Source organism: Ammospiza nelsoni, chromosome 6 (genome assembly GCF_027579445.1).
Source record: "Ammospiza nelsoni isolate bAmmNel1 chromosome 6, bAmmNel1.pri, whole genome shotgun sequence".
NCBI lineage: Eukaryota > Metazoa > Chordata > Aves > Passeriformes > Passerellidae > Ammospiza > Ammospiza nelsoni.
The window spans coordinates 58,971,967-59,260,324 of NC_080638.1; the positions used below are offsets into that span (position 1 = coordinate 58,971,967).

The 288,358-nt window shown below is 45.0% G+C and overlaps 6 protein-coding genes and 1 long non-coding RNA gene across 10 annotated transcripts in view; 3 read left to right on the forward strand and 4 right to left on the reverse strand.

The window, feature by feature from the left end:
• Positions 1-3,272, reverse strand: part of LOC132074120 (uncharacterized) — a 4,036-nt gene extending 764 nt beyond the window's left edge. The window contains exon 1 of the long non-coding RNA XR_009418587.1: positions 3,135-3,272. This is a non-coding gene — a long non-coding RNA (uncharacterized LOC132074120). The remainder of the gene's footprint in view (positions 1-3,134) is intronic.
• Positions 3,273-31,884: 28,612 nt separating this feature from the next.
• Positions 31,885-69,764, reverse strand: SLC38A6 (solute carrier family 38 member 6). The gene is made up of 16 exons (XM_059475144.1): positions 69,594-69,764; positions 68,954-69,075; positions 68,185-68,258; positions 64,643-64,695; positions 61,758-61,797; positions 52,698-52,776; positions 47,921-48,003; positions 47,392-47,450; positions 42,658-42,723; positions 42,405-42,458; positions 40,807-40,886; positions 40,041-40,141; positions 37,949-38,073; positions 36,952-37,096; positions 36,742-36,836; positions 31,885-35,672 (listed from the first exon to the last, which is right to left on the reverse strand). The coding sequence occupies exons 1-16, from the start codon at positions 69,750-69,752 to the stop codon at positions 35,592-35,594; spliced, it is 1,416 nt and encodes a 471-aa protein (XP_059331127.1). The 5' UTR covers positions 69,753-69,764; the 3' UTR covers positions 31,885-35,591.
• Positions 69,765-69,941: 177 nt separating this feature from the next.
• TRMT5 (tRNA methyltransferase 5) lies at positions 69,942-76,325 on the forward strand. Of its 3 annotated transcripts, none has more exons than XM_059474451.1 (5): positions 69,942-69,978; positions 71,902-72,551; positions 72,829-72,953; positions 74,431-75,085; positions 76,033-76,325. In XM_059474451.1, the coding sequence occupies exons 1-5, from the start codon at positions 69,974-69,976 to the stop codon at positions 76,095-76,097; spliced, it is 1,500 nt and encodes a 499-aa protein (XP_059330434.1). In that variant the 5' UTR covers positions 69,942-69,973; the 3' UTR covers positions 76,098-76,325. The 3 variants fall into 3 exon arrangements, with proteins under 3 accessions (XP_059330434.1, XP_059330431.1, XP_059330432.1); XM_059474448.1 differs by lacking the exon at positions 69,942-69,978 and adding an exon at positions 70,073-70,263; XM_059474449.1 differs by lacking the exon at positions 69,942-69,978 and adding an exon at positions 70,202-70,501.
• Positions 76,326-78,841: 2,516 nt separating this feature from the next.
• Positions 78,842-197,938, reverse strand: MNAT1 (MNAT1 component of CDK activating kinase). Its single transcript, XM_059474096.1, has 8 exons — positions 197,822-197,938; positions 163,081-163,233; positions 161,415-161,488; positions 153,057-153,160; positions 149,005-149,145; positions 143,288-143,413; positions 114,642-114,763; positions 78,842-79,317 (listed from the first exon to the last, which is right to left on the reverse strand). The coding sequence occupies exons 1-8, from the start codon at positions 197,908-197,910 to the stop codon at positions 79,197-79,199; spliced, it is 930 nt and encodes a 309-aa protein (XP_059330079.1). The 5' UTR covers positions 197,911-197,938; the 3' UTR covers positions 78,842-79,196.
• A 1,080-nt stretch (positions 197,939-199,018) lies between these two features.
• On the forward strand, positions 199,019-210,112 carry SIX4 (SIX homeobox 4). 2 transcript variants are annotated; one of them, XM_059474092.1, is made up of 4 exons: positions 199,019-199,283; positions 199,377-199,930; positions 201,259-201,947; positions 204,375-210,112. In XM_059474092.1, the coding sequence occupies exons 1-4, from the start codon at positions 199,098-199,100 to the stop codon at positions 205,169-205,171; spliced, it is 2,226 nt and encodes a 741-aa protein (XP_059330075.1). In that variant the 5' UTR covers positions 199,019-199,097; the 3' UTR covers positions 205,172-210,112. The 2 variants fall into 2 exon arrangements, with proteins under 2 accessions (XP_059330075.1, XP_059330074.1); XM_059474091.1 differs by having other exon boundaries at positions 199,019-199,930.
• A 22,749-nt stretch (positions 210,113-232,861) lies between these two features.
• Positions 232,862-235,635, forward strand: SIX1 (SIX homeobox 1). Its single transcript, XM_059475284.1, has 2 exons — positions 232,862-233,663; positions 234,661-235,635. The coding sequence occupies exons 1-2, from the start codon at positions 233,104-233,106 to the stop codon at positions 234,947-234,949; spliced, it is 849 nt and encodes a 282-aa protein (XP_059331267.1). The 5' UTR covers positions 232,862-233,103; the 3' UTR covers positions 234,950-235,635.
• Positions 235,636-282,068: 46,433 nt separating this feature from the next.
• Positions 282,069-283,856, reverse strand: SIX6 (SIX homeobox 6). The gene is made up of 2 exons (XM_059474698.1): positions 283,285-283,856; positions 282,069-282,237 (listed from the first exon to the last, which is right to left on the reverse strand). Exons 1-2 carry the CDS (start codon positions 283,854-283,856, stop codon positions 282,069-282,071), a joined length of 741 nt encoding a protein of 246 aa, XP_059330681.1.
• Positions 283,857-288,358: the final 4,502 nt, after the last annotated feature.

The window sequence follows — 288,358 nt, forward strand, 5'->3', positions numbered from 1 at the left end:
TGACACTTTGAGAGGTGTCTCAAGACACCTTGTAATAAATGTTTTTTTCACAATGGCAATTGACTGGTAGGCTGAAAACCAACAACGTGGTTTCCCCAAATTTATGTTTAATCCTGTCACCTGCAAAGGTGTTCTGCAATATTACTGAGTCCTTATGCCTGGAAAGAGTTTGGTCCTGAGCCCTGACACACAGGTGGACTTTTGCCATCAAGCTGGGAGAAAGCTTCCCTTTCAATTCCAGATGCACAAAATTAAATCTGTGAGCTCTGGTCAGTGTTGCCATTGCTGGCTTTCACAGGGTGGTTTAAAAGGGCTTTTTCCCATTGTTTTTCCAAGGACCTGCCCAAAAATGTTTCCATCCAAACCACCATCATGCAAGACTCCAGCAGAGGCGAGGAGAACAATAGCACACAAGGTTCCAAGTTCAATAGCAATTTCAAGGATTTTGGCTGTTACAGTTAATGAGTGGCAGTTTCTCTCAGGCCTCCTTTCCTTAACCCTTGACAGCCAAGGCTTGGAAAACTGCTGGTTGAGAGGGCAAAGAGGTCAAAAGATCGATTGATTTAGCAGACATGCATTATTAAGAAAACAAAACTAAAAAATTTATAAGTATTTTGAAACAAAAATCTCAGATAAAATGAGATTTTATTTCTATTTCTACTTTAGCAAAAGTAAGGCATGAGACTGAAGGGTGAGGTTTAGAGTCTGGATTTTGGGCAGGGCTATTTTAGAAGGCTGAAGACAGTCCAACAGTTGCTCTAGGGCAAGCACTTCCCAAATTTAGGCTATTTTAAAAGGTATATGTATCCTGATCTGAAATCTGTGGCTTGGGCATGTTTCTAAACATTTCTTTTTCTTTAAAAAAAGGAAAATCACCATATGATGCAACTGCACAAAAACCCTGGAGCTACCTTAAACTACCTTGCCACACCTTCCCTTCCAAAAGGCATGGGGAGGGTTGAGAGGCACAAGACTGAAATCGAGAAAAATGGAAAAACCTGATGTTGCCCAAAAACCGTGCACAAACAGGTTATAAAGGACAGGAAAAAGCATCTCCCAATTCCTCTGTGGGGAGAGCCTGAGGAGGAAGCAGCAGCTCCTCACATTTAGCAGACGTGAATTATTAAGAAAACAAACCTTAAAAAATTATAAGTATTTTGAAACAAAAATATCAGATAGAATGAGATTTTATTTTGATTTCTACTTTTGCTAAAGTAAGGCATGAGACCGAAGGGTGAGGTTCAGAGTCTGGATTTTGGGCAGGGCTATTTTAGAAGGCTGAAGACAGTCCAACAGTTGCTCTAGGGCAAGCACTTCCCAAATTTAGGCTATTTTAAAAGGTATATGTATCCTGATCTGAAATCTGTGGCTTGGGCATGTTTCTAAACATTTCTTTTTCTTTAAAAAAAGGAAAATCACCATATGATGCAACTGCACAAAAACCCTGGAGCTACCTTAAACTACCTTGTCACACCTTCCCTTCCAAAAGGCATGGGGAGGGTTGAGAGGTACAAGACTGAAAGCCAGAAGAATGGGGAAACCTGATTGTCACAGACATCTTTTAGGAAAAATCCTTTCCTTAGGGTTTTTCCTCCTGAGAAGCTGAGAGGCCTCAGGAACAAAATGTAAACATTGATTATCTGCTGCTGTGGAATGCAACAGGTGCATCTGTGATTGGTCTCATGTTGTTGCTTCTAATTAATGGCCAGAGTGAGCTGGCTTGGACTCTCTGTCCCAGACAGAAGCTTTTGTTATCATTCCTTTCTATTCTTAGCAAGCCTTCTGATGAAACCTTTTCTTCTATTCTCTTAGTATCGTTTTAATGTAATATATATAATAAAATAATAAATCAGCCTTCTGAAACATGGAGTCGACAGTCTCGTCTCTTCCCTCATCCAAGAACCCCTGTGAACACTGTCACACCTGATGTTCCCAAAAAAAGATGCACAAACAGGTTCTAAAGGACAGAACAAAGCATCTCCCAGCTCTTCTGTGGGGAGAGCCTGAGGAGGAGGCAGCAGCTCCTGACAGGATGTGTGAGGGGACACGCCTGGGGAACAGGGAGCTCCCAGCCCACACCATGAGCATTGCTGGCCTCTGGAATTATAAGGCCTAGGACACAAAACCCTTGTCCCAGGCCACAGCAGCCCTCACAAGCAGGGGCTGTCCCTGCTGAGTGGCCTGACACAGGCTGAGCATCACCCAGGGCAGCCCAGGCCTCCTGAGAGCTCCATGTCCCCTTGGCTGGGGACACCCTGAGGTCACCTCCATCATCACACAGCGCCAGGATCAACACCTGCCCCTGGCACAGGGATGCCTTGTGGTGGCTACCTTGAACACAGGTTGGTCAAGATTAGTGTAAATAATATATTTATATTATAATATAGAGAGAATAAAGTGGGGATTTATTAAAGGCCGGCAAACAGGCACACCTTTGGCAGTGAGGCCTTCCAGAGGCCTCACCCAAGCTGGATGATGGCCACAAGTTTTTCAGACAATTATAACTTTGATTAATTCAGGGGTTAATCTTCCAATAACAGCTTCATGTAATGAAGTCATACACCCCCAGTTTGCTCCCCCCACAAATTCCCTTTTATTTACACTTTTGTGGCCTGAGGCAGTAGGGTGTCCTTGGATTTCAGGCCTAGAGGGGTTGTTTTGTCTGGCCAAAATGTGAAGACAGTTAACTAACACTTCATATGGAGTTTGGAGTAATACAGTACAGAATTTAAAAAACATAAAAGCTGAAATCCTAAGGCATCACAGCCAGGGGACAATGAGAGCCCTCCAGGCCAGAGCCTGAGAGAGGGTTCAAATGGAGGAAAATGTGCTACAGGGAAGGACACAGCATTTCAACCTCCAACATGAGAAAATCCATTATTTCATGGGAGTTTAGCACCCTGCCAGGCACTGCTGCTGCACACAACCCTCTGAGCTGTTATTCCTGCCACAATTCCCTGCAGCAGCATCTGGTGGTCTCCAGTGCCCCATCTTTGCTGACCCCAAAGTACTTTCCTCCCTCTGCCTCAATTTCCAAGTCCCATGACTGTGAATGATGGGAACAGACCAAAACTGGGGCTTTTCCTGCAGGACACAACAGAAATCAACTCAAAATATCAGCACTTTGATGTTACCTGAGATACTTCATTTGTAGTTGCTGGTGGTATTCTAAAGACTTTTGTCCATCTTGGGAACAGGGTAAATCCTCCAGTACAGCTCTGGAGAAAAGAAGAGGCCCTCCCATTCACGGTGAATGCTTGTCACAGTCCCTCTGACAGCTCAGCACTTGATATGAATGAGGGAGGAGGCTGAGAGCAAGTGGAGATCTTCAGGGTAATTACCTGGAATAATTTGCCTGCAGGTGCTGTGCAGGTGGTCTGAGCCCTGAGGCACTGACCTAGGTAGGAAAAGCCATGGGAATCCTGCATCCTGCTCCCATCTCAGCTGCAGTGCTGGGATGCTGAAAAAAACCCCCAGATTCCACATTTTAATCCACAGTTATCAGTTTAGAGTTGCTTTGAAAGAGGAGGAAAAATCTGATATCATTGTAAAGTTTACCTCTATTCATTTTAGCAGCTTGCTCCATGTCAGCTGTAAAAGAAGTGGGGAACTTCCTCACAGATGAGAAGAGCATTCATCAGCTAAACCCTGTAGGCATTTAAAAACCAAACCAAAACACACATTCCTTCCTGAGGCTGGCCAGGCAGCCACTGGGAGTCACCCCCTCCTGAGCAATGATGTTTTAAAATATTCTGGGATTTTAGTTAGCCAGTGACAAACTCCCATGAAATGTGCTTGAATTCTTCTTCTCCAGGCCACTGACTTGAAGGTTATCATGTCTGCATTAAGGTTTAAAGCTATTTAACAGCTCTTTAAGTGCAATTCTCAAGATGTATGAATCTTGTGAGTCACAGTGGCTTCTAAAGAGAAGCAGTCATTTATATCTTGGATTTTCAGTAAAATCTAATTTCTGGGAACAAATAAAAAAGACATGACACCATGCTGTGCTTTGATATTCAGGAATATGACATGAAATAAGGTCACTGGTTTATGCTACATGCTTTATTGATTTCTAAAATCAGATACAAGTCTGTGATCAATGCCTACATTTCTTAACATTGCATGTGCACTGCTTGGGGTTTATCCCAAGAAACAATTACAATCCTTCCCACACCCAGAAAACAAATTGGCTAAGACTCAATACGGGGTGATTCCAAATTTACCAAGGATCTAAAGTCTTCCTTCACATGCTCAGGGCCAAGTTTCTGGATGAGGGGTTAGAAAAATACTTTCTGGGGAATTGTCATTCAGAATGCATAAGATTCCCTTAGAGCCAGCATGGACAGAGGACATGAATTACCTCCTGTGAATTTTAGGGTAAAGAAATTCAGCATATTCCGAGACTACTTCAGAATTCACTTTTTGCACAGAAGTTGTCCACTGGTATCAAAAGCTGAAATGCAGCGAAGAGGTACAGAAAAGGCTCAAAAGAAATTACTGTTCAAAGAAGGAGAGAGTGGAAATATTGAAACCTAGGGAATTCCAGGCTGTTTGGCAAATCTGAAATTCATGTTCCTGCCTTACAACCAGGAACCTGTTGTACCATAAAAGGAACCCTTATTTTAGCACCCTTTTTGTGATGGATTTTTAAGTTCTTTGGAGAGGAGCTGAAAGCAAAGGGGTTTTGCTTTTGCTGCAGTACAGGACAATTCTGCAGCATGTGATTTTTTAATAATAAATGTTTGGAGAGCTGTAACTGCAGTGTGTGTCCATGTGGGTGTTTTGTCACCTCCCTCTGTCCGGATGGTTTGGGGTGTTTCCACCAGGAGGACACATGTGCTGAGCTGTGGTCAGATGCCACTTCAGTGCCATTCTGTTTATTTTTAGGAAATGCAAACTGATCCCCGTGTGCCAGGATGTGATGGGATCAAACAGCAGGAGGCTGCCCCCACGCTGCCCCAAACCTTTTGTTCTTTGTTCTTCTCCAGGATGTGCCTCTTGTTTGCTTTATCCCTTGCTGTTCTTGCCCACTCTTCTCTATCACACAGCATCAGCCTCTTTATCATAGGAAATAGAAATGTCCTGGGAATGTCTCCATATCCTTCTAGCCTCTCAACTCAGTTTTTAATTATTTGCCCTGTGCTCTGCTCTGTTTCTTTTTTCTTTTTGGCTGCCACTAAAGGAAGGAGCTGTTTCACTACAGAAGGAAAGGAGCAGTGAGCCAGCCCTAACCTGAGACCAAACACACCCTTGGGAGGCTGTTTTCCAGGGGAGCAGCTTCCCATTTTCTCCTGCCTCTTGCTGGGTCCACACCAAGCTGAGAAAAGGAGTTTGGGCAGGTTAGAAATGGCACAACCATAATCAGGAGCCTCTACTTGTGTCATGATTCCACAAGCTCAGTCTGAGCTCTCTCCTGCACAAACCTCCTGGGGGGATTTCAATCTTCCTGCTTGTTTTTGTTACATTTGCCTTTTGAGACAGTCCCTGAAGAATATTTATTCTTCCTTTGGAATCTGCTGTCTCTTTCATAAACTCTTTCTCACTTCTCCTATAAAAACATACCCAGAACAGAACTCCTTCCAGTTTCCAATTTAATTTTATTCTTGAGCAGTTTATTTCCATGCCGTGGCTATGCTTTAACTTGAAAAACTATTTTCCATCCCTGGTGTTCTCCCACACAGTATGTGAAAGGTAATTTTTTTTTTCAGGGTTCGTCACATTTCTTATCACAAACCACTTTTAAAAGGTTTATGACTTCCCCTTCAAAGACTTTGGATGCATCAGGATTTCAGGTAGATACAACACACTGAACAAATGACACATACCACCAGACCCTCTTTATCAATGGATGGTGCATTTTCAAGCTGAAAGTCATCTCTTTAAATAAGATTTTTCGTGCTCTAAGGGCAGGGCTTTTATCTTCCTGCCTTTTGTATCCACCACTATTTTTCCAGATCCAGTATGAAAAGCCCACTTGAATCCACATTAACATCATCTCTATACAAGCAACATCCAGCATTTAAAATGATTGAGTTTAATTTTCCAGCATTCTCTGGTGCTGTCAGCCTGTTTGATGGTGTGAATTGGGTGAAGGTCAGGGCTTGGCTGACCTTTGTCCAAGGTGTCCCTGCCCATGGCAGGGGTGTAGGAACCAGCTGACCTTTAAGGACCCTTCCAACCCAAATAATTCTGTGACTTCAGGTTTAATTATGCTCAGTTAATCCATTTTCTCAGCTGTACATAAAGCCTCCTCTTCTGTTCCTGGTCAGTGGAGTGATTGCTTAATGAGCTTATTTCTGACAGTGCCTGGATCAGTTTTACCACCTGTGCCTCTAGGAGAGCTGAAAAACAGATCCTGGTTCCTTTTCAGAAATTGTCCTACACCGCTGCTTTCCCCATTCTGAGGCACTGCACTAGTCCAAGGACAATTTTGTGAACTTCATTTGCTTTTTCCACAGCTCTTTGCCCCTCCACACTCACATCTCTGTAGCCATGTTTCACAGTCATTCCTTGTTCTGTAATATCCTGCTGTTTATCAGAAATGCTCAGTGGATGAGTGGGAATCCACACTTGCTCCACAAAAACCCAAACTCCCTGAACCTCTCAACTATGATGCACTTTTCCCCCCGATCTGACTCTTCAGCTTTGTGCCACCTACTCTATTACCTGTTGTGGGAGAAGTTTGTATTGGGAACTTCTGAAATTCTATTTCAGATTATTTTGTATGGTTAAAGGCTTTTTCTGCAGCCAGGATTAATTTTTCTTTCCTAAATTGCAAAGTGAAAGGCTGTAAGAGAACTCTTTCTCATCCTTTGCGTGCCAGTTCAGTTTTTCTTGTTTTAAGGGGTTTGAACAATGCTTAAAATAAATTTCCTCTACTTCTCTAGCCTCTCAAGTAGGGCATTTCCTTTTCCTTCACTTCAAATTTTGACTCTCCCCAGAACAGCTTAGGTTAGTGGCTGGTGCCCAGCTATTTATCAAGGACTTGTACAAACCCTAGATAGTTCAGCTTTTCTTTTTTTTTTTTCTTCTCCTCAATCTGGCAGTAAATCTTGCAGCAGCATCAAATCTGGGTTGCTCAGGTCCACACTTAGAAATCCATGTGTGTCCATCCATCCTTCCCAGTCAGCATCTTAGACTGCAATGCTGAGCTGAGCAGAAAGACCTTTGAGAAGCCTTCCCATCTCGGTGCAATTTTGCATTATTTTAGAAAAAAACAAATTATTTCCCTTATTCAAACTTCTTTGAGTTACTGATGGGTAAAAAAAGTGCTACAAATGTCTTGGTTTAGCCAAATTTTCCAGCTCCTACATTAAGAAGCTGACTTCGCTGTCCTCTGTGACCCTTCTGTCACCTTAGCCAAGCAATTTTTCAGCTCCTGAAAAGCACTCACAGAATCAGGAATTAATTTGCTGCATCATCATCATCTTCATCACCCAGCACTATGTAACTGGAGGAACATAAGACAAGACACCAGTCTCTTTTTTTAGATTATATTTTTATCCTTTTGCAGGTTACATCAATCTAATTTTAGACTAAATAACTAAATAATAACTTCACTCACCTTCTGCTGGTCAGGCCTGACAGCAGGAGGGCTGTTGGAAGAGATGGGTGGGGAAGTGAGAGCACAGGGCAGCCTCTCATCCTCCGTGTGAATTTTAGGGTAAAAAAATTCAGCATATTCCTGCTGCCTGAAATTCAGCTGCCAGAAGTCTTTGAGCCAAGGTGGAAGGCAGGGACGCCTTCCACTAGACCAGGTTTCAGAATCTCTGCTGCTCAGAGTGACTTGGAGATACATTAGAAAGTCTTTTTTCTCAGCCTGGCAGTCGAAGAAGGAGTCAGAGCTCTTCATTTCTCGGTCTCAAGGTTGTTTATTGTACCTTATCTATAAAATTCTTTCTACTGCCCTGCCAAGGTCCATCCAGCAGGACAGTTCCAGGCACTCTGCCTGCCCCAGGATTATGTTATGTCTTTATACTAAAAACTACCTGTGCAATGTTTACAATAACTTCCCAATACCTATCACCTATGTTAGACAGCGAGCTTCTACTCTAAACCAATCTAAAAGTGCCAACATCACCCAGAAGATGGAGGCCAAGAAGAAGAAGAAAGGCTGAAAACGCCCAGATCCCTCCATCTTGCCCCCTGAACCCCTATTCTAAAAACCTCAGAAAATCTATTTTTTCACCCCATGATAAATTCACTATCACTCTACTTAAACTTTTGTGGCTTGTAATCTTTCATATAAAGGTTGGCAATTGTTTTTTCCAAGGGCTAAATCAAAGGCACAGGGGTCTTGTACTCTGTGCCAAGGTCTCTGAGCCCCCCAGACAGGGGCTCGAGTCCTCCAGGGCAGCCAGAGGAATTTACTGGGCTCCCACAACCAGGTTGCTCCAAATCCCTTCCAGCCTGGCCTTGAACACTGCCAGGAAAAGGCTGAAAAGGCTCCACAGTTTCTCTGGGCAACTTTTCCCAGTGCTTGACTGCCCTCATAGTCAGGAATTTCTCCCCAGTATCCAACCCAGTCCTGCTGTCTGTCAGTTTGAGGCCATTCCCTCTTGTCCTGCCACTCCATGCCCTTGTCCCAAGCCCCTCTCCAGCTCCCCTGTAGGGCCCCTCCAGGCACTGATGCCACAATAAGGTCAAGCAGGAATTGCAAAGGTAAAGAGGCTGGACTAAGCCTCTCCTCACACAGAGTTAAGGATTTTCTCTGTTAATTTTTTTCCATGGAGCACCTTGCTCGAAAATCTTTCATGTCTTTTCCTTCTTTGAGGCACAATCCAAGCACAATCCTTGTTGACTTTGCTGCTTTCATTTTGGGAAACAATGGCCCTGTAGAAGCACTGCAGGGTGTTGGGACTTTCCCTGTACCTGCCACAGATGGCAAATCATCAAAATATATATATAAAATCAGTGCAAAATTAGAATTAAGACCCCTTAAAGAGTTTTACTGGCTCCATTTTACAAAATCTGATTTGCCCTGTCTCTGACTGGGAGGAATCAGGGTTGAAACCTGCAGAGGTGTTTTCTGTCACCCTGGGCAGGCAGGGCTGGCTGATGGGACCTGGCTGAGCCCATGAGAGCCACCAGTGTGTGAGCAATGGCTCTGCCTCCAGGTCAGCAAAATGCCTCTCACATTCCCAAAATCAGACCTGGCAGCTCCTCAAAGATGAGCAGAAGTTTGGAAATCAAAGATATTTTTCATTCCTGAGCATTTCCATCCTACTCACTGGGCGTCTTTGCATTCTGCAAGAATAAGGCAACCAGAAGTGGGGGAAAAGTGGTGGAAAAAACCCACACTCCTCAATTTGACACAATTTTTACCATTTGCTAGAGAATGGTTACAACCCCCTTAAAATATGAGTTCTCTTCATTATAGAAATACTTTTTTATTCCTTTAAAAGCCAATGGAATGTGGACAATGAACAATCTCACATTCAGAAGCCAACTTTTCATCAGGGTTTATCCTTTTGATGTGGAAACTGGCTCATTTATGCTGGAAAAATTCTGTGAAGTGTTGCAATAAAGGAGGCTCTATTTTTGCATTAGCAGAAATATGCACACACAGAAACCCAGGCAATACAAAAGACAGCAAACAAAGGAGTGCCCAGCCCGTAAGCTGCAAACTGCAAATTTCTTATTTCAAGCACAAAGGCCACATAGATCCTTGCCATCTCTAATAATAATAATGCATTCTGCCACCCAACAGCACCACATTCCCACCAGGCAGGGTATTTTTTTCCCTGCAAAACAGAGCTTGGTGGATGTGGCTTCAGCTGCCTAAATGTCATCTCAGTCTGTTGCAATCTGCTGTAAACTCTCAAGATACAAGTCATATGTCACAAACTCACAGTTTCTGGATTTGCTTTAGGACTAGAATGTTCCTGGGCAAAAACTATTCAATAAGGAAGAAATTCTGTCTTCTGGTTTTTAATGATTCCCTGAAAGTTTCTTCTCACTGAGTTTTTTTCCCTCTTTTTTTTTTTTTTTTTTGCCTACTTTTGTACATGCCATTTTATTTTATAAATCAGGTCCATCCCAGTTCCATCAATCAGACATGGGAGGATCCTTATAGAGCCATAGGATACCCTAAGCTGAAAGGGATCCACAAAGCCCAGCTCCTGAATTTTGCTTTTCTCTATTGCAGAGTAGTGCAGTAATTGTACACATTGCTTGAGGGGAGGAAAAAAGGAGAATCTGAATCCAGGATAATCTTCTGGCCAAAGCAGCTCAGATTTTCCATCTCATCTGCAGCTGAGACATGAAAAGCACAGGTTAGGACTGGGCAGCAGCCTCCAACAGTAGAAGCCCCATTTCTGGCAATATTCACCCCAAAGTTTGTGTGTGTCTCTATTTACGGGCTTTTAGACCAAATATAGTAAAACCAGGTATGAGAAGGACACATTTAGACTGAATCGAAGTTTGAGGGAAGGGCAGGGTTTTTATGTTTCACATACACTTGCTGGCAGATATTTATAGAGGATGACTCTGAACTCTGATCCACAGACAAGGAGTGGGATGAGTTACATGAATTCAATGCCACGAGCTCAACATAATTTCCTTTCAACACCATGGCCAAATTGTCTTGATTTCCACACCTGTAAAATGGGGGATAACACTTATCCCTTTTACAGGGGATGATGTTATAAACATTAGTTTAAATACTTGGAGAGGCACCGACTTCATACTGTAAAATAACTTTACCTGTACTAGCTGTGCCACACAGGAGGAGCTGAAATCAAACCCAGGAAAGTGAGGGAGGAAGGAAGCATGATTTCCTGTTGTATGATGCACTCTGACTAAGAATACAAACCCAAGGGACCTTGGGAGGAAAGGTTTTTTTGCAGCCTGCTTCTCCCCCTTTCACCATTATGCCCATGCAATGCCAAACCCATTCCTCCTTTACCCAGGGAGAACACAGCCCTTCCACCTAAAATCAATTTTCCTCAGATTCCAGAGCAGCTGTGGTGCCATGTGCCAGCCACTATTCCCCATCCCATGTGCCCATGCTGTGCCCAGTTGTCCCCTCTGGTTGCAGAATAAATCAGAGGAACCACTGTGGTACAGCTGAGAAAGCAATGGAAAATCCAGCCAGCCAGGAAGCTTTTTCTTCTTGATTTCTGTGAAGTTCTCCACACTTGGCAAGCTTTGCAAGCTCAGTAGTGGGAACTGAAAAGGAAAAACCATCATGTACCATTTTTCTGTGGCTTGCAAATGTGAAATAAATCAAGAGATAAAACATCAAGACATCTGTGATACAAGATTTGTTTTGTGAATGTTTAAAGCATTTAATCTCTGCTCTTCTGGCTCCCAGTCCTGGTTGCTGGGACATTATTGTTTTACCTATTTTCCAAGGTATAATCACTTACATCTCAAGAATTTTCTGGCTGTGTTCTGTATTCCCCTTTGCACGACTTGGATAAATCTCCATAACTTGACCCATCTGTCCTGTTTTCTGCCTTCTGGTTTATCATCTGAACATCCCCACGTGACACAGTGAAGTCCCCATTGCCAACAGCAGGGCCAGCTGTGCTGCTTCATTATTCCACCCCTTTTCTACCTCTCAGAGCTGGGCCAGGTGTCCTGAGCCACAGCCACAGCTCAGGCAGGGACAGCACGAGCTGAGCTTCCCATCACCACCAAACTGCTGTCCCTCCACCCTCTGGGCCACAGGACACCCCCTTTTCCCTCTCTTCACACAGAATGGTGACAAGGGGCATGGCTCAGGTCGGTGTGGGGGTCCTGGGGAGCCCCACAAGCCCAGGGTGAAGCTGGGACTCCCCCACCTGCCCCTGGCCCTGGTGGGGTGCACAGAGGAGCCAGCCCAGGGTGAAGGAGGGCTCAGAAAACAGCTCAGCAAGGATCTGCTGATTGATGGAAGACCTGAAAATAGACCTTGCAGCATCTCTTTCTTCTGTGCCACGTGGCCTGCTGTCTGTCTCCAAGCCCTGGTTGTCCCAGGGGTTGTGCAGGGACCTCTGCCCCAGCAGGTCTCCATTGTGCCTGTTGTTAGAGCTTGGCTACAGCTGTTTAATTCTCATTAAACAGTCGAGTTCCTTTTCATCTTCTTCCAAACAAGGAAGGATCTCAAGTCTTACAACAGCATCTCCTAGGATCTCCTTTGGGGACATATCTCTTTCTAGTGAAAGGAAAATTTCCCAATAACTTTCTTCTGCTGCCAGGCACCAAGGCAAGGCAGCATCGTGCCACTCCCTCATCATTTCCTAAGAGCCTTGCACATCACTTTATTCAGGGCTGCACCCTCTTCTTTTAGTTTGATATTCTCATTCCAGCCTGTCTGCTCAAATGCATCCAAAAGTGTAAGAAAAATCCCTTTTGGGACAGTCTGTGCCAGGCTGCACCCACGGCTGTACAACCTCGGTGGCCGCACTACTGGTTCTTATCAGCCATCACACCTTCAAGCACAGAAGGTGTGTCTAATATTAGCCAGGAAACGTCCTGGAGAAGACCTGGACTTTTTCAGCTAATCAGTATTAATAACTTCCTATGTTTGTAGACAGCCCATAGGAAATGCAGCTTGACTCATCTACTCTGTAATTAGATGAACTCCCCGAAAAAGTGCAGGTGGCTGCACCACAAAGGCACATTAGCCAAGGTGCAGAATGTGCTGCTGACCAAAGGGCAGATAACAGCAGCTACAATTTCCTCCACTGATATAATGTAAAAAAAGCAGTATTTCTGACAGTTTTGGCATATGGCTGAGGTTGGAAAGTCAAGCAGTCATTTTCTTTCTTTCTCTTATCTCACTCAGGGGAAATCTGTAATATGCACAAAGCCTTGATTTATTTTTTACACTCTGGCATATTACTGGAAAATAATTACAAAGCAAAAACTCATGGATACCAGAAGATATTCAGGCCTATTTGCTGTATAAGTTATACCTAGACTGTGATTCTTACAGAAGATATTTGTTTCCTGTGTTCTTTTCTGCTGCCAAGTTCAGCCCATATATCACTTTTATGTATCTGAAGGCCATGGTGTAATGCAATATGAAGCTATGAATGGGATAAAGTTACATATTCTCCATTGATTTTCCATTGTATCCATTATCTTTAATGTTGGAATGCAGGTTAGTGCGAGTGCCGGAAGCCTCTGCACCTCTGTGTTGGCTGCTGCCCTAGGAAAACCATCCCTGGGGGCAGAGAAAATCAGCTGCAAGCTGCAGAGAGGAGACAGGAGTTCCCCAAAGTGTCCAGCTTAATGGGGGAAGAGAGAGGGAGAAGGCAAACTCAGGGATGGGGACATGAGAAGGGCTGGGAGGAAAGGCAGGGGAATAAGAGAGAGGAAGGGAGCAGAACCTACTGCAAGGCTTTCTACCAGTGGAAAATTGCTTTTTTCATGCTTAACAAAGGAGGGAGAGAAAGAGATTTGTGGCCCCTGATGCTGCTGCAAAGCCCCATAGGCACCACCAGCATCACTGCCCAGGAGAGCAGACAACAGCAGCCACCAGTGCTCGAGTGCCATTGCTCCCCAGATCTCGTGGAGATCAAGCTGAGGGTTCAGCTGCTCATCCTGTGGGTCAGGATGGGCATGGAGAGCGTTCCCAGGCAGCCCTGGAGCTTGCCACCATGGCAGATCAAGCAGAGGCTGATGAGAGGGACAGGAGGGTGCAGCTGGATGGGGAATGGATGGCAGGATGCTCCCCAGGCTGGTCGCCCAGCTGGGCCCAATTGCACTGGGACTAGATGTTAACACTAACTCTCTAACAAGCTTCTCAAATCACATTTTTAAGGCCATGTGTTAACAGAAAACAACTGTTCAAGTTTAGCAAGTTCCAGCAGCACTTTCACCCTTGTTCTGTCTGGGCCGCAGGAGTACGGAGCGCCACCACCACTTCATTTTTCATCCCTCTCACAAAGGGGCAGAGCTGTTAGTCATGCAAGTGGCTGCCTTGGACGGTCCCACGCAAGCAATGCCAGCAGGATTCCTCCACGTGTGACTAACTGCTCCTCCTGGGAGGCAGAGATTCCCACTGGGAAGGTAAAGGACCCCCCATGCTCTGTAATCTTAACTCTGCAGTCACCACTGCTGCTGCTGTAAAGGGTTTGTAGGATGAAAATCCTTTACAGGACAGGTGACCTGCTCATCTCCATCTGGCCTTTACTGTTCTGGCTACTCCTGGTGACATCTGTGACTAATTCATGATGGATGAAACCGAGCTGTGACCAGTACAAAAAGCCTTTATTAAAACCCTGCCAGGTTAACCAGCAGGGATTCCTCAGGAGTGCTGCTCAGAAAAAGCCAATTCTGAGTGATTCCATGGGACAACATTCCTGGAAGGAACATCTCATCCAGCTTACCTTGAAGCACATCAGCCACAGACACCTTGTGCCACCTATAACCCAGGGGACAGAGCTTAGGGACCTCTGTGCAACTTTTCCTTCACTTTTTTGTCCTGGTAGAGAAAAGGCTCAAGCTGACAAGGAGCAAAACCTCCCCAGCTGGTTTAAGAAAAGTCTGGTACCTTGTTCAGTGTGTACGTGCATGTGCTGCACAGCAGGAGCCCTTTTCTCATTTAAACAGCCAATTAAAGCCTACTTTGGCACTTAGCACATGACATCAACTCGCAGTACTTAACCTGCCCAGCACAGTGTGAATTTAATATGATAAAGGGGCAACTAATAAAGATCTTGGAAGGCTGGTTAAAGTTCATTAAGCCGTTCCTTTCAAGGTATACTTCCCTCCAGTGCAAAAGCTTGCATCTACTTTTTTTTTTCCCCCTTTAAAGCTGTGTTATATCCTGCCACTAGAAAAAGGTGCCTGTGTCACATCCCGACAGGGTATATTTAAAGTCTCACTGTCAAAATCATGGCAGGCCTTGGTTCTTTGCCCAGGAATGTGCAGAAAGAAAAATAAAAGCCCTTTTCCCTGAGTGTGGGGCGAGGAGTGCAGTGTGTGCTGGTGCAGCTCCTGGGAGGGGAACGGGCTCCTGTCACACTGAGCTGCATTCACGCTCCTTCTCCTGAGCCATCCCTGGTTCCAGATGGATTTCATAAACACACGAGGAGGCTCAGCCCTGAGCTCACTGCTTTAATGCAGCCCGTATGGCTGACTCATGTAATAAGTATTTAATCATGTTGATGAAAATCGGTTTAAAAACTCCCACCACCCACAGCGCCGCTCCCCACGCAGCCGTGGGGCTGAAACAGCACAGCACAGCCGGGGCACCTCCTTCTCCTACAACCAGGGCATCTCCTCCTTCCACAGCCAGGGCATCTCCTTCTCCTTCTCCTACAACCAGGGCATCTCCTCCTTCCACAGCCAGGGCATCTCCTTCTCCTTCTCCCACAGCCTGGGCACCTCCTTCTCCTACAACCAGGGCATCTCCTCCTTCCACAGCCAGGGCAGCTCCTTCTCCTTCTCCCACAGCCCCTCCAGGTGCCTCCTTGCCTTCCACCAAGGGCTTCCCAATGTGTGCATGCATTGTGCACTTCCAGCTCTAACAAGGGACCGTTCATCTTTGAAAATCCTCCTCAAGCCACCCACTGAAGTGCCACAAAAGGAGGGTTTTAAAGTCCCACATTCCCCATGCAGTTGTTTCAGAGGTCACTCAAGGGTTAACGCTTTGGTGTTTATATCTTGTTATTAGTTTCTGTTTGCGCTCACAAATGCCCGTGCATTAAAAAATTTGCTGAGCTTAAGTGGTCTCTGTTTGTAAACAGAGAAATGCCACCAAGCCTTGCAAATGTTGAGTCATCTTGGGTGGAAATTGTTCTTCTTGTCAGCAGAAGTCATTCCTGATGCCAAGGACATGGACCTAAAGGAACACATGTAACACCATCATGTGGTAACCAGCAGTCCACACAAATTCAGTATATTTTAACCTACTCAGAAAAGTCAGGGTTCCTCCTCCTCCATTCAAGGCTGGACTTCTGTTCATGTTTGTCCTTTTACAATACTCATCAGTGTTCAGCAGCAACGTTATTCTGAGAGCTCTGAGGAAAGGAAGATGAGTTCCATGCTGTCTTGCACAGGATCCCAGCCACAGACAAAGAGAGGAACCCCTTATTTTATCACAAGAAATTTTGTGGATTGGTCCAAATTTGTTGAATTAGATTTAATTTTAAATCTAAAATTTAGATTTGGGCAAGTGTTGTGGGCAAGGCCCCGTAAGAAGCTTTGATTTGTCAGATAATATTTTCCAAACTGTAGAAATGTTGAAAGCTGAAGGTGTGCCTGCAGTGTGCTACCAGTTCCAAGTCTGCTTACATCCTGGCAGGGAAAATTATTTTCTGCCATGAGACCAGCCAAAACCTCCACTTTGCATCAAGTTAGTTTCTTTTTGTAAGCAAATTATTTTCCAAATCCCTGAATTGTAGCACAGTGTTCATGGCTTCAGAAGCTGGGTTTATTATAATTTCCCTCACTTCATTTTACAGTAACCATTTTTTTCATTTCTAAACATGCAGATATATTGAAAAATACCAGTGCAGGCTGAACAGAAAGCTTGATCCTGTCTCATCCACTTGCAAAGAGCATGCCCAGGAATTATCCCACGCTTTCTGAGATGCCCTTCATGCATAGTGGTTGCTGCTGTAGATAGTTGTGCTTCAGTGGTTGGTATTTAAACCTCCAAAACTGGGAAGTCTTTGTGATTGGAAGGTCTTAAAGACTGGGAAATCTTGTGGTTGTATTTAACTTGTATTGCTCTGGCATCAAGATTTACACAGCTCCAAGAAATGGGAGCGTTATGGTCTTTAGAGGCTTGATAACAAAATTCAGAGTTCACTTTGCACAAGCCCTTCATCCTTCCATTCACCAGGTTATGAATTTTGGTGCACCAACACTAGACACTGAAAGTGCAGGAATTCTGTATCTCCTTTAGAGCACCTAATGAAGATGTCATTGTGACCCAGAAGAGGACCTTAAATGGAAAAGCACTGGAAGAGTGGAGAAGTCTCAATTTCCTTGCTTATGACTTCAGACTGCAGAGCTAAAGGACACCAAAGAGAGAGTTTAATGCCTATAAATCTTGCAGTGTGAACTGATTCATGACTCAGACAAAGCCCAAGCCCCTCAGAGTCAGGAGAACAACCCTTTAAAATACAGTTTGCTACTATTGCTGGAAACTTTAACCCGCTGGCTTCACACTCAGGAGGTTTAAGCTGCAAATGGCAGGAGAGGATTTATGTGCTCCTCTGAACAAAATACATCAGGGTAGGAAAACTTGACCCGACAGTTTTGAGACGTGCCTGCCATAAATAACCAATTGATTGGCTGGGCTGCAGAGCCATGAGCAGGCGTGGGGAGCCTGCTGAGACTCAGACAGGGTGTAAAATGCTGGAGGTGCCAGCAAAATGGACACAGCCATCAGCTACGTGGTCACCTCCCTGCAGAACTGCTCAGGGGGGCTCAGGAAAAATGGAGCAGCTTTATCTCCCTCATTCCACGACACCCTGGAAGGGGGATCCAGTCTGTGCCTGGGATCCAAGGGGGAAGAGAGGAGAGATAAAATGACCACCTTGTGCTTGAGCAGTAAATCATCTGGAGGAGCAGAAGTATTTCAGATGGAGTTGGGGATCATGCCTTGACAGGTTGCAGAGGAGTCTTTTCTGCTGTAAATCACCACAGCTGCCAAGTGGTACTGGTAGCTCTGAGCTAGCAGGGCTTTCCACCTCCAGAAAAGTGGCAGCAGTTACAGCAGGAGGGAATCTGATGACTCAGATCACAGATTTCAGGACAGAGGGCCAGAGCTTGCTTTGCCCTCTGAGAATGGGTCATTTTTAGCTTTTCCCTCACAAAGAAGGCGTGTGATGCTCTCACCTTCACTCCCACTGCTGCAGTCATACTCTCTGGGCTTGGGTTGATCTTTTTGCACTGCCCCACCCCGATGGCAAGGGAGAAGGTGGGAGTTCCATGGGGCAATGCCTGCCAGATCTTTCAATCTGGAGAGGAGCAGGCAGTAGGAAGCAGAGCAGACATGATGCTGGTCTGCTTTAGACACTCACTCACACTTGAGACACGTGCACGATGCAAATGTTATTTGGGTGGAAATGGCTACAGAAACAGCAGGGTAATGATGAACCAGAGCCAGCTCCTCTGGGAGCTATGGCTCCAGGCATTATCCTCAAACAAAGAAAGATGGGAGCTTGTTCCTCCGTCAAACATGAGATGAGAAGTGGTGACTGGCAGGTGAAAGGCAGGAAGGAAGGATGTGGACATGTGAAATCCACACAGAGTCACCAGGTTGGAAGAGACCCTCAAGATCACCAAGTCCAATTCCATTCAGCCTGGTCCTGCTCAGAGCCCCAAGTGCTTTCCCCGCTCAGGGAGCTGAGTGGGGCAGCTCTCAAGGGCCAGATCCTGTGTAGGTATCTCCTCTGTCCTGGCACTGCCACCACCCCATTGGCAGTCCATTGGCTCTTTCAGAACCAGAGGATTCCTCTGCTATGGAGGACTCAGATTCCATGGATAGTTTTTCTTTCTTTTGGGTTGGATTCAACTGTTGGGTATAGGGAGCAGATCCCTGCAAGAGAAGAATTGTTTCCAAATAATTGTATTTACACAATGTGCAAATGTGCACTGGCCAAGTGTTGATGTGCTGTACAGGTGGCTTCCTGGTGGCTCCTAAAACACCAGAAATGGTGAAAACCAGGAGCAGATTCAGCTGCTTACAGGAATCTGGCCCATTCCTATGAACTACAAACCTGTACAAGTGTGACTGAGCCTTGAGTCTCACTGAATAAACTCAGATTTTATTTTAACACCCTGTTAACCCAGTAACTCCTCCCCCCATTTTAATGCCACAAGAGGTTATTGATCCCCATCCCTGGAAGTGCTCAAGGCCAGGCTGGACTGGGGTCTCAGCAACCTGGTCTAGTGCAAGGTGTCTTTGGATTTTGTGTCTCTAAAACACAGAGGAAAGTGCTGCCAAACACTTTGAACTTACTTTTCTTTTTTGTTGTTGCTGCTGTTGATTCTTTTTTCAACTGAAATCAGCATTAGTCGAAGGATTGGTGGCAAGAAACTGCTGAGATCTTGCTTCTGTTTTGCAGGTAGTATTCATGGACTTGTATAAATTAGGGAGATAACAATCATCATCTTTAAAAAGAGCAGGACCTCATCAGCACCTCATCTCTGACAGGAGACTGTAATAAATGCTTTGGATAAACAGGTATCAGAGAGGGAAGGGCAGTGGTCCCACCCTCCCAGCCCAGGGTAGTTCAGGGTCTTTTGAAGGCAGCTGCTCTATCCAAATGGCTCCTGCAGTGACCAGACAGAGTTTGTGCTGTTTCCATGAGCCTGTGCAATCCTTTGCTTTCCAAGCTTTATCCCCCACAACAGCACTGCTGAGGTGCTCTGCAGTGCCATGAAACCTCTTAGATAAGAAGGCAGAGGGGCAGGCACTGATATCTCCTCTCTGGTCACCAGTGGGGAGGTTTAGGTTGGATATCAGGACAAGGTTCCTCACCCAGAGGGTGTTTGGGCACTGAACAGGCTCCCCAGGGCAATGGTCACATCACCAGCCTGGCAGAGCTCAGGAAGAATTTGGACAACACTCTCAGGCACAGGGTGTTTGGGCCAGGAGTTGGACTCCATGATCCTTGTGGGCCCTTCCAACCCAGGATGACTCTGTGATATCTATCATATCATGATTCTATAACAGCTCCTTTTGCTGCCTTTAACTTTGCTGTCATGCAAGTGCTTTAGGCACCATCTAGTCCTGGCTTTAAGGGATAAAGTGGGTAACAGCTCCATATTCACTTCTTGACTACTGAGGGCTCAATCCACATTCCCTCCTTGCTCTCTCTCCAAGTGTCCTACTTTCTTTGAACTGCCCATTTTTTGGAAGCCTAACACAACATTTAGGCAAATGTTTTGCTACAGGAAAGAGAGTACTTGCTTTTGGAAGTGTCATTTTAGAGCATGCAGCACTAATGTTTATAAATACATACCTGCACACAGACAGGGCACTTGTCAAAACACATTCAAAGGATACCTAGGTTCTTTCATGTATTACATACTCAGAGTGAAAATAACCAGCTATATTTAATTCAGATCCAAGCCTAGACTAAATTATTTCAAAGGTCAATTAAAGAACAGAAAATCTCACTAGCTAAGAGATAAAAAAGCTCCCATTCATCTGCAGTTCCAAGAGCTTTCACAGAACCAAAGCACAGGATGAGAAACTGTAATTAATTACCATTTCATATAAAAATCATTGACAACTCCAAGTTCCTATACCTGCCAAGACCTGAATTCAGATGACTGCATTTGGCCTACAGCAGTTGATGGAAACTCCATCACTCACCAGGCTGATGTAGTTGTTTGGAAACCAAGGGCTCTTGGCAGGGAAAACACATTTCAGCTTCTGTTGAATGACTGCACATATGAGGAGCAGGAGATGAGACAGACCAACAGCCAGTGCTCAGATTCAGATTAGGTTTTGGCTGGGGCTTAAAGTTCAGGTCTGAGGCCAAGTGGAGGCTAGGATTTAGCCTGCAATGTAATCCTGGCATCACATGGGCTCCTCTCCTCAGGTGTTGGCCTCGGTGGCAGAGGCTGGGGGTGTTTTCTCCCTTGCCTTGGTGAGTCTGTTGGTTTGGCAGGCGCTGCTGTGCTCGCTGCATTCCTGTTCTTTGGCCCTGTGTCAGTCAGTTCTGGAAAACTCTCATTCGACCACAACTGGAAAAGAAAGAGAGAGAAAAAAAACCAAGCCAAAACCCACAGATCAAATCTGTAGGATGGGTTTGAACCACAGAGCCCAGTTTTTTACCCTGACAGGCTGCATGATCTCAGCACAGACATAACCACAAAGAGGCAAAGGAAGCACTTGGGGAGCTGAGCCCTCTCCCATCAGCCAGCCCGCGATAACAGTGCAGCCAAGAGAGCAATGAACACAGCGAGCCAAATCCCTGAGGAAACTCTGGGATTTGTTCTCTCTGGCTGATTGGAAAAGCTGTTTCCAGAACTCAAGTCAACACCTTCCTTCAACCCCAGAACACCTCCTTGGGTAAACATAACCACCTTCCAGGTTTGGGCCTTGCTCAGAACGAGATCACTCCGCACAGGAATCATATTTAGCTCAGGTCACTGTTTAAAACACCATCAGAAATATCTGCCAGGGCGGTCATGTTTCAGCTCTGCCATCAGCCCTAAGGTGAGAACACACCAGTGTGGATTTGTGATGTGCACCAGAACATTCATGCACTAATGAATGATGGCCCAGCTCCATTTCTTGTGCAGCCTGCAACTTCCCAACGTGTCTGACACTCTGGGAGCCCACGCGCAACAGCGATGGAAAACTTGGAAAGTGAATGGAAGCGAAGAAAAGCCCTTGGTGTAATTTTACAGTGTGTGAAAGAAAAAAAAAGCAAGAAACACAACCAGATGCCACAAGGAAACTACTTTCAATTAGTTCTGCTTTGTGTTATACCTACTGATGAAAAATAAAAACAAATTCATTCTGTCAACAGCTCTATCTATAGCATAATCCTTAAATGAACTCATCCGTCAAACTGGTCTCCTCTGGCAAAACAAATTACAATCCCTGTTTCTCAGCTGTGGGAATCAATCATCTGTTTCCCAAACCCATTGGTCAACATCTTAAGAACCCAATATATTTTTATTGCACTGAACAAGCAGTCACAGGGCACCAACCTCACCACACCACCTATGGACACCACCTCGTGTATTAGCAGACTCAGAAATTCCAGGGGAGCTCTTCCCCTGTCAAGGTTCCGCAGCAAACCTGCCTGACCTGGAATAAAAAGCAAACCTCAGCCTTTGGGCCCCAGCAGCATCCATGGGATGTGCTGCTGCTCACAGCTGGACGAGGCAAGAGCACCAAAGAACAAACCAGATTATTTCTGGGTGAACAGTTCAGAGTGTGATGTTTGAACCAGGAGAGGCAGAGGCAGGGATGTGCATTTTTAAGCCAAAGTCAATGGTTCCTCTGAAGTAACAGCAGAGCCACCCTACCAAAGCCCTGGCAGCATTCAGCAGCATTTGCAGTGCTCCTCAGTGGTGAATGCTCCCCATCCTCCATGCAGGAGAGCCCTGAAGAAGGGGTCTCTTCCCAACACACCCTCTTTCCAGCAAAGGGACCCTGTGAGAGGGACACCAACTCTCATTTCTGTGCTGTCCATGAGAATATGAAGGCACAGCCCTGCTCCATCCTGGAGGTACAGAGGGGCGTAGATGTGGGGGTTTCCAAGGGTCTCAGTGCCCAACCTCCCATGCCAGGCCAAAGGGCAGAACTGGCCAAGCTGAGATAATATGAGAGAGCAACTTTTTCATAGGCAGATAGTGATAGGACAAGGGGAATGGCTTTGAAACAAAGGAGGTGAGACTTTAAATAGATATTGGGAAGAAATTCTTGACTGTGAGAGTGGTGAGACACTGGCACAGGGTGCCCACAGAAGCTGTGGCTGCCCCATCCCTGGGAGTGCTCCAGGCCAGCTTGGATGGGGCCTGGAGCAGCCTGGGATAGTGGGAGGTGACCCTGCCCATGGCAGGGGGTTGGATTGAGATGAGCTTTAATGTCATTCCAACACAAACCATTCTGTGATATGAGCTGAGCTCTGCATGAGCCACATCAGGATGGAATGGTCAGAGAACAGCTTTAGTCATGATTACCAAAGACTGAAATGTGCCTCAAAGTCATTCTTGAAACCCCATTTCCCAGCAGGACTCACTGGTGCTGGGAGCAGACACTTCTGCAATTGGTGCTCTTGGCCTCACAACATTGGCTGATGGAAAAGAAATTACTAAAGGTGAAATGCAAACTGAGGTGTTTCTTGCAGAGCCATTGGCTCAGGCAGGCAAACTGCAGCAATGGTTTTACCTGAGGCAACCTTATGAGAGCTCATTATGTAGCTGCATTTTAACAAATTAAATGCCAATTTCTATGAAATTCACTGGGAATCCCTTAAAATAATTTATGACACAGACACCAGTGCAGAAAACTGCAATTTTGAGCAAAGCAGGCATATCAAGGACACCCTGGTCTTACTGTTCCAGCAGCAGTACCAGGTACTCTTGGCATTGCAGAAGCAGCAAGATCTGACTGATGCTGCACTGGTTCAAGATAAACTTCCACCATTTCCCATAGATTTCAGTCCCCTGAGATATTTGAGATATTTGATATCTGGGTTTGAAATGTTTTGATATTTCAAATCACAAGAAGCCAAACCTTTCAGAAAGGCAATTTTCTGGGTGGCATTTCCCTGAATCTTGGGGTGCAGGCAGAATGGCAGAGGACTCTCCCCACCACCAAGCAGATCTGCAGAGCTCTGGGATTGCTCAGGAAAAATGCACAGACAAATAACTCTGAAAACACCGCAGGAAGCTGACCAAGTGATGAGGGTTTAAGAAAAAAATAAAGAAAAAGTTAAAAACATTTTACCTACATTTTTAGCACTATCAGAGTTTATGAAAAGACTGGGCTACCAGCAGGTTGGAGAAAAGCAAGGTGTGTGCACAGTGTGGCAACCTGCCTTCTCCTGGCTGGAGACTGACCATGCCAAACTCAAGGGAGCTGGGTGTCCCCTCTAGCAGTGCCACACCTCCATGGCAGGGGAGCACTGACATGGCCCATTGGGGTGCACAGATGTCAACAAATTTCTCTGCAGAAAGCACAAAGGCAGCAAGACTCAGCCTGGTGTGGATTTTGTCAGCTCAGAAATATCTGCCCAGGGCTCCCAGACCCAGCCTGCCCTGGTGGGGGCCTGGCAGCCTGAGGAGGAGGAGGAAGGGAGGGAGGAATTTGAGCTGAAATCAAAGCCAGAGATCCCCAAAGAACAAAGCCAGAGGGATCTCTGGGCAGACAGGTGCCTGGCACACAGGGACAGACAGGGAATTGTGACAGCCAGACATGTCCTGTGCCCCTTCCCTTGGCAGGAAAGCAGAGCTGGCCAGAAAACAAAGACAGCAAGGCATGGATCTGTGGATAGTCAGAGAATCCCTGTGCAGCAGAGTCAAGCTTGAGGAGCAGAACCTCATGGGCAGTGCCTGCTGAGGGCTGCAGAACAGACCCTGGGGAATTCATCCAGTGTTCATCATCCCTAAACCCCAAAGCAGCCCTCCCAAACCCCCTGGCATCACCAGGGAAGCAGCCTGGGTGTGGTTCCTGTGTCAGGGGACACACACAGAGCTCCCTGCAGGCAGCAGGAGGAGAGCTCAGCTCTGCCCTGCAGTGCTCCCCTCTCTATAAGCACAAGGAGCTGCTGGAATTCCCTGCTGTGCATGGTGGGCTGAGAGCTCCTGCCTCTCATGCCCTCCCTGGCTGACCAGGCACATCTCATATGGAAAGGGAGCTGAAACACCTCACCAAATCCAAGCATCCATCCCCCTGGGCATCTCCAAGCTCTGCTCCCGAGCCAGCACTGAGCACCATGAGGTTTTTCACAACAATTTATTGAGTGCACCTTGGCTGTGCTCCTGTATGTCCCAGATCCACTCTACAACCATAAGAAGTAAAAGGATTGTTTTTGTTTTAAAAGATTAAATTCTACAATCATGAGAAGTAAAAGGATTTTTTTGTTTTAAAAGATTAAATGCTGGCTGCTGGCACAACCTTAAAGCAGACAGTGTCTATATGATGGTCAGGCATGGTTAATTCTTTTCATTCCTACTGAAGCGGTGAAAATTGGTGATGTGGAACAGTTCTCCTGCTTGCTCTGGGACTCAGGAGTCAGATTTGGGAACTGACAAGTGATCATAAAAGAACACTGATTGAAAAATAACTGTATCAGCAGACATGTGAATTCTGAAGGAGGTAATCTGTTCTATCCAAGGAAAGGTGAAAATTATTCTGAACTAACATTAAATCCAGTCACTGCTGGTCACTTCCCAAAATCTCCAGGGCAAGGGAGCAGATGCCCAGGGCAGATGAAGGCCTGGCTGCAGGGCTGGGGCTGCTCTGGCTTTTCCCATGATGGTGCTGGGGGCCAGGGCCACGTTTCCTACCCAAAACCTTTGTTTTGGTGAGTTTGTCCAGCATCACCAAACAAGCCCAGTCCAAGGGAAACCATGCAATCCTCAAGGAGAGCTTGGATAAAGAGGAGGGCAGGGTCAGTGTGTCAGAGCAGGAGCAGAGAGCTCTGTGGGTGCCTGATGAGCCAAGGGATGGCTTTGGGGTCACCCACTGCCCATTCCTGGCTATGACCTGTCCTCCCAGCCCCTGTTCTCCTGCTCTGCTTTAAAGGATGGATGGGCTGGGGGCTCTCCCCAGCAAGAAATGGCACTGCAGAGCCCTTGCCCTCACCATCAGGACATCTGTGCTCCTGATCCCTGCATCCTGCTGTCCTTGGGGAGCTGCCCTGAACACTTGTGCCCTTCACATCCCTGGGATGGTGATCACCCCAGGCCCAGCACCAGCTATAAATATTCCTCCCATCCTTCCCCCATCACTCACTCATTCCCCTGGCACCCCAGCAGTGGCCACAGGCTCTGTGGGGCAGCCCCCAGCCCCAGGCTGCCCCAGCTGCTTCCCCTCCCAGCAGGATGGGATGCTCAGAGCCCCAGGGGGGACAGGGCATCCCAAGGCTCTCCCAGAGGCACCACAGGCAGATTAGCAGCTCTATTTTTCAAGCTGATCCTCTCCCACCCCCCCTCCCTCCAACTTCATTCAACTTACAAGAATTTAAGGGAACTTGGCAGGACAGGCAGGACCTAAATATAAACCCTGGTGGCCATTTCGTCAAACAAGCCCCGATGAGCAAATGGCCTCAGTACCTGGAATGTGGGTTCATGGAAGTGCCAGCTCAGCAAAGCAGCTGCCTCCTTCCTCCCAGCACAATGGGGATAGCTGAGATGCCATCAGCACGAGTTTTTTCCTACCCTGCTGTGCACTAAAAAAATTATTCTTGGAACATTATGGAGCAGGGGAGTAAAAATAAAAATGCAGGTTCAGCATATGGCTCCCCTCAGTCCTTGTGATTGCACCTTGTTTTGCAGAGAATAGAAGGAAAAAGTTGTGCCACCCTGTTAAACCCTGCTTGCTCAGCAGCTCCTGACAATGACACTTGCTGCATTCCAGGCTCGTTTCAGAAATCCTTCCAGCAACCTGGGTGTCTCTGTGGTGTAATTAAAGCAGAAAAGATGAGTCTGTAACCAGCCCAGCCTGGGTGGGAAAGCTCAAAAACTTGCTGTAACATCCTCAGGTGAAGCTCAGTTTTGCTTGTCACTGTTGGCAGCAACAAAGAGTCACGACATGGAAAGGGAAGCTGGAATTAAGGTTTGCTACGCCCCAAGATCTCCTGTCAGAGGCCACCCCTGAGCCCCACACCCAGGCTGGGGCAGGCAGCTCCCACAGCTGCTCACTGAAGATTTTTTGGCTGAGTAAAACTCAGTAGAGACCAAGTTTTCATTATTATCAGTAGAGACCAAACCAGCTGGAGCTGCTGGGATGCATCAAAAGCCCTGTGGTGCCCTGGCCATGCACTGTGCCCATCACAGAGGGCTGTGATGGCCAGCTTTGGTCCCCAGAGAAGTGACAGCGCTGAAACAATCCCAGTGTCAGTGCTGGTGGAGTCTCTCCAGGGATGCAGCCTGGGAGGGGCCATGCTGGTGCTCACAGCATCTCCCACCCACACTGAGCCAACCTGTGGCTCTTTCAGACCCTTGGGGACAGGCAGGTGTGTTTAGGCCAGCTCAGAAGGGCTGGGTGACAGGCTGTGGCCTCAGGCCAGCTCAGAAGGGCTGGGTGACAGGCTGTGGCCTCAGGCCAGCTCAGAAGGGCTGGGTGACAGGCTGTGGCCTCAGGCTCTCCTCTGGCTTCCTTGGAGGAGGAGGATGAGGCTCCAAGATGGGTCACCACAATGGTGGGGGGTGAGGGCAAAGCAGGCAAGGATCCCAGGGAGGCACAGAGGGTGACAGAGAGAGGGGCTGTGTCCCCTCCCAGCCCACAGAGCCCCTGCACAGGTGCCACGGGCTTTTGAATGGACGCTTTGCCGCTCCACATTTTCAAGAGACAACCCAACAAATCCTTCCTCACCTTGCTCCTCCTCCCTTCCCCTCTCAGCCACCTTCCTGCAGCATTCACACTCTCTGAAAAAATCCCTTTGCCCAGGATTCTTCTCCTGGGAAAACAATTCTTCTGTCATTTGTTTCTCCTGTGTGGAATGTGTTTGGAAATTGTTACCCACAGGTGACTGTTTCAGTGGATTGTGGTGTGAGATGTTTTGACTCTTTGGCCAATCAGGGCCAATCTGTGTCAAGACTCTGGAGAGAGTCACCAGTTTTCATTATTATCTTTCTAGCATTCTGCAAGTATCCTTTCTGTACTCTTCAGTATAATATAGTATTCTTTATTTATATATAAGTAAATATAAAATTTAAAAAATAATATAGTATTAAAATAATGTAGTATTATAAAGTAATAAATTAGCCTTCTGAGAACATGGAGTCAGATGCATAATTCCTGCCTTTGTTGGGGCATTCCCTGCAAATTCAATACCTTCCTCCTTCCCTGGGGAATTCTTGGCCTTGGTGATCTTTAGCCTTGGCCTCCCTGCAGCTGCAGCAACCTCCAGCAGTTCTGTGGCTGCTCCAGAGCCAGCCCGGCTGTGTCAGAGCCCAGCCTGGCCAGAAGAAGCCCCTCTTTAGGGCCTGGATCCTGAAGGTTCCAGCAATCACTGAAAGCCCCTGGAATCTGGGCTCCTAAAGACTTTCTGAGCTCCAGGATGCCACCAGGAAAAGGGACTGACCCTCACCTGCTCATGCCCTTTATTGTCACTCTAAACCCCTGGGCTGGAACAGGACAACAAAAGAGCTTTTAAATTCACCAAATTTTCTAACAAAACCTCGTGTGTTTTTCCAGGTAACATCCACAGGACCCTGCTTTTTTCAGATTTTTCAGTCAAGCACGTTCCCTCTGCAGCATAAAAAGGACTTCAATCCTCACTCTCCCAAAAGATCATTTAACAGCAAGCTGGAGGGAGTGGAGAGATGACAAGGGATTTTAATAGAAGGCAAATTAAGCTCTTTATAAGTCACTTCCAAATCGATTTATATAGCCAAGGCTGCTCCACTGTGCTTTCACAGTGGTAAACTCCCTTAAGAAAACACCTTCAAAGGACTGATCCAACTCTCCTTGAAGCCAGGAGAAGCAAATCATGCAAGTCAAAACTGGGGCTAAAATGTGCACAAAATCCACAAAACACTCAAAATCACCATTCAAAGATTGTTCCACAGTCTCCTGAATTCCAGCTGCTGGAGCCTAATGGATAATGCTGAGCTATCAAAACATGAATGTACGCGGAGTCTCTTTATTCTCAGCATTATGACTCCATTTCTCAGCATTAACATTTATTTCAAAGCAAGGAATTTTGCTTGGCCTCCCCTGGGACCCCTAAAACCCTGGTGTTTGTATTCCACCCCTGCAGCAGGAGCACAGGGTGGCAGGGAAGTGCTAAAGCCAAATGTTTCCCCCTTTGCAGCGTGCTGGAGAATGTGCAGCGACACCTCAGCTCAAAGGGAAGGCCTTGTTTAGATAAGCCATGGCAAACACGAGGCACAGGCCCTGCAGGAACAGCCCCAGGGGCTGGGAGAAGGTGGAATATCAACTTTCAGTATTTGTGGGTGGAAAAAAAAAGATCTGTCCATGGTTTCCATGCAGTTTCAGCCTGAGGCTTTGCATCCCCCAGGGAAATGTCATTCCTTGGCTTGTGACTCACCACACTGAGCTGTCAGATTAAGGAATGGCAAGACAGACATCTTTGGCTCCCCAGGCCAAGACAATGTCTGTCCACCATCATCAGAGTAGTCTCCCCTTGGAAAAGCACCAGATGAATGTTCCCGTTGCTCAGATGATTTCAGAATGTTTGACTTGTAAACAGCAATGGAAACTGTGCCAGCAAACACCAAAAGGAAAACTGCACCATTTCAACAATTGTTGAGCTGGGCCCAGCAGTGACACTCTGAGCACCTTGTGGGATGGTGTCCCTCAAACACGGATCTCTCTCCCTCGTCCCATCTGGTGATCACTTGTGCACAAGGCCTGCTTGCCCTGGATGGTGTCACTGGCTGTGCTGAGGCTGCTCTTGCTCATCCCCCATCAGTCCTTGGGCAGAGCTGTGGTGACAGCTGGCACCCCAAAGTGCCATGGCAATGGCTCCTCCTGCCCTTAACTGCTGTCTGTGCCCCAAATCCACAGCAGCCCAACCTCATGTGACAGGGGTAATGAATAAATACTAAATCATGTAAGGAAAGAGCTCTCAGCTCTCCATTTCCATTCCACCAGTGCCTGGCAAGCTGTCTGCAAGCAGGACCTCAGTGTGCAGCACTGCTCCCCAGAAAAGCACACATCAGGAGGGGGAAAAGAACCAATACTCTGAAGATGCAGTAATTTGGGGGCATAAATTCCACATATTACTGTGACCCTGCACTCAAACATGTCAATACCCAAAGGGCAGTGAAGGCCACAGCTCCCTGCTGAAGGCACTGTGGGAGTGCTGAGTCTCAAATCCTTTCTGGTGACCTCAAAGCAAAGTCCCTCCCAGACAAATCTTCCATCTGCACCCTCACCCACGACATGGGACCTCACCACAGCTCCCTGCACCTCTGGAAGTGCTGAAGAAGCTGATCAGCACCTGCTCAGTGAGCAACAGTGGGAATTCCCCTGCACCCCTACCCAAAGCTCAGGGTGAGGAGCCTCCTATGACCACACAACAAGCAGCAACTGAAATGCACCAAGAGGAGGTGTTATCCTGGTGAACACTCCTGAAATTGAAATGCACCAAGAGGAGGTGTTATCCTGGGGAATATCCCTGAAATTGAAATGCACCAAAAGGAGGTGTTATCCTGGGGAATACTCCTGAAATTGGAATGCACCAAGAGGAGGTGTTATCCTGGGGAATATCCCTGAAATTGGAATGCACCAAGAGGAGGTGTTATCCTGGGGAATATTTCAGAAGTTTGCCCCAGTGCCATGCACACATGGGCTGGCAGGGATCCCCCTGGCACAGTTTCTGCCCAAGCTGTCTCTGCACCCATCCATGTGCAGCTAATTCTGCTCACTGCTTTGGCCCAAAGGATCAAACACTGATTGTTATATTTGAAGAAAGAGAAGTGAACTACAGAAGTGTGAGCTGAGAAGTGAATAAACCCTATGAATTCAACATGGATGGAAGTTGTTCATCAAAACCAGGAGTAAAACATCAGAAGTGAGTCCCAGTGCCAGCCCTGTAGGAAGCTGTAAAGCAGAGGCTCTTTAACCCTTTTCCTACAGGAGATTCCCAGCCAGGAGCTGCACACACCCAGAAATGCTGCACTAAACCCCACTTTCAGCCCAAAGAACACCCCAAAGCCAAGTGTGACAGAAGGTGAGAATAAGGCTTGAGATTTTCAAGGCCCTCAACTCCAGCCCAACAGGTTCTGTGCTGTCATAACCACATCCCAAATATTTTCTCCATCCCTGTGCAAATCCCAGAATCAAGTGGAGCTACCTGGGAGGGCAGAGAGAAGGGGCTGCCAGGAACCCAGTCTCACATCAGTCCATGGAGCAGCAAGATGGGCTCCTGAAAGGCACAGCCTGGAACATCAGCCCGAAGCCTCCAGGGCTCATTAACTCTCCTTAGCCACATCAGTGATTTGCTCCATGATGTTTGGAGCAGGAATTTCCAGCCTGTCTCCAGGAAAGCCATCCTGCACCCTGGGCTGCCCAGCCACCACACCAACCTCCCCTGGTGTTCATCACCTGGTGACTCCAATTAAACCATGCCTGAAATCTGGAATGGGAATCAGCTGGGGAAGGCATTCATGGCAGCCATGTAAAGGCTCAGTGCAAACCTTCCCAAGATGAACCGTCCTGCCCTTGGCTGGGCTGACAATAAAAGTGTGACCTCGTGTGCAAACGAGCTCAGAATTCAAACCAGGTGCTGGGGCAGGGGCAAGGCTGAGCACAGCCAGGACACAGCACCAAAAGAGCCAGTGCAGCACAGGGCTCCATCCTGCACTGAGGGAAAATGCTGGGCTTTGTGCTCCTTGGTGCCAGCTCCACTTGGGGCAAACACCATCAAGTGAACAGAGTTGCTGGTACTCATTTCCACATGTGTGAACTTTCCTGCAGCTCTGGAATCAAGGCAGCAGCACAATGATGAGGAGGTTTCCATGTTTGCTTATAGCCAGGACTCCCCTGGACCTTGCAAAGTGCTGGGAGCTGCACTCACAGCACACAGCTGCTGGAGAGCACTGAGACCTACAGCCAGGATGGACATCCATGCTGCAGTAAGGAAATGGCCAGCTCCCCATCACTGCCCCTCACCTTGCTCAGCAAGAGGGTTCCTCCCAAAGTGTCTCCACGAGCAGTTTTTCACCCCAGGCCAACTGCTCATCCTTTCCCCACATCCCAGAGGCAGTGCTGGCACAGAGCTCTGAAATACATTAGGAAAAATACTGAATTCACCCTTCTAAGAGAAAGCATTTTGATAGACCTACAACCTTCCATTCTGTGGTTTTTTTAAACTTCCTGAGTACAACTGACATTTTCAAAAGCTCTAAACATCATGCACACATGTGGGTCAGTTCTGTTTGTGGTAAGCTCCTACCTGGCAAGTGGTTGTAGCTAAACCACCAGTAAGTTTGGGTTAGATGCATTCACTTCCAGCTGAGACACTGAGATTAATTACATTTGTTAACTTCCAACCTCCTGATTCTTGAAGAACACCAGCCTCTGAACTAAATTCTGCTGGCTCCTGTTCACAGCACAGAAGAGGCAGGTTTGCTGTCCATGAACCAATACCTGGGAGGACAATAACTGCATTGCTCATTGTTGCATCCTGGTGTTCTGGAGAGCACAGTCCAAAGAGTAAAATCCATCCCTGGGAGCAGACTGGCCTGGGAGGGGCAGTTGGGAACATTTCAGGATGTGCTGCAGAACATCAGCTGCACAACAGAGTGGGGATCACACACACAGCTGTGTGGAGTGTAAACTGTTCTTTATTTTTTGCATTTTTTGCAGCACTGGCTGTTCCACAGTGACTCTGAGGCAAGAACTCAGAACAGAAAATCTGTTGTACAACACACAGGTTTGACATGAGCTGGGCAATTTTTACATCCACATCATTATTAATTTCTTTTGGGAATTCCATTTCCACATGAAGCATGCCTGGATGAACACCACTGAAGCACACAAATACCAAGACCACCACCACAAACTGCAGTTTATAATACTGAAAATTCTCTCCCACTGGCAGCAAGAGTAAACATGTGCAAAGGTTTCTTTGTATGGAGAGCAGCTGCACTGAATGGTTTCAACACCAAAATCAACTGGAAAACAACAATTTCAGGTGCAGTGTTAAATGAAATCTAACTAAGAAAGGAGTTCCACAATAATCCTAGTTTTGAGCTCTGTTGTTTAGCAGCCTCCTTCCTGCCATGCTGGTTACAAAAACCATTCTTCACACCCAGCTCACCACAGTCCAGCTGAAACTTGAGTAGCCTCCAAATGGACAAGGAATGGAAATAGGAGAAGAAGAGAAAATAAATCAAAGGCAACCAATTAATTTTCATCTCTCACACTGTTCTTCCTGCTCAACTAGGGAAAAGGAACCTTTCCAAGTGAGTTCAGAAATGCTGTGGGTCCCTTCATTCATCCCTGTCAAGTCTTCAGTGAAGAAGGTTGGAAAATGCTGATGACAGGCAATAAAGCAGAATCACTGAAATTCATAAATCTGGAAATTTGGAAGAAAAAATATCTGTATGCAAGAATAATGAAGAAAATATTTGTCAGCATTTAAATGAATTGAGAGTTCCACACTGGAGGCCTCTTCTGCTCAAAACCTTCATGGAAGTGCACAATTGTAGAAAAACCCTTGAGAAACAAAATGCACAGCACAGCTGTGGGAGGTGAGAAGGATAAATTACTCTGGTTTTTCATTGTGCACAACACTCATATCTTCTAAATTTGGGAACAGAAATTATTTTTCTGCTCCTCCATATTTTAAGTTATGAACTACAGAAACTCAGAAGTAGCAGCATTTCTAGGGTTTTTCTCAGTGAAAGGTAACAGGCATTCTGTAAACCCCTGTGCTCTCCTTTCTGCAGCCAAAATGTAATAACAGAGCTCAGCAGAGCTGTGAATTGCTTCCATTCATCCTCATCAACTTCACACACTGGAATTCATCATTCCAAAGTTACCTTTCAGGACAGTCAGTCAGCAGCCAGGCTGGTTGGGATAATACCCAAGGATTAAAAACAATACTGTAGTGATTTCTGCAGCACTAAGGAATCCCCTGTAAAATTAACACTGTATTTCAGGTATTTTCTCAGTCATATTTTCAGGATGATGCACACAAACCAAACTGCCCCAGGGCAACGGAGCAGTACAGTGCATGGTGAGATTCAGCTTTTTCAGGGCGAGGAGGGAAGAGCAAAAGCTCAGCAAAGCTTTGCCAACTTTGTCCCCTCACAGATAATCTAAGTATTCAGACTTCAGCATTACTGGTTGGAGTTTTTAAAATAAAAGTGACTGCAGTAATGACCTACCAGTACTACTCAACAGTATGCTACAAGAGCAGATAATAAATGAGAAACAATTTCCATAAAATTTCTAATAAATACACTCCCTAAATTCTAGTGTCTGACAAAAATCCCTGAGTTCATTCTCACCAATGTAAGGTCTCCTGTTTTCCAAAGAAGTTCTGGTTCAGTCAGACAGAAAATCACTTCCTGATGCACAGCTGTCAGTGCTGACTCAAGGTACACTTTTACAAGGTATATATTTAGTTTTCTACAGCAGGGCCAGAGATTCCATGAGCATCTGAATCCCTGCAGTGTAACAAAGCCCGTGAGAGTCAGCCATCAAAGGGCAGCCACAGGCAGGAAGGCAGCTGCACCTGGTTAGCAGCAGTTTGAATTGGGAAAAATAAAGGCAAGTTCACTTTTCAGGCAGATAATGTCACATCTCGTGGTCACCTCGGTTTTCCGCTGGGTAAACATGTGACAGGAGCCACTGCCAGTGCCACAGGAGGAGCTGGGAACTCCTGGCCAAGTGTGGATCTGCTGTTTCTGGTACTGCCAAACTATTACAGGGCTCACCTGGACTCAAGAAACCTCTGCTAGAAACTTTGATAGAAAAAGAACTGCAGTCCTTTCCAGGGATCTTTTTCTTTGGGATCCTACCAAAATTTCTGAGTTAGCTCCCTGGCCTCACCACAGAGTCTGTTTCTAAATTAAACTCCCAGGGAGAAGGACACTTCCAAGCCAAAAGGATTTCTGAAGCAGCACTAACCTGCACCACCTGGGTGCCTTCAGGCCATCCATCAAAAATGAAAAGTAACTCCTGGACCCTGAGAGAGCCCAGTGATCTGTTGTGATCTGCTGGCAGGAGAAATCAGGAATGGAGAAGGTGATTCCAACTCTGCTATTTGCTGCTCCTCCCCTTTAGACAGGACAGGATCAATCAGCCTTTGCTTCCTTAGGGCATGAAATCTCTGAGGAGATAAGGCCACTTTAGTGCCATCAGATCCCACCTGAGAGAAGCAAATGCTAAAAACCTTCCATGGTCTCAGCCACCGCTTTCAATCTACAAAAATGAGGAACTTTTCTTGTGGGTACCCAAGAAAACTTTTCTTGTGGGTACATCATTTTCAAAGCCCAGCTGGTGTTGAAAACTGCATTCACATTCAGGGGCCTAAAAAATAAGGAATTATAAAAGACTACATGGAAGTTCAAAGATATCTGAGGTAAAATTAGGGTTCCATAAAAGTAAAATTTCCCTTTGTTTTCAACAGAGGCAGATTTTCATCTTTTAAGCCCAATCTTCTCTGAAACACAAAAGAACATAAAATTTAGAAACACTTTAGTTCAAACCTGAAAGATTTGTAAAAATGGGAATAAGAGAGAAAAAGAGAAGAGTTTTTTACTTGGAGGAATACTGAGGTACTTTGAGTACTACTCAAAAGTAGATATTAATTGAAAAATGTCTATTATTAACTGCAAAATGAAAACACCAAAATGAAATGCTACTAAAAGCTATTGTGCTTGATGGGCAAAATTAATTTAAAAATTAATCAGGATGATTCAAGTGTGCTGACACAGAAAAAATGTATTTTAAAAAACAATTAACAAATATCATGACATGCCCATTAAACTGAGCTAAGGCAATTGGTCTCTGGATCCACCTTAGGATAAATTAGGGTAAACACTTGGAGTCAACAAGTTCTTAATGTGAACTGGCTGAAATTTTGGAAATTAGTCAAGCAACAGGAATCTTTCAAGGATTAGGACAATGTGCACTATCCTGTGTACACAAATCAAATTATGCACAAAAAGATGATGTAATGTCTGCTCACCTTGTTTTGAAAGGACAAGTAATTTCAAGTTTCTGGTTTTTTTCACCATGTGCCCTAAACCATTTTTGCATTGCAGAAATTCTCAAGACCTTTTTACCTGTCCTTATTACATCACCAAAACCTCCTATTTTAGAATGGCAAAGGTGAATTGTAACTGAAGATGACTGAAGATTAAAGAAGGACCATCAGTAAAGGAGGTGAAAGGAGCATTGCTTCTTCCTTGGCAGCTTTGGTCAGTGCTCCTTTGGGATGTGCAGCACTCACTGCAGCAGTGCTGGCACCTCTCTGCTCCCTGCTGTCCCCCTGGAGCTCAGTTCACAGTGTCAATAGCTCTTATTGATCAACCCAATTGTAAATTATCAGAACCAAACTGAGAAGGCCAACACAAATGCCAAAAATAACCAAGGCACATGCCTGTGAAGAAAGAAAAGCAAAAATTAATGTTATGAAAGTCCATAAGAACAGGTACAAAGAGTGTCTTTTAAAATAATCTGTAATGTTTCAAACTATTCAGTCTTCAAACACAAAGAATCTGCTTAGTGGGAAACTAAACCAAGCCTGGCATAGTTCCCTGGGAACTCCAGGAGCAGTCACACTATCCAGCTGCACAAAAAATAACCTTTAGAACTCTAAAGAAATGGAGAAACTGATTCATATTTTACTCAAAATACAATTAAAATTACAATGGATTTTTAACATTTTTGACTAGCCAGATGATGATAAAACCACAGTTCAAGAGACTGCAGCTTGCTGATTTATAACAGGTTTCAAATCTGCTGGAACTAGCCATGACTTTAAGATGGTCAGAGGGCATTATTATTATATTTTCTTTCAGATTCCCTGTTTTGTCAATACAAGGGCAGCTCCATGAATCATAAGAATGGCAGAAAAACTATGTATAAACATTTTGTCAGCATTTTGGCCACTCTGCTGAGCAGTGGTTACACGAAGACAGACAGTTACAGTGCAAAAAGCAGGCTCCTGCACAAATTCCAGCCCAGAACTTAACCTACTACAACAAAAGAGAAACCACAAAGAGGAGGAAAAAAACTGAACAAAAAGGAAGAGAACAAAAAAAAAGAGAGATGTTTTTGCAAAGTCTTTTATAGAAAACAAGCACAAAAACTGTCCCACTTAAATGCAGTTTAGATTTGTCCCAACTGCTCAGACAAAAGAGCAACAGGTAAAAACTGAGCAGAAGCTGGATTAAAAGTCAACATCTGAAAACTATAGGGAAAAGCACATATCAGAGCAATTGCCCAGTACATGGACACACTGCTTGCCAAAAAACTCTGCTGAAGAAGGAGTTTCAGACAGACCAGATCTACCAGGAGGGATGAAAGAAAATGCTCAGAGATTTTGTGAGCTGCAATGAAAACAAGAGCTTTGCCCCTCAGATTGTGTGCTCCACTGTGTATTAAAATGCATTTAAAATGAGCCTGTTTAAATGTTATTAGTGCAGATAAGAAAACAGAAAACATACCCCAAGTTTTTGTGGTGATATAAAGTCCTCTCTGTTAAGTTTAAGATAAAATAGTCCAGGATATACAAAAAGCAAACATGTTGATGTGGTTGAACCTTTAATAAACAGAAAGATTTTGTTTAGAGAAGACTGAAGCACATTGCAGAATCATATACTGAATTTCTTGAATTAAAATAAAACCCAAAAAAACCAACCACCACAAGCACTTACCAACTACTCCAAATACATTTTTGATGTCTGGCACATACATTGCAAACAGAACAACAACTACATTCAGTGTTAAGGTGACAAGGATATGGCAAATCCATGACCCAGGAAGATGAGAGAAAAATACCATCAGCACAGCTTTCCTTGCCTGCACAGTAAAAGACAAACATTGTGTGGGTAAATACATACATACACACACATATTTTTTGATCTTACCTCAATTTCAGAACTTTAAGAATGACATCATTCCAGATGTAAAAGAACATTTTAAAAATCAAAATGCCAGAAGATCAGTAATAGTTTAATGCTTTGTCTCTCTGTAGTGTAGATTTATTACAGTATTAAAGCAAGATTTATCACATGGTCATTAGTCTGAAGGAATGACTGGTCCCTCCCTTTTTTGGAGGGACAAAAGAAGGCCTGGGGGACAGTCTTTGTCTCTGAAAATGCCTGGTAGCAAATGTCAGCATGTTGTCAACTGATACATAATCTATACAGTGCTTCCATACACAGAGTTTTGCCAGTTCCTAAAAGAATGGATTTTCAATTCTACTACAGTATTGATAAGCTAAACTAGGGTTTATTTTTGTGAAATAGGTCTAGATGTGTTTTTAATTTACAGTCAAATTGAGTTTCAAGTACAAGTGTGTTTGTGTGTGGGTGCGTGCATGTAGAAAGGAAAAACCAAGTCAGCAAAACTCAATTTAAGAGGGGAAAAAAAAATCAAACTAAATAAACTTTAGAAGTTCTGAATTCTCTAAATTAGAAACAATGCTGTGGGCTAGTTTTAATCTGAAATCTGTCTCGAGAGCACAAATTAGCTTAGTGGTTAGTTGTTATTTTGGAGCTTTCATGGAACATATGCAAATATGTGGTCTTTGATCAATCACTTGACAAGTGAATAAGATACACAAGACTAGATGTGACTCAAGAATTGCAGTCTGCAAAACATTAGTGCCCAGTGCTCAGTGCCAGCTGCAGAGCTCCCAGGAATACTCACTGGGAAATGGATCAGAGGCACTGTCAGGAGCACAGCAAACAGAATGGCTGCTCTCACTGTCATGATGATGGTATCATGGGGCAGGTACCTGGAGTAACCCTGCAGCAGCTCAGTGTCCACTTTGTCTGAAAACAAAACAAATTAATTGCTTTGTTAATCAATGGGGAGCTAATTAATTAAGGTGACATTCCAATGGATCCATCTGCTTGAGGGATGCAGATACATTCTGGCATTACTGATACACTAGGTGGCAAAATCTTCAGGGAAATTAAAAATTTCAGGAGGCAATGCCAGGCAGAGTCTCTGCTGAAGCCAAAGATGCCTAAAGAAAAGACACAAATGTAAAGGACACAGCTTCAAAAAAAGGAGGAAATTTAAACAGCAAAAGTCAGAGCACTGAGAGTGGTCTGCTACCCCTGATTTTTTTCTTTTTTAATCTTAACTCTGCTTTTTTGGACTTCAGAATAAACTGAAATTTTCAAAGTCTGGTCACCCTGTGAAGTTTCAAATTCACAGAAAACAGAAGAAACCATCTGAACCACAGAGAGATGAAACATGCTTCATTTCAAAGAGGGAACTGTTCTTTTGTTTCCAATTTAATAGAAAATGTTTTACATTTTCTCAGACTGGTGTTTTAGGAACAGGGAACAGACTTTCTCTGTTTAAAGAAGTGAGTTAATTAAACAAGACAACCAAAAAGTGAAAAGAAGAAGCTTGCAAGGGGAAAAATCCAAACAAACAACAAAAGTCTCTTACAGACATCCACTCTTGATTCCAGCATTTCAGGCTCCTGAGTCTTAGAGTTCCTAAAGGAAATCAAGCCTGCAGAAAACCCAAACCATTCCTAGTGAAACAGACTGAGTGAAGGCAGGATCTGATCCCAAAGAAATCATGGCAGAAAAGGTAACAGGAACTGGGATGGCTTCCAGGACTATTTTTTTCCTCTTTTATTTTTTCCCTTTCTTATTAAGATTTCATCTGGACAGATGATTACCCTGCACTGCCTACTGAACCTCTCTGAGTTGCACTTAAATTTATATTTATTTATATTCTCCAGCAAACCTCATGCAGACAGCCAGCAAACAGCAACAGTGGCCAATAGGCCATCAGGGCCTTCAAAAATCCCCATATAATTTTTCTAAGGTTTCTGGGTATCTAGGGAATATTTTCAGACATGCTTATACTTGGGGGTAAAAGGTACAAAAGTCCCTAAAAATCTGGAATTATTAGATACTGACAGCCAATATTCCTGGTGCTTTATCAGACACCCTCTCATCCCCCACCCATCATAATCAAGAATTATGAAACACTTGAAAGGAGAGGAAATCCTCACCAGAACTTTCATTTACTGCCTTACAGTCTCCTGTAAGAATTTTTATTCACTCCAATCAATGAAGATTAGCATGTGAACATCTCATAATAAGAGTTTTCAGAAGACATCAGAAGGATCCTCATGGATGACTGTGATGCATTTATGTGACAGCATTGGTATGAAACTACAACAGAATCAGCAAGTAGAGGAAATTCAATAAACTAATTGTGTTGCCACTGCTGTATGAAATGGACACTCACCTACTTCTGCCAGGGCTGGGATGGAACTTTAAAAAAAGGGGCCTGAAATCTTTCTGAAGTACAAGAATGCCAGACAGAAGAAGTCATCTATGTTTAAACTATACTGAAAATCTGTACCCAGAAGTATTTAGAAGTCCAAATGTAGAGTAATTAAATTGGTACTGCAGCACACTGTCACCTAAACTCCACAGCAAATGAAAATGTCTGTAGAATTTGTAGGGCCAGTGTTTGATACCCCACCCACACTTCTGATTGATAATTAAAAGGTACAGTTACTTCATCAAATATCAACAACATTTCCAGGAAATGTGCAGTTCTTGGTTCAGTTCATGTATCAAACAAACACATTTCTGGCTCAGGAACCAGAAGCAGTGCTGGAAAACCCAGCTCAAAGCCTTTCCTTTTGAATTTTTAAATTCTGAGGGTTCAAGTGTTCTAATGCCTGAAGCATTCCAGGCAGAAGACATTTATCTGTTATCATTAACTTTGGTTCCAAGGAATACCTGAAGAAATCACTTACCATAAAATGTCAGGTACCCAAAGAGAGCAGATATGAAGTAAATTAGGAAACTCAGCCCAATTCCTGTGACAGTGACATTCTGCATTCTCCTTTTGGATGGACTAAAATGGAGGAAGAAAAGGAAATCAGTGTTGTTTTATCAGTATTGGGGATGATTAAACACAGCACAATCCATACAGTACCTTGCATTTCATAAGGAAGTTTTGGTCCAATTTAAGGCCACTGAGGATTTGCTGAGGTCTGTGCTGTCACTGACATTTAGGGGGTTTAAAAGTATTTTTAATCTAGTAATTAAAAGGGCACTTTTCAAGCAGACAATTAACACTGTCCTTATCTTGTATGGAATTTAGACTTACCAGTGTCTCTTTTAAATGAAAATTGGGATTTACCACAATGACAACCTGTTCAGAGCTAGGAACAGAATCTGTGTCAAAAACCATCACTGGATCAGGTATGGCCAAATGCAGATTCAGTTACAGCCTTAAAATATGGCTATTAAAGTACCTTAGCAAATGACCCTTTTTTTTCTCCTGACTGTCCAGAGCAGGATAATATCCTGACACTGATGATGGAACCACATTTGTTACTTTTCATTCCTCTAAGAGAGAAAAAACCAGGACAGACTAAAACTGTACATTTCCCAAAACCATGAAAGCTCCTTATTCTGCAGCGAATTCTGCACTGACCTAAAAATAAAAAATACTCAGGGAAAGTATTACAAAAAGGTTATAATTCTATTTTAATATTGCATGTGTTCATACATTACCTTTGGAGCTCACAATAGATTGGCAAGACTGAGGTATGGCACAGAAAAGAGAAGGCCATAGTTGGTATTGCATAAGCACTCTGAAAGAGAAAGAAAACATCTTGTAAGTTGTTTGCTGTTACTGCTGGTTGGAAAAATATCTGTATGAACTCAGAATTCAGTTCAAGTGCTGGAAGTCAGTGGAAAAATTTCCAGATGAATGCTTTGAGATAAATCTCCACAAGACAGAAATGGTGTCTCTAATCAGTCCACAAAAATTCAACCTTTTCAAGTCATGTCAGTTCAAGTGCACATAGCTCAGTTTCATCATCAGGAGAAGTCATGCTGCCTATAAACCAAAAACTGGGAGATTTTCTTTTTTCACTATACTGAAGCCAAGTACTTATGTAGAAAGGGCAGGATGTGTCCCAGAGCCAGTGTATCACTGGTGAAATTCTCTAAGAATTTTTCCAAATTCTAATATCCATGGCTGTCAAATTACTGATTCCTTCACCCTGACCTCACTATTTTATTACTCCTTCAGAAAAATTTGGATGAAATATAAAATATAAAAGGAAATATTAACAGGAAATATAACATGCTTGGCATCTCAAGTTTTAAGACAGTTATGTAATTAAAGATGCAACCACACAATTAGTGGTGTATTATTCCAAAAATCTGTAATAAAAGAGATGAATCATCTAGTACAGCTCACTGCAATTGCCAAGTAGAATATGCTGTGCTATAACAAACACTTTTGTGCTGAAATAATCAAGCCCATGCTGGTAAAGATTTGCCACTTTCTATTGATAAAGGTAATTTTAAAAAAGAAGGAGAGATGAGTCCCAAGAGTCTTCAAAGCACTAAAGGCCAGAATCTCACATTAAATGTTTCTGGTCAAAGCACCATTTCTTCTTTGATCTACAGACAACATTTGTCTGATGTTTGCATTGCCCAATGTTTTTTTTTTCCTTTCCTTTCCTTTTTCTTGGGAAGGTAGGGTGGACTTTTGTTTTTTTCAGAGAAATGCAGCCACATCCCTCCTAGATCTCACTACAGAGCTATCCCAGATTTACCTTTTCCCTTCCTCTTCACCCCCTAGAGATCAGGGCTCTACATGACACTTTCCCTCCTGCAAGCCTTGATGGGTGGTTAAATGATTTAAATGCCATGTTAATTAACAAATAGCAGAGCTGGCACCCAATGAGATGCACAAGATTGCAGCAGGCCTGAAGAATCAGCTTCAGGTAAGGAAAAACTAAGGTTAGTTTCAGGAAAGCTGCTCAACCCTGCCAGGAACTAAGAGCACACAGCCAAGCAGCACCAACTTCCAGCTGAGGGCTTGATCTGATTGCATGATGAGGCTGACCACTGCTTCAGCTGTTATACTTTCTTCTTTGGTCATATTTCCAAAATATTTTCATAATGCTAACTTGGACAATCAGCCTTCATACAAAAAGAAGTGAGACTGGATAGCACTTGGCAGCAGGTACAGAAAATATTTCAGCAGCCCATAACGAGTTTTATACAAAGACAGTTTACCCTGGGTAAGGTTTAAACCCCAATTTTTTAAATACCACCACCCCCCTTTAAGTTTGTGTATTGTTAATAGAGATTACCTCTTTTGAAAGATGAAAGAGCTTTGCTTTACAATCCCCAGTAGAATTTGAAACCTGTAAAACATAAATGCAAAAAAAAAAAAAAAGGCATAATGAAAGAATAAGCCCAAACCACGGACATGAAACTTTTCAGATTCTGTGATGATTAATAAAAGAAGGAATTTAAACTGCAAGCCATTCTGAAAGTGTTAATGTAAAAAAAGCAATACAGTTTACTAATAAAATTAGAACTTCAAACCAGCATGCACTGTACCTGTAAAGTCTCTATGGCACTACTCAGAGGTAGAGGACAAGGAATCGACCATTTTTTAATCACAACCTGCAGAGACAGCATATTTCATGTATGAATGATATCCTAAAAATCAGTTTTCAATTTAGATACACATAGCAGAAGTATCAGCCTGCTGGAACCCCCAGCAGGGAGCTGCACCCCCAGTAAATCAGCAGCCCTGCCTGGCAGCCAGGCCACCAGGAGGAGACTGGCCAGCAAAGGCTGTCAGTGCCATTCCATGCAGCTGCTCACCCTGCACAGCTGGCAGCCTCATGGCCCAGGCTTCTGGAGGTGGGGCACTATTGTAAATCAAAGGGGAGAGAGAATGATGCATTTGACTTTACCATCAGAAGGCTGTATTACACTATACCATGTACACTGCATTTAAGCTGAATTTGCTCTGCACTTACTCTTGCTTACAACTGCTCACACTGCACTCATCTCATTCTCTCTCTGACACACACACACTCCTTGGCCCTGATAGGCCAAGGGAACAAAACATCCTCACTTTGGGTAAACAATCTCTATATTGCATTCTCTATATTACATTCACTTTGGGTAAACAATCTCTATATTTCATTCTCTATATTACATTCACTTTGGGTAAACAATCTCTATATTACATTCACTTTGGGTAAACAATCTCTATATTTCATTCACTTTGGGTAAACAATCTCTATATTACATTCTACTTTAACACAAGCACAGCAAGCAAGATAAGAATTGTGTTTTCCTTCTTCTCTGCTTGTCTCACAGCTTCTCTCTGCTCAAAAAGCATGTGAATACTCCAGGGCACTGCAGTGGGCTCTGCCATGAGCTGAAATGCAAGCAGACTCCCCTTCCAGGCAGGACTGCTGCTGTGGTAGAGCCCAGCCTGCACCCGCAGCACACAAGCCCTCAACAGAGATAGAGCAGAGCCCAGGGCTAATCTTGAAAGGCAGAAACATATGGTTTGGACTAGAAAGCAAAGGAAAAACAATAAATGCAATTATTGTCCTAGAATGTCATTGGGCCTTCAGCTACACCCTGCTGGTTTAGGGACTGCCAAGCAACAGGGCTGAAAATCAAAGGGAAATTAAAGTAAGCAATGTTACCTCCTCTTTCAGGAGCCCAGTTTAAAATGATAGTTGCATTGCTCTCCTCACCCTAATTAATTTCCTATTGTAGTTGCCTGGCTGCAGAGGTTATAATTCTTTTGAAGCCTGGAGCAAATCATTAAAAACTTAATTAAAGACTCAGATTCATGAGAAGACTAACATGCAAGGGAGCTCTTCTCCTGGCTCAGGGAACTGTGCCCTGCCTGCTGCCAAGTGCTGTTTCCCAGAGGAGTAGATGCTCCCTCTTGTCACCAATGCCAGGAGAGGCAAACAAATATCACCCCTGGCCAAAATGTGGGGAAAGAAAACTGTGGGTACACAAACTGTGGCAGGAACACTTTTTAAACTGCACAGAACAACTCAGCTGAGGTATGGAACTAGGTGGGAGCCTGCTCAACAGCAGCCTGCAAACACCAAACACTAAAGCATAATTTGGGCTGGGTTGTATTTAAAGGCACACAAAGAGGGGAAGGCTTTGCAGGCTCCAAAGTAATCAGCTTTGTAGGAACTCCCCCACTCCAGTCTAAAGCTGGAACAGGCACTGGGAAGGGGCAAGGAGCTGAAGGGCAAGGTTTGGGGAAAGGAAAATGTGCCTGGCAGTGGTGAGGGGAAGACTTCCTGCAAGCTAAAGAGCAAAAATATATATAAATATTGCAGAGGGAGGACCAGACAAGCCAAACCTAAAAGGCTGGAGAGCACTTTGCTAAAATAAATGTAATACAGATTAACAACAGACTGTGGAAATAAAAGAAGACAAAATAAAATGTACTAGGCGCATTTAAAAAAATCTCTATTTATTTTTGCCCACTTGCTTAATTATTTAAATGTATTTAGGTTTCCAATTGGAGTCCAATGAGTTTCCCCAACAGGAAAGGATTTTTAAGCTGGCAGCACAGCCCAGTTAGCTGAGCAGTCATGCAGGCACTACAACCCTCCTCCAGAACTTTAAGCCCATTTCATATAAACATTCTTTTGAGTATAAAAAATGTTTGGTTTTAAGTGAAAAAAACTTCAAAATCAAGAGAGGTTCTAGTGGAAAAAGGGTATTTTAAGCCCACACCAGACACATTGCTAAAGAATAAAGTTAGAGGCTCAAAGTGTTCTAACATCCTCAGTGATTTCTTGTACCCTGCAGAGGGAAAACAGGAATCCCTTTATTCCAGCAGCACTGACAGCACTGAGCAAAGCTGTCTGTGCATAACATCACTCATTGCATGTGGCAGGTTCCCAATGTGCAACATGCTTTGTGCTGGAACACAAACAAGAGATTCAGACAAACACCATCAGCAATCATTAACACCTTTGCTGAACAAGCTACCAATAATGCTGTCTCCACACACACAAAAAAATACAAGTGTGTCTTTATGCTTCACCAATATACACAGCAAGAGGAGAAGGAATAACAAAAATTTTAACAATCACATTTTTTTTCCCCTGAGGATTCAAGGCAGGGAGGTATTCAACAACTCAGCAACAGAAGTGTTCAGGACCTCACAGAATCTGGCTTTGAATGAATTGTTACACACACTTGTTTTTCTCCTAGATCAGCTCATCTCAGTATCTGCAATATTTTTGCAAGTAAAGCCTAGAACCAATTTTTTTGGCTTTAAAGGAAGAGACACTGAGGCACAGAGAGGACATTTGAGCCCCAGAACAAAGAAGTCTCAGCCCTTTGCTCAGTGCTCTCCCTGACCAGACTGACCAGGACGTCTCTTTTCTGCAGGCTGCAGTAAAATTGTGCCTTGCTGGCAAAAAGCTGAACAGATGGTGTGCACTTGAAAAGGCACAGAATTACTGTATATGCAAAATATAATTCTATCACTTCCATATGACTAACACAGCTCTCTTCTGGAACAAATTAAAACATATCTGCCACACAGAAATTAACAGTGTGCAAACTAAAACACCATTTCAACAGCACATATCACCCACTTCAAAGCAATTAGATATGAAAACTAAACCACATTTAATGCCTTTGACTTTCAGGGCCTGAGCAAGTCACAGGGAATATTCTGTCAAGAGTATTGGTTTTCTGGAAATATCCATAATGGCTTTAAAAATTTTGACCTCAGCTAGATTTACTGTGGCTGCTGCTTTGCCATTTAACAAGAAAGAATAAGCACACAAACTTTAACATTTCATTAAAAATCCAGCAGTCTGTACTCCTCCCTTAGCACTTTGTACCCACTTTTTTCACAGAGAATCACAAACTAAAATCTAGTTTAACTCATCCCAGCTTGGCATGGCTGCACACAATTCTTGCTTACACATTTGCTTTTTCAGGGACTGAAGTTGTTTTCAAATGCATCCACCCATTACAGCAGCTCTCCTCAGAGATCCATCCACATTCCCTTTGAAATCCAGGAGCTGAACTGGTTTTAAAACCCTTGCAACTTGCTTCAGCCAAAGGCCTGGGTCAGCATTATACTCAGTCCTTTTTCTTACCTTTTTTTTTCTTTTGAAGACAAATTTTAGGAGAGAGGTCAAAAGTTAAGGTAATTTATAAATATTACAAATGAATTTCCATTAACTCTGGAGAGGCTGTGGCTGCTTCTCAATATTCAGCTTAAGAAGAATACTTCCCAAGGTCCTACAAACACTGCAGCTCTCCAGGGATACCCTAGGGAGATGTTTTGACAGCTTTGAAGTTTGGTTTTATCACATGGTTCAGTTCCTAATGGATTGCCTTGGTCTCCTGGATGGCATGTTTGTTCAACTTGCCTTCAACTCTGTTTATCCCTTTGTAAAACAGGTATTAAATGCAAGTCAATGCAAGCCAGAGTGACAGGGCAGAGGGGGAACATTTTTGCCAGGCTCCCAAATAAAACTCAAAAAGATGAAATAGATGACAGAGTGAGAGCTGCTCAGTTGTACCACATATTACACATGTGCATTAACACAATTTTTCCCTTTAAAAAGGAAAAAAAGTGCAACTTAAAGGCACATTTTCTGTCTTAGATCTGCCTAGCAGGTCTCACTTTTGATATTTGGAAACATCTACCTCGCAGGGGCCTTGAGAGGGTGAACATCAGGGTCAAAAACCCCCATATGGCTCAGAGAAAAGAACTTTTCCTTTCAGCTGGAGAGGAGAATAAGGTCATTGACATATTAATGAATCTTGTAAACTGCCTTAATGAAGTTCTAGTTTTCTTTGCCTTTTTCTGAACTCTGTCACTCCATTATACATGTAAATTTAATTTATTTTGGAGTATATTAAATTTTCTGCTGTACTAGTTGCAGTAAGTAATAGTTAGAAGTTAAGAAAACAGAATTCCATTCCTCTGTTAGTAGGGAAACAAAAATGTATGTGCCAGCTCCCTTTGCTGCACCATCAGCAAAAAAAAAAAAAAAAAAAAAAAAATTGTTATATTTACCAGCCCAAAATATAATTATTTTAACTCTTTTCACATGCTTGGAAGTTCATACACATTTCCCAGCCTCAGCAAAACAAATGCAGTCTGTCCAAGCAAGCACATACTGAACTTGAAGAGAATTCTAAATTTCACATAAAAAATTAAGGGGGAGGGGAAGACAATTAATTTCCAAACAGGCTTATGAAAACATTCAAACAATAAGGAAAAAAAAAAAAAAGAAACTGTGCAGAGACTTTTTAACTTACCACAAGAGTAAAGTACACCGTAAAGAAAAATGATAAACTACTTGTGTAGCCAAGAAAGCCTGTAAAATAACAGTAAAAATAAAAGAGAATTTATAAGGAAAGTGATCCTAATGTACAGCTAAAGCTTTACATTTTAGGCATGTTTTCTATTACAGTGCTTGGTATCTGGGGCTTAGGACTCAGAATAACAACATTCCAAGTGCCTGTCACAGATCATTTATGTAGTTTTGTAGGGCAGAATTAGAACTGGCTTACCACTAATGGCATGCTGTAAGTAAATGCAGCTCTTTAATGTTCTGCTGTAAAGATTTTATTTTAGTATTGCAGACAAAATACTACTGCAACCCAAGTAATAGGTTAACTAGGCAGGGCTGGAAGGCAGAACACACTACAACAACTGAAGTAATCACCACCACCAGCAGCCCCCTACCAGTTTAAATAAATAAATAAGCCATTAAGGTTTTAAAGTCTTCAACTGTAATTGCTACTAAAGTAGAATAATATTCTCTTCTCTCCTTTAATTACTCACCAATTTTAGGAAGAAGGGCAAGAGGAAAAACAATGCAGACTGAAGTGAGCAGCAGCAGCAGCCTCCCATCGAGGTACCAAGACCTGGTGGAAAATTGATTTAGGTTTGATACAAAGCTCAGGAGTCCTAAAAATATATTAAACTTAGAACTGTGCTCTTGGACAAAGCAACCATTAGGACAAGAAAAATAATTTCCTGTCTCACATGCTATTTACATGGATTTGTACTCCTAGTTTACTCCTAGTTTCTACACTGATATAAAACAGAGCTCCCAGATAATCTTCATTCTGCAAGCAATGTTCCACAGGCAAGTGTCTGCATGGATCAGGGCTCTGATGTGTGACAATTCATAATTCTCATCAGCACAAAATGCAAATCCCTGCCTTGATTCACAGCAATGGTCAGAGGGAAGGGCATTTCATACTCTAGAGATTTCCAGCAGAAGTATTTACACAGCACAGTGTGTGTCTAAAACTGGGTTACAATGAGCTGCACATTTACACACCTGAAGAAACAGCAACATCAATTCCCACTCACTGCTGAGCTGCCCTTCCTTGCATACATCCATGAAAAATGTAAAGGACAGAAGGGATAAAAATTATGCTGATGAAATTTGGTAGAATGTTTATACACAAAACCACACATATTAAAAAAGCATTGTAGAGGCACATTAAGTCCTCACACATTTAAAATCTATTTAAAGCACCAAAATCCCATCTCTGAAGTGAGGAAAGCACAGATGGATAAGTTGTTAAGGAACAGAAACATTCTGAGGGTGCCTGCCCTGACTTGGCAATAACCATATCCTGTACTGATAAACATCTTGCACATCAGCCTCCAACTTTACCACCTATAAACACCTTGACTTTTGACCTTCCAGTTTATTTAGTCCAGGATATGGTTAGCACCTAATAAACAGGCAGCACCTCAAATTATCATGAGGGAAATACCATAACACCTGTGTTAAAGAAGAATTATCATACAGGTATTTTAACTACTGCTGTACATCATGGACAGCCACTTGAATCACTTATTTGGAAAGAAGATGTAATGTAAACAGAGAAATTTCAAGTTTGAGGGCATGTTCACTGTATCAAACCCAAAGCAACCATTACCTGACAATGTCTGTATTAAAAATGAGTCAAAACACAATTCTTCAAAAAGTGTATTATTAGCTCTGTCTGCTACTGCTACAGTGAAGAAACAACTTTGCCAAAATCAGCTTCTTGCTGTAGCATTTATTCTTCATTCTTATTCTTATTCTTATTCTTATTCTTATTCTTATTCTTTATCATTCATATATTTTTAAACATTTTCTTTCTTTCTTTCTTTCTTTCTTTCTTTCTTTCTTTCTTTCTTTCTTTCTTTCTTTCTTTCTTTCTTTCTTTCTTTCTTTCTTTCTTTCTTTCTTTCTTTCTTTCTTTCTTTCTTTCTTTCTTTCTTTCTTTCTTTCTTTCTTTCTTTCTTTCTTTCTTTCTTTCTTTCTTTCTTTCTTTCTTTCTTTCTTTCTTTCTTTCTTTCTTTCTTTCTTTCTCTCTTTCTCTCTTTCTTTCTTTCTTTCTTTCTTTCTTTCTTGTCTGGTGATGTTCAGATTAGGAGGAACAGCACCATGGCAGAGAACATAAGGATCATGCACTATGTGGAGATGTGGCACCTCAGTTTAAATCTCCTGAATGCAAACCCACAGCTGCCACTGAGGTTCACAAGCTCAGCAGAACAGACAGAAAATTATTTTGATTACTTTATGGTAAATGAAGAACTATTTGTTTAGGGGGGGACAGAGAGGAAAATAGCAGTGAGGAAATGAAGGAGAAAAAGCAATTTTCTATATGGCTTCATTCTGGAATACCAATTTTTATTCTTAAAAAGACATCAAAAAAGTCCATAGTGAGCTGCTTATTGGAAAATGTGTCCATTTTCTCCTCAAAGTACTGATGTCAAAATACTGTTATTTTCCAAAGGCAGAATAAATGTTTTGATAGTGCCTTTAAAATCAATTTAATCAGTAAATTTAATCCTACATGATAAAAGCATTCAAAATATGAAATACAGAATATAAATCCTTGATTGTGCTGAAAAAGGTTTGGCATGCAGATGTTTCTCCTCCCTCCCCCTTATTTTAACTAAAAGCAGACATTTATAAATCGCTTTAATTTCATTCCTGAATTCAACAGAACAAGATATTCATATGTTCTAAATTAGGATCTTACTCTCAGTTCATATCAATTATACAACACACAAGCAAGACAACTTAATTGCATCAATCACATCCTCTGACAGGGTCATTAAATGTTAACAGAGGGCTCACAAATTACAACTTTTTAACACAATCCTCATTTGAAACTATGTTCATGTCATCAAAACTATGTGGAATTCTTGTTATGCAGACAGAAACATCTCCACTCATATTAGTAAGTGCTCATACTGTATAGTTTTGTTTTTTAAAAAGACATGAGGATGTGTTAGACTGGCTCTGAGCCTTTCAAACACAGGCACACCTGCTAACCTCTACCTATAAAAATAATTTAATGCACAGACCATTCTGTAAATGGCTTTCCCAAATGCACAGCTCAGGAGGGTTTATGCATATAAAATACTTTCACAGATAGTTTAACTGACATTTCTGATACATCCCAACTCCAGTTGAGATAAATTCTGCACCAAATGAAAGCGTATCAAATGCTATAATGACTTAACAAACACAGAACAGTTGTGCAATCCCATCTGGAAACAAGTGCTCCAGGTAAAAAAGTGAATCAAACTATTCAATATTTATGCCCTCTGAATAAACAAGTTGCTTCTCAGGCTTGGTATTTGATAACCTATTTTTGTTGAACAATTTCCTACCATTTAAAAGGTCAGCTAGTAAAAATGTACACTTAACATCTGCAAAAAAAATACACAGAAACAAAAGATTATGATCTAGCATGGCCATTTATATGGCAAAAGAAATTAAATATTGATGTGGACACACATATGTGCATGTTCCTGGAATACTGCTTGAGAAATGCACTGAAACAGTTTGCTTGGACAAAGACTAGAGGAGGGAAATTGTGTTAAATAAACATTAATTGGTGCAAGAACTCCAATTTACAGAGGCAGAAACTGGATGAGACCAGGCTGCCAATCACCTAAGCATGGAGCTGTGGTTGGGATTCCTATGAACAATTTCAGCTCTTTCAGAGTGCAAAGCTGAGCTTCACTCCCATCTCCAACTGCAGCTTCAGCTAAGGAAGAATCAGGGCTGCTGGCAGAGCTGGCAGATGACTGAGGATTAAAACAGGTAATTGTAATTTGTAATGAACAGTTCAACACTGTAACCTGGGTGCTCACATCCAGGAGATCTGAGGTAGAACCTGGGAGCACTATCCCACAGGCACCTTAATGAAGTTTTCACAGTGCCTTTTTCAGACAGAACAACCCTTGGAGCAGCACAGGGTTGAACCTCCACATTTTACCTACCAGGAGTTTTCTTAAGCTGTTTCAAAATGTATCTTTGCTGGAAGAAAATTCACTTTGCAATAACAGAGCTGACACAAAATTAAAAACAGCAGTAAGAGATGTTAGATCCTAAATTTGGGGTTAGACAGATTGGAATACAGGCAGCAGATCCAGCAGCAGCTCAACACCACTGTGTATGGAGAGTGAGGTTGAAGTATGAGCTTGAAGGAGGTTACAGCACCCAAATGAAAAGCTGATAACTACCTCAGCTGGAAGAGATACATTAACAGACTAAAAATAACATATATGCAGATATAAAATGTAATATACACATATATACACATATAAAATGTAATAGTTTAGAGAACTGACAAAAAACTTTACTAAAACTGTGAGGGCCTGGGGGACAGAAAGATAGAAAGCAAGATTACAGCCACAATTAATTTTTCAAACTCATTATAAAATCCAGAAGTTGCAAGTGATAAAATAGAAAATCAACTAAAGTACCTTTTAACAAACTGATTTCCCACTTAAAATTCACCCACAACATTCAGGAATAATACAAGCATCACACAGCCTTGGGACAATTTCAGCACATTTCAATCCAGAGCAAGTTCTGAGCTCAAAACATCTGAAAATAGCAGTTTGGAAAAACAGCTGTAAGGCACTCCAAGATACACTGTAAGGAATGACAGGAGCATGGAACAACTCAAACAAGGTATTTCAGTGCTGAAGCTGCAGGGTTTGCCTTCGATTTCTTGTGACAGTTCCAATGGAAATGTGAGGGACACACTCCTTACAAACAGCTTTACAGCTCAACTGCAAAAAATAACTTCTTTACTGGGAGCCAAGTTTAGGAATTATAAACCAAGTCTGGAAATCTGGCATTTTTTCCCAAGCCAAGTCCAATTACTAGAGCGAGACAACAAAATATTTCCATGTAAATGCCTGCCATTTTTTGTACTGTGATTTTGAATTATGTGAGGTGATAACATAACAGCATGGAAATGCTGCTTCTCCTCTCCCTCCCAGCACCTTCCTGCTTCTCCTTTTACAATATTACAGGAAGGAGATTCCTGTAGATGGAGTTTTGCCACTGACTTTAAGGTCGTAGGATAGGAAATCACCATGAGGAAAGAATCACGCTCTGTGTGTGTGTGTGTACTGCAGATAACCTGCACTTGCCAAATACATTTCATATTCCAACAACTCATGTAAATGACTATTTAAATTCAAGTGTGAGAGCAGAGAAGTGTCAGCAACCATCACTTTCAGCAGTGCTGGACCCCTTTTTTCTTCAAGACAAACAGAGAATGCACAAAGCATTTTTCCTTACCCGCTCTCGGCTCCGCTCAAAAGCCCAGCAACAGCCCCAGGAAGTTCAGACTTGACAATTAACAGATAAGATGACATGGCTGCAAACAGAAGCAGGACAGATTTAGCAGAGGAACAGCAGCATCTCAGCCAGCAGGGCTGGACCAGCAGGGCTGTGCCTGGAACATCTCAGCTCCGTGTGAGACACCGCGGCACCAGAACCAGAATTTATTTTCTCATATACTTCCTTTAAAAATAGCTGCAAGTACTGCACTGATGTCAGCTAATGCCTCCAAAGAGACTCTTACAGTGTGAGTCTTGAAACAAGGAAAACATAACCTAAAGGACTAAAAGGCAAAATAATGTAATATATAGTCTTGCCTTTCTACCTGGGAATACAGACCTACAGGCTAGAGACAGACTGTAAGGCTGCAGCATCCTCCTTCCTCTTCATGAGACATTATTCATGATGAGAGTAAATAATATTTGTTTTTCTCAATACAACATAGTTCTTTTAAAGACTGAGTTTTCATAGTTGTTCAATTGCTGTTGTACTAAATAAATACAAGACAGAAATTCAAACACAAGTGTAGGACTCAAAAGGGATTTTTTATATACTGCAAGGTTTGGTCCTTAGAGCTAAGAGGATTATCAGTGACAGATCCCTGCTTCTCATGACAAATCCATCACCAACAAAATCCCAACAATAATATCAAGTGCAGAACTGTAGAGGAACTGTGAAGCAGAAGAGAAATTATTAGCTACTCTTACAGGATTATTGACTTGAAATTAAGTGTTTCTAATTCCATTCAGCAGAAAGCAATCCAAAAGCTCCTTCACAGTGCCACTTTTCTCCTTCACTAAATACTGTGATCAAAGGAATGAATGAGAGGTTTTTAAATCCCAATTTATACTAGTCTCATTCCTTCACATATTCTTCATGTTGCTCTTTTAGGTAACCAGCAGAGAACTACTCAAAAAATCAAGCTTTACAAACAGCTTCAACAAGCATCAAAGCCTAAGTGAAACTAATTTCCATCCTGCAGCAGCAAGTCATTTTAGTAATAGTAAATAGTAATTTTAGTAAATAGTATATAGTAATTTTAGTGTTACATTGAATCCCTGACAAAAACTCATCTGTTGTACTCAAATTTTACTGTTCTGTATTTAGTAACTCCTTAGAATTTTACCAAGGTGTATTTATTCATGCTTTAAAATTAAAACATTACATTTTGAAAAGGCAAACCTTCATAAGCTGATATTTGAATAAGTTTGTGTGGGATTTTTTACTTAAGGAATTTTTTTAATCTTAAAAGAAAAGATGTCAGGACTCAGATACTGCTGTATTACAGCAGTTAAATTTTGAAGAAAGGGTAAGGTGGTCCCAATGAAGAAAGAGAATTCTATTAACACAAAGTGACATCTACCTACCACAAGGTTAAATTAAAACCATTTGGTAAGTCACTAAATAATAATATTCACTTCTTCATAATTAAAAGCTCTGTTTTTTCCCAATGTTTATGTATATTTAGTGACACGTAGCTGTTGACTGTGTGTGCTGATGTATTTATCTGCTGTCCTGATTTACTCTCCTACAAAAGAGTGTATTTTCAACCAGAGAAAATTACAGCATCCAGATTTCTAATCACTAGAATCTGTAAGTAAATTAACCCAATTTTTCATGCTAAGTTGCAGGCAGCTGCATATTTTATTCTAATTTTTAAAAAAAAATTAAGTGGGGAAGGAGGGAAAGGAAAATTCCTCTAAATTGCAATTCAACCTTATTTACCCATTAGCATTCTCTCCTGTATGATACAACAGTTTATACACAAGCAAGTCAGAATTTTCATATATTTATGTCCTTCAGAAAGATTTCAAAACTAGTTCTTTTGCAGTCTCCACTGCAGAAACCTTCAAATTAATTTCCAGATCAGATTTCCTCCAATATGCAATCTGTCACTCTGCCCTTGCATTCCTATTAGCCTCTGGCTAATCACTGGATCACTTACCCTTTGTTGCTCACTCTTTGTTTTTGAGAGGACTCCTATTTCACTGAATTCCACTCCTAAGGAGGGAGCCAGTCCTGCACCAAGAAAATTGTGCAGGCTGAACGTTTGTGTGCATCTTTCTTCCTTTCTCTGGGCATATGGGAAACAATCTCACATAGTAGGATTTTTTATATTCTCTTGTTTGTACTAACTGAATATTAAAAAATATATTAAATATCTATTGAATATTAAAATATATATGAAATAATTATATTTATATCCTGATGTTGGAATCTTAGGTAAAAAAATTATTTCATTTAAATATTGGTTTTTGTTTAAACAAGACCTGAATCTTGTACATCACTCTGAGGAGGATGCCCATACTTAAAAAAGTTTAAAAAGCCAAATTCTGCTTTTAGTTCATTTGCAAACACAGTGTTAATTCTACTCAGAAGAAAAAACTCTTTATAGCTTTCCCTGGCACGAAGACACAAACCACTGTGTAACTCTGCAACACATTACAGAGTGAGCAAAGAGCATGGTTGGTTTGTTTGTTTTTTTAAAGATGAAACTAAAACAAGGAAAGCTAAAACAATGTGACAGTCTTTTTCTACTCGAGGAACTGAGAGCATAGAATGAGACAGACAAAAAGTCAGGTATCCTTTGCCCCAAATAACAATCTGAACCTCACTTCCCTGACTCGGGTTGTGTTGTACAAATGAAACCTCAGCTCCCCTTGGCAGCCTTGATGTGCCAGGGAAGGAAGAGATCACACAGCCACAGGCTGAGCTGTGACACAAGAGAACACAACAAGAAGCACAAGATCCTTGTGCTCTGATTTACCCTGAAATGCTGCCATGAGACACCCATCCAGCACTGAGGGACACAGGTTTCCTGCAGAACAAACCCTCTGCAATGGCCTGGTCTGAGGCTGCAGCAAGAGGGGGATGCCACAAGGGCTGAACCAGAACTAAGTGAGCAACCTTCACATGGTCACTTCCTAATTTTCAGGCTCTGAATTTGCATGTATTATGTTAGTTTGAGGTACTTTTCAGTATGCACCTAGAGATACTTACTGGAGAACAGTTCTGAACTCCCCAACAGGCCTTGACACACCAGAACTCAGCAGAAATCATAATTATGTTATTAGTTTATTATTCTGTACACTTACACTGTGTTGAAAGCAGTAAGAAATATTACTCTTAAAATACCTATCACTCTGCCATGATCTCAAAACTTGCTATTAGCTGACAGAAAAACAAAATGTTTATTAAAATATAAAGCAGAGTAGTTGCTTTACACTTGCATTACTGCAGCCTGCAGTGCCAGCATGAGCTGTGACTCTATAAATACACACAGCATGCACACATTATTCAGAATGTCTGTGCTGTGCTACCAATATTGCTTAACACCGACCATATGCACCCCTATCTGAAAAAATAGTTGCTGGAGAAAAGGTTGTTTTTTAAATAGTCCTCAAAATACCTCTTCTGAGGTAGCCCAAAGTTAAAATATGTGGGTGGTTGTTTGGTTAAAAGAAAAAAGTGTAACTTTTGCTGATTATCCTACCCAAAAAGAGACCAAGTGCCAAAGTCCATAGCAAGGATGTCACAGAATGTACAATAAACTTATAGGTAAACATAGAATTTATGGTGATAAATCCCTTTAAATAATTTCATTGAAGGGAGTGACTCTTCTGGTCAGCTTCTCCTCATCTGCCACTGTAGGTGATGGTATCAGAGCCCTGTAAATGTCTTGCATTTTTAAGCACTGTGCAAAGATGGAAACAAGCTCCCCTCCAAACTTCCCCCAGGAGAAAAGAGGGAGTTACTGGTTTTAATATGTCCTCTTAGTGGAAGCTTTAAAAAACAATGTCAGGATAATTTCTTTGGTTTTAAATACAGATGTAGAATGGAGTGTGTGACAGAAGATGTAATCCTTGTTCATATAGAGAAATTCCAAAAACTCAAACAAGTTGTCAATTTCTTTGCTTGTCCTTCTATTATGGAGACTCATCCTGATGAATTTCTGTTCCCCTGCTTCCTTTTCCTTCTATCTTTAGCTTTTGCCTGAATTAGTATGGAACTTATCTGTGGCAAGCTTAAAAAACAAACAAAAAATCATTTTTATTGTACATGGAACACACAGGCAGCAGATTTATTTTGGTAAAACTTCCTTAGTTATAAGTGTACATTTAGGCTAAAAGAACAGAAAAGTTTCCTACATAGCTCATCACATATTCCATTCCATTCAGCTGCAGGCTGATATTTCTGTAATTTTTTTTCTATTATTTAAAGCAATCTTAGTATTTTTCACAATATCAAACCTTCCATTCACTGCAATAGGAAAACACAGGAGCACGGGTCATCAATTGTTAAATTAGTACAGGAGCTGACAAACCTGCCCTTAATTAAGGCAGTTCTGCACTGGAAATCCTCACTTTGAATCAGTCAGGATAATTAGGCTTTCAGGTCAAAAGTAAAGCGTGCTGTGAAAACAAACATTTGAGTTTGTTTGAAAACAGAATTAGATTTCCCATACTTAAAGGAAGCTCAGTAATTTCTTAAGGTATTAAGGATGCAGGTCTCAGCATGAAAAAAAGCTGTATTTTATTTTATTTTATTTTATTCCTCCATGATTTGCACCGTTCATTCATTTTCAAAGTTTCTGGAGTATTGTTCTCACTGATTACACAAAGGTTGTTCCCATCTGCCCCCTCAGTCTGAAAAAATATTTGCTTTATTTAAATTTGAAAGAAATTTTGCAAACACGTTTAGAAGCAAACGGCAGAATGGGGGGAGAGAAAAAAAGAAAATTATTTGCAATTAAAAAATGTCCACTTAGCTTGATAAAGAGAGGGGTTTTTTAGTCTCTGCACAGCACCACTAAGCAGGCACTCACAGAAAGCATATATATATATATGTATATATATATATATGGAGGGGGTGCTAAATGAAATATTTCACTGTTTACCTCCGAAAAAGCAAGGGGAGGGGATGTGGAAGCCGGCAGGAGAAGCTGGAGGCTCCCGAGGCGCCGGGCTGCCGGAGCTCTCCCGGGAAGGCAGCCCGGGCCAGCAGAGGGTGGTGCTGCCTCTGAAATTCCTGCTTTGCACAGCGGCTGCGCCTCTCCACTGATTCCGGGAAGCTTGAAAAATACCAAGCACGCGATTGTAGATATTTATTTAGGGTGTCTTACACCCACAGCAGGGTCGCTGTGTGCTGTCTGTCACCTTGGCTGTATGAACAGGCCATAAAATCTACAGAGCAGCAACACCCATTGGAACGAATCTTGTGACTCACAGCAGCATTCAGGCAGTGCTGGGGATAAAAATCTCTCCAGGGACACAGAATTTGAGTTTTTTTCCTCATCACTGATTCTCACAAAGAAGATAAGTGCATACCTTTGAGGACACGTGGAAACAAAAAATCAAAAAGCACCGGTTATAGAAATTACATTGAATTAAACTGTATTTATGTAAGAAAACAAATAATTCTTTGTAAAAGTAACAGAGCTGTCTGGAAAGTTTAGTTCCAAAGAATGACTGCAATGGCACAAGCCAAGGCAGGTTATCTGAAGAAATTTTAAAAAATACATATTGCAAAAATCCTCATAGAGACCACCTAAGCTACATGGTGGTACTGCAGGTTGTACTGCAGCACTTCATCTCACTGTTAATAAATTTGAAATTATTAAACTCCCATTCTCAGCAGTCTGGAGTGATGTCTGTGTGATCACAGCCACCAGCCATATCTCAGCAGCAGTGACCTTCAGCTGATGGCAGCCCCAGCCTGGGAAGCACGCTGCAAAACTCCACATGCTTCCTGCTAAGCTCAGAGCTGGCATTTGTTAGTGCTGGCAATGGGCTGAGAGCTGCTCTTGTGCAATACTTTATTGTGTTTGTCTCCATTTTTCCACCAGCCTTGCTAAAATCAGCCCTTCTCTAACTTTATTACACATGCTTTAGGAGGCCTAAAGATTTCTCTTGGGTACACGGCTGTGGACTGTCCTCCTTTTCAGCCCCATCCATAGAAAGGACAATTCTAGAAGGAGAAATTGTTGTTCTCCTTCCTCCCCTGCACCTGGCAATCTCCCAAACTTCCTTGGTGGGGAGAGGGAAGGGCTGTGTCATTGCCAGCCACAGCCCTGGCCCACTGTGCCTCATCCATTACTTCCTAGAAGCACAACCCCACTGAACAATAGCAGGGAATGCATCCAGCTCCAGCTGCTCCTGCAGCAGCAGAGCCATGGAACTCAGCATTTCCAGCAGCCTCCCTCTTCCCTGTGTGCCTGCAATTCCTCAAGGGCTCTGTCCCTTCTCTGAGGGCACCTGACACCATCTGGGAGCCTTCAAGATCCTCCTCAGAGCAGGTGAGGAATGGCCACGGGGAAGATCACTGCAGAGGAGATGTGTGTGATAGGAAAGGGTTGGGAGGAGTGGATGAACAAACCTGAGCAGCCTGGGAAGTGCAGTTTGACATTTCCCTTTTCCATGTGCTCTTTGCACCCCACACCAAGCAGCCCTGTCAGGAACAAGGCAGTTCATGGGATTGATTACATTAAAGGATCATCTCTCAAAAAACTGAGAAATGGAATGTAAAAATCAGTAGCACTGTCCATCCCATTCAACCTTTTGTTTTCCCTCATTAACAAATACCTATTTACAAGAACATACTCATTATAAGGAAAGCAAGGCAAATGTTCTCCAGGTTTAGTCACTCTAAGCTCATATTTTATACTCTTTTGAGTTAGGGTATTAAAATTATTCTAATTTACATTTGGATATTGAACAGTCAACTCAGTATCCTGGTGCATCCTTAGTTAATCTTGGTACTTTCATAGATTTGATTTGTGTTACATGGATTCATTAAATGCCTTCCAAGGGACAATTAAAAATCTGCAGGAAAAGTTGCATGTTAGAGATGCATGTTAAAATTCCAAACAAAAAAATGTACTTGAAAATCTGAACCTTAATTTGACCAATCATGCTTTCCTGCAGCTGTACAAAAATGGGGTTTTTTTCCCTTGGGTATCCTGGTAATAGAAAAAATCAATTCCCCTATCGACACAACTCCCTGAGTGTGTGCAATTAGAATGTCAAATTCAAATTTGCACATTAAGCTTTCTTTTAAAAACACACAAAGATGACAAACTGGAAAGCATAACTATTAAAATTATTACTAAAGTGCTTTCTCCACCACAAATTAATATAAATCACTTCTGCACTCCGGCTATTTTTAGAAGGGATCAGAGCAAACTTTAAAAAAAAGCCCAGACAAGATGCAGATAGTGACAATAACCCTGGTGTTGTTGCTTAATCACAAGCCATCTTTCATTATCTCATGCTCTCTAATCACTTCTGAAATGAGATACCGTGTGATGCAATGCACCCAGGGCTGATGGTGGCAGAGGTAACACAAAACAATTTTATTTTTAGCCTTCCTCTGAAATGAAAGATGTTGACAGAGTCTGGATGTCTGCCCAACAGGGCTCCTGGTTCCTTCAGCCAGACAGACAAACAGCAAGAGGGGAGCACAGCAAACAAGCAGGACAGGCAGAGCCCAGGTTTTACATTTAATGCCAGCATGGATCCCAGTCAGGACAAACTACACTCCACAGTTCTGCCCTGTAAAATCTGCAGAAGGACCAGAAAGATAACAAAAATTGTTTTCTTTCCATGCAGTTCTTTAGGAGTCAAAGCTGTGTGAGAAGTGAACTGTTCATATCTGATTTTTTTAGCAGCCTGTCAGCCTGCAGCACAGTCACCTTCATGGGGGACTGGGACTGCAGCATCCAGCATGCACTGGTTTGGGGCTCCAGAGTTACTGAGCTGAATTTTATTAAAATGGCACAGAGGAAGTTATGTAGTGATCAGGAAGAAATGAGAGTTGTATTTCCTTTGACAACAGTCTTGTTCATGATGCCACAATCTCCAGGACCTGCTCTGTGTATCCCTCCTTCTCTTGTACTGTTTATTCAGAGGTGCCCTCAAACAGGAAAGGAAATGAAAAGATTTGTTCATTGCTACAGAACATCCTCTAAAAGCTGTATGAATAAATAGTCCTTAATCTTGGAATTGCTATGGTCACTCCTGCCTAAAATTAATGCTTGGAGTTTTATAGCCATTTCATTATACTGGAACTTTAGGTATAAGAAAATATTCCAAGTTTATAATGAAAACACAGTTACCTTCTCTAGTTCTAGGTGCTTATACAGTGACAAAAACCAGCAATCATTGAATTATCTGGACTTGACAGTAATCAAAAAGGAAAGAAGAGCACTGGAATGCTGTTTCCTTCTGTTGATGTATGTGAACATGGGTATGCCATGGTTCATGGTAGGGAACAGAGGAGGGAGCTTTCAGATAATTCCCTCATTTAAAAGAAAGCATCCAAAACATTTACAACAAAAGAAAAAATAAAACTGTTCTATTAGACTTCAAACTGTTCTACTTTCAGAGAAATAATTTCTAAATATTTAGTGACTGTCAAGTATGTGAGCATACCTGAGGAAGAGTCCAAGTACAAAACCAGGGAGTGTTTGTTTTACTATGCCATGTACCAAGAAAGACAAAATAACCAACAGTGGAAGGGGACAGCCCACATGAGTTAGGAAGATAAACTCCCCCAAAAAAACAAGTTATTGAGCTAAAAAAAGAAAGCTGCCATTAATACAAAACATATGAAACATCATAGCTAAGTAAACATTCACTTGCTGCACAAATCACTGAAATGCACAAGCAGGTTCCAACAGCAAAACCCAAACCACATGATGTGACAAAATGCAGCTCCAGATCCAAATGTGCAGAAGGGCAGAGAGGAGATGCTGCTGCCTGAGCTCCTCTCAAGGAGCAGTGCAGCTCTCAGGGATGTGCTCCACACCCTGGGGTGCAGCAACAGGCAGAGAATCCAAACCCCAAAATTCCCCATCTATCCCACAACTACAGCCCTTCTCAGCACCATCACAAAAGCCTTTCCCTTAATTTTCTGTCCTTTTAATCAGTTTCTTAAAAACACTTTTAATTATTGCCTTTGGTGCTGGTGGAGCTTTGAAGCCTGTCACAGATTTAATACTGAGCATATGAAGTCTCTTACCTCCAATATTCTGGATAATTATTGTAGTTGCAACAAGGACCTATAAAAAAAATGATTTCTTTAGAAAGGGTAAGAAGGATAACTAAAATCATATGTCTAGAGCAGGCATAAACCACATGTGCATTATCTTAAACACACCAGATGTAGCAGTGATAACAAGTCCTGAAAGGAAGGGAATCTTCTCCTTAGTGAGGAGTTTAACACATGGAAACCAGCACAAACCAAAATGAACATGGGAACAAAAATCCTTCCTGAAAACATCACATTTTTATTCTGAGACAAAGCTAGAGTAGTTACACAGTGAAGCCTGTTGTGCACAAGAGAGGGTTTTTAAATCAATGAAAACATAAATGCATTCTAACTGATATCAGGTGATTACAAATGAAAATTATCATTTATCTCTGACAAGACAGACAGCAGAGATTTGTACAGTACTTCCTTATTCCTGAATATTTTGGACTGTCAGGAATGTCATTGTTTTTTAAACTTGTAAAACAGATACTCTTTTCCTTAGCACTTGTGGTTATTCATACTGGACTGATATGGAAGCAAAAATGATCACAGGCTATTAATAAACTTCTCTGAATAAAAAAGAAATAATTTCCATCTGAGAAAAAAAACCCTCAAAGTGGCTATAAAGTTTTTCTATTGTTTTCTTTTGAGTTTAGCTGCAAAATACCAGGATCATGAGCTTGAGTTTTCTTTCTGCCCACTGCTCTTCTTGATATAGGACATTTCCTAAATAAGCACTGCCATGAAGTCAGCTTGGAAAAAAAAATTAAGCTACAGTAATGAGAAGAAATACAAATTTGGCTTTTTGAAAAAAATAATTTCAGATTTTAAATTAATTCAAAGGCAGTTCAAAACTCACCAAGGAAAGGAAGAAAAAAAAATGATATCTTGGAATTTGTCATAGATGGAAACAAATAGTTCACACCTTTGGAAAGGGAGAATCAGCAATCTTCCAACAGCAGAATATTTCCATTCTCACAAATCTCAGGAAAATACATTTGAAAGGAAATCACCAGGTTGAGTAACTGCTCTAGTTCAAGAGTAGTTAACCAGTAGTTTACTCAAACCAAGCTGCCAATTAAAGCAACGTTCTGCACTGGCCTGGCAGTACCATCCCCTGTGTGTGAGGGAGAACTCAGTACTGCTGCAGAGAAAAACAAACAAAACAAAAAAGTCATCTGTGCCTGACTGAAGTGAGAACTATTCAGGGACAGATGAGAATTCAGAATGGTGGTAGTGAAGTAGAAAAGCCCAAAAATCAACAAGATCAGTTAAAAGCAAGGCATTCAGGAAGCAGATCTCAAATACAGGACTTAAGAGCTACTGGATTGCAAAGAGAAAACAGTCTGAGATAACACACTCAGAAGCAGCAAAGCAGGCAAGTTTTAACAAAAGTGTATAAATATCAAAGATGTTTCACAACTGTTCCAGAAAACATCAGTTCACCAGGAAAGCTTGGTGAATTTTCATTATTTTATCAAAAGAACAGCTTCCTAACACAGAAATATTCCAGTGCTCTCCATGCACACTGAAAATAAAAGGCCAGATAATTTTCAGCATGGATTACTTAAACTGCAAATAATGAAACAGTGTATTAAGAAGAATTAAAAAAAAAATACACACATTGAGTATGATGTGAAGCTGTGAAATCTCCTTCACTTCAGCTTTTAAATAACAGATTAGACAAGCATCTGCCAAGAATGGTTTATGTGTGTTCAGAGCAAAGGCAAAGTCACATTTTAGTTTCTTCTTAAACTCTACATTTCTATGACTTTTTCAAGTAATGGCTCATGGGTACTGTGTACAGAACAGCTCCTGTAAAAAATAACTGTCTTATTCCTTGCTATTATCAAGGTTTATTATCTCTGGAGGTTGATCACTTGTTAATTTGGTCAATAAATATTGATCCTCAGGCTACACTCATCTGCTTATTAATGCTAATGGAAGCCTTACAAACACCTGATAGCTCAGGCTTAATCCTCACTGATATTTGGATAAAAGAAAGCAGTCTCTAGCCTATTAAGGCAAACTAATTTTAAAAAGTTTGCATTGTTTCAGAAAAACATTAAAATCACACTCATGTGGGGTAAAAAAATCTGTTTTCAGTAAGGTATAAGTGGAACACAGAGCACAGAATTCACAAATTAACAAACTCATATTAAATGTGCTGTACTCACAGCCAGTAACATCATTACTGGGAAAGAGAGATTCAGAACACACTACTAAAAAATAATAGTTAATGTTTAAAATAATTAGTTAAAATAATAGTTAACATTTTGATTAATCTTGTATCAGAAATGGTTATGTTTGATGGTGGTTTTGTTTGGTTGCTTTGGTTTTTTGGGGGTTTTGTTGGTTTTTATAATTATGAGATAAAACAAGAAAGAAACATTCATGTGAAGAGGTTATGAAACAAAAGGAAACAAGTCTCATGCATCCTGTGTACTGTTAGCTGCTCCTGTAGTGGGAATGACATGGAAAGCCATCCCTTATCTCAGATAACCAACAGCAAATCCACCACTCCCCTGTCTCTGAACACTTTCACAGCAGAGGCAGGACTGTATCACACCTGAACCCTGAGCAGCAATGCCAGTGGGCAATTTTTACAGACAACTAAAAGTGAACACTCTGACAGGAAAGCAGCACAAAATCTTGCATTTCAGGAGTGTAAATTTAACTCAAGTTTGGCTTCCACATAGCAGACACACAAAATGAAACCAAATTAAAAGCTTCAGGCTGTCGTGGATTTTTCAGCATACTATGGTGTTAGTAATGTACTGTTAATTTTATTTATATTTATTTATTATGCAAAGAATATTTGCATATCAGAAGCATGAGACCAAGAAGAAAAACAGGTAAAAATGAATACTCACCCTTCCAGTTGATCCAAATGCAAAAAGGCCAAGGTCTTCATAAGAAGTGACAGCTGTTGGTAAGGGAAAAAAAGAAAAGAGCTAAAATTTCTCTAACTTGAAAGGATTGAAAGCTCTATTTTTGGCCCTTTTAAAATTAATAAAATTCAGGATTCAAAGAATATTTCATAGCATTTTCTACTTACAAAATAGCTTTTATATTCACCTGTACTCCTGCTACAAAATACAGCTTGATTTTCAAACATTCAGAGACTCTTCAGAAACTCAATTTAGTACTTGCAGTTTCAGTATTTAAAATATAATACTAGTACATTAATGGCAAATTGCCTTCTCCCAAAGATTTTCTTTGTGAGTGAAGGATTCTGAAATTAGCATTAGCAATTAGATATAAGATATTTCTGTATTTTATTTCTTAAAAGAGCAGGTTTTTTAAATTAGGATGACAACAGAAGATAAATTTTCATCATTCTACAAATATAAACATTACCATCTTTCCAGCTTTTAAGAACTAGGCCCTATGTATTTTCAAGAGAGCAGAAAGTAAACACCTTCTTTAGCTGAAACCTATTATTAAAAAAACCCAAAAGAAAACCCAAAGCAAAACAAAAATCCTGCCCTTACCTGCACCCCACTTACATAATTACATGAAAACAGCCTGTGGTTTCCTGTGTAATTTTGCTGGGTTTGAGCTGAAGCTCACTTCTATTATAACTCAGAACAATCCCTTCTCAGAGAGAAGGAACTCAGATTAAAGCCTCTCATTGTTACTCTGTCAGTGAGCCAGTGTTCAGCATAAACCTGGAACAGTCTCTAACAAATACAATTCAACAAAAAATATGTCTTACTAGATTTTACCCTGTGTTTTTCCTGATTTCCATTTATAAAGTAGCTACTCACTACTAAACTACTTAAAAAAAAAGCATTTTAGGTAGCCATCTTCATTGCCAATAAAAAAAAATCAGAAAAATAGTAAACATATTTAAGAGCAAGTTGTTTTTACCACATGGCAATAAATATAAATAAATAAATATAAATATACATGGTAAATAAATACACATGTATGAGGAGTTATGAGCAAAGAGAACAAAATTTTCCACACAATTCCAAAAGAGCAATATGAAACCTTGGAGTATTTTCTGTAATCAGTTTGGTCCTGTAAACACTGGGAAGCCCTATTACTTGATCACATTCCTTCTGTAATTTCAATAATATAGGGAACAAAATATTTAGTGCAATTTATATAAAGATAAGTAAGTTCTCCCTGATTAGCTTATTTTTTATCATTCATTAACACTCCATGGAAATTATCCCTTTAAATGTGAATGGGCCAGTGCAGTACCAGCAATATTTGTGACTGACTCCTAAAATGAAAAGAATAAAACAGCCACAAAACTTCAAAGTGCATCCCACTTAAATTCCCAATTCCTCTGCTTTACAGAGTAATCTCAGCCCTTATCAGCCCAGAACAACACAGGTCATACTGAACTAACACAGGACAAACACTGCCTAAACTAATCTCAACTCAACACTTGACAATATTTTTTTTGCTAAGCCTTTTGGTCTACACAAATCACTTGATTTTGTCAAAGTCCAGACCAATATAAATGAGTAACTGAAGACACTTCTTTATTTTTGAGCTGTAACTAAAATGCCTGTGCTTAATAAATCCTGGCCTCTGTTTGAAATGGAATTAGTATTAGTGCTTTCTTTTCAGAAGGTGTTTTATAGGTCATCTCTTTCCTAAATAATAGTTTACAAATACTTTCAACTGTTTCTCTTCACCACCTTTTAATTTTTTCTAGCTTGTTTTTATATAAAAATAGTAAGATTTCCTTCCAATTTTTCCAATGGATTAAGTTTAATAATCTGTTTACAAATTAATAGGGATTTTTTAAAGAAAAAGTTTAATTAAGTACTTTGGAATCAAACACGTACAGAGATTTTACTTTGTCAAGGTACAAAGGTTGAATTTCCCACTTTTTAAAGACAGTGTTCCAAGGAAAAGCTTGGAATGCTAGCTAACATTTAATTACTTCAATAGCTGACAGGAATGATAGAAAATATGATCTCAAATCTTATTTTTAAAAAATTAAAACACAAAAGGTGACAAATCCAGCAAAGTTATCCAGACATAGTTCTGGTGCAAGTCCTACCAGCCAGCATTAGGTGATAATTAATTATTAGTTTCAGATTAGAGGAATTCTTCATTCTGACACTTCAGCTGCATGCATTTCAGAAATGCTTTCCTGAGGTGAACTGCTGCCTTTGGACAAGAACCGAGGAGTTAAACCCTTCATTCATATCAGGCCTCTGAGTTCAGAACATCCAAATTCTTCTTACTTAAATCATTAGTTCTCCCCCTCATCATAATTCTTTTGAAGGAATCTCTTTATTTTTTATTAGACAACAGCTTAATGCCACTTAATGCCCAGAAAATACAGAACTTTTCAGCCTGAAGGAAGAGGTTTAAAAGGCCATTAAAATTACCTGAATCTCCCCTTTTTTTTTGCTTCTCATGTACCTCTCTGGCTTCATTTTTCAGGCTCTGACTCCTTTCTAATAAGCAGCACTCCAAAAGGAGAAAAAAAATTACCAAACCCTTAATCCCAAATCATCAAGCAGCCAACAATACCAAGCATAAAAGCAGCCCTACCTCTGAGGGGTGATTTTTTAAGAATGGATGGAGAAGATCCCTCAACAGGTGGGGACAGGAGCAGCAGATCTGAGAAGAATCAGGAAGCAATCATCTGAGAGACCAAAGGCAGCTAAAGAAAACAAAGCCAAGGAGGAAAGAGGCAGCAGCTTTCTCCCACCACCTTTGAAAAGAGAGGAAAACAGATGAGAGGGGAACAATAAGCAGGGAGACTTCCTGCTGTAACATGATCTGTGTGTAGCACAAGTCAAGGAAAGACTCAGTTGTTCCAGCAGCAATTAAAAGAAGCAGGAATTGAAACAGGAGCAGATCTGACTGCAGGGTTTAGAATGGATTGATTGAGCTGTCTCAAAGCAGTGCAGTTCCCAAGGGCTGCACCATGACTTCCCATTCAGCATCAAAAATGCTCCACAAGCTGCATCTATAAAGCACCACAAGAACAATGATAATCCAATATGACTGAAAAACCTGAAAGGTATCAATTTCAAGCCATGGACAAAAACATATGCACTACTCCAAGGAGAATGAAAGGCTGCTGTTTTGTTGCTCTTAGGCATTCACTGAAAGCAAAAGCACACACTGAAGTAGTGAGTTTCAGCCAGCACCAAAATAATTTTGCTGCAGAAATACAGGATCCCTCAGGAAAGATAAGAGAGGCATTTGGAAAAAAAATTTAAATCAGAAACCAGTCAGTTTGGCATTGGCTTTGCATAAAAAGACTCAAAATCCTGGTTTTAAATGGCAGATATTAATTGTTAAAAATTAATTATTTCAAGGTCAGTCAATCAGACACCACTGTTAACTGCAATCTTTATAGTGGGTCATGTCTCTGTGATAAAACTGAGGAAATATTTCAGAGCTCACTGTCAGATAAATCCTTTGCACTTACCAGTCTGAGTGCACATACTGAGCAGGAGAAACACAGAGTAAGAAGCAAGGCTGGCAACAATCAGCAGCAAGATACTAAAAACCACAAAACATTCACAATTAAGCACTTTTAGAGTACAATGCACTTTCCAGCTTTAAGAATGCTACTCTTGCAAGAACTAAGCTACAGGATTTCCTCATTTTATGGCTTTTATCTGCTGACTGTGGTTGACATGCTTTCTGATTTTCCCAATACTTGCCCTGATGTGTGGATTACAGAATGGCCATAACCATGGGAGTTTGTGTGTGCACACAAACACAAACACATCCCCCAGTGAAGAGAAATCAATGCTCAGGAAATGGACAAAGTGACAATTCCAGTGACTTTGGCCCCATTACCCACAGGTCAGCATTTGCAACAAGCAAAAGTGCAAACAAAAGCACGAGTTCATTCAGAGTTTTCAGCCATATCCATCCTATTCCACAAGGCCCATTCCTGGAGCTAAAGGAAACCAGATTTTTGAAAGGAAAATATCAATCTATCAGAAGTAATGGCCAAGAAATTGCCACCCTGTGGCAATTTAATGTAACATCTGAGTAGGACTTTTATTAGGTCAGATCTGAACGACTAAATCAAAAAGGGGACGATCTTAATCAACAATTCTGAAAGGCACAAGCTATTTATTTCTTCCTGAGATTTGCACAGGAGTCTCAGTATTTTATTTTTTTTCTTTAATTCAAACCTACAATGGGAGCTTAGAAGTGAGTATATGTAAAAACTGAAAACTTACCTAAACCCCATGATCCCTGTGTTGGCCATGGCATAGGATAAGCCAAGTATCCCACTGCCCATGATTGCATTCATTAAGTTAAACACTGAGAAAGCAAAGGAAGAACCATGACTTGAAGAACTCTGTGAAAAAGACAGAAAAAAAAAAAGCACAATTAGTGAAAGAAATCTTTTGATCTTTCCTAAAATGAAATTCAAGGGAGAAGGAGGCAACAGTCAACTTCTCCTTCCCCAATCTAAAATCTCACTTCTCATTCTGACACGACGCAGATCCTTGTGCACACACGATGCTGCCCCGGGAGCATCCCAAGACGCCCACAAGGCTGGAGCACGGCGGGGGCAGAGCGCAGAACGAGCAGGGCAGCGTTCAGGGCTGGGATCCGGCTGTCCCTGCGTGCCCCAGCAGGGCCCAGGCAGCGCTCCCAGCGCTCAGCAGGCAGGGAAGCGAAGGGATCAGGAGCAGCCATGGGAGCAGAGGCTGATCCCCCCCTCCCCATCCAGGTGATTCTCCCGTCCCCGGTGCTGTCACCGCCGTCACAGCCCCGTCCCGCCGCCCTTTGAACCCGCGCTGCCCGAGCCTCCCCTGGGCGCCCAGCGCAGCCCCCTCAGGGCGCTCCCTCCCCGCCGCCCCTCACACGCACGCTGCCCGGCGGCGGCGGCAGCAGCGGGGCGGTCTCCCGCTGCTCCTCCTCCTCCTCCTCCTCGCCGTCCTCCTCCCGCCGCTCGCGGGCGGACAGGTACCAGCCGCGGGCGGGCAGGGGCCGGACCCGCCCGGACCCCCAGGGTGGCGCCGCCGCCATCGCCCCCCGCGCCCGCCGAGCGCCTCTGAGGGGAGCGTCGGGGGCGGGGCCAACCGCGGGCGTGGCCGTGAGATGGGCGTGGCCACATGCGAGGGGCGGGGCCGTGCCCGCCCCGCTGAGGGAACATAGAGGGGCGTGGCGTTGTGGGCGTGGTCACCGCCCGGTCCCGCCCATCCCGGCGCAGCGGCGATGACGCGCGCGCGCGGCGCGCGGGGCCCGGCATGAGGTGAGGGCGGGGGCGGCGGGGGGAGAGAATTCCCTGAGGGGAGAGCGGGATAATCGGGGAGAACGGGATTGTCGCGGATCGTGTGCTGAGGGAAGGGATGGTGTCTCTCCATGGGTGCCTTGGGAAGGTGGCGGCAGTGGCCTCCAGCCAGATTCAGTGTTGTGGGCGGCTCTGTCTTGTGGGTTTCATGCAGAACCGAGAAGCGACAGGATGAGAGGACATGGCCTCGGGTTGCGCCAGGGAAGGCTTGGTTTGGACATTAGAAAGAATTTGGCCACAGAAAAGGTGATCAGACATGGGAATATGTCCGGCAAAGTGGGGAGTCACTGTCCTGGAGGTGTTTAAGGAAAGATGGGGCGTGGCACCCCGTACCATGGTGATGCTCGGTCACAGTTCGAATCGATGATCCCAGAGATCTTTTCCAGCTTATTCGATTCTCTGAGACCCACACCACCCATTTCCACCCCAGGAGAAGCAGGGGGATGCTGAGGCCTGTGGATGAGGGATTTCTCCTGTGCACAGGGTGAGCAATGCCGTGTGCCTTTCGCAATGAGGTGTGCTCTGCCAAAAGCCTGGCTCAGGGAAAGGGGCGGCCTGGGGGATGCACGGAGCGGAGCTGGGATTGGGGCAGGCCAGGATGGGAGCAGGAGCAGCCCGGGCACGGTTTGGCACGGCAAAGTGAAGGACAGAGCACACAGCCTGGTGTTACCCTGGAGAGAGGCAGGGCTGAGGGAGGCACTCAGGAGAACCAATTTCCTGGCAGAGCCTCTCTCTCAAAACAAGCTTAGAAAAACGTCAGGAGGAACGCCAGCCTCCAGCACTACCTAAACCATTGGCTCCTGCCCTGGAGCAGCCAGTGCCAAGGCAGAGAATTTGGCCCTTTTGATCTGTCTCTAGTGGAGGAAACCATTTAGAGAAGTGTGATGCCACTTTTCCAGTTTCCATACCATGGATGAACTGGGGCTCAGTGGCAGGAGCAGACATTCAGGATGCTCCTCTGGACCTTATGGTGGCCATTGCATTTAATGAATAACCTTTCTGGCATGCACCTTGTGACCCTGTTCACAGGGGTCTGAGGATGAGGGAAGAGACAAGGATCTGACTCCCATGTTTCAGAAGGCTTGATTTATTATTTTATAATATATATTACATTAAAACTATACTAAAAGAATAGAAGAAAGGATTTCATCAGAAGGCTAGCTAAGAATAGAAAAAGAAAGAATGAATAACAAAGGCTTGGGTCTCAGACAGAGTCTGAGCCCCCTGACTGTGATTGGCCATTAATTAGAAACAACCACATGAGACCAATCACAGATGCACCTGTTGCATTCCACAGCAGCAGATAACCATTGTTTACATTTTGTTCCTGAGGCCTCTCAGCTTCTCAGGAGGAAAAATCCCAAGGAAAGGATTTTACATAAAAGATGTCTGTGACACCCCTCATGGAGCAAAGCTCTTACAGAGCATGGAACCTCTTACACTGGGGCATGGGAGGCAGAAATCACCCAAGAGTGACCATGACCACTGTTGCTAATATCTGTTTTCTAGCAACCACTGCTTGGTAATGGATTTTACCAGACACAGGAGGGATCCAACAGGAGTAGGATCAAGACAGTAGAAATATTTCCATTTGGTTTACTGAGATTAATATCACATTTATTAGAACAAAGAGAGGTCATTGTGTTTTGGCAGGAGGGGATTATCTCACTGCTTGAAGTCAGTTAACATTTGAGTCTGAAAGTACATTTGCAAAATAACAAATTTGCAGCGTATATTTCATAATAAAGAGCTTTACTAAACTATTGTGGATTGTTTGGTACAGATGGAAATTCTGGTTTAAGAGAACAGCAAATCCATGTGATTTGCAGCCTTTTAAATGGAATGATTACATAATGTCTATAAAATGAATAATTTCTCTTCTAGGACTTTGTGGAGATTGGGATACTGTGCCAGACTACTGAAAACTAATCATTTTAGAACAGCTGCATCAAATCCATCATTTCCAGCAGTTTGGATGCTATTGGCACAACATTCTGGCACAATACCTGGGCTCTTTGTGGTAGTTCAAAAAAACACTTTGTTCACAATGCCCGAAACCGTGGAGGATAAAACTGATCCAGAACTGTATCTGCCACATCCTGGAGTGCGTGGGATGACGCTGCTCAACAGAGAGGCTTTCAAAAGGACTCTGGTTGTTCCAGCTCTTAAAGTCAGGAAAGAAATTGTGCACAGAGTGCTGAAATCCCTGAAACAATCAGTGCTGCAGCGCCCCGGCCTCAAGCGCGTGGTGGAGGACCCAGAGGATGAGGACAGCAGATTTGTTATCCTGGATTCTCATAAAGTGCCAGATTTCTCATTAGGGGAGTCAGAGCAGCAGGTCCTGAAGGAGCTCAGCGTCCCTGCTGAGGTGTGCAGGTACCAGCTGGAGCTGAGCTATGAGAATTTCAAGTCGGAGGAGATCCTGAGGGCCGTCCTTCCCCAGGGCCAGGAGGTCACCTCTGGCTTCAGCCGTGTGGGCCACATTGCTCACTTGAACCTCAGGGATCACCAGCTGCCCTACAGACACCTCATTGGTAGGTGCAACAGCTCCTCCCAGGAAGGTGTTTGTGCCATTTGTGTATTGCTAAAAAGTTGCTGTGCTGAGGGGCCCAGCTCTCACAGTGTGGTGCTCTCACTGCCCTGAGCTGAAGTGTGTGCCCTGCACAGGGCACAGCTGCGGCCTGAGTCATTGTTCCAGCACACACCTACTTTTGTTAATTCACCTGTAAACAGCAGCTTTGTTGTGGCTGTTGTAGAACATTGAAATGTCCTGGTCCCTTAACCATAATTATCTCCCACCCTCTCTTTCAGGCCAGGTGATAATGGACAAGAATCCAGGAGTCACCTGTGTAGTGAATAAAACCAACATTATCGACAGCACATACAGGAATTTTGAAATGGAAGTGCTTGCTGGAGAGAGCAACCTGGTGACCAAGGTACAGGCCCTTTTCCCCTGGTGTTTTCAATTTAATGTGCTAAAACCCAAAGGAATCTTCTGGAGAGATGTGATGCAGGGATGCTGCTGGGACCATTCCTGTGCACAGTGCCCTTCCTGACACCTGCCTGAGCCTGAGGCTTGGCTGTTTCTGCTGCATGCCTTTGTCCTGCTCTGCCCAGGGCAAACTCAGCCACAGGGATCAGGAAGGCATGTGTTCTCAAGTTCACAGCCTAGATTTAGTGATGTGGATTTGAGCTAAGAAAATGAAGTTTCCTAATTTCAACAAGCCTTGTACAGTGGCTGGTACAGAAATTTCTATCTCACCAACTTTGCAGCTTAGGCAACATTTTGCCTTTGCCTTTGTTGCCTTTGCCTTTTTCCTCTCCTGTCAGCAGCAAGACAAACCTCCTGTCTCCTCTGCTCTGACAGCTATCAGGTGCAATCACTGTGTGACTGCCAAGTGTTCTTCACATAGGGCTTCTTCTCTGTACATGGAAACTTGGCCACTGCTTCCACAAAAATATTTTATCTGTTAGCAGCTTTATGCTTTCAAAGGAGAAAAAATGAGATTACCAAATAAAGGTTGAACAGCTTGGAGGAACATCCTGTTCTTGCAGAGAGAAGGCCACTGGATTGTCAAGGAGCAGTGACAATGGAATGTTGTGCAGGTGGTGTCACCACACACCTGGCACAGCATGGAGCTGCATCCAGGAGTGCAGAGGCACTTCAGACACTTCACTTTGTTTCTTGCTGGCAAAGCAAACAGTGTGGAGATCTGGATCCCAAGTTACCTTAGGAATCAGACAATTCCACATGCTGGTGCAAAGAGAGTATTATCTTGCATCCCACTCTCATCTGAATAAATACTGTTCCTTTTGAGGCCTGTTCTTGAGCTAGTGGTCATCCCAGAGCTTGGGTTTGGATCAGCCTCCAGACTCTGTCACCTTGGGAGATGAAATGCAGCATTTTTCAAGCTGCAGAACTGGCTCCCAGTGGCTTTGAATTTGGCTGACGGTTCCTGTTCTTGGGCCTATCATTCTCAGACACTTATTTACTGTGTGCACTTCACAAAGGAGGGCTTGAGGCTTCTTTCCAAGCTCTGCTTTCAATAAAGGAGCTGTCAGCCAGCCACAAAGCTCTTGAAAACCCTCAGATTTTTGTAGGGTCATTTGAAGTTGCTGCTTTATTTCCACCTGGTGATTGAGACCTGCACAATGCCAGCTATCAGGATTGACACTGGGGACATGGCTGTGTCTGATGAGTTGATCTGTTAGAGATTTAAGATCTGTTTATTTGATTCCTTAGCTGATCTGTTTGTTTAAGATTCACATATGCCACAGTGGGACAATGCTGCTGTACACGTTACCTTTTGATAACTGCACCTTGGTTTTTAATTTTCTTAATTAGTGATGATAATGCTTAAATCTGCCTGGCATTTGAACGCAGAGGCTTAAGCAAACGTTTTGGACTTGCAGGTCAAAGAAAATAACATTTCCTACGAGCTGGATTTCTCCAAGGTGTACTGGAACCCGCGGCTGTCCACGGAGCACGGCCGCATAGTGGCGCTGCTCAGGGCCGGGGACGTTCTGTTCGATGTCTTTGCCGGCGTCGGCCCTTTCGCCATCCCGGCGGCCAAGAGGAGGTGCCGAGTGTTTGCCAACGACCTCAACCCCGACTCCTACTCCTGGCTGCTGCACAACTGCCGGCTCAACAAAGTGCACAGCCAGGTGAAGGCGTTCAACATGGACGGCAGGGCCTTCCTGCGGGGGCCTGTGAGGGAGGAGCTCAGCAAGGAGCTCCCGCTGCTGGGGGAGGAGCACCAAACTGCGTTCCACATCGTGATGAATCTGCCAGCGCTGGCTGTGGAGTTCCTGGATGTCTTCAGGCATCTCTTGGTGGGGGAGCCCTGCAGCCCTGCTGGCCTCCCCACTGTGCACTGCTACGGCTTCTCCAAGCACAGGGACCCAGCCAGGGACATTCAGGAGAGGGCAGAGGCCGTGCTGGGAACCTCCTTGGCCGGGCGCTGCTCCACTTTCCTGGTCAGGAACGTGGCACCCAACAAGGAGATGCTGTGCCTCAGCTTCCAGGTCCCAGCAGACGTGCTCTACAAGAGGCCCTGCCCTGAGGAAGGTAAGGAGCAAACCTCCCACGTGGCATTGGGATTTCAGGCTGCTCCTTGTGCTGCTCCCACCTGCTCAGCCCCGTGGCTGTGGCACTGAGCACGGAGCTGGCCAGCAGCACTGGGGGCCTGCACGTGTGCAGCAGCTGCAGGGCTTTCCTTGCTGTGCTCACAGCAGCCTGCTCCTCTGATCCCAGCATGAGCCCCCCAGAAAAATGGACTGGACAGGATCACCCCACAGGCCATAAAGCAGACCTGTCTGCCTCAGTGATCCTTGTGGGCCCTTCCAGTGCAGGATATCCAGTGGCTCTGTGATCTAATGCCAAGCACACGGCCCTGATAGCTCAGGCCTTCCAACGGGAGCTGTGTTTTTGCCCAGATCAGTGCACTCCAAGGGACTGCTCCCAGCTCTGACCTCCTCCTTATGCTCACAGACTCAGTGAGCTCTGGAGTCACCACAGCAGCACAATCAGGTTCTGTACCTGACTGAGTTTAACTGAGACATAGATACCCTTGGAGATCTTCAGTGCTGAACTTGGTTGTTTTGTGGTTTTCTTTTTTGTTTATAATTGTTTATTTAAGAAACTGGTTTGTTTCAATGATCTTGGGCTTTGCAATCCATGACAAAGGGAGCAGAGGGAGGCTCCCATCTGCAGGTACACAAACTGGAGGTTTTTATAAAGTTTAAGTTCCATTACACTTATTTTTATGCTGTTGTCAGGTTGCACTGAAATGTAGGTCAAAATGTAGCTCCATACAGGTTTTTGGAAAGTCTTTTTTGGCTTTCAGTAAAGACTCCCCATTATTGCTCTAAGAGTTTTCATTTGTGACTGTTAATCCTGATTTTAACTCTCATCTCTTCCTGTTAAATCCCTTACCAGAGCTCCCTTTTCCAGAGCTTGTGGTAGGTCATTCTTTACTGTACATTAAATAACTTGCTTTTTCTAACCTTTTCCAGCAAAACCAGCCTCAAAACGTCTCTGTACCAGCCCAGATTGTTCAGAAGAGAAGGCACTGAGTTGAAGACTATGGTGACTGCCTTAGTTTGTGTAAAGGATATTTGGGGTGTCTCTGGTTTACCCCTTGAGTTACAAGGAGCAGAGCTGTGTTCCCGTTGAGTTACAGCTTTTTTTTGGGAGCCTTGCTTCCTGCAGTCACCTTTTCTTCTCATTGTGGGATTGACTGAAATTGCTACTACAAAAAATTAAAACTTTATTCTCTTATAATAAATGTGTTTTGGTACTTCCCTGATCTCTGTTGTTTCACACCCTGTGCTAACTCAGTGGCAGGGCCTGGGGTGGTTTTCTGCTGTGGCATTTTGATGATGTGCAAGTTGTGGGGAGAACAGACTTTTGTGTCCTGTCAGGTCTGGGAAGGTGAGTGATACAACTGCTGCCCTGGATTCTCCCTGACAGATGTGTTCTGCTTTCAGAATTTGGGTTATGCTTAGCAGATGCACAAACAGCTCTTGTGTAAGCAAGGTAACCTTTCAAAAGCTTAACCTGAGATACCAAAAGGGCCTGAGAGCCCAACATCCTGAGGTTTTGAGTAAAAAATTCATTTTAACACCAAGATTTAGTTAGGGATTAGTTGACTCCTGACTCTGTGTTTGCCCATGGTTAGAGCCAGAAAGACTGTAATGTCTTTTGCATGTTTGCAGATGAAGTTCATGCTGTCATTGCAGTTCTATTGAAACCAGCACCTGAAAAACAGTTCTGTCCTCCTGACACCGTGTCCTCCTGTGGCTTCTGTGCCTCTGCCCTCTCCAGCTCTCCCCACCTCTGCCTGCTCCCCTCCCTGGATGATCTTTCTGCCTGGCTGCTTGTATTCTGCAGGGATTTGAAAAGCCTCTGCCTTTGATTTCCTTTTTGTACCCATCCAAACTATTGTTGGGCAATGTCAACCACAAACAGTTTATTTGGCCGGAGCGCTCGGCTCGCCCTCTCCGTTTCAGAGATTTTCCCTCAGCCCGCGCTCTGAGCTCACACCCAGCCACCAGATGTGTGTCACCCTCGTGGCCCTGCTGCTGTGGCCCAGCCCTGAGCCTGCAGCCTGCTGCATTTTCGGTTCTCACCCAAACACCACCAAGGGCCACGGATTTGTTTTGCCGGTGGCTCCGTGTGCCGGCCTTTCCTTCCCTTGGCTGCACAGCTGTGTTGGGAGCGAGCCCTCGAGCCGGGTTCCTGCAGGATCTCATTTATCCATCCCCAGGGAGGCTGTCCTGCCTCACCCAGGTGTCCTGATCCCCCCCTGGCCTGCACTGAGCCCCAGACTCCTGCTCAGCCCTGCAGCTCCAGCCCCTGCAGCTCCAGCCCCTGCTCTCCTCCCAGGCACGGCTGTGCTGGGATTCTGTCCCTGCTCTGCTGCTCTCCAGCTGCTGCCTCCTCCTTCCCACAAACATCTGAAGGCAGCTCCTGTTCTCCAGGGCCCCCACAAGCACTGCTGGAGTGATAAGGCACTCAGTGAACCACTCTGAGATGGTGCAGCCACCCTGGGATCCCTGTGACTTCACAGCCCCAATTCAGGGCTTAGCACCACTGCACCAACCCAAACCATTTCTGAGCCAAAATATGTAACTCTGACTTTCACTAAAGTGTCAGGGCAGGGAAGGATTTAAAGTGGTAAATATTTTTTCCCTGAAGAACCAAATGCCAGTGTTATTCCAGCAGCATAACTTCAGATACCAGTCTAGCAGATACATCACTGTGCTCATAACCAGGGGTTTTCCAGCTTTCTGTGCAGCTGCCAGTTCTGTGTACAAGAAATAACACAATAAATAACAGCCAGGCTACACACAAGTTAATGAGTGTATTGAAATTATAAATATTAATATGCATATGCAGTTCTGCATTCATTAGGGCATGACCTGGGGCTTTACAGAGTGAATATGAAGAGATCATTGGTGATCTTTGCCAGCCTGGGTGAGCCTGGGAGATGAGAGAAAGGAGAATAGAGGAGGGAAAGATCTGATCTTACCTCTGCCTTCTGGAACATTCCTTGTCAGCAGCTCTTCTGGGCACAACCAAGGGGATTTCAAAGGGCAATGGAAATTCTGCCATCTCCCCCCATTTTCTTTAACAAGAAAACACCAAGTCTGGAATAGATCTCATTCATCTCTTTATTACAGCATAGAAAAAATACATCCATCTAGTGCACTCCTCAGAGCAGGATTCAGCAGCTATAAAACATGGCCCAAGGTGGCTGTGCTGAGCAGCCTCCCACCTCCTGCCCTTGGTCACGGCTCCTTCACAGGGAGCAGGCCAGGAATACAAAAAGGATCACATCAGGTGCAGGGACCATCCCCAAAGCCAGAGGGATGTTCCCACCTAAAGAAACTCCTGAGTTTATGACAGAAAAGTTGCAAATGGAGATAAACAGGAAAAAGCAAACATTCAAAAGAAAACAAACCCCAAAAGGGAACCCCACAATTCTGACTGCTTCAGTGACTTTGCCTTGTATTGACATTTCTTACATGGCTTCTAGAGCACCTCAGCTGAAAGACCTTGAGCTAAAGCTTTGTTTTCCAAGCAAAGGTAAGAACCAGTGACACAGGGAGGAAGGATCCCACACGAGAGCTGTGTCAGCATATTTCCAGAGTTTCTTGTCTCATCTAGCTGGCAGGAGGAAAAACCCACTTGTCTAAACTGGGAAAACTAGTTTTATGGGAAGAAAATGCAGGCTTGAATATTGACACTAAATGTTATAATCAAAATGGCATTTAAATACTTGTGCAAATAAAACCCTGCAATAAGAGTAAAACCACAAACTTTATTAAAGTCTGGCTTTATTTAAAAAAAATTTACAAGTGTATTTCTTTAAGCCTCAAACACACACAGCTGAGTTATTCACATCTTCCATTAGATGTGGCTTATTGCTTCAGCCTCCCTCAGCAAAGTGCCACATGAGTAACGAGTTTCCCCCTCCACAAGAATGTTTCTGCCATTTTACACAGCTCTGGTGCGAAGGGGTTTGGTTTTTCCCTTGAACACTGGAGCGCAGCCGGTTTCGCACCAGAGGGGGGCACAGGGCAGCGAGCTCAGCACCGATCCCGCCCCGCCTCGGCTGCCCCGGGTCGCTGCCGGCCCCGCTGGGTGTCCCTCGGTCACACGCGGTGTGCCCTGGCTAGCTGGGGTGCCAGAAGAGCCCGCTGAACGCGTCCTGCAGGGCCCGGTGACAGGCCAGCGAGGACGTGTAGCCCCCGGCCAGGTCCTGCGGGGAGGCGGCCCGGACGTGGGTGAGGTACCTGCGGTAAAGAGCAGCGTCAGTGTCAGTTCAGAGCACAGAAACGCAGCAAACACCCCGAGTTCACAGCACAGCGGGGCTGAGAGAACCCTTCAGGAGAAAGCAAGGAGATGCAGCTGCCCACTGCCCACAGCAGGATAAAAGTTCTGTGAGTTACAGCGATGACACAACTCCAGCCAGGCTGCCCCAACCAGCGCCCTGGTGGCACAGGGTTAAGGGCACCCAGCGTTTGTGTTCTCTGTGCCCGCTCTGGGGTGGCTCATGCCCCCACTCCACAGGCCCTGCCAAGACAAGGACACCACCAGAGGCTTTCCTGCCCTCCCACAGGAACAGGAGGATTTCAGCTCTGCCACTTAGTAACAGACACTCCCCCAGGCTGACTGTGCCGGTTACTCTGATGACCACAGGGCTGCGCTTCCTTTGCTTCCTACCTGTGCCTGGAGCCCTCTGACTCTGGCAATCAGATCTGCGGGAGGCCACCATCACTTTGGCTAAAGAAGGCTCTAAACTTCCCTATTAATTAATCATCATCACCCAATTGCAGAGCCATCTAATTCTACCCCAAACCTTCCAGAGCATTGACATGGAAGCAGGAGTTGACATGGAAGCACAAAGTGACATGGAAGCAGGAGCTGACATGGAAGCAGGAGTTGATTTGGAAGCAGAAGCTGACATGGAAGCACAAACTGACATGGAAGCAGGAGCTGACATGGAAGCAGGAGCTGATATAGAAGCAGGAGTTGATTTGGAAGCACAAACTGACATGGAGGCAGGAGCTGACATGGAAACAGGAGTTGATTTGGAAGCACAAACTGACATGGAAACACAGGCTGACATGGAAGCACAATCACGCTGCCTGTGCTGGCACTGCCACTCTTGGCTCCCCTGGGCTCCTTCCAAGGGCTCCGCCCCAGCCACACACAGAGCTCCTGCTAAAGGATGGCTTCATAACCCCACAGCTCCTGCACCCCACGAGACAAGTTCAAGACAGATTCTCCACCAGTTCTGCACCAAACCCCATCAAACAGACAGCTCAGAGCCCAGCAGGAGCAGCACAAGGAGCATCTCCCACCCTGACCATCAGACACAGCCCCATAAACACCGAGTGCTCTCCACAGGGGCGCTCCAGGCGCTGTTTGGATTCCTCACTTGGTACATGTTGCTCCTGGGAAGGTTGAGTCATTCCAACTCTGGCTTGGCAATCCAAGCATAAACTTGCAAAACGCACACAGCCTTTTATAATGTTATCCCAAGAAACCTAAAACAGCTGCACTTTTGGCAGGAAAATACAGGACCACCAGTAAAATATCCAAAACAGTTGCATCTTTTAATTTATGACTGTACACTGTTTCCATAAAGAGTATATAAAACAGGTCAGATTTTATAGGTAAGACATAATAAACAGTCATACCCATTGATGCCATAAAAGCATAGAAAAAGAGATTACTGAGAAATGATTATTTAGTTTTAAAAACTGTATTTCTTGCACCTAATAACCACAATGCACAGACATGAGCAATGTTTCTGAGGGATTCTTGGTGAGATGCTGAAGCCGAGACTGAATTTACCTCCTGTGACTGAGCTGAGGTGTTTTGTACCAAGCTGTGACAGAATCTGGCCCTCACTGCCAGACATTGGTTCCCATCAGCACAGACACAGGCAGGAGAGCACAAAGTAATAATAAAAGAAACCCTTTTAATAGTGCTCAGTCCAAAAGAATTTACAAACACAAACAAAGCAACAAAGCTGGTCCCATCTCTTAATTTGCAAGGGGAGGTGGTCTGCAGAGAGCTCCTGGTTTGTGGCAGAACACATTTTATGGGTTTTCATTTTTTTCTTAAGATTCTTGTTACTTGTCCTTTAATATTTTAAGAGGAAGATCTCATCCTTCCCAAAGGACTTTTAAAACTGCTGTGGGAAACAGGAGCTTCTTTCCCCAGCCAGGAATGATGGGCACTGACAACAACAAAAAATTTCCTTCAAAATGCTGGTGTGAAACTACCTCTACCCTCCAAAACAGACAGTCTTACAAAAATCAGTTCCCATCTTGAATTTCACTTCTATCATATTCATTTCATTGCACAACTTCATTTTCCCCTCAGTCCAGTGAAAATGGGAGTATTTTACTTTTCAATATTAACAAAGGTTGGTTGTGTCTTTCTCATTACTTTTCTTATCTTCCCTTACTTATATATCACTGAAAGGAGAAAAACAGAGTCTATTGTTTCCCTTTTTCTAGGACATCTGAAATTGGAGCATTAGTTTCATAAGACAAGCTGACTTCAGCCACTGCAGCACTTACAGTTAATTGGGAGGTGATCTCTGCAGCAATACAAACTCATTGCCAAAAAGGCTCCCATCGACTTTTACAGCACAACCTGCCCTAATTCTCCTTACTCCTGTGAAACAAGCACAGCCTGCTGCTGGCTGTCAAGTGAGGTCTTTATTTCCTTGTTAAGTATCTGAACTTACTGCTCTTGACCCATTTAATTACTGTGGTACACCAGGCAATTGCAAAGAATCTGCCACGCCGAAGCCACACAATGAGCAGCGATTGCTTTTTGCTGCCTTTTCCCCATCTGTGCTGCCTGATCCCAGCCATCCCCTCCACAGGAGAATCTCTCTGAACTGGATTCCTGGGGTTTCTGGCAGAGGTCAGCACATCTTTTCATGTACACCTTTACAACAGCAGCAGGAAGAAGGGCTTGCCAAGTTTTATTTCCAAAAAGCCGAGCTCCCTTAGGTCCTGGGACCTGGAGGTAATTGCTCTCACTAGTTAGCAAATTCCAGCACACTGGGTCTGTTTTTCATAGGTTTATTTTAAGTACCTGTAAATCTTATAAGCAGAGACCAGGAAAAAGAGGTTTGCTTTTTCTGGTGCGCAGTTTTTTAATGTAACTTGTTTTTTCTGAGGGCAGACTAAACTCTGAAGTTAAAAAAAGCCTGCACTATTATTTTTGAGCAGGGCTGAAGGGCTGTGTGTTCCCTGCCCCAGCATTTCACACTTCCCATTCCCAGCAATGCCTGTGCCCAAACAAGCCCCCTTGCCTTGGCTGCAGCCTTTGCATGTTGATCTTCCCCATGAAGCTTTCACATCAGTCCAAACACATCATATTTTGTTCTTCATGAGCCTTGGGGGGCTCATTCCTGACCTTCACTTTCTCATCACCATGACAGGGGTGGGAGGAAAAAAAAAAAAACACCAAAAACCCCCCCCCCAAAAAACGCATCTTGTTTTCAAGGAAAGAGGTGTAATTCACACTCATTCTGGAGGCTCGGAATCAAGCTGGTTGTTCCTGGGAGGGGTTTTCTTCATGTTCTCCCTTCTCCCAAGGCTGTGTCACAACCGCTTCACCAGGACAGGGCTGTGAGAGCTCCCTGGGCTCAGTGTGGCAGGGGATGTGACCCCTGTGCCTCCAAGGAGCCCCAGAGCCCCTGCACTGCTGTTCCTGAGAGCCAGAGCACCCAAGAGCAGCTCAGCAGCACCAGGGCCACTGGCAAACATCCCCTCACTGCTCAGCAGGCTGGGCTTGCTCCAGAGAAACTCAGGAAAAACGTCAGGAACAATCAGAGAGAGTGGAGAAACAGCACAATCAAACCTGGCTAAAGTAAACACCAACCAAAAACCAAACAAAGCTAAAAACCCTCACCTAAACAAAGGAAAAGAACCAAACACAAACCAACAACCCCAAACCACCCCATGGTATGTCCCTTCACCCACCCAACTGAAAATACCAGTGCTAGGGGTTATTTCACACAATCTTTCCTGCTGCCTGAGATAAATGCACTCCCAGGGGTGTTTCTGCAGATGCATCACTTGGAGATACAGATGGAATAACTCTAAATTTGGCACACAGATTTTTATTTTTTTTACCTATTAGGTATTTAATGGGAGTGAAGAAAACAAAAATCATTCACAAGTTGTTTGACAGGAAAAAAAAAGAAATAATTTAATTCTACTCCACAGAGTAGATTTACTGCTCATCTGATTATCTGCAGCATCCAAGACATAAAGTAATGGGGCAGACATTAGATCTGGGAAATTTTCCAGATTCATCATTTAAATAATAAATAGTGACTGCATAAAGCAAGCAAAATACTCCAGTCTGGAAAACTGTGAAGCATTAGGAAGGCAGTAGCATGGGCTGCTGCATTCCTGAGCCTTTCTGGAGACATTTTCACTGGATTCACCAATCCCTGGGATGAGCTATTGCTGAGTTGCTCAGGAGCTGCAGGGACTGGCTCCCATCAGAGGACAGAGCACAGAAGGAGCTGGACAGTGTCTGGCCTGGAATGCTGAGCAATGTGTGCCCTGGGTGCTCTCCATCCCTGAGCAGGTACAAACTGAGCTCCCCTGCTCAGCTCTGCTTTCCTTTCAGCCAGTCAGCTCTACCACAGTCAGTCTGTGCAGCCAACAGGATTTGTTTATAAAATGAGCCCAGCTCATTGCTGTTCTCCACTAAATAGCCCCAGGAAATGCACTGCTGATATTCAAATATGGTGTGGTTCTCCCTCTCTCAGATTAATATGAGTAAGGCAGGGCAAAAACACAAGGCACAAAGCTGGTACTCAAACCCAGAATAGCAATTCACCCTCCCAGGAAGTAGCTACAAGCCTGATCCTCAAATTCAAAAAAACCAAACAAGCAGGTTTTCACCCATTTTAGCCGGCACTATTTGGGCAGTAAGATTGAATTTAGATGTTAAACCCACCAGCTGTGACTGGTATCAGAAGTTCCTGCTGAAGCCCAGCCTGTTGTGACACAGAATTTAAGTTTACCACAGCCATGAGCTCAGCCAGGGCTCCTCATGAGCCCAACCCAACCCCTCCCTGCCCAAGGTCGCACTGCCAGCACTGGCACTCCTCTCCTCCACCTCCAGACCCCACAGACAAAATGGGAGAAAATCCATTTAATAGGTGCAATCACTGCAGGAGTTCTCTTATTTGTTTGGGTTTTTTCCAATGCTTCTCTGTATACAATCACAGTATTAAGTGTGAATGTCAAAACATGGCTAAGCATGGTGAGACACAAATAGAGAGATAAAAAACACATTTTTACCCAGATTGTGGCACCTTATGGACTGAACACAGCCCACAGTGCAGGGGTACAAGGAAAAGTCACTCTAAATAGCACAACAGTTTTGGCTACTACAAATTCCTGCCCAAGACAAGCGATCCAGCACAGGCACTGCCCCTGCAGCCCCACCTGCAGACAGCACTGTTGAGCACACCCAGCTTAGTGAGCCAGGCTGGTTTGTTATTACCAATAACCTGTGCTGCTCTCTGAGGTGTCAGATGGATGCCAGACCCTTCTCCATGCCACAAACTTGCTCAGCCCATTTCCCTCACCCTGCCCCAGGAACCTGCTGCAGAACCATTGCTTACTCATCACAATTCTGATTTCCAGCAAGGAAATTTACTGCCTTCATCTTGCAATAAATTCTGCAAAAGCAGATGCCTTCTGTATCTAGAGGATCTCTTCTTGCTACAGTTAAGGATTAAGAAAAAAAACATAATTATGAGTTTAAGCTCCAAGAACTTTTAGGTTTTCTGAGTGAAGAACTCTGTTCTAGCAGAAATAAACTTTCCCAGTAGAAAAGACAGGAAATGTCCCAGCCCAGCAAATCAATAGAAGGAATACAGGACTCTCTAGTGCTTCTTTTTAACCTCTTCCATCTGCTTTTTCTGAACAACAATTTGTTTCAAGCACTGTCAGAGTTTTCTCAGGGCAGAACTGTGTGTAGACTGTGTGCGGTGAAACAAAGTACTTTAAAATGAAAACAAAGCAGGTCTGCCAGAGCACACCTCAGCTAAGATGGAACAGGACACAGTTCTGCTACCAGACACAGAAAGAGGCAAAAAGAGCCTCAAAATGTGATATTAGGTGTGAAACAACTGTTGCTGATAAAGCCAGTTCTGACCCCAAAGGTAGAAATTAAAGATGAGTTATTCCCCCATCCTCTTCTCCCTTATAAAGTCCTTTCTATAAAGGGCAAACCTTTTGGATCCTGGAAATCCAAAGCCACCAGTCCTGCTGCAGCAGTGACCCAGCAGCACCCAGAGCTCCTTCCCAGTTGCTGCAGTGACCAATAAAGGAATTTCTGAGGGTTTAAAGCAAAAACTACAGCACTTTAATTTCATGTTTCACATAAACCGTTTCCTCTGTTGATGGTGAAACCCATACATGATCTGTAAGATTTATTAATGACCCATCTCAGAGTTTATTACAGATTACATCTGAACTGGTGAGTGCAGTCATGAACCTTGGAGTAGAAAAACCTTTAAATGCAAAGGCCCAAAGTCACAGAAGCCCTCCTGGGTGGGGGAAGAGAACAGAATCAGATTTTCCCATACTACTTTCCCTAAAAACTTCCTCTTTTTGTGATGAAATCCAGAGCCCAGAGACCAACCATTTCCACTGCAAAGCTAATCCACTGGGGAGTGGAATTCTTTATGACAGCTACCTCAAAATACACCTTCAGTGCTCCTCATAAAAACCCAGCTCTTCTACTGGCAGAAAAAGAGTTTTAAAGGAAGAAAAGTTTTAGAGAGCACCTGGTTCTCCAGCATTTTCCCAGCACTGCAATTCTACTGCTGCCCTGGTTTTTAAATAGATGTGAGACCAGACTCAGGTACTTGCATTTATTTAACACATAAACATTTGCTTTTGGAGTAACTGAGAAGCCAGTGCTGTTGCCTTGAGGTAAGATGAAAAGCTACAGAGAAATGGAGATCAAAGGAAAAGGAGCAATGCCTTCCGCCTCCCAGAAACTGATATAATTTTAAAAGTGGATGTTTTAAAGTGTAAAGACAGGAAACTAACGATGAAAAAGGTTTTATAGAATAAAGGAAGCTTTGTACTCCTCTGCCCTGATATGCATTTTGCACATTTCCTCTGCTGCAGGCTGGATGCAGCCCTGGGCCAGGACCTGCAGGCACTGCCAGAAAAATGAGATTTGGACAATTCCAGTCCCACTGCAGGGCCCTACCCAAGAAAGCACCATCTCAATACAACTATTTCATGTAGAAAATCTATAAACTGCAAGTACAATGTACCAGACTTTGAGACTATCAACTTCAAGCACTGTAACCTGTAGAAATAAAATCAAGTTTGAAATGGGACATAAACCCCTTACATGGTGCAAGTGACCTATTTCCATATTCAAAAGGAGCTGTAAATCCCATTACACCTAGAGATGTTACAAATATTAACAAGTTAAATAAACCTCCTCTTCTCACTGAGGAGTTATCCAAGCTAGAGATTCACATTCAACCAGAATTCCCATGTGTAAATGCAGTGCATGTTTGAGAAACACATTTTGCCCCTCATATGAGCCCACAATTCACAGTGGGTGCCTGCATATTCCCTTTGATAATAATCAAATGCTGCATTTAATCAGCTTCTCTTAACATTTGATCAGGCAGCATCACTTCAGATGAGTTGTAACAGTTCCAGCCTTAGAAAATGTGAATACCAGGGCAAGAGAGCAGCCAGTGCTGTCTTTGGAGCACTCAGTGGTGCTGAGCTAATGTGGGAAATCTTGAACACAGTTTCAAAGTTAAAGTGATGACAGAGGTCATCTTGTTTTGTTGGGGATTTTTTAGTTGAAAAGAAAAACAAACAGCCCTGAAGCTGCTGAAGTACATCACAGCCCCACTAAGGAAAGAAGGCACATCCTAGCAGGTCTGAGGCAATGTGGGTTACAGGTTTCTGTGCTGCTGCAGGGTGGATTCAAGACAAGGATTATCTGAAAGTTCTCCCCATTTTAGCACTCAACTGCCTATTTTAAAATAACAACAGGAAATGGAAAGCAGAACTTGCAAATACACAAATCCTTTGCAAGCAAAGGAAAACTAAAGGCTATGCAAGTTCTTTCTGGTCACGTGATTCAGCTCTGTAAAGGATATTTTATACAAGTTCTATGCTGGCTTCTCTTTCTTTGATTATTGGGGGGCTTTCTCACATCTCATTTTCCTCACAGTGAAGTATTTAGTTGTTTGATGGCTCCACACATGTCAAAGAGCCACCACTGACTGTGCTGTGTAAACATTTCCCTTCTTGTTGCTCACCCAGGCCTCTCCACACCACACATTCCTGCCAACTCCAAAACACGCACAGCCACTACCATTGGGATTAATTCCCTTTTCCCTTTAAACTGCAAGGATTTCTGCTTCAGCTCCTCCCCAGAGAGCTGCTGCATTGCTCACCCCCGTGCACCCAGCTGTCCCAGAGGTCAGTGTTTATTTCTGGAGGCCTTGCTCACAGGAAGCCTTCCTTCAGCGCCAGCCACTTCCGTAACGCAGAGGGCCGGGATGGGCAGGGGCACCTGGTGCCCCATTTGTCACCAGCCCGGGGTCACCCGCCAGCTGTCGGTGCTCTCAACACCCTGCCCAGCACCCAGGCCTTCTCCCCACTCACACTGCCAGCCCTGCACTTCCACATCCACTAAATCAATCACCCCCACTGAAAGTGCTCCAGGGTGGCGTTCACGTGCCCTCTGAACAGAGAGGAGAATGATCAAAATAATTCTTATCTCATTTGCTGCTCCTGGTGCTTGCACATGGGGGAATGTGTTGGGAAGGTTGTTTACCTGAAAGAATTTAGAAACTGGATTCTGGTAGAGATTGTTTATGTTAATTAGCCTATCAGGTCCAAGATGTGTGGACTGTCAGTCTGGAGACAGTCATAAGTTAGTTAGTGATAGCTCTTGTTAGTGTAATATTCTGTAATACAGTATAATATAGTATAATAAAGTAATTAATTTACCTTCTAATATAATGAAGTTCTTCACATCATTCTTCCTGCCCATTGGGCATCGTAGCACTGAGACTCCAACAGCTGCAAGGGCAGCAGCTGAGCAGCCCTGAGCTGTGGTATTTGCAGGGGTCAATCTGACTCCATATTCTTAGAAGGGTAATTTATTATTCTATTCTATTCTACATTGTATTTTATTGTATATGTTATACTAAAACTATACAAAAGAATAAAGAAAGTATACAGACAGAAGGTTACCAAGAATGAGAATGAAAAACTTGTGACTGACTCCTCAGAGTTGGACACAGCTGGTGGTGATTGGTCATTAAGTAAAAACAAATCACATTAAACCAATCAGACATGCACCTGTTGGTGAGCAATCTCCAGCCCCATTCCGAAGCAGCAAAACAGGGAGAAGCAAATGAGATAATTTTGGTTTTTCTCTGAGGCTTCTCATCCTCCCAGGAGAAGAATCCTGGGGAAGGGATTTTTCAGGAATATGACAGTGGCACTGAGTGGCCCCACAGAGTACAAGGACACTGCAGTGCCCAGACTGCACACAGGGCTGCAGAGGATTCACTGTAGAGCTGCAGCACTGCAGCTGCACTTAGTCCCTGACTAAATCAGGTTCTGCTCAGCTTGCACAGCACTGCAGGACTGGCATGGATTGCACTCACAGCACTGCAGCTGCACTCAGTCCCTCACTAAATCAGGCTCTGCTCGTCCTTGACCCCAGGAAGAATGTCATTGAACACAAGGGCCTTTTCTCAGCTGTGATATTGGATATTTTTTTTTTCTTTTCAATGGGTAAAACAACCATTAAGCCACCATTTCTGTAACTGCAAAACAGCTCTCTTTTCAATGTGTTGTGGAAATGTTCTGGCATAGACTGATCTCCAAATTCTTCATCTTTCCACTCTTCCTCCCACACACTGTGTTTAGGACAAAGGGCACAAGCAGAACATGGATGTGTTTAAATATATATTATAATTCTGAGGAAGTCAACCACTGTTCTGTAATTTTCTACCTAAGTCAAGACTGTTTTCATAGGCTTATCTTTTTTTATGTAAGGACAGGGCAAGTTCAGTTTTAAAGATACCACTGTGTCTTTTCTTCCCTGGGCTGGACCTTGGGAATACAGGCAAGAAGGGAGAACACAGCTTTTATTCTAAAAGACACTTCTTTTGGACACACAAACTCTTCTTTTAGGATAAAATTCCCTCCTGTTCCTCCTGCTCTGCCTTTTTTTCCATGCTCCACACACCCCACAGAGCACCATGAATCCCCCAGCACACAGCCACAGATCCATATTGATGAACTGGGGCTCTGGGAGAGCTACATGAAAGAGATTCCTCCAGCTTCCATGTAAATTATGCATCTGTAGGCAAAGGGAGCCCTTTCTGAACAGAGCACTCAGGAACACCTACAGAAGGAGGCTGGAGATGCACAGACACTTTTTTCTCCCTCTTTTCAGCACATTTTGCTTGGTGCTCAGCTCTGAGGCAACAGAGGAGGACAGTCATGATTTTATCACAGAATGACTGGGATGGAGGAGACATTAAAGATCACCCAGTTCCAACCCCTGCCATGGACACAGGGATGCCACCCACTAGCTCAGGACACAACTGCAGAGTCCAGGCGGTTCCAAGCACACAGGAGATATTTTAGCCCCAGGAGTGTTGGTAAGGACCTGGATTTCATGCCCAAGGCTGGAAAATGAACTGACCTAATGCTTTTCAAGTTTTTCTTGCATTTAAGGCCTTGCTTTAGTCCAGCAGGGAAGAACAGAGCCCCTGGGTCAATCAGGCATGGCAAAAGGCTTTGCCCCCCAAAACACTGCTGGCAGAAAAAAAAAAATCATATGAACACAGCAAAAGTGGCTATAACCTCAGCTTTGAAATACAATTTCCTCAGGCAGAAAGTCAGTTCTGTTTTCCCTGTGACACAGCATCCTCTGTTCTGACTGAGTAGCAATGAATTCATATGGCAATTCCAAATTCCAAAATTTAATATGACTCAAAATAGCACAAGAATTTCTAGAGGCTTTTTAGCTGCTGATACTGATCAGATAAGTAAGCTGCCAAACCTAATAATTACCTCAAATGAAAAACTATGAACTCTTGGTTATTCATTTCAGCTAATAAGAACCCAAAGTTATTTTCTTCAGGCAAAATGTGGAAAGTGTAATTGTTGAAAGCAAATGTTGCAGTTTGAATGACAGTATTTAAAGAAGATGAGATGGTTCAGGTCAGAAGAAGGTGAAAACCAGCTGGATTTCCCTTGTGCTGTAATGCAGAGCCCCTGAGCCTCCTGAGGTTCTGCTGCTGGGCAGGTCAGCATTTCAGGCTGCTGCTGGGATCAGGTTTGCAGCTCTCAGCCAGGCTGGCCTTGGCTCCCCAGGAAGGACTGGCAGAGGTGGGAGGGAGCAAAGAGGGCAGGAGCTCAGGGAGAGGCTTCTCCTCAACACAGGGATGGCTGAAGAATGAGAAACATCTGCCCCAGGCAGGAGCAGCCTTTGGGCTGAGCTCTCCAACCTCCTGAAAGGAGCTGCCCCTCTCTGGCATGGGGCACTCACAGCTCCCAGGTGGGGAAGAGGGAAAAGCTACTCTGCTCTCCTGAAAATATTTTTTACAGGGGAATGGAGGGGGAAAAAACACTCCTTCAATCCTAGGCAATTTCCTTCTATCTGTCAGCATATGGTAGGAGCTGTTATTATTTGGCTTAAATATAAAGCATCATTAAGGCTATTTTTCTGTTTTAACAGCTTAACAATTCTATTGTGAAATCTGGGTGAAATTCTCTGGATTTTATTGTCCTTCTCTATTGTGCCTTGGTAGAATTTCTAGAGGGGAAAAATGCAGTGATGATAGCAGATCTTCATTTTACTCTTCTAAAAAGACAATGAGTTAAGTGTCTAAATTGAACCATTTTTATATGATTTCTGCTGAATTAATTTTAATTTTCTGTTGCTTTCAGTCTAATCCAATGTTCTGAAACAGCAGAAGCACAGACATCAAACAGGAGTGTGCTGAGTTAGGCAGGACCCCTTAGTTTCACTTAAAAAATACCAACAGAGTTGTTACACAGCAGTGACATCCACAACTGCTGAAATTCTCCATGGATTATTTGTTAACAGCTCAACTCAACTTGCAAACTGCATCCCCAAAATCTGTCTCCAAAGAAGTTGTGCCTGATTCTGAAACTGCTGCAGAAAGTGCCTTGTTAAACATTCACAGAAAGTGCCTGGAAATCAGTGGGGATTGCTACTAAAAATGACATTTAATAAACTCTCCCACTGAGCAGAGCTCCCAGTAACACTAGGTGGCAGAAGGCTCTGTCACATTGAAGACACCTGCAGACAGATGCACTCCCAGAGCTACTGGAGCTTGATTTTAGAAAAGCTAAGGGGAACACAGCTGAAAGCAAAACAGTTCTAAGATCCCCTTTTCCATCCACTCTTCCAGTGCTAATTCTGGCACTGATATCCCTAGTGCACATTATTTCACCATTTAAGCTATCCCAGAATGTGAATACACACTCTAAACCTGAACCTTTAATCACATCCTGCTCACTTCAGATGAAATTCTGTATATGATTCTATTAAGCTTTTACACAATTAAAAAGAAATTCACTGTTTAAAGAAATAAGTGGCCACTAGGACAAGTACACAATAAAAACAAACACTGTGAGTTACCTTGAAGCAAACTTAAAACCCAGTCTGCAGTGCTATACGTTTCTGCAAAGAAAAACAACAACCTACAACAAACTCATTCCAAACTGCTCAGACCCAATGTGGGAAAGATCTGATAAAAATGGCAGCTGCTCCCTCATGGAGGTGCATTTTGTAACAAAATTCAACTGCTTGTTTCTAGTTTTACATATTTAACCCTTTAAAAAACATCTATACTCCATTTTCTTTATTCTGGCCACTCTCTTCCCAACTGCTTTAAGTTTATCTCTCATCCTCTATAAATCAAATCCATCTCCTGCCCTGGTGATGTTAGGAGGAAGCTGCAAACACAGAGAGGGAAAGCAAAAGCCAAGCACTGTCTAAATGCTGGAAAACAAAAGGCAGCAGGGGGAGAATGACATTTCTGCCTCCTCAGATGTGCAAGTTTGAGCTGACAGCAAAGATTTCTCTGAGATGCCCATGGCTGCACTGCTTTTCCACTTCCAAGCAGTAAAACCCCAAACTTCAAGAACTTGAGGGGTGCTTCCCCCCCTGTGTGGTGCCAGCACAGGGCTCAGTGCATCCTGCAGGGTTATTTTGCACCTCTAGCCATGGAGGCTGTTTGAGTTTAAATATAGTATATTTTATCATTCACAGTTGTCAGCAGTGGAAATTGTCATCTAAGCAGGAAAAGATGCTGTTGAAGAAACAGGAGGGGTTGGTTAGAAAGTAAAAATCATTTTGGCTGTGACAGCTCCTCTCCCTGCCCATTCTGAGAGTAAGGGATCACGCCACCCATTGCAAGTTGCTGCCTGAGAGTCAGAAAAATCAATAGTAGGTAGGAAAGATGACTTGCCAAGGCTACAGCCACTGCCAGCAGATTATTAATGCATCTGTCTGCATTCTTTAATGTTTCCTAAGAAGCAACTATGTTAACTGAAAAGGTGTGACGTGTCACCAGCCCTTCTCTTCTCTCCTCTTCACTTTCTCTCCATATTAAAACCTGGGCTACCAAAGAAAACAATCATGTTTCACCTCATCTTTTCCCAGCTTTTCTGAAGTTCAGTTCCTGCTCTAGAGCAATATATACAGTCTAAGTACTACCCCTGACAAGCTGTTTGACAGCCCTAAGTTGCACATCTATTTTACTCCCAGAGCCTTGGAGTTGGTAGGGCTTAGATGGGAAATGGAGGCCAATTAAAATAAACACAGACAATATCAATGCATTCTTCAGAAAGGCACAAGACAAGCAAAATGAAACACTACTGCCTTTTGCCCACAGTTAGAATTCAGCCCATCTCACAGGCTGAATGCTCTGGCTGAGCTCCAGAAAGACACTTAAGCACATGTCTTATTTTAAGCATGTGAGCAGCCTCATTGATTTTTCCCTCATGCCAGGAAGAATATTCAATGTGCTTAAAGTTAAGCACATTGTTAAGTGCCTTCCTGGAGCAAGGCCAGGCTATTCAGCCCCTGCAAGAGTTAGTCTAGAGAACATTTACCATTATTTTAACTTCTCAAGACTTTCTTTGAGATAAAGTTTTATCCTGTATGAAAATATTTCATTCATACCAGCAGTGGCTGGCTCACAGCAACCTTCAGGGACCAAGTGTTCTTCCCCTTCCCACATCTTCTAAAGCAGTAACTGGAAGGATTAAAGACACATAAGCAAATATACCAATAAAGAAAATTAGTTTTGAAAGGGAAGCCAGCAGTCTTACTGATCTGAAGAGCAAAATGAGCCCTGCACTGAAAAGCTAACAGACATTAATTTTCAATGAAAACTAATAAAGTCATTTGCCAATGTCCCATTCCAATACCATGCAAGTCCTGTGCAGGAACTTTGAAAAGCTAATTGTTGACTGAAATTAATTATCACAATAAGCACACATTCAATTCCATTTTCCCTTCTCCCTTTTATATACAAAATTCAAGGAAAGGCCTGTTAGTGCTTCCTCAACATGACCTCACCACATCAGAGCACTTTAGAGATCAAAGGCTCAACAAATACTTTGCTCTTTGCTACAACAAAGTGATGCCATTTGCTGTGTTTGCTACAGACAATTGAATTTTTATCTGGTTGGCATTATGCAAGCTCAGTAGCAAACCCTGAGTGAGAGCTAGAGAAAGGTGTTTAACAGTCCAGCTAAGGAAAGCTGGGTGAGGCTCACACTCCCTCCATCCCAGCCATCCCTTTCCAGCAGCAGAAAAGGGAGTGAGTGCATGGCAGCCTGAGCATTGCAGAGGGAGCAGCAGGACACTGACAATCTGCTCCTCTTCTATGAGCACATGCACCTTTGTACTTCAGTGTTTTTTCCTGCAGAGTTTAAACTCAGTGGTGAAAGAACACAGTTGGCAGGGGGATGCAGGGACACAAAGGCAGTTTAACACCCGATCACCTCTGAAATCTCAGGGTGACACAGCTGTACCACTCATCATGTCTCACACCAATGCAGCTCCACTGATTTCATGCCACCAAGGCCACACCTGATGGCAACTCCAGCCTCAGCATCCAACACCCCACTTTAGAAACTCACGGAGCAACCCCTGAGACCTCCGGAAAAAGGAACTAAGATAACAAGGCAACCTGCAGACAAAAAGACACTTCCTAGTGAATTCTGCTGTAGAAATCATCAATTTGAAATAAATAATCTCTTTATTTTAAAGTATCATTTTACATATCTTGTTGCTGAGATTATTTGGTGAAATCTTCTCACCTTGCCAGGAATCAGGGCAGGACAGTGACATTGAGAAGGCTGAGGCTGGAAGGGACACAGGGAGCCCACCTGGTCCTCCCTGCTCAGCAGGGTCAGCTCAGCAGGGTTGCCCAGGGCAGTATCCAGTCAAGTTTTAGTATCTGCAAGGAGGAACACTCCAAAAACTACCTGGATAACCTGTCCCAGTGCTTGACCTCTCTTGCAGCAAATGTATTCCATGTCTACACATATTCCACGTATTCCAGTGGAATTCCATGTATTTCCATTTGTGTCCATGACACCTTGTCCTCTCACTGGAATCACTGAGGAGCACCTGGCGCTGTTCCCTTCACTCCCTGCCCTCCATCAGGTATTCACACACACCAACAGGGTCCTTCCAAGCCTTTTCTTCTCCAGAGTGAAGGTTCCCTCAGTTTCACCTCACACAACAGATACTGAACTGATGCCTTGTGAAGGCTGACCCAGAACAGAGGCTGGACAGAGTTAAAGAATAAAGTAGGGATTTATTAAAAGGCCTCAGGGATTTATTAAAAGGATTCAGTGGATCCACCTTGGGTAGCACAAGAGCCCAGCCAGGGCTGCACCCAAGATGAACCAAAAGGGTCACAAAATGGACAACCAGTCACAGGGTCTCTCACTTTTGTAAGTTCTGCTCCATTTGCATATTGGAGTTAATTGTCCAGTTATAGCTTTACAATACAAAGTCCCACCCTTCTTGTTTTTCTCTCTTGAGCCCATATTGTTTGTGCTCTTGGGTCTGAGATTTGGATTATTTGTGCTTGGTCCCCAGCTAGAGAAGGAATTGTTTTGTCTCCCTACTCTATGAAGAGAGTCACCACGCCCTAATATAGCTCAGAACTCCACACTAAAGCAGCACAGAATGTGAAAAATAGAAAAGCTAAAACCTGAGGCATCACCAATCCCTACTTGCTCCAGCACATCCATGTCTGGCACCAGGGATGCCAGGCCAGCACCCAGCATTCTGGATGTGTCCCTCACAGTGCTGAGCAGAGGGGAGGCATCACCCCCTCTCTGAGCTGCTGGTGTCCCTGCTGGCCCAGCCCTGGTGGCTTTTCTCTCCCCAAGGACAGGCTGCTGCCTCCTGGGCTGCTCCAGCCCCTTCTCCACAGAGCTGCTGTCCCTGCGTTTCCCTTGGATCACTGTGACACATTTCTCCAGCCTTGAGGTGCCTCTGAAGGGCAGCACAAGCACCTGGTGCAGGCTCTGGGCTGAGCATCAGCTGCAAAGCTGCTGAGGGAGCAGTCACAGCCAGCCAGGACACCACAGGGTGCTGCTCCCATTTCTGACTCCTGGGGGGAACCACTGGGTCCTGCTTGGCTTTCAAACCCACAAATTAACAGCTGTGTTAGCAGCATTACATTGTATTGCTTTAACCAGTCCCCTTTTTTAAATTTAGGCACTTGCATGAGTGCAATATTTTAATAAATGCAACAATTGAGTCTGTTTCTGAACAGTATTCAGTATCTGCTGTTCAAGTATTCAACTTGTCCTTAAAAGTGAACTTCCTTCAAGTAAACTTCAAAAATCATTTATGACCTTAGAGGGGAAGACAGATTTCTCTTTTTGAGTTGCTTTAGTATGTAACTAACCCAAATGGTGGATTTCCTTAAAAAACCCTTTCTGCAGACAAAAATGCCCCTTCACTTGAAGAATCCAGAGCAACAAGAAAGCTGTTTTCCAGAACTGGGATTACAGCCAGTTTATGATGGATAAACATTGAAAGCTTATGGCATAATTATAATGTCACAGCATTTGCTGCCAGAATTACAAAAATATTCTTAAAATTATGCCCTAAATAGAATGGTGTTTAGTTTAGCTAAACTGAAAGCACACTCCAAGAAATGTGAAAAAACAAACACCATGATTCCAAATCTCAATTATGCACACTAAGGGCTTGTTTTAATAAAAGTATATTTAGTGGCTGAATAAAGTTTCTCAAAAAATAATTTTAAAAATAATGAATTCCCCATGTCCAAAAAAGTGTCACATGCAATTTCATCAGTGACTCATGTAAACTAACCTCAAATTTAACCAAATGCAACTGTCATCAATATTGTGTCAATCTGAAAGTATCTGGGGTTTAAGGCAACAAAACCAGATGCAAGGATGAGTAAAAATTTGGAACCCACAAACAGAACGGATTTCTTGGCTACTGAAAGGTCTGGAACAGTTAAACTGACAGGGAGAAGCCAAAAGAATGAGAAGTTTTGACAGTATTGCCACATTTAGCAGGAAGAGAGTCAAGTGCAAGAGGAATAAAGGGGAGATAGTTTGCTACCATAACACGTTATTTTTTAACTTTTTCTTTCTTTTAAAGATGGCATCCTCCACTTGAGGTATGGACTGTTCCACACATCTGTGACCTGTTGTACAGTGCCTAGGGATGGACTTGCAATTATGTTCCTAGGCACTTTTGTAAGGCAAAACCCAGCAATAAACAACCAAAAAACCCAATCTCTCAAAATATAAATACTGTCAGATTTACCAATGGATTCTTGAAAAAGTTGTAACAGTTACTGAACAAGAAGGCCAGTTTATATATATTTATATGTATTTATATGTATGTATAACTATATGTATTATATTTATATATATAATTTACAGTTGATCTAATTTATATTTTTATTTTTATCTAATTAATATAATTATATATATATAGTTATACAGTTTTTATATATATATAACTATATAAATTAGATATATATACATCTTAGATTTGGGCCCCAAAAGTACATTTGAACTGATTCTACCTTCACTGTGAAACAAAACTGAAGGTTGTGCATGACCTGCCCACCAGTGCTGTGCTGTCCATCACAACCTCACAAGAAGGTGACAGAGAATTAAAAGTTGTCTACATCAATCCCTTTTATTATTTATTTTATTTACCATCTCCTGGCAGTAACACATACCACGAGTTGCAGTGGAAAAATCCATGAACTGCAAACAAAAATGGGGCTGAGAGGGGAAAAGGTGTCAGGATGGAGAAAAGGGGAGTTTTATTCCTCCAAGCAATAACCCCTACACCACGACAGCCCTGCTGGCTCCCTCTGCACTGACAGGAAATTTCTGTAAAAGAATCATGTGCTGCTGGAACACAGAACTGCAGAGGTTCATTCATGAGACAGGCTGTAGGTCTGACATGGGAGCAGCAAACAAAGTCAAAAGCCCAGTCCTCTCCTCTGCCTTCCAAATACTAAAATCTTAGAATGTGACAGAACCCTGCTGATTCTGACAGAGTTTAAATTATGCCACTATGAAGCCAAAGAAGCAGAACACCTAACACTGGCAGAAAAATAAGCAGCCAGGGACTTCCCTGCTTCACAAGTTTTTATCTTCACAAAACCAGGCAGAAAGTCCTGAGGAGCACAGAGAGGCAATGGATTTATGAGGTCTGAGAATCCTCAAACAAAGAGGTAGTTGAGCTAGTGGATTTTATTGTTTTATCCTTTAAAGCTTAAATAATAAAAAAGTTAAAAATAAAAATAAAGCAGAGCAAGCAGCTACTAGAAAAGCAGTGCCAGTATTGTCCTTTAGGCATGTTTCTCTCCACACCTCTGGGAAGTTGTCTGGCATTTGACATAATTGGGAGGAAGAATTTTCTCCCCTGGCAAAGTCAATTAACTTCACTGTATTTGAATCATCTGTCAGAGCTGAATCTGCTCCCTTCTTCAAGTCTGACACAAGCTCCTACACCTACTTGACAGATCAAACAGCTTATACAGAAATTACTGTGCTTTAAAGGGAAGGTCCATGGCTATGTCAAGTCAAAAGCTGCAAGACAAGAGGTGAGTGATTATTCTATTAGTATACACTCCCCTGGAATAATAAAATGCACCCTAACTTTGTACTGAAGTTTAACCTCTTTCATGCAATTTGCTATTTCATTATGAAACTCCTTTAGTCTTCAATCAGCAGAAACATCTGCAGAAAATTAAAGGAGGTCTTTTTCCTGCTCTGTGCTCTTGAACTGCTTAATTTCTTGTATTATTAAGATATATAAGCTCCTTGCTGTAACAAGAAATGTAAGAAACAGTGTGGGCCACTGCTTTAACACAGCCATAAACAGGTATATGCATGTTTATGCACTGAGTGCTATAACCAAGCTTTTATCTTAAAGCTACATAAAATATTAGTGCTGTGTGAAACACCATTCAATGGGATGTCACTAGATTGCATGTCATGCCACTCTTTGGCATCATAAGTCAATTGCCAGCTCTCATCACACTTTATAGGCATTATAGCTCAGGCCCAAACCCATCTCCCATTAGCTCCAATTTCATATTTGCTGTACATCAATGTATAAACCTCGTAATTAAAGGCAGCAGAGGAGAGAAGGGTAACACACACAACGTGCTTAATGCAGCTCTCCAGTTAAAACACGAACACAAAGCAGCATGGTGGGTAAAGCAGGAATGAAAACACTTCTTTACTGAAATGCCTTTCCTGTAATCAGCTCTTAAAAGCAGCCAGACCAGTAATGCAGCTCTCCCAGGTGGCAGCCAGGGACTGGGAGCACTCACTGCCTGCATAACTCAGAAACAACATCAAGGTCCATGTCAGCACCCAGGACATCCCTCTGGCTGTGCTGAGCAGCCCAGACCCTGCCAGGGGGCTCAGAGACCCTGGCACAGAGCCCAAGATGCCCCTGTGGTTTTGATTATGACCCATGGAGCAAGTTACCAACCTTAGATGAAGATCTGCAAGCCATGACAAATTAAGTAGAATGACAGTGAATTTATCACAAGGTGAAAAAGTAGATTTTGGTGGTTTTGGTATGGGGGTTCAGGGGGCAAGATGGAGGGATCTGGGCATGTCCAGCCTTTCTCCTTCTTCTTGGCCTCCATCTTCTGCTGTGATGTTGGCACTTTTGGATTGGTTTAGAGTAGAAGGTCAGTGTCTAACACAGGTGATGGGTATTGGGAAGTAATTGTAAACATTGTACATGTAGTTTTTAGACATAACACTGCCCTGGGGGCAGGCAGAGTGCCTGGACTGTCTTGCTGAGAGGACCTTGGCAGAACAGGAGAAAGAATTTTATAGATAAGGAGCAATAAAAAACCTTGAGACTGAGAACTGAAGAGCCCTGACTCCTCCTTCAAGTGCCTGGCTGGGAAAAGAGACTTTCTAACCTTTCTTGGGGTCACTGTGACCAGTGAGAGATCCTGACAGGCCTCTGTGGACCTGCACTCCACAGAGTTTATGTCCCTGAGCAGCAATGAAGAGCACATCACAGATGAAAATGTCACTTCTCTTTGGGACAGACCTGTTCTGGAGTAAAACACCCAAGGTACTCAGACACTCTGTTAGAAAGGGGCTTTGGTCCAATAAAATCCCTTTCCTACCAGAATCAAGCTGTTTGTATAGAGCTGGTGAGCAGTGCATCACTCTGACAGGCTGCTGATGTGATTGAAGGGAGGGAGCACAGGGCTGTATTGGTCTCTCAGCAGCAGGGCCAGCTCTCCACTGAGCTCACTTTGAAGCAGCCCCACACAAGCCCTGCATTATCTGCCCCGCCAGCGCCGCGCACGCTTTCAAAGGCTTCAATAATATTATGGCACATAAATCTGCTACAGGCTAACCTGATGCCCTCTGTGAGTGAGAACTGCTTGTACTACAAAGGTTCTACCAGTTGGAGCCATGGAAGAGTAAAAACCACAGGGGAAGCAGAGCTGGCTCTTCCCAGACCACCTCTGTGCTGCTGCAGCACTGCCCTAGAAGCCATCCCAACTACAGCCCCACACACAAACTTCACCATGAATTTTGTAGGATTTTCCTGTAACTCTCTATGGAGGTTAAATCTGTATCAATGCAAGCTCCTCATTTTCTATACAGAAAACATTCAATTTTTTAAGGAAAATAATCTGGTAATGTTTCCAGAGGAGTCCTGTGCTCAGCTTTCTGAGTTAGCTGTCCTCCTGCATCAGAACTATTATCCCTCAATCCCTGGAGCACAAAAGTTTCCACTGTGTGCCCTGTCCATTTAATGCACTGCCACTGAAAATATTCTACACTGACCTATGGACCGAAACAATATTGATCTCAAATTTCTTCACCCCAAAAACTAACACACCCCTCAAGGACACACCCCAATGAAAAGTGCACGCTCATTTTTAGCTTTACAATAAACAAGCAGTAATTAATTTTTAAAGTTTCATATTCTAATTAGTTTTCATAGGTGCTATGCAAAAAAAAAAAAAAACTTAAGCATGATTTACACTGATAGATCTTAAGAAGTAAATGTAAATGGGGATTCATCATCCAAAGAGTTATTTCCCTGCAGGGATCTCATTTTATCCTAGTGATTCTCAACAACTTTCATCTACCATTTGAAAGAAAATATACAAGTCCCCCATTGCAGAATGTACATCTGTCAAAAAATCTGAGGGGGCTGGGGAAATGGATAAAAGATTCACATTAATCAGTGTAGCACTTACTAAAATGGACTTTTTCCAGCTAGAGACAGCTTAACAGCAAAGGTCACACAGCCAGGAGCTAAGAACAGGTCACACAAAACAGCACCAAAAATTAATTAATACTGGAAACAACACAGATAATAGTGGCTGATTTACAAAACTTGAGCTTTGGTTTCTTCTGGAGGCAAGGAGGTGGATACAGACACAAAATAGTATTGAGTAGGGAAATTCAGAATTCACTCTGATTTTCTGCAGTGAGTTCTCTGAGTTTTACCTTCTCTTTTCTGGGGCAAAACACTGAGCTTCAGCTGTACTTGCTGAAAAAAATCACTGCACTGCAGACCTACAGAACACCTAATAATACACCAGCAATAACAGCAAGGAGTTACCACATTGTAAACGTAAAATGATCCATAACAATATCTGCATGCACAAACATATGTATTAATAAAATCATTCCAGCACAAACTGCAGCTTTCCTGGGCACACAGATCATCCCCTCAAAGCAGTAACTCCTGGCACCCTAAATCCCACCCTCTCTTTGGAAAAATTAATGGTACCACTGCAGTTCCTTCACCACTTTGTCAGAAAGAAGAGTTTTGGGGAGCTCTCATCCTCCCCTCTATCTACCCTCACCATGTGGCAGCTGTTCTTCTGGGAGCACCCAAGCCTTTTATCAGAGGAAAAGCAAAAATTTTGGCGACAGCTCATTAAAAGAGAATTCAATAAATGAATTTATGTACAGGCTGGAGAAAAGGTGAAGGGAATTCAGGAACATGCATGCTTATTTAGATGTCACTTTCAAGAAATTCTGCTAAATTTAGCGTGCTTTTTGTTTTGTTTTGTGGCTGTTGTTTTGGGGTTTTTTCACATCAGAAGTATTTTAAACCTCTCCTTTATTTGTATTTCTTGCTTTTCAAATTGTTTTTGCTTTCTCAAGGAAACTGGCAGCTGCAATGGTGTTCTAAAACAAGGCACAAGCATTTAGCAGTGTTGCCATTTCAAACACCAGGCTCAGCTGAAACTGCCCTGTGGTAAGACGATGCTGCTTCAGCTGCTGGAGCCCTCAAAGGACAAAAAAAAAAATGCTGAATAAAACCAAAATATAAGTCATGAGTCAACAAAAACTCTGGGATTCGTTGCAAATAACATCCTTCAAAGCAGCCCAAAATAGAGGATGCACTGCTCTTTGCAGACACCAGGAGCCTTAGTATCACCTCCACCCAGCCAGCCCAGCTTGTGTGGTTCTCTCTACTGGAAGTAGCAAGGACTTCCCAGAACCTAATGCTGATATTTCAAATCAGATATTTCCATTTTTCAGAAAATGAACCAAAGCACCAATAGGAGAAAGAAAATAAAAACAAAAAAACCCAAAAAGAAACAATGCACCTGTGCATGAGGAAGGCATGATATGGACCCACACATGAACACTGAAATCTCATGTATTGGCTAGCCCCATTCATAGTCTTTTTCTAAGGAGATAAAAATAGCATTAAAAGAAAATACATTGATTTTCTTTTCTTTTTCTGGTCTTCAATCACCAGGCAGACAGCCGGTAAAACCTGCTGCTGTAGTACATATGGGCAGCTGATCTGAGCACAGAGCTCCAGGCAAGTTTTCAGCATTTGTTTTGAAATACAGGAAAATCAACCAGCAGCCAACAGCACCCAGAAAAGCCAAATCTGTGTGAACTGGGGGATGAAGAGCCTGCAGCACCAGCACAAGGCTCCTCTGCCCACCCTCTGTCCTACAGGCAGCTGCATTCCTTTGCTCCCTTGCAAACATCCCTGAGCCCTGTGAGCACACACAGTCCATCCTCTGTGCTGCAAAGCAAGTGTCCATCCATCCTGACAGCCCCAGGGAGGAACTTTAAAGGCACTTCTCTAAGGTCTCATCCTGTTCCCACTGAAGCCACTACAAATTCCTCTGCCAGGGCTGGGAGCAGAACTGGACCTGTGTGGAGTTTTTATTTCATTTTAAACCCACCAGGCTCAGCACCCAAGCAAGTTCAATGGGAATTTTTCAGATTTGTGTTTTGACACCAGAGCCAAAAACAAGTCAAGGAACATGTGAACTTCCTACAGCTCTTTGGAGAAGGCAGGGAAGGAGGCTGGAGGTGTTAACTGGGAGAACTGGTAAAAATGGTGAGTTGGGAGCTGCACTGAGCTGTCCTTGCAGACACCTCCAGGATCTGACACTGACAATTGCTCAGATGTTTGTAGAACTGGGCAACACCAATTCTGTGTTTTCTTCTGCTAGTCCAAGCTTTTCCAAGGCCTGGATAAACTGAATAAATACAGCAGACCCAAAAAATCTATAGAGCACTTCTGGGTGAGCAAAACAGAGAGAGGTAATAAATGCAAAATACAAAAATAACAACTTCAGTGACTGCTCTTAGACAAAAGCCAAAAGATCAAGAAGGATCCTATGGCCCAAACTGCTCAGTCACAGCAGAGTCCTGAAAGCAAAATCCCCATTGCACTCACACCCTCACAACAATACTTGCTTCTGGGGAGAAAAGCACAGGATGCACCTACATCATGGAACAAGGGAAAAAATAAAAAGGCAAGACATGGTTTCCTTATTTCAGACTGTTTGCAGACTCTCTATCTGTGGGACTTTTCATTCCAAAATTAACTGTGTGCTGAAGAGAGTCTGGAACAGCAGAGCCTTTATGCTTCCAAGTTTTGAGATGGCCTCAGAGTGCAAAATCTCTTCTCTCTCATTTCTGGAATAGCTTTTGACAATTAGTAGAATCAATGACCACAGAGCAAGAAATCTGCCCAATCCATCAGGACCTAAATGTGAAAAGAGGGGGAAGAGAGAGAGAGAACCTTCTAATGACAGAAAGGGGAGAAGAGGTGTAGAATTTTTTTGGCTTTATTCAGGAGCATTTCCTCATGAATTCTGGAAGAGAGTCAAAAAATAAAGATAGCAGCCAGCACTCACCTCCTGCATCTTTTTAAGGGAGAACTAGACAAATGCAGCAGTAGCAAATAAAGGAAACCATAAGTAACCTTCTCTGTGCAAGGCAGACACTACCCCAGTAGAGAGAGTTGGCACAAACCCAAGGTATAGAGGCTGCTTGGTAAATTCTCAATAAATATTAAAAACACAAGTATGCTGATATCTGCATTTTTTCCAAAGTTGATGGAAAAATTAAAGCATGGGTCGATGCTCCTGAGAACAGAGGAGTCAGTAAGATTGCAGGTTTAGGGGAAAGAACAAAGGGATGGAGAAACTCTTATCTTGAATCTCAATTAACGTCGACAGATTCCGGAGATGAGAGAAAAGCGCCTGCACTGGAGCCTCAGCACCTTTTCCATCCCTCCAGAAAGGCTCACCCAGCTCTCAGAGGGGAGAGCAGCGGGGCCTGGAAGCCAGGCTAGAGGAATGATGCCACCCCTCTTTCCACAGGCTTCACCCCCTCCTCTCTCCTCATCATATATCCATTGTTCCTATCGAGCTTACGAGGACGGAGGAGAAGGAAAGAAAAAGGATGACTTTGTTTTCCACAGAAGGCAGTCCTCATACTCTGTGGTTGATATATATATATACACAATTTTTCTATGTATATATAATCTTCTGCAGAGGAAGAGTGGAGACCAAATGCACAACCATCATCAGGATGTTAAAGTCTGAAGAATTTGCTCACCTTTAGCATCATCTTAGAAAAAACACCACCAGGACAAAAGCTGACTTGATTTTTAAGCAAAAAAAGCTCTACCTGTAAAAAAATCTGAATTGATGGGTCATTAAAAGCAGTGACTAAAAGACCTGTTTTTTATTTATTAATTTTTTAAAAAATATAAATATTTAAAATACAATATAACACAACCACTTCCAGGAGGAAAGTAACCCAGCATGATGTAGCAAGCGTATTACATCAACCTCCATAATAAATCTACCCTGCTAATATTTTCAACACTGTATGTGTTCTTGCACACTTTCAAATTACTCCAACACTATTTTAAACAAATCCTTCCACTGAAGAAAATGTCAATATATCAAAACTATTTTTTAAACTAATGAGTTTCCTTTTTCACAAAGCAATTACTTTAAGTACTGAAAAGGTTTCCATGGCACCCTCCACTTTCAGCTGACAAATATCAGCAATAGCTGGATTTAAAACAAACAAACTGAAACCCCCAAATCAGCAGCGCTTGACTCAAGGAAAAACATTAAATGTTTTCAAGCAGAAGCATTGAAAAACTTATTCTTACTGAAAGAAAAAAGTATGAATGCACACCTGCTTTTCTATCAATCTAAGCAGGAAACCATTTCACTGCTGCATCATAAGTAGAAGAAAAGTGCTTATTAAAACATTAATCACAGTCCATTATATTCTGACTCCATGCCAGAAGTTCCCATTACATCACTGAAAATATCTATTAACCAAAACCTGATTCTGACAAGTTACAGAAGTGTAGTGTTTAGGATTTAGTAATGTAAAAGTCAGTTTTAGAAGAACAGTTACACAATTGATTTTGCAGTGGCAAGCAACTATAATTAATTGTTTTTGTGACATTTATTACTGCAGTGGGGTTGATTTAACTGGTGTTTCTACTGTAAAATTATAAAAAAATTATTTCAAACTTCATCTACTTTTATTAAACACATTTATTGTGAAGGTATTTAATACCTGGGCCTGGCTAAACAATTTTAAAACGTGCTGGATATACCAGTACATGTAAAACTGTATTGTCTTGTGTAAATATGGGCCTTGTTTAGAACCACGGCTCACAGGAAATTATGCCAAATGAAAACCATCTCCCCTTCTCCTCTCCCACTGAAAAGGATTTATGTTTTTACATTTAATACCAGTTAAAGAAACAAAAATATGGTGGTGTTACCTTCAAGCCTGAGCAATAGTTCAGCTGTGAAGTCCCATTATGTTCAAACCTCTGCTTTGTTATTAGAAACACAGCCTGACTCAAATGCTTCGGTTTGAAAGAGGGAGAAGTGAACAACTCAATTCTTTCTGGAAGCCTGGCACTGCATGTCTTGTTTACCTAGAACAGTTTTCAAATAACTACTAGCAAGGCTTTAAAACCAAAGCCATGAAATTGGTTCCTAAATGTGTGTACATGATCTCCAGCCAACCATTTTAATTCCTCAACCCCCTCTAAGCAGCACCACTAAGGAAAAAAAAAATCAGAAATAGCTGTAATGCATGATAGGAAATTCATATTATGTATTTTGCCCCTTTGACCCAAAATACATGAGTTTCTTACTTCAAAAGGCACGTGAGATAATAACCTTTAACCTGTCCTTGGACATCTTCCAATTTCAAAGATCCAAAGAGCTTCAGTTAAGCAAGTTTTAGGGTCTCACTTCCATATCCAATCACTCCCTTCCATGCAGCAGCTCTGGTCCCAGTTACCCCTAAAATCTCTGCTGTTCTCCAGGTGTGAGAGCCACAGGGAAAGATACACAACCTGCTGGAATGGAAGGAGCCAGAAACTCCAATTCTTATGGGTGTGGAAGACTTGGATGGCTTTGGGGTTTTTTTATTAAGGAAACTGGGAAAAATAAAGAAGAACACACCTGTGATGGGATACCATTAACTCTTAGCAAAAGTTCTCTGGCTCCACTTTTCCCTCCAGCGTGATCTGTGGGACCACAGGGTCAGTATCAAAATGAGAAAACAGAGACTGCCAGCCCAACCCTTAAAAATCTTGTCATCCATCATTATCAGGACTGAGAGCAGTTACATCCATCCAAAGGATGAAATTTATCACTGCAATTACTGACTTTGGCGACTGACCTGCTCCTCCAGGAAGAGATCCCTCACTGCTAGCACCAAGCACTGTTTGGAGAAGCTTTAAGCATTACAGACTCCTTCAGAAAGCCATCTGAAGGGGGTTAAAGAACCACAAACTACTGCTTCAAAAGCTGCAGAAAGCTTCAAGCAAGGCATCCCCCCCCAATACTTCCCTCTGCTATTTAAGGAAACTCATAACTCGCCTTTTCAGCCATTTGATACCTGAACAAAATCTTCATCAGAATGCTGTTTTACAACTGTATTTATCAGTGTCAGAGTCAAAATGGTGCATAATTCCTGGCTTTATTTTCTTTATGGGTCCTTTTTTGCTGGCTGTCTCTGGCTAAATGTTTTCATTTTACATGAAACCCCCCCCTTCTTAAAACAACAGTGTTGAAGGAAGGTTCTCTCTCCTTCCTTCCTTCCATACTTCCTTTCTGAATTTCTATTGCAATGAATTTTTACAAATGAAAATTATTACAAATGAAAATGCTTCAGAAGGCAAATTCAAATAGGATGTTCATCACTTTTCTACTTCAACTATATCAAAGACTAAATAGTTTAGGATTACTACATCCAAATAGACCCTTCAGGAGGAAATGCCAGGGTTTTCTCAGAGTGCCCCAGAGCAAGTCCTTGTTGTGCCACCTCTCCTGACAACCAAGCACAGAGCAGGAGCAATGCTCAGATGTTGATGAAGAGGAGAGCTCAGCAATGGATTTCCATGAGCTCCCACATGCTCCATCAGGCAGACTTTGCTCCCCATCACTGTGCTCCTGCCTCTGTACTCAAAAAAAGCATTTGGGGGCTCTGTCCCAGGAAGAACTACAAAAACTGGAGGACACTGAGGCCCTGCTGTTGTTAAGTGAGAGATAATCAGGACAGATCTCCTGCATGTGCAAAACATATTGTTTTTCTTGTGGCAACCACACAATTCCCAGTGCAATTATCCATCTGGCTGAGGAGCCAGAGAAAAGACTCAAAAAGGGCAACATGATGGACTGCAGGAGAAGCAGGGAAGGAAAAATGTAAAGAAAAGGAAAATGCTGAGCATAAAAACCACTGATCTCAAATTTACCACATCATTTCAGGGATGCAACAGAAGTCCTAAAACTTAACTTGTACCAAAATACAGCAGCTAAGGAGGAAAACTTGTGGATATACAGAGTCACAAGAGAACCAGACATCCACAGCCATATCAATGCAGGGGATGGAGGGAGGGATGAAAGCAAAGAAGGGCTTTCAATAACAGATAAGAACTGCCACAGACAATCAAGTCTTTTTAAGTGGCTGGTAGTAACAAGGCTTTGATTTGCTGAGACACAAAGAGCACAGAAAATAGGGCATTTGGCCCACACAATTGCTGGATGCCTCCTGACACATTATAATCCATCAGCAGACAGCTTTGCCTGACACCTTTCAGCTGCTCACTTAGCAGCACTGCCTCCAAACCTGCAGAGACAAATCAGGGTTTGCCTCCCACACACTCTCAATAATAAAGCCAATATTACCATCCTGATTTTTGGAAGTCATTTTAAATATTTACTGCTTGATCCCATAGCAGTCTGCAGACAAATCTCTATTTCATTAAGGCTCTGATTTTTTTTCTTTTTTCCCTCTTCATATTTAAGTATTTTAATGAATGTATGATTTAGTATTCAGCAAGCCCACGCTACAGAAAGACTATTCTGGAAGAAATGGTATAATTACATTTCCTACAGCGACCTTGTAATCTCACGAGTATTTATTCTAGACTAAACAGCCTCACTCAGCTGCCCTGTGTCTGATTGTCGATGAAAGAAGCTTGTTTGACAACTGCTTCGAGCAGAAACATATTTTTTCCATGATTGCATGAAAAAGTAAAAAAACATCACCAGACCGGTATTGCGAGCACAGAGACTGGTGTTAGATCGATGAGTTAATTTTGAAGGCAAAGGCCAACAAAAACAATCAGCATGGACATTCTGCTGTCAGGGCCAGCTTTTGAGGTTAATTTAGTGGTACACACACAGCTACAGCCAGCTTTACATAGAAGAAACTGAGTGGTATATGCAGGCTTCCTTCTTTGTTTCTTTATATATTTTCCATATTCTCTGCTTTTATAACCCTCCTGAGACCTTTTACAGTTACAGAACCCACACTATACCCACAGGTGGGCGGGCAGGAAGCAAAACTCTCCACTTCATAAGCAGTCCACTTTTAATATATTCAATTGCTAATGACCTTGACAGAAGAGCTCCATGCAAAACACCATATTCTATGGGGTGTCGTTTGAAATGTTCATAGACTTTTCTGCCAGAAAGCTGATTCCTTAAACAGTAAGATTTCAGACTTACTGAAGGCTGCACTCCTTGATTTCCATTCAGCTGGAAAAATTGGTGCTAATCTACCTCCCCTATATTAAATTTGCATCCTTCCAAAAATCCTAAAATGAAGGCTGTAGGATTTCTGGGGAATGCTAAAGCAATACCAGACAGTTTCTGTATCAAACCAGGTCAAGATGGTTTACAGGCAGTTCTGCTGCCTGCCCTGAAAGAGGCAGCACACTTGGCCATGTCCACGATTCCTAAAAAGGGCACCCACACAGTACTTGTTTTGCCATTCATGGGTTTTTATTCAATTATTCATGATAAAATGAACGAAAAACCAAAAGGCTGTATGGAAATGTAGCTGAGTCTTTAGAGCAATAATCACTCCTTACCTGCCAATTCTCACTCATTGGGTGCCCAAAGCCAAACCCTCTGCAGCAGACAGAAACCTCTCTGCTGAGGATCAGGCCCTGCAACAGGAGACTCTGGGAAATTCAGACCATATGCCTTGGTAGCCAAGAGCATTCCTGCAAGGAGTGCAGCCCTCTGTGAGCCCTCCAAGGCAAGACAAGCTTCCCTTGCTCTTACTCAATCTTTTGACTCTGACTACTGAGCTTATTGAGAGACTCAATTCCATTAAAAGGAGCAGAATGAATTCAGTGTTCAAAACCAATGGGCCAAAGCAGATCAAATCAGCCCTTCATTTGTGGCTTTTCTCCTTTTCCAAGATTCAAGAAATATCTGCATACCCCAGTGACAGAGCAGATGTGAAAAATCACCTGCTATGGACTTTTAAAGCCCAGTGATTTTGTCACCCATTCAAAATCAATTCTCAGTTATTTCTCTGCCTCCAACCCTACACAGACACTGACAAGGTTCTAGCAGAAGCTGATCCAGCCAAAGACCAGCTCAACTATGCTGTAAGAATAGTTTGGAGACCATCCTGACTATTGCCTCACTTAAAAAAAAAATATCACAATGACTGACAGCAAAGAAGTTACATGAGTCATTTCTAGATTAAGTGCCAGAACTCTACATGTGTTTCAAATTACACTACAACACTGTACAACAAAGAAATATGCAGAAATTTTCCACTGGAAGTGAAGGTTAAAAATTAAACACTAACAAAGCTCTAACAGATATGAAACCCAACCTCATCTTAATGCGAAATTTAAAATGCCTGAGCTGTCCTACACTAGGAAAAAGGGAATGAATCAATCCAGTTGTTCATAAGAAAAAGCATAGTGGGCTAAAACATGTTCATTGTATGGAGAGATTTTCACAGCACTCCCACTCTGCTTCAGTACTTACCCCCACAGCTATTAAAATGATGTTCTGTTTAGATTTAACTTTTAATTTATCAAAATATATTACCTATCCTCATTAGATTTGTGTTCACTATTAAACTTCTTTTTCTGCATTTTATTTAAACAAAACATTAACCAGGGTGTTCCTTACAATGGGATTATACATGAAAACAAGTTGATAGATCAAAGAGGAGTCACATTTTTCCCCCCAAAAAAGATTTTTTTATATGCACACACACATATATTCAGCTTGGATCTCTCCAAAGCTAAGTAGGCAAACACAATTTTATTTTAAGCAGACCAGGCTTGACTTGATTACAAGGTCTGCTGCAAAGAGAAATTTTTAACCTGACTTGTAAATTACCTCAATTTTATGAGAATGGTGAGGATATGACTGGCACTGTGTTGAGTATGATCCACTTTAGATTACAAGGTTTCTAAACCTTGAGTCATGAAGTTTACATATCTTTACCCAAAATGCTAATCACATAAGCAGAATTTCAATCTATAGCAAATTTTTAAGTAGTCTGTGTATGTCTCTTCACAGCTGTAAAACTTGGTGGCTGCTGTGTGGCCACTCCTGTTAGACAGACTTATAATTACTGCCAGGAATGTCTTTACATTTTTCAGGACCTCCAAAAAAACATCATTTGGATCCTCAGGGGCTTTTTTGTTTTGTTTTTCCTTTAGAATGAAAACTACACATCAAACATACATTTTTAAAGCAACACACTACTTTCCATCCCCATCCTGTGTTATTCTTTCACTACTTGGAATGTCAGTTTGTTATATTTTTCATTCCTTTTGTTTTCCAGCAAGAAAAATGCAGACCTCCAACCACACAAATTCAGCATGCTCAGCTAAAACATCAGGAAGAAAAAAATAAATAAAATGAAAAGAGACAGGACATTTTTGCCCATCTAAGAAAACCTCCAAGTAAAGCTCGTGCTCCCAAGTGTTCTGCTGCAGCCACAAACCTCTGCTCCCCAAAAGGCAACTCAACAGATTTGAACCAAAAGGTGACACTTCCCACTTCAGTCCAAACTTGGAGTCTGTGGTGACAGCAGAAGTGCCAGCAGAGCCCTGATAAGGCAGGGATCTCTCTCAGACACATCAGCAGGTTGCCCCCAGCTCCGTGCACAAAGCAACAATTTCCCAGTGCATTTCAGTAATTGAGAGCAGTGACAAAGCCACCCAGAGCCAGGGCTGTAAGTCACTGGGGAGGGACAGGCAGCTGCAGGAGCCACCCCCAGGATGGGCATGTTCCAGTGATCCAAGAGCCCATTTTCCTCCAAGGGCAGCACCACATGTTTGGGAGATGCTCTCACGCATCCTCTCCCCTTTTCCAAGTCACGTTTCCATGTGACAGCTGAGACAGGCATGAGCTGGTCCTGGAGTCTGAACAGCCAAAGTGACCTTCATGGGGGGCTGAAGGACACAAACCCCTGCACATTGCACCAATCATTCGTGTTGGGGGAAAAAATAATCCTAAATCTTTATTATTCTAAGATTTCCAACACCCTAACAAAAAAAAAAAATGCACAAGGATGTTAATGCTTTCCTGCAGTGCTTAAGAAAAAAAAAAGAAAATTTACATCCCCAGGGGAAACTGAAAACAAATTTGCAAGAACAATTTGAACATAAATTTCCGTTTTTGCAAAATATGCAAACTCCACACAGAAGAACAGTGGAAAAATGCAAAATCAAGTTTATGGTCAGCTCATTAAGTTTTTTGAAAAGCCTAATAAGCAAATAATACAAGTCATCTTAAAAAGCTTTTTTTTAAATTATAAAAGATTCCTTACAAATGTTCTACATGACCCTGTAAGTATTTACCCTTTTTCTTTCCCTTTGCTAAATCCTTCTTGCCAGCTGTGTCCTTCATTACAGCAACTCACTAAGGAAAAAAAATGCTGAAACCTAAAGCAGGTCTTGCAGAAGGTAAGATGGTAAGGAATACTCAAAAAACTCATTCTGCTGAGTGTTTTGAAGATTAAAAAATGTATCACTAAGAAAAACAAGTCAATAAATTATAAATTAGTGAATTCAAAAGTCACTAGGTTGACAATTGTCTTTGCAATAGTTCTGGCTCCAGAAACTCAGATAACAGCCTGCACATTTGAGGGAACTAACTAGCAGCAATAAATGTCAGGCTAAAAGTTATTAACAGGAAAATGAAAAGAGGGAGAAACTAATATTTAAAAAATAAATAAAACCAACTAAATACATTCAAAATCACAGAATGGTTTGGGTTGGAAGGGACCTTAAAAAAGACCATGTAGTTCCAACCCCCCAGCTATGGGTAGGGATGCCACCCACTAGGCCAGGTGGCTCAAAGCCCCACCCAGCCTGGCCTTTTATAAGTGCAAATGAACAGGAAAGTAGAAATCTTTAGCTGGAGAGGTTTACATTGTGCCCAGCTCTTCTGCCTCACCCAGGCAGCTGCACACAGCTGCCTCAAGAGCCCCAAAGCAGGGACAGAGGCACGTTAGTGCAGCATTCAGCACCAACAGGAAATGCGCACGAGTTCCTATAAACACAGAAACACAAATATATAAACCAACAGCCCTGCACGCCTTGAGGTATTTCAGACACCCCATGGAATAGGGTTAGAGCTGTGCTGGCTGGGAAGCCACAGCACTGATGTATTTGTTTTGGAATGGCAAACAGCCTCAGGACCCAGAGGAACTGTTCTGGTGGGCACCACCAACCCACCCACCCAGCCATGAGCTCCCCTTGCTGCCACAGCCACCCTGCTCCCCCTGAGCCCCTTCCCCACCTCCAGAGCCCAGCCCAACAAGCCTGGCTGCTCCTGCCCACAGGAGGAAAATGGCACTTCTCAAAGTGTCTCCAAGGACAGACTGTGGCATTGTTAGCAAACTCTACTCTGAATCCCACACAGACACAACTGCAGTGTTTAAAGGGATTTGCTCTGTAAAGTGTTGGGCTGCCCCAGACCTGGTGCCACTAAACGCAATGGACATAAAGCACAGTGTTCCTGATGGATTTGGACACCAGCATTCATGGGGCACAGGCAAAGGGAATCCTCCCTGCATCTTTTTCTTGTTTGTGATGAGGCTGAGGGGGCCTCCAAGCCCCTCTCACACTGGAGGTCCCTCACAGCTGTGCTCCATCCAAACAGGTGGTGAAGGCTGAACCAGGCTCTGCCCAAGTTTAAACTCCTAATTAATACTTTTGTCTGTGCCCCAAGAATGCTGGTGTCCAAATCCATCAGGAACAGTCATCTATGTCCATTGCATTTAGAGGCACCAGTTCTGGGGCAGCACAACACTTTACAGAGAAAATCCTTTAAACCAGAAGATAATAAAAGTTACAGGCATCAGGAGGACACAGAAACAGTAAAAATGGAGACAGCCTCACTCCCAGACAGTTTTCACTGTCACTTCTCACTTCAGTTTTCTGAAGCACCATTAGGTGGCTTATTTACCTTCCTAAGTCTATTCTACCTCTGTCATTTCCTGATGAGATACAGCTTCTCCCGTGCCAGTGAACGAGATGGGATTCCTGTTTGGATTTCAGTGGTCTCCCAAACTGCACACTCAATTGCCTCAACTTTGTTCAGTACTTTGTGGCTTCAGTTTTCCCAGATTGCACAGCCAAAGGTAAACTGTTCTTTTTTTAAACTCTTTCTTGCCTTGCCAGCCTGCACATTTGTTCTGCCCTGCAGTTTCCAGGCACTGCAAGTGCTGATGACCTTGAGGGTCAGGCCATGATGAGCTGGGTGACACTCCCCCAGCAGCTCCAATTTTCAGGTGGCATTTCAGCTACCAACACATCACTCCTGCACTTCCTAACCCAGGCACAGAAGGCTCCCAAACTCCCTTTCTCTCGAACATGGATGCACACCACGATGCTGCCAAGCTGCTGGACCAGCCCTGCATTATATTTTTTGACAAAGTTAAGCTCTGTGCTTCATTTCTCACAAACACAGTTTGACTGTAGACAGCAGCCGACAAGTAAATCTACCCTTTTCCATGGCAAACAGCCCAACTTTAATATTTTTACTGGCTTACAGCTGGGTAAATTAAGCCCTAGATTTTTATTTATTTATTTTTTAATACCGTGCAACTGAAAATGAACAGCTACTTCACTATGACTGCCAAGGACAACCTTAAAAACACTAATGCAATCCAGTCCAGCTCTCAATAGATCTATAAAGGCAAGAGGACCAAAAATTTCTGCTTATCCACCCAAACAAAATGTTGGTTGGGCAGGAAGTCTAATATTTTGTTAAGATTCCTTAAAATAAAAAAAGGAAAGGAAAAAAAGATCCCTGGCAATCTGAAGATGGTAACAATCCCAGCTACAATGCCATAATATGGGATTTAAAATGCATTTATTTACTTACCCCAGCTTTCCCAACATCTCAAGCTCTGGAACTTGTGGTCCATAGGTCTCCACTTGCAGAGGCTGATATTCATACAAAGTTTCCTCTAACTTTTGGATGGGAGCTAATGAAATATGCTGACCCTGTTGAAAAAAAAAAAAGGAAAATATTTCTACATATAATCAAGGTCAAAGTTTTGTTTTGACTTTTTTATATGCAGTATAAGAACAAGAATTACCTTGGTCCAGACAAATACCCTCCCACTAAGAACATACTGTTCACTATACCACTCACTTCTAATCTGTAGGTCCCAGTAAAAAAAAAATCTAAATCGTGAAGAAGTGATGTTTCATCAGCTATAATTGTTTGGACAAGAAGGAAGGGGGGAAGCAGCTTTATTCAGAGCAAGCTTACCATCAGAAAGTACAGCTGCTTCCACTGTCACTAGCAAAATTATTATTAGGCACTAATTTTATTTATCTGAAGTACTATCAAACAAATGTCTCTGAACAACCCTACTTGATTCTGTAATCAATGATTTCCTGAAAGCCCTAATTAGAAAGGGAAGCCACTTTCCTTTCTCTCCACAGGCTTTGTAAGCTCCCATACATAATGACTCTCAAGATAGACTTTTACAGAGCAATACAATTAATTCATTCAGCAAATTCCCATTTGTTTCATAACTAAAAATACAGAAACACACAAACATTAAGCTTTCACTCCAGATGGTACTTCTGCAAGACCTTCAGAGTGCTGAGAAACAGTGAGCCATTTGCACACCCCTCCCCTCCAAACCCCTATCACTCAGAGCTCTCACAAAACAGGAGATTGTGCCTGGGAAGGAGGGGGTCAGGAGGATATGAGATAGAGCCAAAGTTAACAGATGTTGCTGCGTGACATTCTACACTGATTTGTTGATCTTTCACACAGTTTCAATTTTCTACTGTATTCTATGGTGCTCACAAAAATTAGCAGCAGCAGCAAAAAGACAGAGCACCATGAGCTGCCCCAAACCAGCCTGGCTCTCCCTGTAGAAATTGAGTTTCCCATCTGCAGAATGCAGGAATTTAGCAAAGTAGTAGTATTGTTTTTGTAGACATTTTGTCTGAAACAGGAGATGGGAAGCTTTCCATGGTGTAATGCTGTGTATAAGCCTGGCTCCCAGTGGTGATCACTTACTGAGCTGAGCTTCCCTGGGGCCACTCCTCTGAGCATCTACTCCCTCAAGTGGAAAACACAGGCTTCCTAAAGTGGGACACTGGGTTAAAATTAACTAAAGAGGGGAATGAAAAAGTCTGTAGAAGGGGAAAGCTGTTAATTAAATTTGTGGTTGAAGACAGTGACCTTTCTGAATTTGGAGCAGAGATATTTTTGTTTAGGGAGTTGCAGAAAATAGCTAAGAAAACTGAAAACATGAGTCCTTGAGAAGTGTTATCGTGGATCTAAGCTGATCTCCACGGAAATATCAGCAGCTCAAGTTTTCCATTCAAACAGCCCCTGTGTGTGTGATGAAAACAGAGAGTTTTAGGCTTTTTCTGCACTGCCTGGGGGACTGGAGAGGCCACTGCTGACACTGGTATGGAGACAGTGTCCTGGAGATGTGATGTGAAGGAAGATTTCCAGTCAGCCATGCACCACTCCAACTCTCATGGCCAGCATGTTTATTTCTGTGCTACAAACTATTGCTGCAACATTAAAAGAAGGCTACTATACATTTTTTAAAACTAGGAAAAGAAAGGTTAAAATTTCAGCTAAACATTAAAAATTCAGCTTTAATCCCACTTCATGATATTTTAGGACATAAAAGCAAGGGTTTATAATATCCTAGAAGTTGTCTATTTACTATTTATCCAAGTTTATTAAAATATAGTACTTTGTAGCTACATTTATGTGAGCCTCTTACACCCATTGCTTAAATAAGACTCTTACATCTGAATTTTTAGCAACATCATTGTCTCTAACCAAACAAAAAATGGAAAGTCATACCAACGTTTTACATATGTACAGCCTCATCTGGTGAGTGAAGAGTCTCAGTCTTTCCAAATCCAAATTTTGTTCAGCCATAGAAAAGAAATTTTGGTTTTGGGCAAAGATCAAAACCACGGTAAATACTTTGGGAAATGACTTCTGTGCAGAAAAAGGGAGAATCTCAGATTGCAGGCACCCATCCCTTGAGGACAGCACCACAACAGCTGCTCACTGTCAGCACAGTTGCACTGGTGCCTTCCTGACACTTTGTTAATGAGAGCAACTTCTGCCAGCATTGGCCAAGAGACACAGGAAGGCTCCCAACACATGGACTGGGATCATCACTGCCTTTTTGCCCACCACCATTTATGCTGCTACAAATGTCCACCTCTGGAAGCTCCTGGGAGGACAGGATGAAAACGTTTCATTTGTTTTCCCCTCTTTGTGGGGTTCCCAATGTGCTGGGGTCACAGGGGATCAGGATGGACACTATGTCTCAGATAACTGAGCAGGAACTGCGAGGGAGCTGCCCATGAATGGTGGGAAGGCTGACTGGTCAGCACCCCAGGGCCATGGGGGGCACAGGGGGCAGGAACTGCATCACCAACTCCCTGGGGTGGCCTGGAGAACAGCACAATGTCAGAAGAGGAGCTGCATTATAGAAACTGTCCCCCCTCAAGCTGCTCTGACATCATGTCCAGCACAGGCCAGGACATTTTGTGTTCCTGTATGAAACCCAAGGACTGGCAGTTCAGCCAAAACACCTTCTTTTGAAAGGCATCCAATCTAGATTCAGACAGATTTTGGATCACACTCTGTGATCTGATGTACAGGTACATCCCCTAGGTAAGTTAACTGCAATAGTTGATTATCTTCACCATTAAACACTGGCAGCTCATTTCTGGTTCATCAGGTTGACTCTCTCCTGTGTCTTTTTCACCTCCCTCGTGGGCCAAGGTGCAAGGATTAGGAACCAGGGTGCCATTTCCATGGCAAAAGGACTGCACTGGTTTGTGTGCAGCCAGCAGATCTGCACCTCAAGGAGATTATGCAGCTGTATGAGACAGTTCATTTATTTTTGTTTCCCAAAATCATAACTTTAGCCGAAGTGCTTTGGCAATGTGGATTACATTCCACTTAGCAATGGGTAAAAAGCCCCATGATCAGCTGCCTCTCCTGCCCTTTGGTTGTCTGGCCTTCAGGCTCCTGAGCTTACAGACTTTCAATTGTTCAACCTCACAGGTTAGTGAGGTCCCAGAACTGGGTATGGCCCAGACTGGTGCAAAAGACTGGGATGCAAACCAAAACCATTGCCTTTCCTATTTCCACTGCTGTTGGGATAAGCTGACTCACAAAAAAAAAAACTTGTTGAAGTTAAAAGGCTCAATTTGACCACTATTATCTCAGTTTAGAGCCATCTGACCAGAAGCATCCCACTTTTGTCTCTCTATCCCAATGGTCCCAAACCACTTCATAACAGACTGGTAACAAAAGGGAAGCTGCTGTGTAACTTTAGAGACACCACAACAGACAATAACTGTTACTTTGGACTTACACAGCACTTTTACAGATCCAAAACCCATTTCTAACCTATGAGGTAAGACTTTTAAATTTCCTGTATTCCACCTAGACAGTCAGCCTTACCTCTTTCCAGCATTAGGAGGCATTTATCAGCATGCTGAAACCAAAATGAAAGCAGTGGGACCAAGGTCCTGCTTCTGCATTGCTTTCTCCTGACAAACCTAAAATCTGATGTGGTCATGGGTAAGTATTTCTAATTCCCCTTGGATGCTGTAATGTTTGTGTAAAAGAAGCTGACAGCGTCCAAATGAAGAGAGAAAAGGCTTCCAAGAACACAGACAACACTTTTCCCTGCCTCCTCTCCCTCCCACCCCAATCCTCACAGCATACAAGTGTTTTCCCTGGGATTATTTTAGGCACCAGAGCTGTCTATTACATACTGGAATGTATGGAACCACCAAACATGCTGCTAATTAGAAGGAAGGCATTTGCTTATCCTTAGGACTTTGTTTATATAAAAGCCTGCACAGCAATGGATTTGTGAGCAACTGACATTCTATTCATGCGCTGTATGGGTTCAGATGAGAGACATACAGGATTAAATTGGGAGTGGGGTTGAATAATGTCTTTGTATTAGAAATAAAACTGACTGGCTGAGAGACTGTTTGAGACAACTATCAACTGAAAAAGAAACAAAAGCAGTGGCCAGTTTTGGTTTCAGATTGTGATACAAGAAAAGAAAAGCCGTGGATTACATACAAAGAGCTGCCCCTGCAGTAACAAGGAGCTTACTTTAAACAAAAACAACACTCTTTCAGGAACAATTATGGCTGTTAGAACATCAAAATTATAGTGTATCACTGCACCTTTCACACAGGTTTGGGGAGGGACTCTTGGCAAATGCCAGGTACATCAGTATTTGACTGCTAGCAGATAGAGGTTATTTTAGCACAGAGTACAGAAATATCAGCCCAAGTTGCAGCGTTCACACTTCTCCCTGTCCTGCCCTCTCTCCCTGTCCGTGGCTCCAAAATGACACTGCCTTCCTCCACCTCCTTCCCTCAGCAGCAAAAAGAAACAACTGACAGCCTTCCCAGAAATCTTTCAAGAGCCAAGGAGGAGGAGAAAGGAGACTCACACCAAAAATGCACTAGTAGGGGAAAGAGGAGGAACAGCTATGCCACAAAAACATCTCCAGGCAAGAGACAGAAGGCAGAGACTGGGGTCAGTAAAACTTGTCCAGACAAGGCAAGTTTCTGCACTAACAGCAGCTGGGCTAGTTGATGGAGCCAATCTTTTTGCCTTTTAAATTTCTCTCTGCTTAGGGACTCACTGAGCTCTGCTATCAGCCCACTTCCACAGCACACGTCAGAGAACAGAAATAGCGGCGCTCGCGCTGCATCTCATCAGCCCCTCTGCAGTAATGTTATTTTTATTTAACCCTTTTCTCTGCCAGGTCACTCTCCTGAGCCTGGCCAAAGCAGGAACCAAGGGCTGTGGAATGCCAGGAAACATCCCCAGCACTGCTTCCATTGTTAACCTCTCTGTCCTGCCATGTACAAAGACCCTTTTAAACACACCATCCTCTGAGCGTGCAATTATCCAAATGCTTTCAAGTGAACATTGAAACAAAACTATAAATTCCATGAATTTTTCAGTAGAAGCAGTCTTAGGAAACTATTTTACTGTTAAGCTGGTAACAGAATTCAGCTTTTGAAAAGATTTCATGTTAACACAATTTCTTACAGATATCAATGTCAATATCTTTGGAAATGCGATGTGAGCCAGAAGTTGGGTTGTTGTGGATTTATTCTCCCCCTCCAGCTTCCACCCTCTCAATTCACTATTGGCAAATCCATGTCAGCAATGCTAAAGTGGCCTTCTGATTCTGATTAACTACTTTGACTACAGTAATACTCAGGAAAAGGAGAATGAAACTGATAGATTTGGAGGGCTCAGTTAATATTATTTTAACCTTTACCCTCTCTGTCTTCCACAGCCTTTTTAAATAAACACAAAGTATGTCAAACTAAAATGTATAATTCTATTCGTTGGCCTAAAACTCCTGTGCCAGTGAAACTTTTTCAAAGACTTAAATATCAACTGCTCTCTCTCTGCTCTTGAAAAAGCAACAATAAATCTAATTTATTTACTTGATTATGAGAAGTAAAAGATTATTAAGATATTTCAGAAGTTAAACTGAAAGAACAAATGATCTGACAGAAAGCAACAGAACCAATATTAAGATTTTCTGTTGATCTCAAAACCAAAATCTGACCACAAATGGCAAGATCAGAGACACAACATTGCTAACCCTTCTCTGTGTGGTAGATGATTTCAGACCCCTAATAACAATCTCCCTCCGTGGTAATACTTAATTTGATTTTCAAATGCCAAAACAGATTTAAAACATGTGCTTTCTTTAGGAATGACAGAAATAAGCCAAGGGATCAACAGCACTGAAGAAGCTATTAACAAAGACAGAGAGATAAATGTGATTTGTTACACAAACAGGTACCTGCAAAATTAACCACGGACTAACATGGGTTAAATCACACCATTAGTTCTATTTTCCTTTACAACTTTCTGACATAAGTAATTACCTGACCAGACTTATCTTTAAGCTCCTGCCAAAAAGCCCCATTTCTCTAATCTCCCAGGAGAAAGCCTGTGTCCCTCTAACAAGCTGAAATACAATTGTGCTGGGGCAGGGCCAGGGCAGGATTTAGTGCCTGCTCCCTTCACAGAACAGCCTGGTGCCCTTTGCTCATGGCCATGGATTGCAGCGCCTGCTGGGGACTGTCCTGCCTGCAGCCCAGGCAGGATTCAGGGGATACTCTGCATGCTTGCTGCAATAAGTCACTCTCTTGTTTTCAGCAGAGACCCCAGAGCTCTGGCAGGATCTGCCAAGCTTTCCTCAAAATCCCCACCACTGTTCAAAGGACAGCCCAGCACACAAGACAGCGTTACTCTGGGGAATGAAGAATTAAAACACAATATCATTTTCATGTCACTAATAAGCCCATGGGTCACACTCCTGGTTTTCAGCACTGGTTTCTCCACGTTACTCTCAACTCTGTCTCAGCTCCCAAGAAATTCGTTCTGTGCACATCCACATGCACAGAACCTCAACAGCTTCTGCTCCTTTTTTCTGTGCCCAGGACCTGCACTTGGTGCCTCTTTGGCCACCTTCAGCTGGACTGAAGGGCCATGCCATGGGCTGGCTGCTGGGGGGCATTTGGACACCCTGGGAATGCCAGTTGAATTTGTAAACCTCACTATCAGATCATGGTTTGTTTTCTTGGTTTCTTTTTTTTTTTTTTTTTTGTACAGTAGCTTTTACAGGACTCTGCATGACCCTTCTCAGAGTACAGTTGCAGGTTCTTCCATTTTCAGAGAAATGTTTCATTACAGGTGACTTAAAGTCCACGTTTTGGTCATTTTGTTTCACCAGTCCTGTTGGTAATACAGCACACTAAGCAGAACTAAACAAATTTGTGTTGCATCTCTACCATCAGACTTCTGGAGCCTTGGTCATTTTGGTTTGGCTATGAACAAAGCACAGTATCCACTATCAACAACAGCCAGTCTAATTACAGGATTTAAGGCTTTAATATAACATTGTTTTAAATACACACATTTAAGACCTAATTTTTCAAGGGACATGAAGTAGAAATAAATGGCAAATGGCAATTTGTGTGTCATGAACAATGAGAGAGGGACAGACACAGCAGTGGAGGTGAGAGCACAAAGCATTGCTCATCCAGCAGCAACAACTGCCTGAGCCTCTGCACAGGTGAATCTACTGGTGCTCCTACTTTGCTGAACTAGGGCTGTGTGTTACACTGATATGATCCCTCTATTATGCAAGAAAATTATCTAGGATTTCCTGGAGAACAGTGGAAACTGTAAAAACCAGCTGCTGTGCTGGAAGAACAGCAGCTCATAAAGAATCATACGTCACTGTACTGAACTGTCTGCTCTTTCCTGGGGTTCTCTAAAGCAGCTCCCCCCATCCAAGCAGCCACAGCTCCACAATTCTGTTTTTGAGGAATGCAAAGTCTGAAGGATGATTTAAAAAGAAGCACTGCTTAAAATAACAAAACCAAACAGAAATCTGACCTCAGACTGTGGAAGATGAGTAACTCTGTGTGTGTGTATGGAAGTCAGAGACATATTCCCTGTGCTACAGAGCATCCAGCCTAGACCCAGATAAATGTTGATAAAGATGAAGAACATCACATTCAGTGTGGCTTATGTCTGCCTGATAAAGGGAAGAAAAAGTGAGATTCCTTGAATAGCTAGACTTTAAGGAGGGACTGCTAAAGGTTGATGATCATCTGGCAAGAGAAAGCAAGGGAGTTTTTATAGCAACAGACACCAAAAAAAAGAATAAAATATTAAGAAGAGGACAATAAAGGCAGATGAAAAGAAAAGCATGAACAGAATAGAAAAACAGGAAGGGTAAATTATTAGAAACAGGCAAAAGGAAAAAACTGAAGTCTAAAGTTAAAAAACTAAAAGTATCAGACATTAGCAGTATGTGATGCATCTTCACAATATTTGCGGGCTGTTAGCAATATATTTAGAAATTATTACTTAGAGTAAAAGAAGTTTATTTCTAGCCTTTTTCTATTTGCATGCACGGCACACAAGTAAACATGAACCAACTATTCCAGGACAGGAGGGGACCCACTGCAAACATAACACACAACTTCATGGCATTGCTTTGAAAATGAACATTAATTCTCTCAAACTAAACAAAAAAAAACTCCCTGGGGCAGAAGAAACTGCATTTTTAATCTGCCCAAAATTTATTCTTTTGTCCTTCCAGAGAGGTTCAGTTTCTTTCCATGCAAGTTTTCATCTGTGGGAATATTTCATTTAAGTGGGTATAACAAAATGATGCTTAAATCTAAACCACAGACACATGACAGTTTTTCAAGTTATCTGTACTTACTTCCCATGGCACCTGAATTTTGCCAATCCTTTGGACAGGATTCACAGAACTTCACAGGACTAAGAATCCTGTTTGTAAGCCTTGCCTGATCCTGAGAGAGTTGAAAAAAATCCTCCCACGGATGAACTACCGTGGCCTGCACTGCCCTGGTTTCAGTGGCTACAGCTTCCTAACTCCTTGAAACACAACCAGAAATATCTAAGGCATCTTTAACACAAAGAAAAAGGAATGGTCCCTGCCATGAAAAATCTACAATCTCAGAGAAAATAGGAGCTGGCAGCAAAAATGGATAAAATCACATGGCAATTTCAGTCTCTAAAAAACCATATTTATCCATTCACAAAATAAAAAGGTGCCTCATCTGTTTTATCTTGTTCACTGGTTTCATTGTGAACCCTTTTGTTAAAACATTTGTATTCAAATTTTTAAAAAGCAAGTGTTGTCACATATTCTGAAAGAGGAGACTGCTGTGAAAGTAACTGCAGGACAAACATTGCATTTCGAGCAAGTTGGGGAGGCTGCCTGAGTTTTCCTGCTATAGGCTTACAACAGACAGTTTTGCCTTAAAAACAACCCTTCCATTGTAGAAGGGAAGATTGCTGTATGCTCTGGCACAATACTGGATGGAGCCACAGCAGCAGAGTGCCCTGACATTTAACAACATCCAGCAGGGAAAGGCATTGCTCAAAGGCTGGGTCAGGGACTGCGCTGACATCCCAGGCCACGCCATCAGCGGCTGCTTGGGAAACAATACAAACAAGCTGCAATCCCAGAGAAAAAGAAAGCCCTCAAAACAAGAATTAAGAATATTTGTTAATCAAATGCCTAATCATATAGGAAGGTCTTCATTTCTTTGAATTTCACAAATGATTTCCAATCAGTAAAATATGTACCAGGCTTCTCCACAGATGATGCAAATGCTCACCCTGGCTCAGGGCAGCTGCTGCTCTGAGAAACAAACCAACATAAGCTGATCATTTGAATCCCCTTAAAACTCTTAGTATTGGACCAAATAAAGCACAGTAGAGCTTACTACACAGTTTGACAAGCCATGCCAAACATCTTTGTGACTTAAAAACTATAATTTAATTAACTTTACCTGTAAGCTTGGGGAGGGAGAGGGTGCACGAGGGGGGAAGAAAAAAAAATAAAATACAAACTCCTTTTCTCCTAAACTCTGAAAATAGTTCAGGGTCCAAATCCCTATACAAGAAGTAATAAAAATAGTTTGGTTTCTGGTAGCAATAACAAAAATGAGGGCAAGATTAATTCTTACACTTTTATGGCAAACAATCTAAAGCAGATGTTTGAGAATAAAAGCGAGATGTCAAAGTAGTTAAAAAGCGCTTTTCAAACTCAAACACAACAAGACAACTTACAGCTTTATGTGCTTATATAAAACTCTAAATCATCTCAATCAGCTCCCACCCTTCACCCTTCTCTAGTCTATGAAGCTTCACAATTACCAAAAATGTTATATTCAAGTCCAAACCACCATAGATTGGTGTCTCCTGAACACAAGCACGTGCAAGTGAGCTTTGGTGATTAGAAATCAGCTCCTGAATCTGGAGCCTTATGAAGAGAAATAGATTTCCCTGGGTTGAATATCCAGGATCTCTGGAATAAAGTCCCTGTCTTCAAGAGACAGAACACATTTTAAAGGTATCTAAAAAAAGTTCAGTGTATTTACATTTCTGCTAGAAAACTGCAGGTTTGAGACACAGATCAAACTTCACATTCTAAGGTCAAAATCAACATAAGCATTCCTCAGAATCAGACTTCCAATGGATATTTGAAGTTATCCACACTTTCTTGTTTGTGAGTTCAAAGAACTGCTGATCATAAAGCAAATTTTAAGATATTAAATCTTTCAAGTAGAGATTTGACAAAACAACGTGTGTGTGCAGGAGAATCGAGTCCCTCCACATGTAACAGGGCAGAAGCCTGTGCACAGTAACCCTCAGCACCCCCTTTCCCAATGAAACTGCCCTTTATTATTGTGAACACTGTGTTAACTTAAAACACCGTTCACTTGGATGTGCTTTCCAAAAGGCCTCAAGCAGGATGATACTGATTTAAATAAAGAAAATTAGGCAAGTTTTTACACTCCAGCTTCCCACACAAGGAGGACTTGCCAAGCCTCTCCAGCCTGATCAGTGCTGCAATCACCCCGGTATGTAAAGAGACTGACTCAGCGCACACAAACCCTTCCAGACTCACCAGCAAGAGCTGATTTTCTGGCTGACCACAGCAAACTGCCTCCCAGTGTCCATCTACCTGGAAGCCATCCATGCAGCCACACTGGGCTACTGTGCATCTGCATGGCTGCTCCACCTCATTAGTGAAACACAAACCCGGCTCCAGCCATGGCAGTAACTGATACCGTATCGCTCCAGTCAATGGGAGCAAATCAGAAACTCTACACTACATGTGAATAATAATAGGTTTTTGTGTTTCCTTTCCCAAGTGCTGACAGTTTGGAAGGTTATTTTCCCCACCACCACCATGGCTGGACTATAACCACATTAATTTCAGCGTGCCAAGGCAAGCTGTTCAAGAAGCTTTCACGGCACATTTGGCTTAATAATCCAGGGTGGGGTTTTTGGGGGTTTGTTTTCAATTGTCCAAGATTTGACAAGGAAAAGAAAATTAAGTTTAAGATGTATAACTCTCTGGAAAATTGTATTTTCAGCAAAAGATGGCAAGCTTTAAAAAAAGTTTTAACAAACAAATTTAAATCACCCTTTAAATCACCAGCAGCCTAAATAACTTGGCCCTAGCTCTGGACATAAACTTTTATCAATGGTAGTTGACTGAGAAAGCCATGTTTTCTCCTTCAGTTTCACATTAATCTCAGGGCACAGTTAAAACATGACACTTCATCAACTTTTCTCTCCCACATCTCCTGTTCACAGTGTTGCTGTGTTGGCTGAAACATTTATTGCCAGGACAGAGCACTGACCAAGAGACCTACAAGGAACAAAAGCCTGCCAGAGCCTACAGCAGCTCACCTTACAAAATCACCTAAGCCCCAGCCCAGCTACTCCAGCAGCTGCACTGCTCTGTTCCAGGGTATTAGCACAAGTAGGGAGCTGCAGTGACTGTTTACTATCAAGTCAAAGAAATTCAGACTTTGTTTAATCTTTTCTATCTCAGATTTAGACCAATACTAGAGGCAGCCCTCAAGTGCTACACAGAGCATTCTATAATTCATACAATAGTTGAGTCACAGCAAACCAGCAGCCTGGCCAGGATAATGCTTCACTGGATGCACCTACATTTACTTCTGTAAAGGGCTACAGTTTGCTTTTAATTATTCATAATGTTCTACAATGTACTTGGATGTGTACACTGTGCATACACACAGCAGTTTGGATAAAATAAACACACCTCAGTAATTAGCTGATTGCAGTGCTCAAATAGTGCTGTTTTTAATGAGATGCTCTTTGTGTGCATGGAGGTTTCTGTTCTGTGTGTGTACACACAGATACACCCAAACACAAATAATCCAGGGCATGAGCTAAACAGTTTTAAACAAAGACTATCGCAGAATGTTTGCACAACCCTGTAATACCCCAATCATGTGCACATTTGCACATGGGAATTATTTAGAGGTATGTCAAACTAACAAATTTCTCTGCCATCAGAAAATTTTATCATCCACTTACCTGGGGCTTAGACACAGATTCAGCTTAGAGAACTACCCAGCTCCAAGCACACAAAGAGCCTCACAAAGCCAAAGGAGCAGCCACATTCCAGTTACTTTGCCTGGACTGTGGCCTGCAAGTCCAGTCCAACAAAGCCAAGCAAGCCTAAACCTGATGGGGTAAGCTGAGCCCATCCGCCGCGCTGCAATTACCTGTGGCAATAAACAGCACGCTCTAGGAAGCACAGGCTTGCACAAACAGGCCCCCAGAGGAACAACCAGCACCCTCACAGCTCCAGCCTCCACTCCCTGTCCTTGCATGGACTGTCCCAGCAGCTGGGCAGTGCAGCAGGTTGTACCCAGGTGGGTGACACCAAGGGGTGCCATTGCTGGCCCACAGACCCACCAGGAAACACAAATGGGCCCTGGGGACTGAACAGCAACGGGGACAAAGTCACAGAGCTGAGAGTGAAGCCCAGAAGAATATCTGCTTGCTTGGTTCCAAAGCACATGCTGAAGGGTTCTCTGGGTCAAAGCCAGGGTGGTCCATATCTTATGAGATCAAGCACCTCTGCCAGGTCTGTATCAAAAATTTATATGACTGTTTCAGTGATCCCATTAGCCCACAGGGGCAGACTTCAGCTCAATACTCAAGATACAGGCAGGCAGATGAATTTTACCAGGTTAATCCAAATGCCTGAGGCATTTCCAAAGCAAAAAACCTACTGGTATAGGTGTGAGTTTTCTTACCAGTTTAAATGGATGCTTGATCATCATTTTCTAAATGAAGATCAGCATCAGAAGACTAATACAATATTATTAAGTTACAATTCTTATAATCTATCTGGCTCCTAAGTAGTATCTCAAGATTAGTTATTTATTATATAAATCACCTTAAATTCATTATCTGAGCCCCAGTCCCATGGGCCAAACAAGTTGAGAAAATAGCTCCACTAGGACTGTACATAATGGGGTGCATTACTCACACCAAACAGATCAAACCTCTTTAGAAAGTTAACCTACAGAGAAAGTTTCCAAATTTCTCTAATCATGCATTTAAAACTTTAAAAGGAAGACAGTAAGGTATTATAAATCATGCACCCACATATATTTAGAAATCTGTAAAATTTTAGAAAGTGGACTAGAATTTTAAGGAACAGCTTACTGCAATAACCATTGAATTGTCCATAATCACATTGATGTCCTTTTAGAAAAATTCTTATCTTAGCATTTAACATTTGTCTTCCTAATTAAAAAAAAAAAATGTAAAATGCACTGCAGACAAACCACAATCCCTGTAAACTGATGTTCAGGGGCATCACTTTCTTCATGGGGTGCACCTCATCTTATCAAAACAACACAAAACTTGCTTTCCTTCCAAATGCACACCAGATTTCTCTAATCTGTGCATTTACCAAACTGCATAAACAGAGAACTGGTGGTTTGATGCAATCAGCACAGTGCCATTTAAAGCACAGCACATCACAGCACCCTTAAGTCTTTTTGGAAATACCTCTGCTGCTCAGCAGCACCAGCTTTCCACCAGTTGCTGCTCCACATGCTATTGCCAATCAGCTGCATTTGCTGTAGTGCATTCCAAAGTTTACTAATTAATCTCTGCACTAAACCCTACTGATGGCTGTTTGCCATTTGAAATGATCATCATCTTTTATTTAAAGACATAGCGACTGTATGGCCAAACTCAGACCTTATTTGTAAGAAAGAGGTGAGCCCAATTTCAGGTAGTTAAATCCAGAGTGGGTTTTTTGATGTTTTTTTTTTTTTTTTTAAACCTGGACAGAGGCAATTATTAATGGTTTGAGGATGTTTACATTAGACACACTCAGTCATGTCAATGTTAATTGTCAGGAAATGGGCACACTCTTGCTTTCTGAGCTCTCAGAGCCACGTTCAGCAGAGGGTAGGAGATGCAAACCACTGCAAAAGAGAGCATTCATTTCTTGCAAAACAGCCTGCCTGCTTTGAAGCTGTGTGTTTTAAGGATTCCAGCTTATTGCTCCATTTGAGATGAGGTTTTCAGCAGTGATTTCAGGCAGCCCAACCTCGCACACCATTGTTCCAGGCAGCTCCCATTCAGCAGAGCGTTCTGGCTCCCTGACCTTCACAATGACCTCTACAAAAGCAGTTGTGCATTTCACTGTGGTGTAAATCCTCACAGACAAGTCGAACCTGTTCTTTTTGGCATCCAGCCCTTCAGATGAATACTCTGCAGAGATTTATTATGAAAGGGGAATGAAGGGGCATTATTGCACAACATTCATCCCTCACATACAGCTAAGTTCCATCTCTTACAACTTCTGAAGGCTTTTAAATAAACAGATCGTTTTAATTACACAAATCTCTCTTGCTTCTCACCAGTTTTCTGCAATTAAAATTTGCTGTTATTTACAAAAAGGTAGATGTGCCCAGGAAAAAGCATGTGTGTGAAGGTGTTTTACATTATTATTAATAAGTAATATTCATACTTCCTATTACTATACACAAGGGATTAGTGTTTCCTAGCACACCATTCACTTATAACACTGAAGTATTATCCCACATTGTAGCAACACATATTGCCCTAAAAGGGTCCATTAATTATTTTTTTAATACCATGAAGTTGCTGCAGGATATTAGACTGTCTCCATAAGAAATATACTGCTATGGTAAAATGATGAATGATGAAGTTTGCAGATTTTTAATTAGATTTCAGAGCAGCAAGAACTTATAAAGTTGTTCTCCATGGCCTTAGCTTAATACTTTGTGTGACCTTATGCAAATAATTAGAAAGAGATTCAAGATTCCATTAATCAAAACATATAAAAACATGAAAGAATAGTGAAAGGGGTAGATTTTATAAACTCAGTGAGTCTGCCCAAGTGGTCAGACAGAGCAGTAACCCCAACACTCACATCATCCACATTCCTTCAGGTTTTCCAATTGATCCTTCAACAAAATATGTTCTGTTAGGGAAGGGAGAAACCATAACAAAAAACCACGCAACCTAAGTTGCGTTGATATTTCAATCCAAAAGTCATGTTCCAACTAGCTGCAGTCGCTTGGTATTAACCACAACTGAAGCATTTTGACTGAAGTTCACATTCCCTGATCCAAATCTCGGAGTTCCCCTCAAAAGCTCCCTCCCCCCACTGTCAGCTGTCACGGACAATTGACAATGCACACGCACATCCCTGCCAGTGCACAAAGACAGGGCTGCTGTGTGTGCCTCTCCCTGTCACCCACAGGCCATGACAGGTAGGGCTTCTCTCTCCCCTTCCTCAAAGAGCCAGCTGCCCATTCCTCGCCTTTCCAGCTTCCTTCTCTGCCGGCAAAACCACAGACAACAAAAGGCACAGCAGCAAAAACTTCCCTGCGCAAAAGATACAGGAAAACACAGTCTCCTCTCACCTTTCCCCGGGCCAGACTGCACTTTCACAGCTCCAGAGCTGCAGGCAAGAGTTTCTCCAAACAGAACATGCAGCTGTGGTTTTTACTTTATTATGTCTAAATTCACTTCCCCCCATAGGTGCAACTCTGCCACCTCCACCACAGCCCACTCCTTCATTTCTGAGGCTACAGGTGAGAAGGACTGAAAACAATAGAAGGTGACCCAGCATGGTCATTGAGTGCTGTCTTCACTAACATAGACAAATTATCTGCAGTTCTAAAGGAGCTTTCTTCCTACAGTAGAAATTTCACATTTTGAAAAGCTGCAGTTGCTATGTACTTTGTCTCTTCATAAATAAGCCAAATAAAAACTGAAGTGCAGCTACATTTATGATTTGGTCCTCATAACAAAATTACCCTGATCCTTCCAGTACTTTATTCAGGATTTTAAAAAAATCCAAAGATTTTTCAAGTAGATGATAGAGAGACAATGCCAAAGTTATACCTGGCACCTACAGCTCAAACTGGTTACAATTTAAAAGCAACAAGCAGCTAAATGGGTACAAGAATCTTCATGAATATTTATATTACTTTAAAGTGACACATCTGTTTAATTTTGTATTTCAAATACACTTAACTAACCAGACAAAAAACAGGTTAAAAATTAGCACAAAGCAAATGCTGCACACAACACTACCAAAGAAACTGAACTGACACAACATTATGCTTTAATATAAACTGCACTTTAAGGATTGGGATGTGGGGCTTTTACCCCATATTCCAAAAGTGCCTGATATGTGATAAATTCTTGGCCTAACCCTATCTAGGCTTCAGATTCTACCTAAACAGGAATTCAGTGTGGCATCATCCCACCAAGTGGGAGATTAAGGTGCATAAGTGAAACCAAATGGGTAAAGTCAATGAAAGGATGAAACTCCCACTGCAATCCCCTCTGTGCTCTCTTATGAGCTCTCAAACCAAGCCCTCTTCTTCTGCCCCATAACAAAAGAAAATCCTAATCATGTTTTCTTGTAAACAACCAGAAAGAGGAATGTTAGGTATGCAGGCAAGGCCAAGACAGTACCATCCCTTCAGAAAGGCAGAAAATTCTTCAAATATTTACTGATTGATCATTCCAGCTTTGCTTGTCTGAACCCAAAGGGTTTTCACAGGGAACCATTACAAACTGGGATGTATGTGATTTTTTTGCTTTATTTAGCCCAGGTGCCAAACACAGGTACCAAAGAGAGGCAGCCCCAGCCCTGGGGTGCCCAAGGATGGTGAGGATCAGGTGCCCCATGCACCCCTTTAGCTCTGTCAGCACATCCCCAGAGCCCAGCCCAGCAGCTCCTGGGTGCTGGAGCTCTGCCTCTGACTGCCTTGCAGAGGATCACATTTCTGTCATCTCTGTGCCTTGGAGAAGGCAGTGATGCTCTATTTATTTATGCCTCTCTTTCAAGAGATGAAACAGGAGAATGAGCCTCAGACCTAAATATATATATATATATATATATATGCTGCTTTCCTCCTGTGCACAGCCCTCACTTTTAACTTGTTCCTCCCTCCAAACTATTTACCTTTTCAAAGTCCTCCAATTCCACATGCACCACCTTTAAATGTAGCATCTGTGTCCTGCAGGATCTACCTCGCTCACCCAGAATAATACAAGAATCATTCTTCTTACACAAAACTACCATTTCATTTTCTACTAATCATGGCAAATGTTGCAAGTTCCACTCTCCTGGCCCCCATCCAGCTAATTTAGATAGATGGTTCCACATGTGCTCTCTGTCCTTCCATTTCCTGCCCATACCACGGCACACATTTGTCTCAGTGAGTCAAAGCAGCTTTCTCTGTAGCCACAATATTCTTTAGTACTTTATATTTTAAAAAAGAAGCCTGCATAAAACACAGCCTATTGCCATGCTATTACTGACTTTGCAAGAGGCAGAGGATTTTACTGCTTTGCCACACATTCTGCTGAACTGTAATGGGTCACAAGCTACACCTGAGCTTTGCATTTCCCCCAAATACAGAATTACCTGTGTAGCAACTGTGTTCAGGCAAAGCAAACCAATAAACTAAACTAGTCAATTCTCTACTTCAACATTATCCATGTTTTTTGCCCTTACAGTAAAAAGCTTGACAAACCCAAAATATTATGACAAATAAGGATAAGCCAGACTTTCAAAGACCAAGGCACTTCTTCATGAAGATAATTTGTTTCCTTACTAGCTAAAGCTGTTAATATTCCCTTCCAGAGACACCCTGACAATCACTCCATATACATGGGGACATGCACCTTTTGATGTCCAACACTGCCTCAAACAATATTCCTTTCTCTGACCCTCTGCACCTGAACAAACATTTTTAAGAAAAACTACTTTTGAAGTCTCCTTAGAAAACATTGTCTCTTTGATCCAAATATCTTTCTTCAAGTTCCCTTGTACAATACAGATGCACTTGGATGGTAATGATCACTATTGAAAACGAGAGCCCCCAAGAGCTCTGTTGAAGTACATCTTAATTTTTTAATGAATTTTTGATTTACAAATGTGAAAGCTCAAATTTTGACCTCTCTGAGATCCAGTAGGAAACATGCATTTATTTGCTGTCTGCACTTATGCGGGAGCTAAGGTGCAGCAAAGGTGGTACATGCACAGAATGCAGCACAGCCCCAACCAACACACTGATGATATTTTCTTTGTAAGAAATCAATATATTAGTAATTAATTTATTCAGTAAGGCTGGTGTACCTTGGACAAAACTGAAGATGCTGCAGGAAACAAGTTCTGGCCATTTATCCCTGCCTGAACCCTGGTTAGCACATGTGTGTGGGTATGGGTGTCACACTGGAAGCCACACAAGAGCACACACAGCACCCTGGCTGACCTCAGAGCAGGATTCTCACACAGGAACTGATGGTGATGGATGGGTACCACAATCCCCAGGCTCCCAAATCCTTCTGTCCCCTCTAATTCACTAATTCTTGTTCAGAAACCACTCAGCCCTTGTCTAGAAACTCCCATCCCCCTCACATCCACCTTTCTGCCAACTCTGCCCCAAATCTCCCCCCTCAGTGATGGTGACATGGCCCCCATGTTCTCCCCAGTGTGTCTCCTCTGCTGCCCTGTGCTCCCCATCCCAGCAGCCCTGATTCTGTGCTCCAGGAGGGCACCACTGCTGCTGCCAGCACTTGTTACTGATTTCCCTACCATACTCCTTCCAGCAACTACCTCCCACTATGGCCATGCCTCATCCTCCTCTTGGCTCTCCTTGTGTGACCAAGTCTGGCAAGAATTTCAGAAAAGCTGTGTTTACCCAAAATTTGTCTGAAAGTAGCCATGAGAAGAGGGAAGGAAGAAAATTCAGGCATATGGGAGATCTTTTAACTGTGCTGTGAGATCAACACACTCCACATGGACAAATGGATTCTGGTTCATGGAGAAATGCAATAACCAGGAGTGGAACCAGGCTGGGAGGTAAGGCTGCACACATGTGCTTTAATAGGTAAGTCTGTCAGAGCAGGACAAACAGACATGGCCCAGCTGAGTGCTGACTCTGAGGAACCTGCAAAGCCACCAGCCCTGCTCTCACTCCAGGGCTCTGCAAAGCCACCAGCCCTGCTCTCACTCAGGTCACTGCAAAGCCACCAGCCCTGCTCTCACTCAGGTCACTGCAAGGCCACCAGCCCTGCTCTCCACTCAGGTCACTGCAAAGCCACCAGCCCTGCTCTGCACTGCAGGGCTCTGCAAAGCCACCAGCCCTGCTCTGCACTGCAGGTCACCAGGGCTCCTCCAGGTACACAACAGAGAAGATGAAGGAATGACAGAACTGCTTTGATCAGCAGCAACAGAAGAAAGGATTAAAAGCAAACATGCGATGTTCTCACAGATGCAGACAAGTGCTAAGAAAAAAATGGATCATGGCAGGAAGGTCACACATACTTCTGTGCACATATACAAATGTACTACAGCTTCCCTAAATGGCTTCAAACACTTCAGTGATCTTACTGTAGTTCTTTAAATGTTCTTGCTGCTCTCTTTAAAAGAATTTTCCTCTTTTAAAAGTCCTCAGCTGAATGTTTTTGCACATCCAGCCTGTAAGAGTAGAGACAGTCTACCACCATCTCCAGAAGAAATCAATGATTTTATTATTAAATGACAATTAAGGTGCCTGAACTATTTTTTAAGATCTAAAGTCTAAAACATTTAGTTCTGTAAAGTCCTCTTTACATAGTCATCCTCAAGGACTTAAGAAGCTCCTACAAAGGGGTAGAGAACTTTTGCCATGTACATAGGTAGAAAATGAGCTTGTATCAGGTCAAGGACACACAGCTACTGAATTTCCCCTAAAATGCAAGGGCAGTAAGTGTTACCAGAGGCCAGGATTGCAGAGCCCCCCTCTCAGGAGGTCTCTCAGAACAGGTTGGGACAGGTCCTGCATGAAGTGCCCCTGGCCCTGCCTCATGGCAAGGGGAAGGACCCCATGACCCTCAAGACCAGCACTATGATTATACAATTTCATAAGTACCTGCTGCAATTCTGACACCACAGCTTCTCTTTTTATTATTTTTTCTTCCCTGATTTAAAATTCCACCCTCACAGAGTGGACTTTGTCCACTTCCATTTTTTATCATCTCTGTAAGACATAATGCTTATACTTGCAATTTTGGACAAGTTATCTCTTTCTGTTTCACTCCAGCACTACTTTCTCATGGGTTTACTTTTAAACAGTGCATCAAACAGCACTGTTTAACAACTTTTTGCATTAAAAGTGTGGCAGTAACCTGGCAACATCCATTCAACACAAACTCCAATATTTAATGTTTATGATGTTTGCAACTCTTGGCCAAAGTATAGCATCAAAAGAGCATGTATGCACTGAATTGTATCTTGTTAAAAAGAACAGCAGCACTGAAAAAAATTATATTGGAACAATCTATAAATGTGTTTACATTATATGAATGATTTGCTGTTCCTTCACAAGGCATGTAGGAAGTCAGCACTTCTCAAATGTGTAAAGTATTTCCATGTGCTTAAAGCACGATCTTTCCAAAACAAACAATGATTGAGAAATTTTTTATTATTCTTTATTTCCCTGCCAGCTGTTTTTTTGGACTCTCCTCTCAGCCACCTTCTTTCTTTCAGTCAGATCCCTCCTTATTGCTCACAGTAACACCTACTCAAGCAAAGGTACATTCAGAGCTGTAAGAGCCAGAAACAGGAGGATCTCAGGCTGATTTTTAAATGGCATTTTCTTTAGATTGCTCTACAACGTGTCTTTGTGCTAGCTTAGCTGGTGGCAGGTCTGGCTGCTGCTTGGGATGGAATCTGGGCATCCTACATGAGGGCCTGCAGCCCATTCCTGCTGTTCTGTCCCAGTGTCTGCTCCCACACAGGCAAGGAAGAAAATGACAACCTGGCTGAACTCCTCCAGCAGCCTCCCTTCTCCCTGTGAGCCTTTCCATGGGACCAGAACACGCTGCATGTCACAGAAATGACCTCTCAAAAAGGATGGGGAAGAGTCAGGTGCGCAAGTAAGCTCTTGGGCAACTCCAAAAATCAAACAGGACACTAAAAATCACAAACAAAACAAAATGAAAACCCAAAAAAAAAAAAACAAAAAAAAAAACAAAAAATAAAAAAACAACCCACACACAAAAAAAAAAAAAAAAGATAATTTTTAAAAACCCTAAGAACAGCTCCATTCCAAAAAGTGACAGCCAAAGCACAGATCTGCTCCACTGCTGGCCACAGACACTTTAGCTAACAAGCACATTGGTCATGCCATTCACTCCTGTTCAATTAACACTGCTGGCATTATTTCATTTACTAAATTCCAGTCATTACAGCTGTGCAAACTTATGGGTCTAATTTGTATTTATACTAATATGTGTAAATAAACATGTGCTGCTTTAGCCATGTAAAGGAGCCTTAAAGCAAATGAATATTATTTTAACAGAGCAGTATCAGAGAGCCCAACCATAAAAAAGAATCAAGTCAAGCAGTTCTGATTATGTCTGTCCACCAAACAGCTTAATTTCAACTACAGCATATTTCCTAAGGCCTTCCAAACTAAAATCCTGCAGAGAGCTATGGGGAGACACAGCACTGCATTTTCAAAAGACAGTCTCCTTTTCCTAGGCCATTGCTGTGTAAATGAAGGGAGGAGAAATAACAAATACTGTCATTTACTTCGCCTTCTTTCCTCCAGAAACATTTTCTTACCAACATAAAGAACAAAATTCATTAAGTCAACATCATGTGCTGAATGTTTATGCACTTTGATATAACAGTAATTACTTAGTAAGGCCAGAACCCAATTAATGTTTCAGACTTCAGTCCATGGGCTGGAGTGCACAGGAAGCATTCTGATGATAGATCACTTAAATAAAGTTTATTTGGCATACACTTCAAAACCAGAGTTCAGAAACTCAAAGCACAGTTCAGCATGTATGTGCTTGACTTTTAACAAAACATCTCTATTTAAACAGAGGGTTAGAGATTTAGTATGACAAATGTATTTACTACTAATAATAATTTTCCATCAAGCTACTCGGAAGTTGCAGTCATATTGTGTTTATAAACTTAGGAGATTAAGGGAGCAGTAGGTGGGTCACAGGACTGTGGATTACTTTTTAAATCCAGCATGTTAATCCTAACTTGAGTTAGAACTTCCAGCATATTTGATGTCCTTCAGTTTATATATTTGAATTTTATATCTACACATTGTGAGAAATGGTAGAGATCCAGCAACCATGATTTCTTTTTCCTCTCTTCAGAAATAGTGATATAAATATTCAGAAATCCTCCTCAGCAAATCAATGCTCATTGTTAAAAACAAGACACTGTTACTGCTGACAAAAATTCAGTGCTAAAGCAATATGCAATGATAGGAATCAGGAAATGGTGCTCAGCAGCTGCACAATCCCACCTGTCCCAGGGCTGCCTGCACCCCTGGGAGTCTCTGCTCCAGGGAAGCTGCTTGGCAGGAATGCTGCTCCCCTGTAAACCTCCATCAGAGACCTCTGGAAAGTGCTGTGACTCCCCTGACTGGGGCATTTGGAAATGGGAAAGGGATTCTGCTCCTGACACTGAGCCTAGAGTGTCTGAGCTGGGACACAGCTACAGACACAGAATGCTCAGTGCCACTGTAAATTTTACATGCACATTCTCTAAAGAAAAATACCTATTCTAAAAGGATCTATATGCCTAAACCCACTAGTTACTCTTGAAAATAAGTGCTGTAATTTTACTGTGATTCTAAACTACCAAGAGTTGCCAAGAGGGAAACATTCCACCCAGCTGTAAAAGAGAAATGTGCGTGGTATGAGCCAAAGAAAGATTAAAAACAAAATACCAATTAAACTCAAACTGGCACTCATCTCAAAGAAATCAATTCCATCTGAACAGTTCCAGTCTGAAGATACACCAGCTGAGCTAACAGTGAAGGAAGCCTTGATTGCTTTATTTTTTAACTTCAGGCAAAAACTAAAAGCACCCAAAAAACCCCACACACACTAAAACACGCTGCACCAAAACTAACAAACCAACCAAGCAAACCAGAGCAGTAAGAATTGGCAAAGCAAGGCCCCCTCAGGAGCTGCAGAACAGCTGCAGCCTAAACCACAGTGTGACCTGCACCTCACTCACCTCAGAGTACCTGGCCTATGTCTGAGCAACTTTGAAGGAGCACAATTGATTAAAAAGGGTATTTTGACAGACTTTTTTGAAGATTTTGGATAATTGCTCCACGAGCTATAAAAGAAACAGACTGAAAAACAGGAGCAGTTGTTTGCACAGGAAGCAATACTGCAGGAAAAGGCAATAATAAAGAACAGTTAATTTGACCTGAGCTGATGAGGTCAATGTTTTAAAAGAAACAGCTCCACATAACGTAAAATAAGAACATTATTTCCCTTCAGAATAATACTGCAAGTGTAAGACTGCACAAAATCTCTTCCCTAACACTTGTTATGTGCAGCTTAGTGGTAACACACATTCCTGAGGTGTCCTAGACATCCTGTGCCTGACACAAATCCACTCCTCTGAAATATTGGTGCTACAACTGCTCCCTCCTGCAACCTCTGGCTGCTCCGGGCTGCTCTCCCCAGCATCCAGCTACCAATAACCTGAAACTGCAAGAACTGGAATAAATCTGGGCAATATTCAGAGCCACAAAGTTATATTTAACACTGCTGCTGTGATTTGGACAGGGAAGCAGAAGCTGGAGCAGATATTTCACTGTTAATTCGCTGCCATTCAGGGGTGCTGTTGACAGGAGATGGAGCCCGGCTCGGCGGAAGAGCCACGGCTGAGGAATTCAGCAGGGCTGGATCCTATTCCTCCTTCCTGCACTGCTCTGCTGGCTAATCCTGGGTGAGAACATCCCCTCTGGCCATCTGCTTCCCCTCCCCTCCCTCCCTGACACATCTATTTCAACTGCAAATTCCCTGGGCTGGGGACCATCCTGGTCGTGGTAAAGCACTTTGCACTAATAGTTCTATTAATAAATATTCCCACTGCTATTAAGTAATAAAACAAAAATGATGATAAGAATTGGAAGGGCTATGATGCATTACATTAATTCTGAATTATTTGGGTATAAAATGCAAACTTTCCCAAGCAGGAGCAAACCAAGGGACACCTATGTTGTTTTCCAGCATTTTTGGGCAATCCAATTAGAGGTAATTGAGTTTTTAACTGCATGAGATTACTCCAAGAATACCAGCACTAGAGGCTAAGTGTCCTGGGAAGCTGGGGGAAGTCCAGGATAGTCCTTCCAGTTCCGTAATGTTTCTTTTCTTGAAAATGAAAAAAAAACCATTAGAGAACTGGAAGGAAAAGAAAAGGGACAGACACAGAGCCTGAAATGTGCTGGAGATGGCATCAGCTGAGCCAGTCTAAGGCACTCAGATTTTCTACAAACATAGAAACAGCTGGGCCATGGACTCAGAGGTTCTGTGCTCTCAGTTCAGCAAATTCAGGAGGACTTAAATACATCCACACTTCTATGCATTTTTAACCGCAGTGCTGAGGTAAAGCACAGACCTAGAAAAGCCTTCTACAGTAAACACTAGACATAAGAAGGAAACTAAATTCATGTAAAACAATTAATTCCTGTTGCATTTGCAAACTGCCATTTGTCTGCAATACATGAGAGCATCTCTTTTACACCTTAAAATGAGCTCCACATGAAAGCTACCTGACCACCAGAAATGGTCATTACATTCACCAAGAAACAGAATGGTTCTCTTGCCAGACCTTGTTTTGCACCTCCTGACAAGCCCTAGAAATGATGGAAACATCATTCATTTCAGACAACTGTGCTCTTTTTGACAGCTGCTTAAGTCTGAAGTATCACAATTGACAGGAAATCTCATTTTTAGCACTATTGCAGCAATTAAGATTGCTACAGCTTGTTTTGTAGCTTTACCCTAACTGGAGATGGGCTTTAATAAAATTGTTTTACAATATTCAGATGTGCTGAAAGTATATTTCTTAATATGATGAACATGAAAGGAAACAAGCCTGGCAGCACTATCTCCCCCTAATCAAAGAGGTAAATCAAACTGATTGTTTTGGAACTTAAGCTTTGTGCACAGAGGATAGAACTTACTGGAAAAGTTAAAGAGCAGACTACAGAGGAAAAGCTGCTTCCGCTTGAAAGGAGGAAAAAAAAAAAAGGAATTCCACAAAAGGAAAAGTGAAGGAGACCCTGTGCCCATGAGCTATTTGTCTCTCTCATGCTATAGGGGATGCTCTTGCTTTGCTTACAAGAGAAAGACATTCCCTCCTCCCCCTGCAAGCCAAGGAACTCCCAGCACTAAAATGACACCTTAAATGAGCCAACTTCCTTGAGCACTGCCCAGGAGACTAGAATGGACATGCTCCTACCTCAGACACCAAGAAACATGTCTGATTAGCAGTCAGGCAGAAGAACATTTCTGACCAAGGAAAAACACTCCTGTTCAAGCTGAAAAATAACCCCAGTGGATTGCCACAAGTGGCATATTTCCATAGCCTTTGTGTAAACACCAGCTCTGGATCAGCCAGCAGCTCAGCTAGCTCTATCTGGCTTCCCTTCTTTTGAAACAAAAGTAGAGGAAAACACCCATCAGAAAAGGTCATTGGCCAAACTATTAGGAAAAAATAAAAGCCTTGGGGAAGGGTTATAGTGATTCATTAAATGTGCACTGCTAAGCCTCTGACAGTGGGCACAATCCACACTTTTCACACAAATGTCCTGAATTTGCAGAACTCTTGTGCCAGAGCATTAATTAGAATTACATTTCATAAGAAATTCTCAGTGCTCCCCTCGAGCTGCCCCACCAACAGGAGTGGTGTGAACCCCATGGTTCAGAGGGGAACAAAGCCAAAGCAGCCACAAAGAGCACAAGGACAGCTCCACCCACTTCACGTGGGCACCTACGCACAAGGAGCGCACTGAGCATCTCAGGCTCTGGGGGAAACACTCAGCCTGGCAAACAAGCGTGTCCCAGGGTGGGAACTCACCTGACACTGCCACAGAACCCACCCTCGTGGATCATGTGCAGTGAGCACAACTGCTTTTCACAAAACCAACCCTGCTCTAAGGCCAGCAAACTTGCATTTGATAACTACAGCAACTCTCCAAGATGTGCCCCAATCCTAATCTGACAACATCAAGAATTTGAGATTTTGTGGCATGCCAGAGCCAATTTTAACAGTGAGGCCAATTATCAGCAGAACATTGTGTGAACTTTAGGTCTTATTCCTTCCTTCAGTTCCTATTTAGATGGCATTTGTTTAACTACATTTAATGCTGCACTGCTCAGAGCTGGCATGTTCTGTGCTAAGGAGGTACTCAGTGTGAATTGAGTCATCCCTGAACCATCTCCTCAACCAGAGGCAGAACGCAGCACACAGCAGATTTTCTACCTTTGAATGGACTTTTGTGGCTCCTCTTCATATTCTTTCTGATTTTTGCACTCAAAATGCAGCCAGCAGAACTCTGCAGTCCAACATTCTTCCCAATATTGCATTCAGGAGAAGTCCTTTCCTATTTATTGCTGGAATATTCACATACCCAAGGCCCCCCACACACTGTGGCTGAGGGTCAAACTGGTTTACTTGCTTAGCTAAACATCCAAATCCTCTTCCCAGAGCCTGACCAGCCTGGGGATTTATTTACTCTTCTATTTCTCATTTTGCATTTAGCCTTATTAAAACACATGTCATTCAAATGAGGCCAGTTTGTCAAAGCAACCCTGTAAATGCCAATTTGCACATATCCACAGAAATTCAACATCTGCTGCCAAGCACTGAGCTGCCTCCTAGCAGAACACCCAGAGAAACATTCCCAGGCTGTGGAACCAACTTCTTCAAAAATTACAAAGTTAGACACTTCATTAATTTATTGTTCAGAGTATCAATATTGTTATTATTGTGTAATAGAATTTCTATTTTTTTTTAAGTCATGTAATAAATAAATCAAGCACCTGTAAAGAAAATAAGGAGACATTTATCTTTCTAAGCAAAACCTGTAATTTTGTTGGTTTTGATGCAATCCGTTTCCCATAAATAGTAGTCACCAACTTCAAATACTTCTATCCTTAACTTGACTGTTTAAAAACATTCATAGAAATAAGTACAATTAAATTGTTCTTTTACAATTAAGGACTAAGATCAATCAAGGTGAGGAAATTTTTGTTTCCCGGGATTGAACAAATTAAGTTATTTAGCTATTCACATTCTCTGAACAGTAATGAATTAGCAATTAGTTATCTGGCATATCCCCTATTATTCCAAACATTAGGGTTTAAATGTCCTGCTGCTGGAAATCTCTTCATCCAAGTCTTTCATCATTCCTGGATGAAATTTACTTAGGGCTGCAGATCTCAAATGTCCACTACCACATACTGCATTCAATATTAATTTACCACATACTGCATTTAATATTCATTTTTAAACAAATTAGAAAATACTTCCACTGTCCTCATAGCATACATCAGCTGATCTTCCTTTGCCCACAGGAAAGACACAGCTTTAAGAAATTCTGACAATATATTTTAACAGCGAGAAGTACAGCCATGCAGACAGAGTATTTTTTAAACAGAACAAGAGGCATTTTCTGTCCACTGATTTTTCTACACAGACAGAAAATCTCTCACAAAGCATATCAATCTCCCCCAGACTGTTAGATTTTAAAAGAAATAGGAAGAATATAAATTTAAACCACAGGAAAACAAGAAAACAATCCACACAGCCTTGCAAAAACTGGCACCGCTTTTGGCAAAATAAGCTGCAAATGCTTCCGCACTGTGAACACTTGAACAGATAATGAACACAGCACAAATATTCATGGCAAAAATAAATTGATTACTGATAGGAAACTAGCTTGATGCACAGATTTTTGCTCTGCAGACTTCTTGGTTTCTTGAGGAGAGTAGAGAGTGTTGGCTATTTTCAAGACATTCAGTTCACCGTTATCTACTCTAAAACACAAAGTCTAAAAAAAGTGGATTTTAAAAAAGTATAAAAAGAGATTTAAAACAATACAAAGCAGAAAACCAGCAAGGTGCAGAAAAAAATCAGTCACTGGTGCTCCCACCCCCAGTTTTACATTTATGTACTGAGGCTGGTGTGTGCTTGTGCCATGTCATGATACAGAACAGGAATGCTGAGAGATCTTCAGCTGCCACCCTAAGGTGACTCATTTGCAAAAATATTTGTTGCTTCCCAAAGCCAAATAACAATGAAAATAGAGTCCTTAACCTTGGCATCATTTTCCAGTCTGTCAGTCTCATACTCACAGATTACTCCAGTATTCAAAATAAAATCTGAAGAAAATGCAGATGATTCTTGAACTTCAAAAATTTCAACTTCCAGAATTGGTACACAAACAAGAAAAATAATTCAAGGACACCAGAACTTCACAGGGAGAGAGGTACAATTTGTTTTTTGACAACTACACAATGAAAGTGTTCCATATATTTGTGATGACCCTGCTGGATGGGTCATCACAATATCCCAACTAACACAATGATGAAATTCTTTAATTCATTCCTAATTACTTATTTAATTGGAAGCTAACAGTATTTCATGTAACATGCAACTCAGGTTTAAGCAACCTCTGAATTTCATATGAGGAACTCCTGGATCTTCTGAAATGCATTAAAAAAACCAAACAAGCAAATCTTACCATTTTGATGCCAGTGGAAAACGTGACTGGTTTGACAGGTTTGGGTTTTTCCAGCTGCATTTCTAGCTGAGTAGATCTGTCCTTATGCTGAGCTAAGAGCAGAGAGGCAGGAAGATCAGAGCTCTCCTGTAAATACATGAGGAATAAATTTGAGTCCTAGACCAAAACAAATATTAATTAACATGCACATTCTTCCAAACTGCAAGCTGTGACTGCAAGGCCATCACTAGGAGAACAGCAGAATCCCAAGTATCCTCTTCCTCAGCAACAGTTTACAGAAAAGGATCATTTTCAGTAAAAAGAAAAAGCTGCAGCAGCCCCATAAATCAGAATAACCTGCAAACAACCATTTTTATAGAATCCACATTAAAGACAATATAACAGGCTCCTTATTCCAACTGGCCAATGCAAGAATATTTATTAAAATAAAAAAAAAATTGGAACTTAATCAGAGAAGGAATAATACTGAGCAGTCTAACTTGCATCAGATGTTTATCTAAGACACATTCTTTCTCCCAATGAACTCAGACCAGTTTGAAATTGTTTCCCATTAGATTTCACCTGAGGCCGTTTGGAAATGATCCTTGCTCTGCTCTGCACAATGGCACTATTGTGAGTGCAACCAACAGCATATTTATTTTCTCCTTCAGCAACTTATTTTTAGGGAGGCCAGCCAATTTTTAAATATATATACATATATACACATAAAAAGTAGTAAAATGAATAGTTAAGCAAATGAATTACTTAAACTGTCAGGACAAAATGATTATTAGCATACATATATGGAAGTGTATTTTTAAGAGAGTCAGGAAATTATTGGCTAAGTAATTTTCTGAGAGACTAATGTGACTATCTACATGCACACAGAAATCCTTGAGAATTCCTGGCTAGAACTGCCATGAAGCTGAGAGCAGGGAAGAAGTCCAGACAGATTCTTCCTGAACTGCTCTAGCACAGGATTTTATTCCTAAAGCTCTCACAGATCACATTTCCTTCTGTTTCAAGGAGCCAAGCAAATATTGAACTATGAACTAATTTGTTACTCACAAAACCAAGCAGATTTTATTAACAGGACTGTGATTTTTTCATTATTCAGTTGAAGGTAAGCAGTTGGATGTTTTTAATGCCACAAGATGCCTTGCTGTTTTGATGGTACCTAGAGAAACCCTCTGAAGTGACAATGAAGAACAGTCATGAGCTTTCACATCACTCTCCAGTCTTTTTCCCTCTCTATATTTTATTACACTCCCTTTGCCTTGCCACTAGAATGCAAGATAAAAGCAGAAAAATCCCACAAGACAAGATCTGCTCCAGAATCACAAATACAACATCTAAGGTACAGATTCCTACTTGCATTGCTGTGATCAGCTGGGAGGAGGGAGGGAAGATGCTAAAAACCCAAATTGTAGAGACATCTAATTTCTGTACAACTGGGAGACAAATGGACCACAAATGCAAAGTTTAGAGTCTGCTTCTTTCAAGTGTTGTACATCTCTAACCTGCATGCAGCAGCATGTGCTGTCACCAGAGGTTAAAGATGTTAAATTTTTTCAATGACCAGATTTAACACGTTGGGGGAGAAGGGAAGAGTGGAAAGCAGTCTCCTGTTCATTTTGTCATTCATATTCCTTAAACACTCACTGCATTTCTAATAAAATGATTCAAGGAAGCCAATTTTTAACCAGCTTCTCAGGAGTTCACACAATGAGCAGTAACCAGATTACACAACTGTGGGAAGGCCACAGTGTGCCAGCAAGGCACCACATCCTGATTGTTTGTCCTTCTGAATATGCCCAGAGCCCTTCTGTTAACTATTAACACACGTGGAACTTCCAACCCTGTGTTTATCCATACCAGCAATTTTCTGTATGGGAAAACAAACTGTCCACACTATGAACAAAGCTGGTTCTACACAACAATTTCTGGAAGATTTGTCTCAAAACCCTTAAGGTTCTGGTGAAAGTGTGGATTTGACCTCTTGAATGCCTTTGCCTGGCTGTAAGCTATGCCACAGTCCAGGGAAAACCTGATCCTCTCCCATTGTGCTCACGCCTGGGAATTATGGGCTGTTGGAGAGGAAAGTGCAAGTCCCATAAAACACAAGAGATCATCTTAGAATCCTCTGTATACATGTGAGAGAGTTTGTACAGCACATAAAGAAAGTGCTTTCATATTTTACTCAGCCTGGATTATCCAAGGTTAAAAAAAATCCCCAAACAAACAATCCAAAATAAAACACTCATACAGCTCTCCCAGTGATGCACAAAGTGCATTTGAGACTGCAAGAATAAGTCACAAAAGGGTCTTGTGCTTTTAAAGTGAGAGATTCTATTGTAAAAAGAGGTAACCTACAATGCAGGTCACACAGAAATTGCCTAATTAGGGAGGCAAAAAGGACCAAACTGCTTTTCCAGTGCCCTGCAGAGCCTGGGTCCCCCTGATGCCTTGCTGATCTCTCCAGCACTTCCCACTGCCCTTTCCCTCCCTGTTCCCAGCCAAGGATGGGTTGATGGAGCTTGGTCCTTTCTGCAGGAGCTCCTGCACTCCCCAGGCTGGCCACAAACCAGGGCACACTGCACAACATTTAGAATATCTAACACTTTTCTGTGCCTCTGGAGTACTTAAATGATCAGCTCTTTGAAGAGGGTACAGCATTCTCAAACGCTTCTGCACACAACTGAGATCTTTCCTCCATATGAAACCACCATAAGTAACACATCTAATGACCTGAACCACCAGATGGTGGGAGGGAAGGAGCACCTGTCCCACGAGGAAAGGGTGAGGGCTTTGGGATTGCTCAGCTTGGAAAGAGAACACTTTGGGGTGACCTCATTGTGGCTTTCCAGTTCCTGAAGGGAGCTGACAAAAGAGATGGAGAGAGACCCTTTACAACAGCCTGACAAGGGGAATGGCTCCAAACTGACAGAGGGCAGGGTTAGATTAGACACTGGAAGAAATTCTTTTTAGAGGGTGGTGAGGTCCTGCACAGGCTGCCCAGAGGAGCTGTGGATGCCCCAACACTGACAATGTTCAAGGCCAGGTTGGATGGGGCTCTGAGCTTTCCCTCCCCATGGCAGGGGTTTGGAATTGGATGATCTCCAAGGACCCTCCCAACCCAAACATCTCCATGATTCCATGAGATCTGCAGCTTTGTAAGATTTCAGCACCAAAGGCACAATTCATTTCTTGAAAAGGAAAATACCTCACATCTCTACTTGTACAACACAAAAAAATGTGTCCTTAATTTTTTCTTGTTGCCCACTGACAGAGGTAAACTTGAAAACAAAAATTACCAAGATCCAGTAGGTATAGGCTGTAGGCTACACCAAGTGATCTGTCCAAAGGAGAAGATTCAAAACCAATGTCAGATTCTCACCTTCCTCTGCTCTCACAATCCTGCAGAGCCAGTGGTGTTACCAGTGGTATCTCTGTAGCCAGAAATTAATCCTTTTTGGTTTAGCACAAAACCAGCAACCACAGACATAAGATTATTTTTTTAAGTTAATTCTTTACACTGCTGCTGCTTATGCTTGGCTTTTGCTGCATTTCTCAATTGAGTTTTATTCATTATCAGTTTCATTTTCAGATTTCGGAGACCATAGGAAATGTTTATTTCTTTAATAACCACTGGTTTTCCAGAGACTTTGTAAGTCATTACACAAACACTTCAGTGCTGGTTTTATAAACCTTAGTAATATTACAAAACAAGTTTTGGCTCAAATTTAAGTTGACACTACCCCTTCAGAAACAGAGACACAACTTGAAACTGTGCAGTTTCCTCCCTCAGCCTTTAAAAATCACCTTTATATTGTTTTTAGAATATTAGGATTTGTTTTAATAGCAATTCATATGCAATCACAGTTAAAACTACTTATTTTAGTCATGTTTTAAGGGTTATTTATAGCTATTCTTTTTGCAAGCCACCTGGTGAAGGTTTCCAGTAAAACTAAATGCTGTGTTAGAAAAAAAATTAAACAACCAACCACACATCAGTCACTGGTCTCTAGTCAGTTAGGTGTTTTAGAACAGGTTTTTAAAAAGTCAGAAACTCCAAATCCATATTCTGAGAAATTAAATTCTAATTCATAGTGGAGTTTTTATTATTTTATCCACTATTCCTAATTGTGTGGACTGTAAAAGCATTTACCTTTAAAGTGAAAATAGATTGTTGGATGTAAAGTTAAAGGCCTGACTTTTTTATTTAAAAGCTTTATGCTCACCTCTGCTTTTGCCTACAAAAGAAAAACCAGTAACAGGTTGTCAGGAATCCTGGCTTGAAGAAAGGCATCTGCCTCTTCAGGAGTCCCTGAAACTCCTAAATTTCACTTAGATCCTCTCTCCATGTGAGAGCCTTCTGCACTGGCTCAAAGAGGAACTCTGCTTTCTCAGAAAAGTAGAAAAGCATCTGTATCATGAATAAGAACTGAGACTACAAAGCAGGAATTAACCCTGTATTAGTGTGAGATGCACTGATACAAGAGAGAAAATACCATTTGGATACGCCAAGCAGCTTTAAACCACACTGACACAGCTGAACACATGTATGTATGCATACATACTTCTTTTTTCTGATTTCCCTCAAGGTTACACACAAGCTGTGTGTACACAGACTGTCCTCATGGGTATTAAACTTGTGAATGTGTGTGTGTGCATATCTGTACACACTCTTGCACTGAAAAAATTGAGATGTGAAACTTGTTTATGTAACACATTGAGTGAGTTTCTCTATGCCCACACATCATTGCATTTCAGATGCAGAATCAGTAAATTAATCAAGATTACCACAATTTCCAAAAGCAGTCTGAGTTTTCCTCTGTGTGTCTATACAAACTTCATTCACTTCAAAAGGAGCAACTTGCACAGGAGAAGTGGCAGTAAGAGAACATGACACACTCAAGGCAGAAAACTTTTCATTGTAGTAGTTTGTAGCTATGATATTTTATGAAAAATCTTTTAAGATTTTTTCTCTTGAGAAGCTGAGAAGCCTCAGGAACAAAATGTAAACAATGATTATCTGCTGCTGTGGAATGCAACAGGTGCATCTGTGATTGGTCTCATGTGGTTGTTTCTAATTAATGGCCAATCACAGTCAGCTGGCTTGGACTCTCTGTCCGAGCAACAAGCTTTTGTTATTATTCCATCCTATTCTATTCTTAGCTAGCCTTCTGATGAAATCCTTTCTTCTATTCTTTTAGTATAGCTTTACTGTAATATATGTAATAAAATAATAAATCAGCCTTCTGAAACATGAAGTCAGATCCTCATCTCTTCCCTCTTCCTCAGATCCCTGTGAACACTGTCACAGTAGTTTTTGCATAGAAAGGAACCACCAATCATTTAGATGCTCTGACTGAAAAGAGCTGAGCAATGCTTGGGTAACTCATGAGGTTCCTGTTCCCTGCTCTCCACTGCACAGGTGGCTGAGCCAAGAAGCACCTCCTGATGACCTTTTTGCTTCCACACACCTCAGCCACTCCTCAGAACTGCTTAACAAGCCAACAGAGGTAGAGCTGAGCTACAAATCCCAGCAGCAGTCTTCATCCAGCCCCTAGCTTACTAAAACCAGAGTGGTTTGCAGCACTGAAATAAACAGGTGAGAGAATGGAAACACAAAACACACAGAACAGGGAAAGGGGGCCAGATCTGTTAATCCCACACAGTGATAGAGAGGGATGTCAATGCTATTGAGCTTTCAAAACTCTGCTTTTGTTACTCACCAGATCATCCAGGAGTGCCTGTTTATTCTTCCTTTTGATCATCTGCTGGAGCTGCTCCTCCTTCTGCATGAAGAGGCGCCTCTGCTCGCTCTCCTGCCGCTCCACCTCCAGGGCCTCCTCCAGCTCCTCCTGCTCCCGCGTCTGAGGGGGAGATCAGAAATCAGCTCCAGCACCCCCACAGCCACCAGGGACCCCAGCCAGGCCAGACAAGGGGAAAGCAGCCAAATTCTACCCTTTAAAGCAGAATTTTAAGGTGATTATGGATGATTATTCTACCTCCTCACTGCCCAGTGTAAAGTTAAGATTTTTAACTCGCTGCTTGCTGGAGTCAGATCTGACTCCGTACATGTCAGGGAAGGAGTTTTCCCTCCACTTTCACTCTAAAGTGAGTCCCTCTCAGCTCCCACACATCCTATAACTCAATGATGCAAGTAGGATAAACAAAAACATAATCCCACAATACTGCTCCTGATCCCCCTCATCAGCTGCATCTTTGCAAAGCACGCTGTGCTCATCAGTGGTGTAGAAGAAAAATGAGAAATTACAAACATGTGCATATTAACAGGAAAGCCTATATCATTTTCACAGTTAATGCTTAATGTCACATTTTTAGAAAATAAGGAATTTTTCCTATAACCTGGATTGCAGACATGTGACATGAGATGAAAAGAAAGATTACTAGTACAAAAAGACAAGTTCTTGTTACAGATCTATTTCTTGGCAAGGATCTTTTTAATGTGCAAACTATTAGGTAATCTGTATTTGAAAATCACAGTGAAAATAAAAAAAACAGAAGAAAGCTTAGAGAGAGAGGAAAATAAGAGGATTAAACAATTTTATAAAGAAGGTGGATCAAAAGAATGTTGGTTTGGTTGCTAGAAGGTACAAGGAAAAACATACAGGAAACATTTTCCAAATCTTCTCCATTTAACACACTAAAGCAAAGGGAGATGCAGTAAAAATGGCAAGATAATTAAAATTTCATGAACTTAAATGGATGATTTACTGATGAAAGGAGTTTCAGCAGAACATCACGGGGAAGACACTGATCTCTTCTCTGTGGTGCTCAGCGACAAGACCTAAGGGAATGGCCTGAAGTTGTGTCAAGGGAGGTTTAGGTTGGATATCAGGAAAAGGTTCTTCACCCAGAGGGTGTTTGGGCACTGAACAGGCTCCCAGGGCAATGGTCACAGCACCAAGGCTGGCAGAGCTCAAGGAGGGTTTGGACAATGCCCTCAGCACAGGGTGGGGATGGTGCTGTGCAGGGCCAGGAGCTGGACCCAATAATGCTTGTGGGTCCCTTCCAACTCAGTTCTTCTAGGATTCTGAGATCATTATCAAGGCCAAGACAATAGTAAAGTTTGCTCTAATCATTAAGTTATATCATCAGGCACAGCTACCTAATAAAAGCCAGAATCTGCCAAAAAAAATCCCTTCACCAGACAGATTGAGCCAGGGGGTCCCAGTTACTCCTGGGAGATGTCACCACCTGCCCCCAAGCCAATAGAAACTGCTTCCATTTTGTAACTGGTGCAGTGACACTGGTAAAAAGCTGGTCACCAACCAGCAACCACCTGGGATTGGGCTCTCTTTGCATTTCATGAAAGGGAAAAAACAAACAAGAAAATCCCCAAATTTCTAACTGAGGTTATGTCTGAGAATTAAGGGATTTAGTTAGTTTGGTCAACAGGACAGAAGAGCTCATGGTGTTTGAGACATTCCAAGGCTCTTCCACATTTATCTCTAAAGACTGCCTGGAATTTGCACTGAAACAGAAGAAAACTTGTAGGGAAGTGCTGACAGACCTAGTCTGAAGAAACATCCCAGAAAAATTATGGTCTGAAATAAGTAAACTGATAAACAAACCTAAACCAGAGCAGACTACAGGAAAATGGAAGAATTATCACATGTCAGATCAAATTCTTTAAACAGTAAAAGAGAAGAGTTCAGTAGGCAGCAAGGGTTGTGTCCAGACTAAAGATAATCTAAACACAGTCCTAATATGTGAAGGGAAAGATGACAGTGAAGCCTGTTGTAAACTCAAGCCTACAAGTGAAGAAGTAAATAGAAAGTAAAATCATGTGTTGCCACATTCAGGAAAGGATAATCAGGAAAACAGGCACATTCACATCACAGAATCCAGACACAACTATTTCAAGACTGCACAAAGCAGCAAGTGAAATTAAACATCTAGTGATAAAGCAGGAAGCAAGAAGCTACCCTATGACTGGAGAAGTGCAAATATTTAAGGGAGAAACACTGGAAAAGCTGCAGTCAGGGTGAAAGGTTTTATAAATAAAAAGTGTATATAAATATCTATATATTAAAAAAAATATAACTACAAGAACACCCAGATCTTCACCCTTTTTTTTTTTCTAAACTACAAGAGAAGAACAGTCTCAGGATCAATGTATTTCCAGCAGAGATGGGAAAATAGATTTCCTTTATGAGAGGCATTAAGATCTCTGCATTCAATTCTGGCCCCTTCTGCCTGCCAAACACAAATCACACTGGAGCAGGCAAAGGGTAACAAAAACAAGAGGGACAGAAAACATCTACATCCCTCAGAAGCAACCTATTAGAGTGGACAGAAAAAATTAAGATAAGAAAGCAGGGACAATGACTGGCCATAAAAAGTTTAGGCAAGAAAGGAGGACACCTTTTACCACACATGGAGTAGAGACATTCCAAAACTTGCTAAGAGGAGTTGGAGAGGAAAAGCAACTTTTATAAGCAACCCTTCAGCTTTTAGGAGAGGGGGAAATTTATGGACAAGATCATGCAGTTTTTGTAATAACCACTGTGTAAAATCTATTATGTTTCAATTGTTGAAAAAGAAATTAGGAACAATTCAAATGTTAAAAAAGAAAAAAACCAGAAATGTTTCCAGCTCTTCAGTGAGTCTGGATTCACACAGGCCTGCCCAGCCTCCAGCAGAGCAGGACTGTGGAGCACAGCAACCAGAAGTGCTTGAGGGGGTACAGGGCATTGCAGAGGTGCCTGAGAGCACCAGCCAGCCCCTGTCCTTGCAGGGAAGGTGGGCTGAGGCAGAGCTGCTCCCACTGTGACCCCAGAGGCTGCAGCTCCACTGTAAAATAAGACACAGCCAAAGCCCTGGCAGGTCTCCTCAAGCTCTGAAGCAGAGGATATTGCACAGTGTCAGAGACAGGATAACAGATCAGAGATGGACCCCTAGGGAAATTTCCTTGCCTTTAAAAGGAAGAGGTTCAAACAAACATTTTTCAGATTCCAATCTCCTCCTGTGAAATCCTAGAGCTAAAGAAATCACCCAGAGTTTTGCCACAGACTTCAGGGGAGTGAGGATTTCACCCCTACTGATTTGAAAGCAAGTCCTTAGTGCAACTGGATTACAAACACAAACTTTTGTTATGTCACACTCTGGGCAGACATTTTCCTTCAAGAACTGATAACAATGTGTATTTTCATGCTGAAAAAATATTTAACAGATTAAACTTTTCTTACAGGAATAAATACATGCAAGTTTATTTTTAAAGAACAAAATGATATGTGAGCCATAATTTAATGAATGAATCTTCAAAGAACCCTGTGTTTTGCATACAGATTATATATACAATATCCCTGATGTTACTGTTATCAGCTCTTGAACAAAAGTTTTAATGTTTGTTTCAACATCTTTCATTTCAAATTTTGTACAAACCAGGCCTGTGTTTTGCCTCAATTTTACAACTCTCTCCTGGGAGCTTCATAATGTCTGGGTCTGGATTTCTTTTTTCCTTCAGATGAGAAAGGAACGATTGTCCTGGTGTAGGAATGAACTTCATCTCTCCTGGCCATTGTCCAACGCCACTGCCAGCACACATGCCTGCTGATGTATTACACACAGCCTCTGCTGCTGCCCCTCTCCTCCAGCCCTTCCCAAAATAAAGCACAACTACATTTCAACCTCAATATTTAAATACAAAGAACCCTGTAAGCACTTTCAGCTTTGGTTTGTTTTAAGAAAGTACTCCACAAATCCTTTAATTCTTTAACAAATGAATAAAAATTGTAGGGGAGAGAAGTTAACTAACCAGTTTTAACTTATTCTTCTGAATGACTTCTTTGTTATCCTTTTGATATAGCTCCATTTTCTTTTTGGTGTTCTCCAAGTCCACATTGTTGGTCAAGTTAAATACTGCATAAACATAAAGACAGAAAGCAAAAGTATTAGGTCAGCATGCATGACTATGACAAAGAAACACTATTCTTATGCTCTGTATCCCTTCTAGCCAAATATAAACATTGCAGTAACAGAACTTATTTAAACATGCCATATAAAGACAGAGACAATCTGCTAAGTCACTGCACTCCAACAAAAGCCAGCAGAGTTTCTGTAGGTTTCCACATCTGTAGGAGATTAAAATTTCAATCTTGCATCCCATTTTGTGACACTGTAATGATACATGAATAATCATCATACTATTCATAAAACACTGACCTTTCCAAGTAGCAGTTATAGCTAAGAACATGGTGGTTCCTATAAAATTAAATTAGATCAAACACAGCCATATGAAGACAAGGTTGGAAATTAAGTAATTTCATTTCCTAGGGAATATTTAATGCACAAGGACTACAGTGACTGAATTCTCAGGTACACAAAAAAATTTACATTGCTTGGTAACTTAAAAGGCACCAAAGTACAATTACCTTTATTATGAGGAATCTGCAGATGCTTGCAGATTAATAGGTCAGCTGACATTCTTTTGATGTCTCTCAGTGGTGACAGACTATATCTCATGTAATTATGAGCAAGCAGGGTCGGCCAGCAAGCTCCATAGTTTAGCACAACATTCCCAATTATCTACACATGGTATCGCAAGAAATTGAACAGTTTCTATAATCAACAGCTTGAAAGATGTAGATGGTTTGGATGATTTGTAATTTGATACAATGCCTGAGCCCTTCACCTCTGGGTCACTGGTTCACTTGTGGGTCAAGTGAATTCCAACTGAACCCGTTATCACTGGGAAGTCTCTTGGTGATCCCCACCCTGAGTGATGCTGGGCTCATGCCCATGGCCTCAGAGCTACCGAGCAGAGCCAGCACAGAGCACTCCAAGCCTCCAAGAGCTCTGTCACCTGCCTACAAGGGCAGCAGAGAAATTTGTGCAGTCATTGATAAATCCTCCACAAGAAACAACCACGCAGTGACCGCGCTGTGTCACACCCCGAAGGGAAGGAGGTTCTTGTGCAAACACCAGCCTGGCACTTGGGAGCTTTTGGTCCAGTTCTCTTTCCCAGGTTTTTAGGAAACCAGGGCCAAGCTAAGCCTGGCTGCACCACTGCCAAGTCATTTGTACCAGTGAGGCTGCTGGAGGCAACAGGAGGAAGCAGCATGAAGTGTGTTGTTACTCATCAGGGTAACACACGCCTCAGTTTGGAGAGCATCCTATCCCTTCTTCCATCCTCCCCACAGGTAACAATAAAGGGGAATAAAGAAACAATGAGGCTGCTAGAGGGAACAGAATGAAGTCTGCTGTTACTCATCAGGGTAACACACATCTCAGTTTGGAGAACATCATTTCCCTTCTTCCATCCTCCCCACAGGTAACACGGCAGAAAAGAGCCCTTAGGAGGGTTCTAGGCAAACCAAACCAAAGGTAGCTCAGGCTGGCAAACCAGGTGAGAGCAGTGAAGGAAACATCAAGAAATCAATGCCAGGAGCAAATGGAGATGAGAAGAAACAGGAAGGTCCTAAATGGCGGAGCTGCGGATGCAGCTCAGTGCTAAAAGCCCAGCTCTGGCTGCCAAGGGAGGCATTCCTGCTCCCCAAGCCTCACTCTTTCCCCTGCTCTGATCCCAGAATTCCCTCAGATACTCTGCAGTGTCAACAAAAACCCTTCAGTAACCTGAACTGGCTCAACACAGGGGCTGAGAGCCAGAGAGGGTACCAGGGAAGTAATAAAAGGGTACAGATGGGAAGAGGAACACTCTTATCCAGGAGTACCAAACCACCACATCATCTTACTCTTATTAACATACTCAATTCCTCAAACTGCAACAAAAAAGGGCTCAGCAAGATACAGTTAAATAACCTCTTAACCTTAAAAATAAAAAAAAAATTTATTTCTTTTCCCATTTTCTGAATAATAAGCAGCATCAAGAGGAATGACATTTCAATCCAGCCTGGCTCCTGAATCAGCTGAACTCTTCCAGCCCCACCCCAGCATCCTCAGTTCAGAGGGAAGATCTAAGATGGCTGAGTTTGTGCTTTAAAAATTTCAAAATCAACACCTGAGCTGAATTTACAAACTTTGCTACTGGGCCTCTGTACTGGAGTTCTCCCACTGGCAAGAACCAGAGGAGGAGAATAAAGGTTCCTTTCTCCCACACACCACCTGCTGTATCTCCATGCCATAGCTTCAGGCAGCACTTCTCCCTCAGGTCTTTATCTCACCCCAGCTGCGACCTCTGGGCACTGCCATAACCCAAACAAGACACTCAAAGTTCAGCTCCTTGGTTTTTTGGGAGCAAGCTACCCCTCCCAAATGTTTGGGGTTTTTTTCCTCTCCAAAATGAATAACATTTTCCAATTTCATATTGTGACAAACACACGCTTCTTGGTTGTAGCAACCTCTCCTTAGCAAAACATGATTTCAGTCTAAATCTTTAGTATTTTAATGGTGATCTGACATCCAAATTTCCAGCCTACAGTTGCCCACTGACAAGAAGTTTTAATATTTGAGTATTAGGGCAGAGAAGAAGTATCAGTGAAAATGCTGGCACACAATGAGCCCAGAGCTCTGCAGTGACAGCAGCTGATGGGAATGTCAGCACTTCCTACAACCTCACTCCACACAGCAGCTCTCTGAACTCCCCAGTCATGACATAAGAAAGAAATAGCCCATGAGCCATGCTGTGCTAGCAGGATGCCCAGATGCCACCTTCAGGTGCATGAGGAGATGCCAAATTGTCTTCAGGCTTCTGAACATCATGAATATTTCTCTAAAAATAAATCCAGCCATAAGCTGATGATCCCTGTTTTGCAGTTATTGCTGCTTGAAACCTTCAGGGTTTGTTTTTTGGCTTCTTCCTCAGTTATCTTTAATAGGTTCAGCTGATCACAATTTGGTCTATAAAACAAGAGGCTTAAGATTTAAAACTCATACTGGGGAAAAGCAGGCATGTTTTAAACACTTGCAGATGCCTACCTTTAATGAGAACTGCTTACAAAAACGGGTGCATTTTGGTACTTCACAGGAAGTAACATTTCTATCTAAAAAAAATCTATTTCTGCATCAATGTTTGGGAAATTTTCACCCCAAAAGCCCACTGCTCTGCTCATGGTGGAAGTGTTTATCCCCCCTTGTTTTCCTGCTGTTTCCCTCTCAGCAGTCAGATCTGTTCACACTGACTCTGCTCTGCCACTCAAGGATTCTGTAGGACACCAGCAATCAGAAATTCAAACTTCAGCCCCCTCAAAGGCCAGAGGAAATTTGGACCAGAGAAACCAGAGAACACTGATCTACATGAGGAACACTGTCCTGGTCCTCAGCATGTCCTCAACACTGATCTGTCCACATTTCAAGAGTGGAAACATTGAAGACATTTTGTTGTAAGAGTAGAAACAGAGTAAAAGAGTGCAAAAAAGTATTAAAAAAAATAAAACAATGAAAACTGTAACAGCACAACCTGGATTTGCCCACATCAATTTCAGCATCAACAGCTGCCCTTTAGTTCATGAAAACAGCATCTTCCCTCTACAATAAACACCTACCAGCAAAACAAGCTGCTCTTTGACACTGCATGGTTACCAGTGGCCAGCCAGCAGCCAAAACATCTTTCAACATATTTTCTAATAAATTTTTCATGAGCTTCAAACGTCTTTTCATCAATATTTATAGAATACAAATTCTTGCCATTGTATCCTCACAATACAGCTGACAAGTGTGCTTTGCAAGGGGCACTAGGGCACAAAAAATAATTAAGATATTATTTCCCTCTCTTGTCCCTTGTCCCTTCCACAAGTTACTTGGCATTTAAAGGCCAACAACTATAAAACCAAAGAACACAATTGCTATCACTCAACATACAAACTTTAACATAGCTAGGACTATGCAGCCTGCTTTGAGTTTTGCTAGAAATTTATTTTAAATGCATTTCTTAACTTTATTAAAGAAAAAAATAGAAGTAGAAAAACTAGAAAGAGTTAAAAATCCCAACTCATACGCTACACCTACCCTGAAAAAATATTGGTGTAGATCTGAATATGAGTGGCAAAGCAGATGGCTGGTTTGAAAAGGTTTCAAAGAGAAGACAGACTTATTTTTGTCCATGTTGAAATATAGCATAAGCCGATATAAGAGGCCTGAAGCCCTTCAGGGAAAAGAAACAGAAGCTGTTTTGTATGCAACAATTATTTATCTACTTATCCATCTCACATTGGTTGGTTTATAAAATGACTTGCCTTGAGACATCTGTTAAGTATAACAGGAAGACTATTGTGTTTTTTGTGAAGCATTTCATTCTATTTAGGTGAAACTCCCAAGTTCTGAAATTCAGCCTCTACAGGGACTTTCTCTGTTTTTCAAAAGAACAGCATTCATTATACTGTTCTGTAACAAATGGAAAAATATTTTCCTAGTTACAAAAAAGAAAATAAGACAAAAATTTTAATTAAATGGCACAATAATTGAATGAATGAATATCACTGCACTGCAGGACTAAGTTCCTCAAAATCTCCCTGTTTTAGACTAACTACTAGCATTCGTTCATTATAAACAATATTCCTCTCATCTACTACAAACAACTCCTAAATTATCATCTTCCTAAAACCCCAGACTGGGAATGTGGCAGAGTGCTACAGAGGGAGACACAACCTCATCCTCAGTCTGCCTAGGATGTCCCAGGCTTCTGTGGCAACTTCCTTTGGCGCTTTTGAGCCTGATCCCTGCGCTTTTAAAAGGAGCAGGAGTGCAGTGAGGGAGAGAAAAGATGGAAAAGAATTTAACATGTTCCTTCCAACCAACATTTCTGGGATTATAACAAAATAATTATCAGAAACAAAAGAAAACCCACAGTTAAGCCAGAAAAGAGTCTAGTTAGGTATCAATGATTATTTCTGTTTATCCTCAGTGGTCTTTTACTGAGTCAACACCTTTGCCAGAAGTGAATGACTGAAATCACTCAGCCCCATCACTCTAAGAAACACCATTTTGGCAGGAGCAGTGTGATGATGTGAACTCAAAGAGATCTTTGATAAAGCTGCCCAATTTCCAGTTGTGTTATTGCCCGTGTCAGGACCAGCAACACCATCCTCGAGAACACACACACAGAGGGGGAAAAACCAAACCACAAAACAATAAACAGCACAAGCCACAAGTGATCAGAGATAGCAAAACCCTTCCTATGCAAGGATCACTTGTCAGATAAGTGTTCTGAGAGCATTGCATAAAGTCCTGGAGCATCAGGGAGATACAGGAATACACAAATAAGAGCAGCCTCGGAGCTGAATGCTTTTTAAAAAGCAGCAATTACCCAGAACAATGGTGCTGCGGTAACGCCGGGGGGCCTCACTCAGGTACCAGGGAAGGTGCCAGGCACACGCTGGGAGGCGGGTCCTGCTCCAAGAGCTCTCACACAGGGCTTGGAAAAATGGCAGCGATACTCTGGGGAAGGAGAAATGCTCGGGGGAAGAAGAAAACTTTGTAGAAAGAGCAAGCGAAATTCAGATTGTGTCCACAGAGCGCAACTTGTAGCAACACTGAAAGGTTTAACCAGGTCCCTGTTACCATATGGGCACAGTCCTGACTCACTCAGATACATGTTGCCCACACCTTTCCCAAGAGCAGGTTTTAACCCTTTCACTTTATTTTTATTCCTAGTGCTAATGACAACAAACTGTGCTTACAATGCTCTCAAATTGTCCAACCGATTTTTCTTCTGGGGAGAACTTGCTTTAAAATGTGGTTTTTATTTAAAGCCTTGTTTAACACATTTTAGCCCAAAGCATTATTCAGTGGCTACACTCTAAACCACTTCAAAAACCTGGTTTTTATAATAGAAATCTTAAAAGGTGACTACCCTAATGTTTGTTTGACCTTCCCACACACACACACTGTTGCTGCACCATCCAACTCCTCTATTTCAATAGAAAAAGTCTGTAGGTATAAAACAGCTGATATGAAGGGGGAAAATGTGTTTGCAGTGAGGTCAGCAATTGCCGTGTCTCATTCCATTGCTAGTTTTGGAGCTGACCTACCTGGAATATTTGGAAAACCTATCAGAATGAGGGTCACATGAAATACACCTACACAAGATGTTTACATTTTGTCTGTGCTAAGCAACTACTTCATTAAAAACCCTCTAAAACAACTCCAGAAACAAAACCTTCCAGCAAAGAGGGAAAAAAAGATGAAGCTGCACTTTGGGGCATGGGGAGAGGGGAAACCTTCCCAAGCACCAGCAGCTACTGCAAGTCTGCTGAATGTTGGCTCCACAAGGCAAAGCTGCCCTGCACATCCTTTCTTTTCCATCCTACAGCCCAGTTTTCCACACGAGCAAGCAAGCAGAGAATTCAGAGACACACAAAATGAAATCACTCCTCTCAGCAGCAAAGTGTGAAATTATCATACAGAGACAATGAGTTTTAACACACTGTTCAGTCACACCATTCACAACATGCACTGGAAAATGTCACATCAGACAAGTGCCAGGTGGGGAATTGTGCCCAGGACCACAGCAGGGATGGGCTTGGGGACAAATGTGCAACGGGCTTTGTCACCAGGGAGAGCAAACAGGGCTTGAACTCTTGCCTCAAGTGCTGCTGTTGAACCCAACCTCTGGGGTCTGTCTGGAGTTGGGATATCATAAATGAACTCAGGGACAGTGAAAATTAAAGAGTCTTCTGACTGCACCCCTTCCTTCCTCTTATCACCCTGGCTGCCACATCAATGAACTAGGATGCAGCTGGACTTCCACTTCCTTTTAGTATTTTAGGTGTTCCTCTCAGGTAACTAACTCCAATTCCTAAAAACTCTATCAAGCTTCTTCACTATGCATTTGCAGGGCCAAAACAATTATTGGCCAAATCATTCTTTTTCATAATGTTACCAAGACCAGCCAGGTTTCTGCTGTTTCTAAAACCAAGTTCCCAGTACAAGATTTGGAACCATTTGCAATGTAACCACCTAATCCCAAGAGCTGTAAAACCTTCACATCCTGCACAAATTCATGAGGTTCACTCAATTTCAGGCAAAACTTCAACTCCCTTGTTAGAGATGTTAAAAAGTCCTGCAACAGCAGTTAAGTGGGAAATTATATTTAATGCTACATGAAAAAAAGCAGTTTTGCTTCCCATGAGCACACAGATTGTTCCAGGATCCTCTGGCCATTCTTTCTATTCATTCCCTCCTTCCCCCATACCATTCCAAAAAATATACAAACAAAGCTACACCCACATCATCTCCTCCAGATATCTGGACCATGTGAGTGTGACTGGTGTTTCCCAGTCACACCATTTGGCTTCCCAGCCTCAGCATCCTTTTGTGCCAACAAAAACATGATCCACTGCTCACAGCAGTAAGTGTTTGGATCCATTTCTACAAAACACCACAGTGCAAAAAGCAGCAAGGGCTCCTTTGAGAAAAATGAAGGAAAATTGTCATCTCCATGGTTTCCTCCAAATCACATTCACTGCCCCTCCTGCATGCTCTAAGTCACCTCTTCTTCCTCCAGGTCAAAAAAAAGAAAAGCCTCAGAAGCTCATAAAAACCAAGAACAAACCATTTAGGAGTCACTCCTTTGAACACATCCTTGTTTTTCTAAGCAAAACCCATCACTCCACCATAAATCACAAGTCACCCTAACTAAGAAGAAAATAAACTCTGTTGATAACATTGTTCCTTCCCCAAAGGGCAAAGTTCTGCTGCAGCTAATCCAAAGAGAAAGAAATCCACGTCTGTTCCTAAACCTTCTCCTTCTGCACAGCAACATAAAATGCTACCACAGTGGTATGTAAGGTCAGCAGCTTCAAAGCAGCTTCAACTACTGTACTTGCAGAAGCAAAAATGATGAAAGACACCATATGGCTTCTGTCATGGTAGATAAAGCTAATGGAGGGATATAATGAAAATTTCAATTTCTCCTCTCTTTGTTTAATCTTTGCCAGTGCAGCATGGACAGTCCCCTGCAAGCCTTTCTTTTCCAGCTTTGTTTCCTCATTGGATTGTGTTTTTTCTCTGGCAGATAAAATGTTTTACTTAACAATATCCTACAGTTCAACAAGCATGATTAAATCCAGAAAAAAGGTAATTAGATAAAAATCTGATACTGTGATAAATCATATTACAGAAACTGAACTTAGACATTCTCATAGGCAGCTGAGTCAGAAGATAAAAGCCTATGGTCTCACAAGCACAGCACATCAAAAATTCAAGCATTAAGACTTACCAATTTCTTCTATTTCTTCCAAGAAATCATTATATTCCTCTAGAGTGGGAAAGTCTTCCTCTCTTTTATTGTATCTTTAAGAGAAGATAAAAGTATTTATAAACAGAAAGATACAATTTCCATTCAACAAAGCTTTTGCAGCAAGCTGATTAAGCATTGATCTACTTTTATCTGCTGTGTGCTTTGTGACTCCCAAACTGACCAGAATCTTTACTGGGAGACACAAGAGCCTGCTCCAAAGGAAAGGAGGAGCCTGGAAGAAATCTCTGCTATCTTTGCCTATTGTTTGCCAATTCCTTTTCCAGGGTTACAGGTAAACATGAGCACAGAGGCCAAGACAGAGTAACTCCCAGCCAGCCTCTTAACAAAGGCAGAGACAACAGCAACACCCACAGAGAACAAAAATGAAAAAAGAAAAAGCTTTTCTAGAACAATCAGAAAAGGGATTTTGGCTTTGTGCCAACGACAGCATATGTCAGCAGCAAACTGAAAATTCTACAATTATCTCATTTCATATCAATAGGCCATTCCAGCACTCACATTCACCTCTTCAGAGCTGGAGAAAGTAAAAAGATGAAGGGACAACTGGCTTAGAGCATGGGCAGCTTCTGAAAGTCAAGACAGGCAGACTTTCTTCCCAAGAAAATACAAAGCTGAGATTCTGTCTGATCTGTGGAGTGTGACACCCAGGAATATAAAAATCCAAAGAATTGAGGCCATATTCCAATTTGGGGGCATTTTTTCTGCCTCCTAAAAACTAATCTGCCAAACCCCAGTGGGCCAAGAATTCTCCAACATTTTCTCTTCTAACTAAACTTTATTCCATGTTTAATTGACTTATTACAGATTGACTTCTGTTAACTTCAAGAGACTTTAAAATCCAGCATCAGAATTAATACTGCTTCCCATGCTTGGTATTCAGTGGCACAGTTTCATCAACATATGATTCATTTACTATTGTCCCAAGTTTTAGATAAAGGCTGACAAGCTTATAATTTACCTGTAAGTTCACTTCGGCACACACAGCTCTCTCTGGGTTTATTTATCAGATTTTCTTCTATTAAAACATCAACTGGCTCCCATATTTTCTTTATAAAATGCTGCTTACTGGCCACAAGGAGTGAGATGCAATCTTAGACCTCATTTATCTCAATTTCAAGAGCTTTCAAATCTGCATGACAGAATGGTAACACCAGGCTTGCAAGGGACCACTTCCACTAACAATTGCTGTGTGAAGCAAAAAACAATGTGAACTCTCTTTTGCCCATTTTGATTTTGAAGGGAACTGGCCTTCAACTCTCAGAACAGGTCCCCAGTGAACGAAACAATCAAGGTCCTGTTTCTTGCTCTGCTGCCATGTTCACCCCCTCAATATCTAATCATCTCCATTTTGGAGCCAAGTCTTTGCCAAAGAAGGCCACATAGAAACACTCAACATTTTCTAATGCTAAGCAGGAATCCCTCAAGGCTAAATTGAGATTTCAGCTTTCAATTGTTGCACAAAATCAGATTCTCTGAAATCCCTCCATGATAAATGGAGTCAACTTTTATGGTTTGCCACTTAAAAAAATAAAAATCTCCTCTGTACTACTGAAAAAGTCAAATTTTTAAAATTTGGATGCATGAAATACATCCGCTTTTTGTTATTTTAAATGGTGGCACTCACATTTTCAGCACTTTCTTCCGGATTTCCACTTCCTTGTCGACAGCAGGGTCCTCGAAGAGCTGCACCCTGAAGTTGCTCTTCCTCAGGGGGGTGTCACACTCGTGGCAGTTCCCAGCCCCTCTCACAAACAGCAGCTCCACACAGCTCTCACACCTGTGGGACAAAGGAAAGGGTGTAAAGGCACAGAGTGTTAAACAGAACTGAAACACAGGAGTGTGCCCCCTTTTTGCTGTTGGCACAGCACACCTGCCCTGGTTTCACTCCTTCTGCAGCACCCACAGGGGCAGGGGGCCAGGGCTCTCCTCCCTCCTGAGCAGAACAGGCTCAGCAGCACAAACATGGATTCTGATTCTCCCTGCCCAAACACCCCCAGCTCTTTGCTGGCACCAAGCACCAAATGATGGGGTCTGGATCAAGGGGAAGCTGTTACTGACACAGCAAACCCATTTCACGTGGACCAGACTGCAAGATCCTGATTTACTCTAAGCATGACCTCATTGCACAAAAACCCTGTTTATTTTCTGGACGCTGTAGTGCAAGGAGAACTCAATCCAAGCATGGACACAATTCTTGCCTGCAGACTTCCAAGCATCTGCCAGTCCTATCACAGAGGAACTGCTACAAACCTGAGTTAAAATCCAACCCAGCAAAGCCAAAAGAATAAAAAGCATTTCAGTCAGCTTTATGCAGCTCTCCTGTGCCTTCTGGTAATACTTTTTAAATTGCATGTAAAATAAACTTTACACAGAGGCTGCACAGAAATAAAACAAAAATACCTTTCTGGTTTTATTTCTTTTGACCTAATGAAGACTTCAGATTTTAACACGATACTTGCTGACCAGTCAGTTGGCATTTATTAAAGGAAGAACACGTAACAAGAAAGCTGATTTTAAGAAAAAAGTACTTCGGTAGTAATAATGTGCAAATTTCTAGCAGAGGACAACACCTGCTGCAGTCATTTCCTACTGCTGGGGAGGCAAAGGGGAGCCTATTTATAGCTTTGCTAGATTGAAGCCAAAACAGTTGTACATTAAGGGCTAAGCCATGTTTTACCTTCACAAACCCAGCACAAAAGCTAAACAAGTTAAGAGAAACAACACTGACATGGTTGAGAAAGATCTTAAACAAAACTTTCGTACTGCTGACCTATCCCAAACTAAACTGGTTCCAGTCCTTACAGAGGCAGAGGTGAGGAGAGCCAACCAGTTCTGCCCAGCTTCTGTTTTCAAGATTAGAAAGTGCAAAACAAACACAATTGAATCTCACAATTTAAAAAAAAAAGCAATTTTTTTGTTGTTGCTAACACAGATAACTACAGCTTCAGCCTGCATTTTGCACAGCAGCTGCAAATGTTAAAGAGCAAACCTTGAATTAAGCTGGGCATTTTCCTGCCCCAGAATTCCTTAAGTTAGAAAACAAAGTGTATTTATAAATACAAATTATCTGGGTAGGGAACAATTAAACTTCATTAGCACACTAAGCCTGAAATTTAGAAGCTGCTGGGACATGAACTCAATAAAATAATGAGAAATTAATATCATGTTAATATAATGAAAGCAATTTATGTCCCCACAACAGGAGGAGCAAGAGTAAATGCAAGAGAGCAGGCAAGGCAGGGAAAGGGATTTCTCTGGCCTCCCCCAACCTGTCTGTGCACGCAGGAGCCCCACACAAGGACAGCTTCACTGTCTCTGTTCTGGCAGCTCTGGCTGTTTGTGCCTCTCAACACAGCAGCCAAAGCACAGAAAAGTCCCTGCCTCCTTTTCCCTAAGTTATAGAACAGGGAGCCAAGAGACAGAGCTCAGCAGGTGGATCCAAGTGCAGGTGTTTGTATTGTTTTTTATCACAGTATTGAATAAGGACCAACAGAACAGGGGCTCCATGTGCAGGGTATCATTCACAGACAGCAGCACCTGAAACTGCTTCACTCCCCCCTTCCCTAAATCAAGTTTGCACAGGACTTGACTATGGAAAAAATCCCTCCTTGGAAAAGCACTTCACACAAGTGCTTCCATGCCTTCCCCAGCTGAAAGCACTGTTCCTAAGGCTGCAGAATAGCTTTCCATACATGAAAAGATGAGTCAACACCTCACTATGGGGATCCCACATCAGGTGATTGCATTCTCACTCACTCGTGCACATCCACCCTGATATTTATTTGGAGATAATTCCCTCTGAATTCAAAGGGGGCTGTATGGGACAAGTCAAGGGCAGAGCTGGACTCAGTCCATGTCCTGCCTCCTCTCCCATCTGCAGACAGATTTAATACACACAGATCCCAAGCTTCCTTCCAAACAAATCTGTCATCCTTGTTCCCACAAACAGCAGCCACTCTGCCACCAATGGCAATCTTGGGTCACACATTTCCATCTGATTCTTGAGGAATGAAAAAAAGCCATTTGCCCAACCCTGCTCCAAGGAATTCCTTCTGGTTTCACTGCAGACCACTAATGTCAGAGCATGTGTCATCACCATGGAGGCACATTGTTATAAAGGTGGATTTAATTAATTCTTTCACAGCTTCAAATAAAGATTTCAAAATGTGACTTGAGAAAAAATTATCTTGAACTGTAAAATTCAAAAATACATCTTTTTTTTCCACTTGGATTATTTAGTTAGCTAGTTATTAAAATATGTAGCAATTTCTGTGACTTCAAAGTCACAGAAACTTATTCAATAGCACAGAGGGACATACAGAGCTCCTCAAACCACATCATTTCAGGAGATTCTTCCTTTTCTTTCCAAGTCCAACTCTTCCCTCCTGGTCTTACTTTAACAACAGCTGACTGTGGAAGCAGGACACCATTCTGTACATCTTTCACTGGCCAACACACTATATGTGGCTTTCTCCAAATGAGCAAAGCATCAAAGCACTTCCTTAACTCACCTTCTAATCATGACCAAAAACAGATGGCCCTGTGGATGGCCAAATGAGCAAAGCACCAAAACACCTCCTTAACTCCCCTTCAAATCATGGCCAAAACAGAGGCCATTAGGATGGCCTCCTAATTTCTTTAATTAGGAGCCTTAAATAGGCAATTTTGTATGTGTATTATGTAGGCAGATATGCTACATATATAAACTAATGATGACAAATGTTCGTATTTTTAAAAATCACATCCATATATTTGCTCAATACTGAGTTTGTCTGAAGACAACAGCTTCACGTGAGAGCTAAACAAACGATGTGATGTTGCTGCTTCTTCTGCAATCTGTGTTCTACTTCACACACTCACCAAACCATTTCCTTTTGGATTTGAGTTTGTACCTTGAGAACATGTGATCAGGATGAAGACATGAACAGAAAATGCCCAAGGATTTACCCATGGACATACAACAGGCACAACTATCAGTAATGCCAAGCAGGAACAACGAAGTGTCCTGATCTTGGACACCAATAAACTTTAGAATGCTCATTTTCATTTCATGGACAGTGGTTTTATCTGTTGTTCTTCTCTTTACTCCCCATGAAATATTAAACAAAAGGCCCAGTCTCTGAGCAGTCTATCACACCACATTTTTGGGGGGAGCAAACAAAGCATCTACACGATTTGGCAATGCACAAACAGCACTACAGGCCCTCATGTCCAAGGACTTCAGGATCACTAAAAATGCTTTTGGTACATTGCAGAAAACAAGCAGAGGTTCCTCCCCAGAAAGCTGTTAAGATATTTATCAACTAAATTACACTGACAGGGAACCGAGTGTTTGTTTTGGACAGAGTGTCTTCAGAGGGTACAGGACTGGTGCCCAATGCTGCATTCCTGACACATGCACACACTCACTGCATGCAGGGATGATGGCAGACAAGGAATCTGGGACACTGGAGGATGGAAATGGCTCACAGCATTAGCACAGCTTGATGGTGCTGCTCACTTTTTTAGCTTGGCTGGCAAGGCAGCAAACAAAACAGATTAAAGAACAGCTATTTCCACAAGCAGGAACACAAGATATTCTCTCAAAATTTTAGATTCTGCTGAGCATTACAAAAATTTGCAGAACTTTAGATATGCAGCCATTAATCATTGCAGAGAAAAAAAAAACTTTATGGCTTTTGCTGTTGACTAGGAGTATTACAGAATGAGTTACCAGCCTTCTTTACAAAGCCTATTATTAGTATATACACTCATTAAAGAGTATCAGAATTTCTAAGCCTCTCTTTCTTCAGCTTTTATCACCAAGATGTTTCTGTAATTTCAAGTAACAAAACAACAATCCTTTCCACTATGAAAGAAATAGTTTAGATTAAAAAATAATAATGCAGTCTTCAATACATAGCCAAGACTTGAACCACAAACAACAGGAGTGGAGCGAATCAGCAAAAATGTCTTCATTTGTTCCTCAATTTCAATGTCAGACGGAAATTTACTTATAGAAGTGGAATGACTTGATTTATGGGGAGGGAATATTAAAAAACAGAAAACACACACATAAGAAAGCTTACAGGATGACATCTAGTTTTTTAAATCAAAGATGCTTCTAGAAACATTCCTGGGCTTCTTGCTTAGCCTGGATTAGACAATTTGATATTGTCAAGCAGAGATTCTTGAACTGAGACAAGAACAGCCCAATCTGGGGAGAGCAGCTGTCAAACCTGTTTATTTCACAACCCTCAGTACATTTAACAAGTCACAGTGGGTTCTGCTGAGCAGCCAAGAGCTCATCAATGACTTGCAGCTGGCCACTGCAGCTTCATTTTCTGAGCTGATGGACCCACAGACACAGGTTCTTCCTGGAGTCTGCAGCAGCCAGGACCTCTGAGATCCAAAAGAACCCAGACAAAACCATTTTTTGCTATGTTACAGGATAGGGAGCAAAAGCAGAGGAAAGAAAAGTTCAACTTCAGTGACACCAAGCACCTCTGAGAGCCTCAGAATAAAGGAGCTTAAAAGATCAGTAGGGAGTTAGGGATAAAAATCAGGCTTTTCCTTTTTACACCTCAGCTTCAGGAATCCGTAAATCCTTATTCAGGTACATGCAGTAGCTGCTGCCTGTGTTTTTTGGGCCATCTCTTCCCTGACTGCCAAATCCAAGAGGGAGTTGGGAGAAGGAAGAATCTTGTCCAGATTCTGTAAAGTTCTATCAGAGGGGATTTTGCTGTCCTTACCTTGTGAGGAGACAACTTCAGAATGATCTCAAAACCTTATTTGGCCAAAAAACCCACACAATGGGCCTTGTCTTCAACTAGTAAATAAACAGGTCTCACAGTTACCCCTGTGACATGCAGAGACTGCAGCTCATCATGGCAATAGGACACAGCTTCCAGGCAGGAACCACAACTCTATCAGATTCAGATGAGAAGTGCTCAGTTCAGATGAGAATTTTGGGTTTTAAACACTGCTGATAAGCTACCTGCAGCTCCCTTCTCTTCAGCCCAGTCACAGTGTGACACAAAATCTCAGAGATTGCTTTGCTAACATTTCATTTTTTTCAAACCAGGACTCCAGAGAGCTGATCTGAACTCCCTCCTTTAAGCAACAAAGCAAAAGGAGACTCTGGTGCTCTGCCTATATCTGTGTTATGTCAATTCTCAGCATCATCTGCCAAGCTCCTGAGAACACAATCCTCCTTCTAGACTGTTTATATCTTTTGGGAAAAGGATGCACGCACACCACTTCTGTTTCATTTTTGTTTTGTCAGACAAGTTCTGCTCCACATTGCAGAAGAGAGGAGGTTAAATGAGCCCAGACATCTCAAAAATTTAGGAGACATCCAGGCACAGTTAACCTTATTTTCCAAACTCCCATGTACATACTCTGCTATACAGACCAGCTCCTCTCAGCTGCACCAGAAATAAAGCAGACCAGGTAGTGACTGAACAACAGCCCTGACTGACTGGTATTTCTAAAGGGGAAAAAAAAGACATACTGAGTCAATTAATAATAAATATTTCCACCACCCATCGTGTTTCAACATCTCTACTACAAAACCATTTCAAGGGGCTTGGACCTGACAAGAGAATTTGCAGCAAGCTAAAACTTAAATCACTTTTATCCAGTACAGATGAGCCTTTCGTTTTTCCCTAGGGAAAAAAAAATAGAGAAGCTTTTATGTTATTAACTCTAGATAGTATAGAAAAAATATTTCTATGAGTATTTAAATAAAGTGTTTTTTCCTGACATAGTGCTGCCTAGTCAGTTAAGGACACAATCACAAGAACGTGTCCTACAGCACCATTCTGCCACTGTGTCCAAACAACAGGCCAATTCCTGACACTCCAAGAGCAGCTGTGTGGCATTGAGAAATAAGTGCTTTCACAATGACTAGGCACACCAAAACCAACCCAGAATTTACTCAGTGTACCAGAACAACTACTCCAAATCCATTATGGTCTACTGGGCAAACACATGCAGTAAAATAATAATTCAACTGCGTCAATAACCTTTGCTATTGTGCTTTATTCTCCTTCAGTAAGAACTCTGCAAGTTTTCAGAGTTCTCAGCAAACATCAAATTAAAATGTTTATCAGGATCAACAGCTGCCCACAGCACACCTGAACTTAAGTCACAATTACAAAATCTCCCAAGTCTGTCCAAATTGGCAAGACCGCACCTTTTGAGACACAATCCAGCTCCACGTCACCCATTGTCTCACAGGACAAACATATTCGTCACTAACAAGTGTGAGATCTCACACCAGAAATGTTGCCCCCTTCTCCCTCCATATCCATTTCTTACCTCATGAGAAAGTCCTGCACCATGTGGCTAAGCTGACAGATTTTACTGTACCAAATACTCTGAGCATTATCACACCAAACACCTACATGAGCCAGAAATCACATGGAAAAAACTAAAACATAGAAAATAAAAAATAAACACTTGGGGGTCCCAAAATAGTCACAACAAATCTCTTACTTGAAATCTTTTACTGAAACAAGACTTCTACCTTCTGTCCTGTATTTTCAACACATTTTAACAGTGCAACAACAGCATGTGGGAACAAGACAAGGAAATGTGGCTTTATGGTAAAAGGGGAAAAACATTAAAAGGTATTTGTGGCATGATGGGATATCCTGACCACATTACTGAGGGCTTGTCACGAGACACTCCCATATTTCATGTCTAATCTCAGAGTAGGAAGATAAAATTGATAAGACACATCTGTCAGAGAGCCAGGCATATGACCAAGGTCTTCCAAAATACAGCAGTGGTTTGGGGTCTCAATGGGAAACATGCAAGGCTTTGAAAATCTCTCAAAAATCCAAATCTTGACCTATCTTTCACAAAGGTATTGTTGATTGATCTACAAATGTTGGCTCATCTCTCCTGGGTATTGGGAGGAACCAAGCCAAATTCCTGCCAAGAGCAGAGACTTGTGTTTGACTTGAAGCATGAAAAGTACACAGTCCAGTTTCCTCAAGCTATTCAAATACAGAGACAGTGTGGGTGTATGCACACACAATTAAAAACAACTGAAAAAACAGCCTGGTGGAGCAATAACTGCATCAGCCACGTCCTGGATAGCTCTGAAACCCCTATCAGTGCTCAAAAAACAAAATGTAACAAAGTGGTGTCCTCCCTACCACTAAACTTGCTTGGTTTGAAGTGACTGAAAGAACAAGTTGCCATGACCAAGTGGGAGCTCCTACATAAATCTTGGTTTATGATACAATAAAATCAAGTGTTTCTTTTTATTTAATTACAAATGAAGGGCCAAACTCAAAGGTTAAGACATCATCTGCCATTCTGATAAGCAGCAGAAGTCCCAACAAGCCTGAGTTTATATATTCAGCTTGGGAAGAGCAGAAGTGTATCCCTGCATGTTAAATCAGCACCAACACCAGAGAAGCTGCTGTAACCTCACTGCTGTGCACTGCCCTTCCCCTGCTGTCCTCTCCCTCAGGCCAGGATAATATTTGCAGCCACACAGTTATTTTTGGGTTATTTTTCACCAGATAAACTCTCCCATTGGGTGCACCACACAGGCAGGTTATAGTTTGAACAAGATCCCTGAACTGAGATCCCAGGGATTTCCATTGGGTGGGAGGCCATAAAAAGCTGCTCTTCTCTCTATTAGAATTTCTCCTTCCCTCCTCCAAAGCTTTTGGAGCATACTCAGTGTTGTGGTTTGAGGGGAAGTGTTTATCTTGAACCAAAAGTATAAGGAGAGGGAAATAAGACCCAAAAAGTGTCCACCATTATTATTTCAGGGTACCCTACAAGTTAATCAACACCTCTGAAAAGCTGAGTCAATGAACAGTTAAAACACAAGCCATGCAATAATACATGGGGTAGCAGACAGAGGGTAAATACTATTTTTTAGACTTGCTAAAAATAAGACAGCCACAAGACCATGACAAATTATTTCAGAATACTTTACACAAAGCACACAAGGTTACTTTATAGCCAAGCCCTTCCACAACAGAAACAGAAAGCAACACAACTGAAAAAAACTGATTAATTCATGCATTTGAACCAAGTCACAGAGTCACTGGGAGCTCATCACTTAAAGAGCAGCAAGCAGAGAAAATGACAGCCCTAAACCAATTAAATAACACCTTGTGGTCCCCCTGCCATGGGGGGCAGTCAGGAACAGGCTCATGGAACCCAAGGGGGCAGCTGAAGAGCTGCTGGTGTTTCAAAGTCACCAGCAGGATGTGAGGTTTAACCTGAAGTGAGCAGTGTGGCTCTGGTCAACGACACTCAAAACAGATGAGCTCATCCTATAAATGCACAAAAAGGCAACAAGATGACGACGGGATTAGGAGGATTGGCTTTTCAGGAAAAGCAGCAGAAAAAAGCTACTCAACTATAAGTCTAACCAGAGTAAAACTTCATATTGGAAATTGTATTTCTCATCAGTCACATCAGAGGGGGTCTGAAATCAGAATCAACAGGAGTAACAAGACAAAAAATAGGTTAAAAAATTAACATTACTAGTTTTAAAAAGTTTTGTAAGTTAACAAGAGGAGGATTTGATGACCTGAGTGTCTTCAATAGGTAACCAAATCTGGTAGAGATGATGTCTCCACTCATATCTACAGTCCTGGTTATGTGCTCTAATGACTGAAACCCTGAAACAATAATAGCTTAGGAAGAAAAATAAAAAGGAGAGAGAAAAGCTAAAACTATGTGCATCTTAGAACATCTGGGCTATGCTTGCCTTCCTTTAAAATTTTTTTTCAGTATTTAATCATCTTCTCATAATACTAATCACTCTCAGCCATCAGTCTAAAGCAGCCTTCCCAAATTCAACAGAGATTAATAGTCTTCTATCTAAAAGCAAGTTATTTCTCTTATCTGGCATAACCCATAATACATGTATGTCAGAGACCCAATTCACTTCACTTGGATTCACTTGTATCAATTTTTTTACATGGTGGAAAGAGAATAAGTAAGATCACCCCATTCTGCTTGTCCTTAATAGCCAGTACAACACACAGAAGGAACTGGAGTGAAAATCCCCAGCTTGTCTTACTTCAGACAGAACATGCCATTTGTCATGGAGGTATATTCTACTAGCAAAAATCCTGAAATATTCTACTGTAAAAAATCCTTTCTGCAGCAAAAGGTGGTGGCCATGACTCAACAAATCATCCTCCCCTTCTCTCCAGTCCAACACAGGCTCAGGGAACCTGGTGCTTTCCAAGGCTGCAGCCTTTTCAGTGAGACCAAAAGCACCAGCAGCCTTTGAATGCTATAAAGACTCTGTAGTATTTTTGCTGTTGAGATCACACGGGTTTTCTGGACTAACAAAGGTAATTTTAAATTTTACATCATATCACAATTCCCTACTGAATTTCAGTTGATTAGGACATTATTTATTCCCTGCCCTAAAGCACCATTTAGAATGACTTGCTAAATCTCTGTTGGCTTTACTACTGCAATTTGAATAGCTGGACATCAGAGAAGGAAGAATGATCTCTATGAACTCCTTTAATACCTCACAGAGCAGAGCCCAAATTATTCTGAGCACTAAGATGGAGAAAAACAAAAGATGCAACCAGTAACACTTTATTGCCATCTTTCATCCAAACTCAGACTCAATCCTTCAAGAAATAAGCCTAGGCAAGTATGTTTTTAGAAGAAATATTTTGGGAAATCTATTTTCTTTTTTAACCTAAAGTTAAAGGAGGTGTAAAGAATGAGCCCAAAACCAAGTAAAGCATTTCCTGCTGGAATGGGTGTCTCATTCAGGAGTGGCTGTGCCACCTGGTGCTGAAGCTCATTTACATCCCAGCACCTCTGATCCACTGCTGATCTTCAGCATCCCAGGAACCTTCTTGGGCTCTGTGCCTGCACTCCCTGGAGCTGCACCACTGACACACACAAGTGCCCCAAATTACAGGGTCAGCTTTCATTTCTGTAGCCCAACAGATTTTTATGGCACTTCCTTTAAATGCTTCTCTCTCTCCCTAATCTTCATTTTCCCCATGGTAAGTGCAAGGACAATATTCATTAGAAAAACCCCAGAGCAGCAATTCTGTTTCCCCACCTCCCTGGTCTCATTTGGGAATCTCCCACTTCCTACCAATTTTTAAGGGTCATTCCTCACTTCATTTTCACATAATCCCCAAACAACCATTATCACATCTTTTCTCAGCATGAGATAAAATATAGACTGCGCTTCATAAACAGTGGAGACCTTAAGATTACATTCTTGGTGGGACACAGCATGATAAATATTTCAGGGATGTCTTGAAATACCCTACAATATGCAACACGTGGCCAGTGAAACAAATCTCAAAAAAACAATTATATTTTGATTTATTAGAAACAAAAAAAGAAAAAAAAGAAAAAGGAAAAACACACCAAAACCTCCTTCCCCCATCCCACCCTGGTCATTGAGCAGGTCAGGTTTCAATTTCCTTTTTAAGGGTGGCAGAAATCCTGACCTACTTAAAGCATGGTAGGGAAGGGTTTTTTTGCATTTTAAAGTTAATAATTCAAAAAAATGCTTTTTCTTCAAGCTCAAAAAGAAAAGGCAACTCCTATTCTAGCACATTAAACCACTTGGTGAATGTCACGCCAACTTTTAGAAGCTAAATTGTAAGGTCATATTCAATGCAGCTACTTTTAGGTATTAAAAATAAGGAGAACATATCAGGCCTTCATTAGCTGTGCTGGCATCTCAATTTCCTACAAATTGTGGGGAATAAAAACCCAGCCCTACACCAGTGAATTTGGAGGGAGCTTCCCAGGTTATCAAACACAAAGGACAAAGTGAGCAAACACATTACTCACCATTGCAAAGACAAAACACAAGCTGTTCTCTCAGAGTTGCAGCACATTTCAAAGAATATTATCACAATAAAAATTTGTGATGCAAATTTATTCGTTCAGGGTTTGTTAGTAGGAAAAGCCACGAGGAGAATCAGTTGCACAGAGGGAGCAGAAGCGAGACAACTCATATTAACAGAGGATCAAAAAGATGAAAGGAAAAAAGTTGTAACAAAATACATTCTGTTCTTGTTAGCATTTCTCTCAGTACCCATTCTGCCACAAACCACACAAAGCAGAACACCCCAGTGAAGTTCCTCAGCAGAGGATGCAGATGCTGGGACAGGAGGGAGGAGGACACACAGCTGCCTCCCCACACTGGTGAGATGATCATGATCAAATTGTTGTCAAATGATCTGAAGGCAGATAAATATCCACAGATCTGCTCTTCATTATGTGAAGTTCCTTCCATGTACAGTGAATTCAGAGCATAGATTGTTGGGATTTTGTGTGTGCCTTGTTTTTATGTGTGGAAATAGCCTGGAAGAGTATTTTTGAATACCTGCTTTAGCATAAACCCCACCTGGCATCCTCTGTGGGACTGGTCTAACTTACTCATTTTGCAGAGTATTTTTGTTGATTCCTATCTCTGTGTAATGTTAATGGGAGAGACAAGAGTTCTGCATTTCCATTCACTACTTCAGCTGTAAACATCACACAGATAACCAAACCCCACCATTATCCATGGCTACATCCCTGAGCTTTGTGCCACCAGAGCCCACTGCTCCCCCTGATTAACCAGAGCCACTGAAAACAAGTAAGGGAAAGGAAATCTGGCCCAAGATTCAGATGATCAGTTCCAGACAATATTTGAGCTGACCTGTTTTACCCAACCATCAGCTGAGGAGCACTCCACAATGCTGCATGTTCTCTCCTAATAAACCACACTGCTCCATAATTATACAGGAGCTGTGCACATATTCAAAAGCAGCATTTATTTAGGCTCACAACTGTATTAAATGCCATGTGTAAAGAACATTGTTTCTGGCCTGAGAAAGTGTGTATGGTATTTTCCCTATCCATATAAATCACACACAATAAATGCTTGATATTATCTAGTGCCACTAAAGCAGTTAAATTAAAACAAATCAGGGGAGAACAACCCTGAGTACACAGCTCTAGGAAGTTTGAAATACAGAATTTCATGCTTTTTATGCTCTGAATCTCAATCAAATTACAAGCTGTACACAATAATGAAAAGGATTTTTTCACAACCACACACTCAAAAAATAAAAATTAAAAATCAACACATCTATTTTACACATGATTATTTGATTCTATTGATTCTTCCAGAACACAATAGCCACTAGGAAAATCCATGATGACCAACAACTGGGAGATCCAGTGAAGACACAAAATAAAGCAAAGATGAGTTTTTCAGAAAGTAATGGCCCCTCCAACTCCTGACATTTTGGGGTGCCCATGTAACACTGCCCACCTCTAACTTTCTTGACCAAAGCAAGCTGCATGTGCAAAATATTTCATTCTCTCTACCCAAAAATGACTCTCTAAGGGGATATTACACTAAAAATCTACTCCCACCATTTTATTATGCTATTTTATATTCCTGCTATTTATAACACATTTTTGTTAATTTCTCTAAAGCTCTCAGATTCCTGTCAACTTCAGCTACTTCCTTAACTTTCAATTTTAAAGGGCAACTCATGCTGCTTCCACCCCCTAAAACCACATGCAACACTTTGGAGAGATGTGTAAGGCATTCCATCGTTTCCCAGCATTTTCTCCAAGAAACATTAGGATGCTACAGAAAAGTGATCACTTTTCCTACTCCCACAAAGCCCATGAGCCAAGTTTACTGGTAAAAATAAAACAAAAGGGATCCAAAGATAAGGAAAAGATGGATTGCTTGTAGATACTGAAGATTGCACCCTGGCTATTGCACACAACAATTAAAGCCTCAAAAGAATCCAGTTAGGGACAGGGGCTGTGGTCCATGAGTCACAGTGCCACTGTGAACTCAGGTACCTGAAAAGCAACTGCAGCTCAACAGAAAAAGCCATTTACAGCCCACCCAGGGCAGAAAACACCATAGTGGGTGTTTTCCTTGGAAAACCCTGTAAAACAAGTTCGGTGACACCCACTACAGCACAACCTGAACCCAATGCACAAAGTTAACCAGTTCAACAAAATTCCTGCGTGAAAAAAAGTGCTAAAGGTGGTCATGGAAATCAAAGATCAGGCCACATTCCCAAAATGATTGAAGCCAAGAGAGAAAGACCTGCCCTGTCTGTACAGGTGAAGCAGAACCATCCCCTGCTGCCCTGCCACCAACAGCAGCCCTCAGTTAACTGGGGCAGGGGGGTGCCAGCCCCAAAACTGAACCCACCAACACACCCCAAGGAGCCTGCAAACAAGCATTGCCCAGGTCACCATAAATAAATAAATGTGTAAATTAATTCAGTGATCCTGGGGCTATAATATTTTTCTCCTCCTTTCAGGAGGCATTTCAATGGCTCTTTATGCTTAGTGTCATATCTCAACCACTACAACATGCTGAGCCTTCAGAACCATTTTGTATTAAAAAATAGAATGCATGACTCGGATGGTTTTGAGACATAGATGCTTACTCAAAAAAAATACACCACCCCAAAATATCCCCTTAACAGCAATATATATTACAGCTTCCAGGACTGACAAGTACTCATCTGCAAAACTTCCAAGTGACAGAACTGAGATATGTGGGAAATATTGGGGTTTTGGCAGAAATCAGTATTATTAAACACTGCAAGGAAACTCCCTTGACCAGTCCTTGAGTAATTTTAAAGCAAGGGAATGCCAAGATGATCAATTTTCACCTTTTATCTGAAAGTGTTCTCATGGAACAAAGACTCTCCCCCACCAAGGAGTATTTCCTGCTGGTCACTCCCTCTTATCTGGTTGCTGAAGACCTTGGCAATACTGACTGGAGCACTCTCACTGCTCAGGGCAGCTGCACTTAAACCACACAGACACAATCACACCCCACTGCTAGCCAGGCTGTGCAGGTGGAATTGAATCTCACTCAAATTCTCATAGGCTTTAAATGATAAGCTGTTAAAACTGTGGGAACATGCACAGAGGAGGCAGCTTAAACATAACACAGTTTAATTGCACAAAGATGTGGATGCACTAATAGGATAATGTATGTTTAGGTTCTGCTAGTGAGGCAGCAATTGTCACTCTGAGCACCAAGTCTGACAGCTCAGACTGTCACCAGCACCTGCCTCACAGAGTGAACAGTGAACGACAAACCCATGTGATTTCTGCTCAGCAGCTTTTATCAAAACCAGATTCAAGTGAGGCTAAATGGTCTATTAAATGGCCAGGCCAAAAGAGGTTCTTTGGTTTTGTGAATATACAATTAAGCCACTTTCCACATGCCCAAAATATCCATTTAACAGGCATGTTAACACTCAAGACTTCATCATTGATAAGCTAAAAATGTGTGGCTGAACAACAGCTCACAGCTTGTACATTCTCAGACATAACATGTCAAAATGTGAATATGTTCAGGTCTATTTTACTATAAAAAAAATGGCCTAATCCTTCAGTCAGTGACTACTGGGAGAGGTGACATGGCTTCAAGGCACTCTGGAATTGAGGTCTCAAGGAAGAAGGGGAAAGAAACCCTCAGTATTTGATGGGCTTCAAGGATGCCCTGGACTCAGCTCCACAAACTTATTTGAACAGTCTCACAGGTATCACCAGTAAACAAAAAGCCTGTTCATTACTGTTTGCAGGACCAGGCCCCTCAAGACAATGGTCTACTGAAAGCAAACAAAAAACCTACTACACAGAGAGGAGAAAAGGAAAAAACCAGAGTACAGACACTTGAGAAAACACTTATTACATGTACTGGATAAATCCCATCTAACTGGAGTTTTTGCTTTCCCTGGCAACACTGTGTGGGTCCAGGACAGCCAGATATTCACCTCCACAAGCAGCCCCAGCACTGAGGCCATCCTTATGCCACATATTGTAAAAAAGTCACCAGGAACTACTTTCCACTTGTTCTTTACTACAGACAAATACTTTTCAGTCTTTGTTCAAAAACAAATGCTATAAAAACTAATTATTAGGTTTTAGACTAATATTAGACTACTTAGACCTAGATTACTAAAAGGAAACCTGAACTCTCATCCAGAAAAGTGAGAGCCTAAACATGACCTAGAACTCAGCACAACAGACCACAACCTGCTCTGTTCCACTCCAATAGAAGCAATCATCTTTCCACTGCTAAAACCATAAGATTTCTCTTCCTGCTCTGCAGGAATGACTTGTGAACCATCAAATTCACATACAGCAGAAAAGTGAAGACAAGAACTGCGTTGCCCAAGGGCTGGTCCAAGACATGGAGTCTTTCACTCCCTGTTCTGGAGTCAAAAGTGCACATATTTGGGCACAGCACCAGAAGTGCAGACATGCAGACACTCACTCCTGCTTGTCCTCCCTAAGGATGACTTTGCTGCAAAGGTCACAGAGCAGAAACGCTTCCTCTGTGTTTCACAGGCTGCCGATGCCACGTGGGGAAAATGCGTCAAGGCAGTCCCTCCCAGAGCATTAAGGAAAACCGGTTACAGACAATGGCCTTCCTCAGCTCTGAGTGTTTACAAATGTGACCAATGCCAGTGTGTCCCAGCATGCCAGCTTGAAAATAAGTCGAGCACCTGGCCCGTAGCACAAAAGGCTGACTCACCTGCACAGCATCTATTCTGCTTTGAAAAGACCCCAAGTTTAAGGCTCCTGGGGACACACAGTACTCACATGACGCTGATGGGAGTGAGACTTTTCCTGCCCTTCTCTCCCTCTGCACACATCAGCACAGACAGAAGTTGTGGGATGGCTTCCCAAGCCAGGGGACAAGGAAGATGGGGACAAAGATGACTTGCATACATGTGATCTCTGTGATAATGCACAAACAGCCCCTGACACCAGCTGCCCCTCTGTTCCGGTGGGAGAGGTGTGAAAAAAAAATAACACAGATAAGGAGACACAAATATTGAAATTTATGCTCTATGAAGTTCTAATTCCAGGGCTGTTTCCCATCCCATCCTGGAGCTCCACTGAAAACTCATGCATGAAACTGGGCCAGTCCCATAGCAGGAGACACTGCATCAACTAAATCAGGAGAAAACTGGTTCTTGTTCCTATGTATCTTCACCTTCCAAATCTGTTTACTTTTTACACTACAGCTCATCCAAGCATTTTTCCTTTCCTTGCAGAGAACTGTGAGTTGGGACTCATGAAAGGTCTTCTGGTTACTATCACTGTAAACAACATTCAAAAGAAAAAGAGAGAGAGAGAAGAGAAAAAGCAGCTTGGTGACAACAGCCAGGACACATCAAATATCAAACTTGCTTCACTGCCATTCCTGTTACCTTCCAAACAGATTTTGCTTTGCATTACCTTCACTTTCATTTATGTAGAGAAGAAAAATAGGCCAAACAAAACCCATCACTTTCATGAAGAACCACACAGTGCACCCTCCTGAGTAATCTCTCATACCAGCTTCTCATTCACACTGGTGACAACATTACAAGTCCACTGTGAACCAAATCCCTGCACAAGTTTTGAAAGAATTATGAAAATATCTAAAAAAGAAGAGAACTGAAAACTCTTCCCCCACTTCAAGAAGAAAGTTGTCTCCTCCCCAGCACAGCTCTCTTCAAATTGCAACACTTTCAGTAATCCACAAGTGATCCTTTTATTTTCAGGAGCAAACTTTACATAACATGAAGAGGCAGTTCCTTGCCATTTGTTAAAGTGAAATCCCAATCCAAGCCACAAAAGACAAATGGAGCCTCTGCAAGCTCAGGTTGTCAACTAAAACAAACATCTGAACTCCCACAGCAGGGACTGGGGAAATTGTGTGGGATCATGTGAGATCAAAGCTTTTTCTGCATGGCTGACACACACCGAGGGCACCTCAGGCTGCAGGAATGTCACCAGGACAGCACTGGAGTTATCAGCAAAGACACATGCAGCCACCTCATACAGATTCATATATTTATTTTTACTGGTATCTAATATGGCTACTACAAGTGCAAGGTCAAGTCTAGTCCTACAGTAGCTTATCCTATTTTAGATCTGCCCTGCAACCTCTACAACAGCACCTGTGCCCAGGAGCAGTACAAGGAGGTAATTCAGCTGATAACCTAAAGTCTAAAACCCTAAAAGGGATCACCTTCCTGAGCTGATTCACCACTCAGTGCCAAAAAAAGGGCTGGAACACGAGGATGGGACAGGCATGTGGCACAGGGAACACCTGGATTTTAATTAGCTGGAGTAACCAGGGAGGCTCAAGTGGAAGTCACCACACTCCTGCAGCCAGTAATTTTTATTTGTTCTCTTAACCACACCACTTCTCTTCCTGTTGTCCTTATACATAAAAGGCACCACCAGTGATGTCTGATCACGTCCAAAGCATAAAAATATTTTACACCAACCTGGCCAGTAACAAAGCTCATTTGTGCTGGAAACGGAGTCTGGGGAGAGCCATAACATTTTGGGCCCAAGCAATAATCAAACCACTGGAAAGGGTACAACCACAGATGCCTGGCAAAGGTAAATGTAACACAAAATTTAAGACCAGAGGTATCCCAGCACATGGTAGGGGGGTTTGATACCAGATGATCTTAAGGTCCATTCCAACTCCTTAACACTCTATGATAAAACTTGTAAAAATTCCAAAATTATGATGCACAGAAAAGCTGAAGTATCATTTCCTTAACTCATGCAAACACCCTTTTCTGGAATGCCCAGCAGCTACTCACAGGATTGGCACATTCTGAGTTTAACACTTGACATCAGGAGGCTTTCTGGTTTGGTTTGCTGGGGAAGCAGGCTGTGTATTTGAAGATGAAGTGTTGATGGAAAAGAAGTTCACAGAATCACAAGGTTGGAAAAGACCTTCAAGATCATCAAGTCCAACCCAGCCCCAACACCTCAATTAAACCCTGGCACCCAGTGCCACATCCAGGCTTTGTTAAACACATCCAGGAATGGTGACTGTACCACCTCCATTCCCCTTTTAGCACATATAAAATGTAGACACCCCATTAAACCATTATGATTTTTTTCATCAGTAAGATGAGGCAGCACTGCTTTAATACCACAGCAGAAATACATAGGCACAAAAAGTTTTATATCAAGAATGCTAAAGAAAAGAAAGAAATCAATGTTCTTCTTATTCATTCCATATGCTTGATATGTCCAAAAAGTAATGGATTAAAATATTGTGATTACAGCATAAAACACATCTTGCAAGATGAAAAATACCATTCTGTGTCAATAATAGTATCTTACCACATAAACAGAGGAACCACACTAAGCCTGAGTCCTTATCTTGCAATTTTCTAACTTTTGGGTGCTAAACTCTAAAACAAAGCTTGGAATGTGGCTTTCATGCACTATCTATGCATTCCTCAACAGATTCCAGGCAACAATGCTCGAATTATCCTTGAAGAAACTGGAAAAATAATTCTGGAGCTATAAGGAAAGAAAAACAAACAGAGTTTTATTAATGTAGTTGCTCCAGTCTTGAACAAAAAAAATGCTCTCTCATTATGAAATGAAGTTGGACTGGTGTATTTATTACAGTCCCTAGTAAAAATCTGACCTAGTCAAAGACTGGCAAGTGGAAGGTCTGGTATCACGCAGAAGAAGATGAGCAACAGCCATTAAATGTGAACTGATCACATTTAAAGGGGCAGATAACACAAACCTCCACCTCTGCCTCATCTCACTCACCTTCAGCTTCCTGTAAATAGTCCAAGCCAAATGTGAGAAGTGACAGTATTAGGACAAACTCCAAGTCTGGTGCTATCAACTTATCTTAAATAAACCGTTTGTTTGTGTTAAGTAAACTATTTAACAGAAAAACAACTATCAGAAAAACTGATGTACATTTTTTTAGAAGGGAAAATAAATAGAAGAGGTTTGGTCCTGAAAATAATTATCACATGCAGATTTTTCACTATTTCCAAGAACTACTTGCACATGTGAGCACCTGCAGAACTGAGGCAGTCTTTAAAACAACAGCCTTGCTAACACAGACCCTTCATCCACTCTTCTGATGTACAGCTCTGCATTCCAAGCAACCAGGAAATGGGAATGTATTGTCTTATATATCAAGAGTTCTATTATCACTATGGTGCAAGGATTCCATACCACCAGAGAGTCTCACACCTCCTCGATGTTTCTCGTAGGCAGCTCCTCTAAGCACTGACTGTTCCTGGTCCTTGCAGCAGCCATCTGACTCCAGATCCCACCAATCCACTCCTTTATACCACTGTTCTTATTGGCTACAGGTGTGGCCTGTTATCATCAGGCCTGCTCCTAATCTTTAGCAATTGGTCCAGCTGCAACTCATTGGGGGATAAGAGTACATTCTGTAGCACCTTCATTTACCCATACTGTATCCCCCTACAGGAATGCTAAGTAGAAATTTGATTTTTTGTAATTAGCCATCATAAATTCAGTAAATATGGATATCAGTCTGCAGTGGAAGTGTCCATCAGTGACACAGAGCTGGCACTGCCCAGGGTGAAGTCTCTAGAAGAGACCAGCACAGCAAACATTCACTTTCCTACTTCAGGACATGCCAGATTTAATTGCCCACACCAGATCCAAACTTGTAAGGAAGAAGTCTCTGAAAGCCTTGAAATCATTTAGGAAAGCATTCATAAGGTAAAAAACCAGGGTTCTTGCAGGGCAAGAATTCAGTAAATATGGATATCAGTCCGCAGTGGAAGTGTCCATCAGTGACACAGAGCTGGCACTGCCCAGGGTGAAGTCTCTAGAACAGACCCACACAGCAAACATTCACCTTCCTACTTCAGGACATCTCAGATGTAATTGCCCACACCAGATCTGATCTTGTAAGGAAGAAGTCTCTGAAAGCCTTGAAATCATTTAGGAAAGCATTTAAAAGGTAAAAAAACAGGGTTCTTGCAACAATCCAGACCAGGGATTCCAAGCCACAGGCTGTGCTGCATTTCCCACAGCTCCCTCCCCAGGGCAGCAGTGGCACCACCCCTGCCCCATTCTGGCTCTCAGGGATGCCCCAAGCCTGTGCCAACGCTGGCAGTGCCAAGGACACTGCTCCAGAGCTGCACCTCCCAGGAGATGCCAGCACAACACCTTCCCTTGGTCTGCACCACAGAGACACCACCAAGGACAACAAGTTCTGAGTCTCACTAAAGGTTGACCAGAATTGTGGGGCTGCTTCACACACCCGAAACAGTTCAGGATATCCATATAATGTGCTCAGCATACTGCTTCCATTTGTGAAGCTGCTAAAAAGTGTTTATAAAAATATATATGGAAAATCATCCTGCTGGTGTAATGCTCCAAGCAAATCAATGTAAGACAATAAGAACTGTCAAAAGAAATCAGGATACAAACATGTGCCATGCAAGTGCAGCTTCCTTCTGGTACTAAAGTAATACTTCCTTTCAAGGAACTTAATAGATAAAACAAAAAATTGCACATTGCCAAGAATGGTACTCATCCCATCCCCTCTTTCTACATTACTCTCTGTATTATTACAAAGGCAATACTATGTGTAGTAGAGAATGTTTCTGGTTATTAAATTTTATGTTTCCCTACTCAGTGGCATCACATTCTATGTGGCCTTTTTCTGCAATTAACATCCAAAACACCAATTAAATATTTATGGATAAATGTCAATTAAGATTATGAGAAACAATAAAAGGACCATAAATTAAATAATGCAGATAGAACAATAAACTATTTTCATATGACCAAAATAATGTTTTAGTGTTAATGCTTTCTTGTTTGAATTGAAAATGTAATTATGTACTCATAGGTGTCATTGTTGCATAAAATTTGGTAAATAATACTATTTTTTCAGCATTATGATTAACTCCCAGTAAGAAAAAGCCAAGCAAGACTGGTTGCTTCTTCCAGCAGTGCAACATTATTGGATGCTTCGTATCTCCAATAAGGTATCTCCAGTTTGAGACTGTCCATAGTGCAGTACACAGCTATTCCTAGACTATTTCCATCTTCTGCAATTAATTATCACAATACTATATTTTGTTCAGTATTACCAGCTCTCCCACATATCCAAAATATTTTCCCACTATTGTAGTTTTTAACTAAGGAATTAACCCCGGGCTTGCTAAGAAATTTAAAACAAAAAAAAATTAAAAATGCAAATACTCCAATATGAAACTAGGATAACACCTTGCTGTTGTTGTTTTAAGATCATTGCTTCTGTTTGCTGATGCTGATTTTTACAAAAAGGAAAAAAAAAACCCAACAAAACAGGTTGGAAACAAAACATTTTTACCAAATTACCAAAAGCAGTCAAAAGTCATAAGTACAACTTAAGGAATTGTAAATTACGTGTGATACGCTGTTCACAAATAAATCAGATTTATGGTTATGTTCAGTTGTTCCTGTTACCTGGAATTAGAATTAGAAGCTCATTAAAAATGAATACATTTCAGAGAATGAAGAGGCACAGCATTGTATTGATGAAAGCTTCATTAAATTTTCAATGACAGAGCTGCTTCTATATTTGTGGAGGAAGGACACAGTAGAAACAAGTTGGGACAATTCCCCTTCAAGCAACTTTGCATCTTTCTACTCTACCTAGAAAACAAATGGATTTTAAAACAAAATGTTGGGCTAATTAGGTGTAAGAGAAAATAACTGTGGTCCATTATAGTCAAGGAATGGTTATTTCAGGTCAGCATTTGTTCTTGTATATATTTGCCAATTACACAAGTGATACTCCAGAAGAAAGAAACCAGGAGAGAGAAATCAGGTTTGAATGATCAAGCTCCTATAAAATAGAGGCTCTGTATTTTATGTGAACTCCACAGCACAGTCACTTCTTAGAATATTCACTTTAAAAAAAAACAGAGTATGGGAAATGAAGCTTTACCTAGCAAACAGTAAGAGATAACTTCCTGTGCAAGCAGAAATGTAAATCTATTTATCAAAGTCATGCAGTAACGCAGCTTTGTTTTTACTGCAGAGACTGAAGCCAAGAAACAGACAGAAAGCAAACTACAGCCAAGCCCACTACTCAACCAAATTCCTCATGTTACCATTGGCAAGTCAGACAATTAAAATCTCCATATGTAACACAGGCTACATGAAAGAAAGCAGAACCAAAACTGAAAAAGTGAAAATTCAAGCGGTCTGATCCCTCTTGTGGTCGTGCACCACAATATAAATTTATTTTATCTCCACATTGTGCTAGCCAGTTTCCTTTGGAAAAAAGGCTTATGCAATCAGGCTGCTACTCAGCTCCTCCCCTCAATATCCATTACCTTATGTCAACTAAGCCAGGCAGGGTAGAGGCCTCAATGTCATGTTATTCCTTTAACAACCTGCATGATATATGGCCCGGGCACTGCACGTTTTTCTGAACACACAGTTCAAGTGCATGGCCTGCCAGGCACCAGCATGAGGGTTTGCTCTTTCCAGTTTGTTAGGATCCCACCTCTTTGAGCCTTTTGGATAGGCAACACTCAGCTAACACACTCAGGCAATGCCAGTTTATCCTCAGACCTTGTTTATTCTGCCCTGCTCAAATCCTGCTTCGACACGTTTACTGTTTTTCTCCCCCTCTCCAGTTTTCCTTGGCGTGCACAGTCAGCATTAAATAACTGACCTTCTCAAAACCACCATGAGGTAGCATTATCCCCACTTTACCAGATAAGGAAATTAAGCCACTATAATTAATGCTTGAAGCATGCCCAAATTTCACATTCCTGATTAGAGAGTGATTAGCATTAGCGCTCTATAGGATTTCCTCTGCTCAAAGCCCGGCTCCCAGGGAGGGCAGGAGGAGTTACCCAGAGCCTGCACTGCCACAGGGGCATCCCATGGGCACAGCAGAGCCCCTAAAAATGCTGCACTCCAGGCACTTGGCCAGCTCTGTAAAGCACTCCAACACCCAGGTGCTGCTCCAGCCCGCTGAGGGAACACAGCTCTGAGTGCCTCCTGCACCTTTCCTCTTCTCCTGGCCAAGACTTTTGTATCCAGCCTTGGAAAATTTCCATTTAGACACCTACAGCCCCACAGCACAATGCTCAAAAACACACTCACTGTCCTCACCTCTGATTGCCACAGCCTCCCCATGCCTTCACCCTCCAAGAACTTCACAGCTTGCTACACACTTCTGAGCTCCAGTTTTCCAAGACTGTCCCAGCCATCACTCCTTCTCTCAACTCCTCATGTAGCCATGTCCCTTTCCCTAAGCAAGTCTCCCTTGTGATCTCTGCAGCTTCCTTTCTGCCATACAGTCAGACTGGGAGGCAGCCTCCCCTCTGGACCACTGTAGGATTTCAGTTCCCCCAGAGCCACAAGGTGTTTCCCAGTCTGTCGCAGACATTTCTCCACAGAAATCCTTTCTTTTGGATTTCTGTGTCTTCAGGAGGCCAGAGGCCTCTAAAGACAAGGTAAACAATTATTATCAGCTGCTGTGGAATGCAATAGGATTCACCTTGATTGGCTCATTTTCTATGTTTATAATTAAGGGCCAATCATCAGTGCAAGCTGGGGGACTGAGTCCCTGGACACAACTTTGTTGTGGATTCTTTTCTATCTATTCTTAGCCTAGCCTAGCTGCTCTGCAAACCTCTCTCTATATTCTATTTAGTATAGTAATAATGTATTATATATAATATCTTAATAAATATGCCTTCTGATTCAAGAAACAAGATTCACCGTCTCTCTCTCACCAGCTGCGACCCACACAGGTCGCTGTAATACCAGTCACAAATTCCCTGTAGAAGAGAAGTTCCCTTCCAAAATCTGGCAGCTGGCAGCAAAGGTTTCCTTCAGACCCCATGCAATTTAAGCTCCCTAACTTCATCCCAAGACACAAATCTCCAAGGGGCTGTTCCACTCACCCATCACTGAGATCCTGCCCATGTGAAGGCAGCTCATTCTGCACACACCCCCTGTATTACCTTCCCCAAAACCAGGCAGACAGAATAGAAATCAAGGGGGTGTTTGGCAAAATTTTGTTGCAAGAGTAGAAACTAAAAAGCTCAAAGAAATGCAGCACTTCTAGACTAAGCTCAACAAATATCTCTGCAGCTCCTGAACTCCTCCAAGCCTGCTCAGCTTAATGTTCAGCAACATCCCATCACCCTGGCATTGCCCTCAGTCCTGTTAACCTCCCTCTCTCCCTTTACACAACACAACATACCCCAAAACTAAAGATAACTTTTCATTTTTTCCCTAAAACAAGGGATCTTGTGGATTTAAAGGCAGCCTCCCATTTGTAGTTCACAGCACATCAGTCACAAGCTTATCAAACCACACAATTGCCACTGACAGTTTTTCCAGGGTGTGTAAGGATGATTTTTTCAGCCTTTTAAAGCCTACAGACACTACCCCCAGAACAATCTGGACTCTTCTGTTTACACAAGGCTATTCATGTACTCACAGTAAAGATTACCCAGCCACTAGTTACACCTACAGGTTGTTCAGATCCTAATCCCCACAAAGATATCTTTTTTTTTTTTTTTTTTACAGATAAACACATGACACCCTGCAAGTAAGACAAGTTAAACATTTGTCTGCCTGTACTTGTCTGGGATCAGAGATCTTCCTCCTTCACCCTGGCTCTGAGGGCAGCTCTTGCAATACCTCTAATCCCAGTGCCAGACTTTCCTGCCCAGTTAGACCCAACACTTCCCATTCTGGCTCAGCAGCCTGAAGGTGTCAACACTGGCCAAACCACTCCCTTGCCTTTTGCTGTCTAGGAACATCAGTCCTCCTCTGCCACCCTGGCAGTCTGGCCACACTTCTTGGAACTAATAAAGAACTGAAGAGCACAACATTCTTGGGGACTTTCACCTTAATACATTTCTTCTCACTCTGTCACATCCCAATATTTCCTAACTCTCAGCAGAGCCATTTATCTTCTCTAAAATCTTAAAGGAGTTGTCATGCTCATGTTAAGCCCAGGATTCTGCAAATGCTTAGCCATAATCTAACCTTAGTGCCAGCCGTTGAGGCAGGACTGTGTGGGCACAGCAAAAATCATTACCTCATGTTCCCCAATTAGAAGCCGGAATATTTATCAGACATGACTTCCTCATTGTTCCTTTGTGACAGAGCCATCTTGTTCTCAGTGATCTGAACTCACCTTCATTCCACACAAAAAAACCTGCAAGAATTTCCTTATATATTCTCTTCCCACACACATTATATTCCAAAAAAAGGAATAATTTAATATAATGTTCAGAGGATCAAAAAATGTTTTTAGCTATTACAAAGTTTAATTTTGTCGCATATAGCTAAGATCTTTTCTCAGATCTGGTCTCGTCAAAATTAATTCTTGCAAAATATATTTTTAAAAAGAGAAACCAGGTAAATGTCTTTATAAAATTCAGATCACTGTTAGGACTACTATTTGTGATTTTTATTGCAGCCAGAGTGGTCTGTGAGGAAACATCCACTGTTGCCTGCATATCCTCAAACCAAGGGAGGGAAGCAGCAACACGAAACTGAAGTGTCCCCAGGCAAGCTCAGCTGTGCCTGTGCCACAGCCTGTTGCTTTCAGGGAATTTTCCTTATTTCCTCACCAGATATGAACAGTGGGGTATTCAATTCATCTTCCAAAATGTTGACCTGGCTTTTCTTCAAATTTCACCTTCAGTTGTCCAGGGGGAGGAACAACCAAGCAAAGCCCCAAACAAAGAGCATGCACACAAATGCAACTTCTGGGCACTTCTGGACCTGCCCTGCTGTGAATTTACAGTTACCAAGACACATGTGCTTTCTAAAATGACTCAGGAATCTATTTGCTTAATTTCATAAATATTAAACATATGCATATGGCTTATTAACATCTGACAGCTAATGCAACCACACAGAAGCAAGCTCATTGTCCTTTTTCCTCACAAACCCACAGAATTATTATGGCTTCAATTAAAATGAAGTAGATGCAATTAAAAGAAAGAGAAAAGAAAAACCTTCCTAATATGAAATTGTTTAAACAGCTCTTGTCTTTGCCTTCTTTTTGAGAAGAACTTGTTCTCACCACAGATTTACCAGACCATGACCATATTCACACTAACAGGGTGAGATTCACCCAAACCAGGAGGGGCTGAGCATGTTGGAACAAACTCCTCAAGTGGGCACCCAAACCCATTTTCAGGAGCACAGAATGGTTTGGGTTGGAAGGGACCTTAAAGATCATCTCATTCCAATCCCCTGCCACCAGGACAGAGTGCTCAGAGCTCCATCCAGTCTGTTCTGAACACTGCCAGGGATGGGGCAGCTTCTGCTGCCAACCTATCCCAGAGCCTCACCGCCCCCACGGTAAAGAATTTTTTTCTAATAACTCATCTAAACCTGCTCTCTTTTGGTGTGAAGCCATTCCCCTGTCCTGTCACTGCACGCTCCTGTAAAGTCTTCAATCCAGGCTGCAGATTCAAACAGACTGAATTTCCAGAACCAAGAAAAAAGAATTTACTTTTCCATTTACTGACTGAAGAGACAGGATATAAACAACTGCTTTCCTTTTGCCAAGGTCACAAGGAGCAGAACCATAACTTACATTTCCAAAAAGTACTTACAGGGAATGAAGAGTAGAGCTCTGTGAGCTTTGCTAAGCAGAGAAGAAGTATTACCAAGCAGACATGGCAATTGATAGCTCAACAGAGAAAAGAGAAGATTTTCTAAATATGCCAGTTTTAAAACAAAAGAATTAAACTGAGGCATTAACACCACTTCATCAGAAGTATCAAGACCATGACTCAGAGCCAAATGTAAAAGCAAATATCCACTGTCAAAACTGGATGGCAGAAGGAAATAACCTCTTGGGTATTTCAGCAGTGATTTAATCACCTCCCATGACTAACTTGTAGAGACTTTGGAAGCCTAATGGGATGGAACTGGATCCAAAGAGCATCTAATGCCAATTAATAAAACCAGGAAAAACTCCAAAAAGACAAAGAAGAAAGATGACCTAGATTTTTATTCCCTAAGAAGTCAGGAAAAAGCTTTCTTTCAGAGGGAATACAACCCACTTAACATAAAAATAAAATAAAAAATTACTTCTTCCTCTGAGGAAGCAGACAGGCTTTGATTGTGCAATTACTTCAATCAAGCATCAGTTAAAGTCGCATAGTAGATCTGACAAAATGAGTAAAAACTCCCTGACGTGTCTCCCAAGTCACGCAGAAGAAACTAAGAGAATTCTTTCAGAGGTGGAAATTACTGGGAATGAAACAGATTTACACAGCTTTCATTACTTATCTCCCCAAAGCAATGCAGGCATGTTCAGGACCACACCAAGTTCCTGTTCTGGTTGAGATTTTCAACTGCATGTAGTCCCAATCTGCTTTAACCCACCAAGATTGTTCATGCTTTTCATACAGGCAAGGATTTACCATTCAGGAATCTAAGCTGAGGTGTGATGTGGTAATAACAGCAAAAAACCAAGTCTCAGAGACAAAGCAGAACACTTGCTCTCCCAGATAAGCCAATTCTAAAGCATGGTTTAAAAAGCCAAATTAACGTTGTGTCATAAGAAGGTCCTGCCTTCCACCCTATTCCTACCTCATCCATAGACACATTCCTCCAGAGGGCCCTGCACCACCTCTGATGTCTGACTAACCATTCACAAGCCACTTCAATTTGCTAATTCTGTACAAACAGCATGAACTGACCAAAAAAAGCTCAATTTTCTGTCAGATCAGCAAACCAGAGCAGCTCCTGCAAGGGTCTGGTAAGCACCAAAGCCTGGTGGCTCTTTCCTTGTGCCTGCTGCTGTTCACAAATCTTGAATCCACACTCCATGGCTGAACCAGCACACTCCCACTTGCTTGAGCTCCAAAGCCCACATACCTTTTTATTTTTTGGCCTAAAATTCCTATCTATTACAGCCAACCTTTATGTTTACAAATGACAGCCCTGAATCATTGTCCTTGCATATCTTGCATTCAAGGTATTTTCTTCAGGAAAAAAGCTTGCCAAATCAAATTCAAATGCATATTTAAACCCCCCCTAATTCCCACATGCTCAAATTAAAAGTTACAGGTCTGACAGATCTTCACTGCCTACCTCTAGTTTAGAGTTCTTCACTCAAACTCCCTTGGCTGAAATACAGTTTTATGTTATTTTCCACAGTCTCCAGGGCTTTCCCCCATCCTGGAAGAAAGGCATTTTCTTGAACCACACTGCAGAGAAGAATGCAGCAGGAAGCCAAGCCATCCTTTCACTTGGAAGGGGTTGAAACAAGAAGATTCCAAACTGTTTTCCAACAAGTCCAGCCCCACACATTGGCATGAGCCCCCATTCCCCTGACTCCACCAGGGATGTTCCTGCTTCTGCCTCCCAGGGAATGTGACAGCCACAAAACTCCAAAAGCTTCTGACATTAAAATAAATACCCAAATAATGAAAGCTCTGTTTCTTCACATTGCAGCTGTTAACACCTCAATTAGAGCTCTCCAAGGATGCACTTCCCCCCTAATGAATCCCTGGGAACACCTAACAGGGTGCAGGGCAGATTAGAGAATCCCCACAGCACAGCTTGGTGAATTGATGTCTCCCCTGAGCAGCACAAAGCTGGGCCTAGAGACAGTCAGCTTTTCCACACTGTCTTCATTTTGAAGTCTTATTTACAAATTAAATGAGAAATAAATACATCTCCCTCTGGGAACAGGAGGAAAAAAAAAAAAAAAAAAACCTATATTTTAGTAAGGAGCCCAGACACCTTTCTTGAAGACAGGAAAGAGAGCAGAAAAGCTTAGAATGAAGCAAGCTGATCAGCTGCCATCTAAGATTGTGGCAAAACATGAACAAACCCGAACCCACCAAACTGGCAGCAGCTGAAATGGAGCTTCCCAGCTTTCTGTGGAGGCTGCTCTGGCCCCTGAGCCCTTGTCTCCCAGAGATGTCATGCTTGGAAAAGACACTTTGTCAAGACAGCACAAGAGCTGGCATGGCACTGGGGAAGAAAAGGAGTTTCTTTGCTTTTGCTGGTCTGCAGACACCCACATTTCCTCTCTCTACAAGCTGGAGCAGCAGGACTGACTCCTAAGGAAAAGCTTTTCACACCAGTTTCCCTCCTGCTCCCTACAAAAGGCAGTGGGATAACAAAGGTGAACCAGCAGCCCCAATTAAGTACCTTTTTTACCAACATTTTTGTGTCTCCTCCCTGGTGACCATATGGTCCAAGTTTACAGGCAGGAATAAATCTCTTTACCCACTCCTGTTTGCAGTAACAACCTCAATGTTCTTTTAATGCAGGTTTGGGTGGATACATTTCCCCTCCTCTTTGTGTAAGTAAATCAGTGGGATATGCTTAACCTGCCTCCTAAAACTCAACACAGGCCATGAAATCCAAGCAGGCAGAGTAAAAGATAATTCATGGGCTCAAGTGAAGCCAGGTGGATTACAACTCCATTGGCAAGCATGCACCCAGCATCTGCATGCTTAGAAAAGACTCTAGGAATTGTCTGAAAAACCAAAAGTTTTCATGCATGCACAATGGTTTTGGAATATAATTCTTGAGTGAACTTCTAAAAGAAGAGAAAGCCATCAGGGCACCTTAGAAACTAATGCATTACAGGACTTTAATCAAGCATTGCTCCATAATTAGACACACTTTTCCCTGCACAAAAGTTTTTTTAAAGCCAAGTATCTGATGCCTTGAACCTCTGCTCTACTTAAGAAAATAAACTTTAAAAGACATTCATTATTCTTGAACTAAGCATTTCCTTACTAAGTCCCATCCTAGAACAACCTTTAACTGCTAATTTATCATCCTCCCTCCCAGTGACAGGGAAGATTTATAGTGGAAAAGGCTTATTTAACACTGCTCTGATGCCAAAAACACATGGTGTTACACTTTTGGTGATACTGGTCAAGAAGCAATAACCAAGGAAAACAAACTACTAAGAAATAATAGCCCAAAAAAAAACCACTCCCACAATTGTAAGCCTTGGCATGGTTCTGTTGGAATAAACTGCAGTGGAATCCTAACCTGATGTTGTTTATAAAAGACCAAATGTCTGATTTCATCCTCTGCAGCCACCTGCCTATCCCTTATCTCCACTGCTGTGCTTATCAGCACCCTGATGTGCCAGGAAACATTCCAGAGCCCCAGTGCCCTTGGGAGAACTGCCCAAGCCAAAGTGCAGCCCTGGGAGATTTCTAACGTGGGCTCAAGCAAAGGATGAGGGAGGAGAAATGCTACCTGCATGTGCTGCCAAAATCCAGACCCAATCTGATGGCAGGGTCAAGGTCACAGCAAGGAAAGAGATGGGAGGCCAGCACAGGGATTTTCTCATCCACTTCAGATGAGATTTAAATGAATGAAGTGAGGAAGAGAAGAATGAACAGCCAAACCTCCAAAGCACAGGATTTCATAGCAAGAAGAACCTTCACTGTAACCATCTGTCACAAAAAGAAAGAAAAACCAGGACATCTGTTGCCCAACAAGTTCTCAGATATTCTGAGGTGCTTTTTTTTTATATAAGAGGTGGGGGAATAAACCATGATAAGAAGAATGGCTCTTCTAATTTCATTCTAATCAGAGGGCACCTAAGAACATGAAAGTGGAAACAACCTGGCTGACAGAAGGCCAGTTCACAGTTCTTCAGAAGGGAAAACAGAGTCACAAAATGAATAAAATGAACTCCTGATAAAACCACAAGCTTTCTGAAACCCAGATGAAACAAAGATCTGAAGCTTGCCGACAAATCATCTCAGCCTTTACAGGCTCCTCAATATTTTAAAATTCAAGGTATTTTGCACAAGTGCAAATCACATCACTGGAGGTCACTTCATTAAGTGAACAGCACAGTTGACAGAATAGGAAAGGTCAGGGCTTTAGGAAAGAAACTACCAGGAGGCAGCACTGAAGGTAAAATGGAAATATTCCCTCAGAATGCCTGCAATGCAAGCACAGCTGAAGCAGGAGCACATTAACCCACAATCCAATGAGAGGGAAAATCTCTAACAGATGATGCCAAAGCACTTGGGGCATTTTCTGCATCAATGTGCACTCAGTGAGATGGATTAGCTGGCTAATGTAACTCCTAGCACAGCAGAAGGAGCAGGAGCCCAGGCCAGAACTGGGAAATGCATTACAGCAACTGCTCCAACACTCCAGAGCCAGCAAAGGCACGGCTCTGAATTTTCCATGCAGATCTCTCAGCACACTTCAAACAAAAAGCACCACAAAGGCAATGTGCTCCTGCAGACAGCTTCATGAGCCTCCATAAACCCAAGGACCTGCAGTCCATAAACCTGGGGACTGTACCCAGGGTTACAGCATTAGCAGTGCTTCAAGGTTTTCAAATCTGATCTGGTAGATGTAATATTTACCCTTTGAAAACTGACAAAAGAAGTTTTGGAGCATCTCTGCTCTCTGCATTAAGCCCCAAGAACCTAAAGAAGGACTAAAGCACCTGCCTCTAAAGAGCAGGAAACAAGGACACAGCAAAACAGACCAGAGTCAGGCTCACCATCAGATCCTGGGAAGATGCCAAAATAATCTGAGGAAAGAACCTATCTCCTGTATATGTCAGATAACAGAACAGAGAGATTCAACACACGATTTCTTAGGAACAAATCACATCAAAGGAACAGAATTCCCTCCAATGGCACAGTAACAATACAGGCAGTGAAACAGCAACTACAGGCAATATAGTTTTGGTTTAACTGGACTTTTGACACTATTAAACTGACAGCCATACAATCTAAACAAAAGCAGAACGGACTGAAGTACTCAGAGATGATTAGAAACCCACACCCAGAGATAAGCTATCATTACTTCAGTCTGAGAGAAAATTGGTAGCAAGCCCATTCACATGGCTTTAATCTTTTCACATTCTCCACTGTTACAGAAAGCAACCAGGGGAAGGGGGATTTAGCAATGAATTTACTGCAGGCAACTTCATATTTTGCTGTGCCTCACTTGGATTTCTTATGGTGACAAGCAACAATTTCCAATGTCTCCCAGACATTCTGCCCACAAACTACACATCAGAAAATATCAGGATGTTAACAGAGAATAATCTCAGACAGTTTCAAGAACTTGGATGGAGGGGCTCAGAATCCACAGTCACTTGAAGCAAATAAAAGTCACATGAAGTAACAAATTGTTTAACAGAGCAAAAAGGCAATAATAATAATAATCATCATCATCATCACCTGTACAACATAACATGGAAAGCAAGCTTGAATTCTGTTCTGCCCACAGATGTGCTGAGTGGCAAAGTGCTAAAGAATCTGGGATTTATGTTCAATATAAATCAATTATATCACAGCAAAAAACCCAAATACATCAAGAGTCATCATCCTGCCTGGATGAAATGCAGGCAGGAAAAGAATGAAAAAGAACACAAAATGAGAAGAACACAGAATAATTTTGAGTCTGGCTGTTGTACTAATGACTCACATGGAACACCATGTCCAGCTTCAATAAAATGCAAACCAAGTGGAAAAGGCCTAAAAAAACCCCAGTGAGAATAACCCCCAAGTGTAACAAAAAAAAAAAAAAAGACATTAAAAATCACTGAAGAGAGGAGACTGAAGCAATGGGATTTCTTCAGAGTGAAAAACCAAAAAGAAAGCCCTCAAAGTATTCCAGACATTCCTACAAAAGAGAAGTAATAAAGAGTTCACAAGTGTATAAAATTCATGGTAGAGTTCTTAAATGCTTCAATTATAGCAAATAAATTTAAATTGGAAATTAGGAGTAGCATTTTCAATGTTAACAACTGCAAAATATCAAAATAGACTGATAAAGGATAAATCTCCATCAGAAACTTCTGTTATCTCATTAAACATTCCTTCCTAGTGACTGAAATATGGTGAATTTATGAGAACAAGTCAGTCACCTCCTTTCATGCACAGGTGGGTCATCTGAGCTTCTAGATGAGTTACTATGGAAATTCATTAACCATTACTAAGAAACAACTTCCAGCATGAAGGGTTTGTAACACTGTGTGGAAACTATAGTAGATATACAACCCTGAGGGAGCTCTTGGAAGGAAAACACAGAGGAAAAGTGGCACACTTGAACCACACTGAGATGGAGAGCCCTTAATGGCAACAAAAACAAACCCAGAGCTCCTACTCTGCCACAGAGATGCAAACAACAAGAGCTGGGCTGCAGACACAAGAACCAAGACAAGAACATCAGCCCCAAACACGGCGTCAGCAACTGCAGCCAGTAAAGCAGAAAACAGCATTAACTGTCTCCAGCAAAACTCAGCTGCAAAAAAAGCCCAAAGCAAGAGAAGCAAAGCAGGAGAGCAAACTGAGACATGCTGTCCTCTGCTGGAAGAGGCTCTGGAGGAGCCTGGAAGCACACGGGGACCGCTCTGGTCATTGCTCTGATCCTCGGTCAACGCAAGATCGAGGCACCGCTCTAAAGCCCTGAACGGGGCTGCTGCTCCGGAGCTCCGGCACTGCTGCCACCAAAGGGACACTGCCGAGGCCACCTCCGCCACACCACCGCACCTCCACGGCAAGGGAAGGGAACAGGAGCAGGGAACAGAACGAAAAGTAACACTTTTTTCCTAAGACAACGAGATAAATCCTTTCTTGTAATTGACTTCCCTCATCCTGTTCGCTTACAGCAATGCGCCAAGGCAAGCAACAGCTCCCAGGCTGCATCTTTTCAATGTAGTTCACACGTGGTTTAAAAACATACACATCACAGGAAAGATGACAAGACAAAAATAAAAAATATATTAAAGGACTGCTACTGCAGTACTGGCCTTGGATAGTGTACATCCAGAAAGAATTTAGAGCACAGCCTTTCAAACTTCCACACTAACTAAGGATGGTCTTCAGATCCGAAAGTGAGTTCAGGCTACTTGTGACTTAAATCAGCAAGACTATCTGTGACTAAAATCAGCAACAGCCAGTGATGGGTACTATCTAAGGGCTGAGTTTTGGGAGAAAAGGGAAAAGTAATGACTGGTCTTGGGAAAAAATAAAAAACACAACAAATAAAACAAAAAAGGAAAAACCACGAATGAGTTAAGACTACCATCAACACCGGTTCTCAAGAGGATTTTCCAACATTCAAACCAGCACCAAACCTTCAGGAAAGCACTCTTCATTCAGCAGAATTAACACATTACAATAATACCACAAAACACTTTTTTTCTTTACTACTCGAGCACAGTTTTAACAAGAAATGTTTAACTGCATGGGAAATGTATTTTCCCCTGCGTTCCCCGTTTCTCACGCCGCAGCCTGGCAGAGGAGCGGGACAGGAGCGCGTCCCGAGCTCACGCCGCGTCCCGCGGGTTCCTCCCGGCAATTTCACCGCACAGAACGCACCGAGGGCAGCCAGACCCACACCGGAGCCAGTCCGGGCTGGCACGGACCCTCCGGGGCAGGAAAGGCGGCCTGACCGGCCCGGAGCCGCCCCGCAAGCGCCGCTCGGCTCTGGCGGAGCCGGTGCCGCCCCCGCCCCCGGGCCGGCCGGGGGAGCGACCCCTTCCTTCCCCCAGGCCTCACCGCCCCGCTCCCCCCGGGCCCGGCGCCACTCACAGCGTGTGCCCGCAGACGTTCACCATCAGCTTCAGCGAGGGGTTGCGGTACTTGGTGGTCTTGCACCGCGGGCAGCCCAAGTCGTCCATGGCCGCCTCCTCCCGCTCCCCTCCCTCCTCCCGCCGCGCCTTCCGCCTTCCGGTGCCGCCGCCAAACGGCCCCGCCGCCGCCCAGCGCCGCCCCGCGCGTTCCGTGCGCCACCCGGGCCCGACACCGCCCGCCCGAGCGGGAAGGAGCCCGGGGGAAGCGCCGGGGCTGTCCGAGGGGCTGTCCGGGTCCCAGAGCGGGAGACGGGGGATAACTGCCCCTGACTAACCAAGAGGAAGCACGGAATCAATCACTTCGGGAAAGACCAGCGTGTCCACCGGACCATGGCACTAAGTGCCACGTCCAGTCTATCCTTAAACGCCTCCAGGGATGGTAACTCCATCGCCTCCCTGGACAGCCCATTCCAATGTTTAATCACCCTTTCTGCGGAGGAATTCCTCCTAGTGTCCAACCTAAACCTCCACTAAGACTCTGTCCTCTCGTCCTGTCGCTGGTAGCCCGGAAGCAAAGCCCGACCCCCACCTGGCTACTCCTCCTTTCAGAGAGTCGCAGACAGCGATAAAGTCACCCCGAGTCTCCTTTCCTCCAGGAGAAACACCCCCAGCTCCCTCAAGCGCTCCCCATAGCACTCGTGCTCCAGACCCTTCCCAGCTCCGCTACCCTTCTCTGGACTCGCTCCAGCACTTCAATGACTTTCTTGAAGTGAGGGGCCCAGAATCGGACACAGCAAAAGTCCCTCACCCCCAGTAAGGACAGCAGACAGCACCGGGAGCGATTTAACCCTTTCCCTCCGCAGGTGACGGAGCCGCCGCTCCCCGGGGGCTCCAGGTGGGGATGAGGGGGGGGGAGCGGAGAGAGGAGCGCGGCCGCTTGATTGACGGTTGCCATGGAGACGCCGTAGCCCCGCCCTCCCGGCGCGGCGCAGCCAATGGGCGGGCGTGGCCGGAGCAGAGGTGGGCGGGGCCACATAGTCTTGCGGCGGGTGCGGGAGTCGCGGCGGGGGGAGCGGCGGAGCGCGGCCGGGATACAGCAGCGATCCCGGATGGTCACCGCGGGGCCGGGGGAAACCTGATCGGCTAGAGCAGGAGGAGGAGAGAGATAGGAAGGGGGGAGAGGAGGAGAAGGGAACGTGGTGGGGGGGGGGAGGGAGGAAGGGGGAAAAAAAAAGAGCACACAAGAAAAGAAAAATAAAAGAAAAAGAAAAAAAAAAAGGAAAGCAAACCGAAACATGTCTTCTGCCTCCCCCGCCACGGACGACATCGTGATCGCGGTAGAGATCAAGGAGGAAAATGTGATGGAAATGCTCTCCGAAGCCCCCGACGGGCCCGCGCCGCCGCCCCCTCCCGCCGCTGCCCAGTTCCCCATGGAGCATGCAGGCTCCGCTGCCGCCGGCGAGGAGGGAGCCGCGGAACAGGTACTGCTCCACACGGAACTCCTGGCCAGGAATCACCACGCTGCCTCCTCTCCCTCCTCTTCATCTTCTTCTTCCTCCTCCTCCTCCTCGCAGACCCCCTTGGCTTTCTCGCCGGACCACGTCGCCTGCGTGTGCGAGGCGCTGCAGCAAGGTGGGAACCTGGACCGCCTGGCCAGGTTCCTGTGGTCTTTGCCCCCGAGTGATCTGCTACGTGGCAACGAGAGCCTGATGAAAGCCCGGGCGCTGGTGGCTTTTCACCAGGGCATCTACGCCGAGCTCTACAGCATCCTGGAGAGCCACAACTTCGACTCCTCCAACCACCCGCTGCTGCAGGAGCTCTGGTACAAAGCTCGCTACACCGAGGCGGAGCGAGCCCGGGGCAGACCCTTGGGGGCGGTGGACAAGTACAGATTGCGGAGGAAATACCCCCTGCCCAGGACCATCTGGGACGGCGAGGAGACGGTCTACTGCTTCAAGGAGAAGTCTCGCAACGCGCTCAAGGAGCTCTACAAGCAGAACCGATACCCCTCGCCCGCCGAGAAGCGCAACCTGGCCAAGATCACCGGGCTGTCCCTCACCCAGGTCAGCAACTGGTTCAAGAACCGCAGGCAGCGGGACCGCAACCCTTCCGAGACCCAGTCCAAAAGGTGAGGGAAAACTTTTCCTCCCCGCCCCCTCTCCCGCCTGCCTTTCCCTCTCCCGGCTCTTTCTTCCCTTGCAAACATGGCGCTTACCTTCGGTGCGCCTCGTCCTCCCCTCCTTCCTCCTCCCCGCTCCCTCGTTCCCAACACACCCACCCGGCCCGGGCGTGCGAGGCGGCGCGGGGAAACTTCCCGGACCCGCCGGCCCGCGCTCCCGGGGGAGCTCCCGGCACCGGGGAGCCGCTCCCGGCACGGGGGAGCCGCGGGGCGGACTCCCGGGAGGGGACGGGACGGGGGTGTTCGTTCCCCCCGCTCCTTGTTTTTATTCAATTGTCGCGCCTGACAGAGTTAATCATTGACGGCCGGAGGACGCGCGGGGTCCCGGCGCTCCCTCTGTTTTGAAACCTGACTCGGGAGCGGGCCGGGCTCGGGTTTCAGCGGGGGAGCGGGGCCGGTTCCCGGGGCTCCCGGGAGCGGCCCCGGCCCCGCTCCGCCCGCGGCTCGGGCTCGGCTCCCCCCGCCCCGCGGCGGGGGCGCGGGCAGGTGGAGGTGACCTCCCCGCTCCCGCCTTCCTCCGGGAAGGGACGGGAAAGGGGGGAGAAAGCGCGGGGAGGAGGGAGTGGAGGAAGGGAGCGGGGAGAGAAGGAGGGAAAGCGGCCGGCGGAGGGGGCCCCAAGGCATTTCTCAACCAAGGGCGCGATTGTGCCGCCGCGGCCCCTCTCCGCGGGACACATCAAAGGCCGAGGGGGGAGGGAGGGGAGAGCGACCGAAAAATGCGGCCGAGGGCGGACCAGTCAGCGAAAAAACCCGGCGCAGCCCCGGGCGGAGGCACAAAGGCCGCCCCCCATCTCTGCGTCCCTCCCCCCGGCACGGCCGGAGGTGCCTCCGCCGGCATCGGGGCAGCGCGGGCCGGGGTCTGCCCCTTCCCCCGGGCCGGGGGCGCCGGGCTGAGCCCTGAGGGTCCGGCGGCGCTGCCCGGCCCTGCCTCACCTCCCAGCGCTTTGCCAAATGGCCGCGGCCCGTCTCACACGTGTGGGCACCCCGGGCCCAGGCAGCCCCCTTCGGTCGCCGGGGTGGAGGAATTTATTTACAACTCCATAACCCAGTCTGTAAAGTTTTTCCTTTGGGCGAGTGTTTGGTTTGATGTGTTCCATTCTGAGAAACCTCCTCCCTTGGCATAAATATTCGTTTAAAGTTCCTCGTAAAGGCAAAACACAGAAAAGAATTGTTCGTGGAAACTCTCGCATACTTGTGTTAAAGCAAGAAGTCCCCCTTGGTGCAGAGATCCTGTACGCCGTGGTAATGCAATGTCATCTCTCCATCTTTTCCCGTAGCGAGTCAGATGGCAACCCTAGCACAGAAGATGAATCCAGTAAGGGGCGGGAGGATTTATCTCCCCATCCACTCTCCAGCTCATCCGACGGCGTTACCAGCCTCAGCCTTCCCGGCCACATGGAGCCTGTCTACATGCAGCAGCTCGGAAACACTAAAATAGCCTTGAGCTCGTCCGGCGTCTTGTTGAATGGGAACCTCATGCCTGCCAGTACCTCTCCTGTCTTCCTCAATGGTAGCTCGTTTCTTCAGGGACCCAACAGTGTCATACTCAATGGACTCAGCGTGGGCACTTCGCAGACTGTTACCTTAAATTCACCCAAAACTGCGGCCAGCGTCGTGAGCAACGGCGTGTCCATCACTGACATACTGTCCTCATCGTCCTCAGAAGATGTCAAAGACTTCAAACTCCTTCAGGCCTCGGTCCCCAGTGCCACAGCAGCCTTCAGCCCTAGCAACATCCCAGTCACTTTCCCGGGATTGATACCGAGCTCAGAGGTGAAAAGGGAAGGTGTGGAAACTGCTGCTTCCCAGGATGGAGGCTCCGTGGTTACTTTTACTGCTCCTGTCCAAATAAACCAGTATGGCATTGTCCAGATCCCCAATTCAGGAACAAATGGCCAGCTGCTGAACGGAAGCATTGGTTTTTCTTCTCTGCAGCTGCCTCCAGTTTCTGTGGCAGCTTCACAAGGTAAAAGCTTTGCCTCTTGCACTAAGAGATATGAGGAAAAGTTGGAATCAGGCACATTTAGCAGTTTAGAAACTGTGGTCCTTTTCTTCCAAGGTATCAACATAATATCTCAGCCATGGCCACGCACAGAACATCAAATAATACTGTTTGCCTTCCTTTATAGTGAATTATGCTCGTGGGCAGACTGTTAGATGAAGCTGAGCTCTTCTGTTAAGAGCATGGAAGGAGGTCTGGTAATTTACACCCCTTTCATCTCATGCTGTTCACAGAAGTCTGTGAGAGGAGTCTTCACAAATATCTGTAAATTTTACATGTTTCAGTAATTCAAAATATTCCCCATTTGCCACTGAATTCTTTTAACAAGAAGGTTCATAAAAATGAAAATTATGGCAGCTGGAAATTGTTACTCTTGTTGTTCTTGTGGTGGTTGTTTTGGTTTTTTTTGTTTTCTTAACAAAAGCATTTCACAAAAATACATTTTGAATTATTGTAGACACAACAAGACCGAGCAGTTGCTTGTACATTTTCTGTTCCATAATTAAGAAAGATTAAACTTGGGGGGAACAATAGAAGTAAGCACTAGCTCGTAGATATAAAATGTGAGGCTCTTTGTATAAAGCTGCCCTGAGTCCAAGGGAAATATGTCATCACAGGTTCATGTGCCAAGTGTGCAGGCTCCTCCCCAAGTTTGCTTTAGAGTTGGTCTTAGCATACCAAAGTTTGAATCTTGCAGCTGGCCAGGAAGAATCCCAGGGAGCACAAACCTTGTTCTGGATCCCTTTTTTGAAGCAGATCAGTTAAAAAGCACAGCTGAACATCTTTGGTACTCATTGGCCACTTTATTTATTTGATTATGAAAGTTATTAAACTGGAATTATTCTCTCTGGTTTCAGGAGCTGTGAATACTATAATGAAAGTCAAATTATGCTCATGTGCTTCTTTGAATTTAATATGTATAGGGTATGAATTGCTCTTGCTGAAGCACAGAGAGGAACACTGAAGCTGTGCAACCACATTTCAAATGGGTGCACAATTATAAAGTCCTAAAATACGGCACTCACAGGCACTGGAAGTTACTGGCACATAGTTTAAGCAAGATTAAAGAGAGAAGACATTTAGTTTGAATGCCACCTGTAATTACTAAAGCCACTTCATCCACATGCTCCAAGGCATAAACTAACAACCAGCAAAGGTGAGAAAGTAAGTTCTATCCTTTTAAGTATTGTAGGACTATTGTATTTGGAAGTCCTAAGATTCATAATAAGCTCTTCTCTGACCATTTTTCCCATTGTTAAAAATACTTACTGCCCACTGGAGGGTGATTCACCATATCTTTGGTTCAGAGAAAAGTTCTGCTTGTCTTGGATGGATAGCTGGCTGCCTATTCCAAGTGAAGCATGCTGCAGGCTATTTCAAGTAAGCCAGTAAATAATACTGACAGGTAACTTTAAGTTACCTGGCTTTGTTTTTCTAGTTTACCCATATGCATAACATCTTTCAAAGAATCATAATTGATTAACCAAAATTAATAGGGAATTAAAATATTTCCCACGTGAGAAATTAATCTTTGGTGCTGCTCTAAAATATTCAGCTGTGTCTAACTGTAATCTCTTATAATTAAACTGCTTTTGAGAAAGTGAGGTGTTCCAAGTGGGACTCAGTCCCAAGAGCCACTATTTCTTATTTTAGGAATTACCATAATGACAACTGACATGACAAGTCCAGTGAAAACAATTTCAGGTCATCTCTGGCCACCTCTCCCTGCTTTGGCTCACTGCAACATCACACGAGCGGTGCCATGGCTCTCAGCAAGGGCAGGCAGTGCTGGGTGGCTTTTCACAGCATGCTGGATGTGGCAGGATTAGGATTTTAGAAAAACACAAAAAAGCAAGGTGAAAGGGAGTAGAGCTGAGTGCTTGAGGATTATTACCGAGTCAGACCAATAGAAATTACTGGTTTTTCGTGTTTTCCGTGGGGGTTGGCTCGGGCAGGTTCTCCCCAGCAGCAGTGGATTTCATGTGACGCGTCTCCAGTTCCCACACACAAGCTGTAGTCTGTCACTGAACTATCTTTAATGGCTTTTCATGCTTCTATTCTTAGATGGAAATTGAGTGGTGGCAACTAGTGAAGGCCAAAGCACATTCATTTTAGTCACATGGCTGGGGACTGTTTGCTCCTTAATGAGAGTCTGAAAGATACCTAATCTAATAGATCAGAAACTTCTTTCTTTTTTTTTTTTTTTTTAACTTTCTAGAAGCAACACCTATTAACAGCATTGATTTCTTTACAGCAAGTTTTCTCTCACCTGCTACAAAAATTGCTTTGCAGTGTTACATGAAATATTAGTGTGTGGGTATACTGCGAAGGTAAAAAAGACCAGGACTGCATAACTCTCTGTTTTCTTTTCTTTTGCTTTCCTTTCTCTAGGTAATGTTTCAGCAAACCCCAGCACATCTGATGGAGGAACTTTCACGACTGAATCTTCAACAGTGCAGCAAGGAAAGGTTTTCTTCAGCCCCCTCACTCCGAGTGCAGTGGTTTATACAGTTCCCAACTCGGGCCAGGCTGTAGGATCTGTCAAGCAAGAAGGACTGGAAAGAAGCCTGGTGTTTTCTCAGCTGATGCCAGTCAGTCAGAACACACAACTGAACGTCAACATGTCTTCTGAAAATATATCCAGTGCAGGGCTGCAGTCCCTGGCCTCCTCCTTAGTGAATGTAACGCCCTCACACAATTTTTCCCTCACTCCACCAACTCTTTTAAATGCTGCAGAACTGAGCTCTGGTATCTCGGAGAGCCAGGCCATGTCTTCACCCGTGACCAGTACCTCTACAGTGATATCTATCAGCAACACTAACTATGCAACCCTCCAGAACTGTCCCCTCATCACCAGTCAGGATCTCTTGTCCATTTCCACAGCACAGCCCGTGCTTGGAGAAATCGTTTCAGCCAGTGCAGACCGTGTCAGCCACCCCCCTGCACAAGTGCACCAGGATTTTGGCAGAGAGCACAGGTTGGTTCTGCAAGCTGTACCTGATGTCAAAGAGAATTTCTTGCCTAATTCTGAGAGCAAGTCAACTGGCAATTTAATGATGCTTGATTCCAAATCTAAGTATGTTATGAGCAACATGGTTGACACGGTATGTGAAGAACTGGAAACGGACAAAAAAGAACTTGCCAAACTGCAGACAGTTCAGATGGATGAAGTTATGCAAGACTTGTAGCTTCTTTCTTTTCTTGCTTTCTGTTTTAATAGATAAGTCTCCTGTTGAGGCCCTAACAAACACCTAGTGGGGTGTTTGTGGGGTTTTTTTGTTTGGTGGTTTTTTTTTTTCTCATTTTAAGAAACCAGAAGAACATTTAAGTGGTCTGAATCAATGTACAGAGGAATCTCCAGCAGTGGAATTAGGTTGCCACACTTGGTTTGCATGCAGTATCTATCCTCTTTCAAACAGGTTTAATGAGAAAGGAAATGGCCAGGGCAAGTACTGAGGAATGGGTACAGGTTTGGCTACCAGATACTACCCTGAAAATTTAACTAGACTCTCCATAGTACAACATACTCTTAACAGTAAGTATACACTCCTAGCTTCAGATGGAAAACAAAAATCTCACTCCAAAATGGTAGAAACAATGCAGACTTTTTTTTTTTCTGTTTACTTCCAGTCCATGGGCATTGAGAGATTTCTAAGGAACTCTAGACGATACCTCTCTGGCTACTTTTATGTTGTTTGAGGTTAAGAAACAAAACAAAATCATAACATTGTTACTGGTATGTTTGCTTTTTTTCCAGCAGACTTGCATTTAAACCAAAAGTCTCACATCAATCATGTACAGGTTTCTAAATGCTACAGCTAGCATTTTGTCAGTGCACCAGAAAAAGCATCATTTGAAACTCTAATTATGCAATTCAGAAGCTTTCTATCCAGTATGAATGTAAATATTGTTTCAGTTCTTATAAAGGAGACTTTTTTTTAATTAGTACAATGGATTTTATTTATGGTTTATGTTCCCTTTCACTTTAGACACAATGCATTGAAAAGGAAAACGTTTTCTGGCTGTTTAATTTATTTTATTGTTTGAGCAGGAAGTAAGCGTAGTTATTTCTGACAAGGTTTTACTTTTTTGTAGTTTTTTTTCAAGCAATAGACTGTAAAAGTAAAATGTTAATCACACTGAAACTAGAAAATTAATTCCCAGTCTCACAAACCCAGGAGGTCACTGTTTCTACCCCCCTCTGTCTTTGTGTTCAGGGCTTTTTTTTTTTGTTTGTTTTGTTAGTACTTTGCGATTTAGTTGAACCCTTTTGTGTATTTTTTACAGAATTCCACGTGCCTTTCTTCCTAGTGGCCTTATCTTTGTTACTAAAGCACAGTGGCAGGAGGAATAAAAACACTGATTTGCAGATATCCGTCCTCAGGGCCAAATCCTGATGCCTTACTTCTGCAAGTAGACCCCCTGACTTTGGGTGCCCCTGCTTGCACGAGTAAGAAGAGGTTTGAGAGTCTTCTGGACATGGTGGGTGACATTTCCTGGCAGTGCAGAGAGCCAAGGATTGGTCCTTCTGCCCCACATGAGCAGGAGGGGACCACAGGGTTGAGCTCTTGGCTCTGTGAGATGAGCAGGGAAGGTTGGATGGGCAAGGCAAGGAAGGGAACCCTGTGTTCATAAATTGGCCAAAGGGCCCATGTGGGACATCTTCAGCTGCTGGTGCAGCAAGGCCCCCATCCAGGAGTGCAGTTGAGTGTGTGTTTATGAATATCCTCCAGGAGAAGCAGCCTGGGAGCTGTGGTGGGAGCTGCAGCAGCCGTGGTCCCTGCCTGGCTGGGGATGGTGCCCACACCTTCATCCCTGGAGCAGGTGGAGCAGATCTGAACCTTTCCTCCTATTTTTGTAGCATGGAAAAGCACATCCTTATAGCTTTAAAACAATAAGAAGAATTCAGATGTACAAAAGTGACATGCTGTTAATGCTGGTGGGTTTGGTTTTGTTGTATTTTATCCCGATGTGAATATATACAATAACTAAAGCATGTATTCATCCTCCAAAGCCTGTGGAAGGCAATTGGAAACGTTTTCATGAGCTTCTGTGGGCTCTGAAGCAGGCTCAGGACAGAACAAGATCACTTGTAAAGGACAAAAAGAAAATGGAAAGAAAAGATAATTAAGGTGGCAAATCCCAGTGTGTTTGTCTTGGTTTTAACTGGTTCCATGGAAAGCTTTTGGGAATGAAGGTTTCTCTGTGCACCGTGAGCACGGCATTGGCATTCTCGTTGTGGTTTTGCACTATATTGCCTATTTTGCAGGGTTTTCTGTGGAACTTGAGGCTGAGCTCTGTCAGTGTGCACTGGAGCCCGTGCTGTGAGCCAGGGCTGCAGGGAGAAGGGCAGGAAAAGGGAAGGAGGAGAGCGCAAGGACGGCACTTGCAGCTGCACGGAGCCGCTGACGCTCCGCAGGCAGGAGCAGCCCATCAGCAGTTGGCTGTCCCCACGTGCTCCCAGGCAAACGGGGGGTTTGAGGCAAGTGCTTCAAAGCAGAGATTATCACAGGCAGGACATGGAGCTGTATGTTCCCCTGGCACAGCTTTCCCTGACGTTCCCGGGAGCTCCGCGTGAGCAGGGAATCGGATAGTCCAGAATTCTCCCAACCACTCTGCTTGTTTATCTGTTTGCTGGGTCCCAGCATGAGCTGTCTGTTTCCCACCTCTTCTGCACCCCTGTAACTAAGGTGGTGATGACAGTAGCTGTATATGCTTTGCATGAAATCATTCAGCCATTTGGAAAATTAGAAATGTCCCCTATCGCTGTCATTTTAATGGAGAACGTGTACTTGGCTCTGAAGGAGTTGATGGTGGATTAACATTTGGTCTGTGAAGCTCAGACTATATTTGGAGGCAAGCTAGGGAATATTTCAGAGCAGTTGTTGGTGTGATCATCTCTCATAATTGAAGAGACTGTGGTGTTACAACAGTACCTGTTACTTTATTTTTAATTTTTCCTTCTTTGCATTTGTTGTGTTACTGAGTGAATTCCATGGCTTTGCAGCACAGTTGTTGTGAAAAACTGTATGTTGTTACAGTGGCACGTTTCTTGGAGTGTCTGGTACTTCTAATAGGAGACTTCCCACTCTCCAGTTGGAGTGGAGGATGTACATAAAAGCAGTGTTTTGGGACAAAGTGAGATTAATCTATTCTAGTCTTCCAGATATCGAGTAACTTCCTATTATCTTTTACTCTTTTCTTTCTTTCTCCCATTGAAAATAAGTGTCATTCCCTCCAGATAACATAGTTATAACCTCATGTTTCCTGCAGGTACATATGCACAATATAAAGACTCATTGCACGGTACAGTGTGTTTAAAATAGAAATTTAAATAAGTAGTTTTATTCCTTACAAGGGTAAGTTTTTATTTTGTGGCACTCAGGCAGGCAGGCTCACTGCTCTCAATAGACAGTACTCAAAGCCCCAAAAAGTGTCCAGGGCCAGATCTTTGGCTGCTGTAAATAAGGCATTGCTCCACTGACTCCCAAAGCAAGGATTTTTACTTGGTGTTTAGGGGATTTGGATGCTGATCTCCCACACATGGGAGGGCAGTGAGTGTCCAAGCCCCACAGACAGCCCTTATTATCACATTCTGTTACTTAAATGAATGGTATGTCTACCTGGCATACACATTCCTTCTCTTCCCTCCCTCTCTGTTATGGATGAGAGTAAAGGATCATTTCAACTTCACATATGTTTGTAACTTCTAAGTCCACTGGAAATCTTACAGAAAACATTGCCAAATTCTACTGCTTTACTAGTCCCAGACTCAGCTTTGAAAAATATGCCTAAGGAAATTCTTAACAAAGCATGATGTTAAAAACCCCTCTCTTCTTTACTACTTTTGATTAAAGCTGCCTCTGTTTCACCCAGAGTTTTGCAGAAAACCAGAAACACGATGAATTGAATGCTCTGTGTGGACTATTTGCAGCATTATCCCTGTGATCTTACCTGCGAGGACATTTCAGCAATGTAAATCACAGACATGCATTGGCCAGGTCCTCAGCTGGGCTAAACTAGCACATTTCCATTGACTTTAATGTCCTTTTTTGCCAGCTGGGAATATGGTCCATTCATTTCACTGGTGTTAGGTCAGGGATTTGGCCCAGTACACAGTGGCAGCACAAACCAGAGCACAAGGCTGGCACTTGGGTAGAACCAAACAGTCACAGTTTATCCAAGCAAATACCTCTTCCCATTTACTGCTTTCCCCTCCCTGTGGATTCAGGAAGACTCATTCAGAAAGTGGCTTCACCCAGAGGTGAGGCTGGGACTGTCATTGCTGCTCTCAGTCTGAGACTGATGACAATAATGGACAGGTTCTGACTTCAAATCGTGTAAAACCACCTCAGTGATGATTTTCAGTTAAATAAATCAGGGTGGAATTTGGCCCTGTGTGCACAGGAGCTTTTCATGTACATAGATTTCCAGTGTCTGTGCACTTTCCTCAGCAAGGGCAGAGGAACAAGGGGGTGCATCCCTCCAGTATCATGTGAGATATCTGTGCAGGGCTCTGGGGACATGAACTGCCCAGTGCCTGTGGTCAAAAAGAATGTCAAATCATCCAAAAGAACAGTAATTTTATAATTCTGAAAACAAAAATAATGATATTTTTAAAAGCAAGGATGCCTGAAGTCTTCCTGTATCTCCTAGCAGTTGTTATCTTGAAGGATATTTTATACCTTAGTTGTATGTTTCATATAATTTAAAACTTGCTTCTTAAATTTCTGAACTCAAGGAGGGGGTGAATCTTCTGGCTTTCAGGATTCACATTCAGAGGATGTTTGTTCTTTTGCTGCATGTACTGTTTGTCCAGAACTAACCAGTTATTTCTCCAATATGGGTTTTATTGTGCCTTACAACAAATATTAAATTGAAGCAGAATGTACGTGTTAGAGGAGGGAATAATCAAGAACTTTACTGCACTGTTAGGTGATGCTGCCCCAGAGTGTATCATCAAACATATCTGTGCTTAATTACCCAACCAAAGAGATCTAAAGTATGTATGTTTGTTGTACTGTAATAGGGGTTTGTGCCTGGACAATTAAGTGTTTTATTTGTATTCTGAGATGATGTGAACTTATTTTTCTAAACACTATACTGAATAAACTTTATATTTATACACATCTTGTGTAAATATTTCTGTTTGGATGTTGTATGAGGACTTTGAATTTTGAGTTGGAAAAGCAATCTGAAGTAGAAACTTGGCTTCTAATGACTCATCATGAAAGGTGATGGCAACTGGGAGGGCCTGTGCTTGCCAGGGATTTGATCTGCACCCTATTTAAGCAAGAATGAGACTTTCTGTTGACTTGAGGGGGTTTTGTCAGAATTCTAAAATACTAAATTAAAAACCATAAATCTTATACCTCATATTGAACCTATTTGTGTCTCAAACCGAATTTGTCCCATAATTAGTTAGATATTATTAAAATCTACTTCCACCTGCTAGTTAGGACTAGTCAGTGTTTACTTGTTGCTCCCATGACATTGGCATGCTTTCTGTGTCAGGGGCTTTTTTTTTTTTTAGGTAAGTGTACTCCTATTTGCTAAATTCCTATTTGTTGAAATTTTTCTTTAAAACGTTTCACATAGTGTCGGGCTTGGTTTTGGCAGCCTTTTGAGAACAGCTTGAAATGCTATGTTCCCCTGATATTAAAGGATTTAAACACATTACCATATTACTTCAGATCTGCCTTCCAAGCACCAGCATTGCCTGGTTACCATTTTGGTGCCAAAATGAACAACAATAAATCCAAATAGACTAATCTGTGCAGGTGAAATAGTTTCCCTCACTGAAGCTTTAGATACATGAGAGATAATTAACAGCCAGCAGGAAAACACCCTTCCATCCCTTTAAGCTGTGTTTAGGCCAGAAGAAGCAAGGTGAGGTCTGGCAGTTGGTTCTTTTTTTTTTAATAGATAGAGTTAATGACATGAAATTCGTGATTTTGTTGCTTGCTAAGACATTACCTTGGTGTTTTAGGACGTTGCCTTGGTGTTTTAGGACATGACCTTGTTGTTTTTCACCGTTCCTCCGCCTTTCCCGGGCATCGCAGCTCCGCTGGCCAAGCGCAGGGATCCCCTCCCAGCCCGGGGAGCATCTCCCTCTTTCCTCCAGGCTGATCCGGCTCTGCAGCTGCCCAAGTAAATAATCCAGTTACCCTGGAGCAGCCCTAAGCCAGAGCCAATTGCCTGGTTGCCCAATTCCTGTTTCCTTCCCAGAAGCGGGCGCTTGGCTCCGTCGTGTTTGCGGCTCTCCCTCTGCCTGAGCAGAACCGGGATGGGATTTTCCTGCCTGCAGAGAGCATATCCCAAACTGATCCCCGAGCAGCAGCTCTGTCCCAGCTTTCCTGAGGATTTAAAGCCATCCTTCGACCTGGCTGGAGCAGTTTCTGCCTCACCGTGTGGCACTCCAGGAGCATTACTGCCAGGGCAATGCCCAGGGCAGGGATTTGTGGCTGTGCAGCCCCTGCAGGGGCTCTGGATGAAGCACAGGGCTTTGGGAACAAGGAGAAGAAGGGGAAGGTCTCGGCAGCGTATGCAAATGGCCAAATTCTCCCTGAGCAGCCACCCATGCGGTATGCAGGATGAATCATGTCCTAACGGAGCGCATTCCTGCTGCTTTGGAGCGCTCCGCAGATGTGCTCCAGGTCACCCTGGGCGAGAAAACCACACACAGCCACGGCTCCTTCCTCCCTGGCAGCCTGTGCGCGGATGGAAAAGGGGGGGACAGCACCTTGGGAAGGGTGGGCAGCCGGATCCCTGAGCCCCTGCCTTTCCCACAGGGCCTGGGATGCTGCAGGGAGGGGGGGGAGCTGCCAAGGCAGTAGCTGGAATGGAGGTGGTGGTGGGAAGGCTCAGGAGATGGGTGGTTTCTCTTGATCCAGCAGGGAGACAGTGCTGGAAGACATCACTTATTATCCTCTATATTTGTCTTGATTTTTCCCTGGTGCCAGATCAAAAGGGGATTTTGCTGCTCCAGGAGGCAGAGGTTGGGTCAGTAAAACAAGATTTTAATATGAGTACTCACAGCTTGGAAAGCAGAGGTCTCCTTCCAGGCTGCATCCCCTGTTGTGGTGATCTCTGGCTGTGGAAATCTCTGGGCTGGAATCTTAGGCCGGTATATGGATACAGATCACATTTTTAATATAAAAATACATTTCAGAAGGAAAATGATTCCCAGAAATAGGAATTCATCTGCCAAGCAACGTGCACATAACCGATTTCACACTTAGAGGTGCCAGAAAGTTCAGGAATGAGACCAACAATAAAAAACCAACACACGTGTGAAAAATCTACAGCACTAAAGCCAGATTCAATAAAAATAGCGCCTAGTTTATATGCTACAGAAGCTGGCACATGCCTGAAAACACTGAAGGAAAGAGATAAAATGCTCAGAAGTTGCATGCAGTCCAGAGGAACGGAGCAGCCCTGGAGCAGTGCTGATGGTTACTCAATAACTCATGTACGATATTCTCCCCTGTAAGTGCTTCAATTCTCCATCCTGCTCCTTCTCGGACAGAAAGACCCAATTTGGAATACTTGAGGCTGATCAATAAGCTTTGTTGTGGCAGCCAAAGTGCTTTGTGATAGACCTTGTGCTAGGAAAGGACTCCCAGAATGTTACACCGCAACATTTTCCGTCCTGCTCTGCACGCTGGCAGGCAGTGAATTCCATGTTCACGGTATCCCTTGCGCTGCCTGCAGCTGTGAGTGCAGCCCCTGAGGCTCACAGGGATGGGAGGAGGCAGGAGGGGAGGGAGGGAGGTGAGGTGGTGTGCCCGGGGCCGTGCAGGGTGGGTGGCACAGGCAGGGTGCACAGCCAGGTCTCTGCCTCCCCCTGTTGCTTTGCCCACTGGCTCACGGCACCTCCTCGGGAGCCCAATCCCTCTGGGATGCAACATCCCATGACAGCAGCAGCAGGACTTGCTGCTGACACCACAGCTGAGCTTGCTTTCATTTATTTGCTGTATTTACAGCCACCTTCCCATGCTGACCAATAGCCCTGTTGGTAACTAGACTGGCCCTGGAGCAGCATCCCTGAGCCTCCAAGCACTCAGCCTCCAAAAACTGCTCCTGCCTGGGTCTGTAGCTCAGGGTGATGCTCATGCAGGCCCTGGAGGACTCCAGAGCCACCCACTTCCAAATCAAGGCAGTCTGAGAAAGGTCTGGCTCATGTCCCACCAAGCCCAAGGAGCTGAGGGGGAGAAATGCTCAGGGGAGTGAGGATGGGTTAGTCCAGGGCCTGAGGGGGAGAAATGCTCAGGGGAGTGAGGATGGGTTAGTCCAGGGCCTGAGGGGGAGAAATGCTCAGGGGAATGAGGATGGGTTAGTCCAGGGCCTGAGGGGGAGAAATGCTCAGGGGAGTGAGGATGGGTTAGTCCAGGGCCTGAGCTGTGCCTGCTCTTGCAGGTCCTCAGTCAGTGGCTTCTCAAAAGAACACATTGAGAACAAATGACCATTTGGATGTTACTCATGTCCTAGGGAAAATACTGGAGATTCTGCTATTTACTGCTGCTTGATCAAACCAAGGCAGGCCAGGGGATCAGAAGGCAGTTCTAAAAGTCTACACTCAACACCATCCCAAGCATATTCACAATGCACATACAAATTCACAAGTTGTCTGTATTAAAATACATTATCTGTTGTGTTGTAAGCATGCAGGTGGAACTGAGCACTGACCACATCAAGACTAAAAAATAATATCTTTATTTTGAGGTCCACTATGAAGTTGTGCAAGAGGTGCAGCCTCTTCTTGCAGGCAACATATATTAGAGCACAGCCCCAAAACTCCAGCACAGACAGGTTCAGATTTGTGACCTGCTGCTGTTAAATGTGCTGTCTCCTTGCTCAGAGGCTGTGGCAGAAGAGCAGGGGCTGAGTGCCCTGCTAGTGCTGCTCTTGGAGGAGAGGCAGACACAATATCAGTAAGAGAGAGCTGCAAACTCCGGGGAAGTGACACCACCTGCATGTGCAAGGATTTAGGCACATCACACCCCTGTGTAGGGAGGAGTCACATCAGCTTCTGAGGGCTGCTATGGCATTTCTCCTCCTTTTCCCTCCAAATGTAGTGCTATTCTCCCCTGAGCTTCAAAACATTGAGGTGTTTTTACTGCTTACATCACCCTCAGGGTTTGGTGTCCCCCAGCTTTGCCTAGAAAGCAATGAACTCCAGATCAGAAAAATAAGACTCTCTTTTACACATCCACCCACAAGGACTGGGTGCAAGACCACAGCAGGCCCAGCCTCCAGGTCAGTGAGCACTGAGGGGCTTCAGCCCTGTAGCATCTTCCCCATGGCATTTTTTGGCTTGTGAAGTCCCCAGGACCCACCAGATAAATTCCAAGGGAGGCTTTTAGGGGCTGCTCCCATTTGCCATCTTCCCCTCAGCCCTGCAGACCTCTTGATATGAGGTGGGACCCAGGACTTACAAAACCAGCAGCACCTGGCAGCAGGCTGCTGATAGCAGCCTATTTTGGGGTCTGGCTTTATCAGGGAGGGCCTGGAAGTGCTCCCAGGAGCACAGGGCATGCTGCACGTTCCAGGCACGGCCTGAGCAGCAGGGCTGCAGCGTGCCTGCTCCCAGGACAGAGGTCACACAGCACCTCCATGGCTCCAGGACACCTCACTGCCCAGCACAGGGGTGTCAGGAGGACATTTGGCACCTCCTGCCATGCTCAGCAGGTCTCAGTAAATCCCTCCTGGCCTCAGTTTCTTGTGGCTGTTGTGGGGTTTTTTCCTGTGCAAGCCAAAGGCAGAGTCAACCTGAGCCTCAAGCTTGGAGAGCTTCATCCCATTCCTTTGGAAAAGTCAGCCCCAGCAAATGAAACCGCTTGAGAGTTGCTCAGGTTTGTGTTTGTTACCCAATGATGGCAGCAAGAATTGCTCACCTGGGCATGGTGAGAGGCTCCTGCTCCTTCCACATTTCTTCACCTGAGATCTGAATCTTTTTCACTTACATTTTGCATCAGTTTGGGTTATGAGGGCAAGTCTTGTTTCAGGTGAATGATGCTCATGACAAACAAGGAATAGTCATTTGTGGTGGTCTCGAGGAGCAGACCCTCAGATTAAAGTACAGGGTAGAGCCTATTTCTGTTCATCTCTTAACTATTCTCAATAATTAGGGTTTTTTTAGAAGCCATAATAAATGAATGTTAAATAAGCAGCTGGTCTGGTCCTCCAGGCCACCACAAATGACTGTTCCTTGTTTGTCATGAGCGTCATTCACTCGAAACAAGACTTCTTTTGTAACCCAAACTGATCCAAAACTTAAGTGAAAAAGATTCAGATCTTGGTGAAGAAGTGTGGAAGGGGCAGGAGCACTTCTCACCATGCCCAGGTGAGCAATTCTTGCTGCCATCACTGGGTAACAAACACAAACCTGAGCAACTCTCAAGGGGTTTCATTTGCTGGGGCTGACTTTTCCAAAGGAATGGGATGAAGCTCTCCTGGCTTGAGGCTCAGGTTGACTCTGCCTTTGGTTTGCACAATGAATGCACAAATGGATGTGAAATCAGCAGCATACTCATAACACTGGAGAGCAGTAGGAGAGTTATACCTAAGCCCAAAACCAGGGAACACTCCTGCTTAAGTTTTTCCAGAGCCACATCCAGTGAAGGAATGCCTCCTGTCCTGCAAGCTCTACTCCCAGCACAGGCACCACAAGATGTTTCAGCATCCAGGTCTCCACCCTGTGAAATGTGCACAGCACCATCAGTTCATTTGTATTTAATAAGCACACACTCTTCCAACATCCAAGATGTCCCTGCAAACACAGCCTAAAGCTGTGCTGGGTTGAAACACTTGATCAAGAGATCACTTTGATCAAGAGATGGTGATATTTTGACCTGGAAGCCCAAGACAATCAATGATTCAGAACAATTTCCCACCCACCCTGCAGAGACTTTGCCCAGATCACATTTCCCCAGTTCATTGGGCCATGGAACAGCACCAAAGGCTGGTGGATGCCAAGCTGTGTCACATCTGATGGCTCTTCCCTTTCCAAGCAGGGTATCATGTCTGGCACGACAGAATTTGAGAATCCCACTTCACAGCTGGTAGAAATTGAATCCCAACAAGTCTGTCAGTAATGATATATTCCAGGTAATGCAGGATTGAAATCTCCTGGCCCCAAGTCTCAATCTTATACTTGAGCAACAATCTGATTTGTCACCTTTCACAATTTATGGGCTTTGTAATATTTAGTAGATGGTGAGAGAGGGGAAGTAGGCAAAGGAGTTATGGCCACAACTTCCTGCTCAACTTCATTATTAGGTTCCTGGCTTTAAAATACAAAAATAAATTTGGAGATACTGAAGGTCTCCAAGCCAGAATACATATAAATTTGGGTGTATCACATCTATTTATCTATCTATCTATCTATCTATCTATCTATCTATCTATCTATCTATCTATCTATCTATCCATCCATCCATCCATCCATCTATCCGTCTATCTATCTTATCTGCATTTTATCTCAAATCTGGTGTTGCCTCATTCTCTCCAAGCCTTTGGGTCTGATAGCACTTTGTGCAACAAGACACTTCAGGAAAATAAACAAGGGTAAAAAATAGCTGCTATTTTAGGAATAAAAGTAATAAATAGTCTACAAATTCAAGAGAATATATGTCAAAGTTGCCTCTGGGTTCAAATTCCCATAAAATTCAAAATTAGGCTTTTGAATTAATTTCCTAGACTATTGCAGTATAATCACTAAACCTAATAGCTGATTTAAAATTAAAAAAAAAACCAGTATAACTCAAGCTAGAGACACATTTCACTGACCTGAAAACCAACCCCCCAAAAATAACATACAAATGCATTTCCTAAAATCAGCACTGTAAAAGCAGTTCTGTTTTCAAGGAATTCCAGCCAGTTCATTCTACATCCCTGTGTAACAGAGGATTTCCAGAGCACCCTGCTGCTGGCAGCTCTCAGGGCTGGCAGCACACACCAGTCCATGGCAGGTTACTGGTTACCAGCTCCACACCACACCTCAGCACGTCTCTGCACACAAACTGCATTTTGGTTCATCCATAATTAGCACAAAGCAAATGGTCCCCAGCTGTAGCAAATGGTTTTCAGCTCAGTTATCACCCACAGCAAGGACCAGAGGAAACTACAAGGGCTGTGGGAAAGGAGGCAGAAAAGGGAGAGGAACTTTCTTGAAGTGGCTTTTATTGGCTGCCACCCTCAGCCCTGGCCCTGGAAAAATCCAAAGTGTTTGTTCTCCCAGAAAAACCAAATCAAAATTGGGGATTTTTATTTGCTGCAACCTAACAAGGTGTTGCAAGAAGAAAAACCACTGGGCTGCTCAGCTCATTCTGCCTCAAAGCTTTGGCCTAAAACAGAAATTTGAAAGGCTAATGGTGCTCTTCCTTCAGTCCTGGCTATAATGAGTGTTTAAATGTTCCAAATACTTGTATTTTTGCAAAATAACAGGAAGCACCAAGAGAAAGATGAGTTACACTTTATTTGTCAAGCCCTACTCAGAGGCAGCTTGAACTGTAACTATCACAAGATTAGCTGATGTTAATCACTTGGAACCAAAAGTCCAGTTCCTAAATACCTGGATTTCTATCTCCCCATCAGTACAACAACAGTAACAGCAGTCCCCTTCTCCATGGCAAGAGGCACAGCCAGGCTGGTGTTCACCCATCTGGAATACCACAGTCAAAATACTGAGGCCAGACCCTGCTAATCAAAGACATTTATTTATAAATATATATGTAAAAATATGAAAATATATTCTATAATCATATATAATACATAATACATTATATATATGTTATATATTATATATTATATGTTATATGTTATATATTATATATTATGTTATATATGATATATGATGTATTATATATATGATATATGATATATTATATATGATATATGATATATTATATATAATGTAATATATATTTGTTTTATTTCTAATTTTTATTTATTTATAAATATATATATATACAAATATAAATATTAATAAGCATATATTAAAATATTTATTTAATTGTATAGTATATATTTACATATATTACATATTGTATTTTCATATGCAATATCTATTTTTATATTATATAAACTGAAATATTATATAAACTGAAATATTATATAAACTGAAATATTATATTATATTATATTATATTATATTATATTATATTATATTATATTATATTATATTATATTATATTATATTATATTATATTATATTATATTATATTATATTTACATAATATATGAAACTTTGAGCTTACACAGATAACTGCTCAGAATTGTCCTGGGTGCTCAATCTCTCCCTAAGCTGTGCCAGTGCCTCCCACCTCCCTGTCCCTGCCCAGCTCCTGCACACTGGTACCAGGAGCAGGGCACAGAAATGGAACTCTGCCCTTCCCTTTGGGGAGCCCTTTACCTCCCCACTTCAGTGACATTGGACCAGTTCTGCTCCTCTTCACTCCACGTGCAGAGCAGGGAAAGTTATTTTTCACAGAAATGTGGAATGGTTTGGGTTGGAAGGGACCTTAAAACTCATCTCATCCCATAGGTGGGGACACTCTCCAGCAGACCAGGCTGCTCCAAGTCCCATCCAACCTGGCCTTGAGCTCTTCTACAGATGAGGCAGCCAGAGCTTCACATTTTAGCTGAGCCAGGAGTCAGGAGGACGCTGCTTTATCTCCTGGCAATGCATTTTAAGAGCCATTCCTTAACAAAGCTGCTCCTTTCATTGTCTGTCTCCCAAAGCCACCAGCACAGCTCTGCATGCTGCAGCACTGTCCCCCTCCTGGCTCCCACTGGGTGCCCCTGACCTGTGACCGTGTTCACAGGAGGATGAGGGAAGAGATGAGGATCTGACTCCATGTTTCAGAAGGCTGATTTATTATTTTATGATATATATTATATTAAAACTATACTAAAATAATAGAAGAAAGGATTTCATCAGAAGGCTGGCTAAGAATAGAAAAAGAAGGAATGATAATAAAAGCTTGTGTCTCAGACAGAATCTGAGCCAGCTGACTGTGATTGGCCATTAATTAGAAACAACCACAAGAGACCAATCACAGATGCACCTGTTGCATTCCACAGCAGCAAATAATCATCGTTTACATTTTATTCTTGAAGTCTCTCAGCTTCTCAAGAGAAAAAATCTTAAAGAAAAGATTTTTCAGAAAATATCATGGCTACACTGACCCACCCATCAGAGCTGTCACAGCCTTGCTGAGCAGCCACTTGTACCAGCAAAGAGATCACACTCACAAATCACTGCCTGGAAAGTCTGTGCGGTATGTGGCTTAATTTTCTTTTCCATAATATGAAATCCAATCTGAAATGCACAGATTAGTTTACTAATCTGTGTAAATCCTATTAATAGCACTTACTCTGCTGTGCTCCCATTCACATTCTAACAAATCTGCTTGCACTCGTTTGGTTTTCCCCTCATCTCCTGCAGGATCTTCACACCTGGTTGCTGTCACGTCTGCACAAAATAGCTGGCCACAAATGGAAACTTGCGCTTTGCACTCATCTCTCATCTTTTAATTTGTGTCCCGTGGTCCATCATGTTCTGGATCAAAGCATTAGAGCTGTAAATCACCATGGTGCCATTGAAGCTAAGGGGATTATAGACAGGATCACAGAGCTCCAGTGGGGAAGGGCAGAGCTTGTGCCCCCCTCTCCCCCAGCATCTCTGGCTCCTGTGCCTGCTCCAGCTGCATCCTCACAGCTCCACTGGCACCCCAGAGACTCCACCCTGCCCTGGGCACCTGCCCAAAACTGCCCAAAGCCCAGCAAAGGACCTGCAGGCAGGGAGGAGCTGCTGGAGCATCTCTGGAGGCTCTGGATGTGCTCGCAGCAGCCCCACACACATCCCCTGTCACCCGTGGGTTTAGGGTGGCACACCTGGCACCTCACTGGCACCTGGGTCAGTTACAACCCCCTGAGGTCAATGTGGGCTCTCCAAGAGAGAGTTCTGCTGTGGAATAAACCATTCTCTGCTTGAAACAACAATATTTACTTTTCCTGTAGTGCTCTGCAGTGGCTCCCTGTGTCACACTCACAGTGAGAGGGGTCAGAACCAGGAGAGGAGGAGAGCAGGGCTTGCATGCCTGGCTTCGGCTTCCTAATTAGCTGTGCATTAATTAGCTAATCCACCTCCACAACTCTGTCCCTTGTCCTTCATTTCAGCTCTGTCCTGGAGTCCTTGTAACCGAGCACCTTCCGCAGCCTCAGCCTGTCCCCCAGCATGCCAGCTCCATGCAGAGCCAGGAACACATGGAGCTGGGGAGTCCTTGCCCTTGGGATTTGCCAAATCCAGCCCTTGGGAAGGGCCCTGAGCTGCTGTCACCCCTGAGCTGAGCCCTTGCACCCTTCCAGCAGCTGCCAATGCATTCCACACCACGGGCCAGGCAGGACAGAGAGACACCCAGCCAGGAAAGGAGCTCCCCAGAACCCACCAGAGGGAAGTTTTACATGGAGAACAGAACATGGAAATCCTCAGGTGATGAAGGGAAAAAGATCTGCTCTAGATCATCAAAAGGAAAGGGTTTGAGTTAAAATTGCTCTTACACAAGTTCACAGTAGGACAAACCCACTCCCTGCCAAGGGATCCCTGCTCCTTGCGTGTGTCTGCTGGCTGCATGATCCCCACATCAGCTCTCCCCAATCCCCAGGGCCAAGCTCTGAAGTGCTTTCACCAACCTCAATAAAAAGGCCAGACCTGCAGTGCCAAGACAGTTCCAGCACAACCTTGGACGCATTTCCAATGGCTTTTCTACCAGAGTGTGAAACAAATTATTAGCATAAAATATTTGAGGCTTTTCTCTTTCCTTCCCTGAAGTTGAAGGTAGAAGGAACTGAACTGCCTCTACCACCCATCCAAAAGTATCTGGATTTTCTCTCATCACTGTAGAAAATTTTCAAGGTCAATGCTTCACTCTCTCCTACCTTCCCCTAAAATAGTTTTAAAATTTTAATTACTTGAATAATTCATGGTGGTTTACTTGAGTGTTAGCTCAGGAATTGTTTGTAATACCCAGTTTTGTGGAAGAAATATTTTAAAAGCGTTACCCACACTCAAGAAATTTTCCCCAAATTCTCTTTCACAAGAGGTTCTCACCTGTTGCCTGTGTTGAAGCTTGCCTGTAAAACAGCTTTGTTTACAGACCTTTAATCTCTTGGTAAAGGTGCCAGTTGTGAGATATTAAAATGCCACAAAGAAAAAAAAGTTAAACAAAAAAAAAAATTAAACCAAAAAAATAGGAATTTTCAGAGTGAGAGAGACAGCCAGCCAAATACAATATGTGGCCAGACAGAATCAGAAGGGCTGGCTGCAGAACAAACCCAAGAGGCATCAGAAAAAATCCCCCCAGCCACAGTGGTAACAATTCACCAGCAGAAGGAATGTACAAAACAAAATGGGAGGAAGATTCCCCCTCTTCCTCCTCTGCCTTGCCCCCAAACCCATCTGACACCGATGCCTCTGGTGCATGCAAATGTGACACTGGGAAGGGCAAACAGGAATTTTGCCTTTGGTGCCCTGCCTGCCCCACCCTCTGCAGGCAGACCTTTGGAAAAGAGGTGTTTAAAACAAAAAAGGGTGAGATAAGAGAAGAGGAACAGCTCAACTGAGCCCTTTGTACTTCCACGGGATCCTCTGTAAAATGAGTGTGATTTCTCTCACCCTGCTGCAGAGCACCGTGTGCTGGAGACCTTGTCCCAGCATCCACCTCCTGTGTGCTCATTTCCCCCCTGGAACAGCTCTTTCCTTGTGGATGTGGCTCCAGGGGACAGTGACCATCCTCTGGGATGTGCTCTAAGGGACAGTGACCATCCTCTGGGCTGTGGCTCTAAGGGACAGTCACCATCCTCTGGGCTGTGGCTCTAAGGGACAGTGACCATCCTCTGGGCTGTGGCTCCAGGGGACAGTCACCATCCTCTGGGATGTGGCTCTAAGGGACAGTGACCATCCTCTGGGATGTGGCTCTAAGGGACAGTGACCATCCTCTGGGATGTGGCTCTAAGGGACAGTCACCATCCTCTGGGCTGTGGCTCTAAGGGGCAGTCACCATCCTCTGGGCTGTGCTCTAAGGGACAGTGACCATCCTCTGGGCTGTGCTCTAAGGGACAGTGGCCATCCTCTGGGATGTGCTCTAAGGGACAGTGACCATCCTCTGGGCTGTGCTCTAAGGGGCAGTGACCATCCTCTGGGCTGTGCTCTAAGGGACAGTGACCATCCTCTGGGATGTGGCTCTAAGGGACAGTGACCATCCTCTGGGATGTGGCTCTAAGGGACAGTGACCATCCCTCTCCTTCCCTGCCTTTTCTGCACAGCCTGACCAAGCCCTGCCAGAGGCTGGCCTGCTAAGAGTTCCTGATGTCAAAACCTGCCCCACACCCATCATCAGCTGGGACACAGCACACCCTGTGAGAGCCCCTCTGGTTCCTGCACCCAAGGAGTTCATCATTCCCCTTCTTCTCCCTGCTGCTCACAGTGCTTGGACATGCAGGAGAGCTCAGCTCTGCTAGGAGGGTCCAAAATGTGAATTTAACTCCCAGCTGCCCAAGGACACACTCCTGAGCTCTAGTTGCTCATTCTTAGGCACCATCAGGGCTTTCTGCCCTGTTCCCCAGGACAAAGGTTTCTGCCTCTCTGTGTTCCTGGCAGAAGTAGTGATGTGTTCCCTCCATGGTGATTGCAGAGCTCAGCCTGCTGCACCAGTGCACTCTGCAGGAGCAGCTTGCTTCAGCCAGGACATCACAAATGTGGCCACAAAGGGCTCTGCTGTGGGGGGGATCATTTGGAAGGATAAGGTGGATAAGCAGGAGAAGCCACCTCTGAAACCCTCGTGGAGCCTAAAATCCTAGATCAGCCTTTGCAGCCTGGCTCATCCCAGCTTTTGGCTTCAGAAATTCAGAGCTCAATTTCTGCTACAAAATGGTGCTGTTTGATTCCTGCAACTTCCACACCCCAGGATGTCAAGGGAATACTGGCATTGCCTGGTGTGAATACTGGCATTGCCTGTGTGCTCTAGGGGCAGCAACAGGAAAATTGCTGTACATTTTGCTGCACTTCAGCCCTGCAAAACTCCTTTTTACATCCCTGGAATGTAAGTTTTCCATCACTCTCTGTCTCCAATGCTGAGTTGCACAGGACCCCATCTTTAGGGAAGCATCAGAGTGTTAAAACTCCTTTTAAAATACATTTTAATTGAAGTATTTATAATTAATACTGGAAGCTGTGTAGAGGATCACAAGTCCTGGCCCTTGGTGTCTCCCAGTGCTCCATGCACAAACAGCAATGAGCTGCCAACACACTCCTCAAAGCTGCATCCTGCAGCTCAGTGATCCTGTTGAGGTCTGCATGCTTGGGAGGAAATTATAGGGGTGCCAGCAGCAGCCATGGCCACACTGTCTTTAAACCTGAGGAATGCTTTCCAAAGTGATTGTGTGCAAAAATAATCCTAAAAAAACCCAAATTTTTCATGCTGTCCTCATGCTCAACCTTACAACTTCACCAAGCATCCATCCATTACAGCTGATGGCAAAGACAAGTTTCTACCACAACCTTACCTCAAGAAGTGCAACCCCATGTGCATTGACAAATGTGCTTTGGGAGTTAAGTGGAATTGCTGAAAATCTCACAGAATTGAAGGAACTTCACTTGAACATGAGGAAAACACCATCAGTAGATTAGGCGCTGTGATCTGATCCACTCGAGGCACAAAGGACACTAAAATAAAACTGAAACTCAAATTTGGTGAAGCCAAGAGAGAGCAAAGCTGGGTGTAATTAACCTGCAAGATTCACAGACACAAATTACCACAGGGGCCAAGAGCTTGTCCCTGAAAGTGAGGAAATGCATACATTTACACACACACCTGAGCAGATATAAATACATGTGTGTAACTGTGTTCTCTCAGGGCTGAAAAGGACCTGACAGCCCCATTCAGTCTTTCCCCCAGCTACGAGACAAGATCAAATAGACGTCGGTATTTTCTGACAGATGTTTGTCTAGACCTGTTTTTAAACAGAGAATCTCCCACCTCCCCAGGCAATTTATCCCAGCACTTCCTTTTCTTCCCCAGCTTCACACACACAGGCACAGGTATCTTGATCTCAGAAGGTGAGGGGAGCAGCCTCTGGTGCCTTGCACATCAAAGCTCTCTGAAGTCATTTCTCATGGCAAGACCTTTCTTGCGGATGACGCACGAGCCCCGGAGATCCCATCGTGACCTGAGGTGACAGGCTGGGCTTGGGGGACAGCAGATGGGACAAGGAGGGGGGAAAATGGGGGAGGAGGGGGAAATTCAGTCTTTTCCTTATTAACCTGTCAGATTTGTCTGCCGATAACAGAGAGCAGCTTTGTGCGCTCCGTTTTTAGACTCAGACATTGAGTTCCTCTCTTTTTTGATGGAATAAATACAAAATTTTGGCTTCTCCAGCAGCCAGCTCAGAAGAGATGCTGTCCTGTCAAACCTGAGTAGGGCAGAGGAAGGGATGAGGAATGAGGCTGTGCAGCTGGAATATGTAAATGGCAGGATGGAGAGCAGCACTTTTCCAGCCACGCTGGATATCTATTACCTCCACTTTTGGACTGACAATGCACCAAATGTTTCATTGCCTGGGGCCTTACAAAGCTGACCAGCTTTTATAGCCAAAAGCACTAATGCAGAAAGGCAATTGGGAATTAATTATTTAATGTGGCTCTTATTGGTAGAAAGCTTCCACCCCTCCTGCATCTCAGCTACCATTATACATATGTTGCTTTTCTTCAGACTACAGTGATTAGACAGCAGAGGAAAATGATGGCTAAGTCCTGTTCCCACTTGCAATGAACTCCATTTAAAGCAGCAGATTTGCATTCGATAACCAAGGGCACAGTTTGGCCCCATGTAGGAAAATATCATTTATGGCAGAAAAATATAAATAGATTGCAGCATCTCGATTTCTGAAAATATGCCTGTTAATACATTTGCTCCCAAATTCCCTCTTTAAAAGGCAGAATATTCCTGCTTAAAAATTAAAATACATGCAAGTAGCCCTATTTGCAGGAAATTACATCAAGCTCCCTTTAATTTGGCTCTTTGGATGCCTCACTGGAGCAGACAGAAAGGTGTATCCCAAATCCTCTGCATGTTGGTTCAGCTCCAACTTCTCCTGAATTCTCAAGATAAGCATCTATTTAATTCGGAGCCTTTTTAGTTATGACCTGTGAAGAAGCAAAAGCAAATCTTTTGAAGATCTCCCTGCAACAGCTGCATGCCAGAGACTCCTGGCCAAGTTACTTGAAGAGCTTAAGGATCAGGCCCCACGTATTTAAAAACACAAAGTGCAAAATAAAATTCTGCAGCAGGGCTGAGAAGGGGCATGAACTTACCTGTCAGTTGTGATACGTGGGAAACTGGTGAACTTCTTCCCTGCAGCCAACACCTCCAGAATCATTCCAGATGAAGCTCCAACAGGATCCTGCTGAAATTCAACGTAGTGAATTACAGGAATTAATTTATTGCAATGTGTCATATTTTCCCAAATACAAAATATGTAGGAATAAAAAAATTGGGGTTTTTTTGGCCCTTCAGATGAAAGATATATGGCTGCACAGATGTGCTTTTCTAAGATCCAGTGGCATGAAACCTGAAATGCCCCAGCAAGACTCAGGAGTGAGTTTTAATCACCATGGAAGCACGACACTTTTGAAGGTCTATGAAATTATACACCCAGGTCTGAGGAGAGTAAACTTATCCGTCTGCAGAGATCTGCTGATAAACACAGACAACTCATTTTCTCCTGGAAAGCTGCATTAAATGTTGTTTGAAAAAACAATCAGATGCTAGAGACGGGTTTGTGCTGGGAAGAGACACGAGAAAAAAAAACAGCGCTGGGAGAGGCTTTCTGTGAGGGAAAAGGGAAGGCAGTGTGAAAATATTCCCTGAAAATTCAGGAGGTGGGAGAGAAGAGGGGCTGAGCATCTCTCAGGGCCAGACAGAGGCATATGGAGACCCACCCAGGGCGCAGACAGAGCGGGGACCCCCAGAGCCGGCTCTCGCAAGGTGACCTTTCCCCTCTCTAAAATTTCAAAGCTGGCCTTGCCGGCGCTGAACAGACTGTGTGCCATATGTAACCTGACCTCAGCGCTGCTCTGCCCAGCCACTGATGGCATCACTAATGAGAGGTGAAAGGTCCCCTCCTCGCAGCCAGCTTGGAAAGCCACCGGGAAGGTGGGTGCGGGATGGGCCCCCCAGCACTGGATCCCCACAGTGCCCCACGGCCCCGTGTCCCACTGAGCCACCCCTCCCAAAGGGTGCTGGTGCCCCCTCCCTTGGCCCTGCTGAGGCTGGCACGGTCCCCCAGCAATGGAAATATTTGTTCAGCACCCGAATGCAAAGCACACAGGCAAACAGAGCCTGGGATGTAAATCCTGTCCCCGGTCCAGCTGCCACCCTCGCAGTGATCACCCTGATCAGCGTGGATCCTGCGCTGGCCAGGTGGGGAGAAGGATTTGTGCTGGGGGATGGCACAGAGGGAGGAGAGCCTCAAAGTGCCTGCCTCCATCCGAGGAGGACCCAAAATTTAGATTTTTTTTCCACGCATTTTGCAGGGAAATCATTATAACAATATATTGCACCAAAAAAAAAAAAAAAAAACCAACCCAAAAAACCCCCCAAAACACCACAAAAATCAACTATCACCCTTGCTGCCTTTTTTGTTAGTGTTCCCTTTTTTAAATAAGGGGGTTTTTTGCAGTTTTCCCGGTGTCCAGCGCCCCCGTCCTAGCCATCACCTAAGGCAGGGACAGACGGGACCCAGCCCCGAACTCCCCACCACAGACATGTGCGGGGACGGTCCGTGCGAGTGCGGGTGGGGGTCACAGATGCGGGTGGGGTACGGGACTCGGGTGGGTGTCACGGACCCGGGTGGGTGTCACAGATACGGGTGGGTGTCACGGACGAGGGTGGGGTGCGGTACCCGGGTGGGGGTCACGGACCCGGGTGGGTGTCACGGACGCGGGTGGGTGTCACAGATACGGGTGGGTGTCACGGACGCGGGTGGGGTGCGCCACCCGGGTGGCTCCATGCACGCAGGGCTGCGGGAGCGCTCACACGGCTCGGTGTGAGCACACAGGGGACCGCGGGCAGGGTGGCAGTGCCACTTGAGGAGCTCTACAGGCCCGTGCCTTCAGGGGATGGGGAGTGTCGCACACGCGGGTGGGGAGCGCCCACGGGTGGATTTGGGGTGCGGGCACACGGAGGGGCACAGGCGGGGGATGCTCAGGTGGGTGGGAGCGCACAGGCGGCAGGGTGTGCAGGGTGACACACGGGACGGTGACACACGGGACGGTGACACACAGCTCAGTCCCCGGTCCAGCCCGCGGGGATCGGCCTTGCCGGAGCCGCCTCCCCGAAGAGAAGGCGCCCGCGGTTTGTTTCGCTTTAGAGCGACTCATTCCTGGCACCCGGGCCGAGGTGCAGCCGGGACCCGCCCACGGCCTCGGTACAAACACCCCACCCGCGCTGCTGCCTCCCCACGCAGGGCCAGAGCCCGCGGGTATCGGGCTGGATTTACCCCTGGCCGCTCTTCTGCCGCGGATTCATTTCCACATCGCATCCGGCGCTGGGACATTCAATTATTCGTTCCAAATATTATTCTGCCCCTCGCCCTCAGCACACCCTGCTCTCGCAGGGGCGCAGGCCAAGCTGCCCACGCGTGTTGGGTGGCGCTGGGTCATACCCAGCTGCGGGCCGAGGGGGGGCTGCAGAGGCACAGCTGGGGCGGGTTTTTGTCCCACGGAGGAGCCGCATCCCGAGGGAACATCCTTCACCCGAACCCGCGGCAGCCCCGCGCCTGGCTTGGCCGCAGCCTAATTCCTGCGGCAGTATTTTATTTTTCAAAAATTTTAAAAGTTAGGAAAGAGGCAGAAGTTGCAGCCAACGTTGCCTCGCGTTACGGCCAACGCTGGGAAAAGAGAGAAAAACAACGTCGGGGGAAAGCGAACGGCAGCGCTAACACCGCGCGTCCCTGCGCGCCCGCGGGGGGATCCCAGCGCCCCTTCCCCACCTCGGCGTGGGGTCCCACACCCGTGGGGGGGCTGTGGACCCACAGAGACACTCAGGGGCTTTGGGATGGAGAGAGCAGCTGGGGATGGAGCGGTGGGGGTCTCTCCCTTAGAATGGGGAGAGCTGCGCATCCCCGGAACCCCCGGGCCGTGTCACGGACACGAACACGCGGGGAGAGGCGGCACAGCCCGTGCAGGCTGCAGGGAGAGCCGGCAAAGCTCCCGTGCAGAAAAGGAGTTAAACCCCGCCGCTGTCCTTTGATTTAGGAAATGGCTCATCCAATTCAGTTCCAGATTATTCAGGGGCAGGCTGCCTCGCTCGCTGCCTCTCTCCCCACACCAGCCCGAACATCTTGAAGTAATCAGCAGCTGAGAACGGAGACGTCCCCCTGGCATCTCAGGTTAAAGAAGGAGGTCCAGGAAAATGTGGTAGAGCCATTACAAGAAACCTGAGATGCATTCATCAGAGACTCCAATTGCCATCGCATTAGGATTGATTAGAGACCAGCAGTACCGTAATGACCCGGAAAGCGGGGCATACGGGGATTATTAATATCAGACTTCTCAAAGAAGAAGGAAAAAAAAAAAAAAAAAAGGAAAGGAAAGGAAAAAAAAAAAAAAAAAAAGAGGGAGGAAAAAACGGAGGAAAATAGGGAAGAGGGAAAATTTAAAAAACAAAAGCACATCGCGGGGCTGCTGCTCGCATGCAGACTTACCTGAGAGCGCAGGCACCGGCGAGAATTTATCTGACTTCTGGGAAGCAAAAGCAAACAAACGCGGAAAAAAGTCGCCTCTGGACCCTCTGAAATCGCCTGTTCCCAAGCACGGCTCGCACAGAGACTCCCAGCGCTGCAGCCATGGGCCGCGGTTCGGGGCTCCCGGCCGGGGCTCCCCCTCCCGGGCCAAAGGACGGCGGTCCCCGGGCTGGCGACACGAGGACAAGTCAAAGAGCCACCAAAGAGGAGCAAGGAGACCTCGGTGGCTCGTCTCCTTCTCAGTTCCCTGCGCCAAAACAAATCAGCCCCTCCTGGTCTCGGTTTAAATGTAGCTCACTGGATAATTAACTCCATCTTTCCAGCCCTGCTTTAACTGTTTATTTAGTGTCACCCCGTATTACCATCACTAGCACTTTCCTCTGAACAGGAGGAGCTGGAGGGTTTCACCTCCCAAAAGGAAATTCTTCGTAGCTTAAAAGAATCAGCGTCCAGGAGGTACATTAGCGAAAAGGGAAGGGGGGAACGGGATCTGGGGGTGCCATGGCAAAAGCGGGAGGAAACAAGGGTGGAGGTGGCGGGGACAGGGACAGAAAGACGTATCGGCCCTCGGAGAGAAGAAAACAACGCGTGATCACCTCTAATCCTTTGAAAAATGTCCCGGTAAGCGCGCGAAGAAAGAGCCCTTTGTGCCCTGGGGATCGGCCACATCGGGAAGGCCTTATCCTCATCCTCATCCTCATCCTCATTCTCATCCTCATCCTCATCCTCATCCTCATCCTCATCCTCATCCTCATCCTCGTCCTGCCCCAGCATCCCGGCCCTCCTCGGGCAGCCCGGGCCGGCCTGACCCCGCGGGGCGCGGGGGGACCCCTCGGTGGCAGCCCCGGGGCAGGGACAGCGCCTTTGTTTGTACAGGTGTCGGGAGGGCAATTTACCAACAAGTAATTAAAGGTCGCACCGGTCTGCGGGCGAGCCGGGCCGCAGAGAAGAGCGCTGCATATGGACAGGGGTTTGTTCTTCCTCATTAAAAAATAGAATAATAAAGGAGGGGGAGTGGAGGGAGGAAAGAGAGGGGGAGAAAGAAAACACAAATCCTTTATTGTTGGGGAATAAGCCGGGAAGCTGGCTGTCTCCCCGCGCCCCGCATTCGGCGGGGAAGGCGGCGCGGATCCGGTATCACGTTGCAGATCCTCGCTCGAGATAACGAAATGCGATCTATTTTTCAGAACAGCAAGTGGATGGGAAAGGAGCCTCCACAACACAAACCTCATTGACTTAATGGGCCGGTTTTGGGTTTCGCCTTCGAAATGTTGGGCGAGTGGCAGCGTTGTGTTTCTGCCCCGCCGGTTCCCAGCCTCCAGCCCCGGTTCTCATCCCGGCGAGAAGCGGCTCCCAAAAACCCGCTGCTGGTTTTATTTTGTTGCGCTATTTGTTTCCTCTAGACCCTCGCACTTATAGGAAAAAAAAAATTATTTTTGATTGGGGAAGAGCTCTATTTCTAAGCTCGGAAGGAAACCGGGGATGTATTTGGTTTACTTTTTTTTCCTGCCTTGTTTTGATTTTCTGGCGAAATCGAGGAAAAACCCGCAGCGCGTTGCGTGGGCTCCATCTTCATCCCCGCCCTGCGCTGTAGAAATACATCGAATAAATAAGGGAATAAATGAATTTCCCGCACAAACAGAGCCGATGGGTGCCCGGGCAATGGGGGCGAGCAGCGGAGGGGCCAGGGCCCGGCGGCGGGGACAGCCCGGGGAGCTGCGGCCGGGCGGGCAGCGGGGAGATGCTGCCCGGGGATGCTGCCCGGGGATGCTGCCCGGGGATGCTCCTGCTCCACCGGCAAAGCAAGCACCGAGAGGGGCCGGCGGCAGCTCAGAGCCGTTGTCTTTTTCAGTGGCTTTTTATTTTTATTTTTCCTTTTTTTTTTTTTGCCTCCTTATTTATGTTTTTATTTTTTGAGCGGCTCGAAACTCTCATTTTTGTCGTTGATTTTGTGATTTTCTAAGGGTTAGATGGGATGGTTCTGGAAATACATTTGCCTCTTCCCTTGGTTCAAAATGAAAGGCTTTCAATTTTTAGGAAAACCAACACCGGAGCCTTAAGGAACATTGACGCTCAGCTTCTTTGCCTGCAGCAACTCCCAGGTAGACCCCGGCGGGTCTGTCCCCTCCTTTTGTGAATTTTGATGAGAGGGGAGAATAAAGCTCCGCTCAAGAATCGCGAGGAAGACTCCGCTCAGCCCTCACCCGTGTCCGTCAGCTCTTCCGCCGGCCGCATCGGGATAATTTGCTTATTCCCAGCAAGAGCGGTGTTTGTTTGGGTCGGCCTTTTACAGGAGGAAAAGAAAAAGAAGAAAAAGACAACAACAACAAAAAAAAGGAGAACTGTGAGGGCAAGAGAAGCCCGCTCTCGTTACAACGCCCAGGGGCTTCCCCAGCCCCGCGTTGCGTTTCTCTCCTCCTCATCCAGAAGTCACAAACCCTCAGGTCCGAGCTCTTCCCGAGCCGAGCCCCTCACTAGAAAGAAGAAAATAAAAGTTAAAATGAATAACAATAGAAATGAGGGATGGGGGAACGCACCCCTAGGCTGGGCAGGGCGCTGCTCCTGCAGGACGCGGCCGCGGGCGAGCCCATGCCTCGTAATTCTGCGCACTTGCTCCAGACTTTAGGGTATTAGTTGATTTTAGAGCCGGGTTTAAGGCTCCGTTCCGGTCCCCACACAGCTGCCTTGTCAATAAGGATCTGTTCCAAGTAGACATTCCTTCTGGGAGGACATTGCAGCTCTTTAAGACTTCATCTGCAGCATCATAAGTACTAAAATAAAATGGCAAGGGAAAATTACCAGACACATGGTCATGGGATATGGAAGCGCCCTGACTCCAGCGGACATAGTGCAGTCGCTGTACAGACTGGGTGGCAGGGGCTTAATTTAAACAGCACCGAGACGCGAAGTACGTGGGAAAAACAACAATCCGGGTTTAGGAAAATATCGGCCTTTCCCACGTCGTGGTGCGGGCAGGGAATGGGGCAGGGAACGGGCAGGGAATGGACAGGGAATGAGCAGGGAACGGGCAGGAAATGAGCAGGGAACGGGCAGGGAACGGGCAGGGAATGGGCAGGAACGGGCAGGGAGCGCCCCGGCTCCCAGCCCCGCGGCCGGAGCGGGCTCCCCTTCCCTCGGAGCAGTGAACGCAAATAAATCCGACTTGGTAGGTCAAATAAATCCCACTGTCTTAGTGAGGACAAACAGGTTTTAAAGAGCCCCGCGATGGCTCTTAGCACCCGCGGAACGAACTCATTCCTGAATCCAAAGCGATCTGGAGTGTGCTTAAAATACGGGCTTCGACTTATCTAATCAAAGATAAATACAGCCATAAAGACACCCCCTGCCCCCCGCTCCCTGCCCTTATCTCACCGCATTGTCCTCACCTCCCTGCTGACAATAGATTATCTTTTCTTAGGGAGCCTAATTGTTTTCTAATTTTTTAAATAATTGCTTTCGAGCGGGGGTGTGCAAATGAGGATTAGGCCAATTAAAGCGCCGCCGGTGGGTGCAGCGCTGCTGCCCGGGATCTGCTCGGGGCTGCCCCGACCCGCCGGGCCCCCCCGGGGCAGGAAGGAGCGCACGGGCCCCGCGCCTTATTCAGCTCCTCACCAAAGCGTTATTGCATTATTTATTCATCCCCAGCTCGAAGGTAATTAAATACTTTGGGCTGCTTTGGCAGCGGGCGGGCGGGGGGCAGGAGTTTTGGGGCGGAAAAAAAAAAAAGATGGAAGAAAGAAAGAAAGGAGAAAAGAAAGCAAGACAAGCGGAGGGCGGCAGCGGCTTCCCCGGGGATGCGCCCGGGGCGGCGGCGCTCGGCACAGGCGGCGGCGGGAGGGACGCGCAGCCGCGGCCGGGGCCGTGTCCGGGGCCGTGTCCCCGCCGCCAGGCCCCGCCCGCCCGTGCCGAGGCTCTGCCCGCCGGGCCGGGCCGGGCTGGGCTGGGCTGGGCTGGGCTGGCCGGGCTGGGCCGGGCCGGGCCGGGGGTGCCCAATCAGCGCGGCGCGGGGGCTCGGGCGCTTTAAGCGCGGCGGCGGCGGAGCGGGGACAAAGTTCCCCCCGGCGCCGCGACGAGCATCCCCGCTCGCCCCGCACGCCGCCCTCGGCTGCCGCAGCGCCTCCCCGCTCTGGGGCCGGCACCGGCACCGGCACCGGGATCGGGATCAGGATCGGCTCCGGGCCCGGGCCCGGCGGGCGCCTACCCCGCGCCCCTCCGCCGCCGCGCTCCCGCGGGGTGCCCGTCCCTCCTCCTCCTCGTCGTCGTCCTCCTCCTCCTCTTTCTCCTCGCCGTCCTGCGGCCGCCGCCGCGCTCGGCCATGTCGATGCTGCCGTCGTTTGGCTTCACGCAGGAGCAGGTCGCCTGCGTGTGCGAGGTGCTGCAGCAAGGGGGGAACCTGGAGAGGCTGGGCCGCTTCCTCTGGTCGCTGCCGGCCTGCGACCACCTGCACAAGAACGAGAGCGTCCTCAAGGCCAAGGCGGTGGTGGCCTTCCACCGCGGCAACTTCCGCGAGCTCTACAAGATCCTGGAGAGCCACCAGTTCTCGCCCCACAACCACCCCAAGCTGCAGCAGCTCTGGCTGAAGGCGCACTACGTGGAAGCCGAGAAGCTGCGGGGCAGACCCTTGGGCGCCGTCGGCAAATACCGCGTCCGCCGAAAATTCCCTTTGCCCCGCACCATCTGGGACGGCGAGGAAACCAGCTACTGCTTCAAGGAGAAATCCCGGGGCGTGCTGCGGGAATGGTACGCCCACAACCCCTACCCGTCCCCCCGGGAGAAGCGGGAGCTGGCGGAAGCCACCGGCCTCACCACCACCCAGGTCAGCAACTGGTTCAAGAACAGAAGGCAGCGGGACCGAGCGGCGGAGGCGAAGGAAAGGTACGTGCCACCCTCCGATCCCCGCTTTTCCCCTGCTCCACCGTGCGGGGGGCGTTTGGGAGCCCCGGGAGCTGCTCCGGGAGCGCGGCGAGTACGCGGAGCCGGATGGGATCGGAGCGACGAAAACACACGGTTCCCTTCCCTTCCCCAAATCCCCCCCCCCGCTTTTTTCCTTTCTTTTTTTTTTTTTTGCTTTGCTTTTCTTTTCTTTTTCTTTCTTTCTTTCTTTCTTTTTTTTTTTTTTTTTTTCGTAAACCGCGTTGCCTTTTCCCCTTCCAAATGGGTTTTTCACTCGTCCTCACCTGCCCTGGGGCAGCAAGCAGCCCCCACCGTGCTGTTCCAGGCCGCTCGGCCGCCTTTGTTTGCGAGCCGGGAGCGATGCGGGGAGCGCCGGGGATGCCGGGTCCTGTGCGGCCGGGGTCGGGCAGGGCAGCTCTGGAGCTGGGAGGAGGAGGGAGATGCAGCTCCGGGATGGAGAGGCGGGGGAAGAAGAGGGAGATCGGGATGAGGAGGCGCTGGCCAGGCCGCCCGTACCGAGGCCACCCCGGAGGCGACACGGTGGCCTCGGTGCGAGGCGGCCGCTCGGCCCGGGGAGACAGAGAGCCACGGAGGGAATGTCCTCCAGCCACCGAGGCTCCTGGAGAAAACCCCGCACCCAGCTCGGCCCCGGGCCGCACTTTCATTTTTAATTAAAAGGAAAGGAAAACCGCCTCTCAAAAAAAAAAAAAAATCCCTTCCTCCTCCTCACCTAAATTATCGGGCTGTTTGGTGTGTTTATTTGTAGGAGTAGTAAAAGAAATAGGGACGATCCGTTATGAAATTATTAGGATTATTTTTCCCCCCTTGAGAAGCATCTGCTCCCACGCTGGAACTAAACGCGAAGGATTTACGGTGGGCATTAGCACAATGCCCATCCCCGCCGCCTCGTGCCCGCCTTAACATCCCCGTCCTGCGATTATTTATACAAATTTAATTTTTTCTTTTTGTCTTTCTGCAGAGAGAACACGGAAAACAACAACGCGGCCACCAACAAACCGAACCAACTCTCGCCTCTGGACGGGAGCAAACCGCTCATGTCCAGCTCCGAGGAAGAGTTTTCTCCTCCCCAAAGCCCGGATCAGAACTCGGTCCTGCTCTTGCAGGGGAACCTCAGCCACGCCAGGAGCTCCGGCTATTCCCTGAGCGGCTTGGCCGCATCCCAGACCCCGCACAGCCTGCAAGGCCACCAGCTCCAGGACTCGCTGCTGGGACCCCTCACGTCCAGCCTGGTGGATCTGGGATCCTAAAGGGCCTCGCCGGAGGATCGGGAGAGGAGGTTCTGCTCGGGGACAGAGGCTCTGGGTTGTACACAGAGGACAGCACCCGGTTTTACAGGTCACCCGCTGATTGCTAACGGGACTCTCGTCTCTTTTCACACAACCCCACACCGGCTCTTGCTCCAGTTCCCCCTCAGCGTCTCCCACTATCACCACGATTTTTTAATTATTGTTTTTTTCCACGTAGCCAAACGCAGAGAGCGGCAATACCTGTCATCAGCCCTTCGAGTTCAAACGAGATCGTCCCAACGGGAATTACAAAAAAAAAAAAAAAAAAAAAAAAAAAAAAAAAAAAAAAAAGGGAAAGGAAAAAAAAAAAAAAAAAGAAAAAGAAAAACCCCAATCCCTGCTGGATCCGATTGTACCCAAACAAATGCCGCGGGCACCGTGGGGCAGGGTCGGCCGGCACATCCCTGCTGCTGCTGCCTGGCCCGGTCCCCGAGGAGCTGGGACGGGGACAGAGGGAGAGAAACGCTGCACCGAGCCCTGTGGCCGAATGGGAGGAGGGAGGGGAAGTTACGTTTACATTTTTCATATTTAGCCTTACCAAAAAGATTTCGATCTAGTTTAAATTTAAAAAAAAATACAAAAATACAGAAAAAAAAAAAGAAAAAAAAAAAAAGAAAGAAAAAGGAGTGAAAAAAAAAATATCAAAAGCTGCAGTATTAGAGTTTTACCAAGTGCCTGTGTCTGACCGCGGCCGCGCGAGGCAGATACTGAGTGGACTCCCGTGGACCCGCGTCCCCCACTTTTCTCCTCTTCGGTGGTGAAACGCATCGATGCGGCTAAAAATTAGGATAATAATAGTAATAATAAAATCGACGGCCATTTCCTCCCAAAGTGCCCCGCCGGTTCCCCGCTGCCTTCTCCCGCCCGTGCCCGCCCTCCGGCTTGCAGAGAGCCCGCGGATGGCGCTGCCTGTCTCGAGTATTTGTTACCAAAAATCGCATGTGCTTTCGAGTTTATTTTCTATTGTACCTAAACAGTCTAAATTAAACAACGCTGATGGCAGAACACCCAGGCTGCGCTTTTCTTTGCAGGGGCGAGCCCGTGCCCCCCTGCCCGCCCTCGCCCCTTCCCCACGGGCTGCAGCGGAGCTGAGGAGGAGCCGGTGCCTCGGTAAGGGAGCAAGGACGGGGACAGAGGAGCCTTGGAGCCCGCTGTGCCCCCTGAGAGCAGGACACCCGGCCGGGAGGGAGCGCCCGGCCCGCCCCGTCGGGGCCTCGCCGCTGCCGGTTCTCCCTGTCAGCGTTTTGCATCATTTAGTGCGTGTTTATTTAGGTCTCGGCCGTGTTTGTGCTCGGGGTCTCGGGCCATGGAGAAATGTCACCCTCTGCAGGAGGGTCTCGCCCGCGTCCCTCCCGCTCCATCCGCAGCGCGGAGCCCCGCGGGGATCCCACCCGCGGCCGGGCCGGGCAGCGGCTCCGTGCCCGGCGGAGATGGGGTTTATTTATCAATGTCACCCCGCCGGGCTCCGGGGACAGAGGGGGAGCCGCCCCGGGGCTCTGGGATGGGCTCCCTGCCGCCCCTCGGGGGAGCCGGAGCGGATCCCGCCGGGATTTCTGTGCCCACGAAGCTTTGGGGGGCATGGCCGGGTTAGGGGGGACCTCCTGCCCGGCGGGCACAGCGTGGCACCGAGGGCACAGCGCGCAAATGCCGCGCACGGACGCGCAAATGCCGCGCACAGAGCTGCTTGCGCTGCTCTGCGGAGCCGGAATTGTGGGGGAGCACGAAGCCCCCTCTCTTGGTGTGCAGCGACCCCCAGCCCGGCTGGGGAAGGGGACAGGAGGCGGCTCCTGCTGCCTGACCCGCCGGGACATTGGGGGACAGGACGGGACAGTCCGTGCCCCCGCTCCGGGCTCATCCTCTTGTCCCTTTTTGGGACCTTCATCACCTTCCGGGGGTCCCATCCAGCGCAGCCGCTCCGGTCCCTCGGGCAGAAAAGGGGAGCTCCCGGGGAAATGCAGGATGTTTGTAGGGTCAGCAGCTGCGGGCTCCACGCCTGGAGGATGGATAAACTCCAGCTCCGTTTGTTTCCCAAACCGCGGGCTCGGTGAAGAGGAAGGATAAATATCGCCCGGGGCCGCAGCCCTGCGCGGCGGGAAAGCCAAGCAAAGAGTCCAAACCAGGAGGTATTTTCAAAGCAAACAGCTCAAAGGCGTGTAGGCAGGGACAGGGTTGGTCGTTGAAGGCTGGGGAAGGTGCCATGGGATGCTCCCCTTGCCCAAATCCCCCTTTGCAGGGCACACCTGCAGCCCGGAGGTAGTCGCAGGTCCCCCAACCTCAGAGACCTTCCCACCCCGTGCTCTCCATTTCCCAAAAGGGAGAGATTGGCAACAGGTGGGAGGTGGAAAGGAGGGATGGAGGATGCTGAGGGCATCCCCCTGGAAATACCTCCCTAGCCAGCCGTCAGGTAGGAGCAGGGCGGCCCTGGAGCCGAGCCAGGCACAGGTTGCTGAGCTCTCCTCCATCAGGTTTGACCTCGCAGCAAGCTTTTCACAGCAGGGCCAGCCCGGGGAGCAGCCCGAGGCTCCGTCTCACTGAACTCTGCTTTGTGTTTCCACCGGCAGGAAGGGGTTAATTCGCCCCCTCCCCACTCCCGTTCACCCCCCAGGACAGATTTCACACTGTGTCCAGGTCAGCCAAAAAAGGGGAGGAAACAGAGCAGCAGAATGATTAATTCTACCTGCTTTTCCCATGAGTGATCACCTGCTTTCGGGGTCATGAATAGCAGGTAGCTCTCCCCGTCTCCAGCTCTGAGAGCCTCATTTGTTTGGTGACAGCTGAGTGACAAGACCTGAAATCCGAGCCCTCAACTTTGCCTGATGTGTGGATAAAACCCTGGATGTTCCCTCAAACATTTCAGGAAATGAAAGTTGTAACGCGATCCCTCGTGCGCCCACATCTCCCCCAGCAACACACAAAAGCTCAAAGGAACCTTCTCGGATTAAATTCAGCCTGGAGAGGATGGAAGGAAAATGGAGAGCAGGCTGAGAAAGCTGGAACTGGCAGGCTTTTCTCCAGCACTTATTGGAAATGTCTGTCCAAAGCAGGGATTTAGAAAGGTCACCTCCACTGTAAGCACTTCTTCCTCTGTTGGATTCAGATGGGCAGCCTGGTGCTCCCCAGCCCATCCCCACCTTTGGGACAGCCTGGGGAGGGCTGTGGGGTGCACTGGGGTTCCCCAAGCAGGAAATTCAGTGTATAAAAGCAAATACCCAAGGAGAAAGGCAGCCAGCTCCCTGCTCTCTCCTTGTTTAATTTCCTGGGTCACGCTGAGCCAGCACTGTCCTGTCCCCAAACCACAGCTCTGCTCTGCCCTGTCCTGCTGCCATCTCCTGCCAATCCCCTTCCCCACCAGCCCCCCAAATCCCACTCTCTGCCCCCACAATCCTGGGTCATGTGTTGGCAAACCCTCCACAGGAGCTGCTGGTGAGGAGTTGACGCTCGCTCAGCCCTTGGATTTAAATCAACATTTCCAGGCCTGGCTCCCTAAAGCTTGCACATCCCCAGCTGCAATTCCAGGAGCCCAGAGCTAAAATGTGGCACGTTTGTGCTCTGTGTCTTTGCAAACCAGGCCTGAACAGCCAGAGTTTCATTTTAAGCACGGGTTTTTGGGGATGTCAGCACCTGGAATGAGTCCAGGTGTGTGGAGCTGTCAGGATTAGGCCAAGGCATCCCAACCCCCTCTCTCCTGGGCAGGTGTTTGATGGAGCTGCCTGTCACTAGGCAGCCAGTGGCTGCTTCTGCTGTTATCCAGCCTGAAGATAAAGCACTATTTAACAACTGTTTAACTATTCCTGAAGTGCTCCAGGATCTGCAGGCTCTGTAAAAGAAACAGCGCTCGCCCCGAGATAACTCTTCACCTCTGAGCTTCTCCCTTGCTCCTGCTTTTCTCCACTCATGAGTGCTGCACAGGGGGAAAATCTCTCTGTCTGGCCACCCCATGTGCTTTGCTGTCAGTGATTTTGCACCCAAGGAAGGGTTTGCAGAGGGGTGACACTGCTGGACATTGGTCTCTGTGCAAGCAGCCTGCCCCACGTCATGAACAGCAGCAGAACACAGAATTTGCACATCCTGGCTGTGGCAATCCGTGTCCAGGGATGGATTTTGCTGTTCCTGCTGGGGCTGAGGCTCTCTGAGGGCACCAGGTGCTGTGTGGGGAGGGCAGAGGTGGCCAGGCCGGATCTGCAGGGCTTGGGGGCAGAGCACGGAGTAACCTGAGACCCGGCCGTCCTTCCCAGCTGCGTGGGGACGCAGCTTTAAATATGGAAATGAAGGGAAATTTGCCTTAATCTTCAGGCAGAGAGAGCAAATTGCCAGGTTCCACAGAGGTTTCTAGTGCTCACCCCAACTTCTGCTTGAAAGGAGGGCACCAGGCTGAGCCCCCATCCCTGCCACCCTGTCTGTCTGTCCTTCCAGCTGGACTTTCCACCAAGTGCAGCAACATTCCCTCTCTCCCTGTGGTTTATACCATTCATCCACACCTCGTCAAGTTTTAAACAGAGGCTGAACTTCCTCTGAAGCATATAATCCCAATCCTAATAATGAGGTTAAAGAGGCAGATTTAGTTCAATTACGGTTTCCTGTTTTCATTTGTCCAGCGCTTTTGGAAAATACCTCTGTGGGCAGAGAGGCTCCTTCTCATCCCTGTCTCAGCTTCTCATCCACAGCCCAGCTCTGCAGGGATGGAGATGCTCTGGTGTCTGCTCAGACCCAGATGGATTTCATGTGGAAATCCTCATGCCTTCATCTCAGGAGGGAAGAAAAAGGGAAAATTCTCCTTTTCCTGACTTCAGGATGGAAGAGCTTTTAAGATAATGGCTGGAGCATGGATCAGCGCTGTTTTACAGGAGGGAAACTGAGACCTGGGGAGATGACAGGGCTGCTGAAGGTCAGAGCAAGGGCAGGTGATGGGCTGGTGCTCTGCACTCCCACACTGCCTCCCTTTATAGTCCCCATAATAACCCACTGCATCTTATCGTTATGTAACACAATATTCCTAGTAGGAGACAAAACCAATTGACTAAAACACAATGCCAAATGAGGCTTGTGGCTAACACTCCCTGAAGAAATTGTCTCTTTTCTAGAACTGAAAAAAAACACCCCCAAAAAAAAATAAAAACAAAACAAAACCCCCCCCCCCAAAAAAAAACAACCAAAAAAAAAAAAAAACAAACCCAAAAAAAACCCCCCAAAAATAAACCAAAAAAACCCCCCACACCAAACAAAAAAATAAAAACAGCCCATGAAAATTAGAAACAATTGAAAAATGAAATCACATCTGCAAACTATCAGGGTGTTTCTGCTGAGCCCCAAAGGGAGCCTGTGTCCCCCAGCCCTGCTCCCACTGCCCTGTGAGGGTGTCACAGGGACCTGCAGCTCTGTCCAGGAGGGCACAAGGAGGGGTTTTGTGGCAGTGCCAGGGATGCTGACAGACACAGCCTCTGAATAGCTTCATTCAACAGAGGAGCAGCACCATCCTAGGGCAAATCAGAGATGTATTTAAGGAATTAAGGTCTCTCTATGAGAGATGGCAGGAAAACACGAAGAGAAAGAGTTCAAGAGGGAAATAACTCAGTTTATAAACTGCTGTTCTCTTCCTGGGAGCCCTCCTAGGCTGGGCAGAGGCACTGGCACAAAGGAAGTGCAGAATTTACCAGGAATCCTGCTTGGATCTCATGGCCAGCAGCTGCAGGAGCAGCCCCAAGGGGAGCAGGGGCTGGGAATGCTGTGCAGGCTCAGCAGTGCCCATGGCAGGGACAGCTCTGTCCCCTGATGTGGTGGCATCCAAGCCCTGGGGGTTTGCAGCACTGCCCTTCCCGGTGGATCTGGGCTGGGGATGCTCTGCCCCGTTCCAGCCACCCCAGTGAGCTCTGCTGGGTGAGCAGTGAGGGAAGGACACGAAGGACATGGCTGGGACAGCCCAGGCTGGACACACATCCCTGCCTGAGCCTGGAGGGATCCCCCAGCCCTGGCAGTGCTCAGGGCCAGGCTGGATGGGGCTCTGAGCAAGGACATTTCCTAAAGGACAAACCCTGACTTGCACGGTGATATTTTTTTTTTTTGTGCTGGTTTAGTGGAGGGTGTCTCTGCCCATGGGATGGTCTTTAAAGTCCCTTCCAACCCAAACCATCCCACATTTCTGTGATTTTATGGATTTCTCTTTTTAGAGGCAACTTCTCCAAAACCCAGGGAGGAGCTGATGGGGAGGTGGGATTATTTTTGGGGGGAACAGCGCAGGGGATGCTGGAGCTGTGCTGTTCCCAGGAGACACAGAGCCAGCTGGAGTGGACAGACACACAGAACAACAGGCTGGCCAAGGGGCTGATGGCCCCTGGGGCTGCCCCAGCTGTGTCTGTCACCCTTGTCACCCTGTTATCTGTCACCCCTGTGTGCAGGATCTGCTCCTGAGCCCCCCAGGCCCCAAGGGTGACTTGGGCTGGGTTCAAAAACCCTCAGGAGGGCAAAGGCAAAGCAGGGCTTGAAGATGGGGAGCTGCAGGAGGCTTGCTCAGAGATCCCCAGCCCTGCTCTGCCCCTGAGCTCCCCAGCAGGCAGGGCTGGGCTGAGGAGAGGTTTAGCAACGGGATTTTGGGGGGCTCTCTGCTGGCCTGTGAGACTGCATCACCCCACAGGAGCCTGGGACAGTGGTGTGGCCAAAGCTGTGATGGTCGTGGTGAGGATGGTCAGCAGCTGGTCACCCCCACACCCCTCTGCGGCCTGCTCCCACCCAGGGCTGAGCTCAGGCCTAGCTGGGAGGGTTTAGGATGGAGGAGAATCGAGCCCCTACGTGGTGGGTTTAGGATGGAGGATTAGCAAGCCCCCAGATGGTGATGAATTTCAGGGAGGTGTTTAGCACCTTGATCCACACCAAATGTCCAACCAGCTCATCACAATGCTCCCTTCTGGTTTGTGGATGTGTTGAATTTGCTAATCTACCCTAGATAAGAAAAAGAGGTGATGTTGCATGATCTGAAGATCTGAAGGAACCAGTACAAGGGGGGTTTGTGGAAATCCTTCAAACCAGAAGGAAAAGAGGCAAAAGGAGCCAAATCTGATTTTCCATTTTCTGATTTTCATGGAACTACAGCAGTGCTGCCACAAAGTCCCTGCCACGAACACCCTTCTGATCCCTGCAGAAAATGATCTTCCCTCTCCTTTCTGCAGCAAGGAAAGGTTTTATTTAGGGAACTGCTAAAGGATGAAGGCTTTGGGGACAAGATACTGAAAAACAGAGAGAAAGAAGGGAAGGGAAGGGAAGGGAAGGGAAGGGAAGGGAAGGGAAGGGAAGGGAAGGGAAGGGAAGGGAAGGGAAGGGAAGGGAAGGGAAGGGAAGGGAAGGGAAGGGAAGGGAAGGGAAGGGAAGGGAAGGGAAGGGAAGGGAAGGGAAGGGAAGGGAAGGGAAGGGAAGGGAAGGGAAGGGAAGGGAAGGGAAGGGAAGGGAAGGGAAGGGAAGGGAAGGGAAGGGAAGGGAAGGAACCTCCCAGAAACTCTTCATGGGTGTCTGATGAGTGCACTCAGCCCCTGCCACTGCTACAGCAGGGACTGCCCTGGCCCAGGGCATGGCATGGATGGGGTGGCACTGCAGGAGGGGATGGGCTGTCCCTGCATGCCCTGAATCCGGCTCTGCACCCCCTGGGATGCTCAGGATGACATTTTGGGGGCTTGGCTTTGCCCAGGACCCCTCTCTGTCCTCATCCCTTGGCTCTGCCAGGGTTCTGTAGCCGCTGGTGAGGCAGGGAAAGGGAATATCCTGAATATTACAGATATATCCTTCTGCCTGTGTGAGCAGGGAGCAGGTGCCCACGCAGCTGCCAGGTTTGAAAGAGGAGCTGGCAGGAGGGGAAGAGAGGCCAAAATGGTGTGCCCAGGGAGGGGGAAACCACATCCAGCCCAAACAGGGGCCATCCCATCCTCAAACACAACAGGACCAAAGGAGATGGGGAAAAATAAAAATATTTGCAAGAAATCTCTCAAGGCAACATGCAAGGGTCCGGGGGATGAAGCCGGATTTAAGCAGAACCCCCCGGCCAGTGATCCATGAGGTGCCCAAACAATGAGCAGGGAAGGGAAGCTGGGATGATGGTCACCAGGAGAACCTGAAACCCGCGCTGGGGAAAACAAACAAATGTTTGGAAAGGGAGCAGAGCCTTCCCCAGGGCCGAGGCAATCCGCCCTTGTGCCAGCCCAGCCCGGGGCTCGCTATCTCTGCGTGCGATCTGCCCGATAAGATTGTTCCCTGCCGAACATGGAAACCGCAGGGATTCCAGCCGGAGTCGGGTTGTCCACCTGGGCACTTTCATGTGGAAATATGATCGCGGTTATTCAGCCGAGATGGGGCTCCGGGCGGGTTTGGGTGTGGCAGCGATGCCAGCAAAGGCCACCAGCGCTGGGGCAATGTGTCCCCAAGGCGCGACAATGCTGCCTGAAGCCGTGGTAGGAAAGCGACGGGCTCTGGTCCAAACCTCGCTGGTTTTCAGTGAGAACAGCTTGGGGTTTTTTGGGGTCTGGGGAGTTGTGGTTGGCAGCTCTGGTGCGATAAAGCCTCAAATCAGAGTCACATGAGCCACAATGGAAGCGGCCATCGCCGCTTTTAGGGTGTTTTGGGTGATTAATGGCCATGATGAGCGGGAGACAGAATCCATAAACATCTCCTATGCATATACACGTGCCCAGAGAGATAAATGCACCTGATAGAGCCGCTGTGCGGAACAACCCACCCGATAAGCCATCCCCAGGAGCAAGGTGTGCAGGATCAGACCCTTGTTTGCAGGTAAAAAGTAGATTTTTAGCGGGTTTTGTCTCTGTTGTGGTTCTAAAAGCCGTGGTTTGGGGCCTGTGCCGCAGCACCCGGCTGATTAGATCCCACCCGCTCTGAATGTCAGCCCTTTCCTCAAGGAAAAAAAAAAAAATTAGGAAAAAATGCAGCAAGGGATTGCTCGGTGATGCTGAAAAAGGAACCTCCTTTCACTCAGATGGGAGGGGGATGCTGTGCCCTGAAGCAGAATGAGGACAATACTTGACCACCTGAAACAGATTTGTGTTTATTTTAAGCATTTAGTACCGTGTAGTGACTGCTCACAAGTTTTAAACCCTGCTGAGTGAACATTTACAGCAGAAATGTCAGCTGGGAGGGTGGATGAGGCAGGTTGGGCTCCCAAACCCTTACCAAGTTCCTGCACCAAGGGCAAAAATCCTGGTGAACAGCAGTTCCAGGTACTGTGTGGACTCCTATCACTCCTGCCCAGCTGCTGCAGCTCCACAATTGGCATTTTCCAGGGGAATTTGTGCCTTTCTGTCTCTCCCTGCTGCAGGAAAACCCGTGTGAGCCAGGCAGGGAGCTGCACATGAGGCGTCATCACCTCAACAGACAGACCTGGCTAAAAATGAATAAATGCCAGCGCTGCCCCTGCTCTGACATGTCATCCCTCAGCTCCCTCCAGCCACAGCAATCCTGCTATGAAAGGGAAATCGGGGTAAAACTGAGCTTGCAGATGGGATAGATCCTGTTAATCTTGTGTTCCCAGGGCCACTGCCTGCCCTGGAAAGGCTGCATGTGCACAGACACACAGACACAAACACACACAGACACAGACACACACAGACACAGACACACAAACATACATAAACACAAACACACATACTCACAAACACACATAAAGACACACAGACACAGACACACACACACAAACACACAGACACAAACACACAGACACAGACACACACAGACACACACACACAAACATACATAAACACAAACACACACACTCAACACACATAAAGACACAGACACAGACACAGACACACAGACAGACAGACACACCCACACACACAAACACAAACACAAACACACAGACACAAACACACACACAAACATACATAAACACAAACACACACACTCACAAACACACATAAAGACACACACACACAGAGACACACACACACACACATACACAAACATAAACACACACACACACAAACACATGCACACACAAACACACACATAAAGACACACACACACACAAACACACACACACACACACACACAGACACACAGACACACAGACACATATACACAAACACACACAAAAACACACACATAAAGACACAAACACACACACACATAAACACACAAAAACACACGCACACACAGACACACACACACTAACACACACAAACACACTCTCACAGGTTTTTGTGTGACTGATGAGGAACCAAACCCTTTACTCCTGCCCATGGGCAGTGTGTCCTGCAGTGGCCATCCTTCTCCAGGGCATGGTGCTCCTGGCAAGGCTGATGTGAAATGACAATGCCTGTAATTTTCTGAAATTCCTTAATCCTGCTCATTTTCTCCCTTTCCCTGGGAGCTCGGAAGCCGCAGTGGTCTCCTCGAGCCCACCCAGCAATTACAAGACATGAGCTCAGCCCGCTGCTGGCCAGAAACAACATCCAGGAGCAGCCAGCAGGAACCAGCACCGAGCCCTGGCAGGGATCTGCCCTGGAGCCTGTCACCAAGGGCTTGGCAAAGGCACAGCAGCCAAATCACAGTGAGGAAAAAGGAAAACATCCCATTTTCCTCCCTGCCTTTCCCAGAGCCACTGCCTGGCTGCTGCAATGTCTGCGTGCCACTTGTCTCTCTCACCCCACAATGCTTCTTTAGGTCTTGGTCTATTTGGCTGACAATTATTTTACCAAATTTGACCCATTTGTCTTTGCTTGAGGAGGTGAGGCCCTTCAGCAGTGCTGGGGGTTTCCAGCCAGGAGGGTGGCATCCAGCAGGAAAAACCTTCTCCCTGGAGAAATCAGATCAGACAGAGCCCTGAGGAAGCCAAGATAAAAATAAAGGCTGAACTCACAGAGGAGTTACAGGATGGGAGCAGAGGCTGTGGTGCATCCCAGGTTTTATTCTTAGCAGGCACAACTGGAGGGTTGGGGATACATTTACTGGCATAAATCAGCACAGTTAATGGAGGGATGTTGGGTTTTCTTTACATGCTGTGCTCACATTCATGGTCTTGCAGCAAATCAAGTTCTTTGCCCAAATCCCCCAGGTTTGCAGTGGCTTTGTGATTGCACTTTATCCAGGCTACCTTGATTTCATGGACTGCTTCCCTCCTCCTGCTTTCCCTGAGCACAGGCAACGTTCAGCCTCCTGCATCCCAAAAATCCAGAGCTGCCACAGTGAGGATGGGGCTCCTCTGCTCCAGCTCTCACCCCTGCACCAAAACCTCACCGTGCACAGGATTCCCTGGACACCCTGCTCTGGCATGGCTTAGAAATGACATCCCAAATTCCACTGCTTGGAAATTCACGGGGTGAAACCATGGAGGGTGGTGGGGGCACAGCTGGGGGATGAGGTTTGGAGGGCCAGGGGGGATTCTGAGCCTGAGTGCTGAGCTGGGAGTGCAGGAGTGGGGATAGAGGAGTGGGAATAGAGGAGTGGGAGTGCAGGGATGGGAATACAGGAGTGAGGATACAGGAGTGAGAGTGCAGGAGTGGGAATGCAGGAGTGGGAATAGAGGAATGGGGATATAGGAGTGGGAATGCAGGGATTTGAATAGAGGAGTGGGAATAGAGGAGTGGGAATACAGGGGTGGGAGTGCAGGAATGGGAATAAAGGAATGGGAATAAAGGAGTGGGATTGAAGAATTGGGAGTGCAGGAGTGGGAGCTGGGAGTGGGAATAAACATGTGGGAATACAGGAATGGGAGTGCAGGGGTGGGAATGCAGGAATGGGAATGCAGGGGTACAGGGGTGGGAATAGAGGAGTGGAAATAGAGGAGTGGGAATAGAGGAATGGGAGTGCAGGATTGGGAATGCAGGAGTGGGAATACAGGGGTACAGGGGTGGGAATACAAGGGTGGGAATGCAGGAGTGGGAATGCAGGGGTGGGAATAGAGGAGTGGGAGTGCAGGAGTGGGAATGCTGGAATGGGAATAGAGGAGTGGGAGTGCAGGAGTGGGAATTCAAGAGTGGGAGTGCAGGGGTGCAGGAGTGGGAATACAGGGATAGGAATGCAGGAATGGAAATACAGGGGTGGAAATACAGGAGCGGGAGTGTTTGACTGTAGGAATGGGAATGGGAGCGGGACTGCAGGAGCGGCCGGTTCCTGGGGCTGCAGTGCCACCTGCTGTCACCGCGGGCTGCCCGGGCACAGCCCTGCCGGGGACACGCCGGGGACACGCCGGGGACACGCCCAGCCTCTGCCTCCCCACGGCCTGGAAAAATGGAGTTAAGCCAGAAAACGCCAGCGGGGAAAAGGCAGCGCTGGGTCACAGGCGGGGAGGGAGATGAGCCTGAGGGGCTCGGGGATACAGCGACACCCGTGGGCACAGGGACACCCAGGGGCACAGGGACACCCGTGGGCACAGAGACATCGTGGGCACAGGGACATCGTGGGCACAGAGACATCGTGGGCACAGGGACACCCGTGGGCGCAGGGACATCGTGGGCACAGGGACATCCATGAGCACAGGGACACCCAAGGGCACAGGGATCTCCAGGAGCAGAGGGACATCCATGGGCACAGGGACATTGTGGGCACAGGGACACCCAAGGGCACAGGGACATCCGTGGGCACAGGGACATTGTGGGCACAGGGACATTGTGGGCACAGGGACACCCAAGGGCACAGGGACATCCGTGGGCACAGGGACATTGTGGGCACAGGGACATCCATGGGCACAGGGACATTGTGGGCACAGGGACATCCCCCTGTCCCAGCACCCAGGTGGAAAAGCACCCTGCAGGAATTATGTCTCATCTCCTTCTGGATTGTCAGACATGATCTTTTCCTTCCTTCTCTGCTTAAATGCGTCCTTCAGGAGCTTTACCCAAAATTGTCATCACTTGTTGCTGGCCCTGTGAAAAGCCTGGAATTTCCCCTGTGTCCTCAGAGCAGCTGCTCACTCCCACCTCTCCAATTCAGCCTAAAAATCCAAGCGGCCCTTCCTGGGTCACCCATCCTCAAAAGAGGGAGATTTTGATTATTTAGGATATTAGAAAGAAATTCTTTATGTGAGCATGATGAGGTCCTGGCACAGGGTGCCCAAAGAAACTGTGGATGTCCCACTCCTGGAAATGTTCCAGGCCACGTTGGATGGGGCTTGGAACAACCTGGGATATTGGAAGGTGTCCCTGCCCGTGGCAGGGGGTTGGAACTCGATCATCTTTAAGGTCCCTCCCAACACAAACCCTTCTGTGATTGTATAATTATTACTGTGATTCTTTATTCATTACTCCCAGTGAGAGTTTGTGCTCTGCACAAAAGCCCAAAAGAGCTGCCATTGCCATTTATGTTGAAAAAAAAAATTATAGAAACCTAAAGAAAAAATAAAAACAAAATTTAAAAAATAATAAAAAGGGAGCAGAGTCATCCTAGTTGCTGAAAATTAAGCATTAAGGGAGAAAAAAATGCTCACGAAAGCCAGATCCAGACCGGCTGGGCAGCTTTCAGAAACAACAACAATTAAGTTTGGAGGAAACCAGATACTCGCCATGAAAATTTGCAATTCTTTGCTGAACAAATGTTTCCATGGCAAAGCTCAGTTCGCCCTTCCCCTGCGCTGTCAGCTCCGGAGCTGGGATGCTGTGCAGCTGGGCAGGCAGTGCCCAGGGGCCCCAGCAGAGCTGGCACTCAGCACCCAGCCCCTGTTTGCCTTTTAATCCTCTACCTGTGGGGGTTAGGGCATGAAATGCATCCATTCCCCACAGGCAGCCCGGTTTGGGGAAGGACGGATGCGAGGGGCTGATCCCTGAGCAGGAGCAGAGATTGGGATGGGCACGACCAGTGCAGAACCCTGCTGGGCATTTCAGGAGAAACACCACGTCCAGCCTTGGGGTCTGGAACCTCATGGACAAAACCATGAGACTTTTAGGAGTAAAAATCTCATCTTTAAAAGATTAGACTCACACTTCAATGATCCAATTTTTAAATTTTTTTTTTTTATTATTATTATTTTCTCAGCACAGACACAAAGTAGCAGCACATTTCCGCATTCCCTGCAATCCCATCCCGGATCCAGGCAGGAATTGCTGGGTGCAGCTTTCCCTCAATCCCATCCCGGGTGCAGTTTTCCCTGCAATCCCATCCCCAGATCCAAGCAGGAATTGCCGGGTGCAGCTTTCCCTGCACTCCCATCCCGGATCCAGGCAGGAATTGCCGGGTGCAGCTTTCCCTGCACTCCCATCCCGGATCCAGGCAGGAATTGCCGGGTGCAGCTTTCCCTGCACTCCCATCCCGGATCCAGGCAGGAATTGCCGGGTGCAGCTTTCCCTCAATCCCATCCCGGATCCAGGCGGGAATTGCCGGGTGCAGCTTTCCCTGCAATCCCATCCCGGGTGCAGCTTTCCCTGCAATCCCATCCCCAGATCCAGGCGGGAATTGCCGGGTGCAGCTTTCCCTGCTATCCCATCCCCAGATCCAAGCAGGAATTGCCGGGTGCAGCTTTCCCTCAATCCCATCCCGGATCCAGGTGGGAATTACCGGGTGCAGTTTTCCCTGCAATCCCATCCCCAGATCCAAGCAGGAATTGCCGGGTGCAGCTTTCCCTCAATCCCATCCCGGGTGCAGTTTTCCCTCAATCCCATCCCCAGATCCAAGCAGGAATTGCCGGGTGCAGCTTTCCCTCAATCCCATCCCGGATCCAGGCAGGAATTGCCGTGTGCAGCTTTCAGAGCCAGGGAGGTGCCGAAGTTTCCTTCCAGCCCCGCTGGGAGCAGCAGGGAGAGGCTGCATCCCAAACCCTGCACTTGGACCCCGCCAAAACGGAACGGGGAAAGCAAAACCAGGGGGAAAGGAAAACCAGGGGGAAACTTGGCTGTGGCTGCTCCTTTCTCTGGCTCCTTGCTCTGGGTGTGAGGGGCTGCTCTGCTCTCTGCTGTGCCGGGTCCTGGGGAGCTGGCAAAGGAGCCAGGGAGGGGCTGGATCCCGGCCAAGGCAGGGATCAGGGCAGTCGTGCATGGGCACCCATCGCCTCTGCCCCCAGTGAGGAGCCCGGGTGCTGCTGCCCTGCTGGGTACAACCTGCACACCCATCAAACCCCTAAAAACCCATTTATTGCTTCTCATTCCCTGAACCCCCCAAGCCCAGGTCATACAAAATCAGTGAGGGGGGAAAAAATTATTTTTTCTTTTTTTTTTTTTTCCTCAAGGAATTAGTTCACAGAGGGAAGGTTGTGCAGGACAGGCTCTGAGCTTGGCTGTCCCAGGTGGACACCCACTCAGTGATGATTTGTGTGTCCCATTCCTGCACAGGGGAAGAGTTTTGGGGCCTTCACTGCCCTTTCAACATCTGACTCTCAAGGCTGGTGCATCACATGCTGCTCTTGGCTGCATCCCTCTCTTCCTTGTCTGGCTGCTCCCTGCATTGCTGGGAGCCTTTTCCTGCTGCTCCACAGCCCTCAGCACTCCTTTGGGGACTGTCCCTTGCTCTGTGCAGCTCCAGCTCTGGTTTCAGAGGGAGCCTGTCCCCAGCAGCTGCACCATTGTCATTTATGAGCTGTGCTGACAAACCCCAGCCAGGTCCCTTCACCTTCCCACACCCATCCTCATCCCCAAGTGTGTGTTTGGGGCCCATCTGCCATCCAGGCTCTGTCTGGTCCTTTCCCCCTGAAGGTGCAAAGTGCCTCTTCAGCCTGCCCAGCTCTGGCATTTCACCCCAACAGGCCAAGCATTCACTCCATGCCAAACTGGCAGGCAGCTCACTTTCCTGGCACGTGGCCTCCTTGGCTTTCCACCCTGACTGATTTCTTCTAATTTCATGGTTTTTTTTTTCCTCATCTTTAAAATTCACCTTTGGTTCTGATTAGGTGGGCTTGCAGCACCTGGGCTCCCAGGAGCAGGAGAGGGGAGGTTGGATGTGGTGGCTCTGGTGGCAGCAGAGCCTCAACCCTGATTATCTTGCCTTTGGGAGAGGGAACTGTGAGTCAGGGGCTCAGAGGTGGCCAAAGTGTTTTGTTTTGTTTTATTCTAGCTCCCAGACTATTTTATTTATTGTTTATTTTATTCTAGCTCCATCTATTTTATTCCATGCTCCCAGAGTCCCTGCAGGTCCCACCATGGAAGTGGCACCTGGAGGAGGTGCCAGGGTGAGGAGAGCATTGAGGGCAGAGAAAGGAGATGGGGGCAAGTTCCCAGCCCTGAGAACAGGAATAATGGGGGCAACCACAAAGGAAAAACAAATGTCTGAAATGTGAAGGAAGTTGTTTTTTATGCAGAGGAGCCCCATGGTCAGCTTGGAGAGAGCAGAGATCAGTCCCTGCCTGGCTGTGGCTTCCCAGGGGGAGAATTAGACCCATCTCTGATGGCTCCCTGCCTATCTCCAAACTGCTGAGGGCTTGTGAACCCTGTGCTCCCTGTCCACCTGGGACAGCCAAGCTCAGTCTGTCCTGCACAGCCTTCCCTCTGCCAGCTAATTCCTGGGGGGGAAAAGGAAAAAAACCTATTTTTTCCCCTACTGATTTTGTATGACCTTGGCCTGGGGAGTTCAGGGAATGGGAATCAACAAATGGAATTTTAGTGGTTTGATTTCCAGTGGTTTCACCTCTGGATATAAATATTGGAGCAAGTGAATGGCTCTGGGTTGACAGGATTTGCAGAGCCATGTTGGGATTCATGGGAAAACCAGGGTTCCCTTCCTGGAAGGACATCACTGATTTGGGGTGTCCAGGGGTCACATCTTCTCCCCCCAGTCCTTGAGCAGAGGTGGCCCCTGCCTCAAAGACCATGGGCCAGCACAGAGGCAGGTTGGAGGGATGAACAACAGGGAGCTGAGGAGGGTTTGGGGTGGCACATCTGTCCCTAGGATGGCACTGCAGCAAACACTTTTGGCCCAGGGAGATGTGGCAGGGCTGGAGAGCAGCCTGCTGCCACCACTGCCACCCAAACAGCTCCTGGGAGTCCCAGCCTTCATCCTCCATCCTCCCCCACCTCGGGGAGGGAAGGCAGAGAGAGGAGAACCTGGCTGTGCCCCAGGGCTGAGCCCACCACAGCAAATCCCAGCCCTACAAACCGTACATGCTTTGCCAGCCCCCAAAATATCCCAGCCCCTCCACCCTGCTGCTGCTCTTTCATTTTATTTTTAGATCTGTTGCTCCTGTTAGCTCTTTTCTATTTGTTTTTGGTTCTTATTATTCCTGGCTCCCCGCAGTGTTTTGCTTTCCCTCCTCAGCCCTCATCCGGATGTTTATTCTCCCTGCTTGTTTTTCTGCTTTCCCTGGCTGGAGCTGGGCAGAGATCTGTGTTTGCACTGGGCAAGGGCTCTCATGGGGCTGGGCTGGGCCCAGAACATCATCTGGAGACCCCAGCCTGATCCAGGAAGGGAGAAACCTCGGATTCTGGCTTTGCTCCAAGCAGGAACGGGGCTGCGGTAGGAATGTGGCAGCTCCTGTAGCAGAAGGGTGAAGGAAGTGGGGAAAAAGGAGGAAGAAGTGGGGGAAAAAGGAGAAGGAAGTGGGGGAAAAAGGAGAAGGAAGTGGGGGAAAAAGGAGAAGGAAGTGGGGGGAAAAAAGGAGAAAAAAGTGGGGAAAAAAGGTGAAGGAAGTGGGGGGAGGGGAAGGAGAAGGAAGTGGGGGAAAAAAGGAGAAGGATGTGGGGAAAAAAGGAGAAGGAAGTGGGGGAAAAAGGAGTTATCCCATCTCTAAGGAGCTCTAGGGGTCAGCAGTGATGTACCCAGGGTGACAGAGCGGGTCTCTAGCAGCCCTGGTAGCTGCCTTACCCACATCACCTCATGTCCAGTGACACATTCCCCAGCCATCTGCACTCCAGTGGAGTCTTCACTTCTTTATGTCAGGGTTGGGATTAAATGCTCACGATGGAATTTCTTGTTGGGACTCAGATGTTTGTTAGTTCTTATCCATGTGACAGTCTCACAAACCCAGAGTTCTACAGTGCTTCACTCTAACAAACTAAAAATGGAGCCCCATATCTCTCTCTACAAGGCCTTTTAAGGACAAATTGTCCAATTAAAAAATGACACCTCAATTATTTTTACTTTTAACCCCATAACTAATCACTCCTGCCCTGCAATGGGGAGTTTTTTTATGGTTGTGCCTTGAGGTGCCTTGAAAACCAGGCTGGGCCAGCCAGTGCCTCTGCCTACTAAAACCCAGAAAGTTTTCCTTTAGAGGATAAATACACCCAAATCTGACTCTGTTCCTTCCATGCTCCCCATACATGGATGTTTCTGTGCATCTTCTCTCTGCTCACCCAGAAGAGATTTTTAAGGTTTTTTTGGGCTCCAGCTGAGACACATCCCCATGAAAGAGGTGGAAGGAGAATTTTCTTCCACAGGCTGAGAACACATCAATGACTGGGGTCTATCACTGCCCCCCATTTGGGGGCATGGTCTGAGGGTGATTTTGGGCAAACAGATGGGTGCTTAGTGCACATTTCCTGTGGGAATGAGGTTTTGCCCTCAGTGCTGCCAGCAGGGTTACAACAATCCCCCACCTCTGGCTTTTTCCTTCTTTTCTGTCTCACTGGGAGGAAAAGTGAGGCAGGGTGAAAAAGGCACTGCAATATCTCACATTGCTGAAGATTGCAATGCAAGATGTTTTCTATTACCATCTGTATGGCAGATTATCTTTTGTCAGTGGGCAGTTTGCCTTATCTCTCTCTTTGAATGGCCACAAACACTCCTCCCTCCATGGAGACATCTGCTGATAACAGCTACTGAATGTCACTGCATGGCTGATAAGAACTACAGCATCCCATTGGGAGATGCTTGGCCCAGAGGGAGGAGCCAAGCATTCCTACCCTGATATAATCTGGAGATCCTGGAACACCAGCACGGCTTCTCCACTGGATTCCCCAGAGGAACAGCAGCTGCCTCTCCTTCCACTGGATCTTCAGAGGAAGAATCCATCCTTCTCTACAGGATCCCTGCTCCAGCAGAACCACCCCTGACACTGCAGGAGGGCTGAGCCACAATTCCAATGGGACTGCTGCCAACAGCCTGACCCACAGGGTGTCAGGTTGGGTTCTGACTCTGTCAGTGTTGTTGTAGTGCACTGCATTGTTTATTTTATACTTTTTTTTTCTCCTTTCCCTATTAAAGAACTGTTATTTCCTGCTCCCATATTTTTTGAGGGCCTGAGAGCCCCTTAATTTAAAATTTATAGCAATTCAGAGGGGTGGGGAGGGTTTACATTCTCCATTTCAGGGGAGGCTCCTGCCTTCCTCAGCAGACTCCTGTCTTTCCAAACCAAGACACACATCAAAGAGCCCTGGGTATTTTATTGCTGAATTGCAGATAAACACAGCACACACTGCATTTGCTGCCAGAAATGTCAGGGATTCCCTTGTTAAATTATTTATTCTGGTGCAAGGGCACAGATTTTTATATATTTTATGCTTTTGGTGATCCTCTGTGTTCCTCTCTCCATCCTTTCTGACAGTGAGGTGCCCAGATCCACATGGCCATGGGGCAAAGAAAACTCCCAGCAAGGAGACACTCCCAGCTGGAGGATGGGATGGGGACATCCTCTGATCTGTAGGATTTATTTGAAGAACAACTCAGTCATGAGACCAGTGCAATAATCTGGAGCAGCCTTCTACAGTTTTTGGTACAGTTACAGCGAAATTTGCATGTGAGACATTAAAGGGCTGGTCTGGAGCTCTGCACATGGGCACAGGAACTTTTTATTGCTCCACTTCAAAGAGGTTCGATAACAGGAACGTTCAGGTAGGGAAAAGTTGTTCCTTTCCATGTGCAAAAGCGTGCCAGAGGACACACAGGCATCCCTGCACACACAGACTTACAGGGCTCTGGAGAGAGTTAAAACAGAGCAGGCTGAGGAGTTTGCATCAAAAATAGTATTATTTTTGGAAGGGAAAGTCAGCTGACACAATGGCTCAAGCTGTCAGGATTTTTAGTTTGGGGTGAGGAAGGGAGGAGGGGAAGAAATCAAAATGAAAAGCACTCAGTTGGCTGAAAGGAACCAAAACAGGGGAATTTTGGATCAGTTTGAGGCCAAGGCCTGCAGGGCTTCATGAGAGGTGGAGTTTGGGTGTTGTGGACATCAGCTCCAGATGATGGACATCCCATCTCTGTGCACTCTGAGCAGCCTCCCTCGGACCATGCCCAGGGATGGGAGCCCCACCTGAGGGCTGGGGGGACATGGTGGGGGCTCCCCACTGGGTCTGTCCCAAGGGCTGGGGCTCCTGAGGGTCACATCCAGCCTGAATTTGATCCAGCAGAAGAAATGTAAATGTTACACTACATGGGCAATGAGTCCTGCCCTTCCTGCATCAAAACTTGGCAATAAATCTTAACTTTCTGCATGTGTACAGTTTTTTTCCTGGATTTTTTTTTTCTATAGGCAGAGCTGATTCTTTGTAGCTTGCTTCCTGCTTAGGGTGAAAGCAAGTGCTAGAAAACAAAAGGAAATGTTTGATTCATGTTTTAACCTGGGGAAATTTGGGTCTTCTGCATTCAGAAAAATCTCCTCTAGGATAAATTTCCTCCAGAAAATTTCCTCTAGGAAATCACTCTCAGTGCAGGACATGGACAGACATCCTTCCCTGCCCTTCCTCAGTACAAAAACGCCTCATTTATCTGATTCTCTCATTTCTCTGCCATCCCTTTGGACTCCATGGCAGAGGGGCACATCTGTAGGTGTAGATATCCATCCCAGGGACCTGAATTTTCCCTTATCCCTGGATGGGAATGCACTGACTGCCATCACCCATTGCAGCTCAGGGCTGCAAAGATCCAGCCACACCTGCAGAGGACCATCTCTGGAAGTCTTATGTTTTTTGTTCTAATCTTTTCCTCCTCTGGTTTCCAACCCAGCACTGTGAGGTTGAGCCCTTAAAAGAGCATCCCTGCATGCTGGCTCCATGGACACTTTGATCCAAACAGGTCCCTCCATGGCTGCTTCCCATCCTTAAGCAGGACTCACATGTGCCTGTAGATGGAATTTTCATGTCCCAATTTTCATGTCCCAATTTTCATGTCCTGGCTGCACAGGAGAGAGAGAGAGCCAGGACAGGCCTGAGGGCAGAGCCAGCCTCTCTTCCCAGGGTGTTTCATTAAATGGAAATGAAGGAAGCAATTCCAGGAGCCCTGTGCCAGCCGTGCTTGCAGAGGCTGGGGGAGCAACAGTGGAGGTTCTGTCTCTTCCTGCAGGCACAGTGGGGCTCTGGTCTGCTGAGGAGCACGGAGGCAGTGCCAGAATCCTTGGAAAAATATTCAAATGAAGTCTCAGAGAGGAGGGATGGTACTGGAAATGGGCCTGGCAGCCTGTCCTGTTTGTGGTGTGGCTGAGATGGATGGGGTAACACCCAGGCTCAGCTCCACACTTTGCTTTTGACCCCTTTTAATTAGAGAGAATAAGTAGTAATTATTAGTAATAATTAGTAATTAATTAGTAGAGAGAAATAAAATTAGTCCTTATTGGCCTCTTCCATCTCATGTTTTTCCCTGCCCCTTTAAACATTCCCCCATTTTTCCTTCCATCATTAACTCTTTGTTGGCATCCTGGGATCCTTCCCACCCTGTTTTACCTGGACACCCATTTCTGGAGAGCTGGGACTGGAGCCATTTCCTGCCAATTTTCTGCCAGGAAACCGGGGCCAATCCACTGCTCCTGCTCTGCTCTGGGTGCAGAGCCGTGCTGAGCCCGGGTACCCTGCCCAGCTCACCCCAGGGATGCGGGGCTGGGTCAGCCCGGCCTGGGAGGGCCCTGCAGGCAAGGGGACAGAGATGAGATCTGGCTGTTCCCGGGGCTGGGCACGGCTCTGCGGGTGTCGGGGCTGTGTTCTGGTGTTTTGTGAGCAGCCCCCGACCCGGGGGCTCAGCCCAGCGCTCGTCTCTCCCCGCTGGGATCCGCAGCATCCTTCGCTGCCTGCAGGCAGGGATTCCCATTCCCGGGGCTTTTGGCGAGCATTGCCCCCTCTGCGCCACCTCCGGGCTGGAGCTTGTGCCTGGGGCATTTCCTTGGGCTGGGACGTGTCTGGAGGGCAGCTGGGATCTGTTCCCAGGTGCAGATGGGCAGGGCAGGAGCAGCGGCTGGAGCCGCCGGGGATGGGCAGGGAATGGGGCTGGCACATCCCATATCCCAGCATTAAACATTCCCCCTGTGGCTTTCAGGGCAGTGGGGCTGGCACATCCCATATCCCAGCATTAAACGTTCCTTCTGCAGCTTTCAGAGCACTGAGGCAGGCACATCCCATATTCCCAGCCTGAGACATTCCCCCTGTGGCTTTCAGGGCACAGAGGCTGGCACATCCTATATCATGTCCTGAGACATTCTCCCTGCAGCTTTCTGGCTTGGCACATCCCATATCCCAGCCTGAGACATTCCCCCTGCAGCTTTCAGGGCACTGGGGCTGGCACATCCCATATCATGTCCTGGGACATTCCCTCTGCAGCTTTTAGGGCCCATATCACAGCCTGAGACATTCCCCCTGTAGGTTTCAGGGCGCTGGGGCTGGCACATCCCATATCCCAGCATTAAACACTCTCCCTGCAGCTTTCTGGCTTGGCACATCCCATATCCCAGCATTAAACATTCCCTCTGCAGTTTTCTGGCCAGGGGGCCCTCATCTGTGCCTCAGGAGGGTGGGATCTGCTGCAGCAGGGCAAGGGCAGGCGCAGGTGGGGCAGGATGTCCCCAGGCTGGTGCCACAGTGATTTATGGAGGCAAACAAACTCCAAAACTTTTGTGAAATTTATAAAGCTGGTGTGTTTATTACAGTGCTGGGTACCTGTGGGGATTGTTTCCTTTAAAAGGACATGAGTACCTCTGGGAACTCCAGATCCTTTTTTATTTCTTTATCTAATCCGTGTGCATGTAATTTCATGATAGGTTTATACATGCTTATTTTACTGATTTTGCATTACATTTGCTGCTAGATTTTTTTATCAGAAAGAATTCCTGGCTCATCCTGCCCTGTCTCCTGCAGCCTCTCTGTCTGTTTCAGAGTTCAAGGGACCCTCCCTTATCTCTGTCCTGGGGTGGTGTTCACAGGGGTCCCAGGAAGAGGGAAGAGATGAGGATCTGACTCCACGTTTCAGAAGGCTGATTTATTATAATATATATATATTATATTAAAACTATACTAAAAGAATAGAAGAAAGGTTTTCATTAGAAGGCTTGAAAGGAAAGGAATGATAATAAAATCTTGTGACTGACCAGCTGACTGTGATTGGCCATTAATTAGAAACAACCACATAAGACCAATCACAGATGCACCTGTTGCATTCCACAGCAGCAGATAACTATTGTTTACATTTTGTTCCTGAGGCCTCTCAGCTTCTCAGGAGAAGAAATCCAAAGGAAAGGATTTTCCATAAAATCTGTCTGTGACACTGTGCTTCAGCTGAAGAAGTTTCTTAGAGCACAGGTTTTTTGTGAGAACAGGCAGTCAGACCAAACAGCTCTGTTTGCAAGCTATAGACTTAACTCAGAGATGTACATTTCACCTAAACTAAAATGGATTTCTACTCAGGAAAATGTCCACTCTGTCTCAACAGTTCTGACCACACCAAGCAGATGTGGAGGTGACACCCAGCCCAGAGCAGTCTGACAGAGAGACTTTCCAGCAGATGTGGCTTCAATAAACAGCTCTTGTTCCTTTCTGTAGATATACAAGTTTTTGGGGAACCTTTTTTCCAGGCTGGAACGGTGCTCAGGTTCAAGAGAGAGGAGTCACAGAGACGTCAGCACAGAGCTGGCCATGGCCACACCTGGTGCCACCCAAGCCTTGGGGTGACAGCTTTGCCTGGAGACATTTGGAGGCACCCAGCAGCAGCCACAGCACTGGTGAAATACAGAATTTCCCCCCCATTTTCTCGTTCCCATTGGCAGCCACAGCACTGGCGAAATACAGAATTTCCCCCCCATTTTCTCGTTCCCATTGGCAGCCACAGCACTGGTGAAATACAGAATTTCCCTCCATTTTCTCATTCCCATTGGCCTGCCAGGGCTCAGGGACAGACTGGTGCTGGTGGGGTGGCATCACAGACCAGTGTGCCACATTCCCCCAGTGCAGGACACACAGGGGAGGGATCGGTCACACTTTAATTCATTGAACATTGACACCCTCTGGGCACAGCCACCACCCCCAGCACCTATGGGGGAACTGCTGCTCTGAGTTTGGTGCTGTGTAAATGACACAGGAGGGACAGAACACAATTCCCTGGATCTCTGACAAATCCTCCTCTGGGAGATGAGCTCTGACCTACTTTGTGGTGCAGCCAGATGTTTAAATTTATGAATGCAGACGTGTTTCCCTCAGACCTGGGAAGGAATGTTGTATTGCTGCCCACCTCTGTGGCCTCTTGGGCAGAGGAGCTGGATTTCACAGGAAAATACCATTTGTGGTTCAACCCCAAAGGTTTTTAAAGGAAAGGAAAGCATGAGATCATGCCATGCCTTTTCAAAGGCAACCCCAGTGGTGCAAACCAAGGAATGTTCAAGTGATAACATTCATATCAAGCTGAAAACTGCTGCTAGGAAAGAATTCCTAACCTGACTTTTCAGAGGGTCACATTTTCACAGCTTTTGTCTTCGCGTTGGTTATGACTCCCTCCCTGGGATTTCACATTTGTTGGTATCCAAACAGAAGTTTTGTGGTGCAGGACACAATTTAGCAGATATTTCCTCATTCTCTCAATAAATCCCCCCCCTTTTTTTTTCAGCCATGCAAATGGCAGAGCAGCATCCCTGGGAGCCCCTTCCAAAGCAGGGGTGGAAAACAAGCACTAATTTGCTGCTGCCCTCCTATGTGAGTTTTACTCCTTCAAAGTACCCTAGGTGGAAATACAAGTCTGCAAGAGCACCTTGAAAGTGCCAATATCCTGAAATACGACCTGGATAGTAATCCCACTGACTGTATTTGATGTGGGTACCTGATTTAGGATCATTTAATTTGCAACTTTTACACTTTCAGAAGTTATTGTGATTTCTAAACTGTAAGCCAGTTTAGAACCAACATAAGGTGAAGACAAATTTAAATACAGAATGACACACCAAGACACATAATCTTTATATTTATTTTCAGATTTTAAAGTAATTTTAAAAGAAAATTTTCAAATGTTTATTGTCCACACTTCCCAAATTAAAACAACATAAAGATGCTTGGATTGGGTATAAGAAGATGATGATAGGGGCTGAAATCAGGGTACATAGGCTTATAGGAAGATATTCAGAAAGATTTAAGGCACAAATTGTGCAAATTTTGTATTCTGTGGGATGTCTGATGCTGTGTAATGCCAGGGAAGGGCTCTGCCTGTCTTTCAGGGAAGAGTCCCTCAGGCACTGATTTATCTGCCAGATTAGTCAAAAGCTTTTCCTGCTGGAGGCAGTGAAGAAGGAGCCTGGTGAACCAAGAGCAGAGGAAAATTCTTGGCTTTGCTGTTGTCCAGATCCAACATGAGGAAGGAGTTCCCTCTGGCATCCTCCAATAAATCCATAAATCCAATAAATCCCCTGCAGCCTGCTGGCAAGGATGCTCTGCTGGGAGGGATGCATTTGGAGTCCTTACAGCAGCAGTGGATGGGGCATGCACAGATCCTCTTTTCTGGGTGTTTTTTGTGAGCACAAAACACCTGTAAGTCAATTTAATAAAGACCTTGATCCTGTCCAGGTATTAAAATACCAAGGGCACACCTGGTGACATGAGAATTACCTGGTTACCCCTTGTAGAGGATTTGTCCAGTGCAGGCTTGGCCAGCAGCGCAGTTATGGAGGATTTTCTGTTCCAGACACCATGGGCAGGAACTTTCACCTTTCTGGCTGCTGAGCTGGCATGAATTTGCCCTGCAGTTTTGGGTTTACTCACCTAAAGCTTGTGCAAGGCTCACTCCAGCTCTCTGCACCCCTTTAGGGCAGCTGCTTCTGCTGCTGCTCCTCGTGCCGCAGGAGGATGGAGCACAAGCCAGAGCAGGCACTCACATGGCCACAGCTGATCTGTTCTTTCCTGACTGTGCCATTGGATGTGACACAAGACTCAGGAGCCTCCTGTCACCTCCTGTCACTGCTGTGGTGACAACACAGGTGACACTCAATGCCAGGAGAGCCTGGGCTGCCCTGACACGGGAGGATCCCCATCCCTCCAGGCTTTTCTGGGCATGCTTGAGTGTAGCCATGATATTTTATGGAAAATCTTTTCTTTAAGATTTTTCCTCCTGAGCAGCTGAGAGGCCTCAGGAACAAAATGTAAACAATGATTATCTGCTGCTTGGAATGCAACAGGTGCATCTGTGATTGGTCCATGCTGGTTGTTTCTAATTAATGGCCAACCAGAGTCAGCTGGCTCAGACTGTCTGTCCTAGACATGATCCTTTGTTATCATTCCTTCTTTTTCTATTCTTAGCCAGCCTTCTGATGAAATCCTTTCTTCTATTCTTTTAGTATAGTTTTAATATTATATATATCATAAAATAACGAATCAAGCCTTCTGAAACATGGAGTCAGATCCTCGTCTCTTCCCTCATCCTGGGACCCCTGTGAACACGGTCACACCTGAGCCTCACCCCAAAATGTTCCCCAGGCACCTGCACTCCAGTGGAGTCTCAACTTCTTTTTTGCCAAGGTTGGGATTAAATGCTTGAGATGGAATTTCTTGTTGGGACTCAGATGTTTGTTAATTCTTATCCACGTTACAGTCTCACAAATCCTGAGTTCTACAGCATTTCACTGTAACAAACTAAAAACAGAGCCCTATCTATCTCTCTACAAGGCCTTTTAAGGATGAACTGTCCAATTAAGAAATGGCACCTCAATTATTTTTACTTTCAACCCAATACCCAACCACCCCTGCCCGCAATGTGGACTTTTTTATCCAATTACACAAAACCACCCAAACCCATGGAGAAGAAGGTGAGGAAGAAGGTGGGGAAGAAGGACCAGCCTCTGCCCTAAAACCTCCATCTTCCTTTATATACATATTACTATATTCTAAGGTTTTAGAATATAGTAATATATATAAAGCAAGATGGAGGTTTTAGGGTGGAGGCAATATATACATATATTGATATGTATAGTAATATATAAAAATATATAAATATATATTATAGTTATATATATATATATATCATAGTAATATATATAAAGAAGTGTGTTATGTGATATTACACACTTCTATTCAAACTCCACACCCACAATCCCGGTTCTATCATTCAATTTTGGAATCCTTCTCCACAGCCTCAGGCCAGTGCAGGTTGTCTTGGGGGTCAGTGCCTGTCAGCACAGAAAATTCCAAGTTCTCAGCATCCAGGGGTCCATCACTCCATCCCCAACTCCGTCCCTCGGTGACACGGGCACGGGTGCCAGCAGGACAGCGAGGTTTCCACAAGGTGGCATCAAAAGACCTGAGCTTCCTCTGGCAGGGCTCAGATCCCGCAGGGTTTGGGTTTTCGTGGGATGGCTCGGAATGTGCTGCAGTCAGAGCCCTCTGTGGGGAGAGGGAAGAGGGGAGGATGTGGAATTTGTCCTTTAGGGGTCAGACACACATTGACACACACAGTGACACACACACTGACACACACTGACACACTGACACACAGTGACACACACAGTGACACACACTGACACACACCTGACACACACCTGACACACACTGACACACACCTGACACACACCTGACACACAGTGACACACACACTGACTCACAGCGACACACAGTGACACACACCTGACACACAGTGACACACACTGACACACACAGTGACACACAGCTGACACACAGCTGACACACAGTGGCACACACCTGACACACAGTGACACACAGTGACACACACAGTGACACACACTGACACACAGTGACACACACCTGACACACAGTGACACACAGTGACGCACACAGTGACACACACTGACACACACACTGACACACAGTGACACACTGACACACACTGACACACACAGTGACACACACTGACACACAGTGACACACACTGACACACACAGTGACACACATTGACACACGGTGACACACACCTGACACACAGTGACACACAGTGACACACACCTGACACACAGTGACACACAGTGACACACAGTGACACACACTGACACACACAGTGACACACATTGACACACATTGACACACACTGACGCACATTGACACACACCTGACACACTGACACACACTGTGACACACACTGACACACACACTGACTCACACAGTGACACACACAGTGACACACACTGACACAGCTGACACACATTGACACACACCTGACACACAGTGACGCACAGTGACACACACACTGACACACACAGTGACACACACTGACACACACCTGACACACAGTGACACACACAGTGACACACACAGTGACACACAGTGACACACAGTGACACACACACTGACACACACAGTGACACACACTGAGACACAGTGACACACTGACACACACCACTGCCATCCTGGGGCTGCCAGAGTGTTTTCCATCAAATCTCATCAGGAAAGGGCAGGCAGGGACAGCAAACACTTGGGGGGTCACTAAGGAAATCAATGTCCTCCCCCCTGTGCAAAAAATCTGCAGCAAGGGGGACGGAGAGGGAAAATGAATAGAGAGCAATGGGGAACGGCAGCAGGCGCCAAAAACCCTGGGAAAGAGTGACCTCCTGGCTCACCCAGGGCTGCTGTGTCCGGATGGGCCAGGTTTGTTTTGTGCGGGGCAGCAAAGCCAGAGGGGATGCCCAGGGAGGGGGGAACAGCAAACACAGCCTGAGAGTGAACCCAGAGATCCTTCTTTCCACAGCCCCTGGTTTTACTCACCAGGCTGGAGGATGAGGTCTGCCAGCCCTCATGCCACAGATACCATCCCTGGGCTGTGCCCGAGCCCCTCTGAGCTTTCTGGAGGCGACACCCGGTTCTTCACCTCTCTGGGGTGGCCCTGGTGAGCCCTGGCTGAGCTCAGCACTGACGGGAGCCCCAGCAGGGTGGGCTGGGACTCCGAGTGAGGGAATTTGAGCAAACCCAGGACACAGCTCTGTGGTTTGCTGTGCTGGGAGTGTTTGGGCGAGAGGCAGACTCCAGTGGGACTGTTAAACCATTCCAGCCCGTGCAGAGACCACAAGCCAAACCAAAAAATGCCAAGGGGGTGACCTTGTCCTTGGGGCAGAAGCAGGAAAGGGGAATCAGGGGGAGGCTGTGTCCCACAGTGATGTGTCAGACACAAGCTCAGGTGGAATTACTGCAGGCTCTGAGGAGCTGCAGTGCAGCAACATTGCAGGCTGCAATATTTGACAATGTGTTCAATAACAATGTGTATTTCACTCCTGCCACGATCAGTGTGTCCTCCTGTGGGAGCCCAGGAGAAGCTGCCACGTGGATTTGTGTGTGCGGGTGGTGGTGTTGGTTTGCTTTTTGAAATATTTTTATATTTTATATTAAAATGTTATATTTTGTATTTTAATTATTTTTATTATTTTATATTAAATATTTTTATGTTAAAATATTTTTATTTTATATTAAAATATTATATTTTATATTTAAAATATTTTTACATTTGCTGAAAAAATGTCTGACAATGCAAATTAAGCAGTGAATAAAGGCAGAGCTGTGTCCCACAGTGATCTGTCAGACACAGGGTCAGGCCAGCAGCAGGGCCCATGTGGAATTACTGCAGGCTCTGAGGAGCTGCAGGGCAGCAACATTGCAGGCTGCAAATATCTTTATATTTTATATTAAAACATTATATTTTATATTAAATATTTTTATATTTTATAATAAATACTTTTATTTCATATTAATTATTTTTATATTTTATATTACAATATTTTATATTTTATATTACAATGTTATATTTTATATTTTAAATATTTCGCTCTTTGAAATATTTTTATTTTTTATATTACAATATTATATTTTAAATAGTTTTACACTTGCAAAAAAAAAAAAAAAAGAGTCTGATAATGCAAATTAAGCAGTGAATAAAGGCAGAGCTGAGCAGTCGGTGCCTGGAGGCTCCTGGCTCACACGGTGGAGCTGTTGCTCCAGGAGCTGTGGGTGATGCTGTGTGAAAGCTGACCCAGAACAGAGGCTGGACAGAGTTAAAGAATAAAGCTGGGATTTATTAAAAGGCCTTGATGGATCCACCTTGGGCAGCACAAGAGCCCAGCCAGGGCTGCACCCAAAATGAACCAAAATGGTCACAAAATGGACAACTGGTCACAAGGTTAATAACTTCTGGTCCGTTTGCATATTGGAGTTAATTGTCCACTTACAGCTTTAGGTTATGAAGTCCCATCCTTGTTTTTCTCTCTTCATTCCACCGTTGTTTACACTCTTGGGCGTGAAATTTGGGTTGGTTTTTCTTGGTGCCCAGCTAGAGAAGGAATTGTTTTGTCTCCCTACTCTGTGCATAGAGCTCACCACTCCCTAATATGAAGCTCATAACTACACACCAAAGCAGCACAGAATCGGAAAAACATAAAAGCTAAAACCTGAGGCATCATTTCCCTCCTTTAGAGCTTCAAAAGGCCTTTATCTTGTTGAGTCTCTATTCTAAATATCTACTAACAATAGGTAGCGCCCTGAGCCCTGCCCTGACCCCCACCCCACAGCCAAGAGCTCACTTTTCTCCCAAAAAGTCAGAATTTGTCTGTGGGACACAACAGCAGGCATGAGTACCCAAACCACCACCCAAATTTAAGATTTTCTTTAACAAGTGGCTGAGTTAACAGGAGAGGCTTTGATGAGGCAGAGGGGGTTGAAGTGGGAGCTGGAGGTCAGACCTCACCCAGAGCTCTGCCTCAGGTGTACATGGACCTGTTGGAAAGGCCACAAAGATGCTCAGAGGGCTGGAGCTGCTCTCCTGTGGGGCCAGGTGGGAGAGATGGGGATGTTCAGCCTGGAAAGGGAAGGGGAGACCTTATGGGAGCCTTCCAACACCTGGAGTGGGCTTATAATAAAGTGGGAAAATGACTTCTTACACAAGCAGGTAGTGACAGGAACAGAGAGAGTAGTTTTAAATTTAAGGAGAATTAGAACTAAAAGATATTTAGACTAGATATTAGGAAGAAATCCTTCCCTGTGGGGAGGTGAGGCCCTGGCACAGGGTGCCCACAGGAGCTGTGGCTGCCCCATCCCTGGAAGTGTTCAAGGCCAGGCTGGATGGGGCTTGGAGCAACCTGGTCTGGTGAAAGTTGTCCCTGACAGGGGGCTTGGGACAAAATAGTTTTTAATATCCCTTTCAGTCCAAATGACTACCATTCTATGATAATTCTATCACTAGCTAGTAAAAAACCCAATTACTACTGAGAGAAAAATAAAATTTTAAAAATCCCAACAGTTCCAGCTGCTCCTCCAGCCCTCCTGATGGGCCCCCCTCCCCGAGCACAGCTCCTGCTGCCCGTCCCTGCTGCCACCCCAGTGCCCAGGCCTTGGGCAGCCCAGGGCGCTACAGGGAGTGCTCGTGAGGCTGATCTGAGCAGGGATGGTTGGGGCCAGCCTGGGGAGCCCAGCCTGGACACTGAGGCAGCTCCAGAGCCTGAGGGCACAGGGGACACAGACACAGCCCTGCTCATCCTCTGTCAGCACCCAGGGCATCCCTCTGGCTGTCCTGAGTGGCCCAGACCCTGCCAGGGGGCTCAGAGACCCTGGCACAGAGCCCAAGGTGCCCCTGTGGGTTTGATTATGACCCATGGAGCAAGTTACCAACCTTAGATGAGGATCAGCAAGCCACAACAGTTTAGGTATAATAATAGTGAAGTTATCACAGGGTGGAAAAGTAGATTTTGGGGTTTGTGGTATGGGGATTCAGTGGGAAAAGATGGAGGGATCTGGGCATGTCCAGCCTTTCTCCTTCTTCTTGGCCTCCATCTTCTGCTGTGATCCTGGCACTTTTGGATTGGTTTAGAGTAGAAGCTCACTGTCTAATATAGGTGATGGGTATTGGGAAGTTACTGTAAACATTGTACATGTAGTTTTTAGTATAAAGATATAACACTGCCCTGGGGGCAGGCAGAGTGCCTGGAACTGTCCTGCTGAGCAGACCTCAGCAGGACAAGAGAATGATTTTTATAGATAAGGAACAATAAACAACCTTGAGACCGAGAAATGAAGAGCTCTGACTCCTCCTTCAAGCTCCAGGCTGGGAAAAGAGACTTTTAACATTTCTCGGAGTCACTGTGACCAGCGAGAGATCCCGACAATCCTCCATCCCACACACCTTCCATCCTCATCCTCACCTGCAGGCTCTCCTGCAGCAGGGCTGTTCTGGACCACCCTCAGCAGGTCTGAGCTCTCTCTCCTTTCCAGCCTCAGAGTCGTGGCTGCAGGGAGCAGGCTGGGGATCAATGCTGCCTTTAAACAGCCTGCCCCAAAGCCTCTCTAAGCAGCTGGCTCTGCCAAGCAGCAGTAAAACTGCCTGGCTGTGAGCTTTTCTATCCAAACATTTCATGTTAACATTGCCAGATAAACTCTTCCCTTCCTTTCCAAGCAGTGGAGGCTGACAATACCTGTCCCGTGAGGAAGACACTGCTGCCATCATCAGCTTTCATGGGAAAGGGTCATTACAGCCCCACATCCTGCACACCATGGGCCAGCACAGCCTGGGATCACCCTGAAGTATCCCAGGCATTTTTTCAGAGGGAAAAATCCCATTTTCCCATTGGGAAGCCAATGGGGCAGAAGATTGTGCTTAAGTGCTTCCCTGGCTTGGGGCTTGTAGTTGGTAATAATCACAGTTCATCTCTGCCTCACATAAGTCAGCCTGCACACACATCTCATTTAAGCTTGATAAGATATGCTTTTGTTTACTGCAACCACCTCTGAGCCATCATTTTCTCACAAATGGCCTATGAATCATCAGTTATGTGCTATTAATGTTGTGTGGCAATGCTCAGTGACAGAGGAGCAAAGGAAATCTACTGGTCTTCAAAGGAAAGCCTTGAATAACCCTGTGCAAATCCAAGTGTTTCCAGCCTGCTGCCAAGGCTATGAATATTGCAGATATTACATGTCTTTGTATGGTATTTGTTAAATAATTTAGGTGGAGGAAGATGTTTTAGCCTAAATGGCTGCTTGGAGCTGCAGCATTAGAGGCTTGCAAAATTATTGCTGGGGACCCATAAACACAGGCTTGCTTTTGGATCCAGTCTCTTAACATTTTGTATAGATTAGGCAGATGTTTCCCAAAGATCAAGTGCAGGTTCCAGCTCATCCCACCCGGAGTTGTGATGAGACAAAGGAAGGAAGAGATAATGAGTGGACAGCAGAGTCCTGTAGGGCCAAGAAAATCCAAGTGTTCTTGGGAATCACCTTCAATGAATTTGTACATTGTGCAGAGGGTGGTTATGGATTGGGGTTTTTTTAAATATTCTCAGAATTCCCTGAGTTGGTACAGAGGAAAGTGAATTTTCACAGAATCATAGAATTGTCAAGGTTGGAAAAGACCCTTAAGACCATCAAGTCCAGCTGATAACCCAGCACTGGCATGTTCATCAATAAATTATGTCCCAAAGTGCCACATCCACAACACCTTTGGAACACGTCAGGGGTGGTGACTCCACCATTGCCTGTTGGCACAAACATCTTCTATGGAAAATCCTTTCCTTAGGATTTTTTCCTCCTGAGAAGCTGAGAGGCCTCAGGAACAAAATGTAAACATTGATTATCTGCTGCTGTGGAATGCAACAGGTGCATCTGTGATTGGTCTCATGTTGGTTGTTTCTAATTAATGGCCAATCACAGTCAGCTGGCTTGGACAGAGAGCCGAGCCACAAATCTTTGTCATCATTCTTTCCTTTTCTATTCTTAGCCAGCCTTCTGATGAAATCCTTTCTTCTATTCTTTTAGTACAGTTTTAATGTAATATATATAATAAAATAATAAATCAGCCTTCTGAAACATGGAGTCAGATCCTCGTCTCTTCCCTCAATCTGAGACCCCTGTGAACACGGTCACAGCCTGTTCCAATGCCTGACCACCCTTTCATGAAGAATTTTATTAATCTTAATTAAAGATTAAGATTAAATTAACATGAAATAATGTTGATTATTTAACATTACATTAAATCTAAACCTACCCGGCTGCAACTGGAGGCCATTCCCTCTTTTCCTGTCACTGTTACCTGAGAGAAGAACCCAACTCCCACCTGGCTGCCCCCTCCTGTCAGGGAGCTGTGCAGAGTGAGGAGATCCCCCCTGAGCCTCCTTTTCTCCAGGCTGAGGAACCCCTGATTTATCCCCTGGATGGAACTCCTTGCCCTCCTGTCCCATGGCTCTTGCTGTCCCTCTGCTCAATGCAGTCCCTTGGTGTCACCAGGAGCTGCTCAGCTCCACCAGAGCCCTGGAGAAGAGCTGCAGGATGATGCCAAGCTGAGACCAAGCCTCTGTTCAGCAGGTTTTCACAGAATCACAGAATAGTTTGGGCTGGAAGTGACATTTAAAGGCCATCCAGCCATCCCTCTGCAGTGACCAGGGACACCTTCAACCACACCAGGCTGCTCAGAGATTTTTCCAACCTGGCCTTAAATATTTCCAGGAATGGGGCATTCACCAATTCTGAACAACTTGTGCCAGCACCTCACCACCTTCATCAAAAACAATTTCTTCCTTATATGTACTCCCCATTCGTTTAAAATCATTACCTTTGGTCTTATTACCTTTTAAAAAATTCTGCCTCCACCAGTATTTGATGTGTTAAATTCATCAGCAGCTGAATTCTCCTGCTCTGGGGGGTTGCACAGCCAGACCTGGCCCATGGGAGCAGCTGCAGCCCTGGCTGGCTGGCAGGGCACCTTCACAGCTTCACATGGGGCTCCCAGGTGTGAGGGCTGCTGCCAACACCCCGGGGATTTTCACACATGCTCAGGAGCAGGCAGGGAAAATGAACTCTCTCTGGCAACTCCGTATGGTTTTGTCTTTCCCATCAGCATCTCCTGGGAAATGGGCTCCATCCTCCCCCACCTGCAGGCTGTGGCGCACAACATCAAATTATTCACCAGAAAAAGAGCAAAGGCAACTTCCAGCAACCCCAAATGCTGGTGCAGGGCCAAACCCAGCCCAGGTTATTCTGTGATTCTGCTGGTGCTGTAGCCCCTCTAAGCAGGGGAAGAGCCCCCCAAGCACAGCAGCACCCCCAGCCCCCAAGCTTGGCTCTTTTTTCCTGCAGTCACCTTTGGGCCCTGTCAGTAATCTCGAAGCATCTGCTCCAAATCATCCAGGATTACAGGAATTAAAAAAAAAAAAAAACCCAATTAGAGACCCAGGGTCCTGCAAGCACAAATCCGTTTAGCCCTAATCCAGGCTGCTGCCCCTTCCCAAAAGGCAAAGGATGGTCCTTGGGGGCTGGTTTTTGTGTGCCCGAGCACCACCTCCTCTCCTCAGCCTCAATTTACCCATTTTTGCCCCAGCACTAGCGCCAGGACCTGCTCATGTCGTGGGGAAATGGAACTCTTGGCTTTGGGCTCTGAAATCAGGTGTGGGGGCAGTGCCAGCATCTCCCCCTGGGCACACCCAGAGGGGCTCCCAGAGGACTGGGGATGGCAAGGGGGGTGCAAACACATCTGAATGTGTCACAGAGCATCATTTCCATTCCTCTGTGCCACCAAGGCCACCCTCAATGCTCTGCCATGCTCTGCAGCCTGCAGGGACTGGGACACCTGCTGTGCCATGCTCACCTTGCTGGAATTCAGTGTGGGAATGCTCTTCTGAGATAACTCACAGAAATTGGAGTCTTTCAGTAGAGTGAGGGTAGAGACTGAAAATTCATCAGAAAAGCATCTCCTTCCCTTTGAAATCCTCTATTTCTTTCAGTGCTGTTGGGGTCTCCTCCAGCTGGCCCAACCTTTCACCTGCAGCCCTAAACATCCAAGATAAAAATGCATTATCCATGGAGTGTCCCAGTATGCCCATAAACTCTGAATAACACATTTGAGTGAACATTGGGTCCCTCTCATGTGTGGCAGCCTTTACATCAGTTTGTAAATTTTACACCCAGAAGGAAAACAGTCAATGTTTTAATTGTTAATAATGGGAAAATCTCTGAATTAATATTCAAGAACTCAGGGGGTTTACATGATTCTAAGAGATAGGTGCCTTTTACAGCAGAGACAAACAATGTATTTTTTTTTTTGTTGGCTTTTTTTACTTATATATGATGCAAGAAAAGGTGCTCACAGCAGAGGTTCCAGACAGGTGATGCTGTGCCAATTAGCACCACGTTTGGGTGTGCTGAGACATGAGATGCTCTAGGTGGAAAAAGCTTTAAAGTTTTCACAATTCAAAGGGACATTTGTGAGTGGGAAATCCTTTTCTGTCTCAAAAGTCCCTCCCTGTGGGGATCCTCCCAGGACCCCGATGTTCTGCTCCTTTCTGGCAGCTCCTCCTCTGCCAGGCCACGTTCAGCTCTGGGCTTGGTGTGACAAGGACAGCTGGGGGCTGTGGGAAAGGTGGGTGCAGGTTGGTGCCAGGTGTTTCTGTGAACCCCAGTGGGGATCAGATCAGCTCCAGAGAGATGTGGGGAGAGGGTCTGCCCAGGGGTGATGGGAGAGGGCTGGAAAAGAGGAGGAGAAGAAAGGAGGGGTTCAACCACAGGGGTTGAAAAGATGCTGAAGCAAAGAGCACATGGGCAAGGGAGGGTTTGTAATGAGCAAACAGACACTGCAGGGCAGTGAGCCACCATGAGAGCACCCAAGTGCTTCAGACTCACCCCAAATCCTGTTGGTTTTGGGGTCTGGCCCCTCCAAAGCCTCAGTGTTGCAGGGACCCCAGAGCCCTGGCATGGGTGGCACTTAGAGGGTCTGAGGGTGTTGTCCCATGAGCAATGGCAATGCCAGGATGTCTGTGTGCTTTGTTCTCGTGGGACACCAGGGCCATGACCGACCCACCATGTCAGCAAAGCCCTCAGCTCACAGCCTTCTGCATTTGCTGACTTTACTGAAAGCTTGGTTAATTTAAGTTACTGAAGGCTTGGTTAATTTGGTGTATCCCTGACTTAAAGGTCCATCAGCTTCCTTGGAACCTGGAGCTTTCCTCTTGGGTTGCTGGGAGATGCCAGCTGGATGTGATCAGTCCTGACTTGCTGAGAACAGCACCCATTGAAGGATTCTCCTTGAGAATAAAAATTTGCAAATACAGGTAGCTCATTTTTCAAAGAGCAGTTTCTGAAACTTCTTTGAGGCAGAAATGAGAGACAGGAAGAACACCACACAACACCCAGAGCTGTGTACTTCTTCCATCCCTCCCCAAGATGAAAAGGCTGGCTGTTGAAAATAACCCTGGACTTCTGCAGAATGGTTAATTTTAATTTGACTGGGGCTGTGGATGTCCCATCCCTGGCAGTGCTCCAGGCCAAGTTGGACAAGGCTTGGAGCAGCCTGGGATAGTGGAAGGTCTCCCTGCCCATGGCAGCAGGTTGGAACAGGATGAGCTTAAAGTCCCTTCCAAACCAAACCATTCCATGATTCTATGATTTTATCCACCTTGTTACCCATCACAAGAATTTCATTCTTGCTCCAGGAGGGAACCATCTCCAGTCCATCTGCCCAAGGTCCAAGGCAGTGACAGCTGCTCTCTGGATGTTTTTAATGCCCAGCAGCTCAGCCTCTTCTGGAGATAGGATGCAGAATGCAAGGGTGGGAAAAGACTTTTCTTAGGTTCTGTTGTGCAGCTTGTTAAAAAGCGTTTAATGTGTAGGTAATTAAAGCCCTGAGAGTTGCATTCTCATGCTGCTGTAGAAGGATTTGATCTAATGGCCATGGAAGTCAACAAGAACCTGTTTTCTGCTCTAAAGATGTGTTTGGTTCTGGCTTGAATTGACAGCGAGATGCAATGTAAATCTCAGCAATTAATACTCAAGGAAGTATTGCTTATTTAGCTATGCAACAAATAATTAATACCATTCTCCTAAAGAAATGAAAGCAATTTATTAATCATGTCTACTTTGCAATGTAATGAAGGAATCATTCTGCTCTATCACTCTTGGTGAATTCTGATGCTTTGCTTGTGCTGCCAGGCATTTCATGTCTTCTCTGAGCCTTGCCCTCATGGCTTAAATAAATATTCTATAAGAGAAAACAACATCACCAATGCCAGTGTGAGCAGCTGGGCCAAGGCACTGTGCTCTCACCTGTGTGTACTTGGAAGGTGGAATTTAGAAACCTCCCAATGGCTGGGTTGGTTCTGTAACACAGACAAACCTGAACAGACAAAATGCATCCCCACAACCCCCTGTGTGTAGTGACACACAGAGGTGACACGAGAACAGCCAGATGTAATGCCTGGAAGGCTGTGAGGGCCTTGGCAAGGTGACTTACTCGTAACAGAGCACAGGAAATTGTTGAAAGCAATGAAGATAAAGCTATCAAATGAAAACTGTGCTGCAGCACTGCTAAGGACAGTCTTTCTTGTGTCACCCTGTCCCACACAGTGTGGGTGTGCTCCTGCAGCCCCCCCAATGCTCCCTGGCACCACGAACACCCCAGCAGGGCTGCAGGGAGCCTGGGGATGGCTGGCCATGATGTGACTGTGCAGGAGCAGGGCAGCACACAGTGACAGATCTGTCCTGCCCCTGCAGTGCAGGAGAGCAGCAAAAAAATGGCATTTTTCTGAAATAGTTGGAGCAGTGGGGATTTACTGAACCCGTGTTACACTGCCCATGCAGCTTGCTCAGTGTGCTGTTGCTAGCAATTCAGATATTGTCCAAGCTGTCCTGCTCATCAGTGCATGAACTCTGAAAACACTTAGCCACTACCAGCTCTGTGCATTATTTCAGCTGGAAGAACCGTGGTAGGTAAAGCAGCGACGATGGATCTAAACGATAATAAAGTCTCCCTGTTAAAAATTTAAAGTGCTATACAACTATTTTTAGTGACCTCTCCAGCTGAGATAATGCAGAAAGCTAACTAGATGTGAACATCCATCTTAGGAGAATTGATTCCTGCAGTTTGCAAACCAAGGTGAGCTGTGGAAGGTTAATGTTCATGCTCCAATACAAGAGGTACCAGCTATATGAAAAGCTGTAAACTGTACATGTAAAATAATAACCTATTCAAGGGCTAATGTGGACGCAGTGGTTTTTTCTTCCTCCAGCATGTTTATTTCCATAATGGACATTTAGTTTAGACAGAACACTAAGAGCTCCCTCCATCACAGCTTTCTGTGTGTGTGGATGTGTGTGATGAGTGCGGGCACGAGGGAGGGAGGAGAACCTGGTTTTGATTCAGGAAAGTGAACATGCAAGCATTCAACCTAAACTTAAATTCTTGGGTCAGCATTTTTAAATTCAGGCTTTTAAAATGAGGCAACTGCATTTTGTGGCTTCCTAAAAAAAAAAAAAAAAAAAAAAAAAAAAAAGGAGCTGAGCACTATGAGCATTAGCAGCTCTCTCTCTGCAAGGAGATGGAGAGCACTGGGTGCCACTGCAAAAACGCAGCACATATCCCAGGGCTGCTACAGCAAATTCTTTGCTTCTCAGAGCTCATTTATCTCACAAGGGCTCCACATCCAGCAATGCAGCCTGCTGCCCTGCCCCTCCAAACCCTCAGATGGCAATTAGCAACATCAATAAGTAATAGAACAAATACTTTGTCTCTAAAAAAACAGCCCACAGGCAGAGCAGCTCATTCGCTTTACTCTGAGGCTGTGCTAAAAACATTTAATTTTAATATTTCATCTGCTTAAAGCCCCTGTCCTATAAACACTTAATTTTGAGAAGAGACACTTGAAAGCCAATGTGTGATGAAGGAAAGGGGAAAGGCAAGACCTGATGCTTGTAAACAACAATATCCATCAAGTCTGGTGCACACCAAGGATGCCTCTGTGGGAAGATTTTTAGCAGAGTTTGTGTGGCTCATCTCTTCAGCAAAGAAACAATGATTTTCCATCAGAACCAAGGCCTAGAGAAAATGGCAGAAAACAGCTAAAATACTGTAATAGGAACGTTTATTAGATTAACTTGTAATAAATTGAAATATTGCTGGAAAAAATAGCTTTTAAAAAGTTGGAAAATAATGAGATCCACCTAGAAGCCATGGGCTTTGTGCTCTTATGTAGCAACGTGGCTCTGGTGTTGCTTCAAGAACCATTCCTTGCAGAGGACATCCCACCACTGGAGCCCTGCAGTCCCTCTGACCCACAGGTGACCTGGCACACGAGTCTGCCAGGAAACACTCCAGCAGTTTAAGCTTAACAACCAAATTGGTTTGCATCACTCCTTCAGCACTTGGGGCTCTCAGGGGATCAAAAGGATCATGGCTGAGTGGGAACAATACTCACAGAAATCAGCGCTGCCCTCAGGAGCCTCCTCTCACTCTGCAGTCAATAGGCAGAGCCCAGCCGTGGCAGACAGTGAACTTGATTAGAGAGATGATCTTGGTTAAAACTGCCTGGATCTCCTTGCTGCTGAGGACATGGGGAGAGGAGGCTGGGGCTGGATCTCCGGGCAACAGAGCCTGATGGACAGGGCTGGATTACTGCAGCAGCGTAACCAGAGCAGGATTAGGTGCCCTGGGGCACCCACCTGAGCCCTGCTCTCTCCCACTGACCACACGGCAGCCTGGAGATCAGCCCCCACCAAGCAGGGCACTTTTGGGGACATCTGTCCCCAAGGTGACTCCAGGCCTGCCTGCTGACCTGCACTGGTGGAAGGCGTGGTAGAGAAAATGGTTGCAAGCCAAGGTAATTTTGAAGAACCCATAAAGTCTTCAAGTTGACTTAATAAATGATCTGGCCTGAAGAGCAGTTTCTAATCTAAGTGTCCTGATAGAGATGTTTATGAGGAGGTTTTTTCCCAGCCTGCAGACTCTGTGATTTGCTCCCTGAGGAATGGTTGTGTGTTCTTGTGTTTCTTTAAGGTGCCTGAAAGCCACTGGAGCTGTGTGTCCCTGTGTGTCCCTGTGTGTGCCTGGTTCTCTGTACATTTAACAGGGAATTGCCCTCCCATACAGGGCTCCAAAGAAGAGCTCTCCTTCCATCCTCAGCTACCTTGGTATTACAGCTATGTGTTCTGAAAGCATTTCAAGAATAGCTTCTGAAGAAGCACATTGCATTTCAGTCGGTGACATTGGGAGGAAGGGTATGGCTTTGTCCTGAATGGAACCACTAATGGCATTGAAAGAAGATTCAGACCAGCAAAAGGCTGGTCTGAATAAAAATCTATTAAAAAAAAAAAAGATGAATAAAAAAGATGAAAAAACCACCCGAGGTCTGCTCTCCTGTTGTCTCCTATTGTAGAGCTCTTCTTGAAATCAACAGGTCTGGAAAAAGAGAAGGTAGTGCTGGGTTAAAACTTCCTGCTCATTCTAGAGAAGCCCCAAATCGTGTGCCATTGAGGTTACTATGGAGTTATTGAATAAAGGCTGAGAAGCTTGTTCTGCTGATCAATACCTGTGTGTGCAGGCAGATCTCAGCAGTGGCTGTTTGCCTCTCAGAGGCTCCACTCTGAAACATTTATCCAGCTTTTGTGGAGTTTTCAAAGGGGTTGAACTTCTCAGACCAGCACAAATAAGATGTGGGTGCTCAGGACAAACAGATGCTTCCATTCTGCTCCTACCTCTAGATTATTACAACCTCTCTTCTCACACCTTTGCTTTATATTAGACTGCTAAAAAAAAAAGGAGAAAAAAAAAAAAGGAGGTATCAAGAGGAACAGCTTTAAATGGAAATAAAGAGATGTGTCTAAATCCTTTAGGCTGTTTGGGATGTCTCAAGTGATTTAGTCTGGCTGTATCTGTACATTAAAGCATATGAGGGCACTGAGGTTCATCACTTATCCTATTAAAACGTTAGAAGAGTCCCTGGCTGGGGTTTGCCTCAGACCAGGCACGGCTGTCTCACACCATCCCTAGGGCAGAGCTCAACAGCCAGCAGGGCATGCAGAGTCCTTCCCATGGACTCAGCCCCTTTTTGGGGCTGAAAATCACAGAGAGGTGACCCTTCCAGCAGGCAGCAGTGTCAGGACAAGCCATTTAATAGCACAGACATGGCAGAGTGCCTCCCTGCTCCATGGCAAGTCTGCACTGTGACAATAAAGAGATAAAACCCTGCCAGGTGTTTTCCAGTCAGGAGAGGGTGCTGGATGAAGGTGTTCATAAGGAAAAAAGAGACCACCCCATAAGTCTGCTCTCCATATGGACACCCACCTCATAAGGCTGCCCTGATTGCCTGAAAAATGAGCTGCAAATCCAGATTTTGGAGATAGTGAGTTGCAAGTCCTGTCTGACACCATTTGTTTGGCTGCCTGGTGGGGAGGGGGTGCTGGAGGTCCCACCTGGAGCATTGCTGGGAAGGAGATGCTTTTCCCTCAGCAGCCAGTGGGGAGGGTGAGGATCCCATGCTGGGTGTGAGGGTCACCCACAGAAGTGGGTTTGGCTCAGCTCTGTCAGACAACCCCAAGATAAAAGACAAGTAAAACCCCTGGGTTTTGCTCCACACAGTGAGAGAGGAGCCTGTACAGGGAGAGCAGTGGGTGACTGGCACAACTTTTAGGATTTTTGGGATGGAAATAGTGGGAACAGTGGTGAGGGCTGATGCTCTGGGCTGACTCCAGTGGGATGGAATGGCACCAGCTCTGCTAAGTGTAAGGAGAAAATTAACAAAGTGTGGAGGATTATGAGGAACAACATCTCTCTCCTACCTCTGGGAAGAGGCAGAGATGACAAATATGTGAATCCACTTTGCTTTAACATGGTTTGAAGCTGAAAATTTCCTTTCAAACCATATTTCTTGCAGGGGAAAGTGTGTGCCAGAAAGGCCTATGTCACAGATCAGAAGGCAGCAGGGTTAAAATGAGCTTTCTGGGGAATTTCTGCAAATTGGGGGAGTTTAAATTGGATGCAGCGAGTGATGAAGGAAGGGGAGCCTTTTCCTGGCCTTTGGCTGGGGGTCTTGCAGCCAGTCCTGACAGAAGGGAATATCCATCCACGGGCTTTTTCTGTCCCCCCCGGCGCCAGGAATAAACGCTGATGGAGTGCAAAGTGCTGCAAGCCTCGGAGGATCTGAGAGGAAATGCTTCTTCCCTGGATCCTCAGCTCGGTCTCACCCTCCGGGTGGGGGCACAGCAAGGGCAGCCCAGGGTTCAGGCTCCTTTGGGGTGCTGGGGCTGCAGGGCAGCCTTGGGAAAGAGACGAGAGAAAGGACAGGTCAAAGTTTGGCAGCTCCTGCACCCCAAATGCCCTTTCCCTTTGGCCTCTGATGCTTCCATCTCCCTCTCCAGCAAGCACACCTGGATCTTTAATGGAAATTAAAGAAAGAAATGACAGGAACGGGGCAGAGCGGTGCCGGGCACTGCTGGGAGGCGGGGCAGACACGGCTGGGAGTGTTCCGCTCTCTCTCACGGTAATACCCCCGCAGCAGCCAGGGGTAACGGGATCTGCGAGAGTCTGATCCTCCCAAGCCCTTAATTGGATGCGGGAAACGTCCAAAATGCGGCTCACTCTCCTGCTTCCCACAGCCATGGCACACACACCGCTCTCCTGTTGTCACACCGGGGTGTTTCCCCCTGAACCAGCCCCTCCCGCATCTCCCAGCACCCAGGGCAGAGAGCCAAAGCTGACCCCATGTACAGGAGCCCTCCCAGATGAGAGAAGTGCTGCTGGTGGTGCGATATTCAATAAATTTACAGACACCCATTTTTCTGTTCTGCAAAGAAAACCCCTTGGATAGGCAAGGGGCAAAAGGCAGAAAAAGCAGAGATCAGTGCTTTTTGTGGGACTGGGCTGTGGGATGGGGGTGGGATGAAGGCTCTGCAAGGATTGTGCAGACTGGGATGTGAGGATGAGTGTGCAGGGAGCACCCACGTGGGCCAGGCAGCTGCTGAGGCAGCACCCCCGGCCTGGAGGGGCTGGTGTGTCTTTTCCAAGGCTCTTGCATCCCCCAGCCCTCCCTCCATGGCGGTTTCCACTGCAAACAGCAGCAATCCTCCTCTGCAGTGCAGGACTGGGACAATGCTCCCTGGATAAGTGGGCCTTCTGTCCCCAGCTGCACCAGAGCCAGGCTCTCTCCCCAACCTGCCTTTTTTTTTTTTTTTTTTTTTTTTTTCCTCTTACAAAATCAATTTACAGACAGCTCACTCATTTTTCCCCCTCGCAAACTTATTAGGTATTCAGTCCCGGCTAGCACTGGTAAGCATCCTTTGTCCCAGGGAGGGCTGGAGACCCCTTCATTAGCAGTGATTACCTCTGAGCAGTTTGACAGCCTCCCAGCCCGCTTACAAGACTCTCCCATTCAGCCCTGCCCGGGGCTGCCCCGCTTCTCAAAAGAAACGGAAACATTCAAACATTTCTCCCCCCTTCCCAGCTGAAGAGAGGAAAAGCTGTTTCTCTTTTCCGCCTTCCCCATTCACTTCACTTTTGATACAATATTTTCCCTCTTTGTTAAGCCGGAGAGAGAGGGGTCAAGGCAGACTTTTTAGTGACCCTTTTCGGAGCGTTTTGTTTAATGTAAATACAAGCTCCTTCACTCTTACCCGCTTATAATTATTATTATTTTAAAAACAACCAGAGGCTTGGGAGGGCGATGGCTTGGGCTGATCTTTAGGGGGAAAAAAAATTCCTGAAAAACCTGGGGGAGGACATTCAATAAGGGAAGGGAAAGAGCAGTTGGGAAAAAAAAATAACAAACGAGGGGACGGGGTGGGGAAACTGCGGGGTTTTGTTTTGGGTCTTGTTGGTGGAACTGAAGGCGCGGGCGCAGCCCCACGGCCCACGGGGAAGAAGAGGAGCTGGGAGATGCGGAGATGCTCGGTTCTCCCATTCTCCCACAACAAGAACGGCCGGGCAGGGGGCTGCTCTTCCCACAGGGGCTCCGTGCTCCTTTCCCCACCCCGGCCACTCTCTCCGAAGGTTGGTTTGTGCTCTTGCCACCAGCACCCGCAGGAGGGTCCCTCCACTCACTCCCTGCACTCACTCCCTGCACTCAAGGGAGATGCCGCATCCTTCACGACACCCAAACCCTCTGTCGAAAGAGACAATATCGTCCCCGCTGCCCATTGAACAAATTCCAGGTGTTTTTTAGTCGCAAAGAAATCCCGCGTTAGCAGACGCTGAGCGCATGTGCTCTCTGCTCTCTTTATATCTTTAATTCGCCACAATAAGCGCTGCTACTCTGCCCGCAGAAGCCGGTGGAGAAATTGAATCCAATTCACCGATTTTCCGGGAAGGAAAATAAATAAAGAAAGAATAAATAAAAGTGTATTTCAGCAGATTCCGTTTTGAGGGCGAACACCGCTTTTGCTCCCAAAACAAACTCATGGGTGGGAAGCGTTGCCCATCAGCGAACCCCAAACCCAAGGTAAAACCCCAACCTCGTCTGGCGCTTAAACAGCACAGCCGGGCTCTTCTTGCTCGGCTTAAATCCAGAGGAGTTCAGGAGGCAACAAACCTCAGGGTTTGGGGTGCAAAGTGCTCTCCTGACCCTCCCGTAGGTGGGTACCCCAAACTCAGGTGGAGACCCCTACTCTGCCCGGCTCCCCTCCCTGCGATCCGACCCTCAGCACTCCTAAAATGTAAATTATTTGCCTGTCCACCAGGAAAAGAGCTGCCTGTAAATTTACTTGAAAAAACAGTTTAAAAATTCCTGCTACCCGCCTCATCCCTGGAATAATCTGTAGGGAAAACCAAACATGCATTTGGGGACGGAACGCAGCTTTAAGCATGGGGGGTGTAAACGCCTTGAATCCAGGTTTAAATTCAAACTTAGAGGGGCAGAAGTCACTGCCTAGAAGGGAATATCCGTCCCGATAAAAGGCAGCAGGGCTGAATTAAACCATCAGGGAGCTGAAATGCCCCTGCCCCTCGCAGGCAGCCGGAGCCGGGGCATCTCTGCTGCCAGCGCTGCCCGGCTTCCCCCGGTGCCAGGCTGCGGCTGCTAAATAAATCGAGCCAAGCAATCAGCTTACCGGGGAGGCATCTCTCTGAGGACAGGCAAGTAAACGCGATGAGACCGAGAAGACAAAAAAAGCACAGCTCAGGCGATTTAAAGATCAATGTCAAATTGTATAATATAAAATCCTTCTGCCGGGGAGAAAAGCTTAGCACGCTCCTTGGACCTGGCGTTTGGTCTCCTCCAGCAAAACAAAGCGAGGGAGGCGGATGGTGGGGACAGCCACGGGCACATCGCAAAGGTACCGATTTGGGGTAATTTAGCCCCCTTTATGGCCTTTCACTGGCGTGGAGAACTGTTAATTCTCCATCTTCTCCTCGCCTTTGCCAGGTGAGGGAGGAAGCTTAGTTTCCCCGGCGGGGCTGTGCCCCAACCATTCCTCTCCATAATATATATTTTTTTTTCATTTTCTTCCCCTCGTTCCTCTCAGAAAATTCGCCTCCGATAATCCCCAGCGCTTCAGCCCTTGGAGGAGAAGAAGCCGAGGCGATGCCGCCTCCTTCCCTTCCTCGGGCACCCGCATCCCCCGCCGGCCCCGTTCCCGCTCCTCTCGCCTCATCCCGGCTCCTCCCAGCTCCCTGCCTGGCAAAAACATCACCCCCGGTCCCAGGGACCGGCTAGTTCTGTCCTGCCGAGCTGCTGCTGAAATACCCGCGGCCTCGGAGATCTGCTCTGCGTAAACCGGCGGGCTTGGAACCGACACCGTCATTTCAAAGCAGATGCGAGGGGTCGTTCACCAAATATTTTATTATGGTTTTAGGCTGCTTCATACAGTTTCGTCCTGCACATGCTCTACAAGTCACCTGTGCACATAGAGAACAAGCCAAAAATAATAATAATTAATAATAATAATAGAAAAAAATCTACCATAGCAATCCCTTAAATAAGTAAATAAACATTATATATATATATATATAAAAAACCCTTTAAAGTAAAGCAAAACCCAACCAAAAGAACAGCGTCTTTTCAAACATGAAACAACCCCGCGTGATAAGAGCGGGGGCTCAAACATTTTGCAACTTGGCATTCGGTTTCTTGATGATTTTTTTTTTTTTTTTACGTTTTCTGGGCTTTCTTTAATTACTTCTTTTTAGGCATCAATTCTGCAAATCCTTCGAAATAAAGGCGACAACGATTTTAACGACGTTTTTTAATGCAGTCTGCCGCGGGGCTGGGAGGGCGGCGCGGCCGGGGAGCGCCCCGTACCCCGCGTTGGGCACCGCCAGCCCCGCTGCTCCGGCCGCGTCCGAGGCACCGCTGGGCCGGGCCTCTCTCTCCGCCCGCTTTGCCGTGGCCGTGGTGTCAGATGTCACATTCACTGTCGCTGGATGTGATGGAGATGGCGGAGGTGGCCGCTTTGCTGGAGAGGCTGGCTGCGGGGCTGGAGGCGGCCCCCAGCGCCTCCCCGCCGCTCTCCTCCTCCGCTGGCAGCGAGCGCACCGAGCCCTGCGTTAGGACCTGCTGCTGTAGCCTGCAAGGAAGCGGCACACACAGCATCACCGCCCGCCCTCCGCACCCCCGTGTCCCCCCAGGGGCTCCCCCGGCTCTCACCGCTTATACCAGCGGTGGGAGAGAGGAGGAGCAGGGTGGGCACCCGGTTCCTCAGCTCTGTCTGAAAAACAGGGTGCCCACCCCAGGGTCAGCCCCACTCCTCTGCTGGCACGCCCAGGGGAAAGTTGTCACCCTCCTCTGCAGCCTGTCCCCAAAGCAGGCCTTGTCTTAGGGGTCAGTAATGCCCGGCGGCAGCTCCCGGGCGGCGTCTCCCAGCCAGTAGGCCTTACATCTTCCCTTAGCCGGTAAAAAGGGCTCGGGGTGACAGCACCCACGTCCTCGACGTGCGACAGTCCAGCTGAGGGGTGGCAAGGGGAGTTTTCCCCACCCCGGGGTCTTGGGCAGGAGATAAATGGGGAACTCTGCTCCCTCCCCTGCTTGCCGGGCCGCCTGCTTGTGTCACTAGTGTTGGGATAACGCTGCTCCTTCAGAGCCGTGATTTTGTTCCGTAACATACATTTTTAAAAATTATATTTTTTTTTTCAGGTTGTATTTCTATTATATATTTATATATATATATAATAGAAACAAGAACAATATCCCAAGGAGTGTTCCCGGATGGCTCCGGTGGAGGAGCAGGGCACGGCGGCTGCGGCAGGGCCCGCAGAGGGCATGGCTGGTTCTTCTCAGGATGGACATTTCTCAAACCAGTATTTATATGTCAGGGCAAAACTTTGGAAGGGGTTTGTCTCTGCTCAGCCCCTGAACATGGCCCTTCTGCAGCCAGGAGAGTTCCCTTCTCCTGCTCCCCCTGTCCCGCTCCCCCACAGGGCAGCCAACAGGGAGCCCAGGGCGGGGATCTTCCCCTATTAAATCGAAGTAATAAAAAAGCCTTAATATTTTCCCGCTGCTCCTGCTTTATCTCACTGAAAAATCTCCCGGGATCGTTCCCCCCATCCTGTGCCGGCAGTCTCGCACCGCCTCCCCGCAGGCTCCGGCCCCGGCGGGGCTGTGTCCTGCACCTTACCTGTTCTTAGCGGCTGCTGCCCTGTCCCTTTGCCGGCGGTTTTTGAACCAGTTGCCCACTTGCGTGGGGGTAAGTCCCGTGGCCTGAGCCAGTTCCCGCTTTTTGCTGGGGTTGGGGTAAGGGTCCTGCAGGTACCACTCCCGCAGCAAATGCCTCGTCCGCTCCTTGAAGCAATGTGTCTTCTGCTCGCCGTCCCAGATGGTGCGCGGCAGCGGGAACTTCTTCCTCACCCGGTACTTGTCCACCGGCCCCAGGGGTCGGCCCCGCAGCTTCTCCGCCTCCTGGTAGTGCGCTTCCAGCCAGAGGGCTTGCAGTTTGGCGTGGGACTCCTTGGTGAACTTGTGGTTCTCCAGGATGTGGTAGAGCTCCCGGTAGTTCCCAGTGTGGAAGGCCACGATGGCCCGGGCTCTCAGCACCGACTCGTTCTTGTTGAGCGCCTCGCAGGCCGCGGGGGCCACGGGCAGGGACCAGAGGAAGCGCCCCAGGCGCTCGATGTCCCCGCTCTCCTCCAGGGTCTCGCATACCCCGGCCACCTGCTGCGGGCTGAAATTGAGGATGGGCAGCTGGAACATGGAGGCGGCGCCGGGCTCCGCTCCGCGCTCCGCGCACCCGCGGCGATGCCCGCCGCCACCGCGCACAGCCCCGCGGCGGGGAAGGGGCAGCGGCCCCGGGCCGCCCCTCTCTCCGCTGCTCCGGTGCCGGCCGAGCTGCCGCGGGAGGGACGGCGGAGGGCGGAGAGGCGATGGGGAGCGCTCGGCAGCTCCGGCGACTGGGGGCGGTGGGCAGGGGCGAGGCGGAGGAGGATGGAGCGAGGAGGGAGGGCGGGCGGGGGGGGAGGGAGTGAAGGGGAAAAAAAAAAAAGGAGGAAAAAAGAAGAAGAAAAAAAATGAAACCAGAAAAGGCACAAGCGCAGCTCCCCGCCGCCGCCGCGCTGCTGCGGGAGCGGCTGATTCGCTGCGGGCTCGGCAGATTGGCTCCCGGGTTTCCATGGCGGGGCTGCCACTCACTGCCAGCCGCTGCCAATCACGGCGGAAGGGCCCGCACCGCCCCGCTCCCCGCCCCGCTCCCCGCCCCGCTCCCCGCCCCGCTCCCCGGGCACCGCGACCCCGCCGCCCGCCCCGCCGACCCGGGCAGGGCAGAGAGCCCCGGGGAACGCAGCATGAGGGGAGGGAAGGCGGCTCCCTCCCAGCTTGGAGGGAGCGGTCCCAGCGATAGGACGCCCGGGACCCCCGCACCCTCCCCGGTAAAGCTGCGGGCTCCGGCCCGGCGATGCTCGCACAGAGCTCCTCGCAGCCGCGGGCGGAGCGGGGGACAAGGCAGAGCTGAGAAATCAGATAAAAAGATTGGCTGCGTAACGGTGACAGTGATGCTGGGAATGTCACTGACAATGGTGCGGCGGGAGCACGGCAGGAACAGCCGAGATTTAGGGAAAAACTCTCCCCTTTCCCCCTGCAGGTGACTTCCCATTTCTGTTGAGACGAGGAATTATCTGCAAAGAGCCCAGTGCCCTTTCCCGTTCAATCACAGAGCTATTTTTTATTTTTATTTTTTTTTTTTTAACATTTAAACCCTTATTGTTTTCGGCTGAATGGTCCTGAATAGACGCCGAGAATAGTCGCGAGGAGTGAGAAGTCATTTGTAGGTCAGGAAAGCGACTTAAAGCAGATTTCGGGAATCTTTTGAAATATCGATCACCTTGTAATAATCATCCCCCGTGGGTTTTTTCCCCCCTCGGTGCCCCGAGAGAGCGATCGCGGGGCTGGGCGCGAGGTGAGCCCCGGCCGCCCCTTCGGAGGAGCGGGGCAAGCTCCAGACGTCTCGGGGTGGGATGAAATCTCTTTCTGAGCTACGAGGATACAATTTATTTTCCGTAGAGAACGGGCGGATGATCAAGAAGCCACTCTTTATTCTACAAATAGCTGCTCAGTGGTAATTTCTTTCTGGAAATTAAGGACCATGCTCGGAAAGGCAGCATATATTTTGAATTAAGCTCAATATGTTCTCCCCTCTGCTCTTTGCAATGTTTTTTTTTTTTCCTAGTATGCTTGTCAAAAAAATCCCTTCTTAATTTGATATCTTGTTATTGTCTCTTCCCGCCCCCCCTTATTATTTTTTTCCTATTGTTTTTGTTTTCCTTTCTTCCCCTCTTTAAGAAAGCTCCTTTGCTAGTTGCCTGTAGACCGAAATTAAACAGATTTACATTTTCTCCAATCATTTCTCTGCAGAAATGGAGCTGGACTGAGGCTCGCCGTCTTTTCTTTAGTATCAAGTACAATTTGTCTTTTGCTTGTGAAGATTTGGTAAATCAGAAGGCAGATAGATAGCGCAGATGGTCGGAGGTGTCGGGTCAGATTATGGTACGCCTCAGTACAGTGCTAAGCTCATTCTGACGGAAAACCCTGATATTATTTTCACAGATCTACACAGTTCACTTGAAAAAAACCCTTCGAGCCATTTACATCATTTATGTGAGGCTCACAGCTAGCGGGATGGAAAAGCTTTCAATACTGCTCATTTTCATAAAACCCGACAGAGCTGGGGAGACATAAAAGCGCACACAAAACTCACGAGTTCAGAGACACTCCACAGAAACTTAAAAAAATAAAAGGAGTGACTTTTCGGCTTCACCTTCATGCAGGTTTGATTTGCCGATCTGCTTAGGGAAAAAAAAAAAGGGTAGGGGAAGAAAAATTATAGAAGAGGAGAATACAATGTATAAATATTGCTGAGGGTCCTCTTCCAGTCTTCCATCCCACCACTGTCCTCTCCCTTAGGGAAAAACAATAATTTGACCAAGTCAACGAAAGATCCCAAATAACCTTTTCGGGCAGGAATTTAAAAAGCCTCCAGACCTCCTCGGTATGAGCATCGGGCTTCCCCAGCGAGCGGGTGAGAGGGCGGCGACCTCGGCGGCTCCGGGCGCGTCCCCGCGGGCAGGAGCGGCCCCGCCGAGCCCCGGCAGCGTCCCGGGACGGGGCCGGTGGAGAAAAACCTCTGCTGGGAGAGAGGGAAGGATAGAAAGTCTGTGTTAATGGGTAGCTAATTCAGAACGGACAGATGATGGTGATGGTGATGATGGAGGTGATTACTAATATTACTGAAGGGGTAATTTTTTAATTTTTTGCTATTTTTTTAAAATCATGCACATGATCTGGCGAGGGAGTTGCTGGGCTGCAGCCTAATGACCATGAACAGAGCGAGACAGGCTCCGTAATGAAAGCCAGGACTGTAGGCTAAAGAAATGAATCCTCATTAAGTGCGGCTGGCAGGGGCGAGGGGCTGTCCCCCAGGTCCCCAGCCTTTGTTCCCCAGAAACCGGCCCGGATGGGGCGATCTGGCAGCGCTGCTGGGAGGGGAGAGGGAGAGAAAGAAAAGCGACACCGAAATGGACCCAGGAGCCTTGTGTTAACCATTGGAAGGGTCACGCAGGGCGGAAAACCAGCCCAGCCCCAGTAGTCCTGCACCCTCCCCAGATGGGAGCTATGGGTTCTGATTTTGGGAAGTGGCACTGGTGTGACAGGATTGTCCCTGTTTGGGAAAGGATCTTGGGGCTCCTTGCTTTGTGCCACCAGGGCCGAGAGAGATGAGCTTCAAGGGGGCCCCTCCATCCCTTTCCAAGCTTTCAGGGAATTTTATCCATGGTCTGCACCATGACAGGTTCCCCGTTTCCCCGCCGCTCCACAAGAGCTCTACAGCCGGGCCGGGCCGGGCTGGGCCGGGCTTTGCCTCCGGAGCGATGGCAGCGACCCCAGGAGCGACCCCATCCCCGTGGGACGCGCTGCCGGACCCGAAAAGCCGAGATTCCTGCCGTGCCCGAGCTCCTGCCTCAGCCCCGGTGTCTTGTTAGAGCTGCGGCCGAGCCTGGGGTGCACTTGGCCGTGCCCTCTTCATTTCGGCCCTTTCCCCCTATTTTCTTCTTTCCTATATAATAAACACTACTTGTGACATTAATAGCCGGCAATTATAACTATTTTTATTTAGATGACAGCTTTGACCCTTGCGATGAGTTAACCCTACAGAGACAAACCCACTGGAGAACAAGAAATAAAATTGTCCATAAAAAAATATTTATCAAAAGTATGACAGACACCTGCAGCATCTCGGCGGCCTGCATGGACACGGGGGTTCTGGCCCCAGGATAGGACATATTCCCCTGTCCTCGGAACCTTAAAGCAGAAATACGCTGAGCAATATATTTATACACCTTTGCATCAGCATTTGTCAGCTGTCCTGGGTCCTAGAATCTCAGTCACTGGGGATTATTTATGTAGACGGAGTTTCCAAACGCAGCAGAGGTGCGAATACATTTTTAAAGCCCTTGATTGGCGTTAAGTAGTGTATTAAAAAATACCCTCGGGAAGGAGAAGCCTCTCTTTAAAGTCTCGGTAGGGTTGTCAGAGATGCAGGAGTTCATTAGGGGACGCTGACGGGCAGAACCGGAGCGCAGGCGGTCCCTGGGGCGGATATCTGGGAATCCAGCCGGGATTTCCCGGCCTCGGACGGGTCTGGGCTGGTGCCGCGGAGCGCTGCGGGACGGGCCGGGCTGGGCAGGGCAGGAGGATTCCTGTCCTTCCCCGGCTGGCTCCGAGCAGGCGGGGGATGCTCAGCCCGGGGACAGTGCCCGCTGCCGCGGATGGAAAAGGTTACGGAAATGTCAGCCCCCCTCGGGTTCTCGGGAGCGTTTCCCACCGAGCCATCCCGGAGCTTTGGTGGAGAACCTCAAGCTCGGGATGCTGGAGTGGGGGATGTTTGGTGGGGAAACGACCTGTGTTTCCACGTTCTTCATTGCCCTACTATTTTTAAGGGCCCGTTCATTGTGGAAGTAACAGCTTTCAGTCCTTTCGTTTCCTCCTAAAATGAATTTGCATTTAAAACTGTAATCTCCTTAATATTAGAGAGAGTGGGCAGGTTGGATACTCACTTAAGCTCCTGATACCTATTGAAAGCACCAAAGAGTCCCTAAAACAGGAACAGAGAGAGATGTTCGCCCACTTTTTACTCTCACACCATATATTCAGTAAATCTTTGTTCTACGCTATATATTCATTAAATCTTTGTTCTTTGCTGTATTATT

Coding starts and splice junctions, on each gene's coding strand:
- SLC38A6 (XM_059475144.1), bottom strand. CDS start 69,752: ATGGCGGCGGCGCCACCCTGGGGGTCCGGGCGGGTCCGGCCCCTGCCC. Junction 64,696..68,184: donor CAGTATGTGCACTCAGACTG/GTAAGTGCAAAG, acceptor CCTTACCAACAG/CTGTCACTTCTTATGAAGAC. Junction 42,724..47,391: donor CGGTGTACTTTACTCTTGTG/GTAAGTTAAAAA, acceptor CTGTCTCTGCAG/GTTGTGATTAAAAAATGGTC.
- TRMT5 (XM_059474448.1), top strand. CDS start 70,199: ATGGCCTCGGGTTGCGCCAGGGAAGGCTTGGTTTGGACATTAGAAAGA. Junction 70,264..71,901: donor AGAATTTGGCCACAGAAAAG/GTGATCAGACAT, acceptor TTTCTCTTCTAG/GACTTTGTGGAGATTGGGAT. Junction 72,954..74,430: donor AGAGCAACCTGGTGACCAAG/GTACAGGCCCTT, acceptor TTGGACTTGCAG/GTCAAAGAAAATAACATTTC.
- MNAT1 (XM_059474096.1), bottom strand. CDS start 197,910: ATGGACGACTTGGGCTGCCCGCGGTGCAAGACCACCAAGTACCGCAAC. Junction 163,234..197,821: donor AACGTCTGCGGGCACACGCT/GTGAGTGGCGCC, acceptor TTTGTCCCACAG/GTGTGAGAGCTGTGTGGAGC. Junction 114,764..143,287: donor TTTCCACTGGCATCAAAATG/GTAAGATTTGCT, acceptor TTTTTTCAACAG/GGTCAGCATATTTCATTAGC.
- SIX4 (XM_059474091.1), top strand. CDS start 199,098: ATGTCTTCTGCCTCCCCCGCCACGGACGACATCGTGATCGCGGTAGAG. Junction 199,931..201,258: donor TCCGAGACCCAGTCCAAAAG/GTGAGGGAAAAC, acceptor CTTTTCCCGTAG/CGAGTCAGATGGCAACCCTA. Junction 201,948..204,374: donor TTCTGTGGCAGCTTCACAAG/GTAAAAGCTTTG, acceptor TCCTTTCTCTAG/GTAATGTTTCAGCAAACCCC.
- SIX1 (XM_059475284.1), top strand. CDS start 233,104: ATGTCGATGCTGCCGTCGTTTGGCTTCACGCAGGAGCAGGTCGCCTGC. Junction 233,664..234,660: donor GCGGCGGAGGCGAAGGAAAG/GTACGTGCCACC, acceptor GTCTTTCTGCAG/AGAGAACACGGAAAACAACA.
- SIX6 (XM_059474698.1), bottom strand. CDS start 283,856: ATGTTCCAGCTGCCCATCCTCAATTTCAGCCCGCAGCAGGTGGCCGGG. Junction 282,238..283,284: donor GCAGCAGCCGCTAAGAACAG/GTAAGGTGCAGG, acceptor GCTTCCTTGCAG/GCTACAGCAGCAGGTCCTAA.